Below are 288,358 nucleotides of genomic sequence, written 5' to 3'. Positions count from 1 at the left end.
TGATTTTTGAAATATTGAGTTCGCTTAGAGATATACGAAGCCCAAGAGATTAAACATGAAGTAATCAGCCGGACCTACTTTCGAGTTGGATATTCAGGCAATAACATTGATTTCAACTTTTTATTTACGTCTTCTCAAGCATGAATATTTTCTCCGTATTGTCTTTTAATATTCAACTGCATAAATGGATACAGTTTAGGTTGTTTTAAAATCAATTTTGGGTCCGTAAAGTACATCGAAGAAGTTCCACAGCTTTAATTAAGCATTTTTGGAAGCAGAAACAGGCAGAAATAGATAACTTGAAGTTCGGGACGGGGATCGAAATACCTAGCGCCCCTTAAAAAAGGAAAAAACATGTTCGTTTCTATGTTTCTTTAAATATAGATTTGTTTATTTTATGAAGTCGCCATATTGGTTTACTTAGAAACGGTTTGCATGTCCCTCAAAGAAAGAGGGAGATATCACGTGATCCAAAAAGCCTCATGAAAGAAAACCCGGGCAGCGCCGGGTATTATAGCTAGTCTATTTATATTATTATTTTTTCTTCCTTATATAATAGTAAGTACGTTTTTATATAGAGTAAAATATGGCCGTACGCTTCAATAGTTAATGATTTCGAACCGGATCGAATACTTTTTTAAACTCGAGAAAAATAACGCGTAGGTTTTTGCCTTTGAAAAAAAAAGATTGTAAAGTAAGAAAACTTAACGAGAACACCTTGTTTTTATAGCTGCGAATTGTGGTGAAACAAAAACAAGTGCATTGATTAATGTTAGAAGTGAGCGCGTAGGTTGATGTGTGCAAAAGCTATTAAAATACATCGATAATCAATTTTCATAATGTTTTATTTGCAACATCGAAACTGTTTCCGAGGTAATATTTTGCTAATAAAAAATTGAGTAAACACATACGATGCATAAAATAAGCAATCGATTAATATCAGGTGAAAATTATAAAGTGTTGAAAATAATTGATTTTTTCTTCCTTGCGCGAATGTCACGTGCGAACATGAATATAGTTTATTCACATAAGACAAGATAAAAGAACAAAAAACCAAACAAAACAAAAACATAAATACAAAAATAAACATTATCACCACGATAATGCATTTAATGAAAAAGTTCCAAAATCGATTCATTCGATATCTACTTGCAATACATATTTCTTATTAAACCGAAGACGAGGAGCACATTACGAATTTTTAGTCCATGACACACGGAAGGTACACGATTCACTTCTGCGTCTGTACCTCTCGAGCTAAGAGAGATGAGATCATCTGTAGAATTGTCTCTTAGGCTGTCGTACTTGTCATTGACTCTCATCGACTTTGGAATCGGCAGAGAAGATAGGATTAGCTTTGTACGTTGGATAATCGCACTGACTTTGAGTTTCATTTGCTACAATACCGGATATGTGCTAATTTTACTGAACAAAGCGAGCATGATGTCAATCATAACTTCAATCGTTGCCGGTGAGACGATAATTCACTTTTTTTTTTGGTTCAGCTTCATCTGTAAGACCAGAAAGATGAGAGTCCTATTAGAAAGTGCAGGCCATGCTCGTTTTTCCATTAACTCTTCGAAGGCACCTACTAGGGCGAATCGCATGACCGCCACTGTTCAGTTATGTCTGCTTATCTTACCATGTTCTTATCCACTGTCAAAATTCCTGAAAGCATATATCAATGATGACCTGGCAGGTTTGTTGAGCTTTTACAAAATTTTTCACGAATTCGAGAAGTCTGATGGAACATTATTATTGATGATTTTTGCAGTTGTTGAATCTTTCATCAATTACTTTGCACATATCGGATTGATCACTGCGTTCAGCATATATTTTATCCAATTGTGTGATCAATCCACGAAATTGCTCCGTAGTTTCCGTTACGAGCTATGTTCTGGGCGAAATACCGACGCGCGAAGTTTGAACATACTTTTTCATAAATACAAGATCATGTGCAACGTATTCGATGAAACTGAGAAAATACTGAATAAACCGGCGATGTTTTTCATGGTAAAACTATTCGACGGTATGTTTGTTAGTATGTGGATTATTTATAGCTCGGCTGATTTGTGTTCTGGTTATTCACCGTGTTCAGCATTATACGGCTATTTTTTCGTGACGATGGCGTTCTACTTGACGACGACGATCGCCGCTGCAGAATTTCACGAAGAAGGATTGCGTTTCAAATCCGACTTTCGATCATATTTCTGTCGAAACGACCTGACGGACGTCAACTGGATTGAAAACTTCTTCATAGAAATGGTTGAGAAGAGGGATTTCTCGTACAGTGGCTGTAATATTTTCCGCTTCACCAGAAGTTTAATCGTCGCTTTTATCGGGAGCATATTGACGTACTCATTGTTGATTCTGCAGCTCAGGCCACAGCCCAGTCAATCGTTCAACGAAACTCAAACTTCGTAGCTCGATACAGGTACAGCCAAATTCGATTGCATTAACGTCTCGGATATAATGTTAAAAATCGTAGCTGATTCCCATAGAGCAGGGATGCAGAACTTTTTCAGTTCGCGAGCCAGAAATGTGTTTATTTTAGCTATCATGCTATTTTACGTGACATTCCTGTAATTTTGGTAGTCCAAACTTTTTCATTTTTCATGAACTTTTCCATTTTTCCCTTATTTCCAACGAAGCTTACTTGAATGTTCGGAATCAAGAATTGAAATTATTTTCATGACTTATAAATTAATGCCTTTGCCAATATTTTTGGCTGTAATATGCCCCTTTACTTGTGTATGACGATTTTTCTGGCTGAATGAAGGCTAGAACTTTGCAGCCGAAATCTCTTCCGGCCTAATTTCCTGTCAGAGTCTTAATTTTTTTAACTGTAATTAACAACTTTACTTGCCTTTGACGATTTCCTTGGCTACAATATTGGCAACTTTAGATTATTTTTTGCGATGTTTGGTGATATTTTCTATGGATCTCAATTTGCCGGATTTTTGTGATGGATATATGGTCAGCCTAGGTATTTATCTTGTGTATATTGATATTTAACAACAACTGGAACACTTCTCACGGGTCGGATGGCAGGATTTGGTGGGTCACATTTGGCCTGCGTGTCAGAGGCTGTGCATGTACACCCCTGCCATAGAGAATAATGTTTATGATCCTTGCTTATAACGTCAAGGAATAGCAAAGTCCTCGGATATAACAACACTTCCCCGACGCTTCATTTTTATGGCGTTTTCCCAAGAAATTCCAGTAATTAGAGCTCATTACATGGAGGCAATGTTAGTCTGTTTCTCTATTGACACGTTTAACGTTGCAAAAAAACAAACATTTACTATACATGTTTAACACTCTTCCTCATTGATATGACCCCCTATACGGGACATACCGTATTTTCCAGTAATTATTCCCTCCCAATTTGTTTTCTTGAAAATGTCTTGTTTTTTGTAATGAATTTTTATTCATAATCATTACTAGAATCAGGAATGAAGGTAATTTGCAATATTTATAAGTTATGTTGCAAGGAACGAGACTGCAAATATAAAAACCCATCTCGCATGTCATGTTCAATTTATTTTATGTGAAATATATTTCATATCTTTGAAGATTTGTTGTAGCACCATAGTTCCAGAGCAAGGGTTATTAGTATGCAACAATTGGCGATTTTCCAAAAACTATAACGTTTTTTTTCGGAAAAATGGAAATGTCCCGTATTTATGAACCGAATTTCCTGTGTTTTTCTCGCTAAAATATGGTTACTCGATTCAGAATGAATTAATAACTCCATTCAAATTTAGAATTTGACTGTGGGTTTTTTTCCCTCCCGTTGAAGAGGTCTTGGAAACATCAACCTCCGCTGTAATGACTATTTGGTTAGAACGGCAAAATTCAGTAGACTCCTCTATTTCGTTCCAACCGAGTGTTTCACTGTGTATATATATATATATATATCCGATTATTTCCTACAAGTTTTCCCTCGGGTACACTTACACCCAAAGCGAACAATAGTTAACACAAAATGCAATAGAACTGCGTAATGACCAAGTTGCATGGAAATGAGTTTTTGTGTCTTTTGCATGCTGGAAATGCTTAGAAAAATTTCGTACGAGTATAAAATTTTGTTAATTCCAGAAATATCTCATGACTGTCACTTTACTGATTACAGAAATTAAATCTTCGGGTGTTTTGAAAAAAAAAGAGAAGATATTATATTTATTTAATTTGAAGAATTATTTTCTTGGGTTTTTTGACAGCCTTGCGCATTTGCAACTTTTCTTGAAAAGTCACCCTGAAAACTCGACGGGAATCACCGTAAGCTTGACAAAGTCTTAGCTCTCCCCCCCTCTCCCTCTCTCTCTCCCTCCCCCTCTCTCTCCCCCCTATCTCTATCCCCCCCCCCTAGATGCTGTAAAAAGCATTTGAAAAATTAGGAGAAAGTAGGGATGATTTCAACTAAGTACTTTCACACTTTCCAGTAATACGGCCTTTTCAATTTCTAATTTCTTTTCAATGCGAAATTTTTGATTTGACCTTTTTTATTTATTCGCGGTTTTTTTTGCGAATAATTGCGAGATTTCTGATTAAAAACAAAAAATTTGCGAAATTTACGTATCTCTACTCATTTCTGAATGTTCCCGTCACTGGCACTTGCTTTCATAAGGTTTTCAATGTGGTGTTGGACATTTGTGGGCGAAGCCCTATTGGTGAAGACGTTACCTCAGTCACGAATAGCCAGATGAAGTTTTAGGAATCTTTCGAACACAGAAGAGATTGAAGGAATGTTCAGGTCCAATCACTACTGCAGAAATTTTTATGCAGTGCCCTTTATCGACAAAAATTTGAATTCAATTTTTTTCTGAAAACAACAACAACAACAACACCCCCCCCCCCTTCCTTTGCAAGACGAAGATAACGTCTCAAGGGTGATGTCCCTTCCCGAGCGGTGGCGGAAGATTCCTAGATACTTGAAATTGGAGATAACATGGCCAGAGTTGGTGTGTGGTGAAGTATAGGTATTTTTCAAACTATGGGTGTAGTGTGTTTTTGATTGAATATTTGTAATCGTTGTAACTATGTCGTTCTCGGTGGCGAGACTCCCTAACGGCGATTTTGGATCGCATTCGTGATCCGAAGGTGGGAACCACAGAAAACCAACTTCAGCCGACCACCACTGCCGTGCCGGTGGGGGTTCGAACCCGTGTCCTTGCAATGCGAGTAAGCCACTATGGCAGCTTGACCACCACAGCGACGGTCTCTGAGCTTGGAGAGAAAAACTAATTAATTCATTATTTTTATATTATATAGTTATTGTACCGAGATAAGGTCAGTGGCCTTAAGTTTATTGACACGAGGGATTTGCAGGACACAAGAATTATCCAATGTTGGGAAGACAATCAGATGAACGAGGAGATAAACCAGGGAGTATGATCTTTGCATTTGGCAAGAACATTAACCTTGTCTGCATGGCACTATCCTTGGCGTAGTAGGAATCACTAAATCCCCCCCCCCCCCGTGAAATGTCTCATACCCACTTTTCTCACCTTTTCAATGAAGTAGGCTTTCTTCCGATTTTAAACAAGTGCAGAGTAAGGGATATAGGAAATAGTGTGTTTCATCGAGAAATCAGAGTCACAAAATATCTAGGCTTGTCACTACTAGAATAAAAGGCTTGTACACTGCTCAAAACAATTAGGGGAGCAAGCAAAAAAAGTGAAGAAAACCGTGCGAGACAGACACTTATTGGCATACAATGGATAGTACACGCGGATCAATGCGCAATACAGAAAAAAGACGTAAAAAAATTTGGAATTAAGCTTTAATTCTTTGAAAATATGGAAAAAACATGAAAAGATGATTTAGGGCAACAATTTGGTTACATGTAAACGATACTGTTTAGACATGATGCATGAGTTTTAATAGGGCGTGTGGTCTCCTCGAACAGCTAAGACTGCTGCACACCTGTTTGCCATGGATGCGATGAGGTTATCGATCAGACTTTGGGGAATACTGTTCCACTCCTCAAGAAAAGCAATCTGCAAGTCTCGGACAGTAACAGGCGGCCTTGGTCGCGCAGCAATGCGCCGTCCAAGATTGGATTCAGGTCAGGAGAGCACGCTGGCCATTCCATACGCTGTATTTTTTGACGTATTATGTATTGATGACGTAAGTATCCTCCGAACCCCCCCCCCCGTCATCAAAATTCAACAAATCGGAACCCCCCCCCCCTTTCCCATCGATGCTGACGCTGACGTAATACTTGAATGATCCCTTACCGGTGTAAATTATGTGCTTCCTATAATACTGGTTACCATATTTTTATACATGCCACAGAATTATTTCAGTAATTGGTATTTAATGGGCCGAATCACATTTTTTTTAATAGTTTAGACACTCACTGCTTCTTTTTAAAATTAATTTAAACACAGTACTTGGCTGTCAGCGATATAAAACGCTGCAATACAAATATAACGCCACAACAGGCAAACTGCCCAACGAGGTGGCTGACTTAAGAACATCATGGATCCCCGAGCCATTTTTTGGAGGCCCTACCTACTACTGCTACACCACACATGCACCCCGCGGAACCCCCAACGAATCGGTACATGCGGGAATGTGCGTGTACGTGCAGTGAAACCTGACTGAAGTTTTTTGTTTCTCTGTAATGCTTGTTATGTGTAGTGCTGCCATCTGCCACCAGTTTTTCAAACTATGAGTGAAGTGTTATGATTGAATGATTTATCGTTGTAGGACTGTTGCTCTCTGTGGCGAGACTTTTTAACAGACTTTTTAACGGGGAGATCGGCTCGCATTTGCGCCTTGAAGTTGGGAACCACAGAAAACCAGCTTCAGCCGACCACCACTGTGGGGTTCGAACCCGGATCCTCGCATCGCGAGTCCGTCACTATAACCACTCGACCAACACAGTGGCCATAACTTCCATTTAATAGTTCTTTTTGATTTTAATTACTGAAGAATAATTTTTTTGCACGTAAATAGAAATTTCAAAAGCATATTCCTCATCCCACACAACTAATTCGATTAAACGCTTCAGTGGTTGAAGAACATTGCCTTAACGCATAGAACGATACAGAAAAAAAACCGGAGGACGCACTTCGTTTTCTCGAAAAATTTCATATTCTTAAATTGAACATGAATATCGGGTGGTTGTGTTCAATAAAAAAAATGTGTGTGTAACCAGTGATAAATACATATTATAAAAATCAATATAACATGTTAAAACATATTAAACGTTTTTAACGTATAGAATCACTCCGAGTTGTTTCCAAGGTACCCGTTTGTTAGATTGCATAACAGTTTTTCATATCATAAATGGAAGCCTAGATAGTTCATGAAGCTGATTTTTCATGAAAGAACCTTCTCTTTCTAAATAGAAGAACGTAGAAAAGAAACAAAATTGATTTTGTTTTTTGGGACCTATCTCCCAAGTTAACAAGAACTGGTGCTTTTCTTTGAAAAGATATCGTGAATTCTCGTGAATTTCCTTCACACCAAACCGAATCAGGAGTGTGTTGAACATTTCAACTCTCTTTATTTTCGATTAAATATTTTACTTACTAAAGTAACCATGAGACGATCAAAAGAGAAAACAGATTTCGGTGTCAAAATGGTATTCTTGGCACTAAATCTCGTTGACTTCGGAAGCGGCAAGTTGCGTAGAAATCGGCGTTCCTGCCGGGTGTTGCTGACGTTTTTGAGTTTCGTCATCTACAACGCATCGTTCATTATTTTCCTCGCAGACACAGCAAGAGCTAAGCGACCGATTGACGTTTCGTACGTTTCCTTCGACACGATTCTTCAGATTTCATTTTGGTCGAAAATCTTCTACAACGTTCAGAAGATGTTAGCCATGTTGGAAAAAATCCACGATGCCCGACACCTCATGGGCAGCTCAACGATACCGACCAAGAGGGACCGATTGATTCTGTCAGTGCAGCTATATCTACTCATCCTATCTGTCACTTATCCTATATCAATAATTATTATGGCACATACGAATAACGATCCGACGCGTTTCCTGATAATCTTCGCACCCATCTACAAATTCGAAAGATCCCATAGAGCGTTGTTTCTGGTAACTGTTTCTGTAGTGAAAATGTTTACCAATAACCTACCGTATATTGTTTTGTTTGCTACATTCAGCATTTATTTCATCCAAGTATGTCACGAGTCCACAAACCTTCTGTATTGTTTTCGTTCGAAGTTATGTCTCCAAACACCAGCCGGCAACATGAACTTGGATGTGCTCTACGATGAATATCAGGCGATGTGCAATGTACTCCATGAAGCTGAGAAAATGTTGAGCACACCAGCAATGCTATTTACGGCGAAATTATTCGATGGTATGTATTTCAGTATATGGCTTATGACCAGCGGAGCTGATGCTGATGTTTGTCCCGGTTTCACGACCTGTATTTCGTCTTACGGCTTGTTTCTATTTACGTTCTCGGCCTTTCTGTCGACGGCAATAACTGCAGCGGAATTCCACGAAGTAGGAACGCGGTTCAAATCTTCTGTAAGAGCTCATTTCTCTCAGAAAGGATTGATGAATGTCAACTGGACTGAAAACTTCTTCGCAGAAACGATAGAGAAACAAGAATTTTCTTTCGGTGGCTGCAAAATTTTTCGTTTCACCAGGAGTTTCATACTGGCTTTCATCGGGACCATATTAACGTATTCATTGTTGATTCTACAGCTCAGGCCGGCGAGTTCTGCGCATTCGTCCAACGCGACGCATCATTCGTAGTGGACCTGTTCTCTGTATAATTATGTGCATATAAGATTGCCGAACTTCCCAGAAAGCTTTTGTCCGCATGAAATTAATGTCCCAGAACTGCATAGAACTGTGCATTAGGATAAACTTTAGGGTTCTCTTACGCAGACCCGTCATTTGGGGTGTGGTTAGGGTGTCTCCGCTTTAAAAAATACACTAGAAATGGCATATATATACACATACATACATTTAGTATATGTTCTCCCCCGCCTCCCCCCCCGGAAAAAGTTGAAATGATGAGCCTGCGCTTACGCTCCAGCGCGGTCAAATATTTTGCTCCTCCCATGACCAACTGAACTTCGAGCCAAAAGAGCTTCGAGGAGAGCACACAGATTTGAATTCTTTTCTAAACCAAGAATTTGCACCTTGCGCAGTTGCACGCGTGCAAATAGGGCCATTGTGTGCATGACAAGTATTTAATAAAAGGAAATTTGAACTAGTTTTAACCCTGTCAGTGTAATTACAAGATACCTCGCCTAACTTGATGCTTTGTATTGCGTTATATCTTTCTGGCCTGTCATCGAAACCCTCTTGATGAGGAAATGGCGAATCCAAATAGTTTCTATCTATTTTTGGCTTCAACTTGCGTTTTTAATCTCCGCATCCCCAATCCGTCAATCAACAGCCAATGGGTAGCGTCAGCTGTTGTCATAACAGAAGGAGAGAAACGGTGTTTTTTCCTTCCCTTTATGGTACTACAGGAAATCTTATAGCATAAAAGATTAGAATAAGGCCGGTATTATACTATAAAAGTTTGATAAAAGCCCTTTTATAAAACTTGAAAAATGCAGCCAATAAGGTCACAGGTTGCATTTTCTAGAATGTAGCCAATAACCTTATTGGTTAGATTTTTCAAGTTTTATAAAAGGGATTTTATCAAACTTTTATAGTGTAATACCGGCCTTAGACAGAGTATTTCTCTTCCTCGGTTAGTTGTTCTCGGAGTTTAGGGAAGCACACCATCAATTTCAATTTTATTTTCATTATTATTGTTACAAAACATAAATCAAACAAAAAAAATCCATCAAGGGATCGATCCTATAGGATCCATACTGGTGGACGCACCAATTTCATAAGGGTAAAATCATTTTCAATAGTTGAATCAAGTACATAACTTATGTGTATAGTACATCCATTAAAATGAAAAGCTAACGATAAGAACAGAAACAAAAACAAGTAAAGAAACAAAAAAAAGGGGGGGGGAGGAAGGAAAAAAACAGTAATAGATAGAAACAAATAGGTTGATATATATGTGTCGTGATTTGTGCACAGACATTGATATTTATTGGTGAATCTGTGGTGAAATCACCTGCACGAAATCGTAAAAAAGTTCTGATCTTGAAAAATGATGTGACATTTTACAGAAGGTTGGTTATATTTCCGCTGTGCCAGTTATAATGCGGATCAGTAAAATTTTCAAAACCCTTCAAAGGGTTAAAGATGAAAGTTTTTGCAGTTTTAAGTGAGAACAAACACGTATAGCAACGCAACATGTCCGTCCGAGCAAAATAAAACTTCATATGCATGTTTTTATTCACGTGATTCACTTTTTCACAATTACATACGCATTTGAAAAAAAAAAAATTAGGTTAAAAAATTGGTTTTTGAATCATTTTTCAATAATATTTCCTATAATGTAAAAGCTTTTTTCCTTTTTGACCAACAGAATGGGTTATTCGATTATTTCAATCATGTAGAAAGGATTTCAAAGAATACAATTAAAAAGACAGGAAAATATTAAATGAAAATTCATTTTGTGAAAGCGTTTCGAGTTCTTACGTTTGTTGAACCAAATATATGACCCAAAACCGTTCCGCTAATAAAATAAACATTACGTATATAAGAACGATGATCTGTTAAATGTTATGGGGAGAAAATAATGTTCAAGGCAAAGAACTTTAAGCTTCTCGAAAGATATCCAATACCTTACTCATTACTTTAAATGTCATAATTCAATGTTTCTGATGAATGGTCTTGTTGGAAAGTCAATATTTAAAGAGTTGATTTGGACAGAGACGAAGGGAATCGCTAACATCTATGATTTTAATACATGATCGAGATGGTAACTTGCATCTTATTGGTCGAATAACAATCAGCCAATGATAATCGAGTACGGCTTTCACCATTGACTTTTTCTTTGAGCCGATTTGACTATCGCTAACGGAAAACGGTGAAATTGAACGCTGTATCATTAATATCTTGAAATATATCATGGGTCATTATCATTCAATTCTTACAAAAATTGTATTAACTTGAAGAAACTCTTGATGCCGTTATATGATGAATATTCTATGAGCGTAGATGTAACAGAAAACTGCATTCCACAGGAAATAGTCTCTTAATTGATACTGACGCAGAATGACAATCAGTGAAACGATGCTGAATCGACAACTTCGTTATTGTACAAAAAGCAAAAGTCATTTTCTGAGTGTAATCAGAAAAAAATGTGTTAGGGTATCCGACGTTCTTCTTGGATCCAAACCAAAGTGCGAACTGTCATTCAAGTTGGCGCTCTTTGCCATTTACCTGTTGGATTTTGGAAGCGGTTACAGAAAAGGGTTCCTTCGAGCATTTCTGTTGTCTTTGAGCGCCTTTGTTTATGGGGCCAACTTGCTTCTGGAGTCGGTCACGAAATACAAATTCCAGAATCAATTCAGTATCGTATTTTATATGCAGATACCACTTATCATCATATTTTGGTTCAGTGTCGTCAGCAGAGGCAAACAGATGCGCAAACACTTGCGAAACATTCTCATCGCAAAACAGCGAATGAATTTTGCATCGGGCGAATCATGGCGATTGATTCACGTCGTACAATTCCTTTTGATCATTATTCCGGTATTTTATCCTATGGTGGAATTCATCATCATTTATGTTAATGACACCAAACTGTTTTACATGAGACATTACCTAACAGTTGGTCAGTTTATGAACAATACACCAATGGTTTTCATTCTTTTCGTTATTCTGACGGTATCTCTCAGTTTCACTCATCTCGTGATTTCTAGTACTTTCTGCATTTATTACATTACCGTATGCCACGAGAGTATAGATATGATGCGAAACTTTCGAAGCCATCTGCGTGGTAATCATCGAGTTGCAACTATCACCACCCTCTTCGACAGATACCAGATAATGTGCAACATTATTGATGAGGCTGAGAACCTACTCTCCTACCCAGCAATGTTGTTCACTATCAAAATATTTTCTTTCATTTTCTTCACTATAAATGCAGTTTTCGGGCTAGGAGATGTCTGTAACGATAAAGTACCGTGTTCTTTGTATTGCATATTTTTTTCTGCTCTCGTGTTCACGTACTTCTCGATGACGTGCTCAGCAGCTGAAGTCCACGAGGAAGGCACCAAATTGAAATCCGATGTTAGAAAATATTTCGTCAACAGGGGCTTGGATAAGTTGACCATGGTCGAAAACTTCTTCATCGAAATCATTCAAAAACAAGATTTTTCTTACACTGGTGGCAAAGTTTTTCGTTTCACCCGAAATTTTGTAGTTGCTTCGATCGGTACGATGATGACGTACTCTTTATTGTTCCTGCAACTTGGTGCGCATCCTCAGCCTCCCTCAAACCAAGAAATAATATCAGAGAATTATAATTAAAATAATGCATGCAAAAAATCAGTGCAGTCAAGTGCCCACAGTTGGGACGATTTGGGACTATAGTAGAACCTCTCGATAACGGACACCTATGGGACCGTAAATTTTGTCTGCTAATGGGGAGGTACGATGTACATTGTAACCTCATTTATACGACTTTAACATTTATACGATGTCGCAATTGGTTCCTATGTATTTGTTTCTGTAAATGTGATAACCGGTGGTTATGCATAATCACCAATCGTCTCGATGAAGAAAGGTTGATGAAATTTCACTACATTTTTACACCACATTTCACACATTACTTTTACCAACGATTATGCATAATTCCCAAATAAAGCTGGTAATTATGATAAATATGTAAAACTTTATAACCTTTCTTCTCTTCATTAAACCAATTAATTATTTTTACCCGTACATGATACGTGCGTGATACATACTTGCAATAAATGTTAAAATAAGTGTGAAGAAGAGAAATAAACATCGATAAAACATTATCAATCTGGTATCTAATGTTGGCTTTCTTCACACGCATCAACAAACAAAACTGACATTACCATACGAATTCACCCTCCTGGACCATAGTTTTGTTCAGTTAATTATTTAATTAGTTTACGATTTATATTTTACGACCGCCTGGCAGTCGAGTGGTTAGGGTACTAGCTTCTCACTGTGCAGGTCTGGGTTCGAATCCCGGTCCGGGCATGGATGTTTACTAACACTAACAAATTCCCTGGACGGATCGTGCTGATCCCTTGGGAATACGTGTGGATCACGTTATTATTATTGTATTTGCCAACTCGAGCTTGGGATTAAATATAATCGAAGTTGAATGTGATAAATTCTAGGTTTATGACCAAAAATTAATGAATTAGAGTTTGCCTGATTTTACTGTGCGCTATCGAGAGAATCGGCTAACGGGGAGCCCTATTACACTGGACCGGAGATCAGAAAAGTGTCCATTGGGGGAGGTTCCACTGTATTTGTTTTAGTAAGTTGATAGCCCTGACGGTTGTTGCAGATTACGTTTAAAGCTGGTCATCACGTTTGTTTGTTGTTGTGTTAATATTTTATGGCAGTTTCAGTAGCACGGTTAACGTGTTTCGGTTTTGAAAAGTTTTTTATGTGTTTTCTCGGAAATCGGTAAGTTTTTTTAATGAATGGTTTGCACCACGGTTACGTTTAGACATGGTTTCCTCTGACTTGTTGACTTTCTTGACAGAGTTGTTAAAATTTTTCTACTTCTAGTTGATCTATTTCCACTTTTTCCAGTTTTTTCACAAGTTTTTTTTACTTCCTAAGTCCACTTGTTCCTATTTTTCACGTGTGTGTGTGATATTTTCTTACCAGATAATTTACTCTGGGAGTTTTTCATAAATGTTGTGACGTTATTTTTGATGAATAAAATGATTTCTAAACTGCTTTCACCCAGTCTGGTGTCGTCTAAGGACTTCTTTCAAAAAAGATTTAACCGGTTCTAAGTTAAAACTAAGGCCCCTTTCACACGAAGCGGACGCGGGTCCTGATGCCCTTTCACACAAGCACTAAAGATGCGTGCATTTTGCGCGCATCTTTAGTGCTCGTGTTAGTTATTTCATTATAGTGAAGTGATTTCGCCGCTCTCTTGGAGTTCGTTATACGGGATTCGTCTGTATATACATACATACAGTATACTGAGTATATGTTTTTTGCCTCCCCCCCCCTAAAATAAAGAAATGACAGGCTTGCCCATGTGTGTGACATAATTGCATCACTTGAGTGACCCGCGACACGTTCCCAGATCACTTAATTGGAACGCGACACGTTTTCAAACCAATGAAGTGGCCCGCAGTCTCCTAAAGGTTGAGCACCTTCGTTTTATTGCCACTGATCGTCCAGTTTGATGGCTGTTCAGTATGTGTACATAACTCTCAGGGACTGCAATAGCGACACAACTTGAGTTAAAGAACGCTTTAGCCAGCTTTGGTTTGAACCCGTGCACCCAGTGAACTCTTCCGACGTCTGATTCATGTCTTACCAACCCACCACAACAGAACTATTATAATATTAGTTCACAAGTAATAGTTTTTTACTTGTATTTCAAATCGGGTCAGATTTATTCATTTTCATGTATACACAAAAATTACAAAAGAAAAAATGTGAGACATTTATCATTAATGAAAAAACATTATATTATAATTAAGGAAATTACATAATTCAAAAAACACAACGTAACGAAAGACAAATTAATGTATTAAAATTGATGCATTGTGTAATATATTAATTACAGTCGAATCCCATTTTAACGAATACCATTATAGAGAAAAATCTCGTTTTAACGAACACTTTTCTAATCCCTCAAATAAGTATGCTTAGGAACAATGCAAACAATCTGGAATTCCTTTATAACGAAATTTCGTTATAACGAAGTGTTTTCTCCGGTCTCTTGGAGTTCGTTATAACGGGATTCGACTGTATTTATTTAAAATTATTAATTTATATAATACAACAAAAAAAATACAAATTAAAAAAATACGCAACAAAAATAAGTTAAAATTCTGAAAGAATGATAAAAAACGAAAAAAACAAGAAATAATAATAAATAATTTAAAGAAAAACACACTCATATACAACAAAAGCAAATTTTCCTAAATTAGAAACTATGTGCAATTATAAAGTGGCAATTAAAGTTACGGTGGATAAGTTCTTGCTCCTTCGGAAATACCAACATCTACGAGGTATAACATACACAATAAGGATTCGATTATAATTGATGAAATGATTTTGATATATCAACATAATTAATTGTATTAAATCAAAATTTCATATGAACAATTATTCATTCAAACGTTTTTAATTTCCATTCAAACAAAAAATTTTACACTCGACTTTAGATTTTCTCCAAATTTTTATTTGAAGGCAGACAATATGTAAATATATCGGCATGTTTTGTGTATCTGATATTTATCTTTTTCACGTTCACGATATAGATCTCTCATGTTCAGGATATAGATCTATGTCTTCTACGGTAGATCTATATCAGGTCTATATCGCGAACCTGATATATACACTGAAGAGCCAAAAAAACTGGTACACCTGCCAAATATCGTGTAGGGCCCCCCCGCGAGCCCACAGAAGTGCCGCAACAAGACGTGGCATGGACTCGACTAATGTCTGAAGTAGTGCTGGAGGTAATTGACACCATGAATCCTGCAGGGATGTCCATAAATCCGTAGGAGTAAGAGGGGGTGGAGATCTCTTCTGAACAGCACGTTGCAAGGCATCCCAGATATGTTCAATAATGTTCATGTCTGGGGATTTAGGTGGTCAGCGGAAGTGTCTAAAGTCAGAAGAGTGTTCCTGGAGACACTTTGTAGCAATTCTGGACGTGTGGGGTGTCGCATTGTCCTGCTGAAATTGTCCAAGTCCGTAGGAATGCACAATGGACATGAATGGGTGCAGGTGATCAGACAAGATGCTTACGTACCTGTCACCTGTCAGAGTCGTATCTAGACGTATCAGGGGTCCCATATCACGCCAACTGCACACGCCCCATACCGTCACAGAGCCTCCACCAGCTTGAACAGTCCCCTGTTGACATGTAGGGCCCATGGACTCATGAGGTTGTCTCCATACCCGTACACGTCCATCAGCTCGAAGCAATTGGAACCGAGACTCGTCAGACCAGGCAACGTGTTTCTAGTCCTCAACAGTCCAATTTCGGTTTTGTCGGGCCCAGTCGAGGCGTAAAGCTTTGTGTCGTGCAGTCATCAAGGGTACACGAGTGGGCCTTCGGCTCCGAAAGTCCATATGGATGATGTTTCGTTGAATGGTTCGCACGCTGACACTTTTTGATGGCCCAGCATTGAAATCTGCAGCAATTGGCGGAAGGGTTGCACGTCTGTCACGTTTAATGATTCTCGTCAGTCGTCCCGTTCTTGCATGATCTTTTTCCGGCCACAGCGATGTCGTAGATTTAATTTTTTACCGGATTCCCGATATTCACGGTACACTCGTGAAATGGTCGTACGTGAAAATTCAAATTTCACCGCTACCTCGGAGATGCTATGTCCCATCTCTCGTGCGCCGACTATAACACCGCGTTCAAACTCACTTAAATCTTGATAACCCTGCCATTGTAGCAGAGCAGTAACCGATCTAACAACTATGTCAGACACTTGTTGTGTTATATAGGCGTTGCTGACCGCAGCGCCGTACTCTGATTGGTTCCATATCTCTTTATTTGCATACGCATGCCTCTGCCAGTTTTTTTGGCTCTTCAGTTTATATATATATCAGGTTCACGATAGAGATCTATCTATTTCAAACTATTTTAAAATAATTTATTGTCCCAAGTTGTTGTCCTTCAAAGTAAAGATTATTCACATGGAATCAAATATCACAAAAATTAAATCAAAATCACACAAATCAAATATCGCAAAATCAAATATATTGTTACGATCTATAGACGATAGATGGCGCGATTTGTTCGATGGCTCTCAGAAATATCAAAATCTGTTGATACCGGTTTCGGTATTGCGCAAAGGAATGCGATTGGCGAAGAACATCTGAAGGGTTGGACAGAAGCTTCCAGAAGGTTACGCCCATCCAGACAGTGGCGCCGCAAACCTGGTACTATGAAATAGAAATATGTGGAATGTTCTTTTTCTCGAAGTTTCGAACGGAACTATAAGCATGAGGCGATCGCAAGAGGGAGGCTAGATTCCAGGATAGAGAGAGACTGGATGAAAAGTCAGTTGTGATTGAACTTTGCGAGAAAGTTGTGAGCTCTCTCTGAGATTAGCTTGTAAATACGTGTAAATTGCTGTTCTATAAATAAATCTGTGTTTGTCCGTCGAACCACTTTTTGTTTTGCAATATCTCGAAGTCTTGTGAAAATTATCCGGAACAATATATTCCACTGTAAAATTAAAGACTTGATCGATTAATATCATAAATAATGTTCCGGATAATTTTCCACAAGACTTCGAGGTTGCAAATCAAGAAGCGGTACGACAGACAAACACAGATTTACTCACAGAACAGCAATTTACACGCATTTAAAAGCTAATCAGAGAGAGCTTACAACTTTCTCGCAAAGTTCAACTGACTTTGACTAGTCAGTTCACAACTGACTTTTCATCCAGTCTCTCTAATCTTGAATTCCCCCCCCCCCACTCTTGTGATCGCCTCACTATTTATAGCTCTGGTCGATTTTTCGAGAAAAAGAATATTCCACAAATTTCTATTTCATAGTACCAGGTTTATGGCGCCACTATCTGGAGGGACGTAACCCTCTGGAATGTTCTGTCCAACCCTCGGCCGGATCTCCTCCAATCGCATATCCTTGCGCTAAACCGAAACCGGTATCATTTGCTGTTGCCAATAGATTTCGATACTTTTGAGAGCCGTAACAAAAATCGCGCCATCTATCTTCTATAGATCGTAACAAGAATTTGCACCATATATAGGAGAACGTTCTATATCATAGTTATGACATCTGTTATTCCTCTGACATTTCGATATATAATGGGCCATTCAAGTATTACGTCAGCAAATTTTTAACCCCCCCCCCGTCAACAAAAGTAAGCAAAACTGTGACCCCCCTCCCCCCATCAGCAAAATTTCGTGAGCACTGCTACCCACCTCCTAACGCATATATATTGGTTGGGTCAGAAACGTACCCGGGAAGGGGCATAGGGGGCTCGCGTGCGTCTCCCGAAAAAAATATTTTTTTAATGTAAAAACTATTAAAAAAATTAAAATTTCGAAAGAAAATACCTTTATATGTGTGTGTGTGTGTGTGTGTGTGTGTGTTATAATCAATTTAAATGCTATTTGAAGGGTAAGAACTCAGAATTTCTCTTTAAGAAATTGATTGCGACCCACTCTTAAAGCCATATATGGTAAACCCTTGACACGCGGACCAAATGTGGCCTTGAAGGTTATCTGATGAGGTTTGCCCCCTAACGCAATTTTGTAAAAATGAAATAAGTGGCACATTTACAGATCACTTAAATGAACCGTGGCACAATTCCAGAGCATTTAAGCGACCCGTGATACATTTTCGGAACACAAACGATCCGTAACACATTTAGAGATTCCTTGAGTGACATTTAGAGCACTTAAGCGCCCTCCAGTGCGGTTCTACATCACTCAAGTTACCCGTGGAACACTCCCAGATATAGTCCACCGATTACGAGAAGAACACTGGCTACGTCACGTTGGACGATTCTATTATTTACTTTTAGGTAAAGAAACTGCCCATCGAGAATAACGCATTAGCAACGGCGCTTTCGCGTTTGGCGTCTTTAGCGCTATTTTGGCCTCCTAGAAATTTCACTAAAAGCGCCACGGCAGTGCTCTCGATAGATTCACAAAAATAAGATCTATTTGAAATTTTCCAGAATTTACGTGGTAGGGCCTCAGAAAAATCACTTGGCTCAGGAAAGCCCGTGATGCTCTTAAGACGGCCCGGCTGCTCGAGCACTTACGGCACATTATTTTAATACAAAAAATATATTTTTTATTCCGCAGAAGGGATCGCAAACTCCAGCCTTTTTTTAATAATCAGTTCCATGCATCAACTTGAAGCCGAACACTGCTCGTATAAAACATTTTCGACCATGGCCCCCCCAGAAGGATGGGCTACTACACCGTACACCAACTCCGGTCATATATCGCCATACGGCAATTTCCAACCAGTGGAGTTGAGTGGGAAATGAAGGCTCCATCCATCGGTGGTCGCCCTAGGCAGCATGGCCCCCACATCTTGCAGCCGGGCTCTCAGATTGGAATCTTCGACGGGTCACTCTAAAATGAATTTATAATTGTAAAAAATGATTAGAATCATCCAGGGCCCCAGGGCTAGATCCCTGTCAGCCCTGCCCTTGAAGGGACATGCCCTTAAGGTGGCTATAGACGTAACTGCAAACTTGACAAGCAGACATTCTCAATCTTTTTATTTGTCACTACTGCATTTGTCACCTATTTAAAAAGCCCATATGAGTAGCTTCTGTGGAGAAAGTAAAAAAAGGAAAAAAGAGACGATGATATGGCTATAAGAGAAGGTGAACAGAAGAAGAATGGCTAATTGCTAGCAGGTGGCATTCTCTTGTTGCGGTATAGAAATTAAACCAAAGAAAATGCCCTATAATTTACAGTAGTAATAAATTATCATTACATTAATAATACTCCTTTTGTATTAAATTATTAACTTAAAGTAATTTAACAATTAATTTATTTTATTATTTTTGGAATTTAATTATTAATTTAAAGTAATCCCATCGATGCTGACGTAATACTTGAATGACCCCTAACGATATAGTCCAGATATTGTACTATGTCGTTGTGCTACTGGGCAGAATGCATTACTCTAGATCAGAGGTTCCCATTGGCGTACGAAAAGGAGGGTTTTGGGGTGTTCTAACCCCCTCCCCCCCCTTGAAAAAAGATTATAGAGTTATTTGCAAGAAAATACGCAAACCCCCCCCCCTCAGAAGGGAAAAAAATCTGAACCCCCCCCCCTCGAGAAAATTCTGCGTACGCCTATATATGGAGGCTCCTCATACTTTTTTTTCATCCTCCCCTGCTCTTTTAATCATGACCCCCCAACTCAAGCCAACCTATAAGATACTATGATGTTATACCCGTAGCTTCTACCAACCCCTGGACCTTTCTATCGCCCTAGAGAGCGGTATTGCCCCCTTTTGTGAGCATTTGAAGTGACATTCCCCCCCCCTATTGATAAGCGCCCCACAAAGAGCCACTTTAGTGATGTATAAATTTTTCGCGGATCCAAGTGATCTGAAAATGTGTCCGGACTACAATTTGTATTATACGTGTTTCGTGCATAATTTGTAATTTTTTGGTTTATTTGTTTGTTTTTTTTTTTTTTTTTTGAATATTGACATGTCACATTGAATAACTCTTTGTAAGCGCCAACATGGTCCATGTGATCCTTGGTGTTTCGAACACTTGATGATGTGCAATTATGTCATAATATTTATTAATTAAAAAAAAATAATCTGAGAATGTGCCGTGGGTAACTTGAGTGATGTAGAACCGCACTGGGAGCCACTTGAGTGCTCTGAAACTAGTCACATGTCACTCAAGGGGGGATCTCTAAATGTGTCACGAATCACTTAAGTGTTCTGGAACTGTGTCCCAAGCCATTTAAGTGATCTGAAAATGTGCCACGGGCCACTTAAATGTTGTGGAACTGTACCACGGGACACTTAAGCGATCTGTAGATGTTAATTTTTTTTACAAAATTAGGTTTGAGGGCAGGCCGCATCATATTTGGTCCGCCGGCCTAGGGCCTTTATGAGATTAGATTTATCATTGTATGGCTTAGAGCAGCGGTTCTCAATCGGTGCTCCGTGGAGCCCTTGGGGTTATTTTTAAATAGTAGAAATAAATCAGTAACTTCGATGAATAATTAAAAAATTATCCTACGGGCTCCGCCATAGAATATTTTTACTAAAAAGTGCTCCGCGAGTCAAAAAAGGTTGGGAGCCACTGCGCTGTGCAAATGGCGAAAACAGATGAAGGGGGTATGGGCCATTACTACAGTGGCGATTGGGACCCCAGCACACTAATTATGGTTCTGGTTCTTAAAAAATCCCCGGCAACGGCGCGCCAGCCTGAACAGGGCCGTAAAATTAAGGAGTGAAAAAGGTGCTTTTCAAGACGTTCGTCACCTCCAACAAAGTACCAAACCAGCCTGCCAGCCATGAGGTTCCAAACTTCGAGGCGAGCCGATCTCCCCATTAAAAAGTCTCGCCGCAGAGAGCAACAGGCCTACAACGTTAAATTATTTAATCATTACACATCACTCATAGTTAGAAAAACTGGTGGAAGATGGCAGCACTACACATAACAAGCATTACACAGAAACAAACTTCACGTCAGGTTTCACTGCACGTACACGCACATTTCCGCATGTACCAATTCGTTACAGGTTCCACAAAGGAATATGGACGAGGTGCATGTGTGGTGTAGTAGTTGTAGCCAGCCATGAGAACATTGGCTCGGTCTCGACGGATATATAAGCTTCCGTTAAGGTGTGTTTTATCTTTACCAAAGCTTTATTTTTTTTCTTTTGTGCGTGTGTTTTAGATCATTCTCATTCCTTGAAGCGAGAGCTACTGGCAATTGTACCAACGGGACCTGAACAGCATTTCCGAAAGCACCTTCAAGATAAATGGTTGCCGCCCCCTCTAAAGTTATCCCGGGAACCACATCAGACCTCACGACAGCCATTTCGCTTCCGGAATCAACTAACGCCTGCACCAGTTTCCCGTTAATGCTCAAAGCACACCTTTCGACTTCATTAAACTGGCTATTGCAGCTCCTTAGATACCTTTCCCCGGACACTCTGGCCAGAACTGCCCCCTCTGGAACCTTGCCTTTCCCCGATAAGGCTTGATGCACTCCTGTTTTTCCTGATCTCGGATGTCTTCCACTTCCCCCTTGTCCCTTCAACTGTGGGCAAGCCTTTTTGAAGTGTCCCTTCAATCTGCAGGAAAAACAGCTCCTGTCATTGTGCCTAGGTTTCTCTTTATTGAATCCAGAAACCAAAAATGATTTATTCTTAGCCAAGAAGTACTTGTGAAGTGCATGTCGCACTCCTGGGCTATACCAATGGGTTCCAGCCATTTCTCTTTGCTCGTATTCAGCTGGATATGTGCGCCAGTCTCCCGATCTAGGGTGTTGATTAGAGCATCGACAACGATTAATTTATTGACCTTTTCCATCGTGTCGGCCCCCCGATGAGTTTACAGTAATGCTCCCACCCTGTGATTAACCTGGCTGCGAACTGTACGTGGTTTTCCTCTTGATACCGTTTTGCTTTCCTGAAATTTTCTAAGCCTGCCTGCGCAAACGGCTCATATTCTCTGAGAATCAACATCTTCACCTCTTCGTAAGAGACTATCGATTCCTCTGACAAATGAGTCAAAATATTTGCCGCTTTACTGCCAAGCAATGTTATCAAAATTTTGGCCTTCAACGGCTCTGGCCCATTTTTCGTTCTAAAAGCTCTCTCCAAGCTAAAGAAGAACAAATTCAACCTTCGGACTTCCGCGGTACCTCCACCATCAACGTCCGAATACTTTTCAGATATGTTTCTACGGAACCGCTTTCTTCCGTCCTATGGGATCCATAGCGTGATCTGATTTTTTCTAGCTCCAACTCATTAGCGAGTCTTAGTTTTTCTAATTCAAGTTGTTGTGATCGCTCTTCTTCTTGTTTTCTTTCCGAAGTTGAGAACCGCCGCTTTACGGTTCGAGCATGTTTTAATCAATTCTTCCTTTCACGCACCGAAAGCATTTGGGTCAGTCCCGTGAGTAGTGAATCTGATCTTGATGTTGATTTTGGGTCACCCCCCCCCCCATCCCCTACCTAAGAGAAAGAAAGCTTTTTCACCAAGCTTCCCTCCTAGGGATTAGCTATGCTCATGAAAACCACGAATACCAAAGGTCAAGTATATGTACATTGTTGTCTCCACTTATTCCGTTTAAAAAAAACTGATTCCATTGTTACTCATGTCAACAATCACTGCAGAATCTTATATATAATTGTGAAAGTATGTATGTATGCTCTTTATACAAATCTACAGTTTTAGACCGATCGTCGCCAGATTTTGCATATATACCAAACAGGTCCGGGATTGAACCGTAGGCTACTTTAAAAGTTCGTCAGAGTTGGGCAAATTCCCGAAATGGGCAAAAAAACTGTCGGGCAACAATGGTTTTGGGGCCTCAACAATCACTTTCGGAATGTTTACTTTGGTTACCGTGGTTTCCAACAATGCGTTTCAGACGTGTATATATGCTTTTACAATGGTTTGTCGCACCTTTAATTCTGTTATTATAACAGTTTATTCCTTTATAACGTTTTGTCACATTTCCAATCCTCCCAGTAATTGAAGAAAACCCGGGAAGCGCCGGGTATTTCTGCTAGCCTATATACAGGGTGTCCTGTAAGTGATAATGCGGACTTTATCTCATCAACCTGTATCCTGCAGAATTTCTGAACTCTTTGGATATTTCGGGTGTGCCACCACACAACTTGATTCTCAAAGTTGGAGCACCTATAATGCTTTTAAGAAATTTACAGACACCGAGACTCTGCAATGGCACCAAACTCTGCGTGAAGAAATTGCACAATTACATCATTGAAGCAACGATTCTAATTGGATGTGCCAAAGGAGAAGACATCTTTATTCCACGTATCCCAATTATCACTGAAGAAATTCCATTCACTTTCAAGCGATTACAGTTCCCGATTCGTTTAGCTTTTGCCATGACAATAAAGTCCAGTTGTTAGCAGTGGCAGGTATCAACCTACTTGAGCCCTGATTTTCACACGAACAGCTTTACGTCGCCTGTTCGCGTAATGGTAATCCCAAAAATTTCTACATCTACACACCAGATGGAAAAATAAAAAATATTGTGTATCCACAAGCGATTGCCTGAAGTTTTTAATTAAAATAAAAAAATAAAAGTAATTTTTCCTTACTTGATGCAGAAATTTTTTTGATTAAGAAATAATTAATAAGCTATGCATACATAAATTTTTTACGGGGCGGGCAACGTCGCCGGGTATCAGCTAGTAGTATATAAAAGACTATTTTGGGCATTACCACTATGCAGTCGCACGGTCTTCATCATGAAGTTGTTGCTTCTGTGCCCTTGCGTCGCGTCTCTAGAATGTCTGTGTATATCGAGCGAGTTAGCGAATATGATTTCTCTTTTACTAAATGATCTCTGAGTTCGTTCGTTCGGGATGTAGTAAATAGAGCAAACTCCTGTGTCCAATATAAAAATATTGTGAGCACTAGTCCGAGAGTCGTTCTAACTATTATTACATCCGGGACGAAACATGTTTCGTTTGTGCGGTTGTAGTAATAGCGCAAACTCCAGTGTCCAATAGAAAAAAAATATTGTGAGCACTAGTCCGAGAGTCGTGCTATTATTACATCCGTAACGAAACATGAGAACATTGGCTCGGTCTCGACGGATATATAAGGTTCCGTTAGAGTGTTTAATCTTTACCAAAAAGCTCTGTTTTTTTGAATTCTCATTCATTATTTAAAAAATGTTCACAAAGTTTAATAGCTTTCTGATGAGAAGGTGAAGCTTTAGACCAAGGGTTCTCAACATATGGAAGCCCGCGGCCCGGTAAATTGCTTTTGCGTAAGTGAAAGGCCCGTTCATACACACAACTAACGAGAAATGAATGGGAAAAATGAAACTGCGAATCACTCACGGCCCGGTGTGACTAGTGTTATGGCTCGGTATTCAGCAGGGGCCAGGCGCGCGGTTGAGAAACACTGCTTCAGACGACTCAGAACACGCCAATTTTTAAATATTTAATAGGGGACTATGGAGAGTTAAATATGTGGACTACTACTATAGAGATGAAGAAAGAAAGTGAGTAGTTTTCATTGAGTAATCGAATTTTTATTACTTCTTTTACGAGTATGAACGAATTCGTGAATATTATCAACTTATCAACTGCCATCGAACCCAGGGGCGATGCGAGAGAAAATCTCTACCCGTTTGGGACCCCCCTTTTTTTCGCACCCGCGTTCATATTTTTGGTCGATAAAGCTTCTTTTTTTTTGCTCTTTCAACTCAGATTTGGCTCCACTCCTAGAGCAGCATCCCGTGCGGCCTAGGTGGTCGTACGGGTACGTCCATAGTGCACCGCTTCCCGCTTCTCGCTTTATTGCTTAAACCGCGGCAGTTGTAGAAGGCGAGATGAACTCGCGCGATTCTAGCCGGTGGTGGTTATAGTGCACCGCTCGCGGGAGCGTCTGCTTGCATGAGCAGTTGGCATCATGGAGCTATCACGTGGGGATATATTGTGTTTTTGTTGACAACAAAAAATATGTACATGAAATGAATAGGACTCACCTTGAAGTTGCAATAGGTTTAGTGTAATCGCTAATTATAGTTAATTAATTAATTGATGATAAATCAGCGATTTCGCTTTTAGTGCCACAACAAATTTTCGATTAGAAAAACGAGAATTAATCGTTACAAAATTTCGTTTAATTTAGTTTTATCGTTAATTAGTTTATATTAATGATAAAACTAAATCATGATCGATAATTAACTAATCAACTAATAACGATAAAACTAAACTGGCCGATAACTAGTTAATTAACGGCAAAATCCGTTGGATTTCGTTTTATCGTTAATTAGTTAATCAACTTAATTAGTTAATTAACGAATTAACGCTAAAATGAAATCCAACGGTATTTTGATTAATTAACGATATCGTTTTTATTACGTCAACTAATTAACGATTAGTATTAACAATAATTAGGCGTCATAAAAACTCCGTTGGATTTAGTATGATCATTAATGATTCTTAATTAATTAACGATTTCGCTTATTATGTCATAACTAATTAATGATTAGTATTAGCAACAATTATCCGTCACAAAAACTCCGTTGGATTCAGTATAATCGTTAATTAACCTTAATTAATGATTAATCACCGATATCACTTTTAGTGTCATATCTAGTTAACGATTAGTATTAACAATAATTATTCGTCATAAAAACTCCGTTAGATTCAGTATTACCATTGATGATCCTTAATTAATAACCGATTTCGCTTATATTATGCCATAACTAGTTAACGATTAGTATTGACAATAATTAATTCTCACAATAGGATTCACTATAATTGTTAATTTTCCTTAATTACTTGATGATTAACGATTTTGCTTTTATTATGTCATAATTAATCAACGATTAGTCGATCAACTCCGTCGATTTACTATTCCACTATAAAACGAACACTTACAGGAAAGTATCCGTTTTAAAGTGCAAGCGGTGAGCCGGTCAAGCGAGAAAAAGAAATAACAATTCATTCCGGTTAAAGCGGGTAAAAGCAGTTTCAGCCGGTAAAAGCAGGTAGGCGGGCGCACTATGGCCGCCCCAATGAGTGTTCACGATCTTTTTTCAGCCGCGATGAAGCGAGTAGCGAGAAGCGGTTCACTATGGACGTACCCTACGACCCAAAAGCCGCCCCTGCTCTAGCCTGTCAACTGCGCAGGTAACCGGGATTCTGGTGTATTATAGCTTAATAGTACCACTATAACCTTTTGTTTTTTCATACTAAACATTGATTTTTGATAGCGATGGTAAAAGTCTCAGCCATGTCATGGTTCAAATAGAGTAAATTATCTTCAATCCCTGTTATTCAATTGGGATTTGTGCAACTTCAGTGAACTTTGTCGGAAAATGATAGAAATGCAATTGAAGCTTCCAAGCTGACAGATACAAAGTACGGCTCACCCTGTACAAAAAATATTGATAGTGCCACTCTAAAATAAGGAGTTCCTACGAAGAAGTAGGGGCAGGGCCGTTCTTAAGAGCATCATGGGGCCCAGTCCAAATGATTTTTCTGAAGCCCTACCTAGCTAAAAATGCTTGCCTACAAATTTACGTGTCAGTCTCGAAAATTTCAACCAGACCTAATTTTCGTGAGGCCCTTTTTTCTCTTTAGGCCTGAGGACGCGCACGGGCGGACTATGCGTTAAAACGATACTGGGAAAGTGAAAATGGCAGTAAAAATTTGCTGATAAAAAGTGATTTTTGAAACCACTTGGTTGAGTGAAGAATCCGGGGCAGACATTAAAAAAACATCATTTTCTCCATGCTCTAGGACAGCGGTTCTCAACCGGTGCTCCGTGAACGCCCAGGGGCGGGGTGCATATGTGGTGTAGCAGTAGTAGGTAGGGCCTCCAAAAAATGGCTCGGGGATCCATGATGTCTTAAGTCAGCCACCTCGTTGGGCAATTTGCCAGTTGTGGCGTTGTATTTGTTTGTATTTGTAAATAAAAAATAGGCGTCCGGGGCTCCGCCATAGAAATTACATACCGGAAAAGGCTCGAAAAAGATTGAGTGGGTCAGGAAAGGTTGAGAACCACTGGCTTGGAGGGTAGGTCGCAATGAATTTGTTAAAAATAAATTTTGAGTTCATAGCCTTCAAATAACACTGAAATTAACAAAAATTGATTATAATAACATATAAAGGTTATTTCTTCCCAAATTTCAATTAAAAAAAAAATTTTTTTTTGCATTGAAAAAATACATTTTTGATCGTGGGAGGGAAGCACGAGCCCCCCCCCCCCTATGCCCCCCCGCCGTGTACGTCTCTGATCCCACCAATATGCGTTAGGATTCAGAGGCGGCAGAGCTGATGAAATTTTGCTGACAAAGGGGGGAGGGGGTCAAAAATGGCAAAAAATTTGCTTACGTAATACTTTAACGGTCCCTATAACTAAGACGCCTTCATATACTTCATATACGCCTTCATTAAGGAGTTCTACCTATAACATAGGATCCTATAGGTTCGCTTGAGTTGGGGAGCGATGAGAAAAAAAAAAAAATTCTGAAGAAGGGGCTGATGGAACAAAAAAGTTTTGGAAATTATGTTATAAGAGGAAATTTGATTCTCATAATCTGTGATTTTCTTGTTTTAAAACAGAGTTTGGTTTTTGTTTTGCCAATTTGATTCTTATAAGCGGTGACCACTGTATTTGGCGAATTCGCTTGTTTTTGGCGGTAATGCAATATCCCCCCCCCCCCCGTATTGTTTCAAATAAATTATTATCAAGTTCAGTGATGGTAACCTCTCTTCCAGCGAAATTTCCTTATTGACTGAATTTTTCCCGCGTTCATGTAAAATGTGCTACCATCTAGCGGGGAGAATATGTAATCAAGTATTTTACAACAAAAAAGTATTGGACCCTTTTAGATGATTGGACCGCATTAATTTTTTTATTTTTTTCAAAAAATTCTTTTGTTAGATGAACTCTCAAAATTTCCCACAAATACTAAGGAATTTCCCCTTTACCAGTTTTTTCCACGAATATGGGAAATTTTCTACAAATTACCATCATTGAGGTTATTTTTTTTTTTCAGCACAAAATATGGTCAGTACAACAAAATGTTTCGATGTTTTGTTTGAAAGTCCAGAAAAAAATTAAAAAAATCAAAAAATCATATATTTTATAGATTTTTGAGTTTTTTAAAAGTAAAAAAAATAATTTTAACGTTAAAAAAATTTAATTAAAAATTTTTCGGAATGTTTTTCTTTTTGCAGGGCGGAAAGACCTCGAAATTCCAAGTCCACGATGTTGAGAAAAGAAGAGGTTGCTGTATTGCCTGTACACGCCGGCAGAGATAAAAAAACAGAAGTGAATATGATCAAAAACCATCGATAAAACTTGATATTTTGGATTAAATAAACTATAAGTGACATTTTCAAGTCGGAAAATGAATCAAAACTTGAAACTGTACGTGACGTCAGTGAAACCTGATGGAGAATACATCAAGTTTCACGCGTTGCTGGACTCCGCCATGCAGGACATGAAGAATCTCGAGCATTATGTCAGCGAAAGTTTGCGGAACGGCTCCCTGGCCAAAGTGAGCACCAGGTTCGAGCTGCTGGCGTATTTCTCGAGGGGGATACCGCCCATCTGCGTCGTCGATTCGAAGAACAGGAAGAAATGGTGCCGAGGTAAAGTCGAGCCAATCGAGGTCGGGCCCCAGTCGGTGGCGGTGACGCTCGTCGACTACGGGGATTTCGAAGTGGTGCCGATGTCGGACGTGTGCCTCGCTGACGTGCGGATCGCCCAGTGCCGGCCGTTCGCCACCGAGTGCATACTGGCCGACGTGGTGCCGCCCCGCGGTGCCAGCGAGTGGCCCCACGACGCCGTCGAATTCTGCGAGAGGAACCTCATAGGCAAGACGTTCTCGGGCAACCGGGTCACGGATTGCAACAAGATCCCCGTCCTGAGGATAGCCAAGGCCGGAGAGGTCCAGCCGTTCGTTCAAGAGCTCATCAATAAGGGTTATGCGGATGTCTACAAGTACCAACAGGACGCACAGCCGAAGCCGGTTCAGTATGCCGTCCCCACGACTGGGGCGGCTAATTACAGCATGCTCAAGTTCAAACGCCTGTCGCTGGAAGTCAACACGATGCATCTCATTTCAGTGTCCCACGTGATGTCCCCCCACATTTTCTTCGTGCAGCTGTCTGTGGCGGAATTGGAACTGAACAACCTGATGGAGGCGATTGAGGCACACGCGCTGCAGCAGCCACTTCCATCGCTGGGCGTTCCGGCTGTCGGGATGGCTTGCGTGGCTGTGTTGGAGAGGCCCAGCTGGCGTTACTACAGGGGCGTGATTACTGACGTGAAGCAGTCGCTTTGCGAGGTTATGTTGATTGATTTCGGAGAGGTGATTGCGGTGAGGAACTGGCGGGAGCTGTGTGCCCTGCCGCTGCAGTTTTTCAACCTACCGGCACAGGCTATAAAATGCAGCCTAAGAGATAGATCGCAGCTGGACATCGAGATGTTCAAGAAGCTCATTTGTAAGTACAAGTATTTCAACTGTCAAGTCGTGACTCTGTTGAACGATACCTACGTGGTGATGCTGTCGCATGAAGGCAGGGATTTGCTGTCATTGGTAGAGGTAGACTTGACGAAAGCTTGCTATAGTGAGCAGCCGTTGCCAGATGGTGCATCATTGAAGGTTAACGTGAGTTTCCTCCTGGATCCCTTCAATTTCTACTGTCAACGCAACGACCACAAGAAGGCGATCGAAGCTCTAGGTTCCATGTTATCACACGCCGATGCGTTGGAAAAACCAAATATCAATGAGCTCTCCGTTGGGTCTCCGGTCTGTGCTAAATACGCTGAAGACAGTTTGTGGTATCGGTCGAAGATTGTGGCCATTACCCAGCAGGACCTCGAGGTGTTCTTCGTTGACTATGGCAATAGCGAGAGAGTCAGCTTCAGCGAAGTCAGGACGATAACTGCCAAACTTCTTGAATACCCCGTGCTGGCATATAGATTTTCCCTCCACGAAGTCCCGCAGGCAGACGATGCATTGAGTGATTCTGTCATCAGGTGGTTTGAAAATATGACCGAGGACAAGTGCTTGACCGCCAAAATAAAATCTGTCAGTCGGGGAATTTACAGTGTCATCTTGCATACTGATGACGGAGAGCAATCAATCAATAAGCTGTTGCTTCGCACGTTGTCAAAAGCCACTGGCACGTATCCAACGGTATCTGGGACAGAAAAGGTGTTTGTGATGCACACGTCACCTGAATTGTTCTTTGGTCAGCTGTCAAAATTCGACCAAGATCTATTGACGAACATGCAAGAGGATTTGAACCAATTCTATGTTAATAAGAGTGTCGAGAACAATGTAATGTCAGCCGGTGATTTGGTGTGCGCTAAATTCTCCGAAGATCAACAGTTCTATCGCGCACTAGTCGAATCCGTCACAGATTCCGGATGCAACGTGTTTTTCGTCGACTATGGAAATCGGGAGCTAGTGCCTTTCAAAGATGTTCACCAGATGCATCAGAAGTTCTGTAGCCATCCGTATTTTGGCGTCGAGTGTGTGCTGAAGACTGATCTCGGCGGTAAATCGATTGGTCAAATCAACGAGATCATAGTGGAGAACGAACTTGAGCTGGTGATGGAGCGAGAGTTGGCACCGGGGAAGTATGAAGTGACACCTACCATGAATTTTGATGGAAACGCTCAGTTTTGGAATGCAGTCAAGCAAAATTCTAAAGGTATTACATGTTATGTATTTTCTTTTTCTGAGAGATGCTTTTTAATTGGTAATGAATTTGTTGTCGTAACGTGTAGAGATGCAAGGTGAGAATATTCTCCTGGGTGTAAAAATTGGAGAATAGGTACAGCTATAGTATAATCTGCCATTGGCGACTTTTTCTTTATGTATTATTTTCTTATAAGGGTCATTCAAGTATTGCATCAGCACCAATACGGTGGGGGGGGGGGTTCAGGTTCGCTGACTGCTGGTGACAAGGGGGAACGGGAGTTTGAATGATGCTTATGTCATCAATTACCCTTTATAAAAATATGAAATATTTGTAATGACATCTTAGTGCACCAAAAACGAGAAAAAACTTTCGCTAATTTGTGTGTACCTGAACTACTATTGTTCTCCCTCCCCATTGATAAGTTCTCTGTACAGCCATTTTAGTGACCTTTAAATGCCCCGCTGATCCCATGAGTGATCTGGAAATATGTCTGAGCCACTCAAGTGAACGAAATGTGTTGCAGGCTGCTTAAATTCACCAGAACTGTGCAGTGCGTCACTTAAATTGATACATAATTATGTCGCATTAAGTAATCTGGGAAAGTGGCGCGTCTTTCAAACGGGTTTACTGCCATTTTCAAACTGGTTTTCTCTTTTTTTTTTCTTCCAAATGACGTCACCTTATAGCCGCAGTGTTTTGAAAAACCGTTGGGGTATTTGTTCATTTCTCTTCCTTCCGTAAATATGATGTAGTGTGTGTGTGTCGGATTAATTATTTTGGAGGAACAGATGCAGTATGGTCCGCCACGACTTTGGCGACTTTTTTCTCGCGATAAGTCACCAAGACCGTCATAATGCTTCTTTGGGTTGCCATATTTTTTAAACACTTTCCGGTTTCGTTGGGTGATACTAGATGGCGCTGGCTTCAAACAGGATTTTTCTTTTGTTCACCGCATTTTTTCAAACATTCTAAGCAGCCGTTGTTCCATTTCCAGCGCGTCTTTCTTTCTTTGATTATTATTCCTCCCTTCTGTAGCTTACGTCATTTGGATTATTATCTACTGCTCAGGTTGTATCGTACCATTTCATTATTTCGTTGTATTTATTAGTTATTCATCCATTGCCATGCCTTCTGTTTTATCGGTTTATTATTTAAAATGAACCTACAGAATTTTTCATGCCCGGATCCGTTTATTTAAAAAAAGGGTCCAGGTTTTAGTTTTAAAACATAATTATTTACACATAATTATTACGCATTTTAATACATAGAATATTTATGCCCGGAATTCCTTATGCTCCGATCTTTTTATTATTAAAAAAATGGGCCAGGTGTAATTTTTTTTAACTATTTTTTTCTATTTTTACGCTTGGTGGTTTCTATTATGTTTTGCACGCTGTTTTTTTTTTTTTTGGCGTCCGTAGTGTCTGACGGCCTTGGCGACTCTTCGTCGGGCCATCAGACGTGTGGCGCCAAATAATCGCCAAGTGGCGGACCATGCGACAGCTGTTCCATTTTGAATATCTCTTCCCTCAGGTTGTATCTTTTAATATTTACCAATATTTATTCTTTTCTACATGCAGGATGCCCCTGCATCCTTTTTATTTCATTTAAAAGATTCTGGATACCCGGAAAGTGATGTGATTTATTTATACAACATGCAGGACCGTTGTTTATTTATAAGAACCCTGATTCCCAGAAAGAGTCCGGATTTTAATTTATAATTATTTTTTTAATTATAATTATGCTTGGTGGTTTTAGTATTTTTATGCTCGCTCAATCCAGCTCTTATTTATGTTTCCATTTCTCTTGTGTTTCCATGATATTTTCCATATTGTTTTCTATGCTGGCGATTTTTTTTTTTCGGCGCTCGTAATATGTCTAACGGCCCTGGCAACTTTTGATGGGGTCGTCGGACATGTTTGGCGCCGAAAATCTCCAACCTGTCCCTTATACCAAAGCTGTTCCCGAAATTTTGTTATAAAGGAATTTCAGGTTGTTTGCATTGTTCCTATGTAAACTTATTGGAGGGATTAGAAAAGTGTTCGTTAAAACAAGATTTTCGCAATAACAGTATTCCTTAAAACGGGATTCGACTGTAGTAACACATAAAGGTATTTTCTTCTGAAATTTTTATTTTTTTAAGAAATATGTTTTGTATAAAAAGTACAGGGAAACCTGTATAAAACAGGTCAAGAGCCTGAAATCATTTTCCGTTCTAGACAGGTTTCCGTTTCATAAAGATGTTAATAAAAATATATGCGGTGATTTATTTCTATCGTTTACACAGCTGAAATTTTGAGAACATCAACCTAATTTCTATAAACCATGTCTTAAGCAAAGACATGCATATTATTATTTCTAATTTTTTCATGTTTGATGTTTTAAGTAACTATACATTCAGAATTTCATATTTAAAATGTGTTAATAGTTAAACTTCATTATAAAACTTTCTCCTGAATAGCAATAGAATATACACTTACTTTTGTCAAAAATTAAATTTTTTTTAATACAGTGGAACACCCATCCCTCGATGTAACGATATTCTGTGGACTAAAAAAAAAGTATTGTTATAGAGGGATTATCGTTATATCAAAAGTCAAAACTATCTTTATGTGTGATCAAATTTATGCTTTTGTCATCTTTTGTATATCTATATTGTTAATACCATCAGAAAATGCGCTTTCAGTTTTCGTGTATTGTATTTATTCTCCACAAGAAATTGTAATAGGTTAATTTACTATAAAAATTCACCAAGATGCGTTGCCCCTGTAAAGAAGCTTATCCCACTATGCACTTTCGTGTCTTACACAGAAAGTATCAATACCAATAACTTTAGCTTTCTGTGATTTTTTGTGCAAAATATTCATGTTATCAGATGCCTTCAGAAGAAGGAAAACAAGTGACGAAGCTAAAATTAAATTCAAAATAATTTTGAACACAATATAAAAGAATAATCATTACAGTGGAAATGAATTTCCTTTTGGGTTAGATAATACAATTGAACGACCAACGTAGTTGAGCCCAAAGTTGCAAAAGAACCATGGCTATACACGTTTTGTAATTATATGAAGTTCGGTAGCATCGGTAGCGAGAGCTATCTCCATCAGCATCACTATCGCTTTCTCATCAAATGAGAACGTTATAGTGATGCTGATGGAGAAGAATAATTGTAGAAACTGTTGCCAGATTTTTGAGAAGGGTGGTGCGCTAGTTAGGTCGTTGACCATTTGTGTTTTTGTTATGAAGGAACTTCATATAGCTCCACACGTGGGTTGTTGAAGCTATTTAGTTGCTTCCCTTAACACTAGAACTGTGGAGTGGGTCAATTTGACCCAAATCAAACTTGGTTTTCATATATCTCGAAAACTTAGACGCAGATGTTAAAAAAATTTTGTGACTTTTCATGATATTATATGAATATTAATTCACGAAAATTTTATTATCTTCACATTTCGTGTTTCAGCGCTATAAGCACTTATACCTAGAACTGCGGTTTGGGTCATTTTGACCCAATGTACTATTCTATAGGAAAAAAGGGGTGTAGAATTTTCTTGGAAGTGGTTACCCTTTCTAAAAAGTATTTATAAATGAAGATAGTGAAGAATAAAGATCTTTCAAGGCCAATTCATTGTCAGAGCAGATTATCTTTTTTTTTCAGAACTCAATAAAAATTTTGGGAGAGTAAAAGCTTAACTCTAAAAAAACCTGTAGTTGAAATTTCTGTAAGCAAACAGATGTCACAGAAAAAGAATAAAATTCTGGCTTGCACCAAATACGTTTTGCATGGATTTCCAAACCTTGGGAAGTATCAGCGTCCAATGAATCTCTCTTACAGAGCACATAGTAGTGATACTGATCAAGCCATTTGAGAACAAGGGCAGAAATATTTCAGCCGATACCTTTTTTCACTACACTGAAGCTGGCTCAAATAATAAAAGCCAAAAAATACGATCTTAGTAGAGACGGTGAGACGAAATCGAAGAGCAATATTATCTGGTGCAAAAAAGATAGTGAAACTACAGTTGTATGGAACAATGATGCCACAATGACAATTTATCAAGGAAAGAACGATACAAGTTTTTCATTACTCAGCACGTTTCATCTGGCTGTCGATAAAATAGCCCAAAAAGCTTCCACACACACACACAGAAACTATTTCACACTACAATTCAACAAAGTGTAACGATCAAATGTCCAGTGAAGGTGGCATCACAGACGTTTTCTACAACGTCCTGGATCTCACTATAAAAATAGTCCTGTATTTTGTATAGAACAGTACAGAAGGCCAGAACTATTTTTTGAAAGCAGTTCCTTTAAAATCTTATTGAAGAGCTGCGTTCATCATACGTGTTGCTCTTGCGCAAAAGGAAACTTTATTGCATTCTTGAACAGTTATATGATCAAGAACGCAAGAAAGTATCATAATAAGTAGATCAAAATAACAATAATAGTAATAAATAAAAACAAATTAGTCTGATGTCAGGTAACACAAAAATGTGGAAACAAAACTGTTAATTTTTACATGGACGGTGCAACTTCAACATGCGATGAATACGCAAGAATAATTACAAAAATTTGCTCAACTGCTCATCATAAATTCCAGTAATAACTCAATACTTATTTGACAGAATCATTATAGACTTTTTCATACTCAATTTGACATGCTTATTTTACATCTTTGTCATATTATGGGATTACTGAAAAATGTTTTTGTCCTGAACACAGTAAATAATGTATACTAAATCTTATTTTCACTGAATTACGTAATTTTTTAGCTAATTTTTTGAAGTCCATTTTATATTTATAAACAGATAGTTTTCCATTATTAATATGCAATTAAGCAAAATTGAAATAAAGTAGGGAAAAACCCAGAAACGGAAAATAAATTCCATGTTTTCGCTATGAAACACAGTTTTTTCACCCAGTCCGCGGTTCTAGGTATACCGAAAGTGCAGCGGTTCTAGTGTTAATGAGAGGCCATGTACAGAATTTACAAATTTCTGAGTTTCTATTCCCGTGCGGATTTTCTTCCTTCTGGCTCCATACTGAAAATTACAGTATTTTTGCGGCCATCTGCTGTCATTCAAAGACAGCATCTATACGGTGGAAATTTGCCTTGTTCTTACAAGATTGCAAATGGTTTTTTTTTTTTTGAAAAATCGTAAATCTAAGATCCTTCAGAAAAAAGAACAAAAAAAACAAAAAAAAATCTCTAAAAACTCTACTTTGCATATCCAAAATTTTCCCATCTAGCTGCTATGTGGTAGTTACCATTTTGTATCGCGAAAATCACTAATGTGTATGCAGAATCAGCTTTTGGAGGGGCAGAAGGATTTCTTCCACAGAAATTGTGGATCATTAACGCTCAAAAAGAATTTTAAATTAGCATAGTATAAAAGATAGTATTTTTTGCAATGTTTTAAATTTCTAAAAAATTTTTTTTAAATATTTTCTTGGGGTGGGAGGCCGCCTCGGACCTCCATACCCCCTTCCTGATTTTGCCTTTGGTGAAAATCTGGGTTTGGAACCCACGATTATGCAGTGGTAATCAGCTAAAAATACAATTTTCCAAGGTTTTCGAATTTTGATTTGGCTTTTCCAAAAAAAAGCTAATCAGAAGATACTATAAATCATACTAATTCGATTAACACACTACTAATAACTCAACATTACGTATTAATATTTCAAGATACAGGCACTCACTAAAACAGAATATATTTTTGATCAATCACCCATTTTGCTCCATCGATGGTTGGCCCTTTCCCATTCCGAGAGAGAATTTGAAATGCGACCACCTTCAGCAAAAACTTTACTCTCTTTGCCGAAAAGCCTTGTGTGTTTTCACGCCAAGTTCATGAAGACTCCTGCTATTGGTTGAAGGCAATCGCCTGATGTCTATCAAGGTTTTCATTGGCTCAGAGACAGGTGACGAGGGAAAATTGTGATTGTGTTGAGCAAAAAGTACTTATTCAGTACACAAATGCATCGTGGAATTCCAGGCGAGGGAAAAGTGTACACACGTGTTGCTTCCATGTATGTATGTATGTGTGATTTCTGGTTTTGTGGGGGGGAGAGCGTTGGGTGCACTCGCGACAAAAATAAGTTGTACTAAGTAGGAAAACATTGTAAATGGGAACATTATAAGCAGGATTGACTGTATATTTGTTTTAGATTTATTACATGTGTTAAATTCCACATGTTCAATTCTCGGAGGCTTTTCTTACTAGTAGACAATGAAAGTAAATGAACCTTTGGATAGAACATGTTTTTAGAAATGAATTATTTGATTCACAGAGATACCTTTTTCTCCTACCTAGAACATGGCCCACACTCTGTCTCAACAAAGAGGTTGGTGATCAAAGACCTGGGGGCATGCTGGAAAAAAATTTGTAGAGATACCGGTGAATTATGGGGAAGGACCATACTGTTTTTCCCAAGATAATTTTTTTTCGAGAGAGACCCACTTTCACTCAAAAGGGACCCAGATTTTTTTATACCCTTGGTCCCGGGACCCAGGTAAATTGCCTGAGTGAATTTACCATAGTAAAGGATATCGTTATATTGAGTGTTATTTTAGTGCGGTTTCAGTGTATTTAAAATAAAAATTAAGAAATTGCATATTTTTTTTAACATTGTAACACTTAAATTTTGTTTTTCATTCCTCTATGAACTCCATTTTTGTGTTAAAATTCAATACATGTTTCTTGTTGCTGGTGGCCATTTATACACTGAATAATACTATTAAACCAGATATACACCTCGTCCATATTCCTCTACAGAACTTCTAACAAATTGGTACATTTTGGAGTGTGTGTGTATGTATAATGAGCCTTCTGTGACGTTTGTTTCTGTGTAAAGCTTGCTATATGTGTTGTGCTGCAATCAATTTTTTAAACTACGAGTTTTTCTCAACTCATAGTGAGTGTGTAGGCCTGTTGCTCTCTGCAGCGAGACTTTAATGGGGAGATCGGCTCACATTCGCGCCTCAAAGTTGGGAACCGCAGAAAACCACTTCAGCTAACCACCACTGGGGTTACGGTGAGGTTTTAACCCGGATCCGCGAGTCATTTCTCTCCCCTAAATGAAAATCTCTGCAGTAGCCAAAACACGATATAGTTAAATTGTGAACAATTATTCCATCTCTCTCGTATTACTCTCCTGGAATTATCAAACTTTTTCCAAGAAATAGGAGTCTTTTTTTAACAAAAGTCACCACACATTTCCATCATAAATGAAATGCTAAACAAGCTATTATTAAATTTTGAATAGTGAATTCGCTTTCTCTGAAGCCCGACCCTCCCAGAACCAGTTCAGATAGATAATAAGCAAAGTCATTGTTTTTCCAAGAAGTGAAAGAGTTTGCGTAGCAAAAAGGGGATCAGAACAATTTAACTTTTCTCCCATTCAAAGGACAAAAACTTTGGCCAAAAAATCTTACAGTTTTAGCAGGTTTTGTATCTACAAATAGACTAAATATGCCTTCTGTTTCTGCGTTAGGCAGTTTCTGTCTTAAAGAGGTTTCCCATGATTGAAAAAGCACTAATTCGCAAGACTATATATTTGTTCTGCTTAAAACAGGTTTCCGTCTCATACAGTGCCCGTCTTAGACAGGTTTCGCTATATATATATTTTTTATTGTCTCGGAGGGGAGGTGCGTAGGTAGCTTGTACATGTCCCCTCCCCCTTGCCCGCTTGTGGCACACGCACAGTATTCATTAGGAGGTGGGAGAACAGAGCTGATGAAATTTTGCTGATGGGAGGGAGCTCAAAAATGGCTAAAAATCTGCTGACTTAATACTTGAATGACCTCATAGTACTTCTATAGAATATTCTCTTCCCCCATCAAGGTGGGGGGAAAATTACAGTGGTTAAATTACACAACTTGCAAAGAAATATGCTTGGTAAAAACATTAAGAGTATGCACATTGGAGAAAACAGTTCTGGTATCTCCTTAGAATTGAGGTGATTTTTTTTAATAGCTTCCTTTGTCAATTTGGTTTAAATTTTTGATTTGAAAATTTTCATAATTTTTAAAATAAATTTTTTAGTGTAAAAAGGTTTTAAAGATCTCAATGACAAAAAAACTTCTGAAACCTCTCACTCTAATCGGGAAAATTCCCAAACTAAAATTTAATATGTCAAAAGTTGTTTTACTGTTATTTGTTTCTTTGAATGTTTTTGGCAATGAAAACAGAGTTATGTTTTATAATATGAACAAAATTAGTAAAAACTTTTTTTAATTATTTAAAAGAAAAATGGATATTCTCGATTATTCTCTAACTTTAAATCCAGGAGAACATTCTCACCTTGCATCTTCAGAATTTAGTAATATATTATAGGTGATTTTTGAGCGAAGAGTAAAAAATATCTTTGCAGTGGTTTCAAAATTTCCTTGATAGTTTTTGTCGCACCACTGTCATTTCTGCATACAAGGGCTAATTAGACCGGTACCTACAATTTATTGTTGGCTCCGAAAGGCAGTCCTTTTTTCTCCTCCCTTGATATAACAATATCCTTTACTACAATAAATCCCTTTGTTGCAATATTTTTTTTAGATTCTGAGGGCGCAGTTGCCCAGGTTGATAAGATATGGGACTTTCTGCGGTAGCAATCTTTTTCTGTGGTCGTCATAATTTCTGTTGTACTCCTGTGTCAGGAAAGCTTCTGACAAGGACGAACTGGATATTGAACTCTCGACACCTTTAAACATCTTTTGGTACTTCAAGTGAGCATCTTAACGACCTGTGCTACTTCGTCCTCAGAATCTCTTAAAAAAAATATTGCTATAGAACGATTTATCGTGGTAAAGGATATTGTTATATCGAGGGAGTTTAGTATTATACTACAGTAGGGCCCCAAAGCAGAATGTGCCAAAATGTGTGACGTACGTCGCAGAACAATCTGGAAGAATTTTAAGAATAGTGTAGAAAAACGCTATTATGCAAATTTTTACCGCAGAACATTTTCAGTCAACTGAGGGCTCTTTGCAGAACATCGCAAAACATTCTGCTTTGGTGCAGTAGGGTCTCAATAATCCAAAGCGAATGGGACCAAGACCACCTCAGATTTCTGAAGACTCGGATTATGCATGAATCCATAGAAAACTACTTTGAAAGTGGGGGGGGGGGGAAGGGGATCTCGTTCTGTCACTAATTTGACAGCCTAATTCATAACATAACTGCCAAGAACTATAAACTCTGCATATTGGAGGCTGATAGGGGCTCTAGTCCTGGGGATCCATTAGAGATTATTTCTTTACAATGTTAATTTACTATCAAGGGACCAGTGAAAAATTTCTGGCTTGGAGACAGCAGTCTACAGATCAATAACACTTTTAAACGGAAATAACTTGCATTCCTGAGAAAAATGAGGCAAAACTCATTCTTGGCGAAAGACAGGATTCGACGAGTAATTTCAGAAAATTTCACTATGATAAAATTTTTTATCAGGTTATCAGGAACTTCTAAGTTCCAGTACTCAAATTATCGAGACTGTTTTTTATAGCCAACTGGAAACTAGATTTGAAAAAAAATATCATTGTGGCGAGGTTTCACTTTATTGCAGGAAAAAAAAATTAGGCGGCAAAAAAATTTTACCCGAAGAAAAGGGTCCAACGACAAAAAGTACCAAAGGATGCTTAGAGGTGTCGAGTTTGATACCCGGTTTGTCCTTTCCTTACACAGGGATACAACAGAAACGACGATATGGCCGCATAAAAAGATTGCTACTGCAGTGAGTCCCACATGGACGGGTTAGCGCGCCAACCTCTTGGTGAGTATAAATGAGAGGCTACCATTCAGAATCGGTAATAAATTGTAGGTCGTGCAAATGACTGTGGTGTGACAAAAATGATCAATGGAACAAGTTCCGAAATAGAGTAGGCGGCTACTTTTGATTTTTTCAGGGCATAGTCACCCTTCGTGTTGGCAGATGTGCTGCTATAAATTCCAAACATTTTGTGCAGCTCTCAGACTGCAGTTTAATAACTATATAAAGAAAATTTTTTTTAGGCACCATGGCGACCTGGCTCTTGTTCGGCCCTAGTGTATCCCTGTTTTGTATTACTCTTGACTTTTTAGAAGATATCTACTATTTATTCTTCAGTTGTGCCATTATAAAGATATTTTTTAAATGAATTTTTCTCCGCTTGTTTTTTTAGTGAACGATAGGGGAAATTTGAAAACTGCAGACTCTCCATGGATAAATGACAACCAACCGACAGAAAATAGCATTAATGAATTCAACAGGCAGAACACGTTTCAGAAAGACTCTACCAAGAATTTCAATCAGAACGATACATATGCTAGGAAAAGTCCAGCGTTCGAGAGAATTCAAGAGTCTGAAGAACCTGAAGATTATGGCGATATTGCTATGCCGAATCAATGCCTGACAGAAGTGTTCATCTCGTACGTGAAGAGTCCCAGCGAGTTTTACTGTCAGCTTGCTTCAGGGAACAGCGAGTTGCTTGACATTATGGATGAGATCTCAAAAGTGTATGGTAATCTTAAACCAGACGAGATGAGGTTATTCAAAGCCCGAGGCGGCAAACCCTGTTGCGCTATGTACGAAGAAGATTGCAAATGGTATCGTGGCAGAATATTGAGTATAAAACCAGATTATTACAAAGTTTTGTTCATTGATTATGGTAATGTAGAGATTGTACCTGCTTCGAAAGTTAAGACACTGCAAAGCAACTTTCTCAAGCTCTCACCCCAGGCTTTGAAGTGCGGATTTTTCAACAATGTTCCGAATAGTGAGCAGTGGAACGAAAATGATATCAAAGCCTTCTTTGAGATGACGTATGAGAGATCATTCATAGCGCAGTTTGTGAAAACTGCAACTGATGGAACTTGGCTTGTGAGTTTGTTCCCCGTTGACAAACTCGGGAAAGATTCTTTAAACGAGCACTTTGTTCAACTTGGTCATGGACATCTACAAGATTCAAATAAAGTTTTGGTGGTGAACTCTCTTGTCGCATCGACCGGCATGAACTTTGATAACCTGGAAGTGAAGTTGGGAGAGATGGAAGATGTGGAAGTGACCTTTTGGCACATGTCTCGAAACATATCCTGCCAGTTGAAATCTCAAAAAAATCTTTTCACAAAAATGATGGAAGAGGTACAGAAATATTACAATTCGCCTGCCGCAAAAGACTGTTTAGTCGACCGGCCAACCATCGGTATGAATTGTGTCGCCCTGTTCAATTTGGATCAGCTGTGGTATAGAGCTAAGGTCAATGACATCAAGCAGAACAACGTCACAGTATATTATGTAGATTACGGCAATGAAGAAAATGTATCAAAAAAGGATATCAGATACATTGTTCAAGAATTTACATCTCTGCCTGTGCAAGCAATAGAGTGCTGCATGCCCAGTGTGAGGGACTCGAGCATCGTTCCTTCGTCCCAATGTAGCAATTTATTCGAGGGAGATATACAGTGTACTTTTCTTTTGAAAGAAGATACGGTGTACATTGTGAAACTTTCAAAAGAGGGGAAAGATCTCGCCACAGAGTTGTTGAAGTTTTACGGGCTCGTGGACGAAGAACCGACAGACGTTCCGAAAATTCAGCCGTTTGATGTATCCTCTTTCCAAAAGTCACAATTGATCAATGTGGCTATCTCATACATTGAAAATCCATCAAGATTTTGGTGCCAGATTGCTGATAAAATGGACCTATCTGACATCATGGATTTGATAAAAGACTATGCTACAGCTTCCCCACAGCCAGCGAAAAACCTTTGTTTTGGATCCAGCTGCATAGCCAAATATTCGGAAGATGACTGTTGGTACAGAGCTACAGTTATTGGAAACAGCGGGGTCGATCAAAAAGAAGTGTTGTTTGTAGATTATGGAAACATCGAAACTGTAAATCAAGCTGAGGTAAAATTTTGTTTTAAATCGCATAATTGTTATTTTTAAATTGTCGACTTTCCCACACCTCAAACTGCACATTTTGTTATGTGAACAGGGGTCTGCCTCCAGCTGAAATTTAGGTCATTTTTCAGACATCTCAGAATTCTGGATTCGAAAAACACTCTTCACAAAATGCAAATAAATGAAACTAGATATGGTATGAAATCAAATAGGCTTTTTGGGTATCATGCTGAGGTGAACTTGAAAAAAAGTGTCATTCTTTCTAGCGGGAATCAAATCCAGGACTTCTTGCATACCGGGTATGCTCGTTGACCATTTTACCATAGAGCAGTGGTTCCCAAACTTTCTAAGTCTCGGAGAACTTTTCAGGGGAAAAGTTCATCGCGGAGCACCATGACAGAAGTGGTGTCAGTCCACAGAAATGCCAGAAGTCGAGCTCAACCTGTGTGCAACTAATATTTAATTCCATTCCATGACCATACTTCCCGATTTCCACAAACAAACGTGATTTGATTCAATTTTTTTTTAGTCAAATTGTCCGTTTTTCTTAGGCTAATTTCTATTTGATCGTTGTTTTTCTACCAACAGGTAGAGTGAGGCCTATACTTCTACCTGCTCTTTTTCCAAGAGTTAGTTCATATCTAAGGGTTTCCACACCTTTTTGACCTTTTTGTGTGAAGGATGTGGGCAAGTGGTAGCAGAGGTTCTGGAATGATCCTGAGACTAAGGATAGTGTCATTCACTTAGTCGTTAATTTGAAACCACTGGAATGGGCCAGAGAAAAAAAATTGTTTTTCTCACACCATTGTCTGTTCCTGACTTACCTGGAGCTGTTTTAAAGGACAAGATACAAATGCCTATGTAGGGCAGTGGGCAGCCCACTTCATTACACAGCTGTCTCCCCACACACAAGCCAATTCCATGTAGTAGAGCTGAGGGTAGAATTAATCTAGGAGTGGTACCACAGGATAGTGCAAGGAACCTACGATCATCCAATACATTGGGGGAATTGCATAAGATTTCTAGAGGACAACCTGGAGCAAGTACATGATAAACAATCTGCAGTTGTCAGGAGAATGACCCTTCCCCCCCCCCCCATCAGATCAAATGAGGTGACAAGCAGTACCACCACTCACCAAGAAACATTGCCAGAGGTATGGAGATGCAGAAGATTTTACTGATAACGATGACAACTTGAACTTTCCCCCTAGTCACTGGTAGCTCCAAGGTGCTACACAAGGGCATGGGATAGCAAGTGACTGAGTTGCTTATTATGTGTTCTTCATCTTATGTAAGCATTCTTACACTTTTGCGTCCATAGCCATTTCATAGTCATATTTTTCTATGGCTCCATGTATTTATCAGGGTTGAGCATTTTGCCCTGTAAAGGTATTTTTGCCAGAACAGTGGCAAAAACTGGTAAAAACCAGGATTAAAACCGGCAAAAATGGTTTTATGAAAAAAAATTTGGACTGTGTGTGTATTATATGTAACTGAGACTTGAGATCATTACAACAATCAACTTTATAATGTACTTTGTAATGTAGCTATAATACCCGGCGCTGCCCAGGTTTTCTTCAATGAGACTTTTTGGATAACATGATACCCCCTCTTTGAGGGACATACAAACCGTGTCTAAGGTACCCAATATGAGGACTTCCTGCGCGACTCATGAAATAAAGAAATCTAGATTTAAAGGAACATAAAAATGAATTTTTTTCTTTTTTAAGGGACGGTAGGTGTTTTGATCCTCCCTCCCCCCCCCCCCAACTTCAAGTTATCCATCTTCCTGTATCTGCTTCAAAAAATGGTTAATTAAAGCTTGGAATTTTTCTATATGAATTTATGCAGTTGAATATTAAAAGACATTACAAAGACAATTTTCATGATTGAGAGGATATAAATAAGAAATTGAAATATCAATGTTATTGTATGGATATCAAACTCGAAAGTAGGTCTGGCTAATTAATTCATATTTAATTTTCTGGGTTTCGTATCTCTAAGCGAACTCAATATTTCAAAAATCGAGAATTCAATACAATTTTTAAAATTATTGATGTGGCGGAAAACCCCACTAAATTTCTGTATTTCTACAGTAAAATCGGCAATTTTAACACTGGTTTCTATGGTGATCATCCTTCGCCTTACCCTCAAAGTGATGCTGATGATGGTGTCCATTCAAAAAAGCTCTCATTACTGGGAGGATTGAAAAATGTGGCAAACCATTATAAAGGCATAAACTATTATACATACACTGGCAGCGTTAAATAAGTCACAAACCATTGTAAAGGTTTGGAAAACCTTTGTCTGAAATGCATTGCTATGTAACCATGGTAACCAAAGTAAACGTTCCGAAAGTGATTGTTGAGGTCCAAAAACCATTGTTGCCCAACAGTTTTTTGCCCATTTTTGGCATTTGCCCTGCTCTGACAATTTTAAAGTAGCTTATTGTTCAAGTCGGGTCCCATTTGGTGTATATGCAAAATTTGGTGACGATCGATCTAAAATTGTAGATTTGTATAGAGAACACACACAGACAGACAACCAATTATATATATATATATATATATATATATATATATATTGTGAAGTAATCTAGTGGAGAATGCATCTGCAAATAAATAGAGATACAGTCAATGTTCATTATAATGACCCCACATTATAGCGTTCATTCCATTACAATGACCTGTAGGAAAAGTTCCAAATGTTTTCATATTTATTTTTCTTTTCGATAGTGCTGTCTGGGACAACCATGCTCATTATAACGATATACAATTCTTTTGCATTGATTTTTTTTTAATGTGTGTGATCCTAGACGTAAATAAATGTGGGAAGTATTGATTTGTGTGTGTGTGTTTTTATGCTTGACAAAAACCTATTTTTGTCAGCACATTTTTTACTCTAGTTTTTTCCAGTTGCAACAAAAACTTACCAACCCGAAAAGTGATTGTTAAAGTAATATTACTAATATTTTATTACTTAATAATATGTGGGGAAAGAATATTTTCTTGAGACAGTTTTTACCGTGGTTTTTCCACCTATGCAGGGCTCTGTCCAGCCAAAACTTGGGTCCTTTATTTCACAAAATAGGCTACAAATGAATGAAACCATGAATTTGTCATTTCATCTCTTTTGTGAAAAATTAACTAGATTATTTCGCTTCCCGCAAAATTACTTATTTTTAATTTTCACAAAAATAATAAAATAATGGCCCTTTCCACAAAAAGAAGGAAAATTTTCACAAAAACAGGACTCTATAAAGAAAAATCTGGACAGACCCCCTGCTATGGCAAAATTTTACCAACACTGATGCAGTGAAATCTTGATATGATATTCTGCGAATCAAGAAAAAAATGTCAAGAAAAAAGAGGGATTTATTGCTATATCAAGCATCGTCGCGGTGAGGTTTCACTGTATAGTAATACCCTGATTTGTACAATTTCGGATTACGAGATTTTCTGTGAAAAATGCACATTTTCGAAATTCAAGCATAATTACTGGATTATTGCTGAGATAGTGGAAATCATTAAGTGATAATCAAGTAGAAAATTATTTTATTTGATCAAGAACATTATCATAATGTTCTTGATCAAATAAATAATTTCACATAATGATTATATGTGAAATTACACCAATTTTTGAAATGTTATGGTGCGTAGGCTAAGGATGAAAACTTCGCCAGGATTTCTGAATGGAATCCCAAGGCTTGTTTGGTATCTGCTATTTTTAGACCGGAAGGGTCACAATTTTATACCTGAAGTCCAATGCCAAGTTTAAAAAATAATTCTTACATAGCATTCGTACTGTTCACATAGAAGAGCACCATAGCATTATGGTGAGAAAGAAAAGATATAGGTTTTCTTTCTGAAATTTGGTGTCAGTCAACTAATATCTACATGTATTTCTATGGAGAGAAAACTGTACCCCGACTTACACGGTTGTTGCTGGTCGACCTATTGCATAACTTTGGGGGTATTACTGTACTTTGTCCATTTCAGAAAAGAATTGGTTCGCTTTGGACAGGATTTGCTACTTTCATAGCAAGCACAACTGCGTGAATAGTAGGGTATTAGATGTTTTAAACACTTTCATGAAATATAATTTATGCTCAGTCTTTGATAAAATTAATAAATATATATTATATGTTGATATAACGCTTGAACTAGAGTTAGTGTGTTTCAAGCAATTTTTTTGTTTTTAAATTTTTTTCTGAAATGCTAGGGGGAGGGGATGTGGGAAGTATCAATTTTTGATGCTTGGAAAAAAAACCCCATTATTGTCAGGACATTTTTTTTAGTGTAGTTTCTTCCAGCAATGGTGAAAATTCAACTCGAAAATTTATGAATTCTTATGGTATAGTTTGTATTGAAAACTATCTTATTTCTATTTGGAGAAGTAGTCAAATGCACAATAATGCCTTACATACATAAATGGGTGGAAAATCAATTTTTGCCACATGACATTAAAAAAAAATGGCAAAAACCTATTTTTGCCGGGATGGTTTTTACCACTTGTGGCAAAAACTCAGCAACCCTGTTTATTATAATACCATCCCCTGTGCTACTTGTTTATCCATATGTCTGCACTGTGTTTTGATGTATAATTTTCTGTGCCTCCTGCCTCTGTTGTATACCACCTCATTACTGAATGTCATCTTTCATTTGCACCGTTTGTTCTTTAATTTTCTATGGATCATCACTATGATAGTCCAGCATGATGCCACACATTTCAATTACTATCTAGAATTCGGATTGAATCATGATAGTGATGAGCATGGTGAGAGTAGATGAAAAGCATGTATAGGGAAACCACATAACAGCACAATTATCTTTGGGTGATTGCTATCAGAGCTGGATCTTACGTTATCAGATATTTAAATTGTATTACCACCCAGTTGAATCAGAAATACAGTGGTCTATATATGGATCGTGCTATTCACACTCCAGGAGTCGCAAACTCATAAGTAGAACTTGGATTTTTATGACCTAAAGATGATACATCATTGCTGGTAGGTTAGAAAATCTGAAATTCGGTTTTTTTAACTGATCAGCAACAGCATTTCATTTTTAGGTCATAAAAATTTTAGTCCTACTCAGGTCCTTTTGCTGAAAGCAAGTCATCCCACTGAACCGCCAACACAATATAATTATTTACATATTACTTTTATATCGGAAAATATTCAACATACCATTGATTATTAATAATCCCATGACTCAACCAGATTTCTCTCCATGGAATGACCTAGTGTTAGTTTTACTAAGGGGGTTAATGGTGGTTACATGACAATGGTATTACTGAAACATGACCCAGACAGGTTGATATGTTACAAGTGACATAAGTCAAATCTATATTGATGACAATGAATTTTCTCGAATGAAACCTCTATTCATTGTAATTTTTTTCACGTTTAAAGATATCATACATTCAACACTCGTTATAGAGACCATTCCCTCATAATGACTGGTAGCATAAGTCCCAAATGTTTTCATATAACCACTATTACGCTTGTTTCCCCTTTTGTTACTGTGACCACCCAATATAGCATTAGTTTTCAATGAGATGAGGGGAGGGGGGTCGTTATATATGTATAATAAATACCAACTGTAGTTAGAAATTGAATTTGAAGCTTTCATTTTGTTACATTCTGAGAGTTTTTGCTTTGTGTCAAAATGGTTAAATTATAGCTTATTTTCTTTCTTTCATCAGATTATTGAGATAAAGAAGGAATTTTTGAATCTTCCCGCTCAAGCATTTCAGTGTTGCCTGTTTAGAGTTCCAAAAACCTTCAGTGAGGAATCAAATATGAAGTTCCAAGAACTAGTGGAAAATTCCGAAGAAGTCACAGCTAAAATAGAGAAAATCAGTAATGGAATCGTCTATGTCACATTGCTGGTGGAGTCGGAGCCGGAAGTTGAAGTAAATGTTGTAGAAACTCTGTTTGGGGCTGACCTGGAAAGCAGCAAAGGTGAACTATTATTATCATTGTAAAAATTTCTTCTAAATATGGTGCCTTTGAATGTGACGCATGTTTGATGCTTTGTGTTGCAAAATGAAAAATTTAGAATTCTTTTCAATGATATAATTTCCACCAGGGGTTTATGTTTAACCAGGGCTTGACACATTGAAAAATAATAAAATAAATAAATTAGGTGCCAGCCAAAATAACCCAGGGGCGGGGGGGGGGGGGACTGCAATAAGCAGATAATTTTTTTTACCAGGTTTTTATAGTGCCATCACACATTTAAGTACTAATGCCGATTTTTTTAGTTACCATGGCAATCTGACACCCGCATTTGCCAAGCCCTGTATTTTAATGATTTGCATCCACAAGTGGAATATTCTGCATGGTGATTGTTTTTGATAAAAATAAAAGCGAAATGGTTTGGTCATGTCAATGACCAATGAAATGTGGAACATTTTCCTGTTGTTCCTGTAAAAAAAAATACTTGGGGGTTATTAAGGCATGTCCACAGGCTTACTCACTTGACTTTTGATTGTTATACTTTTGCTTTCCTTCTCTTCCCCCCCCCCCCATACACATTCACAAACCAATTCCGACCGCAGCACTACACCACCTTCACTATGGAAAATCAGAGAGACAATGCCAGTTTCTTTGATGAATTCATCGTCTGTAGGATCTTCCAAGTGTGTTGCCAGACTTGCGATGAAGTATTTAGTGACAGCTATACACATGGATGAAAAATCTCAGCAAACCGCTTTAGGATAATATGTAGTACACGCATGTAGACCTAATTTTTTATGACTCGCTTCAACTAATTTAGCTCATGTACTGTGTTTTTTTTTCTTTTTTGCTGAAGTCAGTATTGTACTTGTACGTTGAAAACCAGTTTTGCAATCCATGAATGTTGAAATGATCTGGAGGGAATTCAGTGTATTAGATTTATGAAGTCAGTTGCAAATTTAGAGTTGTAATGTAAATGGGTTAACCTTAGATAACTAAACATTTGTCTAATAGACCACCTAATAGATTAGTTACTGAGTAACACTGATTTAAGTTTAGTTATCTAGGGTTAAATTAAAACAAACATTGGAGGCATGAAAGAACGGGTCTTGATTTTTCATTTTCCTTTACTGTATACACATTGCAATTTTTTATTTTTATCTTCTAGATGATGTGTCTTTGGAATTCTTACCCATCGAGGTACCATCTGCTTCAGAGATGCACAATGCAACCGTAGCCTACTCTGTGAATCCCGGAAACTTCCATGTACATTTAGCTGTTCACAAATCCGAATTGGAAGAATTTACAGACTCGCTCATGGAAAAATATGAATCGTCTGGAGAGGCCTTAGAGAAAATCGTCCTAGGCTCTGCGTGTTGTGCCAAATTTTCAGAAGATGATGCTTGGTATCGAGCTCAGATAATTGAGGTGAAAGGTATGCAATTTGACTACATAATTTTTTTGTCATAGGAATATTTTTTTTTTCACTATTCTTTACTTGACTAACGTTTGGTTGTTCTTTGTTGAAATTATTGAAATTTATTGAAACACACACAAAAACAATTCACACAAACACAATGTCAGCCGCATAATTGCCCAGGAAGTACTACAATCCATCCTGGGCATAATGTTCAAAGTTATCGATGTAAAAGAAAAAAATTTTTTTTAAAGTTTTTTTTGTAAAAACCTTTAGATTACAAAATCTTGACATTTTTTTTAAGTTTGATGCTCATTTTGAACAATCTACAGCAGTGGTTCTCAACCTTTTTTTGTCCATGGCCCCCTTTCAACCATTTCTCATTCCTGTGGCTCCCTTGCGAACATGAATAATTTTCTACTCCCCCTTCGTTTCTCCCCCCTCCCCCCGTTTCCCATTAGAAGATAGTTATTCAAAAATTGTCTGAAGTATAAATATTTTTGAATTTAATTTAATTAATTTTTAATTTATGAAAATAACGAAAAAGCAAAATAAACATAATAGAATACAGTAAAAATAGGATAAATCCCTTGGGGTCACAAATGGGTGAATGGGTGTCACAATGGGGTGTCTGTATCATCGTAATGTTACTTTTTGTGAAGTTTATTGTTTTGTGTTTTTCTCAGTTTGATTTGCATGATTTATGTGTTGTGTCAGTCCAATTTTAAAAAAAACCAATTTTTATCAATGTAAACTCTGCGCTTGAAGACGGCACAATGTCATCAAGTTACTCTTTACTGGATGATGAAATTTGTATTATTTCCAAATTAGTTTTTTTTTGTGTGTGTAAAAGATTATGGTTTCATTGAGAAATGTCAGTTGTAGCTTCCAAAATACGCATTCCTGTAGTGATAAAAATCGCCAAATGTGGTAGCAAGCAGTTTTGTTAATTTTATTCTCTTCATGCGGATAAAAGTAGTAATGAGGGAGTAGCCACACAAATGAATCACAATTGAAAAGTTCAACCTTCCACACCGTTTTCAACAATAATACATGTATCAAGGATATAGGTTCATGTTGCAGCCCTACTATAAACTTGAAAAAAGGAACTAAAATACGTGTGAAAAATATTTAAATATTTGTTTGAAACATTCATTCCAGAGAAATCATATACGCAGTGACAAAACTGTTCGTGTGAACATAATAATGATTCATTATCAGGATTTCAAGCCCATCGGAAAATATGAATAATCAGATTTTCAAATACGAAAATTATCAGTTTGTTGACTTCAATTTCGATACGATGAAAATCTGATATTTCATTGGATGACAAGCTACCTTCAAGTGGCTTTTTGGTTCATAATGTGACCGCTCTCTCGCAGGCGAACGAAACAACGTGCGTGTTGGCTTAAACACAACACAATATTTCACATAACAGTCCGTACTATATTTCATATACAGGGCGCATAGGTAACGGGGCATATGGCATTTTACTGGCGAACCATTGGTCCTAGAGGCATACTTCCAGTTGGAAAAAGTACCCAAATAATGTGTAGTACTCAGATATTTGATTCATGTTGCCAGGGGTTACAGAGTTATTAAAATAAAAATGTCAACTTTTTATGCGGACACCCTGTGCCCCAAAACCCAATTGGAAAGTTGTTTCCTGGTCTCCGACAAAAAAATTCAACGTGTCTAAGTTAAAATTTTCACTGAGATATTCCAAGAAAGTTGGGAAAAAAACAGCATTAAATGAGGGGAATCCATTTTACGCGCATTGAATGAATGCATTTTATTCCCAAATTTCTTCAAGTTTTTGAATTCGCATATCGTGGTGAATATTGCACTTAGAAACGTGAAATTATTTTAGTTGGCATCGGGAAAGACAGAGCAACAACTTCTTAATTGGGTTCTTTGGCACACGGGGACGGTATAAAATGATGTTTTTATTTTTATTTTATAGCTATACAACCCCTTACAACATGAATGACATATCTGAGTTGGACACGTGATTTGGATACTTTTTCTAGTTGGGTATGTCTCTAAGATTAATGGCTCACCAGTAAAGTGCCATACGCCGTGTTACCCATGCAGCCTCCAAATACACGTTAAAAAATAGCTTGAGACGAAATACAGTCAACTCTCATTGTAACAAATACCATTACAACGGGAAAAATATCGTTTTAACGAAAACTTTTCTAATCCCTCGGATAGGTTTACATAGGAACAATATAAAAATCTGGAATTCCTTCGTAACGAAATTTCGTTATTACGAAGTGATTTCGCATGTCTCTTGGAGTTCCGGTCTAATGGGGTTTGACCAAAGCGTATTAATAAAGGGTCTTTAATACGCTTTGGGTTTGACTGTATTTCCCCCCAAAAAAATCTGACAGTAAAAATCTTTGCAGTAAAGTAATTGAACTTCGGCAATTTGATCTGAAAACAGCCCTTTTTATAATGATTATGTCCTTTTTACTTTTACAAATTTAGGAAGGAAACAAAAGGAAGAAAGGGTGGGGGAGAAAAAGAAAAATGCCCAAGATGGGCTCGGTTGTGTGTAAGTGCCTTGAAATTCTTCCACTTGTGCGCAAGAGGATTCGTGCCTCACTCTCAGTTTTATGACAAAATTTCACATTTATGAGACGTATGACTACGGGCACGAGATTAATCTCTATATATATAGCTCTTTCAATATTAAAATATTTCATTTATACGAAGCACAATTTCAATTACTTGATATTTTCATTTTGATTTGAACTCCAAATCTTCGGCATTTAGACATCATTTCCAACTATCAAATCCAAGCAGTTTTTGCAGATTTTGAAAACGCGTCGCTGAATTGGTTTTGCATGCGTATTATCAACACTAAAAACCATAAATTTTAGGTTGACAGATGCAAAGAGACGCATTGAGAGAGTTATGGACATTTCAAAGTGAAGACTTACGTGAGAATTTATTGCACTTTTTTTAGAAATCAGCAGATGCAGTGAGTCTCTAATACACTGATTTAAATTGCTTTAAATGTAGTCATACGCCTTTTTAGAATTTTCTTTCTAATGTCCAAAATATTGTTCTTGCGGGATAAGAAAATTGCATTGAAATTATTTAGGATGCTGCAGGCCAGTAGTAGGGCATTAAAAGGAAGCATTACAGTATCGATTAAAAAAACTTTAAAGATGTGGTGTCAATCTTGGAGGAAGTCCTAATACAGGGGCGGCTCGAGCTTACCTGCCGTCCGGGTGCGAAGCCTCATGTGCCGCCCCTACTGGCGACCCTGCCAGGAGGCTGATAGGGATTCGGTGAAGGGCACCTGGAGATAAACCTGATTTTTTTTCAGAAGAAAGCCGCACATAATTGTTTACCGTGCAAAATGTGCGTGACCACCGGCTTTTGAAGTAGAAAATTTTTTGTTCTAGAATTATTTTACTATTCTTAATAAATGCCAGATAACTTAATCCTTCAAAGAGCACTTATTTTTGTGAGCCATCATCACTTATCCTGTGAAGATATAACTGAATTCTTTATAACTGAATTCGACTTTATTTCTTTTCAGCAGAGGCAATGGATTGGCACCCCCTTTCAAAATTCCTAAAAAAATACCCCAGAGCATAATCATTCCCTATTCGATTTTTATAAATATATTCCCCATCAGACCACTCAGTGCTGGCTGAAGATAGCTTTGTGCTAAACTAGATGACTATCCGTCTGTAATTGCATGAAAACGATGGGTTATTTTTACAAGCTTTCATTTTTTACCCATCTACTTCTTGGATTACATTTACTACCAGCACTCTCAAAACAATTTCAATGAATGGTCAAAAAATCTTTGTCTGTTTTCTTTATGGCAGCCCTTTTTGAATGAAAAGTCTGAACACACAAAATTTTCTGTCTTCACAGTTATTCCATTTTGCTTAAACCTATTCTATAGTTTGTGTCAGGGCCTACTATCACCCCCAAGTCGTGAAACCACCGAGATTACATGAACCACTTTTTTTTTATTTCCTTCTTGCTCATGTTAATGTTACTTGAATGGGGAAAAATTACGAAAAATATATTCTATGCATTTTGTTTGAAATTAAATTTTTTAGTCACTCTGAATAAAAAAAAGTAATGTCACAAATTTCTTCGTGGCCCCGTATCAGTAGCCGTGGCTCCCCTTGTGCAAGATTTTCATTCGTGGCCCCCCTGGAATATCCTGGGGCCCCCCTGGGGCCATATGGCCCCCGGTTGAGAACCACTGATCTACAGCATAGTTTCCAAACTTTTTGTTACATTGCCTCCTTCTAATCATTGTTAATACCACTGGTGTACTCCGCAATAGGGGGGGGGGGGTTCAATTCTTCCTTTGTCTATGATTGTCAAAATTTTTGGCAATCACTATTTTTTACCTACATAATTGATCGATATTGGAAAAAATAGCTCGTAAGTGCATTTCTGATTATACTGACTACAGACCTGCCAATTCTCCCCTATTTAGGCATGAGACTCCAGATTTTTCATCCTTCCTCCTGCTCTCCAGATTTTGGCAGAAAATTAGATTTCACGTGAGCTTTCACGTTGTCGTGACATCAATGACTTTCGTCGTCATTAGAGAAAACACCCATAGAGGACAGCTATGGTTATTTCCATCGAGCAGCCGTAAAAAGTCTTGGTGACCGCATTTAAGCAACTGGCAAAGACGTGACTTTGTTTACATAGCGTTTATCGACAATCATTTATCAGGGGCATAATCTTGGTTGCAGAAATTCCTGTATAATCGTTATTGAATTCGTTAACAGCCGTGCGGTAAACACAAGTTTTTTCTTCAGCAACTATGTGTTTTGAAGTTTTTAAAATTGTTTCCTCCGATTAAATGTTTTCAGAAAGAAAATATGGAACTCGAGTTAGGGTGAAAAAGAGCATAGTGTGTCAAAATATCTGTCATTTGTGATTGAGCATGAACGCCAGACTTATCCCATTACCAAAATCTCTTTCAGCCCAGCTTTGTTGCAGAGTCTTTAGTGAATGTGAAAGATTTGGAAAATTTTCTATTTTCCTCACTTAAAAATTTTGATCTAGCTCACTCTCAAACACCTCTTGCTCAAAAATTTCAGATATTCACACATATTTGTGATTTCAGGGTTCGTATGGTGCTTAAAAACTCCTTAAAGAGTTATTAGTTTCAAGGCTCCAGGTTCCCCTGATTTAGTTATGAGGGCTCTTTTAATGTATCAAATGCACAGCGTTGCTATTGAATCTGGAATGTGAATCATCGCAAATGCTAGCTGATATCCTTTTATAAAGTCTTGTCTCAGAGAGCAACAGTACTACTACGGTAAAATCTTCAATCATTACACTTCACTCATAGAAAAATTGATGACAGTACACTACACATAACAAGCGTTACACAGAAACAAACTTCACATTAGGTTCATAGCATGGACTCGCACATTCCAACATGTACCAATTCATTAGAAATTCTGCAGAGGAATGTGGACAAGTGCATGTATAGTTTAGTAGTATTAAATCTTGATAGTAAGAAAAAATCGTAAAGGATTTTTTTATTTCGTAATATTAATTTGCAATACTCTGTTCCTATGTAAACTTATTTAATGATTTGAGAGGTTTTCGTTACAACGAGATTTTTTCTATAACAGTATTCGTTATAGCAAATTCTTTAATTTTAGTCTCAAATTTTTGTTGTCATTATATTTGTTCTGTTCAAAGTAATTTTAATTATTGTTACCTCCACTAGTGTACTACGCAACAGGGGGGGGGGGTTCTTGAACTGGCAATTAAAAAATGACCTCCCCTTCCCTAGAAAATCCTCCTTTCACCTATGATTATCAACACATTTGAACCATGGGTTGAAGACTTCTGCTCTAGAGCAATGTTTGAAAAATTTATAGAGTTGGCCAACGCATGGGCAATTTCGAAAAATTAGTTGTGATAACACAGAACAAATTGTGAACTTGAGCAGAGTTGAGTTTTAGAGAGGTTTCTCCCCATTGAATTTGATATTGTGCCAACCATGAGAATAATGGGTATTCGAGTTGTACATGTTTTGAGTTATCAGGTTCTACTGTATAACGGTAAATAACGCAAATGAGAGAAAACAAACAGTTGGCTGTTTAGTTGTGATCACTTGACGTTCTGAAAAATATGCAAATATGTAAAACCTCCTATTGACCAGTCCTAATCTGTGTTTGGAGTTATTGTTAGTTCATCAAATCAAAATTTGTTTGAAGTTTTTTCACGTCTTGCAAAATAGTTATCTGAAGTTTTACCATAAATTTATTGTGTATGTATATGTTTCTCATGTATATATTTTTGGTTCATAGGTGAGGAAATAACAGTATACTTTGTTGATTATGGGAATTATGACTGTGTGACAAAGAGCTCTCTCAAGCAGCTTGATATAGAAGATCTGCGAAAACCTCCTTATGCTATTCCAGCTTTCCTCCAGAATGCTTCTCCAGTGGGCGACGAATGGAATGATGGAGCTATAGATATCATGAACAGTCTTATTGAAGAGCCTCTTATGATGTGTTTTGGTCAGTCATCTATTCCAGTTCCCGTTTCTATCAAGAAGGGTGATCAAGATATTCTTCAGGTTTTGGAAAACAAAGGGTTCATCAAATGTGCAACAAGTTCTACTTCTCAGCAAAATCTACCTGATCGTTCATTGGCTGATGCTGGAGGTGAAAGTGAAAAAAGAAAAATGATATATCTGACTAGAAACATTGAAACTGATAGCTTTCAGGCCAAAATGTTTCATATAAATTCCTTCGAAGAATTTTTCATAGTTCCCAAAGAATGGGAGGATGACCTAAACGCTCTCTCGGAAGCTCTTTGTATAGCATATGATGCTGAACTTATTGAAAATGAGACGTGTTTAGAACCTGGTCATGCTTGTGTAGCTAAGTACAGCAAGGATGACATTTGGTGCAGAGCCATAATAGTAGGTCTTGCTGGTGAAGATGTAAATGTCAGGTTTGTTGATTTTGGGAATGAGGATACCGTTAATTTTTCTGATATCAAAAAAATTACACCTGACTTTCTTATGCAGCCGCTTTTTACAATCAAGTGCAAATTGGGCCATTTGAAGCTAAAAGATGGCAAAGACATTGAATTGAAAAGCAAAATGCAGGAACTGATAGACACAGGAACTGTTCTGAGTATTGAAGTTTGTGGAAGAACTGAGATTCCAGTTCCGGTAAGAATAATTGATTTAGAAAATAATTTAGTGGAAGAGAATTTAGCAGAATATTCTGAAACACCTGAAACCGTTACTAAATCAAGAGATGTTATGTTGAAAACTTTGCCAAATGACAATTTCTTGTATTCAAGGACTTTCGAAACTACAAAAGTGCTGGCCAAAATCCCACACGTTGAGACGCATGAAGAATTCTTTATCATGGCTGTGGAATGGGAAGAACAGCTGTTAGAGTTCGTAGAATATCTGAATGAGGAGTATGAGAAAGATAAAGAAAACGAGACTTCCTTGCGGATCGGTAAACTTTGTGTTGCTAAGTACAGCGAAGATGAAGCATGGTACCGGGCAGTTATTACTAAAATTGAAGACCAAATCACTGTCATGTTTATTGATTATGGAAACACTGATACGATCGATATGTCAGATATAAAAGTTCTAGAATCAGAATTTTGTGTGTATCCGCCATTCGCTGTCAAATGTATGATGAATCTGAAATCGATCAATGGTAAAGAAGAAGAGTTGAAAGCCAAGATTCAAGAATTGGTGGAATTGCAAACTACTTTAGAAGTTGAAATCATTGATGACAAGATTCCATTATGTGTAAAAATTCAAGATTTTTCGGATAAACTGGTACAAGAAGGATTGGCCACATATTGCAGCGAATTCAAGCCTTCGGGTGATGCCATAAGCACAATGCCAGAGAGTATGGCAACCAAGGAATGTGTGTCATATCCAGTCAGATATTTTGAAACGAAAAAAATTAAAGCAAAAGTTAGTCACGTTCATTCTTCATCTGAATTTTTCCTCACCGCTCTTGATTGGGAGGATGATCTGTATGCTGTGTCTGAATCTCTAAGAGAAGTGTATTCCTCTGAAGCAGCTGATATTGAACCAGAATGTTTGCTTCCTGGCCTACCTTGCGCTGCTATATATAGTGCTGATGATACATGGTACCGCGCGATAATAACCAAGGTCGAGGGCACGCAAGTATCAATTTTGTTTGTAGATTATGGAAACGAAGATACGGTTGAAGTATCTGACGTGAAGGCCTTGGAAACTGATCTCCTTGCACATCCTCCTTTTGCGGTGAAGTGCACTATGCATAACTTGCAGTTGGTAGAAGGAAGAGAACCTGCTATGCTGGTAAAACTGAAAGAGTTGGTTGAAGTCGAATCTTGTCTGGATGTTGAGATTGTTGATTCTAGCACAACGATAGTTTCAGTGACTATAGCTGATATTGCTGAGAATTTAGCTCAAGAAGGCATCATCACAGATGTTTTCGTTCCTCCAGAAACTGCAGAAGAAGCATCTATATCAGATGCTACAGCCTCTTTGACAAAAGCATCTGATGACCACCAATTTGTCAACGAGTCTGAGGAAATTGGTGATGAAGAAAACAAAGTGGAATCTGTACCAATAGATGAAACAGACTTTGAAAATGAAGGACTTGATTCAGCTGGGCATGAAAAAGTTGAAGAAATCGTGGATACCAAGGAGTCAGATGAAATTGGTGATGAGTTTCAACCTGTGGAATCAGTTATCGAAAAAGAAATTGGTGATGAAAACCAAGTGGAATCTGTACGGATAGATGCAGAGGAATTTGAAAACGAAAGACTTGATTCAGCTGAATATAACAAAGTTGAAGAGATTGCTAATGCGAAGGAATCAGATGACACTGGTGATGGATTGCAACCTGCAGAATCTGTTATTCAAGAAGAAATTGGTGGTATAAAAGTGGGATCTGTACCGATAGATGCCGAGAAATTTGAAAACGAAGGACTCGATTCAGCTGGATATGGGAAAGCTGAAGAAATCGCTGGTGCGAAGGAGTCAGACGAAACTGGTGATGGATTTCAACCTGCAGAATCTGTTATTCAAGAAGAAATTGGTGATAAAAACAAAGTGGAATCTGTACTACCAATAGATGCAAATGACTCTGAAAATGAACTTAAATGCATGACTTCTCATTCAGAAACAAGGACAGAAGGTGGTGACGATATGCTCCAGGAGGATGCCCAAGATTTCCAAGATGAATTTTTCAGTTTAGACAATCAAGAACCGGAATCTCTTCCATCTACTGGTTCAACAGTGAAATATGCAATTAGAGAAGTGAAACCAGTCTTCTGCGGAAAAATTATTTCCATTCATTCTTGTAATAAATTTTTTGTCACTCCGAATGAATGCTTGAAAGATGAATCTTGCATAGAAGAAATTTTACAATCAGCCGATCAATCTGAACCTTTGCCATTTAACGAGGTATTTGAGAGAATGCCATGCATGGCCAAAGTGGGGAATTCTTATCGTAGAGTACTTGTCGAAAGTGTACAAGATGGCATGATATCTCTGCTCACAGTTGATGATGGAAATTTGTTCAAATTAAAGACTGATTATTCTCTGTTCAAAGCAAAGTCAGAGCATCTCGAAATCCCACCTCTGGCAATAGAATGTCATCTTCCAGAATCACTTTATTCCGTCGATCAAGAACAGTTGATTCTTGAAGAGCTCGAATCACTACTTGACTCTAAGATGGAGATTCAGATCAATCTCGTGAGTAACGAGGATCCACCATACTCCGTCAGATTGATGAACAATGGTGTCGATGTCTTCGAAAAGATCATAGAGAATGCGAGTAAAGAAACTGACCATCTGCACGATCCTGAGGTTTTCAGAGACAATCTACAAATTGCTTTTGTAGATGATCAGTTGTCTCTGGAATATTCTTTTCCACTGCAAACGTTGCCAGCATCTGGTGAAATAATCGGCGAGCTCAAACACGTCATAACTGATCAGCAACGCCTCGTGGTATACATCGTTCCATCTGAGCTTGAAGACATCCTGGCCGAGCAACAAGTGGACTTGCAGAGTCAGTATTGTGATCTGAAACGTCTCTTACCAGTAATCAGGGAAGGAATGTGTTGTGTTGCAAGGTTTCCCGAGGATAATTTCTGGTACAGGGCCATAATTGTACAGTATTCTGGAAGTTCAGTTCTGGTGAAATCTGTGGACTATGGCAGCGAAGAAGAAGTATCGCAATCAGACATCAGGGAGTTGCTTCCAGCTTTCATGGAATTTCCCCCATTTTCTGTTGAATGTTGCTTGTCTGGTTTCAGCATCGTCAGAGGGTCTGAAGAAGCCGTTCATGATGAACTCATGAAGTATGAAAGCACATTCAAAGCAGTCCTGTGTGAAATTCCCAGTCATAGTTACAAAAACAGTAGATGTGTCAAAAGCCTCACAACATCTGATGTTGAAATCACGCACTCTCTCTCCAGAAATAATCTTGTACGACAGATCTATCCCAGACATCTGGATTTATCGCATTTTGAAGCAGAGGCTGACAGAATCACGTTCGATGATTCATCCTGTTTTTATTTGACACCTTCCCACCTCCTGGGGGAACGCCAGGTCTTCCAGAATTTGTTGCAGGAATATTATGACGGTAAAGACTCAAATGAATGTGGCGATGTATCAGTCAACAGTTTATATGTGGCCAAAATCAATTCTGATTGGTATCGCATATCAGTCAAGGAATTACTTAACAAAATTGCACTAGTTGTATGTGTTGATCAGGGTTCCATTCATGAAGTTCACTTTTCTGACTTGCACGTCTTAGATGACCGCTTTCGACACAGATCTCCTTACTCCATAAAGTGTCATATTCCTGGCATCATGCTTCAGAACACACACGCACAAGAAGAGTTGGCTAAATTATTACAGCACAAGCATCTCGAATGTGTGGTCACTGACTTCGACGTTGATAAAGATGCGCATAAGTTGCTTGTGACTGTTGACGGGAAGAGAGTTGATTCCATTTTTGTTGATCAAACAGATGTTCCTGAAATAGATGATTCATCGCACATTTCTGAAGATCTCGAGGAGAAAATATCAAACACTTCACTTGTGACAAATGATCAAATGACCAAACCCTCGACTCAACAAAATTCAAATGCTATTAAAATGGCAGAGACTGTAGCAGCACATTCAGAACGCAATGGGGATCTTCCATTGCATAGTGAAGGAGGTGATGTGGGTATGGATAATTTTGACTGTAACGAATCATCGGATGCTGATGATCAGTGTTATCCATTATCTTGTGAACAAAGGCAGGATTCAATTGCCAAACATTTTGATGGGACAACTGAAAACAAGCATCTGAGGCCACTGAAGGATGACGATATTGTCACTATTTTGCACGTTGAAGTAGATCGATACTCTAACATAATTCTCTGCCTGGTGCCAACAGAGAATGTGTGCCATTTAGAAAAAATGAATGATGAAATACAAGACCATTGTAACCAAGAAATGGATGAGCAACCTCAGGTTTTGCAAGCATGTCTGGCGCTGTTCGACGGTCAGTGGAAGAGAGGAATTGTTTTGAATTTCGAAGATGATAAGGCTAGAGTACTTTCTGTAGATTATGGACATGAAGAACTAATTGATGAAAAAAGTTTGAAAATTTTACCCAATAAATTTTTGAGACCTTCATTTTGCTTTTTCTGTACCCTACCAAGGGTCAAATGCTTTGAACCAGAGGCAAGAGAGAAAATTTCTAGTTATCTGCTTAATAAGAGTTTTCCTATCAACATCCTTAACAGGAAGTGCTGTCCAATTGAGGTGAAGCTCATTGACGAGGACAACATCGTGCAGCAGTTGATATCTGAGAATTCCCTTGTTCTGCAATTACGTGCCCATTCCGTATCTTTAGAAAAACATCTGGTCAGAATTTCGTCTGTGAGTTGTGATTCGAAATCTGGTCTTCATATCTACGTGCAGAGGATGGATCAGCTTAAAGATCTGAAAACTTTCTCGGACAGGATGCAGTGTGTGTACCAAAATAACATCGGGGCTCTAACGGCGGAACAGGCGAGCGATACCGGCCTGTATGCCATAGATCACAAAGACATGTGGAAGAGGTGCACCGTTCTAAAGACTGAAGGCAAACCCCTGCTGTTCCTCGTAGATGAAGGTGAGTGTCTGGAAGCTGAAGGTCTATCGTTGGAACCTCTGCTGTTCGACTTCAGTTTGCCTCCTCCGTTTGCAGCCCCTTGCATCATAAGTAATCTGCCTGCCGATTTTGACGAGTCCCTGGCATTGGAGGTCCTGAGGGACGCGTCCAAGACCGAGATGGAGCTGTGGGCAGCTTTCTGTGGAAGGCAAGACGACGGTTTTTACACGATCGTACTCACCGGGAAAGATGTCGAAGGAGACTTTTGGCAGAATTCTAAATGACGAAATTGAGACTGATATTCTTTCTTCTATTATTCAATAATAAGCAATGTATAGTTGAAATATTTTCAAACAGTTTATTTTAATTGCTATTGAGGTTAATGACTTTGAAGATTTTTGTTTTCTCGTTTTTTGTCGGTTTTTTTACATAAATTCAGTTGGAAAAATGTGTTGTTTTTTTTCGTAATAATGATTGTTATGTATATCCTAGAGTTATGTTTCTTTTTTGAAATTGTGTTCTTTTAAATGGGAAAATAATTGTATTAGTTTTATGCCGTTTCCTTCCGATATTGTTTTAGATTTCGTGTGGTGTGAGAAAAATGCTTCATTGAAATTCTAATTCTTCTATTGTTACTGCTATTTTTCTTACTTGATATCATTCAATAAATTTATTACATGATATTATATCCTACAAGAAAGCTTTTTCACAAAAAAAGAGAACGGTTTGTATAAAATGGATTATATGTATTTCCGTTTAATACTCGAGATAAAAACTTTAATTTTTTGCTTGTTACGTCTTTAGATGTCTACCGACGAATACTCTCATCCATCATCGTTGTTGCTGAATATTACACCTTATTTAATAATAATAATAGTTATGATTATTATATTTTTTTTATGATATTCTGCATAGAAATCCTTGCCCTGTTTCTGACATTTGTAATGGTGATATAAATTTATTGAAAAATTATTTCACCCAATCTTTAATTTCTGTGTCGTCTGTTCATTGGTTATGTTTTTGAAGAGAAAAAAAATCGCTGTTTTCTTCTTCATGGAATTGGTCCGTTAATAATAAAAACTATTTTTACAATCAATTGTGTCGTTTTGCCTTTTTAATGGATTTCATTCCTTTTGAGCAGTGTTCAGAATTCTTTTCGAAAGTGGAACACATGATCCTTTCCCCCGCCCCTTTGCGGTTCTGGGAATATTCGGGGGGGGGGGGAGCTGTGGAAAAAATGTATATGAATATTCTTATCTCTCAGAGAATTCAGGTGAAATATCCTAACTAGACCACAAGTCTTGGGCCATGATGCTGGGAAATTTGCTTCTGTGCAATGCTTGCTGTAGTGCTGCTATTGTGTTCAAATGGCGAATGGAGTGTAATGCAGGGCCGTCATTTCAACTTTTTTTCAGGGGGGGGGGGGGCAAAGCACATGTACTCCATATGTGTGTATAAATATATCATTTTTAGTGTATTTTCAAAAGCCGGTTGCGCCACTAAATGACGGGCCTGGTGTAATGATGGAAATATCGTGTAGCTGTTGATATGCTGACACTTTTTTAATGGGGAGGACAGAATAAACCGAGCACGTCCAGGCTCTATCACTATTGCAATTTAAGCACAGTGGTTATAAGACCGCGGACGTGCCGGGAAAACCTACTGGTGTATCAGCTAAGCGAAGCCAACCAAACCCCCAGGGCGCCCCTCGCCAACTCTCTCGTCACCCTGCCTCCTTCACATTCTCAACCCAACAATAGCCCAGCATCTCCGCCCGGCACCACCAGGACGTTCGTGCCCCAATTAAACATCCTCAGCCAAGTCCCACAACAGCAGCCACCCAAAAACCCACATCACTCCCCACTACCGAATTCTCCCGCCCCTTCCGGAGCTTCATTGTAAATCGAAACAATAAATAGTTATACACAAAACATTTGCAGACATCTGGATGCTTCACGACACACGCCTATACGGCGCATCCGTTTCGTAGTAATGCCAATTTTTTCTCAACAGTTCCTCAGATATTCACTGCATTGCGTGTAGGGCCTGGCTACACAGTTATCCGTCTTCTTCACCTACAGGGCCCCTGTGACCAGTCCACACGGGTATCTTTCTCCTTCACAGGGGTGCAGGGCCCCATTGGCCTGACTACACAAGTATCCAACTTCTCCACTTGCAGGGCCCTCATCCTAACAAATCCTCGAATGGAAACCGGTGGGCTTATGGGCCTTTTTGGCTTATGGGCCTTTTTCCCTTATTGGGCCGGCCGAGCTAAATATCTTCTATTCCATTTATGTTCATCGTCAAGGTAAGATCTTAGAATATTCCGGTGAGCATATTAGCCTCTTCTCCCAAAAAGGGCCAGCTGAGCTACGCAGCTTCTTTTCCCTCCTGTATCAAAGGTCAGAATACTTATTCTTACACTACTATCCTGGAGGATGTCCGGTGGGTTAAGTTATCCCTTTTCCCGTTAGGGCCATTCGGCCACCTTCTACCCAATTACATCATACTCTGAATCCTGGCCCTCTTCCTAAGTCGGTGTAGGAGATTAGCCTGGGGAGGACAGCTCACATTCGCACCTCGAAGTTGGGAACCACCGCTGTGGCAACGGTGGGGTTTGAACTGGAATCCTCGAGAGATGAAACATCCAGCGAGCCCATCTGGACAGCCCAGGGCCTCTGGTCATCCCATAAAGAGTATACATACAAATACAACGCCACAACAGGCAAATTGCCCAACGAGGTGGCTGACTTAAGAACATCATGGATCCCCGAGCCATTTTTGGAGGCCCTACCTACTACACCACACATGCAACCCCCCGCGGAACCCCCAACGAATCGGTACATGCGGGAATGTATGTGCGTGTACATGTAGTGCAACCTGACGTAAAGTTTGTTTCTGTGTAATGCTTGTTATGTGTAGTGCTGCCATCTGCCACCAGTTTTTCTAACTATGAGTGAAGTGTTATGATTCAATGATTTATCGTTGTAGGACTGTTGCTCTCTGTGGCGAGACTTTTTAACGGGGAGATCGGCTCGCATTTGCGCCTTGAAGTTGGGAACCACAGAAAACCAACTTCAGCCAAGTACAGTTCAGCCAGTACATGGTGAGAGATCGGGCGCTATGATTTTTTTCAAATGCAATTAACTATAAGCTGTTACTTCTAGCTACGCACGGGTATTGCTCCCAGCGACCTGGAAAGTTAAGCAAAATGTAAAATACTTACCAAAATTCAACACGCGCACACATCGGGAAATATGCAAATATTTGCTAAAAGTCGGGGGGGGGGGGGGGAGACCAAAAAAATAAATTCGAGATTTAGAAGGTTAAGATTTATAATTATATTTATTTTTTCTGGAGTTTTTCGGCCATGGAAATGGGTAAGCAGTAAATTTTGACCGGCGACCCATGATATTGAGACGGCTCTGCCAACGCCATCTGTTGCACAAAGCCTCAGCTCGAAGCTCGTGACGTCACTTAAGAAGTCCATTTCATCTATAGTCATTGGATATACTCAGGCAGAGGTAGACGTGAAAGTCTGAGGGGGGATGATGAACTAACGCTTAGAAATTCTAAGTTTTTATATTTTTGACATTATCAGCCAATCAGAATCAGGCTAATGTGACGTTATAGAAACATCACCGTATGTGTAAAGTGTACCTCCTGCTGTTACGTTTGGCAACTTATCGCCAAACACCAGCGTTTATTAACGATTTCGCTTTTATTTTGTCATTACGTCTCGTTTGCTCACACTATAATATTACAATGATATAATTTAACAATACTATAATACTATAACGATCATAATAATAATGATATATATTATATAATAATAATTATATTGACATGCAATAAATACAGTGGCTTGCCGAAACACAATTTCTATGTTTGGTTTTCTAATGAATCTATTAGCATTATGAATCAATAAATGATAGCAGGGCCCAGCTTCGCTGGGCGCTCGCTTCGCGAGCCGTTACTATTGTCAACTTGATGCAACTGAACCACATTTGGATTAAATCAGAAAAAAAATGAAAACATTTTTTAGTGATTCAATAAACGATAACTTATTATACGGGAGTGCCCCCCCCCCCATTGAAACGATAACTTATTATACGGGGGTGGCCCCCCCCATTGTATCGCCAAGTTCGCTGTTTGGGAACACCCCCCCCCCTCCCTCCCTCCCACTCATTCCCGTGCATCTGACAATTGGTGGTGAATTATAATATAATAAATCATATTTATCCCGTGCAACGGTTAAAAGAAAAAATTAAATGTAATAAGAAATTAAACTTTTCATACGAAGATGTTAGAAAAAAAATTTGGATGACTACGAAGGGACTCGAACTCATAACCTTCGTTGTGAGCGTCCCGTGAACTTCCCACTGCATCAATCCTGATTGCCGAACTGAAGTTAAATTTAGAATATCCATTATTAAATGTCTCTAGGGAATATGGTGGCGCCAAATGGATCAAAAGCTACGGTAGCCTCGCGGGCTACTGTGACGTTTCTATGACGTCACAGTTGCTTGACTCTGATTGGCTGGTAATGTCAAGATCATCAGAATTTCTAAGCGCTACAGGGATGATGATGCTAATTCATATATATGAACATCAGTGACGTCAAAGCTTCGCACGGAGGCCTGCTCTAGATGGTGTTGGCTCTGCACAGGTTCCCCCACCCTTCAAGACAGAAGGTCGCTGAACGCTAGCGTAAGGGTCGGGTGATGGGTTATAGTGAACAAAAATTTTATACAAAAAAAAGTTCAAAGGTGTCGGAAGTTGTCTAGACCAGTGGTTCTCAACCGGGGGCCATACGTCCCCCCAGTGGTACTGGGATATTTCAAGGGGGCCATAACAGGTTGTTTGGAGGGCTGCAGAGAGCTCTCTGAGAAGAAAAAATAAGGTGAAATAAAACTTTTTTATATTAGTGACTACACTTATACAGAATCCAACATAACTACCCATAAAATCGGCCATTTTAGAGCATGGATCCATCCGGGCCTCACCGCCTACATTTTGCAGCAGGTTCCCTAGGATGGGGGTTTTTCACAGGCCCCCCGCTAGATTTTTCACAGACCTCTCTATATATTAAATATAGTGTGAAAAAACAGAAAATGTTGAAAACCCCATATTTTAGGTCCCCGGGCTGCAACTCTGTTAGTCCCACTCTTGTCAGGGGTCATGCCCCGGGGTCTCATGTCCAAGTGACCCCACCTCATGATAGTACAATAAATAGTCTGGTACAATAAATTTTTAAAATAAGTAGGAAATATGTAGGCTGTTTATTTCCATCTAAGTGCGGGACAACCATAGCATCACTTTGCCTAGGGGGGACCCATGATGTTGAGACGGCCCTGAATAAAACTCTGACTAGCGGGGAGCTCAATAAATTCTAGGCCAGTAGTCTGGAGGCCAATCTTATTTGCAAAATTTTCGTTCAGTATAAATTCACTGAAAAAATCAATTCAATACGTATGAAGGATCTTGCTTCTAGATGAGGGTCGAAGACTCTGGGTAAGACAGGGGAGAAACGAGAAAAAAATATGGTTCAAAGGGGGCCACGGGCAAAAAATGGTGAAGAAACACTGCTCTAGTACAGTGTGTTCAACCTTTCTACAACCATGAACTGGTGGGAATGAGAAAAATAGTTTGCGTACTTCCAGCGATTCACTTTCTTTCCAAGCCCTCTATGGACAACAATTTGAACCAAATTCTTTTCTGTATAAAAAGAATCCCCCTTTTTGAGAATAACTTTTCCGCAAAGTGCATTCACAAATACATCCTTCAGTTTTAACGAATTTTCAAACTATTTACGACTTTATGAAACGCCCTGTAAATACATGGGAGAAATAACGGACCTCCTCCTCATAACCAGATCATGGCCCACTGATCTCTCGCTCTGTCGCAATGAAGAGATTTTAGCAGGTAGTCGAAGGTGAGATGGGGCATGCTGAAAGCCGCGCATGTAGGCCTATGTGTTGTGAACCTAACCAGAAGTCTGTTTCTGTGTAATGCTTGTTATGCAGTGCCGCCATCTTTCATCAATTTATCTAACTATGCGTGGAATGTAATGATTGAATAATTCATAGCTGCCAAGAGTCTCCCGAATTTCTAATACATCTCCCGGACTCCCGAAAAATTTTTTTATATCTCCGGAAATTCACCTGTGATTGCAAAAATATCCCTACATTTAGGGGGGGGGGGAAATTAAGGACATTACATTTAGGAAACAAATTATTCCCAAAGAATTTACCCGAAAAATTTTTGTTTCCCGCGATTTTTGCTTTCGTTTTTTGACCCGTGAAATGACGTCACAAGCGTTGTGCAAATTGTCGCCATTCAGTCAAATCGCAAAAAAAAAAAAAAAAAAAAAAAAAAAAAAAAATTTTTGGATGGAAACACGAAATTCGCCAATCAGCCACCATCAATCCGGCCTTTCGGCATCCAAAATTGTTACGATCGCGTGTATCTGGTTTATCCGTATATCCGTATGTCCAGATAGAAGGCCTGCACAGTCTGCTTGTGACGTCAGTAAGTAGTCCATTTTCCCTCAGAATATTCAGGGGGGAAAAATTCCCTGTCGTGCAAGTATCACCGTTGTGCGGAAAAGAAATGATCGGACTCAGAATTGGCGATTTTTATCTCACTGTCCCGACTCATCTGCAAAAATGTCCCGTTTTTTTCACGTAATTTCAACGAAGCCAACTTGACTTTTATTATTTCAAGTCAACGATTAAAATTATCTTTCCTCAACTCAGAAATTACATTGCGATAATTACATCTACGAATAAGAATATTTATTTTATCTGACGGCTTCGGCGACCAAACCCACCCAAACTCCTCCAATGGACCTAACTACTCATCACATCTTCTTTAATTATCAAGCAAAGCAGGCACTTCGAAAGCCTGCAAAATATTCATTCAATTGCCAGTTTCCCACTCTGATTTCGATAAGAAAAGCACTACCATCATAAATACAGCGTAATACTCGATGCACCGCAATACATACGTTATACCCAACGATAGGCGATACACAATAAGTAATGCACTACTATATGCGGTGAATTTCAACATGCAAAGCACCGTGATTGGCAATAAAGCACAATACTACCGCTATATGCAGTGCACCACAATGAGAAATACAGCACAAACTGCAATACACTAACATTGGCAATACAGAAAAATAAGTGCACAAAACTGCAGTGCACCATGATAAGGAATGCACCACAATACGCAATACAGCTCAATACGCGATGTATCGCAATAGGCTAAGTACCATAATATGCAATGCACTACAATATATACTAATAAGCACTGCATTACGATAAGCAATACAGCACAATATGTAATGCACCACAGTACGCAACATATCGCACTAAGCAAAGCACAATAATACCCAATCCACCATAATACGATGTGCGTTGCAATAAGAAATTACAGCTTGCGATGCATTACAATATGTGGAATGTGCCACTACTTGCAATAAGCTCTCATTGTAATAAGCAATACAGAACGTGACGCCCTACAATACGCAATACATTACAATCAATAATGCACCACAATAAGCAATACAATATGATATGCAATCCACCACAATACGCGAAGTCTCACATTCAGCAAAGCACAATAATAAGCATTGCACATAAGCCCTGCATTACAATAAGCAATACAGCACGTATGTACTACAATACATAATGCATAACAGTACGCAACCAGCAAAATCAGCAACGCACTGCAATCGGCGAAGCATCACAATACGCAATTCACCCCAATACGCAATACAGCAAAATACACAATACGACTGCATTATAATAAGCAATACAGCATGCGATGCACTAAAACCAGCATTATACCACTACTTGCAGTGCACTACAATAAGCAATAGAGCAGAATAGCAATAACCACTGCATTATTAAGCACGCGATGCACTACAATACGTGATGCATAACAAATGCAATGCACCACATACAACAATGCACCATATTGAGCAATAAAGCACGCGATGCACTACAATACGTGATGCAAAACAAATGCAATGTACCGCAAACAACAATACACCATATTGAGCAATAAAGCACGCGATCCACTACAATACGTGATGCATAACAAATGCAATGTACCACAAACAACAATGCACCATATTGAGCAATAAAGCACGCGATGCACTACAATACGTGATGTATAACAAATGCAATGTACCGCAAACAACAATGCATCATATTGAGCAATAAAGCACGCGATGCACAACAATACGTGATGCATAACAAATGCAATGCACCACAAACAACAATGCACCATATTGAGCAATACAGCACGCGATGCACTACAATACGTGATGCATAACAAATGCAATGCATCACAAACAGCAATGCATCATATTGCAGTGCACCACAATGCATTGATGTATAAAATACGCGATGCACCACAATCAGCAATTCTTCATATTGCAGTGCACCACAATAAGCAATGCCAGCGTAATAAGCAATAGGCACGATACTAAATACGTAATGCACCACAATACGCAATGCACCACAATACGCAATGCAGCACAAACCGCAATGCACCACAACACGCCATAATACGCAATACACTACAATACGCAATACGTACTGCATTATAATAAACAATAAAGCACGCGATACACTACAACCCAATTATACGCAGCACACACCACAATAAGCAGTACAGCTCAATACGCAATACATCACTATACATCGCAATAAGCACCACACTACACCATAACCACTTAAATACGATAAAAAAAAAAAGCGATGCACTATAATCAGCGATGCACAATTATTTGCAGTGCACCACAATAAGCAATACAGCCCAATACGCAATGCACCACAATACGTAATAAGCATTGCATTGCAATGAGAAATACAGCACGCGATTCACTATAATGCATAATGCATAACAATACGCAACACACTACAATCAGCAATGTACCACAGTAAGCGAAACAGCACGATACGCTATACGTACTGCATTATAATAAGCAATACAGCACGCGATGCATCAGACATTATAAGCAATGCATCAGACATTATAAGCAATGCATCAGACATTATAAGCAATGCATCAGACATTATATGGGAGAGTGCTATAGACTCTGGACAAGAGATTGATGTAATTTACGTCGATTTCCAAAAGGCATTTGATAAAGTAGACAGATTGCTACTACTGAGGAAGCTAGCTTGCATGGGGGTTCCGGATAAAGTTGTGAGGATAATTCAAGAACTGCTGTCAGACAGAGTTCATCAAGTTCGCGTAGCCAGCGTGATGTCTAGAGAATGTCAGGTGCCAAGCGGAGTTGTCCAGGGATCGGTGTTAGGCCCGATCTTATTTACTTTGTACACTTACGATATTACTCAGGCTGTGTCACCCATCTCTCTATTGCAATTCGCTGATGACGTGAAGTTATTCTCTCCAGTGGAAAACACTAGGGGCTTAAGAATTGCATGCCAACAACTTTTCCAGTGGAGTTGTCAGTATAAGCTACCTATTTCATCATCAAAAAGTGGATCAATGCATTTAGGTAGACGCACCGATCCTGAATATTACCAACTAGGTAATGAAACGTTACAGCAATTGGATACATGCGTGGATTTAGGTATTGCAATGAGCCGCATTCTGGATTTCACTAATCATTATCATGGCATAGTCTGCAAAACTAATAGAATTTCATATATGTTACGTACGGCATACCGTAAGTGTGATGCGCATACGTTGTCATATGCTTTCTGTGTGTACGTTCGCCCGACTCTGTAGTTCTGTTCGCAAGTATGGAGCCCTTACAAAATCAAGGACATACAGCTCCTCGAAAAGCCACAGAGGTCGTTTACTAAACGAATACCTGGCATGAGCGGTCTATCTTATTGCCAGAGACTTCAAGTTCTGGGTTTACACTCACTGGAATGGCGTAGAATCGCTGCAGATCTGAAGATGTGCTACAAACTAGTCCACCAAATTGTTTATCTACCATCGAGAGAGCCTTTCTTTGAGATCATAGACAGGCGAGGTAACCTACGTAGGCATCGCTTCCAAATAAGAATACCAATGGCTAGAAGGGGATTGTTTTTTCCAAGGATATAGATGCCGTGTGGCAAGAATATGGAACAGTCTTCCATCAGAACTTGTATGTGCCTCCTACGCAAGATTTGCTTCCACTATTGGGGATTTCGACCTGACTCCGTATGCGAAGTGCTTCCCGTACTGATTATTATTTTTTTTTTTTTTTTTCTTCCAGTATAAGTGCATTTCATGCCTTCTGAGGTTATTGTAAATAAATAAAATAAGCAATGCATCAGACATTATAAGCAATGCATCAGACATTATAAGCAATGCATCAGACATTATAAGCAATGCATCAGACATTATAAGCAATGCATCAATATTTACAGTGCACCGCAATACAGCATAAAACGTAATGCACCGCAATACGCTATGTATCGCAATAAGCGAAGCACCATAATATACGCAAAAAAGCACTGCAATAAGCAATATGGCACGTCATGCACTGAAATACGTAATGCATAAAAATGAGCAATTGACTAATATTTACAGTGCACCAAAATAGTCATTCAATTGCTAGTTTCCCATTCTGATTTCGATAAGTAATGCACTGCCATCATGAATACAGTACAATACTCGTGCACAGCAATACATACGTTATACACAACGATAGGCGATACACAATAAGTAATGCACAACTATATGCGGTGAATTTTAACAGGCAAAGCACCACCATCGGCAATAAAGCACAATACTACCACTATATGCAGTGCACCACAATGAGAAATACAGCTCAAAACGCAATACAACACCCTCAGCAATACAGCAAAATAAGTAGTGCACTATGATAAGGAATGCATCGCCATACGCAATACAGTAGAATACGCGATGCATCGCAATGGGCAAAGCACAATAATACGCAATGCACCATAATACGCAATGCACCACAATACGCAATGCACCACAATATAACAAACAATAAGCACTGCATTACGTTAGGCAAAAGCACTAATACACTATACACATCACACAATAATCAATGCAGTACCGAAATACAGCACAATACACGATGTATCGTAATAAGCAAAGCACCATAATACGCAATTAATGACATGCTTATACTAATAAGCATAAGCACTGCATTACAATAAGCAATACAGCACTCAGTGCACTAGAGCACGTAAAGCATCACAATCAGTGATGTGTGCATCAGTAATATAGTGCACCACAATAAGCAATTTAGCATCATACTACCCGATGCAGCACAATAATCAATGCAGCATCATACTACCCGATGCACCACATTTCGCAATACGGCACTTTGCTTATTGCGATACATCGCAATAAGCAAAGCACAAAGTACGCAATATACCACAATACTCAGTAACGCTGCATTACAGCAAGCAATGCAGCTCGCGATGCACCGCATTATCAACAATGCACCATTATTTGCAGTTCACCACAATAAGCAAATGCAGCACAATGCGCAATGAAAAGCAAAACAATGAGATTCATCCTCGACTCGAAATGAAACCTTTGAATTGATTATATCCGTCCAATGCCGCACCCTGGGCACCCCGACCCTGTGAACACACTGGAAACACTGGTGATGTTACTTCTGCACATACCTCTGGGTACACGCACAAAACTTTACCCTACAGGTCAAGCAGTTCCCGATGTGTTCAGGAGTTAAATGAAAACTTGACCCAAAATCGTAACCGACTTCCGTAACATAAAATCGTCACTAATTTCCGTTGCATAGAAACGGGCCCTTTTCGAGTTTGTGATTTTATTTTACAGAGTAGATATTTGTCATGTTTTTTTTTTTTAATTCACTGCAATTTGAAATGACTCTTCATTTTCCTCGATCAGTGACTTTTCTGTGATTTTAGTACAAATTGGTGACTTTGCTCACTGTTGGCATCATTTTTTGGCGATTATTGGCAATGTCCCGTATTTCGAAGGAAAATTTTACGTATTTTACTCGAGCTAATAATATGATCAGCCCACTTTTTAAGCATTGATAGCAGGTGACAAATAGGTTTGTCCACTGGTATTTGTAATAGACAATATGCATTTCGCAGCGACGTCTAGTGAGTTTGCGAAATACGATGACATAATTATATATGATGCTGATCATGATAGAATAATATTGGTCTTTTACTACTGTTTTAGGCATTGGTAGCAGTTTTAGTTCGTTTATTTATATTTGTAACAGACAACAAACTCTTTGCAGTGGCATCTAGTGAGTCTTTATATGCCATGATATCATCATCATTAGCTGTGAAAAGTGTATCGGGCTTTTAATACGTCTTAGGCTCTGGTAAAAGGTCGGATTTGTTTACTTATATTTGTTACAGACAACTAACTGTTTGTAGTGACATCTAACGAGTCTTTATATGTTGAGAAATTATCATAAGCTGAGAGAAGTGTATTGGGCTTTTTCTACGTTTTAGGCCCCTTTCACACGGAGCGGATGCGGATGCGGGTCCGGAAGAAGTTTTAACAATTGGAATATACTGCGCCTTTCAGACGAGCCGAAAAATCTCCGCACCTAGGAAATGTTCATGCGGGTCCGGACGTCGTCCGCATGTGTCAAAACCTAAGTGCGGGCTCCGCATCCGCACATAGAAGTTTTGACAATAGGTTTATTCGGAGCTATTCAGACGATGCGGATGCGGAGCGAATTCGTCCGCATCTTTGGGTACTTTTTGAAGGTGATTTTTCACGGATTTTTTTTTAATTATTTGCCATAATGATAAAATGACCATCATAAAACACCATATGATGGTCCCTGCTCATTAATATAATGTACCTACATACGTCTATCCCTTTGTTTCGTTCTGAGATTGAGATATAGCAACTTTAACTGCCTTTTGTCCATACTTTACAATTTTATACAATAAAACCTGCCAACAAGGGCCACTGACGGAACAAAAATGATAAGCCGTTCTGTTCATTACGAATATTTAATTGACTACATACTTTAATAACTTTCAAATTTAATTTAAAAATTTTAATTTTTTTCTTTTTAAATTTTTAAAATTATTTAAAAATATCTGAAATATTATTTTAAATATTTGTTATTTTTTTAAATTTTTAATCTGTTAATTTTTTTAAACTTTAAAAAAAATACTTTTATTAAACAACGTTATCCACGTACGGTGTTCACTCAGGGCCGGATTAAGTCGTTTGAAGAGTTGAATATTTTTGGTGGTTCCCCCCATACCTACAAGTTTATTTTACACGATATTCAGTCTATAAACTTAAAAAATGAAATTTTATATTTCAGAAGTGACTAATCTAAGGATGGGATTTCACTATAAAAGGTTTATGAAAGTTATTTTATAAAACTTGAAAAAAGCAACTAATAAATTTATCGGTTGCATTTGCTCTAATGCAACCGATAAATTTATTAGTTGCTTTTTTTTAAATAATTGTTATAAAATTTTTATAGTGTAATCCGGCCGGGATTATACTATAAAGTTTTATAAAAGAACTTTTATGAAAGTTGAAAAATTCAACCAATAGGCGCATCGGTTGCATTCCAGAAAATGCAACCGGTGCACACACACGCACACACATTTTGCATTCAAAAAATTCAACCAATAAGATAATATTGGTTGAATTTTTCACGTTTTATCAAAGAGCTTTTACAAAACTTTTATAGTGTAATCCCGGCCTAATGCTGATATTACACTATAAAACTTGAAAAATGTAATCAATAAACACATCTGTTACATTCGAGCGAACTTAACTGATCGGCCTATCAGTTGCATTTTTCGTTTTATAAACTAACTTTTATAAAACTTTTATACTGTAATCCCGGCCTAAGACAGAATTGTGATGTGAATATTTCTAAGCACAGACATTTTGAACGTCCCCACCCCTCCCCTTTTTTTCTACTTGCAAATTCTTTGATATCTCCTGAATTTTTTTTTTAGGAACATATTAGTTTTTGATGTTTTTGGATTGGATTTTTCGAACATTGGATGTTTTTGGAATTTTTCTTTCATATTTTTCCGGAAAGACAGATTTGTTTTCAAAATCTTTTGAAAATATTTGAAGACATTTTCTCCCATCGACTACTTGTGAGGATCGGAATGAAGACATCTTTATTCCCATATTCTATGTGGCTCTAGACTAAACCACCAAAGAATACCTCTAGGCTGCATATGGGCACTGAATCAGGGGTGAAGGAGAAAAACAGTTACAAAAATTGCGAAAAAATAGTTTTTATGCACGAATTTCAACCTAAAGATGCGGGCGAAACACCCGCATCTTCAGTGCTCGTGTGAAAGGGTATGCGGACCCGCTTCCGCATCCGCATCCGCTCCGTGTGAAAGGGGCCTTAGGCTGTGATTCAAAGTCGATTTGTTTACTTATATTTGTTACAGACATCAAACTATCTGCAGTGACATCTATTGAGTCTTTATATGCTGAGGTGTCATCATTAGTAAACTGAGTAATGAATAAAATTGATTGGGGGCCCTGGAATTTATTTGTTGGTAGATTGAATACAAGTTAAAATTTTTCGTGGCCCTCACAGAGGGGGAATGTCCAGCAAGCTACCAGGTCGGGGGGCCCCCGTGTGGTAGTTGACAAGTTTCATTTTGGGGGTCTTGGATGAATCGCATTGTTTTTTTTGTTGTTTTACACTGTAAAATTTGCAACAGTGGAAGGCCGAGATAAATCCAGTCTGGGCTCCACTAAAATTTGCGAATCGGGTCCCGGGTCCCCGATTGGAAGCCCTGGAATTTATATGATGGTGAAATGAATACAATTGAAAATTTTTCTTGGTGCAACAGGGGCTCCAGTCTGGAGAAACTTTCTGGGGGTACTTGATGAATCACATTTGCTTTCTTTTCCGTTTATTATTTTACAATAAGAGAAAATGGGGGTGTGGGGGTGGCTGCCACAGGCGGAAGAGCCCCTCAGTAATTAAATAAAATCAAAATGCCGCTGCTGCTACTATCTGTTGACGAAAATTAAAACCCGGGTTCAATGGCTGTGAAGTCTGATTTAATATCAGACATTTGTGACACCCTGGGCCGCAACTAGTCTGGGCCAACCGGAGTACTGCCCTTAGCCGAATGGTTTACGGAAAATTCACCGACAACAATTCACTGCTAGGAAAATTCACGGACCATCAATTCACTGACAACAGTTCGTCACGAAGCTACCGAGTCCGTGAGCCATTGAGCGAGCTACTGAGTCCATGAGTGAGTGGGCGAACGAGTGAGCCAGTGACTTAGTGAGTGAGTTGGCGAGTGACTGAATGAGTGACGAGTGAACGGAGTTTGTGGGCGAATGAGTGTGAGAGCGAGCTACTGAGTCCGTGAGTGGGTGAGCGAGGGTGCGCGTGAGTGGGAGAGTGGGTAAATGAGCGAGTGAGTAGTGGGCGAATGAGTTAGTTAACGGGTGAGTGGGTGGGGGAATGAGTGGGCGAGCGATCTACTGAGTCCGTGAGCAGGTGAGTGAGTGGACGAGTGGACTATCGAGTGAGCGAGTGAGGGGCGAGTGGGTAAATGAGCGAGTAAGTAGTGGGCGGGGGAGTTAGTTAACGGGTGAGTGGGCGGGCGGGCGAATGAGTGGGCGAGCGATATACTGAGTCCGTGAGCAGGTGAGTGCGTGGACGAGCGGAAGAATGAGCGAACGAGGGATTGGACGAGTGGAAGAGTGAGCGAACGAGAGAGTGGACTATCGAGTGAGTGAGTGAGTGAGTGAGTGAGTGAGTGTGAGAGTAAGCGAGCAGCGAGTTGGCAAGTAAGCGTGTGAACGGATGAGTGGGCGAGTGGGTGTGCGAGTGGGTGTGCGATTGAGTGGGCGAATGGGTGTGCGATTGAGTGGGCGAATGGGTGTGCGAATGAGTTGACGAGTGAGCTACTGAGTCTGTGAGCGGGTGAGTGATCAAATGAGTGAGTTAGTGAGCGAGTCCGTCACTGTGACTACCCAGCACCTTCTGGTAACAGAAGGCCTCCACACGGATCGCTAAGTTCATCTGTAACGTCTTTTACACTACCTAGCAAGTTTCCCACATTTCGAGCCACAGCATCCCATTTCGTTTCTTCTTTATTTTGGCGTAGCATCTTCCTGGTTGGCTCACAAATACCGCATGGTGATTGGATGAAGGGCATAGAAATCGCCAATTCCGATCATTGCTTTCCGCACAATGATGATACTGGCACGAGCGCAGCGGAGATTTTTTTTTCCCTGAATATTCTCGGGGAAAATGGACTACTTGCTGACGTCACGAACAGCGTGCTGAGGCGTTCTATCTTTAGGAGATGCTGCACTACCACAGCGACGAAATAGCGTATCAGCAACAGAATAAATAAATGGGAGAAACTGTTTGAAAAGGATCGGCAAAAACAAATAAATGGGACAAATTATTTGCAGATCCATGACCTCCACATCCAGCAGCAGGGCCAGTGGGCTGGGATCTTTGACGGGCCCCAAGCCAGACTTCTCGCGGGCCCTTCTATAGTATATATTCTTCATTTATTGCATGAAAAGCAAAAAAGTGATGGCAATTGTCCCGTCCCCTGTGGCTGGAGCCCTATCAGCCCCACCCTTGCAGGGCCATGCGCAGATCTGCTGACGGTAAAGAGAAATAAATAACGAATGTGGAGGTGGTATAACATTTATCAAATCTCACAATTATGCAGCAGCTCTATGATTTTGGCGAAATTTTTCGCAGACCTGTGGGAAATTCCCGTGGACCAGTAGTTGAAGAGCCCTGGTCTAGACCTGTGGGTGGTCTGACCTGAACACTGGTCTAGACTTGGAGACTATTGATTCCGGGGGGGGGTGGGTACTACAATATTCCGGGGGGTACAAAATATCGTGAATGCTTGAACACCCCCTCCCCCGGCTCTGACGCTTGCCCCTCCCTCAAGCGGGGGGCTGGCAGGTCCCGGGACAATTACCATCAATTTTTGTTTCCTCATGCTATAAATTTACTGAAAAGTCTGGCTCGGGGCCCCGCCAAAGATCCCAGCATAGGGTCTGACGACATCACTGGCAATTAATACATAAATGTATTCAAGAAAATGAAGTTCAGTAAAGTAGAAATATTCTCTCGCGTGGATGGGGATCACGAGAAGAAAATACAGTCTGAAGGGGGAGCCATGGGCACTGGCAATGCCAGGACCGCAACTAGATGCTTGGTCACTCGGTACAAGCGCTCATTTTGACGCCCCCTTGTAAAGTTGAAGGAGAGGTTTCAAAATGAAATTCGCTCTCCCCTCGGATTCAGCACCCAGGGCAGGAGATCCGCCTGCACCCTCCCCCTCCCTCAGTTGCGGCCCTGGGTAATTCATCAAATAATAATTCAACAGGCCATCCCTCCTGAGACATTCGCGCAGGTTTCGGTGAATTTTGTTCTGAGACTACGCCATGTTGTTGCTGCAAGTGGTGAATATTTTGAAAATATATTCACTATTCATTATCTCAAGTCTATTCATTATCACAAGTTTTCATTAATTTACTTATTATTCAGAAGTTTTTGAGACTGTAGCGCTACCTGTTGCGAAAATTTGTTACTTATTTTTAAATTCTGTCTGACTGAAAATTTACTGGTTTTCCCAAGCACCAGTTCAGTAGGCCTAAACCAAGGGTGATCAACCTTTAAGACAGTGTGGGCCACTTAATTGGTTTGGAAACTCGTCGTGGGTCAATTTAGTGATCTGGAAATGTCCCGCGTGCGTGATCTGTAGATATGCCGCGAACCACTTAAATAATCTGCAAATGAGCTACGGATAGCGTAAGTGCTCTGTAGCTGTGCCGCAGTGATCTGTAAATATTCTGTGGGTCACTCGAATGATCTGAGAATGCACCGTGGGTCACTTAAGTGATTTGAAAATGTGCAGCGGGGTCACTTAAATGATCTATACATCGCGCCATGGTTCCTTCTAGTGCTGTGTAACTGCGCCATGGGGATTTGTAAATAAGCTGCGGGTCATTAAAGTAATCTGGAACTATGGCGTGAGCCACTTCAGTGCTCTGGAACTGTGCCTTGATGATCTGTAAATATGTTGCGGGCAACTTGAGTGATTTGTGAAATGTAACCATATTGATTTTTAACTCGTAACATTGGTAATCTACGTGGAAATATGACAGTTCACTTGTACAAAATTGGGTTTGAGGTCGCGCGGGCTACATCAGATGACTCCAGGGGCCACATTTGGCGCGCGGGTCATTGGGTGAGCATGTGTGAAACGGTGCATATCTATTGCTTTGCGTTCCATTTTTTTACTCATGTGTCAAATGAGCTCTTCAATTTTAGGACACCGTGTATAAGTACCCGTGACCGTTAAGCAGGGGTTCCAAATATAAGCTTTAGTTTTTCCAGTAAATCATTATTTGAGCGTAACACAAAGGCAGGGGCGTAGCCCGAAATTTCGTTCGGGTGGGGGGGACCAAAGTGATAGAACAATAGATTTGGCCACCTTTTCCCCTTTTTTCGGGAATATTTTCATATTTCGCGGGACCGGACCCCCAAGTATCCCCTCCCCCTCGCTACGCCCTTGCACAAAGGTGACCGTCAAGAGGGATATCACTGTACACATTCTTAAGCCGTCTTTCAACTAACGACTCACTAAAACATAGGTTCCCAACCTTTTTTGTCCCATCGCCCCCTAGTTCAGAAATTTGTTTCTCCCATCGCAATCTATGTTCCACCCGTAGATTCTAACGCTTCTCCCCCAGGAAACACTCCATCGCCAACCGGGGGCGTTCACGCCCACGTTGGGAATCACTGCACTAGAAGATACTTCATATATTAAATGGAGCTGACTGAGACGTAGATATATTTGCTCAGGGCGTCTTTGACTCCCACAAACTTCCATATTCGATGCTGCTGCACGAGCTGCACCAAGTTTAGAAACTGTTTCCAGCGAAAGAGATTACTCTATCAATGAAATATTTAAATATTCGTACAAAATTATTTATAGAATATATTAAAAGTTCATCAAAACTCAAAAAATAGATTAAAATGGATAAATAATGATAATAATGAATAATTTTTATGATTTTAATAAGAACACATCAATTTTTTTTTCAAAATTAAAAAAAAAAAAGTTTTAGCAGCTTACAGTAGATGGCGCTGACACAAAAGTTATGCAAATCAAGCTGTATCGCGCAGTTATTAGATGATCAGTGTCTTTGTGATCAAGTCGGGACATTACAGCATTATCTGTGTTCCTGCCCCGCACACTAAACAGTTCCATTTCGGCCACATTCCGGATAATGGAAAGCTTTGCTGGAAGCGACGCGTACTTCAGAGCCCAATGAACTTCGGTCGACTTCGCCAGCTGATCCAATTCCTGGACAAAAATCTTCATCATATCCATACCAAATGGGTTGGCACGAAGCGTAAACGAGGTGCTGATGACGACTATGTGCCAACTAGGTGCTTTCGCCCGGATCCTACAAGAATATACGATCTGCGGCCTCGTCGCTGAAACCCATCTACTGAGAGCTAAGCGACGTTGCGCCTATCGACATTTCGTACTGACGAATATCTAATCAACTTGTAAATTAAGATTTTAATCCAGAGACAATTATCGGTGAGATTTTACGAACCGACGGACTCTTCAAGAATGCATCTCAACAAAGCTATGACCACAGTGTCAAGGGACGCTGTTTAGAGCGCATGGACGGCAGAATGTTCATCTTCGGATGGAATCAAGAACTTTCAGAAGATTATGATGTAGATTTTACTGTTGATTTTTAATTTCTCCCTCCGTATATTATGATGCATCCATTGACGAACATTGATTATATGTGAATTTATATGTGCAAACTATATGTAATATTTTTATTTATTATTCTGAAGATATTTAATAAAATTTCCAGACACACCCATCCTCCGGGAACGCTTCGATATCTCAATGAGATGGGAAGCGGGGTGTGTTTGGTTTTCAAAGGTAAAAGTTATTAGTCGCACAGATATACAGGAGCAGTGTTGCTGAGGTTATCGTCCCAAGGGGTTGGAAACTTGCTAATGTTGTTCCGATATTTAAGAAGGGTAGTAGAGAAGCTGTGTCCACAAGTATCATCCAGTGAGTTTGACGATCACTGATGCATCAACTTCAAGAACACCGAGTAAACTCACTGCATTTTATTGGAATGGACAATGATTCCCATATTTAATCACATTTAATTACAGAATCTAAACTGTCCATTGTTTGAGCTAATAATTGGTAGATATGTGCGGGGGGGGGGCCCTCCGCGTGATGCTTACAACAGAGTATATATATATATATATTCATTTCAATGAAATGCGAGTATTTGAGTACGTGAGATTAAATGCGATTACACGTGGATACAAGATTGAATGTGATAAATACGGGTAGTAGTGTTCAGTATGTACACAACGCGATACCTTCAATGACCAATGAAGAGAGAATTAGAAACTATTTACACTTTTTACACGACTAATCAAATTGTCTGACCCACATCAGGCTGCCGGTACGTTCTTTAGGTAGAGGAAAGCTCTACATCTCTCCCGCAGGATAAAGCGAGATGTCTCTGATGCGATGATATTCTGATGATTCACAGCATCTATCGAAATAGCCTCGAATAAAGCTTGACTAAATAGTCATGTGAGAGAATGGTTTCAATTTTCAGTTCTTTCATTGTGTCAAGACTTTTGATATACAGGGTGGGCAAAAAGCCCGTAGAAACTTTAATAATGAATAAAAACAGGAAAAACAACCGAAATAAAAAACGGTTTGCAGGGTTAGCATCGCTAGGTCACGGGAATTTTTTTAAGACGGGGGAAAAAAATTGACTCGAAAAACAGCCGATAGGTGGTGCTAGTACGAGCGACTTCGGTGGAAATATGCAAATGAGACGGTTATAAGAACTTGCGCTCCTACTCCACAAGCAGTACACCGTTGAAAACCGTGTATGTGGACTTGCTGCATAATGCCGTTGCTGGATTTGTGACTCGCCTGCAATGTGGCATCCCCTGTGGTGGTGGTCATGTGGAACACATACTCCTGTAATAGAAGAATTTGGAGGCATTCTGTTCGTTATTTGCGTATATTTTCTTTGACTTGTGTACGTCAGCGCCACCTATCGGCTGTCTTTTAGTTTTTTTTCCTGTCTAAAAAAAATTCCCGTGACCTAGCGATGCTAACCCTGCAAACCGTTTTTTATTTTGGTTATTTTTCCGGTTTTTATTCATTTTTAAAGTTTCTACGCACTTTATGGCCACCCTGTGCAATAATACCAAAGAGTACCAAGATTTGCGAGTTTTACTTATGTCATTATATAACACACAAACAACAACTGTTAAAATTTCAGGGCAAACTTAACAATTTGATTAATATTATCGCTTATAAAGTATTCACTTATATCAAACTGTACAATATATATATATCCACAATATATATGACCCCCTCTTAACGGACACGCACTCAGATGCGGCCACTTTACGGCCAAATGATATTTTCCCATTGTACAATAAAGTATGCATTTCAAACCCCCGATCAATGGTCACCCTCCTCTTTTACGGACGAATTATTTTTCCCCGTTAGTGTCCGTAAAAGAGAGGTTTTACTGTACTTTCATGATTTTAAATTCATCTTATATTGTCAGAATTTTGTTTTCATTTCCAGACAAAGAACCATTTCAGTTACCGTTAGTACTGTATTTTACAGTTTCAACAGGAACCCCCTCTCCCCTGATGCGATCACCAACCCCTCTTTGACGGACGAATACTTTTTTGCCCCGCGGTGACTGAACAGTCCCGAACATTCTTGTTACCAGTTGGTGCAGGTGAAGAGGAAAAGACACTGTTTCCCCCCAATCAGAAGAAAACAAAATTAGAGGGCACATTTCATATAGGAATGAAATTTTTCCTATCCCTGCGAGCATACTGAAGTGCTCATCATACCCCCCTTCCTTCCACACATCCCGGAGCCAGGCCCCTAGACTGAGATCTTTGGTGGGGCCCTCCTTTGTATATAAATTATAACGTAAATCAGTGCTTCTTAACCTTTTTTTGCCCGTGGCCCCCTTGGAACCATATTTTTTTCTCGTGGCTCCCCTGTCTTACCCAGAGTTTTCAACTCTCATCTAGAAGCAAGACACTTTATACGTAGTGAAATGATTTTTTTCAGTGAATTTATACTGAACAAAAATTTAGCAAAGAAAATTGGCCTCCAGACCACTAGCCTAGAATTTATTGATCCCCCCAATGGTCCGAGTTCTATCAGGGCCGTCTCAATATCATGCCCCCCTCCTCCCCACTCCTTAAGCAAAGTGATGCTATGGTAGTCCCATACTTCAGCTGGAAATAAACAGCCAACATATTTCCTACTTATTTTCAAAATTGATTGTACTATACAAAATATCATAAGGTGGGGTCACTTATGGGCATGAGGCCCCTCACAAGAGTGGGACTGACAGAGCTACAGCCCGGGGCCTAATATGGTTTTCATCATTTTTTTTTCATACAATAAATTTCATATAGGGAAGGGGGTCTGAAAAATTTAGCCGGGGACTTGAAGAAAAACCCCATCCTAGGGAACTTGTTGCAAAATGTAGGCAGTGAGGCCTGGGTGGGTCCATGCCCTAAAGAAGGCCCTGGTTTTGTGGGTGGTTTTGTTGGATTCTCTCTCTCACTGTATATAAGTGTTAGTTACTAATATAAAATCTTTATTTCTTCACACCTTAATTTTTCTTCTCAGCTCTCCAAACCACCTGTCATGGCCCCCCTTCTCCATTTTCTTCCGTGGCCCCCTTGAAGTATCCCAGTACCACAAGTGGTTGAGAACCACTGGTGTAAGAGAGGGGCTACTAATGTCTCTATTTCAGTGCCTCACGCCACAGTGCGTGAAATAAGGAATTCAGGGTCGTGTCTCTAGTGGTGGCGTAGATGGTAGCATGCTTGCCCGGAGTGCAAGAGGGTTCTGGGTTCGAGTCCCGGCGGAGACAACAAGGTGGATTTTTCACCCCGAGTTCACTTCAGCATAATCATCCAGAAAATATCTGTTTCCTTGATCAGCTATGTAGAAGAATGGCTGGGAAAATGGAAATCAAAAATAGGAGAAATAAAATTTTCCGAAGACAGAAGGGACTTGCCGTAGACGCAGTTGCGTGCGATTGGTTCGTTTGTTTCGGCGAGAAGCAAGTTTCCGACCAGATTCTACAAGAGAAATCTTGAGAATCTGGAATTCATTAGCTTCAAATGGTTGAGATTGGATCGTTTGCGTGTGCGTCACGAAATCGTATTTAAGAAATTGTGCAGTGAATCCGCTGATGTCAATGATGAAGCGTGCGAATAATGGAGTAAAATATTGCTCAAAAATCACCAAGGGGTGTTCAGCGAATGATTCATACCAGGGGCGACCAGCAGAGGCGATCCCCTCGAATTCGCCACACTGTGCTATAGCCCGCTTGTCACTTCCCCCACTCCTGCAAGTACACATGAGTCTCTAGGTCACTCTTTTGGTCATTCATACTCTCAAAGTCATTCTTTTAGTCATTCACATGCTTGCACACTGTTTTGCTCACTTACGTGCTTGCTGCTTGCACACGCTCTAAGTCACTATTTGGTTGCTCACTGACATGATTCCTTGCTTCGTGGATCAGTCTTTAAATCATTTAAGTGTTCACACACATTATAGGTTATTCTTTCGGTTATTCATGCTTGCACGCACTCTAGGTCACTGTTTTTGGTCATTTACACGCTCTTCGTCACTCACTGACCTGGTCCCATGCTCTGTAGATTACTCTTTTGGTCACTCACAGGCTTTCACACTGTTTTGGTCATCCACATACTTGCACACTGTTTTGTTCACTCACGTGCTTGCACACTGTTTTGTTCACTCACGTGCTTGCACACTGTTTTGTTCACTCACGTGCTTGCACACTGTTTTGTTCACTCACGTGCTTGCACACTCTCTAGGCCACTATTTGGTTGCTCACTTCTTCGCTTTGTGGATTACTATTTTATTTTGATAAGTTTACAAATACTCTAGGTTATTCTTTTGGTCATTTATATGCTGCACGCACTCTAGGTAGCTGTTTTTGGTCATTCACAAGCTTACATACGCTCAGATCACTCTTTTTGTCATTCACATGCTTACACACATCTATTAGTCACTCACTGACCTGGTACCTCACTCTTTTGGTCATTCACATGCTTGCTTACGATCTAAATCTCTCTTTTGTTACTCATGTGCTTGCAAACTCACTAAGTCACTCTTTTGGTCACTTACTGACCTAGTCCCTAGCTCCCCAGTGTGCAGAAGCGGATTTATTGAGGGTTATACAAATTTCGCCGCGCCTCCTCCCATTCGTTAATTTTCTTAGAAACTCACTCCTCAAATTTGCCACCCTGGACTATAGCCTGCTAAGCCTCCTCCCCTCGTAAATACGCCGCTGGTGACCAACAGCTGGCTCGCGAGCCGCATTCGGCCGATGTTTAAAGAAGCATTATGTGGAATGCTCAGAGCAAAACCCACCAAACATCCATTAATCAGTTTTTTCCAAAATATGTAAATTCAGTGTGCACAGTTTTTAATAATAATTCTTTTATAGTTTTAATTGTGTATCTGTCCAATGATTATGCGCAGTAAAACCCCCTTTTTACGGCCAAATAATAACTTCCCACTGTATAACAAAAGCATGCATTTCAAACTTGGGCGGCGATACGGGGGATCATGAGGGGGCATTGTTTCCCCTCCCCCCAGCAGGAGGAGTCGACTGATCTAATGTATATGTGTATACTATGAATTGGCATCATCATCATCACCATCATCGTGTCCCCCCCAGCAATAATGACCATGCCTCCCCCAGACTTCCAAGTGCATCTCCGCCTGTGATTTCAAACCCCCTGACTATATGTTGTGGTCGGCTGAAGTTGGTTTTTGTGGTTCCCAACTTCAAGGCGCAAATGCGAGCCGACCTCCCCGTTAAAAAGTCTCGCCACAGAGAGCAACAGTCCTACAACGATAAATCATTCAATCATAACACTTCACTCATAGTTAGAAAAACTGGTGGCAGATGGCAGCACTACACATAACAAGCATTACAGAGAAACAAAAAACTTCACGTCAGGTTTCACTACACGTACACGCACATTCTCGCATGTACCGATTCGTTGGGAGTTCCGCGGGTGGGGGGGGTGTAGCAGTAGTAGGTAGGGCCTCCAAAAAATGGCTCGGGGATCCATGATGTTCTTAAGTCAGCCACCTCGTTGGGCAATTTGCCTGTTGTGGCGTATTTGTATTTGATTAACAGTCACCCCTTCTTTTACGGATGAATTTCTGTCCCGTTGGTGTCCGTAAAAGAGAGGTTTTACTGTACTTTCATAACTTTAAATTCATCTTATATTATCAGAATTTCATTCATTTGCAAGCAAAGAACACCATCTCAGTTATTGTTAGTACCGTATTTTACAGTTCCGACAGGAACCTCCCCCACCTCCAATACGGTCGCCCCCCCCCCCCCCCACTTTCACGGACGAATTTTTTTTCTGTCCCACGGGTGTCCGCAAAAGAAGGGTTTCACCGTAATACGAATCGATTCCCACAAAAATGCAAGGGTGGGGAAAAAAAAAGCTTAATAAAAATGCATGACAAAAGGAGATTCCGAATCTAGGTTAAATGGAGTCCGGGAGAGCGGGAAATGTAGAGCATAAAGGGTGTGGGGGGCGGCCATGGGAATCGATTAGCCATCAGAGTTTGAGCCTCCCAAAATCGTCGCCGTAATTCCTCACGCGTCTATACTTACTACAAATGACATCGGCGATCGCTGAAATAGAATTTGGCTATAGATTCCTCACTTGAATACGTCCGTAATCGTCTTATTTTAATATATACACGATTGGGACTGAATAATTCGGCATCTTGCAGCATATGAACATGGATGAGAAAAAAAAAAATGGATGAAGAAAATAACTCATCTTTTTTGTGTGTGTGTGTAAGTATCGTAGATGCTGCTCATCATCCACGGCAGCAGCAGCAGCAGCAGCAGCAGCAGCATCTTTTCAAAAAATCCAACACTTGACAGTTTCAACTGGAAAAGACGCTTTGGTTTTTAAAACGAAAGAGGTCGAAAAATGGGGCTTTTTCGTGTCGCGGAGAGAGAGAGAGATTCTTTCCTGCCATTCTTGGCGAAAAAATTATTCTAATAGCTCGTTGATTTGGCTCACTCCCGCCAATTTTTTTGGTGCGTTTTCTGTGATGTCGCTGGATTTTTGCAGATAGTGTATATTTATATACGTATGTACATACAAAACTACTTCTAAGGCTGGGGTGTTCAACGCATGTCCAGCGGACTATAGTGATTCCCCCCACCTGGGCAAAATTTATTTCATCAATTCTGAAATTATTCATCTCAATTCTGAAATTATTTATATCTCATCAATTCTGAAATAATAAGTTCCGAATTCATTTCTTTAATTTTTTCTCGAAACTATTTCTCTCAGTTACTTTGAAATAATTTCTTTCATGAATTCTGAATTATCAGTAAGTTTGAATTCCCTGAAACTATTTCTTTCATTAACTTTGATATTCTTTCTTTCCTCTAAATAATTCTTTTGAAATTGTCACTTTCCTTTGATTCTTTTGCAATTGTTTTTTTCATTAATACTGAAACTATTCCTTTCATTAATTCTGAAACTATTTCTTTCATTAATTCTGAAACTATTCCTTTCATTAATTCTGAAACTATTTCTTTCATTAATTCTGAAACTATTTCTTTCATTAATTCTGAAACTACTTTCATTAATTCTGAAAACACTTCTTTCATTAATTCTGAAAACACTTCTTTCATTAATTCTGAAACTACTTTCATTAATTCTGAAACTATTTCTTTCATTAATTCTGAAACTATTTCTTTCATTAATTCTGAAACTATTTCTTTCATTAATTCTGAAACTATTTCTTTCATTAATTCTGAAACTACTTTCATTAATTCTGAAAACACTTCTTTCATTAATTCTGAAAACACTTCTTTCATTAATTCTGAAAACACTTCTTTCATTAATTCTGAAAACACTTCTTTCATTAATTCTGAAACTACTTTCATTAATTCTTAAAAACCATTTCCTTCATTAACTCTGAAAAACCATTTCTTTCCTTAATTCGTCCAAATTTTTATTAGTTATGAATTCATTTATTTCAGTAAATCCTTAATTTCAATAATTCTGGAATTATTGCTTCTATTAATTCTGAAATTATTTCTCTCATTAATTCTGAAATTATTTCTCTCATTAATTCTGAAATTATTTCTCTCATTAATTCTGAAATTATTTCTTTCATTAATTCTGAAATTATTTCTTTCATTAATTTTAAATTTATCTCGCCCATTAAATCTAAATTTTCAGTATAGTTTTGAAAAAAAAAAAGTAATTTCCTTAATTCGCCTAATTTTCATTGATCCTGAATTCACTTCTTTCGAGGCTATTCCGAACTCATTTCTACCATTAATTCGGAAACTGTTTCTTTCATTAGTTTTGAATTAATTTTCCCCATTAATCGGAAACTATTTCTACTTTGAAATTGTTTCTTTCATCAATTCGTTATTGATTTTAAATTTTCATCAATGCCGGGAAATATATTTTGAAATTGAGTTAGAATGATAAATGAATTTTCAGTATTTCTGGAAAGAGTTTCTCAAGGAAGTGTCCTTGGTCCCATACTTTGGAATCTTGTCGTTACATTGGCAAATGTATGGCATTTGAAAATGAGTCCGAGAAAAAAAAAAAGTACTGTCAAACTCGGTTGTAACGACACCTTCGGATATAACGTCAGTAATTGGAGATCCGTACTGATTCCTATGGACCTGAGGTGTCTTCAACCCATGGGTCCGAGGGCAAAATGTGGCCCTCCGAACTACAAAACAACTTTTTTGAAAGTCTTGGAATCCTTCCCCCACGTCTCAGCTCTACTTCTACAAATCTACTATAATTATTTTTAAACGGCAATTTGCTTTGCCTTTAAAATTTTGCAACCGCGGGTGATGTGCAACTTTTGCGTCGAATGCGGGGAGAAACGGTTTTCCCGCATTTAAAAGCTGTTTCTTTCCCAAATTTCCCCCCGCTTTTCGAATTCCAATATCTCAGTGAACATTGCACTCAGAAGAATGGATTTTTTTTTTGTTGCCATCAGGAGAGACAGGGTAACATCTCTCTAATTGGAGGTTAGAGGATGGGAGGAAAGGACCGTATAGAAAATTAAATTTTGCACTCGATACATATACGGCCATAGTGAAATTAATGACATATCTGAGATGGACATGTTATTTAGATACTTTTTCTTATTTGAAAGTATCATTCCACAATCGACGTTCGTTATAAAGACTCGCCCCCCTTCCACACTTTCGTTCCACGTAAAACGGTTGTTATATTGGAGGGTCGTTATATCGAACGTTTTCAAATAAATGATAAATTTACCTTCTCCGTTTTTTTCCCAAGGCGGCCGTTCTAATATTAAGTCATCAAATTTTTAGCCATTTTTGACCCTCCCCCTTCTCAGCGAAATTTTGTCAGCTCTGCCCCTTACCTCCTATCGCATATCAGTGGGATCAGTGACGTACGCGGGGGGCGGGGGTGGCTTAAGGGGTTCCTGCGTCACCCCCCCCCCCTCCCAGACGATCAAAAATTTATTGTTTTTTTGTAATCAATTTCTATTAATATTTTCAATGCCATTTGAAAGCCAAAAACTCAATTTTTTTTAAGATATTCATTGCGATCCGCTTTTTAAACCATATATGGTAAGGCCTTAGCCCGTGGGCCAAATGTGGCCCACCCCCCCCCCCACATGATTTTATAAAAATGAACTAAGCGGCACATTTATAGATCACTTAAATGACCCGTGGCACAATTCGAGAGAATTTAAGCTGACCGTGGCACATTTTCAGATCTCTTAGGTGAGATGCGACACAGTTCCAGAACACTTAAGCGATCCGTGCCACATTTAGAGATCCCTTGAGCCTTGAGTGACATATGGCACAGTTTTAAAGCATTTAAGCAGCCCTCAGTGCGGTTGTACATCACTGACGTTACCCGTCGCACATTCCCAGATTACTTAAGAGATCCGCGGCATTATTACTTATCACTTGAGTGATGCGTGGTACTGTTCCAGAGCACTTGAGTGGCCCGGACACATTTCCAGAGCACTTGAAGGATCCGCGGAACATTTAGAGATCACTAAAGTGGCACTGTAGGGAACTTACCAATAGGGAGAATGTTAGTTCAGGTGCCCATAGATTAAAGAAAGGTTTTTCTCATTTTTGACACACCGAGTAAGATGCCATTAAGAATATTTCATATTTCCATAAAGGGTGGTTGATGACGTAAGCATTATCCAACCCCCCCCCCCAACCCTCGTCATCAAAAGTCAGCAAAGCGGACCCCCTCCCTCCCCACCGCGATGCTGACGTAATACTTGAATGACGCCCCAACTCTGCTGGAATTTCCCTTCCCTTGATCGAATACGGCGTAGTTTCCCGACAATTTTTTTGTCCCATCGCCCCCAACGCAACCTAACCCATAGAATCCTATGTTTTTCTCGTTGCTTCTACCGCCCCCCCTTCCCCCGTAACATTCTACTCCCGGGGGGGGGGGCGGCGTTAACGCCCACGTCGAGAATCACTGGACTACGCGAAGAAGGAAACCCCAACTCGTTTATAATTAAATCGCTGTTTTGAATAATTATGAACACACAAAGCATACACTCTTTGGAATATTCAATGTTCCGGCTATTTTGGTTTTCGGCATTAATTTCTGGCCATCTTCCACCAAAAATTTCAGTTTTGAGATCTGTAGTTTTCCCCTCGAATCAGCCGGCACATGACATCTAACACGAAGGGTTCCAGATTTTTGAATGTTGGAGGGGTCTGGTCCGTTCCCTACATGTGCTCGGGAAAAAGCGAGATTTTTGATGAGAATCAGATCATGCATTTCCAGCGGTTTCAATGGATTTTTTTATGGTAAAGATATTAAGAATTTCACAAATCTGTGATTCGAATTTACCGGTATATATGCTGGTGTCCCTCGATGTTTTCCGGCATGCCGGCTAATGCGGAGGAACACAGTAAAGCTATAACGCGCTGATTGTTTACGACAACCATGTCGAGTGAATGACTTTCAGAATGGAAAATAATATTCCAGTTAACTGGATATTCTTCAATTGCGAAAATTAGGTAAAATCGCTAAAAATCAACTACGCGGGAAGTAGGAGTGAGCAAATGAAACAGAATTAGGGTAAGCAAGGAGAGGGGGGGGGCATCTCCAGTCGAATCCGTATCCGGAAAATTCAACAATTCACCGACCAGCGATTCATCGACGGAAAATTCACCGACCAGCAATTCATGGACGGAAAATTCACCGATTGACAATTCACCGACAACAGTTCAACACGAGTTGAGTGACCGAGTGAGCTACTGAGTTGGTGAGTGAGTGAGAGAGGTCGCTCACTATGTCACTCACTCGCTAGGCCACTCATTATATCACTCACTCAATAGGTTGATCATTATATTACTCACTTCCTCCTCAGGTAACTCGCACCAGGTCACTCACTTCATTAGTCACTCTCACTCACTCTCTCAATCGCTCGCTCCCTCACTCTCTCTCACTCACTCTTGTCGAACTGTTGTCGGTGAATTGTTAGTCGAAGAATTTTCCCAGCTGTGAATTTTTCGCCGATGAATCGTTGTCGGTGAATTTTCCGTAAACCAGTCGAATCGCGCCCTGTTATGACTTACCCTGTTACCCAAATTAATTATCAAAATTATTACTACACGAAATTGGTTTAAAATGGGACCCAGAAATTTTCAAGCGACCGCTGTTTTTTCCATATCGTATCGCTCGTCTGATAAATGCGGCCCTGATGAAATCAAGCAAAAGGTGCTCGGCAATTGTCGAGACATATCCGGTCCCGCAATTATTTTCATATCAGTTCCTATGTCTGGTTAAGTGCGGTCCTGGTGAAATCGGGCTAAAGCAGTGTTTCCCAAAGTGAGCAATATCGTCCCCTAGTGGGCGGTGGAATGGTCCGGGGGCGATAGAGGTTACGGATTTAATATAGGATCTTATGGGTTCACTTGGGTTAGGGGGCGATGAGAGGAAAAAAAATTCTGAAGAAGGGGGCAATGGAATGAAAAGTTTGGGAAACTATGGGCTATAAAGGAGCCAGGCAGTTGCCAAAATCCCTGGCCCCGCAATTATTTCCGTATCACTTCCCATTTCTGGTAAGTGCGGCCCTGATTAAATCGGGCTAAAGGAGCCCGGCAGTTTCCAAAACATCTCTGGTCCCGCGACTATTCTGGTACCGGTTTCCGCGTTTGGTAAGTGCTGCCCCGATGAAATCCGGCAAAGGACATCTCCGATCCCCCAATTATTTTCACATCAGTTCCCACGTCAGGTTAAGTGCGGTCCGGACGAAATCGGGTCAAAGGAGCCCGGCAGTTGTCCCGCAATTATTTTTTTGGTACCGGTTCCCACGTCTGGTAAGTGCGACCCTGATGAAATCACGCGAAAGGAGCCCCGAAATTTTCGCCAACCCCCCCACTAAGAGACCGCACGCACTATTTCCACACCGTTCCCCCTCGTCAAGCAACCACAGTCCAAGTCTCATAAATTAATTAATCACCAAAATTACCATCATCATCATCCCACATTTACAGGTAAAATGGATGAGAGAGAGATACACACTCATCTCTCTCTCTCTCTCAGTTCCAGGTATTGGCGCGATATTCTTGGCGCCGGATCGTATCCTTCCCTGCAGCAACCCCGAGCTATGCAGCAACATCACCACCAGCACCATCATCACCTCACAGCGACAGTTGGCTGCATCCCTGGGATTTCGTGTTCATACGAAATAAGAAAATAATAATAATAATACATAGGAAAAAAAAAAAAAAAACGGCATCATCCCGAAAAGAGAGAGAGAGAGAGAGTTGTGAGTTGTGTGTGAGAGTGTGTGTAGGTGTGTTTTTGGACCTAAAAGAGAGCTCCAGAGAGAGCGAGAGAGAGTCAGAGAGTGAGCGAGAAGCTATCAGAGAATGGAAAATCACTTGTTAAGTCCATAACCCACGTCGTTGGTGATTAACTGCCCATTTTTCTCCCCCCTCGATTTCACAATATCACAATATATTTTCCGTATTTTTCCTCTCGATTCCATGGTGAACAACATCACATCTCGAGTTTTCTCACAGTAGCAGCAGTTTGGAGACACTAGAGAGAGAGAGAGAGAGAGATATTAGAGAGATAGAGATAAGCGCTCTTTCCTTTACCATGAACCAACATCTGTATGTATATTAAAGCCCGAATGTGAGATATCTAAGACGTTTTTTCTCGTCCAAGAACAAGAAGAGACGTCTTGTGGAATGAATCATTCATTCCTTAGAAGACGGCGGTCCTCTTTACAAGGAAGGTGCTCATGATGGAGATCCGCTAAGCCTAACTTCATTCACTTCAAACTCGTTTTTTCTCTCTTCTTCATCTTTCTTTTTTTCTTTTTTTTTTAAGTCTTTTATTTTATTTATCTTCTGAATCCGATGAATAACTGAAAAAAAAAATCACTACGAGTTTCCATTTTTTTGGTTTTTTGGAAGTGAGGGAAAAGTGTGATTGTATTCGGTAAAGAGCGAATTCTATTTCGTAAGTGTTTCATAAATTGGGGATATGCATGGCAAGAAACGGAGATCGAAGTCCCATCCACAAGGTAAGTGGTCAATGTTATGTAACTGTCTATGAATATTAGAGAAATGTTGGATTTTTCCAAGATGATATTTACCGTGATTTTTGAAGAAAACAATTTTGTTAAATATTTTGATTCCGAATCATTTTCCATACGTTTTGTTTAAATCAAGCAATTCAAACGCAAACGAAACGTATAAAATTGGAAATACGATAATCATGTCGGGGTAAATCGAGAAGCTATACATGCTTAGAATAAGACAACCATAAATATTTTTCATGGGCATTTTATAATATTTTATCATGTTTATAATAGTTTTTAGTTCTCGTAATTGCATTTTTAATTGGGTTGCTGTATTTAGAAATATATGACATTCATATTTCTCTTATGGGTATCTTTTTCTCAACCACCTCGTCGGATATTTTGTCTGTTGTGGCTTTGTATTTGTATTTGTAAAAAATGATAATATTAATTAATAAAAATATATAATAATATATATAATTATATAAACATAATACCTTTCTTTTACCATCAGAGCTTCGAAATAATTTTAGATACTCTATTGAAGGAAATTCTAAAGTTGCGTGAAATGTTAATGGAGCTCGAATTTCAATTAGTAATTTGTAAACTTAATAATCAAATTTAAAGATATTGTGTGTGTGTGTGTGTGTGTTATAGATTTCTGAAAAACTGTTGTAGCTATTTGCTTCCGAATGATTTTCCGTACGTTTGATCATTCAAACAACAGAAACAAAACATACGAAAAATAAATATATAATCATATAAAAATAATATTAATTATGCAAAACATAATATATTTTTACTGCCATCAAATAGATGCTATTTGAAAAATTTTAATTGTTATATTAAAGAAAATTCTGTAGCGGGGCCTGGGATATTGATCGAGCTCAAATTTCAGTTGAATATTTTGTAAATTTAGTAATCCAATTTAAAAGCTACTAATTATTGTTTTCTGAAAAAATGTTGTTATTTTAATCTGAATGATTATCTATAAGTTTTGATCATTCAAGCAATTAAAACAGAAACAATACATATGAAAAATGATTATAAATATATATATATATGTAAAACGTATGGAAAATCATTCGGAATAAAATAACAACATAATAGCTTTTAAATTTGTACATATATATATATATATATATATATATATATAAATTATATAAAAATAATGTTAATTACACAAAAAATATACATTTTTCTTACCATCAGTAGATGCATTTTCAAAATTTTCAACTGTTCTATTAAAGAAAATTCTATAGCGTCTCGCAATAGTAATCAAGCACGAATTTCAAATAAAATATTATGTGAAATTAGTTATCAAATTTAAAAGCTATTATGTTGTTATTTTATTCCGAATGATTTTCCATACGTTTTACTCATTCAAACAATTAAAACAGAAACGAATCACGTAAAAAATATTAGTGTAATTACAGCAGAATAATAATATACTTATGGGAAAATAATGATATACTTGTGGGAACGTTAATAATATAATGCATAAAAAATTTAACAATTAACATAAGAATAATTATATTTTCTTACCATCAGTATTAAAAACAATTTTAATTGCACTATTAAAGTAATTTATATTGAAATCGGAGATATTAATCGTACTCTCGAATTTCAATTGGATGTTTAGTAAATTAATTTAATCAAACATTTACTTGATTCAGTACTGAAATCCGAAAGCTATAAATTATTAATTTCCCAAAAAGTGTTGTTGATTTTATTTCAAGTATTTTTTCATATTTTTTACCTCATTCAAACAGAAACAATACGATTCCCACAATTTCGAATGACTGTTAGACATTGTAATTTAAAAGGATTTCAAGTTTTTATAAACACCCATATCTTCCAACATTTTGAACATTTTCCTATTTACTCTATTTAAGGAAATTCTGTAGTGGCTTGAGATATTAATAGAACTCGAATTTCAGTTGAATAATTTATAAATTCATTGCTGAAATTTAAAAGCGGTTGATTATTGATTTCCAAAAAAATATTGTTTCTAACTTTCTGAATCATTCATTTTCTGAATCATCCATTTTCCGAATAATTTTCTGAATCATTCATTTTCTGAATAATTTTCTGAATCATCCATTTTCTGAATAATTTTCTGAATCATTCATTTTCTGAATAATTTTCTGAATCATCCTTTTTCTGAATAATTTTCTGAATCATTCATTTTCTGAATCATCCATTTTCCGAATAATTTTCTGAATCATCCATTTTCTGAATAATTTTCTGAATCATTCATTTTCTGAATAATTTTCTGAATCATCCATTTTCTGAATAATTTTCTGAAACGTCCTTTTTCTGAATAATTTTCTGAATCATTCATTTTCTGAATCATCCATTTCCCGAATAATTTTCTGAATAATTGTCTGAATCATTCATTTTCTGAATAATTTTCTGAATCATCCATTTTCTGAATAATTTTCTGAATAATTTTCTGAATCATCCATTTTCTGAATAATTTTCTGAATAATTTTCTGAATCATCCATTTTCTGAATAATTTTCTGAATCATCCATTTTCTGAATAATTTTCTGAATCATCCTTTTTCTGAATAATTTTCTGAATCATTCATTTTCTGAATCAGCCATTTTCCGAATAATTTTCTGAATCATCCATTTTCTGAATAATTTTCTGAATCATCCATTTTCTGAATAATTTTCTGAATCATTCATTTTCTGAATAATTTTCTGAATCATCCATTTTCTGAATAATTTTCTGAATCATCCATTTTCTGAATAATTTTCTGAATCATCCTTTTTCTGAATAATTTTCTGAATCATTCATTTTCTGAATCATCCATTTTCCGAATAATTTTCTGAATCATCCATTTTCTGAATAATTTTCTGAATCATCCATTTTCTGAATAATTTTCTGAATCATTCATTTTCTGAATAATTTTCTGAATCATCCATTCTCTGAATAATTTTCTGAATCATATTCAAATAATTAAAACCGAAACAAATCTGTGGTGTTTGGTCAGAACATGATAAATCACAAATCACATTTTTGATATATAAGTATTTTCATTGTCATTTAAAAATCAAAATAAAGCACACACACACACACAAATACAAATGAAATTATCATACATCAGCATATTGTTTAGCCGTACGCACGCATTTGTGCATTTATCTCACTTCTAACTAGTTATAATTAGCAAGACTTACCACTAGATCAAAAGCAATGTTTTTGGAAATATCATGGTCTGACCAAACACCACAGAAATAATACTATATAATTATAAGAATAATAATATTTTTCTTACCACACATCATGTATTAACAATAATTTCAACTGTTCTATTAAATAAAATTCTATTGAAGCCTAAAATATTATTGCAACTCGAATTTCAATTGAATATTTGGTAATTACCTTAATTAAATATTTACTAAATTTAGGGCTAAAATTTAAAAGCTATTAATTATTGATTAATGAAAAAATTTGTTAATTCCATTCAAAATAATTTTTCATGTGTTTTGTTTCATTCAAACAGAAACAAAACGATTCGCACAATTTCAAATGATGATTGTTATATATATTTTAATTTTTAAGCCATTTTTTAAGGCTTTGAAATTTTTATAATTGAAATAAAAATAAATAACACGTATGTAACTATTTTTTGCAAAAATTTATAATCACCTATATTTATAAAATTTTCTAATCACTATATTTAAAAAAATTCTGTTGTGGCTTGAAATGTTAATCGCGCTCGAATTTCATAGATATTTAGTGAATTATTTCAATTTAATTAATATTGCTGAAATTTAAAAGCTATTGATTATTTGTTCCTGAAAAAGATATTGTAGCTTTTCTATTCCGAATGAGTTTCGATACGTTTTGATTATTCAAGCTATTCAAAGTAAAGGCAAAAAATAATATTGTTAATGAAATAAAAAAATATGCTAAAGGTATAGAAAATAATAATATAGTTAATAAAAAAATTATAATATGTTCCAATTACCATTAGTATTTTGAATAGTTTTAACTGGAATAGTAGATAAACTATGCCAAAATTTTACGAGTTTTAATTGTTCTATTAGAGAAATTTCTATTGCAGCTTGAAATATGAATGCAACTCGAATTTTTCAGTTGGATGTTTTGTAAATATTTTAATTAAATATTTACAAACTTTAGCACTAAAATTTAAAAGCTATAAATTATGATTTGATTTTCAGAAAAATATTGTTGCTATTTTATTCCGAATAATTTTCATACAAATTTTATGATCATACAAACAATTTAAACATATAAAAAACAATAATACGCATAATTATGTAAAAATAATAATATGATTATGCAAAAAATAATATAAGTATGTAAAATTAATAGTATAGAAACATAATAACATAGTTATATAAAAATTGTATTTTTCTTACCATCAGCGTTTTGGCAAATTGTAATTGCTCTTTTTTAGAAAATTCTTTAGCAGCTTGAAATACTAATCGAACTCGAATTTCAATCAGATGTGTTTAGTAAATTATTTTATTGAAGTATTCATTAGATTCAGTGCTGAAATTTAAAGTCAATAAATTATTTATTTCCAAAAAAATGTTGTTGATATTTATTCCAAATAATTTACATACGTTTTGTTTCATTCAAACAAAAACAAAATGATTCCTACAATTTCGACTGGTTTTTATATATTGTAATGTGTAAATTATTTTTCGCGGGCTTTGAAGTTATTTTTTATATAATTGACATAAAAAAAATTTCCTATACATAAAATCACCTATATTTTGATAAATTTCAAATCTTTCTATTTGAGAAAATTCTATTGCGGCTTGATAAATTATAGTTAAATATTAAGCAAATTTTTTATGATAAATTTAAAATCTATTGATTATTGATTTTTTGTGAAAAAGAAATGTTGTTGCTATTTTATTCCGATTAATTTTCCATACTGTATGATCATCCCAAAAATTCAGACAAAAAAAGCATATTGAAAATATTGTTATTTACAAAATAAAATAATAATATAATTATGTAAAAAAATATAATTTATTAAAATAAGCATTTTGAAAAATTTTAATTGCTCTATTAAAAAAATTCGGCAGCAGCTGAAAATATTAATCGAACTCGAATTCCAATTGAATAGTTTGTAAATTTTGCGATCAAATTTAAAAGTTATTATATATATAAATAATTCATTTCTGAAACAATGTTATTTTTCTATTTCATTCTGAATGATTTTCCATACGTTCTGATCATTCAAACAATTTAAACATAAATACAACATATAAAAAATAATAATACGCATAGTTATGTAAAAATAATATTGTGTGTAATAATTATATATATAAAAATAGTATTATGATGATATGTAAAAATGATGTTTTTCCAACCATTATTAGACGAAATATTTTGAAAATTTTCCAATTTTGTGCTCTATTGAATAAAATTCTACAGCGTCTTCAATTATTATTGGAACTCGAATTTTAATTGAATATTTAGTAAATTATTTTAATTAAATATTTTAAATTTATTTAGTGCTGAAAATGCGAAAGCTATAAATTATTGAATTCCGTAAAAATATCGTTGATATTTATCCTAAATAATTTCCATACGTTTTGTTCAAACAAAAACAAAAGGATTCGCACGATTTCGATAATTATTACATGTTGTAAAACATATATTACACTTATTGAACGAACGAACGCTTGAATTTTTAAATTAATTTCATTTTTTTTTAATTTTAAGGCTTTAAAATCGTGACAGTTGAATATAAAAATGAATAAATATTTTCCATATATTTACCATCACCTATATTTTGAAAATTTTCCAATTGCTCTATTCGAGAAAATTCTATTGTGGCTAGTATATTAATCAAACTCAAATTTCAATCCGATATTTAGCAAATTATTTTATTAATATTTACTAAATTTAGTGTTGAAAATTAAAAACCATTGATTTAAACCATCAATTTCCAAAAAAATGTTATCTCGAATCCGAATAATTTTCCACGCGTTCTCATCATTCAAACAGTTAAAACTGAAACAAAGTAATATTATATAAATTGAATAATATAAAAATGATATTATTAAAATAATATAATTAAAAAAAAATGTTATTAACAAATAAAAAATAATAACATAATTATATATGAATATGATATTTTTCTCTTACGATCAGCATTTTGATAATTTACAAATGCTCTATTGAAGAAAATTCTGTAGAAGCTTGGAATATTACTTTATCTTAAACTTCAGTTGAATATTTAGTAAATTTTGTGCGAAATTTTAAAAGATATTGATTATTGATTTCCGAAAAAAATATTGTTGCTCTTATATTGCGAATGATTTTAATTACTTTTTGATTATTCGAATAATTCAAACAGAAACAAAATACATAAAAAAATGTTGTTATTATTATTATTAAAATAAAATTATGGAAAATAATGATACAGTTTATATACAGGGTGCATTGGTAATAGGGCGTATGGTATTTTACTGGCGAACCGTTGATCCTAGAGTCATACTTCCAGTTAGAAATAGTATTCACAAATAATGTATAGTACTCAGATTTATCATTCATGTTGCAAGGGGTTGTATAGTTATTAAATTTAAAAAATTAACTTTTTATACCGTCTCTGTGTGCACAGAAAACCTAATTGCAAAGTTGTTGCCCTGTCTCTCCTGATGCCAACAAAAAAAAGTTCCACGTTTCTGAATGCAATATTCACTGTTATTTGAATTCCAAAAATTGGACAAAATACCGTAAAATGCGAGTAAAACTTTGTAATTGGGTTCATGAGTACAGGGTGTCCGTTTAAAATTAAACATTTTATTTTGATAACAATATACAACCCCTTATACAATACTTTTCAAAATACGTGTAGGATAATAATAAATATTTATCATATAATAACATCATTAAAAAACGAACTTGTTTTTAAATATAGGAAAACAAACATTCAATTACATTTATACATATTTTAAAGTTGAAAAATTTCAAATTTGAACATTTAGTTCTTCAAATATGAAATATAATTGAGAATATTGATGTTTTTATAATTTATTTTCGATTTTAATGTAATTCGATTAAATATTTGTTATTGATACTGATTGAAGGTCACTATCATAAAATTACATTAGTAAAAGTCCTTTAAAAAAATTATAAAATACATTGGCAAATATTAGAAGTATTACAAAATTATTAAAATTGTAATATGATTAATAATCACGCAATTAAACGCATGTTTCATTCTTAGAAGATATTTAAGTATTCTTTATTAATATTATAGCGATTATTATGAAGATAAATTATATTTTAAAGGGAGGGTAAAATAATTAATTACGAATAAGTGATTGAAATGACGGGAAACTCATTGTAATGAAACATTATCTAGTGAAATTTTGAAATTATAATGAAATACTTTTTTTAAATTAGATATTAAATTTTTTTTGAAAATTTTAAAAACAATTATAGTATGATAATTTCGTTTAAAAAAATGAAAATCCGTTCATTTAACGAAATGAAAAGACAACAACAATTTTTTTTTCGCTCATTAAAATGTTTAGTTTTTCCGTAAGAACTCATTGAAATAATGAGAGATTTTTTTTTGATATAAATATTATTAATTATTTTAAAAAATATCAATTATTTTAAAATATTTCGTAAGGTATTTTTATAATCAATAATCACAAAGCATTATTAGAAACGTGTTTTTCTTTCGAACGATTGATGGAATAATTATCAAAACCATTTGCAATTATTATCCGAAAATAAGTTAAATTGTGTAATACAGTGCGAGTCATAATTATAAGACGCCACGAATATTCACGAAAAGAAAAACGGTCAGAATATTTCCATAATAATGAAACTTAAGTACATGCATCGGCCATGTTGTTTACAATTGTGAGTGAGTGAGTGACCTTTGAGAAGTAGTTTTGGATATCTTAATATTTTATGAATTTTAGTAAGAAATTATAGAAGAACAGAAATATAAGACATTTTCTTTTTCATTTCCACTATTTTACAGTAGCGTAACAGCACTGTGTTACTTTTTGCAAATCATTTTCTTACGGCACCGAATAACAAACGAATAAAAATATTCCCTATTTGCAACTACTTCATCAGTAGAAAAAATTACACAGAGCTGCAAGAAAATGAAATTCATGAAATTTGGCTATTGCATGGCACCGGCGTTTCTAAGGCCGATATTACACTATATAAGTTTGATAAAGGATCTTTTATAAAACCAATAAGCGCATCGGTTACATTCGAGCAAATGCAACCGGTGATCCTATTGGTTGAATTTTTCAAATTTTATCAAAGAGCTTTTACAAGACTTTTATAGTGTAATCCGGACCTAAAAAAACTTATATAGCAAATAAAATTGGACGTTCTCGATATGCCACGTCACAAATGTTTTAAACCGTGGAAATATGTAACTGTAAAAAAATGATATAGAGACGCAACCCACATGTTTGTCTTCCCGATCAAAGCGTAATGTTTGCGCTCTAGCAGTATGGGAGCAAAATTGTCATCCAGAAATATAAAATCCGCCTTACAACTGCAGTGCTCACAGTGAACAGTTTAAAGAGTTTTAAGTTCTGCAAGTAAAATCAAATTCGGGGAAATGAAGTAAAAAACCCCCATTAACTTGGGAACACAAATATAGGAGATCATGTGATTCTCGCAAAACGTACCATGTCTTGGACTCATCAGTATTCTGTAATGTTCTCCGATGAAAAGAAATTCAATATCGTGGTATATTCATATTGGCATGATTTGAGGTCTGCAACGCAGCAATTAATGAGCTTTCATATATATGGGTGATGGTTCAGTGTTGGTTTGGGAGCATTTTCTGCCCAAGGAAAGACTATAATGTAATTTTCAAACTCTCATGGATGAACTCAAAAAGCTATGAAGAACTTTTGTAATAGCAACATGGTATATATATGTATATATACACACACACACATATACATATATATATATATATGTTATACTGCCAAAGCCCGAAGTTGGCCACTTCGTGAACTGGCCAGCCAAGTTTTGCCCCGCCCAATATCCGAAGTTCGGGCTTTCGTCGGGCTTTATACGGCCCTATACACCCATCCTTATATATCCCTATATCGATTCCTATGATTACGGTCATCACCTCATTGGCGTATTTTTTGTAATAATTATGATAATTTTTAATATTTAGCCATAGCTAACCATAATTATTATATTTAGCTACGGCAACCCTAACGATCAAAGGAACTGAATATCGATATCTTAGCGATCCATATATATATATATATATATATAGGGATGTATAGGGATCGACATATAAGGGCCGGCCAAAGCCGGCAAGGAATTTTGGACATTGGCCGGATCAATTCGCGAAGTGGTGAACTTCGGGCTTTGGCAGTAACATATATATATATAAAGAAGTTCTTTGTGGCGAAGATTGCATATTGTCCAGCAAGACAATGCGCCAATTCATGTGTCAGGTCAGGACCGGAACTACAGGGGGGCAACTATCCCGGGCTGAAAATTTTAGGTGGTGGCAGTTTTTTATAGGTAGGAACAGAGAACGCCTTTATAAAAATTATCGCATTTTTAAGTGGTGGGGGCGGCAAAATACCTTGTTACTGCTCTGGGTCAGCGTACACAAAGCACAGGGTCAAGCAAAAAAACATCAATGTTCTTTAATGGCCGGCTCTTTCCCCTGACCTCAACCCCTTTCCATGGGGTTGAGGTCAGGGGAAAGAGCCCCCCCCCCAGGGGAAATAGCGGGGGGGGGTCTTTTTTTACAGATCAGTATATTAGGAGGCAATGTTATTCCATCGAGCATGTAAAAGCCGCCATATCACATGCTTGAAATGATGCCTCTTGTGACACTCTCACTGATTTGATTGGAACCATTCGAAATTGCATTTTTGCTTTGATTAGCAACGGAGGTGATTGTAGAAAATACAGTCGAATCCCGTTATAACGAACAACGAGAGACGGTGTTCGTTATAATCACTTCATTATAACGAAATTTCGTTATAAAGGAATTCCAGGTTTTTTTCAGTGTTCCTATGCAAACTTATCTGGTTGATTGAAAATTTCGTTAAATCGAGATTTGCACTATAACGATATTCGTTAAAACTGGTTTTTTTTTATTTTTTAAAATTGATATGCAATATGTGTTTGAATTTTATTTTACTTTTCCCCGAAAAATCAGTAGGTCGGTTAAAAATCGGTTATTTTTCCGGTTTTTATTCATTTTTAAAGTTTTTACGAATTTTTTACCCACCCTGTACATTTCTTAAATGGCTTTAGTACCATTATTAAACAAATTAGAACGTCCTTGTACACTGAGTAGCAAAAAAGAACAGACTTAGTATACCATATATAAACTGAAGAGCCAAAAAAACTGGTACAGGCATGCGTATGCAAATAAAGAGATATGGAACCAATCAGAGTACGGCGCTGCGGTCGGCAACGCCTATATAACGCAACAAGTGTCTGGCATAGTTGTTAGATCGGTTACTGCTGCTACAATGGCAGGTTATCGAGATTTAAGTGAGTTTGAACGTGGTATTATAGTCGGCGCACGAGAGATGGGACATAGCATCTCCGAGGTAGCGATGAAATTTGGATTTTCACGTACGACCATTTCACGAGTGTACCGTGAATATCGGGAATCCGGTAAAAAATTAAATCTACGACATCGCTGCGGCCGGAAAAAGATCATGCAAGAACGGGACTAACGACGACTGACGAGAACCATTAAACGTGACAGACGTGCAACCCTTCCGCAAATTGCTGCATATTTTAATGCTGGGCCATCAACAAGTGTCTGCGTGCGAAACATCATCGATATGGGCTTTCGGAGACGAAGGCCCACTCGTGTACCCTTGATGACTGCATGGCACAAAGCTTTACGCCTCGCCTGGGCCCGACAACACCGACATTGGACTGTTGAGGACTAGAAACACGTTGCCTGGTCTGACGAGTCTCGGTTCCAGTTGCTTCGAGCTGATGGACGTGTACGGGTATGGAGACAACCTCGTGAATCCATGGACCCTACATGTCAACAGGGGACTGTTCAAGCTGGTGGAGGCTCTGTGATGGTATGGGGCGTGTGCAGTTGGCGTGATATGGGACCCCTGATACGTCTAGATACGACTCTGACAGGTGATAGGTACGTAAGCATCCTGTCTGATCACCTGCACCCATTCATGTCCATTGTGCATTCCGACGGACTTGGACAATTTCAGCCGGACAATGCGACACCCCACACGTCCAGAATTGCTACAAAGTGGCTCCAGGAACACTCTTCTGACTTTAGACACTTCTGCTGCCCACCTAAATCCCCAGACATGAACATTATTGAACATATCTGGGATGCCTTGCAACGTGCTGTTCAGAAGAGATCTCCACACCCTCTTACTCCTACGGATTTATGGACAGCCCTGCAGGATTCATGGTGTCAATTACCTCCAGCACTGCTTCAGACATTAGTCGAGTCCATGCCACGTCATGTTGCGGCACTTCTGCTGGTTCGCGGGGGCCCTACACGATATTAGGCAGGTGAACCATTTTTTTTGGCTCTTCAGTGTATATATAGTACCAATTTTCCGGACCAGTGTAAATCGGAAAAAATAATTTCACTACCGGTAAAAAGGTAAAAAAAAATATTAGAGGTAAACTTACTAAACTTCTAACTTACGTATTATACAATGTGTGGTGTATTTCATAATTATCCCCTAGTACGTGGGGTCTTCAACGCATGACCCTTGAGCCACATTTGGCCCTCGGAGCTTTTTGTCGTGGAACCCCGATCATTTTCAGAAAATGGTTGAAAATGATTAATTCTTGAATAAATGTAAGAAATAATTTCGGAATTTATGAAAGAAATAATTTCGGAATTTATGAAAGAAATAATTTCGGAATTGATGAAAAATATTTAAAATTATCTAGAATAAAATCAAATCAACTTCATTCATTTTCAACATACAGAGATCTAGATTAGTTTTTTTAAAACATATTTATCATCCAGAGGCTGTGATGCCTGTACGGATGATTGAAAATTTAAATGACAATTAATGAATAAAATATATGAAACATACGACATGAACAGAAACATTAAAAAAAAGACACATATACAACATAAACGAGACAAAATTATCAATGTCAAATAAGAAAAAAAAACCGTAAAGATAAAAAATCAAGAACGAAAAACATACACACACAACACAAAAAAGACAAAGTTCTTTATGCATGACGAGAAATGGAAAATAAACAAAACATTCGATAAAAAATATATGAAATAAATGAAACTCTCACATACACAGACAACACAAACAACAACAATAATTTTTTAATTCAAAAATATACATAATTAAAGTCGTACAATTCAAGTGAATAAATTTTATTGCTCCTTCTAAAGTTCAAAATAAGAGTCTATATCGTCTATTGAAATTAATAATTTGAATAATGATTTTTTAAATGCCGCGCATGTGTGTATATTTTGTATTTCTAGTGGTAGTGAATTATACAACTTCGGAGCTAAATAATAAAACAGTTTGCGAAAATTTTCTTTCCTAAATGTAGGAATACGGTAAATCATATCAGGTCTTCTCTCGGAAACATTATCTTTTAAACTGCACAAGCCTAATTGTTATAAGCCTTCATAAAAGAAAGAAATAATTCTAGAATAAAAGAATGAAATAATTCTAGAATAAAAGTAAGAAGTAATTCTAGAATAAAAGAATGAAATAATTCTAGACTAAAAGTAAGAAGTAATTCAAGAATAAAAGAAAGAAATAATTCTAGAATAAAAGAATGAAATAATTCTAGAATAAAAGAATGAAATAATTCTAGAATAAAAGTAAGAAGTAATTCTAGAATAAAAGAAAGAAATAATTCTAGAATAAATGAAAGAAATAATTCTAGAATAAAAGAATGATATAATTATAGAATAAAAGAAATAATTCTAGAATAAAAGAGAGAAATAATTCTAGAATAAAAGAATGAAATAATTCTAGAATAAAAGAATGAAATAATTCTAGAATAAAAGTAAGAAGTAATTCTAGAGTAAAAGTAAGAAGTAATTCTAGAATAAAAGAAAGAAATAATTGTAGAATAAAAGAAAGAAATAATTCTAGAATAAATGAAAGAAATAATTCTAGAATAAAAGAATGAAATAATTCTAGAGTAAAAGAAATAATTCTAGAATAAATGAAAGAAATAATTCTAGAATAAAAGAATGAAATAATTCTAGAGTAAAAGAAATAATTCTAGAGTAAAAGAAATAATTCTAGAATAAAAGAATGAAATAATTCTAGAATGAAAGTAAGAAGTAATTCCAAAATAAAAGAAAGAAATAATTCTAGAATAAAAGAAAGAAATAATTCTAGAATGAAAGAGAGAAATAATTCTAGAATAAAAGAATGAAATAATTCCAGAGTAAAAGTAAGAATTAATTCTAGAATAAAAGAAAGAAATAATTCTAGAATAAAAGAAAGAAATAATTCTAGAATAAATGAAAGAAATAATTCTAGAATAAAAGAATGAAATAATTCTAGAATAAAAGAAATAATTCTAGAATAAAAGAAATAATTCTAGAATAAAAGAGAGAAATAATTCTAGAATAATAGAATAAAATAATTCTAGAATAAAAGAATGAAAAATTCTAGAATAAAAGAACGAAATAATTCTAGAATAAAAGAATGAAATAATTCTAGAATAAAAGAATGAAAAATTCTAGAATAAAAGAATGAAATAATTCTAGAATAAAAGAAATAATTCTAGAATAAAAGTAAGAAGTAATTATAGAATAAAAGAAAGAAATTATTCTAGAATAAAAGAATGAAATAATTCTAGAATAAATGAAAGAAATAATTCTAGAATAAAAGAATGAAATAATTCTAGAGTAAAAGAAATAATTCTAGAGTAAAAGAAATAATTCTAGAATAAAAGAGAGAAATAATTCTAGAATAAAAGAATGAAATAAGTCTAGAGTAAAAGAAATAATTCTAGAATAAAAGAATGAAATAAGTCTAGAGTAAAAGAAATAATTCTAGAATAAAAGAATGAAATAATTCTAGAATGAAAGTAAGAAGTAATTCCAAAATAAAAGAAAGAAATAATTCTAGAATGAAAGAGAGAAATAATTCTAGAATAAAAGAATGAAATAATTCCAGAGTAAAAGTAAGAATTAATTCTAGAATAAAAGAAAAAAATAATTGTAGAATAAAAGAAAGAAATAATTCTAGAATAAATGAAAGAAATAATTCTAGAATAAAAGAATGAAATAATTCTAGAGTAAAAGAAATAATTCTAGAATAAATGAAAGAAATAATTCTAGAATAAAAGAATGAAATAATTCTAGAGTAAAAGAAATAATTCTAGAGTAAAAGAATGAAATAAGTCTAGAGTAAAAGAAATAATTCTAGAATAAAAGAATGAAATAAGTCTAGAGTAAAAGAAATAATTCTAGAATAAAAGAAAGAAATAATTCTAGAATGAAAGAGAGAAATAATTCTAGAATAAAAGAATGAAATAATTCCAGAGTAAAAGTAAGAATTAATTCTAGAATAAAAGAAAGAAATAATTCCAGAATAAAAGAAAGAAATAATTCTAGAATAAATGAAAGAAATAATTCTAGAATAAAAGAATGAAATAATTCTAGAATAAAAGAAATAATTCTAGAATAAAAGAGAGAAATAATTCTAGAATAATAGAATAAAATAATTCTAGAATAAAAGAATGAAAAATTCTAGAATAAAAGTAAGAAGTAATTCTAGAATAAAAGAATGAAATAATTCTAGACTAAAAGTAAGAAGTAATTCAAGAATAAAAGAAAGAAATAATTCTAGAATAAAAGAATGAAATAATTCTAGAATAAAAGAATGAAATAATTCTAGAATAAAAGTAAGAAGTAATTCTAGAATAAAAGAAAGAAATAATTCTAGAATAAATGAAAGAAATAATTCTAGAATAAAAGAATGATATAATTATAGAATAAAAGAAATAATTCTAGAATAAAAGAGAGAAATAATTCTAGAATAAAAGAATGAAATAATTCTAGAATAAAAGTAAGAAGTAATTCTAGAGTAAAAGTAAGAAGTAATTCTAGAATAAAAGAAAGAAATAATTGTAGAATAAAAGAAAGAAATAATTCTAGAATAAATGAAAGAAATAATTCTAGAATAAAAGAATGAAATAATTCTAGAGTAAAAGAAATAATTCTAGAATAAATGAAAGAAATAATTCTAGAATAAAAGAATGAAATAATTCTAGAGTAAAAGAAATAATTCTAGAGTAAAAGAAATAATTCTAGAATAAAAGAATGAAATAATTCTAGAATGAAAGTAAGAAGTAATTCCAAAATAAAAGAAAGAAATAATTCTAGAATAAAAGAAAGAAATAATTCTAGAATGAAAGAGAGAAATAATTCTAGAATAAAAGAATGAAATAATTCCAGAGTAAAAGTAAGAATTAATTCTAGAATAAAAGAAAGAAATAATTCTAGAATAAAAGAAAGAAATAATTCTAGAATAAATGAAAGAAATAATTCTAGAATAAAAGAATGAAATAATTCTAGAATAAAAGAAATAATTCTAGAATAAAAGAAATAATTCTAGAATAAAAGAGAGAAATAATTCTAGAATAATAGAATAAAATAATTCTAGAATAAAAGAATGAAAAATTCTAGAATAAAAGAACGAAATAATTCTAGAATAAAAGAATGAAATAATTCTAGAATAAAAGAATGAAAAATTCTAGAATAAAAGAATGAAATAATTCTAGAATAAAAGAAATAATTCTAGAATAAAAGTAAGAAGTAATTATAGAATAAAAGAAAGAAATTATTCTAGAATAAAAGAATGAAATAATTCTAGAATAAATGAAAGAAATAATTCTAGAATAAAAGAATGAAATAATTCTAGAGTAAAAGAAATAATTCTAGAGTAAAAGAAATAATTCTAGAATAAAAGAGAGAAATAATTCTAGAATAAAAGAATGAAATAAGTCTAGAGTAAAAGAAATAATTCTAGAATAAAAGAATGAAATAAGTCTAGAGTAAAAGAAATAATTCTAGAATAAAAGAATGAAATAATTCTAGAATGAAAGTAAGAAGTAATTCCAAAATAAAAGAAAGAAATAATTCTAGAATGAAAGAGAGAAATAATTCTAGAATAAAAGAATGAAATAATTCCAGAGTAAAAGTAAGAATTAATTCTAGAATAAAAGAAAAAAATAATTGTAGAATAAAAGAAAGAAATAATTCTAGAATAAATGAAAGAAATAATTCTAGAATAAAAGAATGAAATAATTCTAGAGTAAAAGAAATAATTCTAGAATAAATGAAAGAAATAATTCTAGAATAAAAGAATGAAATAATTCTAGAGTAAAAGAAATAATTCTAGAGTAAAAGAATGAAATAAGTCTAGAGTAAAAGAAATAATTCTAGAATAAAAGAATGAAATAAGTCTAGAGTAAAAGAAATAATTCTAGAATAAAAGAAAGAAATAATTCTAGAATGAAAGAGAGAAATAATTCTAGAATAAAAGAATGAAATAATTCCAGAGTAAAAGTAAGAATTAATTCTAGAATAAAAGAAAGAAATAATTCCAGAATAAAAGAAAGAAATAATTCTAGAATAAATGAAAGAAATAATTCTAGAATAAAAGAATGAAATAATTCTAGAATAAAAGAAATAATTCTAGAATAAAAGAGAGAAATAATTCTAGAATAATAGAATAAAATAATTCTAGAATAAAAGAATGAAAAATTCTAGAATAAAAGAACGAAATAATTCTAGAATAAAAGAATGAAATAATTCTAGAATAAAAGAATGAAAAATTCTAGAATAAAAGAATGAAATAATTCTAGAATAAAAGAAATAATTCTAGAAAAAGTTCTAAAAGTTCTTTATGCATGACGAGAAATGGAAAATAAACAAAACATTAGATAAAAAATATATGAAAAAAATGAAACTCTCACATACACAGACAACACAAACAACAACAATAATTTTTTAATTCAAAAATATACATAATTAAAGTCGTACAATTCAAGTGAATAAATTTTATTGCTCCTTCTAAAGTTCAAAATAAGAGTCTATATCGTCTATTGAAATTAATAATTTGAATAATGATTTTTTAAATGCCGCGCATGTGTGTATATTTTGTATTTCTTGTGGTAGTGAATTATACAACTTCGGAGCTAAATAATAAAACAGTTTGCGAAAATTTTCTTTCCTAAATGTAGGAATACGGTAAATCATATCAGGTCTTCTCTCGGAAACATTATCTTTTAAACTGCACAAGCCTAATTGTTATAAGCCTTCATAAAAGAAAGAAATAATTCTAGAATAAAAGAACGAAATAATTCTAGAATAAAAGAACGAAATAATTCTAGAATAAAAGAGACAAATAATTCCAGAGTTAATGAAAGTAATATTTCTAGAATAAAGTAATTCTAGAATAAAAGAAAGAAATAATTCTAGAATAAAAGAAAGAAATAATTCTAGAATAAATGAAAGAAATAATTCTAGAATAAAAGAATGAAATAATTCTAGAATAAAAGAATGAAATAATTCTAGAATAAAAGAAATAATTCTAGAATAAAAGAGAGAAATAATTCTAGAATAAAAGAGAGAAATAATTCTAGAATAAAAGAGAGAAATAATTCTAGAATAATAGAATAAAATAATTCTAGAATAAAAGAATGAAAAATTCTAGAATAAAAGAACGAAATAATTCTAGAATAAAAGAATGAAATAATTCTAGAATAAAAGAATGAAAAATTCTAGAATAAAAGAATGAAATAATTCTAGAATAAAAGAAATAATTCTAGAATAAAAGTAAGAAGTAATTATAGAATAAAAGAAAGAAATTATTCTAGAATTAAAGAGAGAAATAATTCTAGAATAAAAGTAAGAAGTAATTATAGAATAAAAGAAAGAAATTATTCTAGAATTAAAGAGAGAAATAATTCTAGAATAAAAGAATGAAATAATTTTAGAGTAAAAGAAATAATTCTAGAATAAAAGAGAGAAATAATTCTAGAGTAAAAGTAAGAAGTAATTCTAGGATAAAAGAAAGAAATAATTCTAGAATAAAAGAATGAAATAATTCTAGAATAAATGAAAGAAATAATTCTAGAATAAAAGAATGAAATAATTCTAGAATAAAAGAGTGAAATAATTCTAGAATTAAAGAGAGAAATAATTCTAGAATAAAAGAATGAAATAATTCTAGAATAAAAGTAAGAAGTAATTCTAGAATAAAAGAAAGAAATTATTCTAGAATTAAAGAGAGAAATAATTATAGAATAAAAGAATGAAATAATTCTAGATTAAAAGTAAGAAGTAATTCTAGAATAAAAGTAAGAAATAATTGTAGAATAAAAGAAATAAATAATTCTAGAATAAATGAAAGAAATAATTCAAGAATAAATGAAAGAAATAATTCAAGAATAAATGAAAGAAATAATTCTAGAATAAAAGAGAGAAATAATTCTAGAATAAAAGAATGAAATAATTCTAGAGTAAAAGAAATAATTCTAGAATTAAAGAGAGAAATAATTCTAGAGTAAAAGAAATAATTCTAGAATAAAAGAGAGAAATAATTCTAGAATAAAAGAGAGAAATAATTCTAGAATAAAAGAATGAAATAATTTTAGAGTAAAAGAAATAATTCTAGAATAAAAGAGAGAAATAATTCTAGAGTAAAAGTAAGAAGTAATTCTAGGATAAAAGAAAGAAATAATTCTAGAATAAAAGAAAGAAATAATTCTAGAATAAATAAAAGAAATAATTCTAGAATAAAAGAATGAAATAATTATAGAATAAGAGAAATAATTCTAGAATAAAAGAGAGAAATAATTCTAGAATAAAAGAGTGAAATAATTCTAGAATAAAAATAAGAAGTAATTCTAGAATAAAAGAAAGAAATAATTCTAGAATTAAAGAGAGAAATAATTATAGAATAAAAGAATGAAATAATTCTAGAATAAAAGAAATAAATAATTCTAGAATAAATGAAAGAAATAATTCTAGAATAAAAGAATGAAATAATTCTAGAGTAAAAGAAATAATTCTAGAATAAATGAAAGAAATAATTCTAGAATAAAAGAATGAAATAATTCTAGAGTAAAAGAAATAATTCTAGAATAAAAGAGAGAAATAATTCTAGAATAAAAGTAAGAAGTAATTCCAGAATAAAAGAAAGAAATAATTCTAGAATAAAAGAAAGAGATAATTCTAGAATGAAAGAGAGAAATAATTCTAGAATAAAAGAATGAAATAATTCTAGAGTAAAAGTAAGAAGTAATTCTAGAATAAAAGAAAGAAATAATTCTAGAATAAATGAAAGAAATAATTCTAGAATAAATGAAAGAAATAATTCCAGAATAAAAGAATGAAATAATTCTCGAATAAAAGAAATAATTCTAGAATAAAAGAATGAAATAATTCTAGAATAAAAGAATGAAATAATTCTAGAACAAAAGAATGAAATAATTCTAGAATAAAAGAATGAAATAATTCTAGAATAAAAGTAAGAAGTAATTCTAGAATAAAAGTAAGAAATAATTGTAGAATAAAAGAAATAAATAATTCTATAATAAATGAAAGAAATAATTCTAGAATAAATGAAAGAAATAATTCTAGAATAAAAGAATGAAATAATTTTAGAGTAAAAGAAATAATTCTAGAATAAAAGAGAGAAATAATTCTAGAATAAAAGAATGAAATAATTCTAGAGTAAAAGAAATAATTCTAGAATAAATGAATGAAATAATTCTAGAGTAAAAGAAATAATTCTAGAATTAAAGAGAGAAATAATTCTAGAGTAAAAGAAATAATTCTAGAATAAAAGAGAGAAATAATTCTAGAATAAAAGAATGAAATAATTCTAGAGTAAAAGAAATAATTCTAGAATTAAAGAGAGAAATAATTCTAGAGTAAAAGAAATAATTCTAGAATAAAAGAGAGAAATAATTCTAGAATAAAAGAATGAAATAATTCTAGAATAAAAGAATGAAATAATTCTAGAGTAAAAGAAATAATTCTAGAATAAAAGAGAGAAATAATTCTAGAATAAAAGAATGAAATAATTCTAGAATAAAAGAATGAAATAATTCTAGAGTAAAAGAAATAATTCTAGAATAAAAGAGAGAAATAATTCTAGAATAAAAGAATGAAATAATTCTAGAGTAAAAGAAATAATTCTAGAATAAAAGAGAGAAATAATTCTAGAATAAAAGAATGAAATAATTCTAGAATAAAAGAATGAAATAATTCTAGAATAAAAGAATGAAATAATTCTAGAGTAAAAGAAATAATTCTAGAATAAAAGAGAGAAATAATTCTAGAATAAAAGAATGAAATAATTCTAGAATAAAAGAATGAAATAATTCTAGAGTAAAAGAAATAATTCTAGCATAAAAGAATGAAATAATTCTAGAATAAAAGAACGAAATAATTCTAGAATAAAAGAGACAAATAATTCCAGAGTTAATGAAAGTAATAATTCTAGAATAAATGAAAGAAATAATTCTAGAATAAAAGAATGAAATAATTTTAGAGTAAAAGAAATAATTCTAGAATAAAAGAGAGAAATAATTCTAGAATAAAAGAATGAAATAATTCTAGAGTAAAAGAAATAATTCTAGAATAAATGAATGAAATAATTCTAGAGTAAAAGAAATAATTCTAGAATTAAAGAGAGAAATAATTCTAGAGTAAAAGAAATAATTCTAGAATAAAAGAGAGAAATAATTCTAGAATAAAAGAATGAAATAATTCTAGAGTAAAAGAAATAATTCTAGAATTAAAGAGAGAAATAATTCTAGAGTAAAAGAAATAATTCTAGAATAAAAGAGAGAAATAATTCTAGAATAAAAGAATGAAATAATTCTAGAATAAAAGAATGAAATAATTCTAGAGTAAAAGAAATAATTCTAGAATAAAAGAGAGAAATAATTCTAGAATAAAAGAATGAAATAATTCTAGAATAAAAGAATGAAATAATTCTAGAGTAAAAGAAATAATTCTAGAATAAAAGAGAGAAATAATTCTAGAATAAAAGAATGAAATAATTCTAGAGTAAAAGAAATAATTCTAGAATAAAAGAGAGAAATAATTCTAGAATAAAAGAATGAAATAATTCTAGAATAAAAGAATGAAATAATTCTAGAATAAAAGAATGAAATAATTCTAGAGTAAAAGAAATAATTCTAGAATAAAAGAGAGAAATAATTCTAGAATAAAAGAATGAAATAATTCTAGAATAAAAGAATGAAATAATTCTAGAGTAAAAGAAATAATTCTAGCATAAAAGAATGAAATAATTCTAGAATAAAAGAACGAAATAATTCTAGAATAAAAGAGACAAATAATTCCAGAGTTAATGAAAGTAATATTTCTAGAATAAAAGAAAGAAATAATTCTAGAATAAAATAATGAAATTATTCTAGAATAAAAGAATGAAATTATTCTAGAATAAAAGAATGAAATAATTCTAGAATAAAAGTAAGAAGTAATTCTAGAATAAAAGAATGATATAATTCTAGAATAAAAGAATGATGTAATTCTAGAATAAAAGAATGAAATAATTCTAGAGTAAAAGAAATAATTCTAGAATAAAAGAGAGAAATAATTCTAGAATAAAAGAATGAAATAATTCTAGAATAAAAGAGAGAAATAATTCTAGAATAAAAGAATGAAATAATTCTAGAATAAAAGAATGAAATAATTCTAGAATAAAAGAATGAAATAATTCTAGAATAAAAGAATGAAATAATTCTAGAATAAAAGAATGAAATAATTCTAGAATAAAAGAATGAAATAATTCTAGAGTAAAAGAAATAATTCTAGAGTAAAAGAAATAATTCTAGAATAAAAGAGAGAAATAATTCTAGAATAAAAGAATGAAATAATTCTAGAGTAAAAGAAATAATTCTAGCATAAAAGAGACAAATAATTCCAGAGTTAATGAAAGTAATATTTCTAGAATAAAAGAAAGAAATAATTCTAGAATAAAAGAATGAAATAATTCTAGAATAAAAGAATGAAATAATTCTAGAATAAAAGTAAGAAGTAATTCTAGAATAAAAGAATGATATAATTCTAGAATAAATGAAAGAAATAATTCTAGAATAAAAGAATGAAATAATTCTAGAGTAAAAGAAATAATTCTAGAATTAAAGAGAGAAATAATTATAGAATAAGAGAATGAAATAATTCTAGAGTAAAAGAATGAAATAATTCTAGAATAAAAGAGAGAAATAATTCTAGAATAAAAGAATGAAATAATTCTAGAGTAAAAGAAATAATTCTAGAATAAAAGAGAGAAATAATTCTAGAATAAAAGAATGAAATAATTCTAGAATAAAAGAATGAAATAATTCTAGAATAAAAGAATGAAATAATTCTAGAATAAAAGAATGAAATAATTCTAGAATAGAAGAATGAAATAATTCTAGAATAAAAGTAAGAAGTAATTCTAGAATAAAAGTAAGAAGTAATTCTAGAATAAAAGAAAGAAATAATTCTAGAATTAAAGAGAGAAATAATTATAGAATAAAAGAATGAAATAATTCTAGAGTAAAAGTAAGAAGTAATTCTAGAAAAAAAGAAAGAAATAATTGTAAAATAAAAGAAATAAATAATTCTAGAATAAATGAATGAAATAATTCTAGAGTAAAAGAAATAATTCTAGAATAAAAGAAATAATTCTAGAATAAAAGAGAGAAATAATTCTAGAATAAAAGAATGAAATAATTCTAGAATAAAAGAGAGAAATAATTCCAGAGTTAATGAAAGTAATATTTCTAGAATAAAAGAAATAATTCTAGAATAAAAGAATGAAATAATTCTAGAATAAAAGAATGAAATAATTCTAGAATAAAAGAAAGAAATAATTCTAGAATGAAAGAGAGAAATAATTCTAGAATAAAAGAATGAAATAATTCTAGAATAAAAGCAAGAAGTAATTCTAGAATAAAAGCAAGAAGTAATTCTAGAATAAAAGAAAGAAATAATTCTAGAATAAAACAAAGAAATAATTCTAGATAAAATGAAAGAAATAATGCGCGAGAATTTATGAAAACTCAGAATTACTGAAAGAAATTATTTTTAAATTTTCGAAAACAAATAATTTCACAACTGATGCAAAAAATACCTTGTAAATCAGTAGGAGAAATAATTTCTTAATCTTTGATGGAAATTATTTTACAATCAATAAAATAATAATTGCATAATTATTGAAAGAATTGATGCCATGAGATATTATTGAGATAGAATTTTTTTTTTCCGAATTACCGAAATAAATAATCAAAGATTAGAATTAATCTCAGTGTTAATTAATTTAATGAGTAATCAATCAAAAAAATTTCAGAGTTAGTGAAAAATTATTTCAGAACTGATCAAAATTGATAATTAATAAGAAAAATAATTTCAGAATAGGTAAAAGTCTCATTATTTTTGTCCTTGTTTAACGGGGGACCCATTGACCCCTTTAATTAAGGTAACACATGAGTTGGTGGCCCCCCACAGGATTCAGAATTCTTCTGATTGGGAAATTTCGATTTGTGGTCCACTGTGTCTGATCCCTGCTCTACTATAATATAGAATGTCCCATAAATTCGTTAATAATTTAAAAATTCATAAAAATTAGAAAAACTGGTATATTTGAATGCAGGTTTTATGAAAAAGTTATTTTTACGAAAGGTTTTTTTTTCTTCTGGTACAAAGATAAGTTTGAATTTTTGGAGATAGAGGGCGCATGCCGAGGAAAGATAGGTTTAAAGAAATATCACTGTATGCATTTAGCCAATAGAAGTCAATGATTTTTTGGAAGAAAGATATTGAAGAATTCTTCAGAATCTCTCTCTCTGTGACTCGAATTTTTAGGCATGCCGGAAAATACGGGTATTGCCGATATGCTGGTCCCCCTCGCTGTTTTGGCATGCCGGTTAATGCGGGTATTCTCAGGAGCATCTGAGGCCCCAATGGGTCATGACCCAAAGGCTAAGATCCCGCGGTCTAGGTTTGCCGATATATACTTCTGATAACCAATCATTTTGATGATTATCAATCCATCCTTTGGAGGTCGTGTAACTACACAGAAACGTATTCACACGAGGAGGGCTAAGTGTGATATGGCCCAGGGCGGCCAATTCGGAGGAGCGACAAATATGAGGAATTAATGGTCAAGAAAATTAGAGTAGGAAGGGGACAGGGCTATATATGTATATGTGTATGTATATATATATATATATATATATATATAATAGTAAGGGCTTTTCCACATCTCTTTGTAAAAGCCCTCGCAGCTTTGGCTCAGATGAGCGTGGTCTCGGAGCCACTGCGTGACGTCACTGCTCAAGCGCTTTGTAGTAGACCACCTCAGTGCGAAGAGACGTATGTACTGTATTGAGGAGGATTATTTTAAATTTTAGTTCACTGTTTCAAGTGAGTGATCTCTCTCTCTCTTAACGTTCTGTTTTATACTTTTTTTCGTGATTCTCGTGAAAATGAGTGATAAGCAAATACGAGCGATCTCAACGTGCAGGAACTCGAAAGACAAAAATACTTGGGATTCAAGTTACCATACTTTTCCTAAATACCCAGAAACTCGCAAAATATGGGTGTCCAGATTTAAGAGGCTCGATCAAGTGAACTGTGAGTACGCTCGTATTTGACTCATTGGATAAATACATTACTTTATTCTTTGGTGGATCGACTTTGGTCGAGACATGGAGAAGAACGGTTGATAGCTTCGAAAGAGTTTTTAAATCTCTCCATGGTGAGCATGAGGCATCCGACCACCAAAAAGTTGTTAATAGAGAGCTGAAAGAGACACTTACGAAGGAGTTCCCTCATGTATGCCCACAAGCTATTCACATTCATTCAAGGATAAGGACTTTTACCAGAATTATAAGTTTGAATAGGGATAAAAACTGCATTCGGAAAGAGATGAAAAAAACTAAACTTGGATTAAATCCAAGAAATAGCTGGTATAAGTAATAACAATGTTTTTTGATGTTAGCATTCAAAATAATGAGATAGCGATAACAATAGGATTTCTTTTCTCACATTTGCTTTCGAATTCTCATGTTGCATTGGCAATATCGAAGTTAACACTTCTAAACCCTACACCTAATTCAAATGAAAATAGACTGAGATGATTAAAAATTATTAAGTTCAAAAATGATTAAAAATGATTAAAGTTTGAAAGATAATTGAAATTATCTGTCTCCAGTTGGTTTCCAATTGACCCGATAAAAATTAACTAACGTACGTGATTGAACTGAAATGAATCCGAGAAAAATATTCTTAGTGGAAGTTCCCTCATGAGCAAATGCAAAATTTCTTATTTTAAAATGGTTTTAATGGTTGGATGAAGGAAGCCAAAATAAATATAAAAATGCTAATGACAATAATTGAAAAGATAATTTTGGAAAGAATTCAATAAAATGGGCAGTACGCAGCGATTGCAAACTATTGTAATTAATAGGGTAGCAAAGCGGGCTCACTCCCGGTTCTGCTTGAACAATGACCTCAGCGCCTCACGGGACAGCCCTTATTACATAGCCCCGGAGAAAAAAGGCGGTAAAACATAAATCCGCCTCTGCCTATAGAGCGAAAGACATATCAGTGATTGCAACAGTGATTCAGAGAGTGAGGGGCTAGATCAGTGAACTACTAAAAGAGTCACCTAGGGAGTGAATAAGCATGGGAGGCCTAGAGAGTGTGCAAGTATGTGAGTGACCAAAAGAGTGCGTGAGCATGGGAGGAGCGCAGAGAGTGTGCAAGCACGTGAGTGACCAAAGGAGTGATATAAAAATTGTTCAAGAGGTAGCAGAAAAGTGGCCTAGAGCATGAAGTGCCAGGTCAGAGAGTGATTGAAAGAATTCCCCAGAGAGTGAGAGGGAGCCAGGTCGGTAAGTGATTGAGAGTGGCCTATAGAGTGTGTGTAAGTGTTGGAGTAACGTAGAGAGTGTGTAAGTATTGGAGTGACCTCACACACACACACACATGTTTCCCCCCCCCCAAGGGTGGGGCTCCAGCCTAAGGGCCAGTTCTCATTATTTTTTGTTTTTTCACGCCATAAATTCAATGTGGAGGAGACCCGTGAAAAGTCTAGTCTTTGGGCCCGTCAAAGATCCCAGCCTAGGAGATGTTCCAGAATGTGGCACCATGAGTTAAAACTTTTCTTAGAAATTCAGATTTTCATTAGTTTTTAAATTAATGAAAAAAATAATACCATCAACTATGTAAATTCAGAAGTAATGAAAGGAAAAACTGAGGAATCGATGAAAGGAAAAAGTTCCGGAATTACATGAAAAAAACATTCCAGAGGATTTATGGAAGGAAAAATTCCATAATCGATGAAAGGGGGAAAAATCCAGAATCGATGAAAGGGGGTGGGAAATACAGAATCGATGAAGGGGGGGGGGAAACAGAATTGATGAATGGTAAAAATTCCGGAATCGATGAAGGAAAAAATTCCGGAATCGATGAAGGAAAAAATTCCGGAATCGATGAAGGAAAAAATTCCAGAATTTATGAAAGGGAAAATTCCAGAACCGATGAAAGAGGAAAAATTTTAGAAATGTTGAAAATTCAGAATTAATGAAAGAAAAAATTTAAAAATTGGTTAAAGCCTTTAATTATATAAGAGGCCCCCCTTATTTGATTTAGGATCCTATGTTATTTTATCCCACAACCAGGATAAAAAAGAGCATTTAGTCACCCGAAGTAAACATATATTTTTTCATCCCTGTATGGTTTTGGATCAAGGGGGGGGGGGTTTAATTTAGGCATTTTTTAATACTTACATATTTTTTCACTTCTATTATCGTGAAAACTGGATCCGGCGCAACCGCACTTGTTGCACCCCCCCCCCCCCCCCTCCAAGAGTGGCTCTGCTCGTCACCCCAATTTCCCTTCAACCCAATCGAGCACACTTGGAACAAACTCGATAGTCACTTATTACCAAGTCTTATTATTCCTCGAAATTCTGAATTAGGAAGGGAAACCAAATCCTTAATAAACGGATCGATGCCGCTTCTTTTCGTATCCGTGTTTTCAAACAGGTTTGAATTTAGTCCGGGAAAGGAAAACAAAAATAAAAAAAGGACAAGAACAAATCAAATTTTTCTGGAGAGAAGAATGGTCAGCAATTCAACCTAATGTGGGGTAAAAGAAAAATGTAATTTAGATCAGTAGGTCAGACTCTCATCAGACGCTGTCTAAAAGGAAACGATAAGCTTTCCCCCCTCCCCCCTGTCTACTCCTGTATTCCCAATTCATTTACGTTATCTAGTTCAAACATTAATTCTGGAGAAAAACAAAGGTCTTCGTAACCGCGAATCTCTTTCCTTTTTCTTGCTCTTCAAATGTACAAAAGTTCAAATAATTTTTGAAACATGTCGTTGATATTTGGCTCCATTCTATTGAAAAGGCGCATTAGATGTTTCAATCTATCTCTATGTATATAAAATTGATTGTGTGTGTGTGTGTGTGTTCTCTATACAAATCTACAATTTTAGATCGATCGTCGCCAAATTTTCATATATACCAAATGGGACCCGACTTGAACGATAAGCTACTTTAAAAGTTTGTCAGAGCTGGGCAAATGCCCGAAAAGGGTGGAAAAACCATCGGGCAACAATTGTTTTTCTTTGCCTCAACAATCACTTTCGGAACGTTTACTTTGGTTACCGCAGTTCCCTAAAAATGACTAAATCCCTAATTTCCTAAATTCAGACATGTCTTTAAAATAGTTTGTCATTTCATTAATCCTGCCAGTTCATTCCTTCACAATGGTTTGCCATTTTTTCAATCTTTTCAGTAATTGAAGAAAACCCTGGCAGCGACGCGTATTGTGACCAGTATCTATATATATAAAATTGTGTGTGTCTATAATGCACATGTTCTCTATACAAATCTACAATTTTAGATTGATTGTCACCAAATTTGGCATATATACCAAATGAGACCCGATTTGAACGATAAGCTCCTTTAAAAGTCCATCAGAGAAAGGGAAATGCCGGAAATGGGCAAAAAAGCTGTCGGGCAACAATGTTTTTTTGGGGATCTCAACAATCCACTAGCCGCTGTGGTGGTCGAGGTGGTTATAGTGACGGACTCGCGATGCGAGGATCCGGGTTCGAACCCCACAGTGGTGGTCGGCTGAAGTTGGTTTTCTGTGGTTCCCAACTTCAAGGCGCAAATGCGAGCCGATCTCCCCGTTAAAAAGTCTCGCCACAGAGAGCAACAGTCCTACAACGATAAATCATTCAATCATAACACTTCACTCATGGTTAGAAAAACTGGTGGCAGATGGCAGCACTACACATAACAAGCATTACAGAGAAACAAAAACTTCACGTCAGGTTTCACTACACGCACACGCACATTCCCGCATGTAACGATTCGTTAGGGGTTCTGGGGAGGGGGTTGTGGGCAGGGTGTAGCAGTAGTGGATAGGGCCTCCAAAGGGTAGCTCTGGGATCCATGATGTTCTTGGGTCAGCCACCTCGTTGGGCAATTTGCCTGTTGTGGCGTTGTATTTGTATTTGTTTGTATAATCACTTTTGGAACGTTTACTTTGGTTACCGTGCTTCCCTAGCAATACGTTTCAGACGTGCATATGCCTTTACAATGGTTTGCCACTTCTTTAATGCTACCAGTATATGTATAATAGTTTACGCCTTTATAATGGTTTGCCACTTTTTCAATCCTCCCAGTAATAAGGCTTTTCGAATAGACGTCATAATTATCATCAGCATCACTTTGAAAATTGCCGATTTTACTGTAGAAATGCGGAAATTTAGTGGCATTTTCCGCCACATCTATAATTTTAAAAATTGTGAAATTTTAATTTTGAAATTCGCTTAGAGAGATATACGAAGCCCAGGAGATTAAATATGAAGTAATTAGCCAAACCTACTTTTGAGTTGAATATCCATGCAATAACATTGATTTCAACTTTTTATTTATATCTTCTCAAGCATGAAAATAAATGTCTCCGTATTGTGTCTTTTAATATTCAACTGCATAAATTCATATAGTTTAGGATGTTTTTAAAATTAATTTTTGGCCCGTAAAGTACATCGAAGAAATTCCACAGCTTTAATTAAGCATTTTTGGAAGCAGAAACAGGCAGATGGATAACTCGAAGTTCGGGGGGGGGGGAATCGAAATGATTAGCGCCCCTTAAAAAGGGGGGGGGGGAAATATATATATATATATATATATAATTAATTTTCTGTGTTTGTGTTCTCAATATAAATCTACAATTTTAGACCGATCTCCGCAGAATTTTGCATATGTACCTTTTACCTTTGAAGACCGGATACACCCCGCTTCCCATCTCAGAGAGATATCGAAGCGTTCCCGAAGGATGGGTGTATCCGTAAAGTTTTATTAAAAACGACGTAACATAACCACCTCAGACGAAGGCAGCAAAATAAAATAGTTTTTGCATATGTACCAAATAGGACCCGACTTGAACGATAGGCTCCTTTTAAAAAAAGTTCGTCAGAGCTAGGCAAATGCTCGAAATGGGCAAAAACTTGGCGGGCAATAATGGTTCCTGGGTCTCAACAATCACTTTCGGAATGTTTACTTTGGTTACTGTGATGAGAAGTAATCAGTAATCAGTACCCTTGATTGATGAGAAGCTGGGCACTCTTGGTTTAGATAGATAATATGCTAATGCAATTCTAACCACCAGTTGTGTATCTCTAGAAATGCGTAAAGGATCTGCTTATCCTTGATATGAGTACCTCGCGCACCTCTACCCCCTTCCCCACCCTCCGTATTCAGGCATACGAGACGCATCTTCCCTCGCATATTGAACCATAATTTTTGAATACCGTATTTCCGTATAGTACTCAGATATTGCATTTCTATTCGAAGGGTTTGTGTAGTTATTAAAATAAAAATTTTAATTAGCATTCCATTAAATCCCATATTTATAGTGTGTGTGTGTGTGTGTGTGTGTGTGTGTGTGTGTGTGTGTTGTCATGCTTAAATGTGACATGAGACCTACTTTTTCGGAATCCGTGAATCTATCCATAATAGGAGGAGTAAATCCCTCCAAGGAACCATAAGCCACTGCAGTTTTGCATATTATGGATAGACAGATGGATAGAACGGCTCACAGCCCCGGACTGATGGAAGTAAGGTTCTTTGCATCAGTCCGGGGTTGTGAGCGGTTCTATCTATCTATCTATCTAACCATAATATGCAAAACTGCAGTGGCTTATGGTTCCTATTTACTCCTCCAGAGGGGCATATTTTAAGCACGCGTGACAGGCATTGCCACCTTCCCCTATTAATTCTTTAAGAGAGAAATTTTTTCTTGATAAATTCGTGATTTTTGATGTTGGTGTGTTTCTTCATTTGAAAAGGGGCTGTCCGATGTAGGGACCGAGATGAACAGTTCGCCGAAGTCTGCGAGTGATGACAACAGCGAGGAGAAGCGTTCAAGTTGCTCGTCGAACTCGTCGTCCTCGTCGTCGTCCGGTTCAACAACGGCCACGCGCCGCCGGCCCTGGAAGGTGTCGCCGGCGAGATCCCTGTCAGCGGCTGGATCGCTGAAGAGCGGCGGTGGAGGCGGCGGCGACGCGACGCAAGTCACCACCGAACCGAACAGCAAAAGCAACAGCAATCGGCACCTGTTGCTTCTTAGGAGACATTCCGCAATCTTCCCGCATCGGCTTCGTAGAGACTTCCGATCTTTCTGCTTCTGTTGCTTCTGTTGTTGCTCTTGCTCCTGGTGAGTAGAACGTACGGTTACCAAACACGTATGATACTTATGTAATATATAAAATGCATTTATACCTATATATAACGGTTACCAAACACATAATTCATTCGATTAGGCCTTGTGCGAATTGAGAAAATGCATGAGATATCCTTCCCACTCGTTCCTTCAGGAATCTGCATTGTTAACCCTGTACAAAAGAAAATTGTTTTTCTTATCTTTCCCTTTACCTCAGCACTATCTTTTTATCTTTTCCCCCTCGTTACGGTTTGATGATATGAAAGAATATAGTATAACATAAATTAGGAAAGAGAAGCTGTGGGAGAGATAGAACGAATGGAAACCTGCTCCCTCTTACCGCCACATTGGTTTCCTATCTTTGTTCATTTTCCATGTATGAACAATACCAGTTTTTGAAATTTATCTCTGCTAGTTCAACAGCACGTCATCAAAATTTGTTGCCAAAAGTCTGTATGTAAAGGGGGGGGGGGGAGATTAATATCATTTTAATCGTCTTCATACGGTTTTTTAAATTTCTCCATTTTGTCCTAATTTTTTCAGATTTTCTGAAATTTTCTTCTTTTTTTTTAAAGGGTGGAATTGCATTGCGTAACTAAAATCTGTCCATCGGAATGTGTTCATTCAGTTTTTTTTCCACGCATATTTTTGACCAATCGCCAACTAAACTCTCAGAAAGCAAGAACCCAAGTTACTTACCTCCAGCAGGGCACATACTTTTCTGTCCATGTTCCCGTGGGCTTAGATATAGTAGAGTCTTGATAATTCCAGTCTTGAAACATCGAGGTTCCATATAATCCGAGGTGATAGAATGTTTTTCAAAATTCCTTTTCAAAGTGCTTTGCGTATTTCTTTTGTTTGATTCTTCCAATGAATATGAGTAATTTTAGTTCTAAGGGGGGGTCTTTGATCCTTAAGTTGGCGTCTTCGATGTACGCCCCCCTCCCCCCATGCCACCAGAATTTTCCACAGTCTCTTATATAGTAAATTTCAAGAGCTAAAAAACTACAATGCAATTAATATTGCTCCCTCAGGGACATGAGAGCCCTCGTCAGCCTCCCTTATAAAGAGGCCATCGATCTTGGCACATCTAATCTTAATGAATTCAGCCAGTGGTTCTCAAAGTACGCGTCGCGACTCCAAGGGGCGTCTCCAACCTCTGAGCGACATCGCGAGGAGTTGGTAGTACAGGGGTTTTCAACTGTTGACACACCGCAGGCTACATTTGACGTTTTAGCCAGGCTCGCGGGGTCACTAAGATATTATTCAGCAAGGCGGCCCAGGTCTTTTTCGACCACCTGCTTATATCTCTCCCTTGAGACAGAGCGGCGAGCCATGATCTGGTAAGGAGGTTACTAAGCTATACTACACACGCGAGCAAAGAACCTGACGCGCCACAAGTATCTCGCGGGCCGTGTGTTGAAGCCACTGGTGTTGTAATTTGTTCCTGTTCAGTGTGGTTTGAAGTGATACTTTTCTAGACTTTTCTGGGGAGCCACGGATAGACGGTGATAATGATAAGGTAGCCCGGGGAACAGGGAGTGGGGAGCGAGTTGGAGAACCACTGAGCTAAGACATTTGAATTAAGAACAAAACAGGCGAGAGTAGAGAGTAAGTACGAATGTAAACCCTAATGCCCTGCACTTCCCACTAAGAGAAGATTTCTGTTTGTTTTTTTTTTGGGGTTTTTTTGTGTATTATCCGAGTTTCAGTAGACCGAGGTAACCTCGTTCCCGTTCACCTCGGATTATCGAGATTCTACTCTAGTATCAAAAACAAAAAAAAAAAACCGAAACAACTCTATATATAAGAAAGCCCACAACATTTATCTTGAGAATACCATTGTTCGCTTACAACAGCTACTTCTATACATTGAAAATCTAGAAAATGCATTTTTAAGTTTGTTTTTAATGGTGATTCGAGGTACTTTAAAGTTATCAGCAGTTTGCCTTTGGTTTATTTCAACACACATCTCTATAATTGCATCTAAACAGTTTTGAAGGTGGCCATTGTTACAGTCTGCATAACTTCGATTTCTAGGCTAACGATTGTATTTACACGCCATCTTTCCAGTCCGGAAACAAAAATGTGGAATAGGACAGACATTTGAAAAACGAACATAATTATTCAATGCATAATTATGTTTTTAAGTGCGCTCACAAATAAACTACCAAAGGTATCGTATTTTTCCAGCAATGAAATTGTTGAAAAATACGATCTACTTTGCCCAATCAAAATGCTGGGCCGAAGTAGGGAATTTTACCAGAACTTAACTTCTCAATTAATGTTTTCGATAAAAATGAAAGATTGAATGAAATTCTAATCATACTGCAGTTGGAAGCATTGAATTGTGTTTCTAATAGGCACCTATGTAACTTGACAAAGCTGGATTACGACCCTCCACAGATGACAGTATAAGAGATGAGAAAAACCACGTACAATCATATCATACAAAACCGTCACTATTGCTGACCAGTCGGCCATTCGTGAACTGCCCGATGCACTCAGTTGCCCCGCTACCACTTCTTAGCAAAAACTAGTTCCCAAAATTTTTTCTGTAAGTAATTAGTAGAGTCGGATTAAAAACGTGACAAAATATGCACTAAAACGCTGAAATATGCACTAAAAATAAAGATAAATTTTACTTTTAAAAATGATGCCAAGATATACCATGGAAATCAAAAATATGTGCTCAAAATGAAAACAAATCCATCTAATAATGACGAAGTATGGCACAAAAAATGAAAAATATACTCAAAAATGAGAAAAAATAAGCATTTAAAAGTGCCAAAAAAAAAAAAAAAAAATGTGAAAATATGTATTCAAAAATAGTGAAATGCGCATGAAATGAAAAATATTCCTTAAAAATTCTTATATACATCATATGTATACATATAGAAAGATATACGTAAATGAAAAAAGTTTCCCTATGCTAAAACATCACCAAAAACAAATGCATAAAAAGAAAAATATGACACAAAATTGAAAAAAAAAATATGTACTGTATAATAAAAGCACCGAAGTATAGTCTAACCTAAGATAAAAGAAAGATATGCAATGAAACTAAAGGGGATATGCAGTAAAACTAAAAAATATGCTCAAAAATTAAGACCATATGCATTTAGAAACGCATATTTTTGCGCTAAAAATATGCCCTAAAATACTCAATGACAAAATATTTTCTTGAAAAAATTAGACACATGATTAAATTTGGAATAGAAACAGAACAGAATAGAAAAAAACAGAACAGAATAGAAAGAAACAGAACAGAATAGAAAGAAACAGAAAACATTTATATAAACATTCTTGCGAGCATTAGTACAATGCCATCAATAGAAAAAACGCTAAAAATAGGCACTCATTCTAAAATTACGGTGATTTTATGCATTCATATGCCTTAACTATTATTAGAAAAAAAAAACTAAAATATGCGATTGCATATGCACTTATGCATTTGCGTATAATCCGGGTTCTAGCAAAATTAGAGTACGTTTTATTTTATCACTTTAGGCCGAAGAAGGGTCCCATCGCCTAAATAGTCCACGTTTACGATATAGGTATATAAAAAAAAAATTACGCCCGGTTAAAAATTTTTACATGCATTTCCCGTGCATCTGAGACAATAGTAGATTCGCCCAGCCCTAGTTTCTCCATTCAAACATAATAAGCAGTACGAAATACGTTGCAACCGGACATCGTTTTTAAACGTCTCATTTCAATAATTCAGTCACATCAAGACAGAAGAGACATCGTATGAGCCGATATTTCACTGCATCCGATTGTTTAGGCGTAACTTATCAAAATAATCAAGTACTCTGTAAAGTTTCGAGAAATTAGTTTTTCGAATAAAAAAAACGATGGAAGGTATGCAAATATCACCATAATTCCTATTCGTGTGAAATTAGAAACTGTCATTTAAAATCAAAGATAGATGACGCTGCAAAACAAAACTGATTTATTTTGGTATGTTTTATGGCCTAAAGTTCACGAAGTTGGACGGGAAAATCGTATGGGGGGGGGGGGGCATTAAAGTATTACGTCAGCAGATTTTTAGCCATTTTTGACCCCCCCCCCCTTGTCAGCAAAACACTGACTCCCCCCTCCCCCCTGTCAGCAAAATTTCGTCAGCAGCTTCGAATATTTCATTTCTTCAAAAAGTGTGGTTGATGACGTAAGCAACTTTCAACCCCCCCCCCCCCCCGTCATCAAAAGTCAGCAAATCCGAAACTCCTTTTCTCCCACCCCCTCGATGCTGACGTAATGACCTCGATGTGACGGTCATGGTCACATGGTCACTTGAATCACCCCAGCCATTTCTTAAATATTGTTGAAATGATAAATTGCACACATAATTATAAAAAAATTAGAAAGAAAAGAAAACGTTCTCCGTTCTCTTAAAACATAAAAATCAGGAAATACCATATATAATGTGATAATAGATACCACTAGTGAAACCGAAACTAATTTTGATTGGAGTGCCTAAATACGGAACCGAAACTTAAAACGGACGTTAATTTCAATGATTCAGGTCCAAGAGAAAAAAATAAATTAAAATTATTTCAACCGATACTTGACTGTATCAAATTTCACTTTGATTAAACTCAATTGTAATAAATTTTATCAAAATAATGACTAACAACGTAATTTTTTCCTAAAAAGGCAGACAATGTATCGCTGAAATATGCATCAATTCAGGAATTAGTGTCTTAAATCAACAGCAGATGACGCTGAAAACAGTTTACCTGTCATGTGCATATCAACACATTTTTAATTGCTCTTTCAATTTTCAACACAAAATTGCACATGATTTTTACACAGGGTGTCCTGCGAGAATGCAGCCTTTATTTCATCAACAGTCCTTCAAAAATTTCCCTGTACCAGTTTTGAGAGTGAAAATACCGTGTATAGCAAAATAAAAAAATCTACATTTTTATACTGTCCCCTTGTCCTCTAACTTCTAATTAGAAAATTGTTGTCCTGTCTTTTCTGAGGCCAACAGAAAAAATTCCAAGTTTTTAACTGCAATAATTTGCACAGTATTCGCAATAAAATGTCCGCCTATTATTACAACGTCATTTTAATGGAAAATACCGATTTTTATATTAATTTTTTTTAGATTTTTTTTTTATGGAAGCCCTATTGTTTTGTGATTCCAAAACTGACATTGTTTTGTGTATATGACGCTCAAAACCGGAGTTATGGTCCAATTTTGTGTTACGTTTTTACGGTTTGGCTACAGATCCGCACATGTAAAATTCAGGGACATTTACGCACAACCAAACCCTTTCTTCAATTTCTTCTCTCTATTTTTTTTTTTTTTTTTGCCCCCCCGCCCCCATTATATTCACCGTTCGGATCTGTCCCCAAATTCCCCGTGTGGGGGAAATGCACCGTGCGGACCTGTCTATGCCAGGAGTTTCCAACGTAAAGTTTCGTGCGGAACCCTTGATAGTTATAAGACTTCCGCGGAACCCTTGATGAGTGGCTGTTCTACGTACGTAACTTAAACAAATATTTGGATATATTTATCAAAAAATGATTATAATGTCCCTGCTGCCGTCTCCAAAGGGCAAAATACAAAGGATTTAGGCACCAACTCCAATAAAACATATTTATTGTCATAAATCATTGTGCCAGGTCTTATCGTGGAAGCCCCTATACAATAAGGTCCCCTCATGGCCCTACAAAGAAGAGGGACTTGACAGGGCTACAGCCCGAAGACCCGAGACGATTCTCTCCCACCATTTTTTGTTTTTACCACTGCATAAAAGATGCAATAAGATGCAGCAAATGCATAAAAGATGGGCCCGTTAACAGTCTGACCTGGGGGCCGGCTAAAGATTCCAGCCTACGGTTTCAGGATGTGGAGACCATGGGCACCCGTACCATGACCTCCCGAAGGGTATAAATAACACTATAAATTCAAGACCCACAAAATATCTTGGTACAGGAAGGCTCTAGGTCATTGGAGGTGGGGGGGGGGGGGGGGGGGTGAGAAGCACCGAAATTTTCGCCGGAAGAGAAAAAACTTTATTCCTGCATTAAAAATGGTCTCTATCTTTTATTTCACCTGCACAGACCTGTTTCTGAATTTCGATATCTCGATATCTCCGTGGTATAAAGAAATAAAATGCTGCTACCTTATACAATACATGGAATTTTTCTCTGCTCAGTAAAAATCTGTGTACATTGAAGCATTTTCAGCCACTTTCAGACTCTAAACGTCCATACTATGCAAACTTATTCACCATAAAAAAATGGTGTCTTTCTTTGTTACTTTTGTCCATAACCTATAAACGGGTGAAAATAAAATTTTATCAGTAAAAATGTGCCTTCTGGAAAATATTGAAACTAAATGTGTGGCCTGCAGTGTATATACTGTATTTACAAGTGATTCAGAAAACATGAGAAAATCTTTAAGAGGTGATTGTGCACACCGATACAAACAATTATCTTCAAAGAATGAATGCATGGGTCTAATTTCTAACACGAAACACAAACGCGCGAACGAGTTTCGAAACGGTCGCTCCGCAAACGTTAAAACGACATTCCTGTTGAAATTTATCGGGAGAAAAAGAACACCATGCATGAAAATCTAACCTAAGGAAGTACGCTAAGTATTTTCATTTTGAAATACATGTCTGCTTTTTCAAAAGTGCACTAAAGTGCGCCATTTTCCTTACGTTACAACTGTTAGAACGGTTGCACGCTGGAATAAGACTGATGTCCGCGCCATTTATTTACTGCGACACAGATCTGCATACGGTTTCTTCTTCTACTTCCCCAGGTTACACTTGCATGCATGGTGTTCTTTTTCTCGCGATAAATTTCAACAGGAATGCCGTTTCGAAACGCGCTTGCGTTTCATGTTAGGACATGCATTCTTTGATTGCAATTGTTTGTATTTGTGTGTGATATTACCTCTTAAAGTTTTTTCCATCTTTTCTGAATCATCCTGTATATTGTATTGCATGCAAAACATCATTGAACTGGAGCTACTGCTGTCATCTATCAAATAAAAAATACAATTGTTTTGATTCTTCGATTGAAATCGAGATGACAGTTTTTTGATTAATGCGCCGCATAAAAAAAAAGGCAATATAGCATAAAATTGACAAATATTTTTTTAACCATAATATTAGTTGAATTGTCAAGTTTGCTTCGAAATTTTAGCAGTTGCTGTTTGTATGTGGTAAATTAATATTAATAAGATGCGGAAGATAAACTTCTAGTTTATACAATTGCAAAAAAAAATTATATTTCAATTACAATTACAAGAAAACGTTCTGCTCAAATTACTAATCTTGGTTTACTGCACACACAAACAGCAATGGTTAAAATTTTTAAGCAAACTTGTCAATTCAACTAATATTGTTGCTTAAAAAATATTTATCAATATCCTGCTATATTGTCTTTTTTATGCGGCGCGTTAATTAAAAACCGATGATCTCAATTTCATTCGAAGAATCACAACAGTTGCATTTTTTTCGTGATAAGGTGACAGCAGTAGTTGCAGTTCAGTGATGTTTCTTATGCTATACTAGCAAAAATACACGGCGCTTCCCGGAACTACGTTAACCAAAGTCACCATTCCGGAAGTGATTGTTGGGGGCCCAGGAACCATTGTTGTCCGATGGTTTTTCCGCCCACATCTCGGGTATTTTCCTAGGTCTGATGAATTTTTAAAGTAGCCTATGGTTCAGTCCTGGTTCTGTTTGATATATATGCAAAGTTTGGCGACGATCGGTCTAAAATTGTAGATTTGCATAAAGAACAAACATACATACTTTCACATTTATATACAAGATATTTAGGATGAAGACTCAATTCCCTCCCCCCCCCCCCCCGCCGCATTTTACTTACAAAACCGTTTATTCTATACTTCCAATTAGAAAAGTATCCAATAGCGTGTAAAATTCAGATACGTCATTGATGTTGCAAGGAGTTGTATAGTTTATCAAAATTTAAAAAAACCAACCTTTTATACGAGCACCCTGTCCTCAGAAACCCAATTAGAATGTTGAACCCAGTTAGAATTTGTTGCCTTGTTTCTTCTAAGGAGATATTTGAATTCAAAAATTGAGGTTAAGTTGGGGAAAAAACAGCATTAACTAACGAACAACGCTTCTTTCCCTGATTTATGCTTTCCTCTCTCTGTTCTTCCAATCTGCCGATTTTTCTAAGAGACACTACCTCGTTAAAGCTCACAATAAAGAACAGCTTTGCTGTTATAAGTAACACGAAACTTCTCTTCTTTGAAAGCTCTCCGGGTTCCGGGATTTTTAAGTGTTCCGTGGCATTTGATCATGCGGAACCCCAAAACAAGCTATCATGAAAACCCAAGGTTCCGCGGAACACCAGTTGGAAACCCATGGTCTATACACCCGTAGCTTTTTTTGCATACATGCAATCTAATAAATACTCGAAATGCGTTTAACAAAGAATGCTATTTTTGACATTTTAGTAGAGAGTTTGAAATATGATTTTTCAAAATGCATTTGTTAATGTAAATGCGATAAATACAGTTATTATATGCATAATCATCGAGAATTTTGGTGAGTTTAAATTTTCCTAAATTTATCACTTTTACCGGTGATTATGCAAAGTTATCCGAGCATTTTGGTAAGTTTGATCAATTTCCTTAAATTAATCACTTTCACTGGCGATTATGCATAATACACAGGCGTCGCGTAGTCGGAAGACATGATAAACCGTACTACATAATATACTGTACATGATATTATTCACACATGTATTTCATCATTATATCGTGGTACGATCGTGAAGTTTGTTATCATTATATCGGGGTCCGACTATATTCATCACACATACTAGACTCATTTGGATTTTTTTTGTTCATATTTATCAAATTCACCAATCACACTGGAGTATTATGCATAATCAGGCGATAAATTATTTATCAAATTTACCAACGACACTTGATTATGCATAATTTTCCGGTAAAAGAGTGATAAATTTATCAAACTTACCAAGACGATTGTTAAGTGTGGATAATAACTGACCATTATGTACAATAACTGATTTATCACATTTATCGTAACATATTGATTGTATTATTACAAATTTTTAAAATGGTACTTTGTGATATATTGTTAAGGTTATAAACCAAAATCTATACGTCTATCACATGTATTTTACTAATTACAGTGTTTTGTATGCTGGGAAATGAAATTTGAAAAAAAAAATCACATCTACATCAACAGATTTGAGTCCAACTTATGAGTACATCATAGTGGACCATGAAACAACCCACCAACCCTGTCCTACCTAGAACCGTTTCCGAGTTATGGTGGATAATCGATTATGAGAAAAAAATGCGTCATGTCTGAAAAATACCCGGATTTGTAAAGTTCCTGAGAGACCTACACGCAAACTAAGCACATATTTGAAAAGCGCAGGAAAAAAAAATCCTATAAGGTCATACCAATTTCATTGAAATATCTAGATTTGATTGCAAGCTACGTGCGCTGAAAGATTGGCGAAGTTCAAAATCGAATTAACGCCAAAATTTTTAATTGCGAATTCCGCAAACACCCTTCTAGCTACAATCGGTAAAATTTGGCAAAACTTGTCCATTCTATCAGCTTTCGAAAGAGTCTAGAATAAGCCAAATTAGTCATCTAGTTCAGGAGGAATTTAGTCGTTTGCTTGCAATACATCACTGAAATCTGCGTTCGTCGAAGTAATTTTACAAGGTTTTTTGGCGACAATTTGATTTTTCATTTCACCGATCTCTCAGCGCTTGTAGTTGGCTATTAAATGTAGATAGACGTAGAATATTATACATTATAGGATTTTTTTGTGCAAAATCAAATTGTCGCCAAAATTTGTAACCGCAAATTCCGAATTTTCGTCGAATATCTACTTAGACAAACGCGGCTTTCAGTGATGTATTACAAACGAAAGACTAAATTTCTAAATTTCTGAACGAGAAAATAGAAAGCTGGTAGAATGGATAAGTTTTTTTAGTGAATTTGACCGGTTGTAGCTAGTTGCGGAATTAGCGATTAAATATTCTGGCGACAATTTGATTTTGAACTACGCCAATCTTTCAGCGCTTGTAAGGACAACGGATATTAAATTAAATCCACATATTCTGATGAAAATGGTGCCATCTTATAGGATTTTCTGTTTTTTGCGAATATGAGCTTAGTTTGCGTGTATGTCTTTCAAGGGCCGCTGTGGTGGTCGAGGGATGACGGACTCTCATCGCGAGGATCCGGGTTCGAACCCTACCACCGCTATAGTGGTGGTGGTGGTGGTCGGCTGAAGTTGGCTTTCTGTGATTCCCTGCTTCGAGACACGCATGCGACCAAGCTGGTGGAATGGACTATTTTTTGGCCAATATGACCGATTGTAGCTAGAAGAGTGTTTGTGGAATTGGCAATTAAAAATTTTGGCGACAATTCGATATTGAACTTCGCCAATCTTTCGGTGCCTGTAGCTCGCCATGAAAACCAGATATTTCAATGAAATTGGTGCGGCCTTATAGGATTTTTTCAGATATGTGCTTAGTTTGCGTGTAGGTCTCTCGAAAACTTCACGAATCCGGGGTTTTTTCAGACTTGACGGATTTTTTCAAATAATCGATTATCCACCGTAACTCGAAAACGGTTCGAGATAGGACAGGGTTGGTAGGTCGTTTCGTGATCCACTTGAGCTCGTCTATCATCCCCGTTTCGTTTGGCAGAATAGGTCGGATTCAGCCTGTATATCTTTTGAAATAAATGTTTATTTTCCATTGCAGTATGTCTGGGAAGAAATCTCAAAGGAAAGAGAAGGGAGATGTCAGTTCGCCTGCTGGGCAGGACAATTCCGATAACGAACCACTGTGAGAATTTCCTTTTTTTCAATTACATATTAAAATGCTTCAATGTAAAATACTAACATGAGAGATTCCTCACCAATGTTACTTTAGGCTACATCACTGTTCTCTAACCATTTGAGAAAACTGTGGACCGGTGACAACAGTTGGAAAAATTTCACTTGAATGTGAGTAATACGAAGCACAGATGATCGAATACGAAGCGAAATCGGAAAGGAAAGCCATATTTTCCTCTGGGGAGGGCGAATCGAACCACCAACCTTTCCGGGCACGTGCTCTACCATTAAGCGAATGTGGCTTTTCAATTATCTTCGGCTTATTATCCATTCATCTGAGTTATAATTAGCGGAGAGGTTCATCGTTTCGTTACAAGTCGCCATCTGGGAGCTGATTTCGGCACGACTGTTGCTGAGTTAAGAGGCTGTCTATTATGCTGACCCGTTCAGCCCAAATTAGCACAGTGTTCTTAGGAAAGAAAATGTCTGTCTCCTGTAGCTTAATGGTAGAGCACGCGCCCGGAAGCTTATATATATATATATAAACAATTCCTACATTTTTTTGCTACATTTTAGATATTTAGCGCATCGTGATTGGCCGAAATGTGTGATGAATCACTCATGAGTGATGTTCAACAATAGATACATTTTTGATTGTGCTTAAGCAGCACCTCCTAGAGATAGAAGGTCTCTGCACTGTTTGTCATAAACGTCATTCAGACTACCTAGCAAGTTTGCCACATTTTGAAAAACGCAGCATCCTATTTCGTTTTTTCTTATTTTGGCGTAGACTCTTCCTGATTGGCTCACAAATACCACATAGTGATTGGATGTGGGGCATAGAAATCGCCAATTCTGAGCCCGATCATTTCTTTTCCTCACAACGATGATACTGCCACGAGCGGGGAATTTTTTCACCCTGAATAATCTGAGGGAAAATAGACTACTTACTGACGTCACAAGCGGACTGCGGAGGCCTTCTATCTCTAGGAGGTGCTGGCTTAAGTCCGACACCCGCCATTGGAGTAATAGTTATAGTACGAGCCTCACGTACCGAAGGTTGTGTGTTCGATTCGGTCTGAAAACCAACCAATGTTTTCCCCATCTTTGCTATGATTTACCGATTTACTAAAAAAATGTTTCCATTTTTGTTTCTGATTGATCAACTGCTGTCCACGTGCATCGAGAAGACAATAATAACGACTCGCGGAGCAAGCGCCCAGCTATCATTTGCTGATTCAATAAAAAAAAATGATTTCATTTTTCGTTAATGAACTTTTAAATTCAGTTTCTCCTAAAACTCCTCTTCTCTCGTGACGTCTTGCTAGCTTTTCTGCTCGCAGTAACCAATCACCGGCGTGCTAATGCTTCCTGTGTTACTAAGAGAGTAGGGATTGTAATTACGCAGCCCGAAAAGTGCGACGTTGGTGGTTCGATTCTCTCCCCCCCCCCCCCCCCAGAGGAAAAAATGTGACTTTTCCATTCTTTCCAGTTATCTTCACTTGGTGGCCAGTCATCGTACTTCATATAATTAACAAAGAGATTCATCGTTTCGGTTCTGCTGGGAGACATAGTTCGCGGACCGATAAAGAGTAGATATACCGTATTTCAACGTGCATGAGGAACCCCTTTTGTCGAAAATTGGGTCCCAAAAATAGGAGGGGGTTTCCTCATATATGGATAGTATTATAAATATATCTTTTCAACTTTTTTCTAAATTTTGAGACCAAAAAATCAGGGGTTTTTCAAAGTTCCTTACACACGAGGGTTTCTTACGAGCGTTAAAATGTGGTAATTGGAGGAACGGAAAAATACATAAATAGGAGAAATTCGTCGGACCGTCTTACATCAGCACATCGAAATTTCGCCAGAGATCTTCGGTAATTTCGCGAATTGGCCGCACTTCGGGCTTTGGCAGTAACAAATTATACAGAGCGTATCTTATCTATTAAATCTAAGATTACGTTGCGGCAACATGAACTGGGTGAAATCAGGCCAGAGGTTGAAGAACATTGTTCCATGTCATTTCATTATTGACAAATTAATTTAACGACACTCGTCTACCCTGGTATATAAGGCCGGGATTACACTTTGATAAAAGATCTTTTACCTATTCGCTCGCATGAATGTAACCGATACGCTTATTAATTGCATTTCTTCCAAGTTTTATAAAATAAGTTTTACAAAACGCTGATTTATAATTTTTTTTTCTTTTGCATAGCCCTTCTGTGGAGGAGATACGAGCCTGGGGCGAATCCTTCGACCGGCTGATGAAATGTTCTGGTGAGTATTGGAAATTTTGTACGACACGGAACGCTCAGCTTTTCGTATCGATTATTAATATCGTGTTACACGATGCACGACCTGAATTTTAGGTTTCATTTATTGGTTACAAAGAGATCAATAATTTTGTTTGCACTAGCTGAGTGAATATGCCTTGTACTCCCTCTCCTCTCTTTTTTGTGTGTGGAGAGTCTATTCAGCTACAGTCAAAGCTGGTTAATGAGTGAACTCTTTAACCAGCTTTGGATACAGGTAGAGACACTAAAGACCCTTACTTCAGGAAGAAATAATAATACAAATGTTGCCCTGTTTTGGGCTAATGCTAATGCAGTAACACAAGGATACGCAATCTTTTCAGTCCGCGGGCCAGATAGGGCGGTATTTTTGCCGCTCGTGGGTCAGTAACTTGTATATATAGGATCACCATATCACCATTATTTTACGGGACATTCTCGTAATTTCGGCCGCCCCAACTTTTTTTATAAAATGCCCCCGTCCCGTATTTTCCCTTATTTTCAGTGAGGCTTTACTCGAAGCAAAAACGAAGCAAAATCAAAATTCACCATCTTTTTATGACTTTTTTCGATTGTATAAATTGTGATAATTATAATTGGTGATTATAATTGGTGATTATAATTGATAATTGCATAATATTATGATAATTATGCCTCTGTCATAATTTATTATTGTCGTACAAATATGTCCATCTCACGTATTTTTCAAACGTATAGGTATTTTTTATGGGGGGGAGGGAATTTCTGACCTTTGCCAATTTTTTCACTATAATTGGCAATTTTACTTATTTTTGGCAATTATTAAGGGTGTAATTGACAACTTTACTTTCATTTTGCTGTTATAGTAAAACTTTGATTTACCGTCTGTTTTTGCTATCCGTCATCGTCTAAAACAAATGAAAAACAGCCCCAGGTTTTAAGGTCCAAAAAAATCGAATCACTACTTATAGTCTGTGCAAATGCCAACGGCATTCATAGATTGCCCTCGCTTGTAATTAGTAAATCCAAAAACCACGTGCTTTCAAAAATTTAAACATGAACACATTACCTGTGAACTATTATGCCCCAAAAAAGGGCTTGGATGAACCAAACAATTTTTTCAGAATGATTATCACAACGTTCTCGTGCCTCAAGTTGGAGCTCATTTGGCCGGAAAACGGTTGCCGCAGAAAGCACTGCTGTTAATGGACAATGCCCTGACACAACCCTCTTGTGAACTCGAAAGTGATGATGGCAAAATAGGCATTCCTCTTTCTCCTAGAGAATACAATTCCACTTATCTAGCCTACGGACCAAGGCATAATTGAAAATATGAAGTGGCGTTACAGGAAAGCTTTTATCGATGGCTTGCTTCCATCTGATGGTGCCATGACTGTCAAAGAATTTTGTAAAAGATACAATATAAAGGATGATATTTTCAATATCGTTACTGTCTATGCTGACCTTATATTGAAGTTTATATTGCTCGTTTTTTGTGTGTAAAATTAAATACAATATGTACGTCTTTTATTCACTTTTACGAAGGTGTTTATTTTCATTTTCCTCCCAAGTCCGCAGTGAAATCACGTTACTGTTCACATGTGTTAAGAGATTTCTGTTATCCGTCTATTCGGTTATCCGTCAGAATACAGAATGAGCAGAGCACGTCCAGGCTCTATCGCTATTGCAATTTAAGCACAGTGCTCATAAGACCGCGGCCTCACCGGGAAAACCTACCGGTGTTTCAGCCAAGCGAAGCCACCCCAAGGAAATCCCCCCCCCCCAGGGCGCCCCTCACCAACTCTCTCGTCACCCTGCTTCCCTCACATTCCCAACCCAACAATAGCCCTGCATCTCCGCCCGGCACCACCAGGACGTTTGCGCCCCCAGCCCCAACTAAACATCCTCAGCCCCAACAGCCGCCACCCGACCACCCAAAAACCCACATCACTCCCCACGACCGAATTCTCCCGTTCCAATGTGACGGTTATCCGTCAGACCCCCTGACGGTTAATTGAAGTTTTACTGCATTATTATTATTATTGTTTTGGCGATAATTGGTGATGTCCCATATGAATCGAGATTACCCGTATTTTTATGCAAGAAATGTGGTCAGCCTATGGGTTTATCGTGTTGTGTGATAAGGAACTTTTTTTTTTCTCTGCCGGACACTTTTTTTTCTGAAACTTCTTTTCCGGAACATCTTTCGCGGGCCGTTAGCCTTGGCGGGCCGCATTTGACCCAAGTGCCGAAAGTTCTGCACCCCCTTGCGGTAGAAAGTGGCCGGTAAATTATCGCATAAAAGCTACAAGACAAGAATTCTTACTCGGAAAAGTGCTCAAAGACCCTTACCTTATAGCCGGGTTTCACTAAAAGATCAGGTTTATATCTAAAACGCCTGCATAAAACCTGTTTTTAGGGGTAAACCCGCTACCACCGCAAATCGCAAAGGGTAAAAATGTAATTTACCAAAAAAAAAACGGAGATGTACAAATACGTGAGATTAATATACGTATTTATATGATTATAATTATTGATGATAATATTAATTATCATAATATTACCTCGTTGGGCATTCTCCCTTGTTGCGGCTTTGCATTTGTAATCTTAATTCTCAATTTCAAAAATTCCTACAAGCCATGAAAGAGAAGAAAAAAGGGAGAAGGATTTTCTCTTCCTTTGTTTGGGAATAAAGGCTGTGTGTGTGTGTCTAGAGTATTGGCAAGCGCACTCGACCGGTACGCAAGAGGACCCGAGTTCGGTTCCCGGAAGAGACCAGAGATTCGTTCCAGCATATATATAACATCCTATTGGGCCGGGAAAACGAAACAACTCTCTATAATAAGTTGATTGTTCTCCTCTTTTCATTCAAGCTCACGGACCCCCCTTTCCCACACACACACGAAAATCACTCCAAAGACTCCCTGGTTAGAATCCCCTGATGTAAGTGAATACAGGCATGAAAAATTTGGTTAAAAAGTAGCCGTAAAATTTTATGTAAACGTATTTAGAAGTGCGGAAATGAACAGAATTTTCTTCACTCACCGTCAGAACCAATTGTTATTGAGAGAGCGATTTCGTCGATTTCATTGGCAAGCTTAATTTTCAGCATTTTTTTTTTTTTTATTAAATATATATTCAGAATGGAATTTTATGGAATTCTTCCAAGTTTCGCGCGTTTTTTGCTTTCGAGATCTCATAATAACACTCTCTGAACTCCATTAAGCGAAAATGAAACAAAATGTAACTTGCTCTAGAGTTTATTAAAATTTTACTAAAGGCTGAAAATTGGCAAAAAAAAAAAAAATTGCAATCAGTTAGTTTTCTATATTAAATGTTTTTGCTAATGGAATCGAAGGATTGGAAATCACTCTTTTATTGTCAATAACTTCCATGTGAGAAGATAGTTTATAAAAAGTAGTGAGTGAGAGAGAGGTTTCTAATAGTATTTAGTGATTCTTTGTGTGTGTGTGTGTGTGTGTAATTTACAGTAATAAGAACAAAAATGTGTTTTCTAGAGATATGCTCATTTGATCATGTTTGTAGCACGCACCACGGCCATTTTCTGCACTTGAAGGCTAATTAGACCGGGACCTACCATTTTCTGCACTTGAAGGCTAATTAGACCGGGACCTACCATTTATTACCGATTCCGAACGCAGCCTTTTTTATACTCACCGAGAGTTTGGTGCGCAAGACGCTCGGTGTGGGACTCCCTGCGGTAGCAATCTTTTTCTGTGCCCACGCCACCGTTTTTGTTGTACCTCCGCGTCAGGAAAGTTTCTGGCAAGGACGAACCGGGTATCGAACTCGCTAACACCTCTGGCACTGTAGGCGAGTATCTTATCGTCCTGGGCTGCCTCGCCCCTGTCTAGAGAAATATGCGCATTGGTAGATGTTGCCATCTTCTATATTGGTAAGAAGGTAATATATATATAAATGTCCAAAATACAAAAGTACAGGGTGGGCGAAACGTCCTTGACGCATTTTAAAACATCAACCAATTGACATAAAAAGGTGCGGTTTGAGTAAAATACTTATCATGGTGTAAAGTTTTTATTCTTACTTATTTATTTATTTATTTTTATTATTATTTTTTTTTGATAAATTAAAAACAAAGTTCAAAATTTCACTTCTAGATGGCGTTGTACAAGGAAACACTAGACATAACGCATAAAATACAACACAAATAGGACATAATTAATGTTTATGACAATCTGTGTTACATAAATCTTCTATATTTCAACATGAACACCCTTTTTACAGTTTATTCCGGTCGTCCATTGAAAGCGACAAATAAGTCGCGCGAAGTTGTCTGTATTCGCAAGACTGATCCCATTGTACAGAAAGGAGGATATCGTCGTCGTCCTCTAGAAACGATATTTTCCGGTGACAGCAGCAGATGGCCGACCAAATCCGATTAAATTGGGATCATAGGGATCGTATACGCATCTTGTTTTATCTGCGCAGGCGCAGTGTGGTTGTTTACTTCTTTTTCGCGCCACTTGCCCCGTTTCTTTTTCTCCTTTGGTCAGTCTTTCTCTCCGCCCTCTTCTTTCCCGCATTAAGATGGAAGCTGAAATTTGATAATTGCCGTTTATGTATTATAATTTATATTGTAAATAATACTATTTTATTTATTCGCAACATGAACGCTTTCTACAACTCCTGACATGTGTTATGTGTCTCATTAAGTATGGGCATGATAGATACAGGTCATCAGGATCAATTTCTATAAAAAAGAAAAAGAATTCCATCATTCAAATATTTTTTTAAACATTATTAACGAACATACTCGTCTGCACGGAGTGCAGTCGCGAATTCATTAGCGTGTAAAGCAGCCATCTTCACCCTGTTGCTAGAGAGCATCATGGTACGAAGCATCATCCTCGAAGCACCAAGTGCTCGTGTCCGATTTCGTGCGCGAGCCAATGCCGTAACTAGGCAGGTGCAACAGGTGCACCCGCAGAAGGTCCACTTGGAAGGAGGCCCACAATGGAACTAAATGGGCCATTCTGGGCCCAAGAATGGCACAGAAGGGGCCTAAATGCAAATTCTTGCGCAGGGCATAGGAATGGCTAGTTACGGCCAAAAATTATTACCCTGCGAAAATTTCGTGTGAGTGCGAAGATTACAATTTTACAGATTTTAGACATACCTATGTCAAAGTTAGTCATCTGACTCAATGTCGACTGCTGTCGCTCATGTTGCTCACCGCGTGCTGTCGCTTCCAGTGAACGACCGGCCTTTTAGACGCAGCGCGAGTTACAAAGGGTTGCTCATATTGAAATGTGGTGGTTTTACGCAATGCAAATCGACCTTAAATAAACATTAATTATGCGATTTTTGGGTTGTATTTTACGTATTGTGTCGAGTGTCACAGCGGCACCTGTGTGTATAATTTTGAACCCTTTTCTAAATTTATCAAAAACTATGAATCGTAGACTATTGTATATGAAGAAATGTAAATTTTTGCACGCAAAAAATTAGGGCATCATCTGAAAATAAGCCAAATGCTTCTCGTTGAGGAAAAAATTAATATGACCAGATTTTACTTTCGGGGAAACATAGTATATTGTAATTTGACGTGAAAAGAGGTATGTTGATTTAATGCATTTATTTCATATGTTGTTGTTTTGTTTTCGCAGCCGGACGCCAGTTGTTCCGTAAATATCTGCAGTTCGAATTCAGCGAAGAAAACATCTTGTTCTGGTTGGCCTGCGAGGAACTCAAGATGGAATGTAACCCGGAGGCTATCGAAGAGAAATGTCGACTGATCTACGAAGACTTCGTGTCGATACTTTCACCCAGAGAAGTCAGTATACGATCACCTATTAATTACTAGCCAATCGATTTTGATTCAATTTGCTTAAAATATTGTGCATTAAGCGTAAAAATAATTATCATTCAAAAAAAAGAACAGAAGTCTTTCAATATTTTCAAATTGATCCCATGATATAAAGTTTTAGTTTAGTTTTCAACAGAGCTTTACGCATATTAAGAAAGTTTACATTCATACAAGTAACGAAGAAATTTAGACTGTCTTGATCGGTTGCAATGAGTCACTTGATTGGTCGTAGATAGGAAATAGATAGGAAACCAAATGGTAAACCAATTTTATATATACAGTATATATAAGATAGGAAACCAAATGGTAAACCAATTTTATATATACAGTATATATAGATGGGAGAAATATTCAGGTTTGTTTGGTTTCGATAGGAAAGTCTCGTTCTCATCGACTGTTCTGTGTAACAGTTTCGTAATAATTAAGGGTGTCGTGTAAGAAAAAGTCTCGTAATCATCTGCGGTTTCGTGTAAAAGTCGCGTAATCATCCAGGTTCCTATGCAACAGTCTTGAAATACCTAAGGTTTTCGTGTAAAAGTCGCGTAATTTTTTCAAGTAGTCTAAATTTTTTATGGTTTCGTTGTAAAATTCGCGTAGTCATCAGAGATTCTGTGCAATACCTGACATCCATCAGGAGGGAAAAGAAATCTGTTTCCACGCTTCGAAGATCTAGATTAGTTTCTTCAAGGATCGTCCGTCCGAAGAGGTCGCCATGTTGGTTACCTTGGATACAGCTCTCAAACCTTGAATCACCCAAGAGCATGAAAACGATCAAAAGAGTGTGACCCAGCAAAGAACCATATCAGTGAGCAGGACCGCAACTGGGGGAAGCAGGCGGGTCTCGTGCACTAGACCCGAGGGGGGCGAAAATTTCATTCCGAAACCTCTCCTTCAACATTACAAAGAGGCGTCAAAATGCGCGCTTGCCCCGGGTGACCAAGCATCTAGTTGCGGCCCTGTCAGTGAGCAAAAGAGTGACCTAGAGCGTGCGCAATCATTTGAATGACTAAAAGAGTGACTTATAGATTATGTGAGCATGGGAGTGACCAAAAGAGTGACGTAGAAACACAGGTTTACATGCAGGAGTGGAGGGAGGCCAAGTGGGTTTTAGGACATGGTGGCGAATTCGAGGAAAGAAAGAAAATTAGACTAGAATGGAAGAAAGACGGCAAAATTCGTGTATCCCGCAGGCGGCAAAACCATAAATGCGTCTCTGGCGGCATTGCACCTATCTCTACTGTGGTCTTGAGTTTGTTAATAATACTAATACTAATTAATACTCTGTTGATTGTCCGTTTCAGGTGAGTCTGGACTCAAAAGTCCGTGACCAAATCAATCAGAACATGTTGACGCCGTCAAAGAACACGTTCGACGATGCTCAGATGCAGATATACACCCTGATGGGTCGAGATTCGTATCCAAGGTTCGTCAGCTCAACGATATATCGCAGTGTTGCTCAGTTGTCGCCATCATCCACCAAAGACAACGTCAGAGTCGGATGACGATGGTGATGAGACGATTATATATATATTTAACAACTTATATACAATACATTACAACCATATATACAATATTATTGTTTATATATACGATACAATACAACCGCTCTAGTCATTCATTTTATGACAATGCAAAAAAAAAAATGGAAGCAAACAATTATAATAACAATGTATTCCGTGTTACTTTTTTTTTTACATTACTTTCAATGTTATTTTTATGCGTGCGTGCGTGCGTTCGTTCGTATGTGTGTTCGTGTGCGCGTTATTACATTACATACATAATAAAAGAGCGGGTTTTGTTCCAACACCTTCATGTGCCAGGTGGGGACCAAAATAAAGATGGAGAAGACACCGATTATTGATTATTATTATTATTATTATTACCATTCTATTTATCATCATCATGGCGGACTGCGATGAAAAAAAAAAAAAAAAAGGGTTTTCAAGAAGTCTCTAGTCGTTTACTATTAACAATATAAAAATGTTGAAATTGTAATTATTGAATTAAAAAAATAATAATATGTAATTATCGAATTCTCATTGGTAATTATATATATATATATATATATACATAAAATATGATGCATATTTCTCGGAGGTGAAAAAACCACACACGAAAGAAAATGCCAAAGTGATTCCTCGTTCTATGTCTATTCAATTGATATTGTTATTTGCTGAATATATATTATTATTATTATTAATTATTATGATTATTATCAATCAGAAATTGATGACTTGAAGCAAAAAAAAAAAAAAAAAAAGAATTCTAATGTTGCTGTGACATTCACAAAAATAGTTTTTAAACAAAAGAAGAAACATTATTGTGACTGTTATGAAATTCTCTAATTAAATGCTGCATTGTGTTTTTACTCGTGTATGTTTTTTGTGTGTGTGTGACACAGGGGAAAGACTGCCCGGGGCGGCAGTTTTAGGTGAGGACAAAGAACACCGTTATCGAATTTTAAAGTTATGGGGGGGGGGGGTGGCAAAATAATGTTTGCCCCCGGGCGGCAAAAAGTTCTAGTTACGGCCCTGTCGATAGCTCAATGATCTATTTCATTAGGGTGGATAATGATTTATTCGAGGGATCCCAGTGACCTTGAAAGTAGGGGAAAATATTTGGCAAAAATCAGAAAAATATGCAAATATTTGATAAAAGTCAGGGAAAAAACTCTGTGGAGAGGTAGAGCTATCAAATTCCAAAACATAGAAATGAGGACGCATTCGCGCACCTTTGGCGACGTAACTTGCATATGTTAACAACAGATGGCGTGCCAAAACCAAAAAGAAAAAACATTTCTCTTTCTATACCAAAACACAGCCAGCTTTAATATGCATGCATTATTTTATTTAGGTTGGTGGAGGGGGGGGGGGTCTGCTTTCTAACGCAGGGTATAACTTAAGCAATCGGACATTGTGCATGCAGTTGGCCTTGTGCTCCCATTGCATGGTATTGGCTGTTGCTAGGCGAACAATGATAATCTCAAAATGTGTGTTGTGGTTTTCTTCTTCTAAAGTAGAGGTTCTTAAGAAAGGGTCCTTGGATTTTAGAGAGTCCTTGAGCTTGAAAGAGAAAAAAATTATTTATTATTGTCTTTTTATTTATCTTTATTTATTCTTTTTCTCAATATCATATACTGAATAATATTCTGTCGAGGAGTGCGTTGTCATTCATTTTATTGGCATAGTCGGTGTTTGACTTTAACCGTATAGTCACAAGGAGTCCGTGAGATCCAAGGATTCAAACCCAGTTATAGAACTGTTTTTTGGATTGACTCTTTTATACCAGTATAATGAAGTGCTCGATGCCTCTGTCCTTCTTGGAGGGAACTCGGGTTCTAGTTCTCTGTGAATTTAGACGGTGTTTAGTCAAAGCGTGTATAGGGCGCGGTAGCCCAGGTCGATAAGATACTCGCCTAAAGTACTGAAGGATGTTTAGAGGTGTCGCGAGTTCGATACCCGGTTCGTCCTTGTCAGAAACCTTTCCTGACACAGGGGTACAACAAAAATACGGTGACTTGACCGCAGCAAAAAATTGCTACCGCAGGGAGTCCCCCATCGAGGGGTTAGCGCACCAATCGCTCGACGAGTATAAAAAACAATCCCGCCGTTTGGAATCGGCAATAAATTGTAGGTCCCGGTCTAATTAGCCCTCGTGTGCAGAAAATGACCGTGGTGCGACAAAAATGATCAAATCGTGTATAAGAACATAAGAACCCCCAAGTTGCCCCCAAGGACAGAGATAATTCTACCCACAGGGAAAAGACAATCTAAACACACACACTGTTCAACAGGTTTCTATTTCGAAGTGAAATCATTTTTCCCCCAGAAAGAAAAAGAAAATTTTTTAAATTCTGAAAAAAATGGGGATGAAATGAAGAAATTTCAAAAACGTATGAGGAAACCCTGTGTCAGATGAAAAATGAGGTCGTGTCCCTCATAATTGAGAGCGTCTGGTAACCCTGGGAGGCGGGAGGGAAACTCCACTACACAATCAAACCTCTCTATCTCGAAACTGACGGAACGAGAAAAGTTTTCGAGAAATATGTTTTTTTCCTGGTAAAACACGTCAAAAGATGGCGAAAATTCGATTAATAAAACTAAAAAATACCGTACTATACTTTACCATATACTAATGAAAATTATAGTTACACAATCAATGTTTAATCACACTCTAAGCAAATACACTGAAACACATTCGAATTTTCTTTTTGTTTACACACAATTCAATTTAATTTACATACCTTATTGAAAATAATCCGTAAGCTTAGATTGATGCCTATGTTTTGCTCTTTGAGCCTTCGAAATTCCATCCACACCAGCAAGAGCTGCAAATATTTCGGGCAATATTTTCTCACAGTTTGCTCCAGAAAATGACGCAGCGCTTTTGCAGGTGCAGTTCTTTTTTTCACTGTTACTTTTTCTAGTTCATCTGAATCATCTTCTACTGTATTTTTGTCACCCGAGTGGACACCATACATTTACCAGTAATTCCAGTCTCAGTCAAGGTGCTGCTGGTTTGTAGTGAACATGGTTCATTTCCACGAAATGGAAAAATGAATGAAATTTCAACTTCAAACGTGTTTTAGTAATGTCCCGATGTTTTGAAAATCGAGTGAACCACCAGATCTGATAATTCATCACCGAGATGATTGGTTCCAAACAAGCAGCTTTCTTGAAACAATTTTGAGCTGTCTGTTGCTGGACAAGCCCTGCACATTGCATTCACCGCCCCCCCCCCCTTTGTCAATCACAGTAACCGCCTGTAATTGACAAAATCCACCAACACAATGGGCTGTAATACTGTAATACGAGTAATCCTTATTTATCAGTTTCCCTACAACTTCGGAAAAAATCCACACTTTTGAGTATGATAAATTCTCGATTTAAGAACAAAAATTCACAAATTAGAGTTTGAAAAAAAATCAGTTTGCTTGATTTTACTGTCCGCTATCGAGAGTGTCCGCTAACGGGGGAGTGAAATACATTAAAGCCCTGTCCCTCCGGGATCGGGGATCAGAAAAGTGTCCGTTAACGGGAGGTGTGCGCTAATGGGGAGTGTCCATTAAGGGAGGGGGATTTGCTGACTTTTGATGATGGGGGGGGGGGGGTCATCAACCACCCCTTTTTAAGATATGAAATATTCTAAGCTGCTGACGAAATTTTTCTGATGGGGGGGGGGGGTCCGTGTTTTGCTGACTTTTACTGACAGGGGGGGGGGGGGGAAGAGGGGGTCAAAAATGGCTGAAAATATGCTTACGTAATACTTGAATGGCCCCTTATGTGCAGGATTAGAAAAATATTCGTTTAAACGATATTTCCGGTATAACGGTATCCGTTACAACGGAATTCAACTGTATATGTCCCTACAACGTACACATTTTTGAGCTTGACACTCATTTTTTACCCAATTAGGATTTCGAACGTCCGGTACAAGTAAATGTAACGTTACAAAAAAAAATCTCCCATGGTCTGGAAAATTTTTAATTAAATTTTAAACAATATAATTTTTTAGGAATTTCAATTTTATTGTATAGACTTGATAATAGTCATGGGCCCTCACATCCTAGACTAGGGCCGCCTAGGCTGGGATCTTTGGCGGAACTCCGGACAGAGACTTTTCACAAGCGGGCCCTACTATATTAAATTTATGGCGTGAAAAAGACAAAAAAAAATGATGAGAATTGTTCCGGGCCCCAAAGCTGGAGTCTTGTCAGCCCACTCTTGTAGGGGCTATGATAATAGTATCCAATTGCACTCATCATTACCTGACATGAAAAATAACTAATCAATTACCTATGCGGTTTCAATGTGGTATGAATGATGACATATGAATCATACAGTATAAAATTTGTACGAATAGTTGCTTACACAAATGTTTTTCTCGCGAACATGCTAATCTCTAAACTCAGGTGTGGGAGGACTAACCGCAGATAAACTTTGATTCGCCCAATACGAGCCCATTCAGTGAGAACCCCATCATCAGAAAAACGGTCCAAGCTGCACAACCCTAATCGCCAGTGGTTTGCCCCATGAACATAGAAAAACGCCTCAAGTAACTTTTCACACAGCTTATCGCCATCGCATTTAGGTGTGATCGAACCTAGTCGAGGACCATAGAAGCATGTTACTCTCGGAACGCTATGAAGCTAAAGACCGTTATATCCTCAGGGTGTTAAAGCATGTCGCTCCAATCCATGATCACCAGAAAAATCCATCCTCGGAATAAAGCCCGAGCGCTCGTCCCTGACCGTACGAAGCAACGATCGATCACCGAATCGTGCTCCAAAACACGTGCCGGAATTCTAAACCTTACGAAAGAATAAGAAAAGCCAACTCGAACTTCCGACCTGGCGTGTGGATCGAGTGGACATTTCCCATTCGAGACTCTTCCGAAAGGCACCGCTGCTGTAGAACTGACCAGTGGCCGCAAACTACGGATCAGCCCCGCAGATGCCAACCTTAGATTTGTCGCGGCTCTCTTTCACCAACTCGAACAAAGTGTTGCGGCACTCGATGTTCGAACGGATCAGAAAACCGGGGCTAGGTTTGCAATAGAAACGAAGCGATTGCAATAGGTAGGCATCTTTGTGGGCCAACATGTGCTACGATCATTTCAGAATCGCTGGGATAGACTCTTTGGAGTGAACTTTTCCAATGACCTCCCCGTGTGGACTGGCAACTATCCGTTAAAATCATGGTCTTTTATAATCGTCAAACTCAACAAAGGATTCGGCAACAATCAAAAATATGATAATAGATGTATCAACAAGGATATCAGGTAACAGACATTCCCGACAAGTTCCCCAAAGTTTCAACAATGGACTTGATATAATGCTGCCGTATCCATTGAATGATTTTGTGCTGCATTTACCGGTAAAATATCCAACGTTCTGAGCTCCTCCTCGGTAGCCAATAATAGTTCATTATATGTAAAAAATGAATAAATATTCAGCAACTTTCCGACTTATGAACACGTCTCTTTCCAAATTATTCGTTTGTCGGAAGCGTGATGGTCGAGTAGTCTTGGTGACAGGCTCACATCGCGAGGTCTCGGGTTTGAACTCCTTTTGCGCCACAGTGGTGGTCGGCTGAAATTAGTTTCCTGTTATTCCCAACTTCTAGGTCACTCACACTTCTGGCACAACTCACTCGGTAATAAATTGCCCATGGCGATAGACCTGAGTTGTGCTGGGTTTGAAAGAAAGAAAATGATCGGAAGCGTGACTTTTGAGTATTATTTTACTTTTTGAGTATTACATTTTTGTTTCCATTGAGACTAAAATATTGGTTCAATCATGTTGCAATTGCCTTTGAATACGGAAAAATGCAAGACATTGCCGAATGTCGCTAGGAAAGTTAGGAAGAAGAAATACAAATACAAACACAAAGGCCACAACAGGCAAATTGCCCAGTGACGTGGCTGGAAAAAGATGCCCATGAAAAAAAAAAAAAAAAAATATGGATGTCAAATATAGACGAAATATAGCAACCCAATATATGCCGCTGTGGTGGTCGAGTGGTCATAGTGACGGACTCGCATCGCGGGGACCCGGGTTCGAGCCCCACCGTCGCCACAGTGGTTGTCGGCTGAAGTTGGTTTTCTGTGGTTCCCAAGTTCGAGGCGCAAATGCGAGCCGATCTCCCCGTTAAAAAAAGTCTCGCCACAGAGAGCAACAGGCCTACAAACAGTACAAATATTCAGTCACTACACATCACTCACTTCACTTCTGAGATATAGATGGCAGCACTGAAAAATTATACACAACACTAGATACACACTCAGACTGTTAGGTACACACACTTACACTTCCGGCACAACTCACTAGGTAGTAAATTGCTTATGGCGATAGACCTGAGTTGTGCTCGGTTTAAAAAAAAAACCAAATATATTTTGTATGAATTTTCTGTGGTTCCCAGCCTCTCTCTCACTCTCAAGGCGAGAATGCGAGCTGATCTCGAGCTGAAGCAAGCTTAAGACTTGTGTGCCAATAAGATTACGCGTAGCTTTTCTCTGCATCTTCTCTACCAAGTCCATGCTCCCTCTGAAAGAAAATAGGTCTTCAAAACCTTACAGCATACCCCAGTCCAGGACGAACTAAGCCTCGGAAAAGCGGAAGAATGACTTTCGGAGAACGCGAAGAAACCTTGAAAATGAAATCGAGCATTCTATTCGTTTTTTTGACCACCGCTGAACGATGTTCAGAAAACCTAAGCCACTCATCAATGAGAATACCCAGATCGGGATCCTAGTAGCATCAGGGATAGTACAGTCGAATCCCATTATAACGAACTCCAAGAGATCGGAGAAATCCCTTCGTTATAACGAAATTTCGTTATAAAGAAATTTCATGTTATTTAAAAATGTAATTGCTGTGTGTGTGTGCTAATGTACGCTATGCAAATTTATCTGGGGGATTAGAAAAGTGTTCGTTAAAACGAGATTTTCGCTATAACGGTATTCATTAAAGAGAGCAAATAACTTGTGAAATTAATTTATAACGAAATTTTGTCATAACGAAGTGATTTCTACGGTCTCTTGGAGTTCGTTATAATGGGATTCGACCTTATTCTACAGTCTCAGGTAGCGTGCCTCTCTCGAGAAATGAACACAAGTGCGAGGATGACTGCTCACGATACGAAACTAGATACAGCATTGTAACCACGCGTATGTGCGCGAAAAACTGTGGCTTGATTGCATTATTGAACGTGACTTTGAGGAGGCTAACTCGTGAACAGGAGGCAACATTTGTAGAAGAGATTGTGTCCTTGAGGAAGACATGGGACTGGACTTGCATGACGATGACATTCGAAAACCAGGGTCGGACTTAGGCAGGTGCGAAGACTGCGGCCGCACCGGGCAGCTAATTGTTTTTTCCCGCAAAAGGGGAATAAAAATGCTTTAATAGCATTTTGACTTCAACTTTTTAACAAAGCAATAGCTTAAAATTCAGTCCAAGATAAAAAAAGAGAACCTCTAAGGTTGAGGGCCTGGGGGGATAATCAGTTTCCAACCCTGGGAGCCCTAAACCTTCAAGTGTCTGGGGGCTCACTCGCAATTTTTTTCAATGGGAAGCAGACACTTTCGTCCAAATTTATTGCCGAATGACATTTTTTTTTATGAATACAAAGTAGTTTTACAGTCGTTCTCGGGCACTAGTGTGAACCTGACGGGCACCAGAGTACCCATGGACACCCTAGTGTACTAAAAAAGCCCTGTTCAGAGGGGCCACAATGTTTTTTTTTTGCCGCAAAATATTTGAACCCGTCTCTGTCAAGAACTAGTGGTCCAACATGGCCAGGAGTTGGCCCTAGATGAAATGTTAGATCTCCATTGCACGCAACAGCACATATTGACGGTATCCCGTCTAATTAACAGAGGTCTCTCAGTTCAAATAAGATTAGAGAGATGTGTGTGTGTGTGTGATATATATTTTACTATATCGTTCGATATCGGACACGTAAAAATTTCCGACCTCGCCAGCTGAAAAGGGCGATTTTTTGGGGCATTATATAGTATTCGCTTACATTTGAAAAATGGCCAGAACCGGCCGTGGGTTTGCGAACAATTCGTTTAACGAAAGGATTTTGGAGATGGAATGAAGTTCGTAAATCGAGGGCTAACTGTATACATATTTTTTCTCAAAGAAATGGGGTCAGCTCACGTTTTTGGTGATTTTTTGCAAGCATTTGTACTGTGATATTTTTCATAAAATATGGTCAGTAGTTCAGTTATCAAGGTCATTCACCAGACTCATAGAATGGCCATGCTTTTTCTGTTCCCGGTATTTTGTTTTTCTGGCTGTCCCGACTTCGTTGATTTTCAACGAAATCAACTTGCCTCCTTTTATTTTTCAAATCAACGATGAAAATTATCAACTCAGAAATAAGAATATTTATTTCATATTTTTGTCTTTTCTTTTTTTAATTCACTGCAATTTGCAGTGGCGCGTTTTATATCCCTCGATTTGCGACTTTCCTTCGATTTGATCATTATTTGGCAACTTTGCTCACTTTTAGAATCATTTTTGGCGATAATTGGCAATGTCCCGTATTTCGAAGAACAATTTCGCGTATTTTTCTCGAGTGAATATGGTCAGGTTATGGACTCGTAACTTTACGATCGTTTGGCCGTTAACTTTCAGAATAAAATCGTAATCGTTGCATAGATCGTAAAAGAAAGCGTGTAAACAAACTCGTCTGCTTTGTCAAAAAGGAATTGTCATTAAAATTTTTGAATTGTGGGGAAAAAAAAGGAAGGACTTGATTGTGTTCTCACGAAAGGTAAAAAGCTCTTCCTTTTGTGATTTGATTATGATAATAATAATAACAATGGTTGTTATTAATGATTATGATTAATGATTATTAATGATTTAAAAACTTTTTCCCATCCTGTCAAATTATAATTTGATGGGGAGTCTGTGCCACAGAGTCCCAAATGCAATGAACTCTACAACAACAACAATTGTTGCAATGAACAACAAATGCAATGAACTCTACAACAACAACAATTGTTGCAATGAACAACGAATGCAATGAACTCTACAACAACAACAATTGTTGCAATGAACAACGAATGCAATGAACTCTACAACAACAACAATTGTTGCAATGAACAACAAATGCAATGAACTCTACAACAACTGTAGAAATTTTATTAATTAGTTGAAATAATTGTAATGACTAATCAACAAATCCTGTGTGTTTTCAAATTTTAGATTCATATTAAAATGCTGATTCTGTGTTGAAATTCATGGAATAGTCCATATTCGGGATAGGAACAAAATAGCTGTAGGCCTACTAATTGAGATTTGGCGACCATTTGGCGATTTTATGTAGTAAAAAGCTGAGAATTTTCTGTTGATAAACCCTTTCTTGACCAGTTATTCCTAAAATTCGCCACCCTGGCAGCCTGCTTAGACTATCGTCGCTACAGATATGCCTCTGCCCCTGAATCGCACTTTTGGTTACTCGTATACTTGCACACTCTTTTGGTTGCTCTCTGGCCCTTTCTCTGAAAGACACTCTTTGATCACTCCTGTGTATCGTCCCTTACATCTTGCACTAGGCTCCCCTCTCCCCAGACTGGGATGTTTGGCGGGACTGTAGGACAGGCTTTTTCACGAACCCCCGCTATAATGAATTTATATTGTGAACAAAAAAAAGCTAACAATCATCCCGGGCCCCTAGGATGGATGTAGCCTTGTGATGGCCATGTGCATATACTCTGTAGGTTACTCTTTGGATCACTGCCATGCTCACACAATTTCTAGGTTACTTTTTTGGTGATTCGCTTATGTTTGTGAACTCCTCCAGCCACTCATATGCACATGTTCTAGGTCACGGGTTCATGGCCCCGACAACCTGGAGCAGGACCCCTAGGCTGGTATTCTCAGCCACTTTTTAATGGGCCCTTTTATAGTTAATTTATAGCTTGAAAAATTAAAAAATGATGAGAATAGTCCTCGGTCCCAGGGCTAGAACCCTGTCAGCCCCGCCGTTGCGGGGGGAAGGCCATGCAGGGGTTCTCAAACTTTTCCACTCCCAGCACCCCTTTTCTTAATCAACACTTATTTGTGGCTCCCCAGAGCAATTTCCCAAAGAGTCTGTTTGAAAAAATTTTGAAAAACCGACATTCCATTCCACCCTTGACAACGTTTGGTATTGGGCCAGGCTGCTGTAGTTCACAGTATGAGAATCCCCGTTCTAGATCATTCTTTTGATTACTTGCTGACCTGGTTTCCTTGCTCTCTAATTCACTCATTTGGTCACCCCATACTCGCAAACTCTCTAGGTCACTATTTAAATTACTTCCGTGTTCACACCATCTCTAGGTCATTCTTTTGGGCAGCAGTATTCAGCATTTTCCATTTTTAAAATATAATCACAGAGCTTGGTGCATTCGCCACTCTGTGTGGCGGCTCTCTGCAGTGGAAATATTTTTTTGTGCTTATATATATATGTTTTCACCATTTTCTGTTGTACCCCTTTGTCAGGAAAATTTCTGACACTGATGAACTTGGATTTTATTTGAGAATAGTAATAACAAGGCAATTTAACCTACGGGTTGCGATGATCTGCAACTTGGCACTGATCTGCGATGGCTTGCACGAAGTCGCATTATTGTAAAGGGTAAAAATCCCCACAATTTTACTTTCACAATTGATAAATCCATAATTTTTTTTTCAAAAATCCCTTTCATATTTATTTTTTTGCAGAATTTGAATCCGTTCTCTAAAGTTGGCAGCTATGCAATATATATGTTACTACTGTGGTGGCAGCGTCCACCACTCGATGGCACTGCCCACGTAATAGGGAAAAGAGCACGCCTGCGTGATGGTGGAACTGTTCTTGTAGGTTCTGTAAATTGAAAGATATAATTAATATTTATTATACAATTAAATTTACAGAACCTATAAGAACGAGCGGGCAGCGTGACTATCTTGTTTGAGTGGCAAAATGCAAGTCCAGTTCCACCATCGCTCAGACGCGCTCTTTCCCCTATTGCGTGGACAGTGCCATCCATTGGTGAACGCTGTTGCCACACTACCACAGCATGTCTGTTGCCAAAGTTGGCCACTTTGCAAAGTGTCCAGCCCAGTTGACTTTCCCAATGTCTGAAATTTGGGCTTTTCCCGGTCCCTATATATCAATCTCTATATATTTCTATATGTGAATCACATTGAGATATCAATATACAGATCTCTTCGATCATTGGGGTTTCCATAGCTAACCATAGTAATTATGATTAGCTATCACTGATTATAAATGACCATAATTACTACGAAAAAATATGCCAATATGATGATGACCTTGAATCATAGGGATAGATATAGGGATGCATAGAAATCGATATATAGGGATCAGCTAAAGCCAGAATTTCTGACATTGGCCGAGTCAACTGGGCTGGTCACTTCAGGCTTTGGCAGTAACATATACGTAAACAGAAAACCAGAGCTAACATAGCAAAAAAAACCATCTTGAGATTTATTTAGTAAGGCGAGTAGCAATACCTGCATTGCTCTCATGCATTATATTAAATTTATATTGAAATCATCTATTTTCTCTTGAATTTACATAGAAATCTTCGGATAATTTATGAAGGAACGCAAGAGCACAATGGACGAGAACCGAAATAAGGTTAGTGACTGAAAATCCAATTTCTTTTTTATGAGAACAATTTCGTTTTAAAATTCATTTAAAAGAAATGTCAGAATATCTGTTCTTCAAATTTAATTGGAACAAACATATTAAACTCAAAACCTGACATACCTTTCGTCATGTCACATTCTTTGATTATTCAATTGTAATTATAAAACTTCAGATTTTATCATTGTTATAGGTATCGCCAGAATGTTTATCCAACATGGATAAAGAAACTCAAAAGACAAGCACTCGCCCGAAACCTGTCTACTTCTGGACCAATGCTGATGTTCTGAAATGGTTGCGTCGTCATTGCCAAGATTACCATACTCTGTATGCCAGTTTGTTCCTCGAGCATGATGTATCAGGTGCGTTTGCATCTTTTGCTCAAAATCATAAGCAAAATTTTGTGTTATAAAAAAACTCGCTACATTAATTTTTTTTTTTTAAATACAATTGTCCCTCAGTATTTCACAGATTTCACATTCATGGTTTTTGCATTCACAGTCTCCTAGTTTTTTGCGAAAACACTGTTACAGCGCTAATTCTGGTATTGGAACAAAATATAAATTGCACATGTTTTATAAACCCATCCTGAGAGAAAAGCTTAAGCCCTCTACATGCCTTCTAACTCTACATCTAGCATTCAGTTGCTTGTTCGGATGCTATGCAAACGTTTATGACTCGCTATTCAATGCAGCTGAGAAACAAAAGATGCATTAGATTCAAGTGAATGTTACGATTGTTCTTGATGATTTTTAAACCAGTTGCTGAGATTTGCTATAATATTTGGAAGGGGTGAGAATGTATTATAGAAACTGCAACAAGGTGGCATTGCTATCTCAGGAAGTCCTCTCACCGAGGAGCCCAGAACCTCCTAGAGAGAGACGTAAAATTTATTATTTTTATATTTCTGTTTCAATCTGTGATAAACTGGGTGTTTGTTTGATTGGTTCCCGTTTGCAGAAAATAACTATGGTAGAGGCAAAAAAAAGATTGATTGTTAGACTGTAATTTCCCATAATAAAGCTGCAGCATATATATAATCAATGTTAAAAGTTTGTTTTTAGCTCTTGCGACTAATTCAAAGCCAGTAAGTTAAATGCACATCACTTAATTTAATTTCATTAAGTGTTTTTGAAATTATTAGGTAGGGGAACAAAGTTCTCATCAGAAAATAATAGGTAGCACCAGACAAGCTGCATTAGTCATGTTTACAGTCTAATTTGCGTAATCGAGATCATTTTGGAAACGTTAAAGCTTGTTTTAATAGTATGTAAAATTTTACTCGTTGTTTGCAACTTTTAGATGTAATATGGGACATGTAAAATGTCTGTTGAAAAATCTAAAATTTGTCACATCATTTGGTTACACTGAAAAACCAAACTTAGTGCTTTTAGGGTTGCAACCGTGATAAATTCTGCCTTTAGAGAGTCCACTGTATGTGCCAGAACAGTAGGATTCTGTTTGCACTATGGACATTCCCCTCGACAATCCAGCTAGAAATTGCCCAGTGCGAGGGCGAAAAAGGTCACCAGACATCGTGATGCACGCTGACACACAAAAAAATCATATTTTCTATCTGGTGGGATCACCGTGGAATCATCTTCGATGACTTTCTTCCGAAAAGATTTTTCCGTATCCTTTTTTGCAAATAATAAATTTCTGGCAAGAACTTTGTTCCCCCCCCCCCCCATGTGATATTAAAGAAAAATTGCATGCAGCTTATATACAACTGCTGCATCAAAAAAAGATTGTGTCATTTCCATGAAAACTTTTTCTTCTAGAAATTTTTCTTAGTGTGACTTACTTACTGGAAAATTCAGTAATGTTTATAAGATGATGTTCAACTCCCCCTCCTCTTATTTATTAATTTAGGGCGAAATCTTGTGCGGATGAATGATACTACTCTTGAAAAGATTGGCATTGATGACAAAATGCACAGGTATTTTGAGATTTATTGGAAAAATCTGTTTGTTGTGTTCAGATACGGTTTGTCATGTGATGTTTATATAACAAATAAATCCAAACTTTCAGTATAGTCTGCCAATAAGTTGATGCTCTAAGTGTAGTGGTCCTCAACCTTTTTGAATCTGCAGTTTGGCAAATCAAATTTTCATGCCTTTTAGACTGTTTTTCTTTGAAGCAGGCATTTTGTCCACTATTGCTGTGGATATCTTCAGCCAATTTTCACCAAGCAAGGAGATGAAGACCTCCTTGAATGACCATCATCCACTGAATGCTTTTGCTAGAAATGTAGAAGAATCAACCCCGTCATTGTGAGATCGAGCAAGTGACATGTCAATGTTGGTGGTACCTAGCAGCTTCTGATTGAGTAGGTGGGGATCAGAGTCTTCAAATTTGTATGGGGAAAGGGGGGGGAAAAGAATTCGGAAGTATTAATTTGAGTCTGCTTCAAAGAAACCAGGAACACGATGTAACAGCCTGAAAGCCATGAACTCTATTATAAACTCTGGCCATGAAAGCCTGCCTTCTCTTTACATATTTTTAGATTCTATAAATATTATACCATCCCTATATTGTATTGGTTTTTATTTCTTTTTTGCTCGTCACCAGGCCCGTCTGTGAATTTTTCCTCCCATTCATTAATTTTTTTTGCTTGTCAGCAGAATATTGTTGTTAAATTGCAATGTTATTCATTCAGAAATTAAGTTCATGAAACTCAATTTAGTATGAAATCAAACCTTGAATTTTTGGTGTTAATTGTTATGTGTTTTATTTCAATTCAGAGATGAATTATGTCGAGAAATACTGAAGTTGAAGCTTAAAAGTGACATCTTGGAAATGAAGGACCTTGAACGCAAAGGCAAAATTCCACCAGGTACATAATATGCAATATTATTGAATGTTAATTTAGTAGAACTTAACCTCCTCAGTCCTGAAGGAATTTTGAATTTTTCCATTTATTTTTAACTATATTGCCTGAAATTAGTTTCCATTGAACATTGAAGGACCGGACGCACCCCGCTTCCTATCTCAAGGAGATATCAAAGCGTTCCCGAAAGATGGGTGCATCCGGAATTTTATTAAATATGTATATATATATATACACTGCTGGCCACCGTAAATGCAACACCCTGAAGGAAGCATGCAAATAATATGAAATTTACAACATGCATTAACGGAGGTGAGATATGCAAATGATTAGAATTTCAGCGCAGACGCACATCACGCGCGCCTGTGGCGCCACTTCAAAGCGCTATTTAAGGCTTGGAGATTTCGACGATTTGAAGTAGGGCAATTGTGTTTTTCTTGTGGTTTTTTCAAAAGAACGATCAATTATGCCTCGTAGAAAACAGCGATCATCTTTTGATCAAGTATCCGAGTTCGACAGAGGAAGGATAGTGGCCTACCGAGATTGTGGATTATCTTTCAGGGAAATCGGTAGTCGTGTTGGACGAAACCAAACAACTGTAATGCGGATATGTGATCGTTGGATGCAGGAGGGTACGACGGACCGACGTGTTCGATCGCATCCACCTCAGTGCACCACTTCACGTGATGACAGGCGTATTGTGCGTATGGCAGTGACGAATCGCTCAGCCACATCACGAACCATAGCACAGCACATTCAGTCTGTACGCATCATCCAGTGTCTGCGCGTACCATTCGACGCCGTTTACAGCAGAGTGGTCTGTCCGCAAGACGTCCATTGCTTCGTCTACCCTTGACGCAGAACCACAGACGTCTCCGCCGCCAATGGTGCGATGAAAGAAGGATGTGGACGGCACAATGGAATGAAATTGTCTTTACTGACGAGTCACGCTTCTGTCTGCAACACCACGATGGTCGGATTCGAGTCTGGAGATACCGTGGAGAGAGGATGTTGAACAGCTGCGTTATGCACCGCCACACTGGTCCTGCCCCGGGTATTATGGTATGGGACGGTATTGGATATCACTCTCGCACTCCTCTAGTACGCATTGCCGGTACTTTAAAAAGCCAGCGCTACATCTCCGAGGTGTTGGAGCCAGTTGTCCTTCCTTACCTTCAGGGCTTGCCCACAGACATATTTCAACAGGATAATGCGCGACCACACGTGGCACGCATTGTCCAAAGGTTCTTCGTCAATCGCCAGATTGAATTGCTTCCCTGGCCAGCTCGCTCTCCGGATCTTTCGCCGATAGAAAACATGTGGTTCATGGTTGCTCAACGATTGACCCAGATTACATCCCCAGCTGCCACACCAGATCAACTTTGGCAACGCGTAGAAGCTGCTTGGTCTGCTGTACCCCAAGAACACATCCAAAGTCTCTTTGAATCAATGCCGAGGCGTGTGGCAGCGGTGATCTCCAACAATGGCGGCTACTCTGGCTACTGATTTTGGCAGGAACCATACTTCACAGAAGTCTATAAATTTAATCATTTGATGCTTGGTCAACATGTTATCTACAAAATAAATATTGTTGCGATATCTCTTGTCTTTCTTGGTGTTGCAATTTGGGTGGCCAGCAGTGTATATATATATAAATTTGTATAACAGAATAACAAGTCCAATTACAGAAGTATAAATCAACGGAATAATTATGATAAATCGTGATCTAAGAATTGAAATCTCAATTGATATTATAACGTCCTTGGCACGTCCGGACTCGATAATCAAATTCCGTTGGTGGCGGTCCGTCCGCGTTCGTTGGATGTCACTAGTCGTGTAGGCCGTACAATGACGAATCGATTCCATTGACAGACAAGTCCGAATAATTTACTACAACATCTAGAACTAATTTTGAGGTCTCTGAGCATTTCATTTAGCTAGGCCGGAATTTTCTAAGTGCTGTCTACACTCTCCTGTGGGTGATGCCAGGACTGAGGAGGTTAACTCTATGCCAATGTGTTTTTTTTCACTCCTTCTTCCAATGAGATACTCCCTCGAATGCAAAGATCCACCAAAAGTGGAAACCTTAGTTTTTGATAAAACTGGGGGGGGGGGAATTATTCTATTTAGATTATTATATTTTATGCCTGCAAGTACAGGATTACTTGTAGGAACAAGTTTTAGTGATTCAATAACAATAAAGAATGTGGTATATGTAGATTGGGGGATGTCTATAAGTGAATGTTTGTCATTACAGTAGGTAGTGATTTTCCGGCCAAGGAACAAGTATTTCTTATCATTTGTTTCTCGTTTTAAAACACAAGCCTAGTTTTTTAATAAGAGATATTTCAAAACTTCTCTCCTACATTAGAAACTTTATATAACTTCATAGGTAAAACTGTTGCATTGGAGCCATGAGTGCTCGTCGAAACCTCCCCTCCTACCCCCCCCCCCCCCCCCCAGCACTCGTTCCCAGTGTTTTTTGGCACGCATTTGAGCACACCACCAGAATTTATTCAAAAATCAAATGCTTACATGAAGCTCAAGCCAAGCGCCGTGGGTCTAAAATACTTCTGACTCTCCTGAATGTAGTTCCCTCCACTAAAACTGATGTTTTAGATTCTAGCACCATGCACAAATCAGCGATACGGAATGAAACATGTATGAAATCAAAACTGTGTGAAATGAGAAATTAATTTGCAAGCAAAATATCTTGTCAGAAAAGAACTATTGGGTGTAATAAAATGGACAAATGACCATGGTCATCTTCAGAGCATATGTTTTCCCTGGGCAAAGTGATTTTTCTGATTCCCAATTAATGTGCTTATTCTTGAAAAATTGAACTAAATCTCATTTTCATGAAGCCACTCTGCACTTGAGGCTGTGTCCGCGTAGGCCCATGCATTAAGATGGCACTGGACATAACCATATAATGCCAAATAAACTGCTAGTGAACTATATAATTTTGAATTATCATAGGCATGATCCAGTCCATGAGCTGAGCACACGTAATATTTGCCACCATCTTAACAAAAAAATACATAAAAATCCAAATTCTTTCTCTCTCTACTGAATTATTCTAATATACAACCCCTCAAGCAAATACCAGCAGGGAGAAAGAAAGAGTGGGAAAAACATGTTTTTATTTAATCACACATAAAATTCTAAAGGTTATTTATATGAAATTGGTGTATACATTTGGCAAGCAAAAGAATGGTGTTTTTATTTCTTCCACAGAACTTAAGGCATAATATTACGTCAGAAACATTGAATGGGTCAAGATAAATGTACTTATATAGGTGTTGTTTTCTTTCTAAAAGTTTTCCTTAATGTTGTAGGAGATTGTTTATGAACAATGAAGGACATCTTTACTGGAGAGACCAATATTCCTAAAAATCCATGTAAGCTTGACAATTTTGCTTCATGTTTGTATACGTTAAATTGTATTCTTGAGTATGACTTTACGTAAATATGTATGATATATATTTTTACTGTGTATAAAGCTGCTTGTAATTTATAATGGTTTGTCCAATTGAAATATCGACTGGTGTCAAAAACTTACATATGTTGGGTGTACTCAATTCATGACTGAAAATTGAAAGAGGTAGCAGTTCATACCAAACTCACCATTATTTATTTTAAAATATGCTGTCACAAATGCAGAGAACAGTCTGAAATTGAAAGAGACATAGGTTTCACAATGTTAGTGCGATATTTATTGGAGATCATTACGACAAATGCTCAAACATGTACCCACCAGCATAAGTGGTAACAGCAATGGCTGTACCTGCTCATAAACATCAACACATTGTATGATAGAACACTTTCCTTTCATAGAAAAGTTTTTCTTTTTTTGAAAAATCTTGGCGCCAATCAAATGTTTTTAGAGCCAGGGGTATTTCTTTTACGTGCATTGGTAATCACACATGCAAAAAGTTTTAGGTGCCAAGTTTTTAGTCATCACCTGGTGCATCGGATTTGTCAATCCTGCGTGGTATCATGTTCGTGGTGCAGTCTTTGCTCTTCTCTATCATTGTTTTGGGCTATGTAATCATCAAGCGCATGTCAGCCTCTTTTGTGTTTGTAAATTGCTACATCTTGTTTGCTGTTGATGCTTAGAATGCTGGGATTTGGCCAATTCAACTCTTAAGTATGTTGCAGCCCCTATTGTTTTTGAACAGAGTTTGCAGCTGCATATTCTATGATGAATTTTCATGGTTTCTTTCTGCTAAAGTTTTGACCATGAATTCATGGATACCATGTATAGGGACACATACTACATTACTATGATAGTATATAGTTAGTTATTAAGTAGTTATGTACAATTATTATGTACAGTAACTTGTCCAAGGTGGACACTTTATGAGATGGAAACCTGTTTAAAATGGAATCAAGATATAGTCTGTTCAATGATTAATGCTTTGATTCACACTTTTTAAAACAGAAATCTGTCTAAAACAGAATATTATTTCAGTCTCTAATTTTTAAATGTCAGTGTCTTGGTGTTTCATACAAGTTTCACTGTAGTTACCATTAGTAGTTACTATATAGTATATAAACTGAAGAGCCAAAAAAACTGGTACAGGCATGCGTATGCAAATAAAGAGATATGGAACCAATCAGAGTATGGCGCTGCGGTCGGCAACGCCTATATAACACAACAAGTGTCTGGCATAGCTGTTAGATCGGTTACTGCTGCTACAATGGCAGGTTATCGAGATTTAAGTGAGTTTGAACGTGGTGTTATAGTCGGTGCACGAGAGATGGGACATAGCACCTCCGAGGTAGCGATGAAATTTGGATTTTCACGTACGACCATTTCACGAGTGTACCGTGAATATCGGGAATCCGGTAAAAAATTAAATCTACGACATCGCTGCAGCCGGAAAAAGATCATGCAAGAACGGGACGACTGACGAGAATCATTAAACCTGCACCCATTCATGTCCATTCCGACGAACTTGGACAATTTCAACAGGACAATGCGATGCCCCACACATCCAGAATTGCTACAAAGTGGCTCCAAGAACACTTTTCTGACTTTAGACACTTCCGCTGGCCACCTAAATCCCCAGACATGAACATATCTGGGATGCCTTCCAACGTGCTGTTCAGAAGAGATCTCCACCCCCCCTCTTACTCCTACGGATTTATGGACAGCCCTGCAGGATTCATGGTGTGAATTACCTCCAGCACTACTTCAGACATTAGTCGAGTCCATGCCATGTCGTGTTGCGGCACTTCTGCGGGCTCGCGGAGGCCCTACACGATATTAGGTAGGTTACCAGTTATTTTGGCTCTTCAGTGTATATGTGTACTACGAACATAGAGAGTCGAGACTTCGGAATGTCCGTATGTGTTCATACTCGACTGCGATGTAAATAGTAAAGTTTAACCCATAGTAATTTTAATAGTAATAAATTTATATAATAAAGTATATTAAATCAACATGTACAATATAGTGAATCCTTACACTATAAAGGCATCATCTATCAATGATTGCCCAGGTTCGGTGGGTAAAGAACTTGTTTCTGATGTTCTTGCCCGGATTTGAACCAGTGGACCTTGACTGTAATCTCCATAATGGAAGACGAGCACCATATCACCGCGCCATTAGGTTCTCCCCAAAATGTTAGAAAATGGCTGATTTTTATGGGATGACATGGTTAAGTCTATTGTGTGGTCATTTTATAGTCCCCCCGAAGGAAATTTCTAGTCAAAAGCTACCGAAATTAGAAAGCTATTTCTGAAAAAAAGCTACTGTCCTGCAAGTGTCCCAATGCTAAACAAGTTTCCCCACCCCTCTGCTGAATCAATATTTAGTTTACTCTGATTTAACGATTTCATTTAATAAATTCAAGTCCCTGTTGTGTATATTTGTGATCATCTTAACTGCCCCCTCTCAATTAAATAACAGTAAAAATTTGATGTAACAGCTTATAATGAGAAGAATCTTGTTTTAACCAATGATTTGAGAGTGATTGTTAAACAGCTAATTAAAGAAACAAAAATATTTGGTTATAGCAAGTTTAAAATTATGAAGCTTTCAGGGCTCCCACTCGTCCTACTTTTCCTCTTTTTTTTTACCAAATTCTATCAATAAAATTTGTGTAATTGAGCAGGGAATCATTGATATATTGCTAAATATTACAAATGGTAGAGATTGCAATTAATGATTCTGCCAAAGCAGAAATTGTATCATTTTTAAGGTTATTTGGGGAGGCTGTATGTGGACTACTTGGTTTATTAATTTTTCATTTGCTTAGTTTGAGGGTTCAACAAGTATAGTAGTCATTAAAAACTTCTGTCTGGATGGAAAAATAATTTTGTATTTATTACTTCATGATCTTAGATAGCAACTAACATTCATTATTCAAAATTATGGTGCACATTTTGTGTATAGATGAAACAACAGTTTGCATTACAAAGCAGTTGGATACATCCTATTCTAGGTTTGGTGATTCTGATGCTACCCAATAGCATTTAGTTCGCTCACAAAATTGATTTGCATTGTATGAAATTGACATTGATGGATAAGGTAAAATTCGTCTTCTGTATTTTTAAGACATGAAGAGGCGTAAACAATATTTATAATGCTCAGCAAAGAGCTAGAAATGAAAGTGCTTCATTTGTCAAAAATGATTACACTGGCATTGAACAGTAAAATGGGAACAAATCCCTTTAAAAAAGGATGGAGAACACAGTAAAACTATCTGGTTCACCTTGCTTTATTTACATCAGATCTTGTAATTTACACATTTTGCATCATGCTTTTGTAAGTAGTCTCAAAGGAGTGTCATTCTTAAAAAACCTAAGTCTTTAAAATTTGCTATGCATTATCGAAGAGAGTTGACAAACTCTGCACTTTGGAAAACTCCAAAAAAATAAAAACCCATGTAATATATATGAAAAGAGACAGAAAAGAATTATCTGTGGTTGCTAGTACACTGTTTTGGCCTATCGGCCTAAAATTGGTTTGGTAACCAAGCCATTTTGCTTTGGCTTGAGTCAATATTATAGGATACTGAAATAGTGCTATGAAAAAAAAAAGTTAATTCAAATCAATTATTATGCTATGATTATGTAGTCTAAGGTGGTTACCTTCCCCCATCCTCCTTTTTAGTCCTGCGTTTTTCTAATTTTTTGAGTGAGAGCCCTGAGCTTTGTCATAACATCAACTAAATTCTCCAAAAAAAAGGTCAGTTTTTCTTTCTTTCCCTTGAAGAGTTGAATTAAAATGATTTCTATCATTCATCATTGAATATGCTCCTTATAAAAATTGTTCTATGAGCGATTCTTAACAAAGGATGGATTTAGAAAAAGATACACTTTTCACACCCCCCCCCATACTTTTAGGCTTCCCTGCTACCCCCACTATACAAAAACAATATGTGATGATTTTATTTGGCTTTTGTTTCTCCCAGTGACTGTCAGGGCATGTTTGACCAGAACTTGTTGCTTAAAGTCGTTTTTGAATGGCTGAACAAACTCTGCTAAAAAAAATATTCAATTAGCAGAACAATGTTAATGAGTCCATTAAGCCATTGAATTGAAAAACAACATAATAATTGAGAATTTTAGTTGTTCAGTCAATCTGATGAATTGCTCTGAGAATACAAAATTCTATGCAGAATCAAATGTCATGACTGGAGTCTTATTCATTTGTAAGAAAAATGATATAAAAGATATCGTTTATCTTTGTAATATTGGCAAAAGAATAGACAATTCAATTTAAAAGACTGGATGAAGACAAAGATTACACGATTTTAAAAGATAATTATAATTCAGATATAACAGGAATTTTCTACAATTTATAACCTGACAGAGCAAGAAATTGAAATTTTGCTTATAATGGAAGGTCATTATAATAACAATTTTCCCTGTGATTCATTAAATTGGAGCTCAACTGTGTTAAATATTCACACAGAAAACGGACATTATATTGGAAGGAAAACATAAAGCACAGTCGTTATATGAAAACATTTGGGACTTCTTACCAGTTGTTGTAAGGGAATGGCCACTATAACATGGGGTCGTTATAATGAGCGCCAACTGTATGAATTTAATACAAAGTCAACTGTGCACACCTCATTTTTCTCATCTGTAAAAATTATTTTTTTTAAATATTCTCACAAATTTTTATTTGCATCTAGGAAAAAAATATTTTATTTCAGAAAGGAAAAGTGGGCGTTTTTTTGTGTTAATGCACTATTTTTTCTGTATCAAAGATGGAAGACAAGACACAAATGAAGCGAGAGTCATAAAATGGAAGTAAAAATACAAAATATATTTAATTTTTTTTTGGAGTTATCTGATGCTCTATGAACTTGTGAAGTGCACGAGTCACAAAAATACTATAAAAAATATCCATAATCCCCATCAATATAATGAAAGTATTTTGATAGAATTAAGTGAGCTCTATATGCATGTTACTGCACTACACAAATTATTAAATAGAATGTTTTTTAATCGCTAAGGAGGTTTCAAATGATTTTAGATTTACCAATTTACTTGAAAATTAATTACTATTTGAAGAACAAATGGAATTTCGAAACATGATAATGATTTCTGATACTTCTTTTATTATCTGATGGGGACTAAGAATATATCATTTCTGGATATAGATCAAAGTTTTTTTTCCCCTCTCGTTGAATGACATTATGGCAGTGTCTTGTCTATCGCTTATGATCAACCAATAAGCTCATATTTGAACATTCACAGCATCCCTAAGTCGTTTTCTTAGCTTGTATGACCTTTGCCCAGACACCAACGATGAACATTTCAATTTCGCATTCATCTTCGCCTCTGACTATACGGAAGTAACCGTTTTCACCCCAGTCTTGTCCCCATGAATTGGCACAGAGCTGAAAGAGGAAAACAATCATGTTATCAGTTTTGTGAATGTGATTGAAAGATTTGATAGAGACGTCAGACTTCCTGATAAATAAAATAATTTGTTTTGAGAAAAACTTGATAAAATTTCATTTCTTGTGTTATCTCACATTTATTTTACATATACCTACCAATAACGGACACTAATGAGACTGAGAAAATGTAGCTGTTATTGGGGAGGTTGCTGTTGTTAAGAGGTTCAGTATTTCTGAGGAAAAGGGAAAAACTTTAAATTCTCGATTTCATGTGAAATTATAACATTCCATTCTATCTAAAATCAATAAGCTTTCTCGATATTATGTCGAGGTGAAGAGGAATAAATTGTTGTTTATCTCCAACAATGCTTTTTTCTTATTCATCTTGGCATAATATCCAGAAATCCTATTGATTTCATGTATCTTAGCGGGACAAAAATCATCATTCGATCCATGCTATCGCTCGAAAGAAGCTGTTTTACAGTACCTGATATTTATTCTGTATTGAAAATGCATGAATTTAGCAGGAAGATATTTTGCATCCATTAGCAACTACTTGTGAAACCCCGTGGTTGTGGACCACATTTTAGAAATCATGGATGTAGCAGGGAAGATCATTGCACAACCCTAGAGGCTGTGGCTCCAGTTGTGGCTCTAGGGCTGTGCAATCTATGTGGTCGCACAAGGTGCTGCTAATAGGGGGAGAAGGGTGCCTAATTAATGGTAAAGGAGGAAAATAATTGCAGAAAAAAATTTGAAAGAAATGATTTATCTGTGAAAATTCAATCTATAAATTTGATGTATTTCATCTCGCTGGTAATTTTTATTGTAATTTTTACTGATGCAGCTTATACACCAGAGGGAGTGCCAGAACAATGTCTAGAGCAACCCCTGTGACATACAAACATGAAAATAAGGATGGATTCTTCTGTATGGTTCAAGGAAGCTAACTCTTTTAGAGCAAACCTTGAGGACTGTTTTTCTTACGATATGCATCATTTTTCTTTTATTTTTATGTCCAAAAGTGACTGTTATTCAGAAATCCTTGTTCAGAGTTAACCTTAATGTTAAATGGAATGTGTTCTGTTCCAAGAAAATATGGTCATTTTCAAGAGGTTACTGTTGCTGAAAAGTGACCATTATGGGAGGCTTTACTGTAGTTAAACATGTGGCTTTCATTATTGGCGAACATATAATACATACCCAATATTTCACTGGTCTTCCACTAGAAGAGTCAATGCCCCATCTACAAAAAGAAAAGAAAAGCATGTACAAACTGATTAAGTGATTTAAAATCAAACAATCACTTGCCAATTTTTTTTTTCTATCTAACTGAATCAAGATTTTTCAATTAGTTTTAGAACCTTACCCTATTATCCGAACAGAGTGGTATCCGGATAACCTGAAAGGTTCGGGTAAACCCTCTGTGAGTGATATTTCATGCTTGTACACTCCTCTATGATATAGGAAAAAATCTTCATTCACTTTGAAGGTTGCTAAATGGTGGGGGGAAAAAAAAAGTTATCAAAATTCATTTTGTATTGAATTTTCTTCACCCCCACCCCCAGTATGGTTCACATACATGTTAGTTAAATATTCCTTTTCAGTTTGGTCCATTCAATTAGCAAATTTTCCTTAGGCTGGGCTCACTTTGGACTGGTACAACAAGTGATACGATCTGCAATGCGGCGTAAGAATTGGGATTGGTCAAAAACATAAAATCAATACCAGTTTCTTGTTTTAACCAATCTGTGTCGATTTCATTATGTATCACTGTCATAATGTTCATCATATCGCTTGTTGTATCAGTCCAGTGTGAACCCAACCTTAGTTGGATGACAGATAATGTTGACATCTTTCCAAAGTTTAGATGCATAAAATGAATGAATAAAATAAAAGCAGGTACAATTATCATTAGAGTAAAGGCATTAAAATATACACATACTGACCTTGCACTGGTCCATTGAAATAGATCTCTCGCATTATTTCATCTTCCTGTTGTAGGAGGGGAAAAATTTAATAACAATAAGCATGTATAAAATATTGACTTATATTAATTTGTATATTTGACATAACCATTAATTTATTTTAACAAAAACTTGGGGGGGGGGGGTTGTCAATGGAGAAATAAAAAGTATTTGGTGATTTAAGTAATTTATTCCACCTAGTTTTAGTTATTCAACGTTTTTATCTTCACTTGACATTCATATTTTTTTATGGGCATCTTTTTTTCAGCCACCTCATTGGGCAATTTGCCTGTTGTGGCCTTTGTGTTTATATTTGTACATTAGTGTATTTACATAGCAATTCAGAGTAGACTTCAATATGTGTGATAAAGACTGTCAATCTGGCTAATTTTTTCCTGTAATGAATGCATGAATTTAGACTGCCTGTGTTTAGGGCAGTTCAAAACCCTTTCCCATAAAGAGTTTCAGGTGAGATGGAAAAAATTCCAAATAGACCATGTTCATGTAGAAAGCATGATGTAAAACATCACTAAAAATGTCATGAGGGGCCTTTTTGGCAATTCAATATGATGAATATCAACAGAGGCAGTGGCAATTCTCACAAGGGGGTCCCTTCCAGAAGAATTTTTACAGTCATAATTACTAATGTGAATATGGTTGATGTTCTACATCTCTCGCCACAATTCTAAACCACCCTACATGGGTCATTTTTATATCAAGTCTGTGTGACTTTCGAAATTGACTGCATATTACTTCAGTGAAATCATTACTTACTCTTTCGCTGTGTGTAAAACTGTTTTGTTTGTTAAAGTAAATATTGTAGTATACATGAATTAACCCTTTAAGTGGCAATGATGAGATATCTTGCCTCCATGAAAGCCTCTTATTTCAGCATTCACAAAGACGTTTATTCAGCATTACAAACCCAGATATTTTGTAAAGTTGATTTCTCAATGGAAACCTTTCTTTTATACCCCTTAGTTTGCATCTGCTGAAAATCGAAATAAAGCCTACTTCATTAAAGAAGATATGGCATTTTTAGGGGGGAGGTTTTTTTAGTGATTTCTAATTGCCTCTTATAGGGTTGAAAAAAATGTAATTAATTTATGTTTTCTTTAATTAGGTGCTATCTTAAATTATTCTGTTGCGGTGCTACCTGAAATGATGGCGCTGATTCAACTAGCTGTTTCCTTAGTCTTCAATTTTGGTTCAACCAATACCTAGACTTGACTCAAGTGCCCTTAAACATGATCAAATGACCGTTTGGTTATAAATGTTACATTTATTGTGGTTGCGTTTACTCTAGAACAGCATTACAAAAATTTCATGTGAACTTTGTTGTGTGTTACAAAAAAATCCCTGTTGTTATACTTTTAGTACAGTAAGAGCTTGATATAATCAGTCTGGCTTATAATGAGAATTTCACCATAACAGGGATTGTCAAAAAGCTGATTAAAGATATAGCGAGTTGAAAATTAAAAAGCTTTTGCTATAACATTTAAAAAAATCTCATTGTTTTTTCTCCCTTCAAGAATCAAACTAAGAATGGCAGTTCTCATCGCACATGCTCTTCATATTACTTAGAAATGCTTCTTAAAGAATGGATACAGAAAAGTCATACCCCTCCCTTTCTTATTTTTGGGCTTTTTCATTATACACACAAAGTATGTGACAACTTTATTTCACTTTTGTCCATGGGTGGAGATATGGGGAGGGGGGAGCAGTACATATGAACTGACATCATCATCATGCCTTAAGACTTTCACATCTATCTCCCCCATGCTTTCGTCTCTCCTAAAGAATAACAGACCTCAGTGACTGCCACGGCTTATTTGATTTGAACTTATGGCTACTTTTGGGCTTATTTAAAGTCATTTTGTAATATCTGAATAAATCATAGCTAAAAGCTTTCCGACTAGCCGAAAAACGTTAACGAGTCCATACAGCCATAAGAAATAAGCAGTAATATAATAGAGAATCTCAATTGTTGTATGATATTGAAAAATAATTAGATTTCATTGATCCTCGACTAAGCAAATTTAAACAAACAAACAGGCGTCTGGAAATCACTTTTTGGGACAGTGGATTCATTCACAAAAAACCAAGACATCTGGTCAACTTAACCTGATAGAGCAAAAAATTTAAATTAGCGCATAACAAGAAGTCTGTTATAATGACAATTTTTCTTGTGATAATGAGCTCTCTTTATAACAGACTTTTACTGTACTAAAGACTGTATTTTTCTAAACTTTTTGTTTGCTTTAAGACTTCTCATGTTCAACGTTTCTTCATTATACCCTGTGAGAAAGTTCAGATTTCATCATGTTAATCATGTAGTATAACTTTGAAATGTTTCCTTTGCTTGATAAAGATAGCGGTTCTACCAACTTTTAATTTCAGCTGTTCAAAGCAGTAAATTTTGATACAATTACAATCAATACAGCAGAGAGAAAATCGGGCAAATAAAACAATGTTAACCTCACTTTTGGTCCAACTCTGTAAGGTGGTGTCATCTTGTAAATAACTGGATCTGAGCCATCAGAACAAATTCTACTTGCACCATGTCTCCAGTGAGGTGATCTACCTTTGAAAGGACAGTCTGGTATGTAACCTGTCTGGCCACTGACGTATGGGAAACATGATTCCGTGCTTGCTCTGAAATAATCGGGAAATTGTTATACACAGAAACTAATATGTCATATAAGAAACATATAAAAACTAACATTTATATTTAATCGTGCTAGCAGGGCTTGACAAATCAATGAAAAAAATTAGGCACTGGCTAAATTGCTTTGTAGCCAAGCCTCCTTCCCCCCCCCCCCCAAAAAAAAACACGGTCTAAAATAATTATTTTTATTTTTCATGACTCAGCTATTTTTTAATATTGGCTGATATAAATTCAGAGAATTTTGTGTTGGCATCAACCTCAAATTTAGTAATTGCTATTGAAAAATAGGCGTCGATGCCAACTTTTCAGTTGCCATGGTAACCTTGCACCGGTGAATTACCATGTCCTGGTTACTACTTTACCGCAAACCAACTCCAATCATATCGCCATACAGCAGTTTACTTTTAATCGAGTTAAGTCGGAAATGAAGACGCTATCTATCTGTGGTCGCCTCTGACTTGGTAAGGAAAAAACTTGTCACTTATGTTTTTACCCAGAATCGAATCCCTAAACCTGGTAGCAACCTTCATGGTGGCAGACGATCATGTTACCACTGCGCCACGTGAGTGCTACGCCCTGGTTACTGGTAAAGTTAATGGAAGAATAATTGTAATATTTGACAATAAGTTTGGATAATTAAGCTCACTGCTCATCAAAAATCACTTATGAGCCTGCAGGCACATAGAGGATGCAAACCACTGTTATCGTGTAAGAATTTTAAACTTTTTTTTGCCATCACAAATGATTTAATATTCTTAATTTTTCCCTCGTTACTCATGTGGACCCATTCATGATGTACGACCAACTGAAAATTGAAAAATTTCACACAATAGTACTAACGGGGAGGGAGCCAAAAAGCCTGACTATTTTTCAAAAAAGATTCTAATCACAGCATAAAACATGTGTAGGATAATCCCATTGCTTGATTAATATGTTGTGTTTGTGTTTACATTTTGGTCTGTTTCTGTGTGTTTATGTTTACTCTTTTATTTAATAATTCATATTTGATGTTTCATGTTTTCTGTATACTACATACAAAGGTGTTTTTGTTTTTAAATTCAGAATAAATCATATTATTGATTTTTAAATTTTTTCTTCGAAACTTGTTTATATATTAGCTTGGGAAATATCCTGGATTTTGAATTGTGTGCGTGTGTGTGTGTTACGTAAATGTGATAAATCGGTAATTATGCATAATTCCAGACTGAAGTCGGTATTTATGATAAATACGAGAGAAATCATACGGAAATATCACTTGAATTCAGCCACTTATTTTAGTTTCTCCTGTACGTGATAGGCACACTACACTTATTTTCACCATGAAAATTAAATAAAAATAAGTGTTATAAAGATAAAATAAGTTATTATAAGCATTGCAATATTAGCTTTCTTCAAATCTATCAACATTTTTAAATGTAATCAACATCACAGATTGAATCCATCAAACCTAGACTGAAGTTTGAGCAAAATGCTCAATGAATTTAAGTAACTACTACTACTTAACCATGCATGCACCTCGTACACATTCCTCTACGGAATTTCTAACGAATCGGCACGTGCCAGAATGTGTGTTCTGGGTGTTTGTGTGGCCCTAACGTATTTATGTTGTTGAGTTGCACTTGTTTCGTGTTCATGGTGCCATCTGCCTTACATTTTCCATTTTCTGAAGTAAAAATGAAAAAGATGTGATGACTTTTCTTTCCGAGTTCACCTCAGCATCATATCCGGAAAATAACTGTTTCCTTGATAAAAATGGAAATGCTTGAATTTTCATGTTATGCCAGTATCGTTTTGTTGGGGGGGGGGGTGCTTACTCTCTGCAGAGAGACTTTTTCAAATGGGAAGCCAGCTTGCATTTGCAGCTCAAAGCTGGAAAAACGCAGAAAATCAACTTCAGCCGGAATTTAAGTAACTAATTGACAATTTATCATGAGCTGGGGATTATAGACAATCACAATCACTGGTAAATATGTGATCAGTGATAATGATTTACACAAATTTTGAAGCATGTAATTAATACATTTTTTTCCTGAAGCTCACCCATTTTTACGCAAATAGTACCAGGCTTTGTCGAGGTGACCACCTTGGCATCCTCGTTGTCCTCTTCTCTGACAAGAAAGAAGGTGCTGTGTGCTCAATTGAACATTATTGTTGCCCATGGATTCGATTGCCAGCCTGTCCGAGGCAATAGCTGAAATCAAAGAAGGGAATTATTTGGTGTAGTTTTGATAAATAATTTTAACAGAAAGTATAAAGGGTGGATCAAAACTCCATTCAAAAACATTTGAGACAGGTACAGAACATCGAAATAAATTATATCCATGACTGAAACATCACCTGAAAGTGGCGGCCTTAGTATCGAGAACTCTTGTGTAAGAGGTGTTCCCTGGAGCTCGTGAGCAACAACAGCTTGAAGATGTTCACACAATAGACGCACAGAAAATTATTTAAAGTTTGGCCACCAGATGGCAACATACATGTAGAGAAAGATGTCCTCTGCACTTGTTAATACAAGATATATGGAAAACTGGATGTATGTCAAGATGCTAATTGTTTTGGAAAGAACATTTACATTCTAAGGAGAAAATATTCTATCTTCTTCTATAGCCAAGGCCGTAACTAGGATTTTGTGGAGATGAGGACAAACATGATTTTTATAATGGTATTTTCGTTCCCTTCTAAAGTTTGCTGCCCCGCTCTAGTTGGGGCCCTGCTATAGCTTAGTGGTAGAGCTCTCCTCCGGCATACGAGAGAGACCAGGGTTTGAGTCCCCGTGTACGCAGAGGTGAACTTATCTTTCCAAAACATCATCATCTCTATGTACAGCCGGTTTCCCTTTATCTTGTATTAACAAGCAGAGAGGACATCTTTCTGGACGCAGAAAATTATTATTTTTGTATTTTTTATTTATTTATTTAGTATTATTTTGGGGAGCCATGACTCCATGGGCGGAGATACGGAGGGGGTGTGGGGGCAATGTCCCCCAGCGTCAAAGGTGAAGTTGACTGATCTAATGTATATATGCATATATGAATTGACATCATCATAGTGCTGTCCATAAATAATGACCGTGCCCCCCCCCCCAGACTTCCAAGTATATCTCCGCCTATGCCTGACTCAAGCCTTGTTGACCCAAATCAGATAGATTCAGGGCGATTTGTCAGCAGGATGGGGCTCTAAAACTTTGAGAGCAAAGTCATGTGGGCACGATAAATCCACATGTATTTTATGGTAAAGATGCATTATTTTTCTCCAAGGCCTCTTGGAGTGGGACGGTCATTCTCCTGACCTAAATACAAAGTACTACTTTACCGCACACCAACTCCGGTCAAAATCGCTATACGGCAAGTTACTACCGATCGAGTTGGGTGGGAATTAAAGGCGCCATCTATCGGTAGAAAAAGACATTTTCTATGTCCTATCCAGAAGGGACGAATTTCGTAAGTTCATTTGATCGTCCCGGTGGTCGTTCCTATCTCCCCTTTGTATCCGCGCCTGAACGAAGGTAGTGAATAAAGCCGGGGCATAAATCTACAGCTGAGAATAGAACGGGGTGCATAGGCGGAGATAAACTTGGAAGTCTGGGGGAGCACGATGATGACGATGTCAATTCATATATACGTATACACATTAGATCAGTCGACTCCACCTTTGAGGCTGGGGGGGGCGATACCCCCCACGGCCCCCCGTATCTCCACCCATGCTTTGATGCCCGTGGGTCAAACTCCCCTCTTGACCCTAGATCATGAAAATATTTCGTCGTCCCCTTCCAAGAAGGACTTTGATTCCGCTATTTCTCACGTATCGGACCCAGCTTCTGGTATGGGCAGCCTTGCTATAATATTAAAGCAGCAGTAGCAACAATGCCATGCAACGACTCCTTTATTTGTTGACCAAATATTCGCCAAACAGATCTCCAACAATACGCTTTGGAAGTATTGAAACACTTGTTGAAGTTCTCATTCATGGTGCAGATATCGTTCGGGTCAGACGCGTTTGCGTCTTGCCCTAAAGGAAAGGCCTCTCTTTGAGGCTTAACTCAGACTCGAGTAAGTACAACAGTTCTTAGGGTTCGGTTTTGGGCATTGACATGGTTAGGCAGCTTTGGGGGATAACCCAGTGTTTTAGTTTGATGTTTTCTTTGTTGTTTGTTGTCATCCCGGTTAGATGGGGTCTCAGCTCTGCGGATCAGCGAGGTGCCGAGTATCTTGATCTCCTGGCTGGTTGAGTCGAGAACCCTTTGTGTTCTCGAATATCTCTCGCATCATTGGAGGTCAGTTGCTCAGCCACTTACACTTTAACATCGTCGTGGCAATGGTATCACGGGCTATTATTTTTCTAGTCACTGTGCCAGTTGGTGCCGGGTTTTGAGGTGGTGGGCTTACTGACCCAGAGCTGAACCCATTATTTCAATTCGAAACTGAAAATAAAGACGCAAGCCAAGCTAAATGAGACACCAATCGGCATCGAGCGTCAGATCCACACGCAACCATGACTCGTTCTGGAGTGGGTACCTTAGGGTGTGATAATTGGCTTACTCCAGGCCAGGATTTTTTCACGGGCCCTCTCTGAAGTTGATTTATTGTATAAAAAACAGGATTCATCTCCTTGGGTCCGGGGCTAGAGTCCAGAGATAAGGGCAACCCTCAATGAGAGCATTAATTTGTCCCGGTAATGCTGTTAAGACGGCCCTGGAAGGCACTCCAGGAAAAAGTCTGATTGATCAGGGGTACATCGAAATCTATAGTAGCTACGGTTTACGAAAAGGTGGCCCTCAGCATTTCGCTCTCAGCACATTTCGCCCTCGGACGTTTCCCTTTCCCCCGATATTTCGCCCCAAATGTGTGGGCGACTGTGTAATTAAACTTATGAGTGAGTGATCATATTGTCAACCCGTTCCTCTATCGGGTGACTTTTACTTAATTAACTATGTATTTAACCAATTTCGGGCAGAGTATTTTCGATGCGCGTGCCACACTACGAATTTGAACATGCAGTTCATAGATCCTGTTTTTACGGGACACCAGCGTTCTCTCCACATTTCTGCAAAATATTGTTCAGCTCTCTTCTTATTTTCGTGAAAATGTTCAGTTTGTCTCTTTTTTGAGGTCTAAGATTGTTTTTTTTTTTTTTTTTTTGAATCATAAGTTCGATTATCGCAATGCAGATTGTGTAAGCAAGTACATCGGTAGAAGTTCGTCTCACCTACGCCATGTTGGGCATAGACACCGGAACTGAAAACTCAGCTTGAACCCCCCTCCCCCCCACCATTAAACTTTGTAAAAGGGCTTAGCTTCCCCCCCCCCCCCAAGAATTCATGGATAAACAATTTTACAGGGTGGGCAAAAAGTCCGTAGAAACTTTAAAAATTCATAAAAACCGAAAAAATAACTGAAATAAAAAACGGTTTACAGGGTTAGCATCGCAAGGTCACGATAATTTTCTTGACAGAGGGAAAATAGCCGGTGACCCGGATGAAAACGGAAAGGCCAAAAAAGTCACCAGGACCATCATCAGTATAACGGGAGTCCGAGAAATTTTTTTTTGGGAGCCCTTAACCTAACCATAAATACCTGCTCACCAGTTTGCATGCCTAATCTCAAAAGTTAAGATTTTTGATCTGGTTAAGATCAGATTTCATTATCGTTTGGGCCCGTGCGTTAAGACGGCACTGGAGACACACATATCAATAGCGCATTTACAAAATAACACAAAAGCCTAAACGAAAAAAAAGGGGGATATAAAGTAATTTATTCAGCCATAAAACGCCACTATACGTCCACGAACGCTTTTGTCACTCGTAACCCTTTCAAAATTTACGACACACCCTTGAAGTCGTCATAACTTTCATTTACAGAGGTGTCTCTGTGTCGCCAATTTCAAGTGTCCAATTGAGAATATGAGTGAATCGATTTATTATGGTTTATTATAGGCCTTGCAATTTTTTCGGGCCCAAAACCAAAAGAAAAAAATAACCGTAATGATCCATATAAATAATACAAAACGAAGCCGTTGTTAAGGTCGTTGATCTTACGTCATACACACAGGACGGATTCTTTTTTTATTACTACTATTCCTTACAAACGCCTACGCCACTGAATGCTCCCCCCCCCCCGATAAATCTTGATTAGTGCACGGTGATCGAATTTTTTCTCCTCCCTATAGGCCTTGGCCTACGTGTTTTACACATTATGTAAGGCGGGAGAAAGCGTGTCCCTTGACGCCAAGAATGGAATTCTCTCTTTACGCATATCTACAAAAACTACTACATGAGTAGGAAATTCAATGACTACGCAGTGAATGACCGGAACTGAACACTTTACAACTTGCCCCCCCCCCCCCCCCCCATCCACTTACTTCCGCTTCTTTTCCGCTCTGCATATAATACGAGCATATATTTACGGAGAGAGAGCGCGAGAGATTTGTCAACACCTCTTGCGCCAAAGCAGTGGCGTAATTAAATGTATTGTAGGGATAAAAAATTGACGGGGATTTTACTATTGGGTAATTCATATGATTGAGGGGGGCGGGTGTCTTCAACCCCTTTTTTCGAGTCAAAATCGCCGTTAATGAATGCGTTTCTCCACGTTTTCACCGTGGAAAAATCGTTGAAATGATTTCCATGGTTTGGAATCTCTTGAAACAATGTCCATGTTCGGGAAGCCCTTAAAATAATGTTCATGTTACATTTTTTAATTTTAAATGATTTCGATGTTCCAGAAGCCCCCCCCCCCCTTTTTTTTTTCAAACCGAACACAAGTCTGGTGTATCTCGCCATAGGAAATTTATTACCAAGTGCCGAAAGTACAAATGTGTACCTACAAGGCCGTCTTAAGAGTGTCATGAGCCTCCGGGCCAAGGGATTTTTCTGAGGTTTTACCTGGCAAATTTACTTACCTTACTCCGGAAAATTACAGCAAGATCTCTTCTTCGTTCCAGGCCCCCGGGTGGGCTCATGCGTTAAGACGGCACTGCGTACTTAACAGTCTCGATATGTATCTAGTACCCTGCGGGAATTTTTAGTGGTGCCATCTATTTTTCAAATTGTGAGTGAAAAAACTGATGATTGAATATTTGTACCATTGTAGGTCTGCTGCTCTCTGTGGCGAGACTTTTTAACAGGGAAATCGGCTCGCGCCTTAAGGCGCGTATTCATTAGCGCGCGGATCACGCAATGAAAGCATTCGCAATTGGTTGTCAGTAACTTGTACGGTGTTGTGAACGATTCTTGAGCTGTTTTCACACTGGACCCACCTGGAATCGGTTTTTTCAACGAACACAAAGGAAAAGAAAGGAACACAAAGGAAGTTTGTGTACCCACGAGCGGATCAGAACCACTGCAGAGGGGTCGTGCGTTGCAAGATCGGCACGCTAGTGTATACGCTCCTTTAACATCAATATTCTGGATGCGTTTGGAATAATGCCAGGAGTAAATAATTGGTTCTTACCAGTAGTAGAAAATGCCCAAGAAGAAGCACACTTGCCCTGGTCCCTGACCGGATGAATAAGGTTCGGCCAACGTGTCCTCGAATCGAATTGTTGCGGTAAAGGTCCGTTCGAAATCGGATGAATCTCGTACATTTCGACGGTCTGCAATAAATACATAATAAAAATCGATATTTATTTCTTTTAAAACTACCCGTATTTCAAGAAGAAGTCCCCTTTTATTCGTTACCTCCACTGAAAATTTCCATAATTTTATAACTAAATATGTATAAACTTGAGCGCTACTGTATTGTCTATTTGTCTAGCCCACACATAACGCCACTCATTAACCCTTCATCTTGTGCAGGTTGGAGAGCATGTCTTGGTAGAATTGGCAACAATTATAACTGTTCCTAAATCGTCACCAAAATAGTAATTATCGACATAGGCATCTTACACAAGATTTTCCCAAGGGGAGGGTTTTAAATTTTTTTTCTTCTGAAGCGGAAGTGGGGGGGGGGGGGGTCTGGTTAAGTTTTTTTCCCTGCAAAATAACTATATCTAGGCTCGGGGAAGGGGGGGGTTATGACCCCAAAACCCTTCCTTTGCGAACGCCAATAATTATCGATCATTTTGGTGACACACACACACGTCCCGTATTCCCTTTCTAATTGAATATCCTAATTTCTTGTGTATGTTTAGATCAACGTTTCTCAACCGAGGATCAGATTTGACGATTGCAGATTGATCCGCGCATAGAGTTGATAAAAAAAATTTCCCCATAATGATAAATTATTAAACTTGTCATCTGTTAAATTATCAGGGATATGCTTATGTGGGTTCAAATGAAAATTACGCGTTCATAATTGGCGTTACCCTATCTCATCGAGGGAAATTACGAGCATAATAATATAGGATATCACTGATTGTATCTAAAGAAATGAAATTTGCGACAAATTTTCGCTAATTATTGCTGAAATTACTGAAATAAAGGGCTGTGACAAATCACAAAGACTCATTCAACAGGAGGGGGGGGGGGTAAGAGAATTCGTCATGACTTGACCATATTTCATTGAATAAAATACGGGAAATATTGGTACCTCAAAAAACGGCAAAATACGGGGGCATCGTCAATTGTTATCAAAAACGTTGCTATGTGTCGATAAAATCAACAATTGTTGCTGAATTCGCTGTAAAATTACCGAGGGATAGAACACGAGCGACTACTAGAAATAACAATGAATATTTATACCTACAGCCTGATATCATGATAAATTCTAATTAAAAATTCTAAATTCAAATAAGCTTCTTTTGAAAAACGGGATAACGGTATATCCGGTCGTCGGAGCATCCGGTAATTTGACCGTTCTGTCTCGCAAAATACGGGACACTTATGCTGTAAGTTAGTTGTCCATCGAATTATCATACATTTTACTGGTCTTTGGGTTCAGAATGGTTGAGAAACGCTGGTCTAGATGAAATATGACCAACCTCACCCGCATTGCTAGTCATATCTTATGAATATCATGCATTTCCTCAAAATTTATAAATTTCACGAGATTTGGCCAGGAAAAAAAATCGTTTACAAATCAATAGAATATATCGGGATGATGATGATGAAAAAAGAAATGTCACCTATACGCACTGGCCTCGTTGGTTTGAACGTTCCTAGATAATGCTGTACAGCATCTTGCAAAGTCTCGCTCCAAAATTCGCTGTAATTCGTTGCTCTCCATCTGCAGGGGACAAAAAAAAAATCGTAACATTAACATTTATGTGGATAGTGTTAATTCAGAATATTCCATAAATTCGTAAATAGTTTAAAAATCGCATAAAAATTGAAGAAATCTGCATAACCTATTTCAATACGGTTTACAAAAAAATTCATTCTCACGTGGGGGAAAAGACTTTTTTTGGAACAGAATTTTTCAATTTTTTGTCGATAGAAGGTGCTTCTATACATTCATTCATAGACAGTAAATCACAGAATTCTAGGCCCGAAACTTTCTTCAATCTCTTCCGCGTCCGATACGGTCGTAAAGCTTCAGCCGGCGGTTCGTGGCTGAGATAAAACAACTTCACAAATATAGTGCTTTATCCACCAATGTCAACATCACAATGTAAGTTCCAGTAACAGGAAAATTCAGAAATGTGCTGTTAATCGTACACACTGCATTTTATATGACTGATTTTGCATATTTCCAGTGATTTGCTTTCATGCAGTGCTCTCTATCGATGAAAACTTGAACTCAATTTTTTTCTCTCAGGAAAACTTCCTTTCGTAAGAATAACTCACGAAAAAGGATTTTTTTTGGGGGGGGAGGGGGGGGGGAACAGAGAGAGAACGATTTTTCGCGAATCATATTCGAATAACCAATCCCTTCTATTTTCATGAATTTTCATGAATTTTCGAACACCCCCCCCCCCCCCCGTGTAAGAGCAACAACCCTATAGATAAGAGGGCTCTCCTTATTTGCTCTTATCTATAGGGGGTGTTGGTCAGAGCCACCCTCACCAGACGCGAGGCTCCCTTAGCCTCAATTTTTTTTCCCTTCTGTGAGGGTGGTGGGGGGGGGGGGAAGAGAAATAAAAAATATTTAGAAACTAAAAATCATGAAAATTCAGAATAAATGCAAAAAATAATTTCGGAATTGATGAAAATTTTCAAAATTGCAGAATTTGAAGAAAATTCAGAATTGATGAATTAATGAAAATTCAGAATTGATGAATTAATGAAAATTCAGAATTGATGAATTAATGAAAATTCAGAATTGATGAATTAATGAAAATTCAGAATTGATGAATTAATGAAAATTCAGAATTTATTTTTTTTTAAATTCTAGAAATGGTGGAAATTCAGAATTTGTGAAATAAATAAATCCAGAATTACTTCTTTCTAGATGAAAATGCAGATTTACAAAATTGATGAAAAATGTAGATTCACGGAATTGATGAAAATTCAGATTTACAGAGTCGACAAAAATGTAGATTTACAGAATTGATGAAAATGAGGAATTTATGGAAGAAATTATTTTTACCGTAAATGAGGGACCCGGTGCGACTGCACCTGTCACACACCCCTAAGGAATCCCTCTGTGTGCAATTGGTTAATCATTAGAAGAAAATTTCGGAGTCTACGTGTTTGCCATATTGAAAATAGTGACATTAATACGATAGAGGCCAATCAGGCTTCGAGTTTCGGTTGGATTTTACTTTTAATTTCAATAAACTAACTAATATTTTTAACAATATTTTTTCAACGAAGACACGTATCGAACTGAGGAATTTCTTTATTGGAGAAAAAAGAAAAAACTGCAAAAAATATTTCTGATTAATTAGAGGAACAAAAAGTGAAAACGCAGGGGGTCATTCAAGTATTACGTCAGCATTGACTGTGGGGGGGAGAGGGTTCCGATTTGCTGACTTTTGATGACAAGGGAGGGAGGTTTGGATGATGCTTACGTCATCAACCACCCTTTATGAAGATATGAAGTATTCTTAATAGCATCTTATTCGGTGCTTCAAAAACGGAGAAAAGCCTTTCGATAGTTATTGGGCACCTGAACTAACATTCTCCCTATTGATAAGTAACTTCATTACACGAACTTCCTGTGTGGAAAAACCGTTGATGTTCGCGATTGTGCGGGAATATAGCCTTTAAAATATGGAAGCCAGATGGCAACACCAGCAAGAACACGAAATAAGCACAACTCTGACAACATAAATGCGTTATGGCAGCACCGCATTCCGTCTGGTACCGACTCGTTAGAAATTCCGCAGAGGAATGAGTTTACGAGGTGCATCAACGGTTGAGTAGTAAGTGTGACGAATATAGCCAACACCAACCTAACAAAGATCATCAACCAAAATGGCCAACTTTTATATTCAGCCAAATTACAATGAGTGCAGTCGAAAAAGCATAAAAAACTGCACAAACAAGGAATTAAAATGGTGGAATAGACCCCGAAAAGGATTGTGGAACTGAAACTGAAGGTACGCCTTCATAGAGCTACTTGAAATACTAGGCTGATTCATCCGACATGTTTTAGTGAAAGTATAGTGTCAGTATTATCGCTTTAGCCAACCACTGTTCTCTTCCCTGCTTTTTTTCCCCATCGATTTCTGAGACATTAGTCGGAGCGGCAAAGCTGTTTGCTCAAAGATGGAGGACGGAGTACGCTCTCTTTAAAAGGCGCCTTAAGTCCACATATGTTTTCTCGCTCTGATCATAGGGGCAATAAATAAATAAGCCGGACTTCTCTTTATTTTTTTCACGCACAACCCGGTTGATATCGCAGTACCCGTCACCCTCCCGCCATGCTGCAATGATGGAGGTTCAACGCAAGTCCCCTTTGATGTACCGACTGTTGGCAGGTCCTTCCAAGTTAGGTATTCCTCTAGTGTGCGTTGTTAGTCTCACAATGAAATACAGTCGAATCCCGTTTTAACGAATACCGTTATAGCCAAAATCTCGTTTTAACGAACTCTTTTCTAATCCCCCAAATCAGTTAACATAGGAACAATGCTAACGAAATTTCGTTTTAACGAAGTGATTCCTCCGGTCTATTCACATTGGTTATAACGAGATTCGACTGTATTTCGTTACACACTGATGAGTAATTTCAGCAAAATCAGGCACTTGAATATCAAAGCAATCTATTGCATGTATCATATGAAAATGGTAACAAAATATTATCGTGCACTCACCCATAAGGACTGCGATTGATGGCGTCGATCATCTCTTGCCTCACAAGACAGACTTTCTGTTCGCATGAAAACTCGAACACGGTCGGCGATTTCTGGACGCAAGTACTATATTACATATATAATAAATTAATGATTTCTATATATTATTACCTGTGTTCTATTATACACATGAACTACACTATATTCACAAAAGCCTGTGTCCTTTTTCGGAGTTTGGACATTTTCTTGAATTTCCAGAAAAATGCTGGGTAAATCGTTCTGAAATTCCGGTCACGTGAACCCTATGCTTTGTAATCACAATTTCTAGTGAAAATTTAGTCACCAGTGCATTTAGGTGATCGACAAAAAAGTTAAATAAAAAAAAATATATATTTTGATCAACCCTGTATGACAAAAAAAAACAACTTAGAAATGATTTGTAACTTTCACAAAGTACAGTCAAACCTCGTTAATGAGTCACTCTTGGGAGAGCAAAAATATGACTTAGTAAGCGGAGTGACTCGTTAAACGGAGTAAGCCATAGCTGTGCCAATTCCTGCCTGAGGACAATTGGGACTTCCAAAACGTGACCCGTTAAGCGGAATGACGTGTTAACCGGGTGACGTACTAACGAGGTGTGACTGTATTGCATTATCTTTGTGCAATACTTGCATTTCCGTGAGAATAGCACGTATGATAACGAAGATATAGAAGTTTTCTATAAAAATTTCAGTTTTCTTCGCTTTTTTTTTTTTGCACACGGAAGTGTTGGGAGAGCAAAAATATGACTTAGTAAGCGGAGTGACTCGTTAAACGGAGTAAGCCATAGCTGTGCCAATTCCTGCCTGAGGACAATTGGGACTTCCAAAACGTGACCCGTTAAGCGGAATGACGAAATTCACAGAAAATCTGACTTTTCATATAAGTTGGTCGGACTGGGTTGATTTTTTCATATAAATCAGTCTTTTCCTATAAGTTGCACTATATATCTGGCAACCAAATTATGAAAAAAATGAAATAGATTTTTCCAGCGCATGCTCAATTAAAAATCATTTACTAGAAATACTCGTATCTTATCGAATTTAGAATTACATAATTCTTTATTCAATAAGATATATGAGTATTTCTAGTAAATGATTTTTAATTGCGCATGCGCTGGAAATATCTTTTATTTTTTTCATAATTTGGTTGCCAGATATATAGTGCAATTTATATGAAAATTCCAGCGAAATGTCGTGAAAATTATATACGCGATATTGTGAGCTGTAAACTAAGTTACTGGCTGATAGTACTTGGATGATAAGGGATTTTCCCCAAATTTGTATTTCGATTATTTTCTGCCATTTGATTACTTCGTTCAGTTTCTTCATTTTGACGATAATATACGTTTGTTTAAGCATTTCTCTTACATAGCATCAGACACGTCTTCTTTCATTCGCATAAAGCTGTGATCTTATTTTTGAAATAATCAAATAACATAAAATAATCAAAATACATTAAGTTGTGGGAAATCCCTTATCATCTAGGTACTCTCAGCCAGCAACATAAATTACAGCACACGATACCGCATGTATATCTTTCTAAATTTTCACCACATTCAACTGGAATTTTTATATTTCTTTTTAGAGGTGTTTTTGCCGTAAACCTCCACGCTGGCCAGTGTGGATTGAAGGAAGCCCATACGCGTCACGTGTTAAACATTGCTACTTAAGGGCTGCACCACGAGAATATGCGGATTGGACCTTAACCTTTTACTTTTAGTCGATTTCTTCAAGTCCTCATAATGAAGTAATTGAAGGGTCTTCTCCTAGTTAACAAGTAAGACTATTCAACAGCCCGGAACAGGAATTTTTATATAAGTTGCACTATATGTAGCTCCGTCAAACCAGACACGACCCGGGCTCTGTCCCTTCTGGGATGTAAGCCCTTTACCCGTGTGGGTTGGATCGTGTTGGGGAGGGCCGGGGTGCTCGCCTGTGAACCACCAGCAAGCGCCCCCTTCCCGACACCCCCGACTCCCTGTCTAAATCCTATTCTTGACCATCGGAGGTTTCCGGGAGCTTCCCGGAGTGTGGCTGCTTGGGATGGAGTGGGGTCCCGGCGGCGGCTTGCGAGTCGGGGGATTTCGCCGGGCCCGGATGCCAGGAGAGTTCTTCCAGCATGGCCTAGCCGCAAGGTAATCCGCTTATATCCCGCAAGGGACAGAGCGGGGCCATGTTTGGTGTTATGTCTAAGTTCTAGATGCAAGCGCGAAGCCTGGTCTTTTAGGTTGTAGCCCACTCAGTAGCAGCAGCTTCCCGCATCCCAAAGTCCAGGATGTGCCCACGAACCCGAACGACGGGCGAAGGGGCCCCCCCAGCCACACCCTCGCAAGCCGGTCCCAGAAGTTCCCAGGTTGTTTTATTAAACAAAAATTAAAATTTAACATGAACACTATATGTAGCTGGCAACAAAATTATACGGAATTAAAATAGACATTTCCCGCGCATGAGCAATAAAAAACTATTCACCGAAAATACTTGTAACTCATTAAATAAGGAATTGTTACATTCGAAATTCCTACACGTGGGTCTTATGTGTTGTGCCAATTTTTCTGTAAATTTCATAAAAATTGGTTGAAAACTCCGCGTGGGTATTAAGCGAAAAACATGCGATGAAAATTGGAATTTTTATAGAAAAGTTCTATATCTTCGTTAATATGCGTGCGTAATGGTCATGAAAATGCACAAACTTGGTACAATATTTTTTGAAAGTTACACATCATACAGGGTTTATCAAAAACCCTTTTCCCCATTCAATTTTCTGTCGGTCTTCTCAATGCACTCGTGACTAAATTTTCACTGGAAATTGTGAGTACTAATACAGTATAAGGTATATGTGACAAAAATTTCAGAACGATTCGCCCTGTATTTTTCTAGAAATTCGAGAAAATGTCTAAACTCCAAAAAGTATGTTACGATAAATGTGATAAAACGGTTGTTATGTATAATGACCAGAGTAGTAGCACAATTCACTACTACTGACCAGTTACTATGCATGCTTACCAATCGTCTAGGTAAGTTTGATAAATTTATCATTTTTACCGGTGAATGTGCATAATACCTGAGAGTCGTCGGTAAATTTGATACATACTTGAAATTTAGCCCTTATCCGTGAATATGCATAACATCTTAGTGCAATTGGTGAATTTTATAAATGTGAAAAAAATTCCTGACGAGTCTATTAAGTGGGATGAATATAGTCGGAACTCGATGTAATGATAACAAATTTTGTGATCGTACCCCGATATAATGATACAATACATGTATGAATGATCTTTGGTATGAATGATCCGCTTGGGTATTACTACGCCCAATCGCTGGTAAAAGTGGTAAATATAGGGAAATTCATCAAACTAACCGAAACGCTTGGCCATTATGCATACTAACCGGTTATTATGAATAATCGGATAGATGCATAGACCAACGAATATTCCTCCTCCCGTAATTCCTCCCATGAACATAATTTCCCGTGGTAATAGCCGTGGCTCAAACAGGCCTTCCCAAATTATTTGCGCATCTACAACTGTTGACTTAGGAAACACTTTCAATTAAGAGCTTATCAAATGACGTACGGTAGTCCAAAAGGGGTCGTATAAAGGAAAAAAATAAAAAAAACTTTTTATGTAGGCCCTGTGTGCTAAAATTTCTAATTAGAAGTCGTTTTCAAAAAATTGCACAGTTTTAAATGCAATATCAACGGGGATATTCCACTTGGAAGTTTTCAGCATTTGCCGCCAATGATTGAGTGTGTGGTTTACAAATTGTGAAACGTAAATTAAATTCAAAATTGTCAAAATTCTGTAATAGTCTAAAATATAATTGCTATTTATTGCAAATAAAAGACCAAAATTTTTGAGTTGGTTCCATTTGTTACAGCCCCTAAAAATAGCAACTTTTGAGCCAATGGAAATTAGCCAAAACAAAGATTTGATATCTCGGCAAATATTGCATTTAAGAATATTTATTTTTTTGCAAATGACTTGTCAGAGCAGGATCTACATTTCAATAATTGGAAGTTTTAGCACAGCACACGGGGACTGTATAAAAAGTTAATTTCTTCATTGTTTTTATGTATACGACCCTTGAAACAAATTTTGAGATTTTAAGTAACTGTACGTCATTTGATAACTTTTTGTGGTTGAAAGTATGTTTCTAAAGTCAACGGTTGCAGAGCTGTGCAAACAATTTGGGACATCTAGTAGGCCTATAGCTTCAAACGTTAATTTGATCATGAGCTCTAATATTCTGTAACTAGGCTGTTCTGGACAGTTGCAGTAACGCAAAACCTCACTTCCACAGAAATAGTATATCCTAATGGTGTTCCCGAAAAAAGACTTCGTTTGCATAAAAATGAAAAAATATATTTTAAAAAATTACATAATATATGGCGTACGCAGGGGGGGGCAAGCTTATAGTGTTATTTTGCAGGGAAAAAAACGTAACCTCCTTCCCCCCTTAGAAAATTCTGCGTACGCCTATGTATGACACTATTATACGGAAAATAAAGTATCTGAAAGAGATAAAAATTCTGCGATTGATTCTAAAATTGCAGAAAATATTCCTGCCACATTTCTCTTCTGCACAAAATTTTCCGAAAAATATCCATCACAAAAATATGAGCCCTCTGTTGTCACCTATCGAATAAAAACTGAACTATCTCATAATTTAAGTAAAGTTAGTTGTTGCCATTTTACGAACTAATTTTTCCGTTCCACTGGTGTCCGCAAAAGAGCTGATTCACTGCAATGAATTCATTAAATTTCATTAGTTCGAGCTTCCTATAATAAACATAAAAGATAATGTCCTATAAATAATTATCTTGATATTACATTTCATCTTCCATTAGAAACACAGAATTGTTTCCTTACCACTTGTTGCAGTTTATTTTTATGGACTGTCCTAACGGATAGTACCGGCCTTTGTACAAGCATTCTGTAAGAGAGAGAGAGAATGCTATTCAGTTTGGATTGTTAAAATAAGATATATATTACAGTGAACGCTCGTTATAACGACCCCACGTTATAGCGACCATTCCATTACAACGACTGGTAGGATAAATCCCAAATGTTTTGATATAATGATAATTATATATGTTTTACTTTCGATAGCCTGCCAAGATAACGTTCATTTTCGACGAAAGGGATCGTTATATCGAGCGTCGAATGTAGTACGAATGAGGTGTAGTCGTACTTTTCAGAAATAAATGTTTAGAAAACTAAAATTGACGGTCATTGAATAGTTATCATTTGATATTGACCTACTCCTGGAACGAAATTTTTTTATTTTCAATACTCAGTAAGATTTTAGTCGAAGAATGAAGTGGAATTTTGATTAGATTTGATCAAATTTTTGATTTTGATCAAAATTATTCTTCGAAAAAAGTGAAAAAAAGTTACTTTTCTGAGGATTCGGGACTGGGATGAGAAATTATCATACACTGTAGTTCCATAATTAATGAGATAATTTCAGAATTATTGAAAGAAATAATTTAAGAATTATTGAAAGAAATAATTTCAGAATTATTGAAAGAAATAATTTCAGAATTATTGAAAGAAATAATTTCAGAATTATTGAAAGAAATAATTTCAGAATTATTGAAAGAAATAATTTCAGAATTATTGAAAGAAATAATTTCAGAATTATTGAAAGAAATAATTTCAGAATTATTGAAAGAAATAATTTCAGAATTGAAAAATTATTTTGCAATTCATGAAAATTCATAATTAGTAAAAAATATTTTAGGAATTATTGCAAGAAATATTTACAGAATAAGAGAAAAATATTTCCAGAATAAATAAAAGATATTTCCAGAATCAACAGACATTTCAAAAATTGCTGAAAGAAATATTTTCGAGATTAATGAAAAGTATTTCCAGAATTATTGAAAACCAATTCCTGAATTAAGGAGAGAAATATTTTCAGAATATTAATACAGATTCATATTCAATGAAAGAATAATTTCAGAATTTGTGTTTGAAAATTTTTATCATTTACCTTAGTAATTCATTCTGAATGAGGGGCCGTTCAAGTATTACTTCACCATGACTTTTGATGACAAGGGGGGAGGGGGGGGGGCGTTTGGGTAATGCTTACGTCATCAACCACCCTTTATGAAAATATGAGTTAGGATTCAGAGGGGCAGAGCTGATGACGAAATTTTGCTGACAAGGGGGGGAGGGTGGTCAAAAATGGCTAAAAATTTGCTTACGTAATACTTGAACGGCCCCTGATTCAAAAGATAAAGAGTGTATAAGGATATGACTTGACACCGGGGGGGGGGGGGGGAGGAGTTGCACAAGCTTTTCAGTCCATGGGCCAGATATGAGGTATTTCTGCCTTTCGCGGACCTGAAATTTAAGGCGTATACAAATCTCCCCTTAACGGACACACCTCAGATGTGGTCACCACTCTTTTACGGCCAAATATTAATTTCCAGTTGTATAATAGAAGTATGTATTTAAAACCCCTGATTAACGGTTACCCCACTTTTACGGACGAATTTCTTTTGTCCCGTCGGTGTCCGCAAAAGAGGTTTACTGTATGTATGTGTGTATATATATATAAAAGGGATGACCATATATAGTCTGTGAATATATTCATCACACATATTTGTCAAAGCTATACGCATCTTTTTTTGGGGAATTACATTTCTACCCATTGCAACTTGCATTAGCTCTCTGTTTCCTGCCACTAGCGATTTTTCAGTGAGTTTAGTGATAGATGGGTGCTGTACTTGTGCTTGGAAATTTTTTTTCACTCTAATCGTAATGGGCGTATTTACTCGGCTTTGACAATTTTCTTAGCAGTAATTTGGCAATTTTACTTGCCTTAGATTTTTTTTTTTTTTGCGATAATTGCCAAATTCATTTTCATTTGAAGAACTCTTTGTGATAATTGACGATATCCTATATGAATCCCGATTTCTCCCCGTATTTTTGTGAGGGAAATATGCCCAGCGTAGACATTTATCGTGCTGTGTGTGTATCGATACCTTTCAACCGGAACACCTATTGCGGGCCGGATGGAAGTCCATGGTTGGACGCATTTGGCCCGCGGGCCGGAGGTTGTACACCCCTGCTTTATACCTCATTGATAATGATAAATACAGAACTTTTTGGTTTTCTTGTAACGTATAATCCCCGAGTTATAAGCAGGAAAATACGGTCTATAAATTCGATTCGAGATACGTTAAAAGATAGGCGTGGATCTCAGTCCTACTCCCATCTTTTGGTTCCATGTATATAAATATTACATAAGACCACAAAATCGATTCTCACACAGGCCACAAAATGCCTACGCCCGGTGCAGTACACTACAACTAATATCCATATCATTTTAATTCGAATCATGAAGACCGATTTTATGACTCAGATAACAGTATTACGATTCCATACCGCATAATAATATTTAATGACAACTTCTATGGAAAACAAAATGAAAAACATCATTCTTCTAATTATTTTTACACGGCCATTAGGAAAAAGAAGAATAATAACTCATTTGACGTAACCAACAATATTAGAAACCACACAAAGAGTGTTTTAAATGCTGCTCTCGGACTCGCTTTTAAGATAATGAGACGCGTAACACGTTTCTATAAGGTGCTAAGGTGCTCCTTGTATAATAATAATAATAATACACAACCGCTCGAATCGAGAGCTTCTTCAACATGCATCATAATTGACACATGGTTAGTTTCCTCACGTGTCACGACTAAGAAAAGATGAGGCCATATTTTTGAAGAGATTCGCGGACTTTTAATTGAGGCAATGAGTGTATTCTCGTACCCTGAAGCTAAAACGAAAAACAAGTCATAGAAGGACCTTCGATCATTAGGTAATTAACTAAAAAAAGAATGTTTCCCAAGATGCCGGTGATTAACATCCACGAAATGATCTCAACGTCCGAAACAAGAAAAACAGAAATAGTTTCCAGTCCCTTCTCTAAAACTAAACTAATACATATAAAGATAGAAAAGAAGAAACTAAAATATAATATAAAGTCATTGCTAATTGAAGGAAACGAGTTCTTAAAATGTTCAAGCCAAATAAATAGAGAAAAAAATAGGCATTTTTCTTCTTTTTCAACTGATATAACAATCGTAAGAACAACAATTATGTTTCGTGTTTCCAGTTACGTTGTTTCTCATTATTTTGTGTTGATGTTTATTGAAGTAGAGAAGCTCATCAAACAAGGGTGGAGATGGAAGTTAATTTTTCTCTTTCTAAAAAAAAAAAGAGAAATGACTCTTCTTTGAATAGGTCATTACCATTGATGAAAGTTCTAAAATTGCTAGGAAATGCGAATTCCGGAATGTTTTTACCGTTCATCATCATCAGCAGCAGCAGTGGAATCGTATTATTATTATTACGCATCACGACCGTTAATTGCGGTGGCAACTGTTGAAAATCGGGGTGTTTTTGAAGTTTGTTATTAAGTTTCATTCGTTTGACGCTAAAAACATATGTTGTCTGATTTATTTATTTTCTTCCTACGAAAAAGTAATAACTGTTCTAATATCAGTCAGTTTTGATACATTTCATTCGTGACTACTCGGTTCATTTTACTATCTTTTAGAGAAAGATGTAGCGGAAGAAATGAATAGACGTTGAAAGATATGTTATTGATCGGATTTTGAATGATATTAATTTGTTTCTAATTTTTCATATATTTATAGTTTCCAATTCATTTATAGTTTCTAATTCATCATAGAAAAGTGATGAAATTGCTGTATTTGCTGAAAATACAGCATTGTATTTTTCATATATTTCAAAATACGGTATTTGCTGTATTTTTGAAATATATGACATCCATATTTTTATGGGCATCTTTTTCTCAGCCACCTCGTTGGGCATTTTGCCTGTTGTGGCGTTGTATTTGTATTTGAAATATAATGCTTCTAAAAACAGAATAATTGAACAACCAAATCAAATTTATTCATTTTCGCACATACAAAAAGATTTAAAATCAATTTTTGTAATGCATACTTATCATGCTTCTGAAAACAAAATAATTGAACACGCTGTTTCAGCACAAATGTTTCCATATTGTGCTTCGAACAGCAGTGTTTGAAAAAAAAAACTTCAAGAAGCAAATATTTTTCGAATAAAGATTTCAGCAACAATTTTTTTTTCGAAATTCTTCAACACTTATTTGAAAATTTAAGAAAATATCATCAGTAAAATAGAGAAAAAGGTTTAAAACATTAAATTTTAATAATTTTTTTTCAAACAATAAGTATTAGTAAACTTTTTTTACAATAACTTTTAGCAACTTTTTTTACAATAACTTTTAGCAACTTTTTTTACAATAACTTTTAGCAACTTTTTTTACAATAACTTTTAGCAACTTTTTTTACAATAACTTTTAGCAACTTTTTTTACAATAACTTTTAGCAACTTTTTTTACAATACAATTTTTTGAAACTTTTAGTAATTTTTTGAAAATTTTAGTAAATTTTTACAATTTTTATAAAAAAAAATAGTGTCTTTTAATAATTTTTTTTGAAAAAATAACTTTTAGAGTAAGTTTTTTAAAACAATTACTTTTAGTGTCCAACTTTTTTAAAACAATAACTTCATTCTAAGGGTTTTAAACCAATTACTTTCAGTAAATAGTTTTCATTTCTAGTGTAAGTTCTTCAAAAAATAACTTCAATTAGTGTCTATTAAAAATCATTAGAGAGAGAGAGAGAGAACAAAGCAATTACCGTACAGTTTAGAAACACAATGTTTCAAGAAAAAAAAATTCTAGAGTAGAATTACTAAAAATCATGAAATCATCAACAGTAATTTTTTTTTATAAACTTCTTTGGAAAACAAAATGTTTTAAAAAGCTTGTTTTGAAACAAAATATTTTTAGAAATAGAATTGATTTGAAAACTTCTTTTTGGAAACGAAATGTTTTTAACAGCGATTAATAATCTTCTGAATAGTGTGCTTTTAGTAACAGCAAAACACTTTTTTGAAACAGTTCTTCAAGAAACAATGAAATACCTTTTTGAAAGAAAGATTGTAGCAACAATGAAACACTTTTTAGTGTGAAACAGTTCTTTAAAAAACAATTTTGCGTTAATATTTTTTCAGGAACTAATAAATCACTTTTTCGTTTTCATGTCAAAAACACTTTTTCCTTCCAAAAACAATGTCAGCAGTAAAGTTTTAATGCAGTAATTACGGTGAAAACGTTTTCACAACTTTCACAATTTTTCTAATAGGGAAAGGTTTTTTAGACAATGTTCAACCAGAATGTTTTGTTTAGACAATGTTCAACCAGAATGTTTTGTTTAGACAATGTTCAACCAGAATGTTTTGTTTAGACAAAGTTCAACCAGAATGTTTTGTTTAGACAAAGTTCAACCAGAATGTTTTGTTTAGACAAAGTTCAACCAGAATGTTTTGTTTAGACAAAGTTCAACCAGAATGTTTTGTTTAGACAAAGTCAATCGCCAACACGATTATTTCGGGAGAGTTTTAAATCAAAAGAAATTAATTTTTCGTGCATGGATTTTCGATAAAACGAGCAATTACAAACTTTAAAGATCTGAATTTTTGACGTAAAAATGAGGAGCCCGATTCGTACCGTGTCCGGAAAAATTCACCGACAACAATTCACGGCCATGCAATTCACCGAATGGAAAATTTCCCGATCACCGACATCAGTTCGACTGAGTGAATGATTGATCGAGTGAGCAAGTAAACGAGTGAGTGAATGAATAAGCGATACCGACTTGTCACCTGAGCTAGCACGCTCCAGCTTACTCATTCACCAGACCACTCCTACTACTCCTATCACTCACTCACTGGGTCGCCCCCTCTGTCAATCACTCACTAGGTTGCGCACTTACTCCTTAGGTCTCTTGCTCACCAAATAACTCGCTTCATATGTCACTCACTCACTATAATACTCAATCACACACTGTGACACTCTCTCAGTAGGCCGGTCACTCACTTAATCTCTAAATCACTCATTTACTCCTTAGGTCACTCATTCCATCATCAACTCATTAGGTTGCTCACTCTGTCATACATTCAATCACATGGTCGCTCACTCTGTCATACATTCAATCACATGGTCGCTCACTCTTTCACTCACTAGATCACCAACTCTCACTCGTTTACTCTCTAACTAGGTAGCTTACTATGTTGCTCTATGACTAGGTCGCCCACTCAGTAGTTCCTTGACTAGATCTGTCACTCGCTCACTCATTAGATCACTCAGTCCACCACTCTGGGTCGCCACCATGACATTCACTCTCTAACTACAGCATCATTTACTGATTCACTCGTTCGGTCATTCCTCGCTCACTTACTGGCTCACTGACTCGTGTCAAACTGTTCTCGGTGAATTATTAGGTGAAGTGTTTTCGGTGAGTTTTCCCAGCGGTGAATTTTCCGTGGATGAATTGTTTGTCGGTGAATTTTCTTATCGGTGAATTTTCCTGGCGGTGAATTGTTGTCGGTGAAGTTTCCGTAAACTGATTCATACAGTGTTGGAAAATCATCTGGCGTGTTACATGTTTCTTTACTTAACCGAATCTTTATTTAAATTTTTTTGTATTTTTTCAGCAGAACACATTTCCTCTGTCAAAAGAGCTTTTGTCGCTTACGTATACACACACTACACTCATTCAAGTGTTACACAAAATAGAAAAACGGAACCACTGTCAGAGATATGGCGCTAAAAATAATTCATTAGAGGTAGGTAAGGCTTTAGAAGAGTCTTTAACCCCTCACACTGGGGTCTTTTTCTTTTCGTATAATTTTTTTAGTGTGCATTGGACCTCGTTTACATTGAACCTCCTCCTCACCTATGCTCTGAATAAATTCCGGTTGAATCAAAAAATAAACTGTCTTTAAAGACGTTGAAGGGGGGTAGGGGTGGGATAGGCATTTGCCTCTCATTGAAAAAATATCTTGAGTAAGTATGGGGGGGAGGGAGAAAATGGTATACATGAGTGTAGAAAATACACTGGGAATCCATTGTGTCCGCTCCTTATTCAATGGCAGTAGTTCACCTAAACACCCATACAGCTAAACGCTCATTGAATGCGTCTTGACCTTCAGTGTTGGAGGGGAAAAAAAATCAGATTTTTTTTTTATTCATTCTTTAATGTGTTGGTTTTTTATATTTTTGAAGTTCTCTCCCTCTCTTCTTGGAATGTTTATTTGAGGAAAGGATCGAGGACATTGAAAACAGCTTCCATTTTGACATGTGAGCAAACGTTCTTGATTTTCGGCGAAATTTCACACGGTTCAATGAATCGAATCCGTGATCAAATCTCATTTCGCGGATGTATTCGGTAACGAGTTCTTTTCGACAATACTTTCAGTAGCGAATTATTTTCCAATAATGCTTTCGGGAACAAGTTTCCTAAACAATGCATTAAAAAAAAAAGTTTCCTAAACAATGCATTAAAAAAAAAAGTTTCCTAAACTATGCATTAAAAAAAAAGTTTCCTAAACATTGTTTATAAACACGTTCTCTAAACAATGTTTTAAGAAACAAGCTTTATAAACAACGCTTTCAGAAACAAGATTTTTAAACAATACTTTCAGTAACACAAATCTGATAAATAACACTTTCAGTAACACAAATCTGATAAATAACACTTTCAGTAACACAAATCTGATAAATAACACTTTCAGTAGCGAATTTTTTTTTTTAATAGTACTTTCAGAAACAACTTTTCTAAATAATACTAAAAAAAAACAAATTTTCTAAATATTATTTACAAAAAACCAAGTTTTCTAAATATTATTTACAAAAAACCAAGTTTTCTAAAGAACACTTTCAAGCAAAAATATTTTCTGAACAATACTTTGGGGAACAAGTTTTCAAAAAATACTTTCAGTAGCGAATTTTTTTAATTAACTTCGGTATATATTTCCAACAATGCATTTAGTAAGTATTTTCAACAATACTTCAAGAAACAAGTGATTGAAGTATACGCAGATTTACGCAGATTACTCAGTATACGCAAATTTATTAAAAAAAAAAAAACTTTCCGAGTCAACTTTTTCCCTCTTAGTATACTGCTAATTACAAGTAGTATTGTAATAACGAATTTGTATAACGAGTTTTTTGAAAAACAGTCTCAATAAAAAGTTTACAACGATACTTTCAGTAGTAAGTTTTTCCAACAATACTTTTAGTAGTAAGTTTTTCCAACAATACTTTTAGTAGTAAGTTTTTCCAACAATACTTTTAGTAGTAAGTTTTTCCAACAATACTTTTAGTAGTAAGTTTTTCCAACAATACTTTTAGTAGTAAGTTTTTCCAACAATACTTTTAGTAGTAAGTTTTTCCAACAATACTTTTAGTAGTAAGTTTTTCCAACAATACAAAAGTATTGCATAAGATCCAAATAATATATTGATGCAGAGCCGCAACTAGGGGGAGCAACTAGTCTTGTGCCCCCGGCGCTGGACCCGAAGAGACGCAAATTTCATTCTGAAACCTCTCCTTAAACATTACAAGGTGGCGTCAAAATGCGTGCTTGTCCCGCGTGACCAAGCATCTAGTTGCGGCCCTGTATGGATGTTATATATATGGTCTAATATTCCCTAAACAAATCATATGGATATCTGGGAAATACATGAAGATCACGTTATTATTAAAAAGCAAAGAAGTATCGTAAAGTAAAAAGTATTGCAAAGAAACGTGTTTGTTCAAGAGTCTCAGTAACAATTTTATTTTCTCTGGTAGTCTCAGTAACAATTTTATTTTCTCTGGTAGTCTCAGTTACAAAGATATTTAATAACACTTGCAGGAGCAAGTTTTTTGAACATCGATTCCAGGAACACATGCACACAAGTTTTTCAATAATACTTTCAGTAGAGCATGCTTTCTGTAACAATGAGAAGATTCTCTAACAATAAATTTAGTAGGAGATTTAAATTTTTGTAACAATGAGTTTCGCTAAACGTTCTCTAACAATGACTTTAAGATTTTCTAATAACGATTCAATAAATAAAAGATTTTCTTACACTGAGTTTTCAGTAAAATATTTTTTAGCAAGGTGAGGAAAAGTTCTTGATGCTTAGTAAAAAGATGGTTTCAACAATGAACTTAGTGAAAAGAAAACCTCCTTATTGGAAGATTGTTTTTTTCAAAAGTGTATATAGAAGGAGGTTTTTTGTACAGTGAGTATAGTAAAATATTTTCAAATAATGAGTGAAAGCGAAGACTGTAGTAAGATATTTTCCAACAATAGGTGAAGAAAATTTTTTGATACTCAGGTTTTGTACAACAGGATTTCAACAATGCATTTTATATAAGGTTTTCCAACAATGTTTAGTAGAAAATTTTTTCTTTACAAAGAATTTCTCTCTGGCCCAACCGTCGATCTTCGGGTGTGGAAACAGCTGTTTGTTCTATCGTAACGGAACATCTGCTGTAATTTCTGTCTATGCAAACAACCATGAATTACCAACCATTTTATGATTATACATGGTGTCAGTTATTTACCTTCCATAGCTCAACCGCAATGTTTTCCCCATGCGCGGAATCAAGCCCAGAGCTGCGACTGAGCTCTTGGGGTTCTGGGCTCTTGAGGTCATTCACCGTCAGAAATCACAACCATCACTTTTGTTTTCCGACAATGTCACCTTCAACTACGAAAGAGTTGACCGTCGTTTATGAATGAGTATATAAAGACGAGATAGCCCTGATTTTTTATTTTAGTGTCTCAAATTAGAAAAATTAGGTTTCAAATAAGCTGCACTATATTTTTTTTAACCCTTTCAGACCCAAGCATTCATTTTTTGGATTTTTAAAAATATTTTTCCATTTTTGATACTCAAAAAATGTATTAAAACCATAAATGTTAGTAAATCTTTATTTTTCAAAACTTTCATTTTTTTTTTTGTGTGTGAAGAAATAATTCACTTCTTCTTTCAAACTTCTTCAAACAAGATGACATGCAGGGGGGGGGGTCTAGGTCAATTCGTCGCGCTCAACTTGTCGCGTGACAATTCATCGCAGCGTCAATTCGTCGTGCTACAAACTCGTCGCGGTACAAATTTATCGCAGAGTCAGTTCGTCGCCGTACAAATTTGTCGCAGAATCAGTTCGTCGCGGTACAAATTTGTCGCAGAGTCAGTTCGTCGATCAAATAAATTTTCAAAATTCAGTTTTCACGGTATACGCCACTTCCCGCCCCTCTCCCCCCCCCCCAAAAAAAAAACCCACCAATTTTCTATTTCAAAACCTACACAGGGTCTTAACAGAAAAAATTCTACCGTGCGAAAACGCAATACACACACATTGTGGTCTGTATAAAGACTGTATATATGATATTTATTGTTGTTTATATTTAAAAACATCTAAGTTACATTTACACATTAGCTTCATTAATCTTTACTCTTTCAATACGTTCATCTGAAAGTGACGTCATTTCACATTTATACTATGACGTTATCATTAGAGACAATGCAGCACTGAAAGCAAGAAGAAAGCCTATTTGATGGACTGGTTTATAATCCACACGCACATCTGATACTCCTCCTTGAAAAATTAATACTTGAGAGTAATTTATACTTTTCTTTAATTTGTAAAATTGATATGTTGGTAGTATATATGATAATTGCTCATTTCTTTTGATTCACAAATTAATGTGTAATTTTTATATCTGTTTTTTTTCTAATAACATCTAATACCAAATAATATGTAATATTTCCCCCATGGAAATATATGCCAGTTAGAACAGAATACAATGATAATAGAGCTTGACTGCATTCTTTACATCATTTACATTTTCAGCATGTTCATTGTCAAAGTACATTACTTTAAGAGTGTGTGTGTCCAGCATATTTACTTCCTCACCTTGTTGAATTTTGGGTTGCAAAAACTAGTGTTTGCCCAGGGCCCGAATTTACAAGGAACGGGGCCCTGCTAGAAGAAAGGAAGCCTCCTATGCATTTCCAGAGATACACAAGCCTCGTACGTATACTCATTTAGAAACAAGAAAGTTTCTTACGTAGCCTCGTGCGTATGCTCATTCAAAATAAGTCTTCAACGCATTTCGAAAGATACGCTATCCTCACGCATATAGTCATTCAAAAGCAAGGAAGCTTCCTGCGTATTTCAATGGGTACGCAAGCCTCATAAATTCATGAGGAAATCTCCAACGCAGTTCCAAGGGGTACCATTAAATTGGAGTCAATATCTCTTCGAATGACTTTTCTTAAATCTAAGTGAACCACCAGTTTAAATTTCTTTAAAAAAATTGCCTGATATATTCTGAAAAAGTGAAAAAAAAAAATGGTTTGGAATGCCTTTCTTTCTTCCAAACCGAGCACAACTTCAGCCTATCGCTATGGGCAATTTACTACCCAGTGAGTTTTGCCAGAAGTGTGCGTCTAGTGCTGTTTGTGCACGTATGTGTGAATTTTTAGCGCAGCCATCTAAATTTCAAATTGTGAGTGAAGTGTAATTTAGTATTTGTATCGTTGTAAGTTTCATGCTCTCAGTGGCATGACTTTTTAGTATGGAATATCGAATGCAAAAGCTTACAACGTAATTATAAGCCACCCATATACAAACGTGAGCCTCTTTCCAGGACAGGCCAATGGTCAATAATGGACAACCGTAGCCGCATTCATGCCTTTCGTTTTTACTCATGTTTTTCAACTAAACAATGTTAACTTCTCGTAACTATCACAGCGAAAACACGCCTGGAATGAGACGATGGCTGCCTGATTATCACAACGACAACCATTTCCGACTTCTTAGACACTTGCGTCATGCAAAATAGAAAGAGTTCTTTTTTTTTTCTCCTCAACCCTTACTATAAATTCACTTCCGCGTATACTGAGCGACTTGTGCCAGGAACTCATCAGCTGCTTTGTGTGTTTGTGTTGTTGCCACTCTTCTATTGAAGAATCAAAAAGCTACAAAGGGAAATTAGGGGGGGAAGACTGAGCCAGAGATGGGATGACCTTCGCCTTTAACTATTACCGACTTTCTTTGCGCAACCCAACCTTCCATCAACGGGAACTGAACCAACCTTCAGGAAAGAGAGTTTTATAAAGACGCTTACGCATTGTTTTTCTGTTTGCTCTTGACGCCCTACAACCAAGGAAAAACAGCCCTATCCCAAGTCAGAGTGAGAGAGACGTACACAAACAAGATCATGATCTCAATATCATCATTGTCTGCCCTGTGTATATACTCTACTCATTCTCTTAAGAGGATCGAGGTTCGAAAAGATCTTATCGCTCTTCCTACTCATAGCCCAGCACTCAACATCACTGTACACTTACTGGAGCGCCCTTGCCAGAAGGTCTATTCGAGCTTTTAGATACTGTACTCTAGGTTTAAGTTACGTATTTGTCCGTTCATGCATTGTTATGACATGAAATGTTTTTGGATAAACTTTGCTACTCGTGCGTAACTAGGGCTACCCTTACCAGCCGTGGACCTGGTGCGAAAATAGTTACGAGGCGTCTTAATTTCGGGGGGACACCCCCCCCCAGCCCTGATTTTACATATTCTGTGGGAGAGGGAAATCGACATCCAAAAAAATCCATACATTAATACTGAAAAATATCCATACAAAAAAAAAGGAGAAACCACAATTAAATGTAACAAAAAATAATAATTATGAAAATTTCGAACTGAAAATTTTTTTAAATTGTGGTGAAAGAAATTTTTCCAAAACCAATTAAAATTAGGACCTAACGAAAGAAATTGTCTGAGAAATAATGGAAATTCAGACTCGATGAATCGAAAATGAAGAAAATAACTGGCAGAGATAATTCTAGCACCCATGAAAGTTCAGAATAAATAAAAGAAATAATTCCATCATGAAAATTACGAATAAATGAATTCCAGAATTAATGAAAATTTAGAATCACTTTTGATTATTTTTGTTGCACCACAGGTCATTTTCTGCACACGAGGGCAAATTAGACCGGGACCTACAATTCATTGCCGATTCCGAATGGAAGCCTTTTTTTTATACTCACCGAGGGGCTGGTGCGTTAACCCCCCCCCCCCTTTCCCTCCGGTGTGGAACTCCCTGCGGTAGTAATCTGTTTCTGCGATAATGTCGCCGGTTCTGTTGTACCCCCTGTGTTAGGAAAGTTTCTGACAAGAACGAAACGGGTATCGAACTCGCGACAACCTCTAAACTCCTTACTCAAGGTGAGCTTCCTGTGCTACCGCGCCCGAAAATTTACGATTCCAGAAAATTCAGAATTTATAAAACAAGTACAGGCGGTCCTGCTTATTATCGGAAAACTGATAAAATCCTCCTTCACCAAAATGTCTCCCATATATACAATGTTCCTCGCTTAATATACGATAATTCCAATTTCTTATACTTGCAGCGAATGCTACGCCTCACACGCCAAATGTTAATACACATCAACCGCTAAACACATGTTTTTATTAAATAAAACACTCCAAATTAGTGAAAAATATGCTACTAATTTAAGATAAATGCATCTTTGAGTACGTACTGAATCCAAGTATCGAAGTTTTTTTCAATACGTGCATTCATAATTATTTTATTTTTTTCTACATTGAGCCAATAGAGGACGCTAACTTTCCTAATGAAATGTGAAAATCTTATAGGTATTGTCTTTGAAATTAAATATCATTTTTTAATTTCATTTTTGATGTCTGATTCATTTGAAAAGCTTTATTAATATTGATCCTTCGTCAGTTTTCAAAACACATACTATATTGACGTTGTAAAATTACAATTGAATTGCTGTCCGCATAATCGGATATTGTGTGTGTGCTAGATTCGTTGATATCCGATTAAGCGTGGGGGGGGCCGACATTAACTCTAGAATTATTTCTTTATAGGTGAAAATGCAAATTTTTCCAGATATATAAAAATTCAGAATTTATGAAAGAAATTATTACGAGCATAAGTGCGGTGGCCCAGTGTGACCGCACCTGTCGCGCACCCCTAAGGGTGGTCCTGTAAGCATCACATGCATAGCCGCCACAAAAGGAAAAGGGGAGAGCTTTTTAAGGCCCTGATGATCGAACTTCAACATTTTTCGCATTATAAATTCACTACAAAATGTTCTGAATTCATATCAAATAGAAGTAAGCCCCAATAAAAATCATTACCATGGGACCTGGATAAGGGATCACTCCTGATGCGATCACCCATGTTAATTTACAGTTCATAGGAATAGAAAAGCTTGTTTACTTCGGTTTCCCACAGTTAAATCGATGTCGGCGTTAAAAAATGATTGATGTGTTTTGAAATCGTATTTTGCACCAAATCTTTTTGTTGAAGTCAGTGAAGTAGTGTCTCACTTGGTGACTTTCACTGAAGTAGTCTCGACCATGGATCACACAATAGAGGCTTACGATGCTCTATAGTCTGTGTGGGTGTCTGTGGCCCCTATAGTCATTTCTATTTTTGAATTTTTCAAATTGAAATTATTTTAAAACAAAACGTTCCTTCTGGTGTTGGTAAAAATACCAAACAAAAAAAAAACCGGTTTTTAATTTAAATAAGTCTTTTCCGTTCAACCGTTTATCCATCACATCATGAAAAACCGAAATAATTAATCATGTAAGTTCTAATTAAAGCCTTAAACCAAAAAAATGGAATTTTCTTTTTTTTTGCAAAATGTAGTACACAATGGATGTAATTAACCTGTTACTTGAAAGTACCGTCAGCACTACATGCTTCAATTAAAAAAAAGTACCAATTCAAATACGTTGAATGATACATAATATTGATCATATTCATTTATTTTACTACAAAAGAAAGCAATTTACAACAAAGAAAGCCGTGATTTGTTTTATACATTTGCTAAGGAACATTTTGTAAAAGCAATGCTTTACTACATCACACAAAAGTGTAGTATGGGAAACACTTTTACAGGGGTGAAACATTTGAGTTTTATTATTAAAAATATTTAAAAAAACTAATAGTCCCACATTTGTGCTGTCTTCTGGTAATCGAAAAACTAGTTACACATAATTACAAAGCTTGCATTCTTAGTTATATCAGAGAAATTAGCATTCAGTGACTTGTTGCTAAGAGTATATAGTATAAAGAAGGTAGCAAAACGTCACGAGGGGAGGTGCTTTTAACTCGCTAACTTCGATACTGTGAAACGGAAAAATCTTGCATATGAATGAAACAATTTTTTTTTTAAATAATACGGTAGTAAATTCTTCACTTTAACAAATTTTTATGCGTTAGAAAAATCTCTGAATTTCTTGACGCAGATTAAATACCATTGCCTGTTTTCTGCGGGTTTTTTTCCCCGCCGAGAGGTTGAAAGAGAAATATTGTATTAAAAAAAAGTTTATAGAAATATATTATCAACGATTTCTAAACAAAAAGAAAAAATTCAATTTTAGTAGAAAAAAAAAATCGAAATTTTTTTCTATAAAAACATAACCAAAAACTTTCACATTTCCCCAAAATTTCATTGCTGGTGAATCATATTTACACATGCAGGATTACATGATGAACAAGTTTGTGTTTTTCTTCCCAAGTGGTGGAAATCGTGTCTCCGGACTTTATGCAGCTGCGCATTATTCGCAGTAAATTATGTTTTCTATTAAAATTCAGTCATACAACTGCCGGTGTTGATCACGTGCATAGCAGCTGGAAAAAAAGAGTTTGAGGGGGGAGGAATTGGAAAAAATCGTTTCTCTCAAAATAAAATAATTCTTTTTACATCAAAATACTCTCAAAGATTGCCTGATAATCTCTTAAAATGTATCGCGCGTTCACCTTCTGTCATTTTTGAAAGTACTTTAAAACAAAATTACGATGAAGAATAAATAAATCAAAGATCGTCAAAAAAATGAAGATTGAAGGGAGGAATAAAAAAAATGGAACTTATGCGAACTGAACTGGATTCCAATCTCCGTCCTCCCTCGTGAGAGTCCCTATACTCTACCTACAACACCACTTCAGATATCGAATTTCGGCTGTAATTAAATAGATTAAGGGGAAAAAAACACGCCATTAAATTCGCCAAATGAAATTTCACCGAGTACTTTTCTATAAGTGACGTATTCATTCATTGCGACCAATCTCATGGGACGCTAAATTCCTCTGTCATACCTGGAATATGCTACCAGGTCACTGTTCCGAAAAAATTCTGTTGTCCGCTATGAGTGTCCGCCTCTAGTGTTATATCAAACTCCTGATAATGCTTCTTGAAATTCCGCTTATAAGGGGGTCTGTTAATACCCCTTCAAAAATTTGCATAAAAATGAAAAATTATAAAATTATTCTTACACTAAGTGCAACGGTTACTTATTAGTGGTTTTGCCAACTTTCGGACACAGCATGGCACCAATATGGGAATGACTAGTTTGCATGTAGAGCCCAGTTGGGAATGAAGAAGCTCGGCCGAAAGACCCGGCTCCAGGAAGAGAGGACAAGTGACAAAGATTTCTAATTGTTATCCAATCTTGATGAAAAGTTTATATGAATAATAATAATGAAAAATAATGAATTCAAAATATTTCGAGAACACACTAATCTCTCACTCATAATGGCGTCGCAAAGTACAAAAAATCTCTGCCGTATACACAAACAAAACACTCAGAGAGAGAGATCCATAATGTTTTGTTATCCTCGGTTATCGTCGACTCGCGTCGTGAGTCATAACCAGCGTGTTGTGGTTCGAGTTAATAAGCAATTTACAATTAGGAAATAAGAGGCTTATTTCGGGTTAGGTTCCCGTTAATTTTTAATACCCCCTTTTGCCCTAGTTATTTACATTCGCTTTCTACGAAAAGAATATAATAATGTAATGAGAACAGAGGAATATTTCGAAGGGAGGACGGGGAAAAGAAATGGGGCGCCCATAAACAATTCCGAATCTCTTTCTCTCTGGTTACACATGGAAGAAATGCATCTATGTCTTTTCTTTCCTGTGGACGGCGACGTCGACGACGACCGACACTAAAGAAGATAATAAGCGTTTACTGGGACCTCACAAACACCGGAAAATTACAAGTTACGTCTATTGAATAATCGTCGCTTCCCCGAGAGATAGTGTATTATTTATAAGAGGGGCGGAGAATTTTCTAGGACATAAACCGTCATTCTCTTACGATGGCTGGAACCATCTTATATAACTCTTCTTTTTCTATCTCCATCTCTTGTCCTGTTTGTTTTTTTCATTTCAAACTTATCTCCTTCAATTCCTCATCAATTTTCTTTCATTCTTAATCTGATTACGTCAATGATTATTAAAATTTTTGTGTTAATGGATTCATTTTATTATTTATTATCGTTCACCATTAATAACTTCGAGTTCATGTTTATGCATTATTGAAATTATAAGACTTGTTTTCGTCTGGAACTGAGAGAAATGCCGGGTCGCTTCACTGTGCGATGGTGCAATCAATGTACGGGACTTGTGTTTTGTCGAAATCACGCAGTTCCCTATAGCTTTCATTAAAATCAGTTTATTATTCGTGGAATGTCCTCCTAGTACCAATCAAGAAAAATCGACGAAGGAAGTCAGAATTAAGAAAGTTATGAGCGTACGACACAATGCAAATTTAAAAATAACTAAATTTCAGAATTCATGAAAATTTAGAAATAGTTGGAGAAATATTTTCAGAGTTAACGAAAGAAAAGTTTCAGAATTAACAAAAAAAATAGTTTCTTTGAATGAAGGAAATTGTTTCAGAATTGAAAAGAAGAAAGTATTTTCACTAAAAATTAAAAAATAAAATATTTACCCCCTTAGAATTTGATGAAGGAAATAGTTTATCAGAGAATGAACTATATTAGTCTGAGAAATTAACGAAAGAAAAATTCTGACAATTAACGAAAGAAAAATTCTGACAATTAACGAAGGAAAAAGGCTCGGAATCAATGAAGGAAATAGTTTTCCCACAGAATAAACGAAGGAAAAAGATTTTCTTTCGGAAAAACGATTTTTCTCAGAATTTATGAAGGAAAGTTCCCAATTAACGAAAGAAATAATTTCAGAACTTTATTGAAAATTATGAATTATTCGCAATACAGAAGAAAACCCAAAACTGACCACTCGGAGAACTCGGCATAAAATTCAAAAAACCATTCTTAAATATAGAAAGTGGTTAAAAGCATTCCGTGAAACTTTTCGGAGATGAAGTGTAACGATATATGTGCCATACTTCTAATACGGTCTTCCACTTCTATTTGGTCACAAACAAATTGCATGAGATACAGGCAGGGATATTTTACTGTAACTACCATACAGATCAGATATATCACAACATCTTTCACCTACTTAACATCATTCAAAATTATTTACTAGGAAAATCATTCGCTGATGTATTGCTGCCAAACGCCGATTATAGGTGATTTTTCTGCCCCAAAACGAGCTAAATTCTGCCAGAACTGAATTTCAGAAATTTCCGATTAGTAATTCACATTATGATTCAAATACGTAGCAAACTTGAAAAAATTGACTCAAGCTTTTCTTCCTATATCAAAAACATCCAGAACTTTCTGGACGACCCAATAACTACGAAAAGTATTTTTTTTTTTCAGGCATTAGGTCGGTCTTTGGTCATAAGAATTTCGGTCTTCCGCTAATTAACCTAATCCGAATCGATCAATGAAAAAGAGTACTTTGTGCAGATTAAACGATATGATCTCTCATGCCCCAATTTTTTCTAAAACCATTAATGCGATTGATAAGAAACCTATGAAAAGTTCATTCATAACGGAAAATATGTTGCAAATCAAAAACGAGTGCCTATAAATAAGGACACACGTGATTTTCGTTGTTGAGAAACAGATACGATAAATGCGAAATTTGCGATTTTTTTAATGAAATACGAAATCTTTATTTTTGCCACTTTTTCGTGAAATCTTGATAATTTACACTTCTTGAAACGGAAATAGGTAGTAATTTCGTTGAGCATTGAATTCTAGAACTTTTTCAATCAAGTACAGTATTTCCAAATTTGCCATCGTGACTAAAGTATAAAAGGAACAGTGTCGTTAGTTTAGTTTGTTTTTGCGAATCGATACATCTATCGTATGGGACATGCGGATGAACGCAGAATTTTTGATTTGAGATATTTTTGCGATGAATGCAAAGTTTTTGATTTGAGAATTATTTTTGTGGATGAATGCAAAATTTATGATTTGAGAATTATTTTTGCGGATGAATGCAAAATTTGATTTGAGGATTATTTTTGCGGATGAATGCAAATTTTTTATTTGAGAAATATTTTTTTGCGGATGAATGCAAATTTTTTATTTGAGAAATATTTTCGCGGCTCAACGCAAAATTTATGATTTGAGAATTATTTTTGTGGATGAATGCAAAATTTATTATTTGGAGGTTTTCGCGGATGAATACAAAATATTTGATTTGAGAATTATTTTAGAAAATTGCTAATCAGAAATCTATGAAAAGTTTATTCATAACGGAAAATAACGTAAGAATGGGTGTGTGTGTTTTTTCAGTGTTAATAAGTAAAAGACGAACTTGAAAAGCTGGGGCATCGGCACTTCGGATAAAAAGTAAAAAAAAAAGACGACACTTATACGACACACACGCGAGGCTCGAACAAAAAAAACCAAAAAACAAAACAATTATTCCCGTGATCTTGAAGCACGCGGAAACACTTGACGAAGCACGTGGTACGGAATTTTTTTTAGCGTCGTTACATTCTGCCCCAACCCTCAAAATATTGCAAATAGTAATCTGAAGATGTTGAGAGAGTCTCGAAAACTTTATGAAGTGGAAAACCTTTTTCTTTTGTTTCAAGGGGATGGAAGCTGTTGCGTGGAATTTTGTACGATAACCGTACATGACTCATGGGAAAAGTTTATATATCGGGGTAATAATACACTATTACTCATTTTTCCATTGATGGCATTACCATCAATGTCGACATCGGAATTTCTTACGACCGATTCCATCCACACTGATGATTACAAACATCCCGTCATTGAGCGACTTCAAGATGTGTGGGTACTTCAAAGGTTTCCGAGGAACATGAGTAATATGGATCGTAATGTATAGGGTTTGTCTTATACTATGGAAGGACGAACGCAATGTCCATGAATGTTGAGGCTATTCACTCAAGTTTAACAGGCGACACGCGAAGCATAAAGAATGTTGGTATCCAATACTCTAAAGCAGGCGCCTTCAATCGTTGGCACAACGCTGGCCACATTTGACATTTTTATTGAAACCCGTGCAGCCAATAAGCTATATTACACATGTTACCAAAAAGCTCCTGTGTTGAAGACCCCCCTGCTACAAAGCAATTTTTCTCAATCTTTTTTTACAGCTGCGGACCAGTGAGCGGACCGGCGGAAATGACAGAAACAGTCTGTGGGCGGCAGAGAGCAAATAAAAAAAAAATAAAAAAAATTTGCGGAATACCAAAAAATACATAATTAGAAGATATGATCCTCGGACCGGCGAAAATATACGTATATATAGTCGACATCGTATATTAAAATCACGGGTTGACGTTATCATTTGGGTATTGTTATCGCTTTTCCAAAAAACGGACCAATATCATAAGATCGGAAATTCGTTTATAGTTATCGGGACTTTGAATAATGTATGTAATTTTAATAATAATAATACGTAATTTTTGCGCATTCTGAAGCTAAGGGTTATTCAAACCTATTTTTCCCCCCTGTAAGTTATTGTTATCAAGCTGCAAGACTATGTACGAGGTTAGAAGGCGTTATCCTCTACCTCCCTTGTTGACAAACATTTTTCTACTCGTAATTAATTGTTATGTGATCCATGTGCATGTGGAGCTGCTTTTGCAATGGCCTTCCTATAGTGAAGGCACATGTATGACGAAAAATAAAGTCATTTACTTCAGTTCTTGATCAGTTTCTTTCAGTTGAAAAGATTCAAAAAAAAATTTTTCCGAGAGGCTTTCTCACGGAATCTATGGAACGTATTGTACATTAAAAAAATTAATTAATAAGTAATGATATACATTAGACAGTTTCATTTTAATGCCTCACAATGGCTGAATAATAATAAAAAATGCAGGATTTTTGCTTAAAGGGGAGAGTCCCGGTTTAAAAAAAAATAGAACAATTAAAAATATTTTGCTACCAAATATGTAGGAAAGAAAAAGTTGCTACGTTTTACCAACACCTATTCACCACACGTCCCTTAACCAAACGGAATGTATGGTCACCGTACTTGCAAACGGGATTTTTTTCGGATATAGTTATCATTTGGTTATTGTTATCAGGAACCCCCGAGTCCCGATGTGATCACAGTAAGCGGCATATGTTGCATAAATAGGAAAAATAATTTTTGGAGCTGCAAGAAATGCATAAGAGAAATAATTTGAGGTCCAGCAAAAATACGTTGACCAACAAAAAGAAATGTATAAATAGGAGAAATTATTTTCGGAACTACAGGAAAGTCATAAGAGGAATAATTTCCGGAACGCCAAAAAAGTGCATAGCAGAAATAATTTGAGACTTGGGTGGAGATACGGTGGGCGTGGGGGCACTGACCCCCCCCCCCATCGTCAAAGGTGAAGTTGACTGATCATATGCATATATGAATTGACATCATCATCATCACCCCCCCCCCCCATCCCAGACTTCCAAGTCTATATCCGCCTATGATTTGAGAACCGGTAAAAATACATAAATAGGCTTATTTATCTCTTATTCGTGATAAGAACCACCGCGACATCTACAGTCTTTCCGAGAGAATAAAAAAAATTTATAAATATTTCCTCAAACACACCGATTTCTGAAAGATTTTGAAGAAAATATTTCTGTACCGTGTTAAAAAAAAAAAAAATGTCAAATTTTACGCAGTTTTCTCTTTTTCCAGAAATTTCCAGGTGTCTCTTCACAATAAGTCTTTACGGAAATACTTCCAAAAATTTTCACCTCGAAAAATAGCTAAAGGGGGGGGGGGGAGAGAGAATATCTTCTCGAGCACAATGGTGCTCGCGAGCAACCGATTGAAAGTGCCTAACTAATCTTATAGGGAATCAACAAAACAAGAATCACGTCAGCAATGGTTAACCATCAACAACGATGAAGTTCATATATGATTGGATTTTTTTTCCTTTCCTACTAACAGGAAGTGAATAATGGACATTTATGGGTCTCTGTTATACATCGTCTATCGTAAATCAATCTGATAGAGTAAATAAAACATGAAATAAAATAAAAAATATAACGCTATAAAACACATTCTCGATTCATTCAAACAATAGTCCCAACGAGAAGACACAACGGTGGCTACCTCATTAACAACTAAGGAGACATCGTTGTTAACGTAGCTTAAATGCTTCAAGGATAAACGATGATTTCGAGACAATGTGTGTGTATAGAAAAGGTTTAACCGAATCGGGAAAAGATGGTAGTAATTGTGTGTGTGTGTGTGTGTGGCCAAGAATATTTTGGGCTCTGATCATACAAAATAACGGGCTATTTAGTCGATCGTCGGTAATTGGGTAGATTAGAATAGCTGCTGTGCGGTGGCGTAGGCATCATGCTGAACTCTCATCATGGAGGATCTCACCATTGACAGCTCAGTTCTGGTCGGCTGAAGATATTTTCCTGCTGTTTTCCCAACTTCGAGGCGCAAATGCGACCCGACAGACCAGTCACGACCCAGACTCTGTCCCTCCAAGGCTTATATCCCTGGAGGGACAGAGTCTGGGTCGTGACTGGTCTGTCGGGTTGCATTTGCGCCTCGAAGTTGGGAAAACAGCAGGAAAATATCTTCAGCCGACCAGAACTGAGCTGTCAATGGGGTTCGAACCTAGATCCTCCAAATGCGACCCGGTCTCACATTCGAATAAGTCTCTCCATAAAAGATTCAAGCGTTTACCGCCTTCACTCCAAAGTATGGAGGACAGATAGTAGCAGCAGTAGAACACGAAACAAGCACAACTCTGACAATATAAATACGTTGGAGGCTACACATACACTCGGAACACAATTCCAGCATGTACCGATTAGTTAGAAATTCCAGAGTACATACATGTATAGTTAAGTAGTAGTAGTTGGTGAAATAATCTGTCATTCTACCCTCAAACTAAAATCCCACAGCAAGGAAAAATCGCCGCAGGAACGAGAAACGGGACATACGGCCACCACAGACATACGTAATCTTGACGATGCGACCATCATAAAAGGCAGAATGAACGCCGGCTGCGACAAATTTGTATCGCGACGAATTGGCACTGCGACGAATTTGTACCGCGACAAATTGAGGCGCGACGAGTTGAGCGCGATAAGTTGAGTGCGACAAATTGACCGGCTACGAAAATTCTTCAAGAATTATACCCTCCTGAAAGTAAGTAGTATTTAAAACCTTTGGCTACTGACGGTGCATTAGAATACTAGTTTCTTTTTAACCTCCGTGACATCCGTTACACACAGGGCCACAATTAGATATTTGGTCACCCGGGGCAAGGGCCCTCTTGTAATTTTGAAGGTAAGGTTTGAGAATGAAATTTGCGCCCCCTCTAGTCCAGCGCCAGGAGCACGAGACTCCCTAGTTGCGGCCCTGCTCACATACGTTGTTGGGTTTTGGTATTTTGAAGGCATAAGGGGCCATTCAAGTATTACGTAAGCAGATTTTTAGCCGTTTTTGACCTCCTCCTCTCCTCCTACCCCCCCCCCCAACAAAATTTCGTCAACAGCTTAGAATATTTCATATCTTCAAAAAGGGTGGTTGATGACGTAAGTAACCTTCAAACCCCTCCCCCCCCTTGTCATCAAAAGTCAGCAAATCCGAACCCCCCCCCCCCCCGATGCTGACGTAATACTTGAATGACCCCTAAAGGCTGTACAATTACCTTACCATTACTATATGACCACACAACTAGTTTTATAAATACAGTAAAACCTCGATAAGTCGTCACCTCAAGTTATCGAAAAATTATGACGTCTTAAGCGGAGTTCCGTCAGTTTTAATGTGCGATGTAATGAAAATCGTATAAATTTAAAGTAATATGACATTTATTAAAGTATGAATCAAAATAACAATATTAATGAAATTTATAGATTGCAAAAGAAAAAATAATAGCACTTTTTACCTTTTTTTTTGTATCTCTTATTACTTATTGTGGTAAAATGTACTGGTACACTTTGATTTTTACTAGTAATTTTTAATTTAGACCATAGTCTCCGAACTTTTTGTTCCATCGCCCCCCTTCTTTACATCTTTTTCCTTCTCATCGCCCCCCCCTCCCGACTCCAGTGAACCCGTAGGATCCTATCTTATACTCGCAGCTTCTATCGCCCCCTTGGACTATTTCATCGCTCACCAGGGGGCGATATTGCCCACTTTGGGAAACACTGATTTAGACTAACAGGGCAACTGTTAGAATAAGTAGCTTTTCTTCATAACAGAACTCCCTAAATTACTAGAGCCCATGCTTTCTATGATTATTTATTATCCGTGCCTGCGTTGCACTCTGACTTTAACTTGATTAATTTGATTCTTCGATTTGCATAATTTTTGATTTCCTTGCACTATATGTAATCTTTGACATATCAATAAACTTTGGTTTTGCCGGAGATCCCTGCCTCGCCCCCCCCCCCCCCCGAAGTGCTTATGCTGCTTCTTGCGACAGAGCTTGGGTGTCTCGCGGTTTGTCCAGTTTCTCCAATGGAGCCCAGGCAGAAATGAGATCTAGCTCGAACAGTCCCCCAACGTTTCAAAAACCTTAGTCGGCAAATGAACTTCCCCAGCGTAACTTTCGTTACTTAAACTGTTCCGTTTTTTAGCATATGGCAATGCTGTTAACAAGCTCTTTTTTTTAATAGGAGCCATAAAAATAGTCTGTTCCTCTTTTTCAAACTTTTTCATAGTGACGACTTAACCGAAATTAGCGACGAGTAAACGAGGGTTTAATAACATTGTGGTCTATGAGAGCTGAAAGGGTCTGAAGAAAAATGACGACTTAACCGGAGTGATGGCTTATCAGGGTGACGACTTAACGAGGTTTTACTGTATATTAATTATGGCTAGAACAATTAAATCAATTAATCCGGTTGGTTAATTGATCTATTCCTAATCGCAGTTAAAACTTTTAGTTGAGTTAATCGACGCGATCAATCCGATTGAAATTCAATTAAAATTTTCAATAAAAGTTTGTGAACTTACTTGATTTGTTTGAAAAAACCGATTAGATGCCTTACAAATCATATTTTATACAATAACATTTTGGATAAATGACCATATTTAAAAAATACTTGAATCAATATTTTGATCAAATTTGATTCAACGATTTCAATTTAAAACTGAGTTTGATGGGAGTTTTGAAAGAAACACGACAAGATCCAAGTGAAGAAATTGGAGGTTTTGGCGAAATTATGATCCACATATTTAATTACTTCAAGCGGGAAGTCTTAATTTCTTAATTATTCCTATATTTGTTTACATTTGCTGATCAGGAGTGTGAGAGAAATGAATAAAATATATTTTTATAGCATCTACTAATATTGTATGTTTACAAGAAAAATTTCATTAATCAGTCGATTTATCGATTAAAAAATTTTGTCTGACCAGTTAAAATTTTTAATTGATTCCCAGCCCTAACGTAAATTAATAAAATTCAGTTAGATGTCCGTATAAGAGTGTTTAGTGCATTACAAAAAGTGTAATGCAGCAAAACACCCCACAGTGTTCCATAACAAATGTGTAGAATAAATTACCTTTTATATATATAGAGAGAGAGAGAGTAAAAATAAATGAATATGATCAATATTATGTATCATTCAACATATTTTGAATTGGTATTTTTTATTTTTATTGCTAAGCGTATAGTGCTGACGAGACTTTCAAGTATCAGCCGGCTAATTAATTTGTTGTGTACTAAATAATTTTTCGATTTTTTTATGCTTTAATTACTAGAACTGAAATACCCTACCAAAAAAACTTACTGCATAATTATTTCATTTTTCCATACTGTGGTGGATAAAGGGTTAAGGTAAAAAAAAAGTCGGGAGATTTATATGAAGTTTTAGGGAGTCCGGGAAAAGAAGTCGAAAGCCAAAAAAATTAGCAGCTATGATATTCTATTATAAGGAAACGAGAGATGGGCCACGCAAATTTCAATAGGAACCAAAAACAAATGCAGCAAAGGCCACATCATCATAATTTAAAACAAGAAGTGTTAATATTACTGAGTAGTGTTCACTACTACTCCCATAAGTGAATATCATTTTAAAATTATCCGTAAAGTAAGATGAATCAATCTGAATAACATGGGATGAAGAGCAAACCGCACCTAATTAGATAGACCAGATAAATTTTGCAAAGAAAAAATATTCAATGACGTCATTATAGGTCCATAGATGTTCCGAATAAATAGGACTGTACAAAACTACAAACAAACATGTATAAACAATGCATTTTGCTTACTTTATAAACAGAAACGCGTTTATAGGAATATTCAACAAGGCGTGGAAAAAACATGAACAAATGCTTCAATATAATAACACAATACATTTTCTCATCTCTGTAGGAAGATAAGATTTCTTAGATAAGTACGAAAAATAAACAAATATAAACAAACCACTTTAAAAGGAGAAAGACAAGTATAAACATAATTTAACGTTCTATTTTCTCACTTTTCTTCTTCTTTTCACTATTAAAAGATGATTAGGAGTTTTTTGACACTTGTCTTGCAAGCAAATGTTTGTTTCTGATAACATTTTGATTCCAAAATAAATAGTGTAATATCAAAATGTAACGCATTCGTCAAATGTTAGACGACATTTTTTTTCAACTTTATATACTGGATATTTATTATGAATTATTTCATATTTTTCACAATTTAGAATAAATAAATTTAATTTACTGTGATGATTTCTTTTAATTTAATTCCGAAACAGGTGACTTTAAATCTAAATATAGGTGAATTTCTATAATTTTTTTATTATTTCTATCAATTTTTTATATTTTATTTATTCAGTTATTTTATGAACAAAAGAAACTATATTAAACCGAATGATATAAATTTTATATCATTCGGTATAATATAGTTTCTTTCATATTTGCTACATTTGATTAAATAAATATTTGAATTTTAATTAAATAAATAAAATTTACTTCATTTTAATTCTAAAATAATTATTAATAATTTTTTTATAATAATAATAAATTTGAAACTAGAAAATTTCTATATTAATTATTAGTTGTAATACATATGTTATGTATATAAAAAATAACAAATTTATTACTTTCTTAATAAATTTGTTAAAATTGTTAAATTTATGGGGTAAATAAAAAAATAATACATTTATTTATTATCTATATTTATTTATTTTAATTTAAGACTGGCCATCAAAACAAACACGTTGCCTTTCTAGACTTATTAAAAACTAAAAACCATCATAGTAAAATCATACTGACAAACCAATGTTGCCAGAATCATCGTCAAAATATTGTTGCTAAAATAATTGTCAAAACCATTTCTGCCAAAATGACTGTCAAAACCATTGTTGCTTGTCAAAGCCACCGAAAATTTGAATGCGTATAAAAAAATACATTTATTATCTTTTTATACGCATTTACATTTTCAGAGATATTTACTTCTTCCCACAAAGTCATTTCTTTTATATTAGAACATACAATTAGAACATACTTTCATGAATTAATTTTGAAATTCGTTGTTTTACCAAACGAATATAGCCTATTTGCATTGATTTTTTGAACTAATCAAAATTTTTTGGAATGAAATAACATTTTCTCGATTGTATTTTTTAGTTTAATGCAATAAATGATGCCCATGATATTTTATGAATTGAAATTAAATAATTGTTTTTCAAAAAGGGAGAATTATCTCCAGTATCGAGAGTTAAGAGGAAAACTTCATTTATTCATGTGACCAAATTTTTCATCAATTAAAATCAATAGTTTCAGTTTAAGAATTTAAAATCAAACAGTTTCAGGCGATGAGCAGCAATGGGTTTCAATGACGATACCGACAGCAATAACTTTAAATAATGTCCAGAAAATATGGGTTTCAGATAATGAGTCTCGCCACGATGGTTTTAGATGACGAGTTTCGCTACCATGGTTTTAGATGACAAGTCTCTCAACAGTGATTTTAGATAATTAGTCTTGCAACAATAGTGATTATGAGTCTTGCAACAATAGTGATTATGAGTCTTGCAACAATAGTGATTATGAGTCTTGCAACAATAGTGATTATGAGTCTTGCAACAATAGTGATTATGAGTCTTGCAACAATGTTTTTAGATTACGAGTCTCGCACCAATGGTTTTAGTCTCGCAACAATAGTGATTATGAGTCTTGCAACAATAGTGATTATGAGTCTTGCAACAATAGTGATTATGAATCTTGCAATAATGGCTTTAGATTACGAGTCTCGCAATAATGGCTTTAGATTACGAGTCTCACAACAATAGTGATTATGAGTCTTGCAATAATAGCTTTAGATTACGAGTCTCACTACAATAGTGATTATGAGTCTTGCAATAATAGCTTTAGATTACGAGTCTCGCTACAATGGTTTCAGATGATCAGTCTCGCAACAATAGTGGCGTGAATCTCGGAACAATGGTTTCAGATTATACGAGTCTCACAACAACGCTTTTAAATGACAAATTTCGTAACACTGGTTTTAGACGACGAGTCCAGCAACAATGATTTGATACAAATGAGTATTTCCCAAATCATTTATGATGACAACTCTCATAACAATGACTTTTGATTACGAGTTTTTCAAAATATCCAGGTACGAATAAACAAATGAAAGGCATAGAAAGAGCAATTCGAAGAAAAGTTTTAAAAAAGACAATTTTTTTTGAGGGCACTCATCGATACATACCTGGCCTAACAATAGGCTCCGGCGGGCTTATACCGAGGCACACCTGGAGAAAATCCGGACAACAATCGCCACTGCTGGTCCTGTTGCAGAAAGTATCACAGTAACAAAGGGTACCGAGTATGGGCACGGTACAAGTGTCGTCCCGGCCAGGACAGCAATTCTGAGGATACCTATTCCTACAGTAATTTCCCCTGAGGTCGTCGTCCAGAGAAACCACCTCGTCCATCAAATTGGCAAAACACAAGAAGAAAAACAACAAGTAAACAATATCGAAGAAAGAATGGGAGCCACCGCGGGATTTGTGATTGTTGCGCATCTTGACAAGTTTTTTTCCTTTTTGACAGCGATTTGAATTATTAAACAATCGCGACAATATAAATCCTCGATAACAACGGGAGAGAGAGAGAAGAACTTTCTTGACGTCCGTCGGATGTTGCTCAGAGAGAGAGATCTTTTGGAGAAATGCCTCGAGAGAGCGCACGATGGGAGAGGGAGAAAGCGTCGTCTGCTACTGAAACTTTTTTTTGACAAGGAGAGAGCCTGAAGAGAAGTGGGTTGGGATCGAGGGTAAAGGACGATTGTTGCAGCGCCATCTATTGACGGTTGATGGAGCATTTTATCTTGGAGTCAAATTTCCAAAAAAAAGCACGATTTTTATGATATTTAAATTACAACATGGCTGACAGGCGTATTTCCAGGGTGGGGGGTTAGAGGACTATAGCCCAGGGTGGCAACTTCGCAGCAAATTTGACAAATGAGTGATCAAGGAAATTTGTAGGATAGGAGAAGGAAAAGGGGGGGGAGGAAGGCAAAATTTTTATGTACCTCACTATGAATAAGCCTCTGCCTAGAGCATATATGCTCAACCCGTGGCCCTAGGAGTCATCTGATGTGGCACGTGACTCTAACCCAATTTTGTAAAAATGAAATTAGCGGCACATTTTTTTACAGATTATTTGTGACCCGCGGTACGGTTCCACATCACTTAAGTGATCTGCGACGTGTTTGCAGATCATTGAGTTACTAGTGACACAGTTCCATAGCATTTAGGTGGCCCGTGGTACAGTTACACATCAATCAAGTGGCTCACTGCAAATTTCCAGACCAATTAAGTGATCAGCGGCACAGTTCCAGATCAACTAAATGTTTGATGGCACACTAACAGATCATTGAGTGACCCACGACACAATTCCAGGGCACTTAAGTGACTTGCGGGACAGCTCCGAATCACTCAAGTGTCTCGCGGCACATCTCCACATCATTTAAGTGACCCGCGGCAGATTTATAGATCACTTAAGTAGCCCGCGACTCGTTTTCAAACCAATGAAGTGGCCCAATCCACACTCACCTAAAGATTGAGCACCCTTGGTCTAGCATAGAACCCCCCCCCCCCCGAACGAAATCCTTCATTGCATTCCCTTACTCATGAAATTTTTCACTAATCCATTAGAAATCACTAAACCTCCCTTCAAAAAATGCTATATCTTTTTTCAATGAAATAGGCTTACTTCCGATTTTCAGCAGGTACAAACTAAGGGGTATAGGTAAAAGCTTTCCACTGGGAAATCAACTTTACACAATATCTAGGTGTGTTCATCAATGCTGAAATAAGATGCTTTTTTGGAGGCGAGATTTGCTAAGGCAACGAGCAGCGTCGTTGCTGCTTAGGGGCCATTCAAGTATTACGCCAGCAGATACTTAGCCATCTTTGACCCCCCCCTTGCCAGCAAAAGTCAGCAAAACACTGACCCCCTCCCCCCGTCAGCATCTTAGAATATTTCATATCTTCAAAAAGGGGTGGTTGATGACGTAAGCAATTTTCAACCCCCCCTGCCCTGTCATCAATAATACTTGAATGTAATACTTGACGTAATACTTGAATGACCCCTTAGAAAAAAGGGTCAAGTTCTCTCTTAAGATGAACGTTTTCCTTCGAGTTAGAACAGGGGCAGCCATGGGATGGCCCCCCCCCCCGCATGCATGGGATCTTCCTCGTATTCGCATGGACACAACGAACTACTATCGAGATAGCTTTCAAAGTTCCCATTCCCAGTAATAAATTGAATCAAGTGAAAGTTGGTGGAGAATCGATGACATTGTTGGAATTGAAGGGCAGGGGATTCATGTCCATTGGAAGGGGGCGGACATTCGAAGTTGATAAGAAACATTATCGACATTCTTCATTAATGATTCGACATGGATCTCTTCAGTTATTGTTTTATTCACTGATGAATATAACCGTTTTTGTTTTTTTTTATGTATTTATTTTTGATTGAAAAACACACAGAAACTGAGAATTTGAGCGGAAAAAGAATGGAACACTCTCTTGACCGGAAGTAAATGCAAAAAAATAAATAAATACATGAAAGCGGAAATAGAGGTGATTGTGCCATTTCCTCTCGACATCCTCTCCGACGAAGGTTTCATTACAAATTCATTTTTTTCTAATGTTTACGGTCCATTAAAAGATTACGTAGTACTTAAAGGGTGATTGGAGATTTGAAGGAAGAGAATATATACAGGGTGTTCGTAAAACTGTTTAGAAATAACTGGAAGGTGAAAGCAGGAGAAAACACATCCATCGTATTACACAGAATCATACCACTGTTGCAAATTACGAAAATCTACTCATTTCAATCGGAAATATAAAATAATTAAAATTTCAACAGGGAAGAAAGTCCCGTATTGCCGGAGTGTACCAAAAAAATTTTTTTTCTTTTTTTTTTTTGCAATATTTACGTTCTCAAGACATCGATGGCTATCGATTCGGAAATTAAACTAGAAAATCATTTGGGAAAATGAAATTAGGAGATATTTTTACGGACAAGTTGTCCTGTATTCCTGTTTGGCCGCATTAGAAGTGTTATTGGGCGCATATGGTCACGGGAGGATGAAAGCAGTTCGTCCGCAGATGCCTTCGTCCCGTTTTAGTTCATCTTCGAAATTTTCGTGTCGTCTAATATGTGACCTTTATATGTTGAGGACGGGAAATTGCGGGGACCAACAAGGCTAGAGGCCATCAGAATCGATCTTATGGGAAACAATACACGGAGTGAGGACCTGGAATTCGTAGAACTGAATGTATGGGACCTCCTCTCTAATCACGTTCCTCTGTAAATGTGCTTAAGTACTTTGAAAAGTTCTTCTTTTGTTCTTGTATTCATTCTACATGATCTCGAGTCTCGATGTCGGTGGACATCGTATAAATTGATCGAAACATCGCGCATGTTCAGCCATTGTTTGAATGAAAACGCGGTTTTGTGTGTCCACGCAACATTCCATATCTTGAATTTTTCTTGATACCTAAAGACATTGAAGTAAACGTTGTTGTTGTTTACAAACGGCTCTCAAGTTGAGACCGTACCTCTTGAAGGAAGAAGAGGAGAAAGCGTGTATTATATGTGATATAAGGACTAGTATATATTAGTGTGACTATGAGTGACCTACTCGAATATATTTTTCCCGGAGACGACGGGAAGACCAGAGATTTCCCGTCGAGGATCGCGTCAGCGGTGTGCACCGGTGGAGCCTCGTTAGATTGCGACGCCGTCATCTCGACTGAACGCGGTTACGAATGCCCGGTCTACAAAGCTGTCCTCGGCTCCTGCAGCGATTACTTCAGGGCGATGTTCTGCGGACCGATGTCGAAGACGTCATCACAACAACAGCAGCCATCTACGGAGGAGGATGGACTCAGAAGGATCTCCTTGCCGAACAGCAACCGAGTGGTGTCGGCTTTCGTCCGGTTCGCGTACACGGGCAGCATAGAGCCGGAAAAGTTGAGGTCGGGGCACCTGATAGAGCTGCTGGTGCTTTCGGACAGGCTCGTCGCGCCGGACGCCGCCATGCTGTGCGAGAGGTACATGTCCAGGAAGATCGGTAGGAGGAACTGCATCAAGATCTACACCTTCAGCGGGACTTACTTCTGCCCGTATCTACGCGATCGGGCCAGACGCTATCTACTCAGCCGTCCCGTCCACGTGCGTAACTTCTCTTCATTGAAAAAAAAAAAACGTTCTCGTAATATACTCACTAACGTCATTTTCAATTTTGGCTGAACTTAAAATAACCAATATCTCGTTAACGTCTGGAAAACGTTTCTTTCCCCCCTCCCCCTTTAATTCTGATTCAGTTTCTAACGTCGATGGACCGAGGCATATAAAATGCAAAATACTGATTCCATCTTGTGTGGGGGTGAGTGACCGTATCTCGATGTGAATTCTCGCCACAGACTTGGACTCGGAGCCCCGGTTTCGCGGACATGTCCCACGAGGACCTCCTGGAATTGTTGGGCGAAGACGAGCTGAACACGCGAGAGGAGGAGGACGTCCTGCGTGTCGCTTTCAGATGGATGGGCGTTCATCCGGAGGATCGGGCGCAACACTTGCCCGCGCTCATCGAGGCGGCGAGGCTTGGCCTATGTGAAAGGAGGTAAGATTTCTTATATACTCGCTATCATTTTTGCCTCTCAGAAATTAGGCTCAGCATGTCTGTGGGCTAGAATCTTGATCGTCTCTTATGTAGATGAGCTGCACGATAGATAGATAGATAGATAGAACCGCTCATAACCCCAGACCTGATGCTAAAAGCAACTTACTTCCGTTATCTCAAAAGAGGCAGGATTGTGTCGGGAAAAGTTAGCAAAGATTTATAGCAGTGTCTTCCCTTGCTCGCAAGTATCGAATCACTCGCGTCGTTCTCCCCATGAAGACAGCCATCAACTCGATGCAACGTACACGCCATTTGACTGAAATGGACAGCTGGACCCAATGATTAGGGAGAAAAATTGCACGCACGCCCAGTGGCACATAAGAGCCGGAGGCCGCTGCACGGTATGTGTAGACGGTCTTAGACGTAAACTTGTATCTGTCCCAAGTGGGCCAGAGCCCGTCCCCTTCTAAACATAGTAAAAATCCGTTATAACGAGTACGGCTTTCGATAATCTCGCTATTACGAGTAAGGGGCCATTCAAATATTACGTAAGCAGATTTTCAGCCATTTTTGATTCCCCCCCCCTTGTCAGCAAAAGTCAACAAAACACTGACCCGCCCCCCCCCCCCGTCAGCAAAATTTCGTTAGCAGTTTAGAATATTTCATATCTTCAAAAAGGGGTGGTTGAAGACGTAAGCTACCTTCAAACACCCCCCCCCCCACCTTGTCATCAAAAGTCAGCAAATCCGAAATCCCCCCCGATGCTGACGTAATACTTGAATGACCCCTAATTAGAAAGTTATTGTCAAAGAGCTAAGGCTAAAGACACAAAAATATTCTCTGATAGCAAGTTATTCATGAATGAAAATTAGAAAGATATTCGCTATAACGACAATCGAAATTCTCGAAAAAAAAACAGTTTCCCTTTCTCTTTCTTCAAGAAACACAAACAGTTAACTCAACTCTGTAGATGCATATTTCAGCCCATAACGCCCCTCCCCCTTGTCCTCTTTAACTTCCAATTAGAAAGTATGTATCGCCTGGAGCAAACAGAAAAAAAAAATCCATGTTCGCTGGGATATTCGAATTTAAAAATCGGAGAAAAGTTATGAAAGAGCAGCATAAACTAACGGACAACGCCCTCATTTATATTGTCTTTACCAACTTTCCCCCGATTTTTGAAGTTGAATATCTCGGAGAATATCGCATTTAGAAACTTGGAAAGTTTTTGCCCTGTTCCTCCTGGAGCCCACACACACACACACACACAAAAAAATTCCAATTGGAAGTTAGAGTACAGGGGGGCGATAGAAATTTAGATTTTTGCGCGACACACTGCATTTTCACTCTCAAAACTGATACAAGGTAATTTTTGAACGTCTTTTGAGCAATTTTTTAAACTGAAACCATACGTCTACAACGTATGATAAGATAGAGGCGTCATACAAGATTCATTGAAAGACTGGTCATTTGTGGAGATAAAGATTACACGGAAGAAAATTCATCTCTGCCCCCACGGGGACCCGAACCCCGGTCTCTCGCTTGCCGGACGAGTGCTCTACAATCTAAGCTATGGAAGCAGATAGAATATTTCAACCTTGGAGCGTACATATATGTTGAAGGGCTCCGTACATGGACGGCGGCAGCAATCAACTAATAGCTCGTGAATGACATAGGCCACCAGATGGCTACATGCATATAGAACTATGGCCATTTAGTGGCCTATGTCAATCAGAAGCTATTAGTTGATTGCCGCCGCCGTCCATGTACGGAGCCTTTCAACATATATATACGCTCCGAGGTTGAAATATTCTATCTGCTTCCATAGCTTAGATCAGCGTTTCCCAACCTTTTTTAAGTTGGCGGCACCCTTGGGAACAACAATAAAAATTTGGGGCACCCTTCCTTGAAAACAGAATACAGTTTACTACAGCAAAAATCAACTACTAAGTAAAATTACTACCAAGTAAAAATACATCAGTAGAGTTTTGTTCGATTAATCATTGAAGTGAAACTTGTAATTAATGCTTAGAGAACAGATACTTGAAATCAGGCTTTACAGTTAGCAACAAAACACGTAAATTGTTCTCTAGGGGTCTTGCAGTCTATTACTTGACAACTGACAGCACTACACATGACAAGCATTACACAGAAACAAACGTTAGGTTCACAACTCATACACTCACATTCCGGCATGTACCAGTTCGTTAGAAATTCCATAGAGGAATGTGAACGACGTGCATGTACGGTTGAGTAGTAGTAGTCTATTTCTTGCTTTTTGTATTTTATTGTCGCAATAGCAGAGAAGGCTTGCTCGCATAGATATGATGCTGGAAAAGAGCAAAAATGCATTAATCCCTCGCGGCACCCCTTAGACAATATCACGCCACCCTGTGTTGGAAAACACTGGCTTAGATGGTAGAGCACTCGTCCGGCAAGCGAGAGACCGGGGTTCGAGTCCCCGTGGGGGCAGTGATGAATTTTCTTCCTTGTAAGCTTCATCTCCACTAATGACCAGTCTTTCAATGAATCTTGTATCAACAAGTGGAGGACACATTTCTATGTGCATAGAGGCCTCATTACAGGGAACACACCTCCTCCTACATAATAACTTGCATATTTGCACCGCGTACTCTTTCAACAATATCAAAACTGGTGGCTGTCCAGATATTTCCTTAGAAGCAAAAAAAGTGTTTTAATCGATTAAGAAACCGAAACTCTCCCGTTCGTCTTTTCGTTTCAGTTTTCTCGCTTATACGATGGATAAGAACATTTACATTCGGTTCAACGAGTCGCTCGCGGATCGGTTCAAGGACGCTATCGATTTTCTCGGACGCCTTCCCGACGACGCGTCCGCGTCGATACGCGGCCCAGACAATCTCGTAACGATCTTCAGGCCCCGGATCCCGAACAGGGTCATCGTCTGCATCGGAGGTTGGATGGAAACCGGCGGCATCTCGTCGCGGCTGGAGATTTACGATCCGAACACCAACAGGTGGATCGTCAGCAAATACGAAGACTTCGGACATCCCAAGTATGCACTACTTCGTATTTATGGTGCACACGTTATCCTGCCGAAGCCCGAAATTGGCCAATTCGCGACGGGACCGGCCATTCCGCGAACTTGCCGATTTCGTTAAATATTGACCCGGACAATATCCAAATTTCGGACATTGGCTGGTCAGTTCGCGAATTGGCCATCCGATAACAAAAGACGTGATCCGGGATCCTCGTCAATTGGCGTATTTTTTTCGTGACAATTATGTACACGTTAATTATGGTAACCCATCAAACCGCAGTTACGATGCGGTAATTGTTTTTTTCTCTCCAAAATTTGGCAATTAATATAATTATTTTTATAGTTTTTCTCCCAAACTTCATTTTTTCTCTCTCGTCGGATGGAGCTAATCCAATCCAGTTGCTATATATAGACATGTATCACACGTTGGCGATTAAAAAGAAATGGATTTGGCTCCTACCGGACCGTCTTACATCAGCACATAGAGCTTTGATCAGGGATCTCCGGCCGCTTCACGAAATGGCCGGCCAAAGTCTGAATCATTCCTGCAATTCGAACTTTGACCAAAACTCTAGGCCGTTTCGCGCAGTGGCCGCACTTCGGGCTTTGGCTGTAATATATATATATAACCTAGGCAAAAATGTGAATATACGAGAGATGTATCCGTAAATATAGTATACTACTCTCGTATGAAGTTTAGTGGAGGTCCCAGAAAAAGGGTCGCCCTTCACGAAGCTAATAACCCCGAATTATCACGAATATCCCGAATATTATCACGAAGTGATAATAGAGTCACTCTAAAACGAGTGACACCTTTGAACAGCCACACAGAGAGGCCATGAAAAAAATTCAGCCGTGAAAAAACAGCTTTTAACTGAAATATGGTGGGAAAAATCGTGAATACTTTTTCAGAATTCATCAGAACTGCTGATAGAATCGGGCCAATCTTAACGCCGAGCATTCCTCCATGTCCCCTTCCCCATACAAGGGTGGGGCTGACAAGCCCTAGGGCTCAGGACGAGATTCTCATCTTTTTTGTTTTTACACGATATAAATTCACTGTAGAGGGGAGAGGGGCTGTTGAAAAGTCTGAGCTGGGGGTCCACCAAAGATCTTAACCTAGAGGCCCTGCTGAAGGATGTGATTCGATTAAAGGCATCGAACTTTTCTGAATTCAGAATTCTTGGATTTTCTTCTCAGGGCATACCACGGACTCATACGCATCGACCGCACCATCTATTGCTTGGGGGGCCACGACGGCAAGCGAGTCCTGTCGGCGGTCCGCGCCTTCAACCTGGACGACCGCAGATGGACGTCCGTCGCGCATATGCAGAATGCTCGCTGTTACGGTGCGTTCGCCGCCCTGGGAAAGTCGATCTTCGCGTGCGGCGGTTTCGACGGATACGGGAGGACCGATACCTGCGAGGTTTACCAACCGGGTTCGAACACCTGGACGTCCATCTCGCCGATGCTGGAGAAGAGGAGCGACGCATCTGCTGCCTCTTGCGGAAGTAAGATTGAATCATCTTCTTCGTCAACATCATCATTTACATCTAAATAATACATACATACTCAACACATAGACCCCGCAGAGTCATCTGATGTGGCCCGCAACCACAAACTAAATTTCATAAAAATGAACTAAGCAACAAATCTTAAATTACCCGCGGCACATTCTCAATTCACTTCAGTGACTCGCGGCACATTTACAGATCATTTAAATGACCCACGGGGCACATGAAAAAAATCAATTAAGTAATCTGGGGCACATTCTCACCTCACTCAAGTGACCCGGGGCACATTTCCAGATCACTTAATTGACACACGGCAAAACCCCCGACCACTTCAACGACACGCAACACATTCCCAGACCACTTGAGTGGCCCGTAACATATTCCTAGAACACCCAAGTGACCCGCGGAACATTTACAGATGATTCAAATATAGACCAGGGGTACTGTTTCAAATCACTTGAGTGGTCTGTGGCACATTTCCAGATCACATATGTGGCCCGTGGCACGTTTTAAAACGAAGTAGCCCGCACTCTTCAAAAGTTTCAGCAACCTTGATCTAAATCTTGGAGGTTTCACGTGTAAAGCATGTACGCTCGTGTTCAACGTGGTCCAATACGCTCCGAAGTTGGTTATGGCCGCTTCGCCATTGGCAATGATCGTCAAATGTTGGGGGAGGGGGTGGTGTGAGAGAGAGAGAGTCGCCTTCCTTCCCGATCTTTCAATCCGTCTGGACACACTGTTTAAAGAACACTAACAGTCACAACATCGAGAGTGTTTTGGAAGCAAATATTCGCCAAGGAACATTGGGCGAAGCTGGGCCAGCGTGTAACCACCTTATGCCGCTGGTGCTCCGTTGCAGCAGGGGGAAAGGCAAACATTGGAAGCAAATATTTGCGAATGCCTATTGGGCCAGGTTGGACAAGATTGTGGCCCTAGCTCAAATAAGTGCGTAGTCGAGTGGTATGAAGTTTCCTAGGGCTGGTTCGATTCAAATGCCGAAACGGTGTAGGAGGCATCCCGAAAATATCTAATTTTGAACATTTTCCGTTGAAGATGCTGTTTTCGTCGCCGGCGGATTCAATGGGGTGCACCGCCTGAATACGGTCGAGATGTACAGACCCGAACGGGATGTTTGGCTCAGCGTCGAACCCATGAAATTCGAGAGGAGCGGGTTCAGCCTGTTGCATTACAAGTCCGTGATCATCGCTGTTGGAGGATTCGACGGACGTCACAGACGCAACAACGGTAAGACACGGTCCAGCGATCGATCATGTCCAATTTTCATTAGAGTTGCTTTATATAATGATAATGTTAACATCACAATGCAGAACAAGTGACTAGTGTTTCCAGTCCAGCGACTGTTTTGAGTGTGTCCGCCGCCGTCTAGGTCAGGACTGCAACTAGATGTTTGTCAACGGGGAAAGCGTGCATTTTCGTGGCCCCCGTGCAATGTTGAATAATTGGTTAGAAGGATGGATTCGGTGACCCCTTTTGATCCAAGAATCGGGAAAAACCAAAGCCTCCTAGAGAGACCTAGTATCTAGGAGGCTTTGGAAGAACCCAACCCACCCCCTTAATCCTCGCTTTGCTCTGGATTGCATCAATTGCCCAGCGCGACGTCGCACAAGGCAAAAGTGTGAAACACTTAACACGTTTTCTAAGCGCATTCCCCCTTTGTGCGCACAATTACCATTTACGCATTTCTGTAATGCCTAAGCGGGAACGCATTTGACGGGGGTTGCGCTCGCTCTCTATGCCCTTCGGGTGGTACGCAAGCCTCATGCGTATGTCTAGAGCTAAGTAAGCTTACTATACACATTTCTGGTGTTAGTCGAGCATAATAATAAACAAGTCCAAACTAAACGAGTATCCTACACATTTCTAAGGGGATACTTGGTTTTCTACGCATTTCTGGGAAACTGGGAGATGAGCAATCTTCTCTTAAGCATTCCTACGGAGAAAGTACGCAGCACACGCAAAGTCTGTTCCTCGTGAGTTCGGGCAAATATGGATTTTTGGGCCTCTTATATGTAGTCTCTCTCTCCCCCCCCCCCCCGTCATATGTAGTGTTGTATGCTCAACCCATGACCCGCGGGCCAAATGTGGCCCACGGAGTCATCTGATGCGGCCCGTGATACATTTCCAAACTACTTCAGTGGCTCGCGACACATTTGCAGATTATTTTAGGCTTCTAATAGCACATATCCAAATCACTTGAGCGACCCGCGGCACACCTCTAATCCACTTAAGCGGTACGTGGTTCATTTTCAGATTACTTAAGTGGCTGGCCGGCACATTCCCAGATCACTCGAGTTGCCAGAAGCATGCTTCGGGATTACTTGGCCCGTAATATATACACATACAGATCACTTTAGCTGCCCGTTGCATTTTCATAGATCATTCAAGTGGCTCTTGGCACATTTCCAGATTACTTAAATTGCCCACGACACATTTCCTGATCACTCAAGCAGCCCGTCACACACTTTCAGAGATCTTCTGATCACATTCCCAGATGACTTCAGTAGCCCGAGGCACAGTTTCAGATTATTCGAGTGACTCGCGGTAAATTTCCAGATGACTTCAGTAGCCCGAGACACAGTTTCAGATTATTCGAGTGACTCGCGGTAAATTTCCAGATGACTTCAGTAGCCCGAGACACAGTTTCAGATAACTCAAGTGACCCATGGCAGGATCCCAAACAAATGAAGTGGCACGCACTTTCCAAAAGGTTGAGCACTCTTGCTCTTCTAACACATTTCCAACAGAAGGGTGGTGGGGTTCATAAGCTTCCCATGTGTTTTCAAGGTGTACTTTAAAAGATTGGAAGGTTAGAAACCACTGCACAATTATCGCGTACATATCAATGGGACGAATTCCATGAAAATTTTCACACCCAACTCCCAGAAGGAGGTCACACATACGAGTTTCGGTGGAGTTGGAAATGATAAAAATCCTCGCCAATATAATCCTAAAATTACTTGGTATTGATTCCTGATCAGATGTTTCAGGAAGGTCATCCTCTCTCTCAGGTTCTACTTTTATCTTCTTTTTTTTTTCCGTAGTCGACTGCTACGACCCGAAGACGAATCGCTGGGTGAGCATAGCCACCCTCAAGATGGGCAGGAACAGCTTCGTGGCTGCCATCATCGACGGAGTTCTGTACGTTTCTGGTGGCAGCAGCAGTAAGTATTCACACCCGCCACACACACACGTTTACCTCTTTCTATAACGTCTTTACGAAAAATTTACCGATAAACAATTTCCTCGATAGGAAAATTCACCGACAACAGTTCGTCACTGTGACCGTACGAATGACCGAGTGAGTGAGTAATTCAAAGAGAGAGACACTATGGGTGAATGACCAAGTTGACAGTGTTATCCGAAAATTTAATTTTGAAAAGTAATCCCACTCGTCTCCAAAATTTTAAGGGTATTTTTTTTTTATCAGAGCGAAAAATAACTCTATCGAAAAAAAAAAATACCCAAAATTTCGAGGAGTATTTTCACTCCTCAACGGAATTCGGAGGAGTAAAATTGAATTATGATGCGTGAATCACATATAGATGCGCGTTTTGGTGTATACTGCGCATGAGCGAATAAGTGACCGAGTGAGTGAGTAACCGTGTGAGTGAGAGTAGCGATAGCGATGAGTGGGCGAGTTGCTGAGTGACATTCAGCGAGTTGCTCACTTACTCGCTTATTAGTTCACCTGCTCACCTCATTCATTCGCTCCACTTGATCAAGTACTAACTCCTCTACTTGTTCATTTACATAGGCGGAAACAGATTTGGAAGACTGAGGGAGAGGGCAGGGGCACAACGATGATGATGATGGAAAGGATGGGGGTTGGGGCACGATGACGTCAATTCACCATATATATATACATCTGCATTTTTTTTATTCGGCTTTGCCACTGACGCATCCATGGCCCCACCCCCGTATCTCCGCCTATGCTCATCCAACAACTCCCTGACTCAGTAGATCAATCACTCACTTGCTCATCCACTCATTCATTCACTATCTCACCTTTTCGATGAATTGTTCGCCATTTTACTTTTTTTGCGTGGCTGGGTTGTTGTTGGCGAACTTTCCGAATACACATTCATTCATCTCTACACTTAACTGACGGATATTCACGTATTTGAATACACGTGAAAGATATAGTTAAGTCTTTTCGTGCAGTATTTTGGCGGGGAATGAAATGGTATCTTCATGACAGGGCTGAACCTTTCTTCCCCCCCCCCCTTCCGCCTATAAGCACATTCCGTTCCGAACGCCGATCCATTAGTCGGAAGTTTGAACTTGATTGGCCCTAGGCGCCTACAGAGGCGAGTTTATGAAATATGATCGAAAAATAGATGGCAGCACTATATAATAAGCATTACACAGAAACAAACTTCACGTTAGATTCACAACACGTACATTCTAATATATACCAATTCGTTAGAAGTTCCGCAGGGGAATATGGACGAAGTGCATATATGGTTTGGTAGTAGTATGGATGACCTAGAAAGTGGGTAAGCGACAGTATGGGTGAGTTGGCGAGTGAGTGAGAAAGTTTGCCGCTTGTGGGCTAGAAGAATTTTGCCGCCCTCTTATCACATTCTAGTCCGATTTTCTTCACCACTCATTCCTTGAATTCACCGCCCGGTGCTGCAACCCGCTTGGCTCCCCAACACCTGTAAATACGCTTGTCTCTATAAGTCACTCTTCTGATCACTCACATTCTTGCACTCTGTCTAGGTTACTCTTTTGGGCATTTACACGCTTGCACACGCTGTAAATAACTCTTTCGTCGAGTCCCATGGTCACACGCTCTCTTTAGGTCACCCTTTCAGTAATTCGAATGCTTGCACACGAGCTAGATTACTGTTTTGGTCAGCCTCGTGTGCTCACATACTCTCAAAAAGACAACACTTTTTATTTAACCATGTTTTTTTTTTCTTCCCATTCAAGATGACGAACACTCGGAGAGTTGCTCGGAGTCATTGTTGTTATACGATGACCAATCGCCACCGAGAATAAGGAAGATACCAGAGAACATAGCCGGTCTACACGGTAGACGGAGTGCTGCTGCAGCGTGCGTCCTGGAAGGACCAGGACTTGGGAAACTGATAAGTGAAAGTGAGTCGAGCTGCTATATTGATAACGTCAATACTGCGAAATCGTTACTGCTAAAATTTGAGGGGTATTGATAGTACGTGCAGTATATGTATCGAAATATGTATCCAAAATGGAAACGTAGGCCATAGGACTTTTTTTGGCTACCGTTCCCCCGAACTCGTTAGGACGGCCCTTGTAACTCTTACAGCGGCAATCCCGAGATATCTCGTCAAACTTGATCTGCTCTATTTCAGTCACCCCCGAAATACAGTCAAACCTCGTTAGTGCGTCACCCGGTTAACACGTCACTCCGCTTTCAGGGTCACTTTTTGGAAGTCCCAAGTGTTCTCAGGCAGGAATTAACACAGCTATGGCTTACTCCGTTTAACGAGTCACTCCGCTTGCTAAGTCATATTTTTGCTCTCCGAGAGTGACTCATTAACGAGGTTTGACTGTATTTCGGGTTCTTAAAACGCTTTAATTTCGACATCGACGAGCCCAAGTAAGCGTTGAAGTAGTTTTCAACAGTCGAAACTGTTTTCCTCCCCCTCCAATCGATCACCCGCCCGTGGGCAGCAGTTAGCTTTTATTCAGAGTTAGATAACAGAAAGAGAAACTGTGTTCCCGCTCCTTTCAGCACACTAGAGGAAGATATGCCAAGTATATATAATAATACGAAAAAATATTTTTCTTCTAGAAAGCCACACACTTTATGGCAGGTATCTTTGTATCATAGTGAGGGAATAAAAGCGATGGGCGGAGTCAATTTTCTTGTTGAGGGGTGGGGGAGAAGCATTTATCAACTCACAATCGGGAGAAAACAATTCTTCTTGAAAATAAGTGGAAATTTGTAGAAGGTTGAGTGTTATTTCCAATATGGCAGTTATAATGCGGATCAGGAAGAGTTTAAAAAATGCTTAAAGGGTTATTGTATCAAATCCAAACAGGTTTACTATTGAATATTTGAAGTTTCTAACATTTCTAAGTACAGCAGTACAGATTTCAGTGGCCAGCGCTCTAACCCTACAGTTACCTTACTACTACTACCTTTGCAGATTTGGCAACATCTACTTTAAATATGTTTCTTTTACCGTTGCCAATTGGCAACTTCGTGTTTGGGACATTCATTATTCCCATTTTTAATTTACTTTCGAAAGCCATTCATAGGTGTCAGTAAAACTAAAAAAAGAAATTTAAATCTTCTGTCACCTGTCAAAAAAGGAAATCGCGCACTGTATGGTCGAAATGACTTATTTGCACTTTTTATTTTCTCTATCTATAGTTTGAACTATAAAAGGTAGTTATATATTTGGAAAGTAGTAATAATACCTTAACACATTAATTTTATATGTGATTTTACGTCCTCTTGAAGACCCTGTATAAGGAGTACAATTCGGAATATATATTTTTAAATATTTTTCCCAGCTTTCTAAAGGCTTCAATAATTATGGAAAAAAAAATCATGCATCGTTGGGTTAACGAATTTTCTTTTGGAATTTAATGCGTTTTTCAATGTAAAGTAGCTATTTTCAAAAAATGGTCGGTTGGCCATGAGTTGAAGACCCCTGACGTAAGGGAAGGCGAAAGCGAGAGAAAAAAAAATCTACTGTAGGCCTATTCACTTATCTGTGTACTGTCCCTTCCCCGGCTTTTCTTTCTTTCCCTTCTTAATTTTTTGCACGTGCACTAAGAGCTACCAGATCTATAGCCGATACTTCTAATAGAGATCGTCCGCATTTGTTGCCAAAAGCCTGTACGCGAAAGAGGTTAAATTCCAAATTCACTGAGAAAAAAAGGTCACTTACGACCGTAGAATTACAATGGGGAAAAAAAATGTTTTAGCGGTAGAGTTATTGGACTACCTGCATGACCGTTATTTCATCCAATGTTTTGTTTTTGTCTCGCCCAGGTATCGAGGAAGAACGTTCCGGGAAGCCAAACAAGAAAATGGACCATGAAGAAATGGATGTACAGAAAACATGAAGACAAAAGAAAGGAATCTCATTCTGTTGTATGAATAGTTGTGACGAGTGTTCTCTTGAATTAAGAAAGGAAAAAAGAAAGCACTTTTTTTTATTCTGATTCGTTATTTCTCGATTTACTCTCAATGACGTCAAACTCCATTCCAATATACATGGATGTAGATCAAAGACAATTTGAAATACAGTCACCGATATGTCATGTGTATGTTATGAGACGTGAAAAATCACAAACATACATTGTATAGTTTTTTGATGTCGCGCGAAATTTTACTTCGAAAATTTACTATGAAAGAAATTGGAGTAAATTTTATCGTGAATGCTATAATCATGATCCTGTAAAATATTTATATACTTTTAAATATTGTCTCGTTTCTCTCTTTGTTTAGAAAACAAATGCATACTCATCGGTGTTCTTCTCCTCGACAAGTTTTTATTTTCTGTCTGCTTTGCACGTAATTTTTCAAGCACGAAGATATTATCGTCATTAATCAAATAACCGGCTGTGTCCGGCTGAAGTTGGTTTACTGTGGTTAACGACTTCTCTCTCTCGAGGCGCGAACGCTAAGTCGGTCCACCCCTCACCTTAGAAAAAAACCTCTCCGCAGAGAGAAGTTAGATTTATATGCAACGCACAGGTACATACAGGTCCAGTACGGGTGCGGTGTATATAAATATACAGGTACATACAATTGCATCGAATTGTATATTTATATACACCGCACCCGTACTGGACTCTCAATCGCGAGGACCCAGGTTTGTATCCCACTGGCGGCACAGTAGATGATCGGCTGAAATTGGTGTTCCGCTGTTCCTGACTTCCAGCCGATCTCCCCGCTATAAAAAGCCTCGCAAACAGACATATAATGGCAAAAATATTCAATCATCACACTTTCACTCATACTTTGAGAAATAGATGGCAGCACATTAAAATTCACGCACAACCATAGGTACGCTCATTCAGTGTTACGTGCGCCCATGGACACTTACGGCACAGCTCATTCGGTAGTAAATAAATATGAAATGGAAGTTTTACTGTATAATTCTATCGATGTATGAGGATTAATTAAGTGAAAATAACTGACGACAGTTCCTGCCGATATGCGGTCGAGTAGGCATCCCCCATGGCTTTTCATTGAAGATCTAGGTGCGAACTCCGTCGGAGGAACGGTGGTGTTCTTCTAAAGTTGGTTTTCTGTGAAAAAGTCTCCCTACAGGAAGCAGCCCATGGGCGGATACCCCAATCACGTTAAATAAAAAAATTGTAGTATATTGGCATAGGGTGAAAGGGGACAATCTTCCCCCTCCAGTCCCTTTCAATATACAGAAGGGAGTATACGGAAGAGGCGAACCATCGAAAGTGTCTTTGATGATTCGTCCCTTCCGCTCAAGGAGCCGTATCCGCTTGTTTAGCAGGCAGACCTCCAAGACGATAGATAACACGAAAATCCAGGCATTTATCGTTTTCCCCTTCAAAATATGAAAAAAGATGGCAGCGCAGCACTATAATATGAAACGCACATAATGAGGACAACATAAATACGTTAGGGTCACGCATACGCACGCTAATTAGAGTGGGAGAGTTGCAATATGTACACATCCCAAAGTAGAATGTTTTGCATTGTTCTGCAACGAGGCCTTCGCTGACTGGGAATGTTCTGCGGTAAAAATTCCCATCACAGTGTTTTCTACACTTTTCTTAAAATTCCTCCGGGTTGTTCTGCAGTAGAACTGATTGTTCTGAGACGTACGTTGCAGATATCGGCATATTCTGCTTTGGGGCGTACACGTAATACATCAGCAACTTGTAAAACATAACAAAAGTAATGGATAAGCAATCATGAAAAACCATTTTAATTTGTATTATCATCCACACCAATAACAATACGCACCATAAACACTCTCACAACCAAATCGCAACGGAAGACAATTTTTGACTAGTTACATGTATAACGACGGGTTTATATTTTAATGAGATTCAGAAGGCGTTGCTCAACGTTGAAAAATCCATGAGATTCTGGATAGATTTCGAATGTATAACACCCAAGTCTTACAACAATCGAGAAAATCCCGATTATAGGCACAGTCGAACTCGGTTATAAAGTCCCTCAATTATAACGCCAATATCGGGGACTAGAATAATGTAAATTGAACCTCACTTTCAACATTAAAAAAAAAAGGAAATGCAACAACTTCGGAAAAAAAATCTTTTTTGTTTCGATATAACGACTATAGGCCCTAAAAACAGGGTCCGTTACATTCGCCCCACCCCCATATGCTCAGGGTAGCATTATGCTGTCACGATAAAATCTCAGTGTCTAAAAAATTCAGCCTCTTTCACAATGACATTTTTACGAGGCCTTTCGAATGCCATTATGACTGAGTTTAACTGTATACAGATACGAAAAAAATAATAAATAAATAAAGAATTGCGCAGCTCTGGGATATTCCGGGTGGGTGAACACGGCAAAAATCAAGTAAAAGGTGGGTGCATGTCAAGCGCCTAAGGCAAGGAAAATTAGCAGAATAGAATACGCAAATTTTGCGCTGCCCCCTAGTCGGTAAAACCATAAATCCGCCACTGCTAAGACAGCTGAAGAACTAAATATTTTTAGAGGTCAGAAGTGATTTAAACGAGTGACCTAAAGAGTTTGCATGCATGTGAGTGAATAAAAGAGTGGTCCAGAGAGAGTTTGCAAGCATGCGAGTGACCAAGAGACCAGGTCGATGAGTGATCAAAAGAAGACCAGAATGAGAGAAACGAGGCAAAATCTGCGATATAGCCATAGGCCAGACGTCTTCAATCATTTTCCAGTCACGAGTACTGCCCGTAGCCATCACCAAAACAAAAGCACCGTTAAGACAAGTTTAAAATACGAATGCGTGAAATGGCGACGATTTCAATCTTTGAATGAAATTCCTCCAAAGCGTTTAATTGAAACGTTGATCAAGTGCTTGCGAGCGCGAAATCGGACACGAACATCGAGCACTCTTGGTACTTAAGGGAGCACCGTGGTGCATGAGAGTGACCCAGAGAGCGAGGTACCATGTCGATGAGCGATCAAAAGACCAGAATAAGAGACAGGCGGAAAAACCATAAACCCCCTCCACTGATCGCAAATGACTTCTATTTTCAGCGGGTGTCAACAAGCAATTTAGGCCACAGGAGCCAAAAAGGAGATGGGGAGAAGTAACTGTAGGAATGAGAGGAGAAAAAATATCCCCCCCCCCCCGCACACAATACCGTTAGATAGGGTAAAAAAGGGGAGGGTGGTATATATTATTTTTCCCCTTAGTGTAATTTGCCAATGATTGGAAATCCTTATCTCATGACGTGACCGAGGTTGCCGAGGTTGCCATATTATGAGGACTTCTGGTAATGCACGTATCTATCGAGTAAGTCAGTTGCGACCCTAGGTTTCATTCGAAAAATCGCTTGCTCTTTGACGTGTTCTATCCCCCCCCCCCCATTTTGGTAATAGATTCCCAGGGACACCCTGTGTATTGAAATGCATTCACAGCAGTGTGACTAGTTTTTTTTTACTTCCGAAACCGCGTTGCGATGAAACAAGAAGGTGGTATATAACCTTCAGAATTACCCGGCGATAAAATGACGTTATTTTCAGATCTGTAGAACGAGATTCCTTGCTCCATGGCCTTCAGGGCATCGACCGTTATCAAAACGTCGCAGTCACTCCTCATGCCGCTGATGACATCGCTGTCTGTACCCGGGAGGGCGCTCGTCAAGTGGATGTGGTTCCTGTTCCTGCGATGTAGGCCCTCGTGCCGTATGCTCTGCAAGCTCCTTCTGTATGTCCCGTGATATAAAATCGGTGGCACGGTGTCGTGAGTGAGGGCCGTCATCAAATCGTCTTCCTTCACGGGAATGGAATGCCCCTGTGGGAAATAAAGGAATGAATAGGTTACAAAAAACCATTCACAGGGTACCTGCACCAAAAGCTGTTAAAAACAACGAGCTTCTAAACGCCATCTCAACGGATCTCAAGTGATATGCCAATATGCTGCCGGCTGCTTGAGTGACCCGAAAAAGTGCCGCTGGCTACCTAATTGTACTGCACCGCAGGTCACTTACGTGATCTGTAAATGTGCCGCGGGCCACTCGGATATATCAAGTGATATGCTAATATGCTACGAGCTGCTTGAGTGATCTGGAAATGTGCCCGGGGCCACAGAAGTGATGGAAACTGCACCTCACAAGAGGGAATCTCGCTGAACTCTCTGAGAGTTTCGGAGATCGATTTTTTTCTGTCACTATAAATATACTCAAAAAATAAATTCAATAATAGAAAAGATGAGAGTGGGGGCCCCTCAAGGGGTGGCCCACGGGAAGAACATATGATTCAGGGAAGGTCATGCCCGATAACTGAGAAACACTGCTGTTTGTTCACTGACTCGAGAGAGCGAAAACACACACACACACACGGACGGACGGGGCAGTCTAAACCCAGAGGCACACCATAGTGAGTGACCACTGGGAAAGATTTTGAAATGGGAAGGGTGGATTTCAAGGACCGCTGCGATGGAGATATATGCTGTTTAAATTTTGGCGCCCTCACTTGCCCACTGGGCAAGTGAGGCGTCTAAACAGCGTCCGGGCAAAGTTATTAGGGGTCATTCAAGTATTACGTCAGCATAGGGGGGCGAGAAGGGGGGGTTTCTGATTTGCGAACTTTTGATGACAAAGGGGGAGGGGGGTTTGAAGGTTGCTTACGTCCTCAACCACCCTTTTTTAAGATATGAACTATTCTGATCTGCTGACAAAATGTTCAGTCATAATGTTCTAATAAATGTTCAGTCATCTTTGGATACATAGGCCTATATACTATTTAAATTTCAGGTCACCAAGTTATGGGGCCCTCTACCAATTTATTTTCGCTCAGTTCTTGAATATTAATTCAAGAATCAACGTTTAAACATTCGGACCTTTTTCTGCCATCTATCGACAGACTAAGAAGACATCATTCAAAAAATTAAACCGATTATGAAACAGCTGCTGCCATCTGATATTTATAAAAAAAAAACTCGTATCTATGGACCCACCCGGGCCTCGCCCCCTACATTTTGCAGCAGGTTCCCCAGGATGGGGGTTTTTCGCAGGACCCCTCCTTTATATTAAATTTATAGGGTGAAAAACAAAAAATGATGGAAACCATGTGAGGCCCCGGGCTGCAGCTCTGTCAGTCCCACTTTTGTGAGGGGTCATGCCCCGGGGGGGTCTCATGTCCATAAGTGACCCCACCTTATGATATTTTGTATAGTACAGTCGAATCCCGTTATAACGAACTCCAAGAGACCGGAGAAATCACTTCGTTATAAAGGAATTTCAGGTTGTTTGCATTGTTTCTATGTTGTTATTTGAGGGATTAGAAAAGTGTTCGTTAAAACGAGATTTTCGCTATAACGGTATTCGTTAAAACGGGATTCGACTGGTACAATAAATTTTGAAAATAAGTAGGAAATACGTAGTCTTTTTGTTTCCGGCTAAGTATGGGATTACCATAGCATCACTTTGCCTAGGGGGGCCCATGATGTTGAGACGGTCCTGAATAGAACTCGGACTAGCGGGGAGCTCAATAAATTCTAGGCCATTGGACTGGAGGCCAATCTTATTTGCTAAATTTCCATTCAGTATAAATTCACTGAAAAAATCAATTCAATACGTATAAAGGATCTTGCTTCTAGATGAGGGTCGAAGACTGGTAGGGCTCGCCGAGAGGGGTCTGGGGATGCCACGAGAAAAAAAAAATATACTTCAAAGGGGGCCACGGGCAAAAAAAGAAACGCTGATCTAGACAGCCATTGGCGCATTTTTTTTTTTTCAAGTGACGCTTTTCAGGGAGCAGTTACATCGATGGCATTACGAAATCGTCACGAATATTCCATCGGAGCATGAATTGCAAATTCAACACGCCGGGCCGCCATGTTTGTTGACATAAAAATTCGTACGGCTTTGACCAGCGGTGGAAAAAAAAAAATATCCTGATAACATGAATTTGCTGCCATCTATAATTTAGAAATGATACTAGTCGATAGTTTTTGTTTGCTTTCTTAATAATAGGTGACAGCACGTGTCGTATTTTGTTCGTGATTCATTAATGAAGTTCGCGAATTTCTGGATAGATGGCAGCAGGAGCAGAAGTATTTGGATATTGGGTTCAAATTGCATCACTGTAGTACTAGGCTGACCATATTTTAACATAGGAGAATTTGCGATCTTAAATAAATAAAATGGACTTGAATACAAATAATACAAAATCTCACTATAAATAAATGGACTTGAAAAAGTCTGGGTGGGCAACAAAAAACGATGCCCCTTCAGAACCTCCATATACACACATAGACAGGCCGTCCATAATTAAAATATCCTGCTTTAAAGTAGCCTACAGGCAAAACTAGTCAGCAGAAAAGTGTGAAATTTTGTGGAAGATTTCATGAAGTGATGGGAATTTGTTTCATGGGGAAAAAATTAGTTGCATGCGTAGCACCCAGAGGGCGTTTCACTTTGAATACTTGCAGTAAATATGTAAATTTAAGTGATGTCACGCAGTAGCTGTTATGAAACCTAGAAACATTCGTGGAGATCTTGTTTCTCAATTTGTTTGCTGCTCACAATGACGATAAGTTTACGAGATCACGCTTTCTTGGTCAAATTGTTTTACCAAAACAGCAATTCCGCAGTAACTGCTCTACAGAAATATTGGACTTGGAAGAGGATTCGAAAAGGTCCAATGAGTGTAAAAAACCTTCGAAGTAAAGTATGATAACAGAATTTGAAAACACAGGATCCTTGGCTGTTTGTCCTGGAAGAGGAAGAAGACCAGTTTCTATAGATGCAATACAGGTTTTGCTTCAGGTGGAAGAGGACAGATCTTCAAATTCTCGTGGTAGTGTCAGGCGTGTAGTACAGGCGTTGGATAGGCCACGTTCAACTGTCCATAAGATCATGCGGAATATCCTCTGTTATTATCCACACGAACTTTCACTTGTGCAGCGGTTGTTACCACATGATTATGATGCTTGACTCCAGTTCTCACTGCAGTTTCTAGCTTGCATTGAGTTGATTCAGAATGGCTTTGGAATATCCCCTGGACAGACGAATCACATTTTTACTTGGATGTTGCAGTCAATACTCACCACTGCCGAATTTGGGAACCAGAAAATTTGTATGCTATCTTACAGGTTCCGTTGCATTCACCAAAGGTGACGTTTGTTTTGAAGTGAAAGTTTGTGGTGTGGATTTACTGCATCATTTACTCTTGGTCCCTACTTCTACGAAGAGTTACGTTCTACAGGTCCAGTGACATGTTTGATCACCGGGAAGTGATATGCATTGCTGTTACAGAACGAAATTGTTCTGGTTCTGCAAGCACGTCACTGCGTTGCAGACACAATCTTTTTGCAAGATGGAGCTCCTCCACACATTGCAGTGTGCGTTAAGAAATGTTCTTAAAACACATTTTTAAGAAGAACGTGCCATTAGCCGGCACTTCACTAATCTATGGCCTCCCAGATCCGGACCTTAATCCATGTGGTTTTAGACTTTGGGAGGATTTGAAACATCTGGTAAGTCATGACAATCCCAGAACTTTACTTACCTCAGACGAAGAATTTCACACCAAATGCTGAACATTTCCCCGCACACACTTCGATCAGTTGTGGAATATGCCATCTTGCAATTTCACATAGTATCTGAAAATGATGGCTATCATGTGGAACAGGTTTTGTTGCAGTAACAATTGTAAGTGCTTAACAATTGTTGAAAATGTAAACGTTTGTCTAAATGTTTCATTCCTTAATAAAATGCTCCCTGGTTGCGACATGTACAACTGATATTCTCCCCCCCCCCCCCCCTCGCAAAACAAATTCCCATTACATCATAAAGTTCTTCACAAAGTTTCACACTTTTCTGATAACTGGTTTCACCTGTAGTCTACTCTAAAAAAATAGGGTCTTTTAATGGATGCCCTGTATGTATAGGCCACCCGAACAAGTCTTTCTGTTGGGGGGAGGCTTGTATCTCTGCCCATGCTTCTGGATGAGGGGGCTCACAAGGGGAGGAACATGATTTAGAGGGGGGGGGGACCATGGCAGAAAATAGAAAAACACTGCTGTACTGTAAACTGAATTGTGAGAGCGAGAACACAGATGAACGGGTCAGTCTAAACGCAGGGGGAAAAGTGCCCACAAGGCACAATTTGATATGGGGTGGTGAAAGGCGGTGGGAAAACTGGAATTAGTGGATGGTGCAATAGAGGGTAAAATATATGCTGTTTAAATATTGTTGCCCAAGGCAAATGCCACAACTTGCCATAGGGGCTGTCTAAACACCATCATAGGAACATGGGCAAAGTTATTTTTCTGGAACCTTCTACAATGCTATAAGTAGGTACTTGCTTGCGACTGCACACTCTTAGTCTCCAAAATGGGTGGGATGCAGTTTAGACCCCTTCAGAAAGTCGCCAACTGTGGCACCTCGAAAACGTTTGTTTACCTTCAGTCTCAACTGGATTATACTGTCTTCTCGGTCTGCTAGGGCTTTATTCCAGCTTAGGGAAATATTCTTGCCATGTATCCTGCTTAGTGAAGTGATATTGCCATGTTTCTGGTTGTGGTGCAAACATAGTTGATAATTACAGGCCAGGGGCAGAGGCTCCCTTTAATGGCCAGAGGAGCGAAGCGACCAAGCCCGAACGAAGTTTGGCCTACAGGTGCAGCCACTGATTTGCATATTCGCATGCACCTGTTAGTCATTGGACGAAACGTTTTCTGCGCTAATGCATTGCGAACTACGTGTCATTTCACTTCCATCACGCGTTGTTGCAGGATGTTCTGCACGCAGTCATGTTTCAGCACCAGTTTTTTAAATTCTTGACGGTGTTAAATGGCTTCTGTTGGGCTGAGGCCTAGTAATTTCAACCACTTAAGATTTTAATTCCGTATTGTCATGATTTTTAAAATTTGGTAGTATGAATTTACCGCTCATTCAATTCCATTAGATTATTTCGATTTATTATGCGCATTTTGAGTTATTTACGTGTTAGTGTCCTAAGGATAATTTCATGTGCATGTGGCCCAAGGATTATTTCTCTTTCTAATGGATTATTGCTGTGCCATTCAAGATGGGGAAAAAAAACTGATGAGTGGTAAAAAAAAACTTTATTTCCCTTTCTCGGGGTTACATTAGACTCGGCGCCAAAGCAGTGCCAAGAAGGGTGCTTATACTGCTTTTATCACCCTCAAGTGATCTCCAAATGTGCCACGGGTCACTTAAATGTACTGAGAATGCGCCACGGGTCATTTAAGCAATATTTAAATATGCTGTGGGTCACTTGAGTGACCTGTAGCTGCACCGTGGGTCACTGAAGTGATCTGGCACTGTGCAGCGGGTCAGTTAATTAATAATACAGGAATGCATGGCGGGTAACTTAAGCAATCTATAATAAATGTGACGCTTAGTTCATTTCTACAAAATTAGGTTCGATCATCAGAATACTCTGAGGCCCACATTTGGTTCGCGGGCATTGGGTTGCGCGCATAAGGTTCCTAATTATCTAATTATTAATTAATTAATTTTTGTAGATACCTGATTAGCTCGGATCTTGAGTGAACCGGAAGACGCATCGATATGGAGTGAGAATCGTTTCTTGTCGTTCAGGTCGACAACGCGTCTGATGTCATCCTCTGTGTATTTTTTGAATTGTCTCAGCCCGAGTACTCGAGACACTTCAACGAAACCGGCATCGTTCAGCGCTAAACCTTCTTTACTGGCGCCATGTCTAAGCAACCACGAAAGACATTTCGACAATTTGACATCGTCTTTCTCCATCAATCACGTTTGAAAGGACGAAACTCGCAGACGCGTTTGTGAACGATAAACATAGACGGCTGTGACTCAACTGTCTTCTGATTCCGATTGAATTATGCAAAGCTGTCGGCTGTAACGACCAAACTGTCTTATTAATGTCAGCATATGTAGCCGAAACAAAAACAAAGTCCACTATCTAGTTCAACCAACTATGTGACCATACATACAACCCGTGCTCATTTTCACTAAAACGATGACTCAGCCGAATATTAATTATTAAAAAATTGTTCTGTTCAAGGAAAAATGGGACGATGCATTTAAATTGAAACTGAAGTAGCTCCCTTTTTCTTGTTTGCCCAAAATCGACTTGTTGGAAATCATTGGCACCAAAAGATTACCGATTTACTTTTCTTTGCACTACATGAAATTTAGTCAATTCAGTAATGATTGGGATGGTGTCATCTAAGGGCGTAGCGAAGTGTGTGTGGGGGGGACTTGGAGGTCTTCCCCCCCCCCCGAAATGTGAGAATATGACCGAAAAAAGGGAAAAAGATGGCCAAATTTGTTTTTCTATCACTTTAGTTCCTCCCATCGAGGAGAAATAAAGTATGTATTCTCCTCTAAGGTTCCTCCCCCCATCCCGAAATGAAAGTGGTTCCTCCGAATGAAAATTCTGTCTATCCCCCGGGTGCAGGCTGACCATAATTTTTCGGGAGAAATACGGGACATTGGCATTAAAAATACGGGATAATATGGGACATCACCAATTATCGCCAAAAACGACGCCAAAACCAAACAACGTTGTCAAATATTATTGAAATTACAGAAAAATCACAATGGCGGGAAAGGATGCATAATGAAAATTGCAGTGGATTAAAATGTACTCCTCGAAAAAAAAACGTTCACCAAGGCAAATGTGAGAGATTAATATTCTCATATATAGTTGTAATTATCATAAAATAATTTATGAGTTGAAAAATAATGTCAATCTTTGACTTCAATAAAGAATAAAAAGTAGGCTTCGTGTGAAATACGGGGAAAACCGGGACACTTTTGTCAAAAAGTCGCGACGACCAAAAAAACAGAAAATACCGGGTCTGTCCCGGGAAATACGGGACGTATGGTCACCCAACCCTGGTGTCATCTGACAACCGATGGAACTCTTCACATTCTCAGAAATATATAGCCATACATTTAAAATCTGCAATTTCAAACGTGCCAAACAGTCAACTACTTAAACTACATTTTGATTTTTTTTGCCATGAGAGTCTTTCCAGCCATGTAATAAACCTAATTTAACTACACCAAGACCACAAGAAGGCTCTAGGAACATATATATATGGTGAAAATATAATAAAAGTTAATTAATTAACTATATGTTTAACCTATGAGCCAATAATCATTATTAAGCAAAAAGTTTAAATAAAACCCCACAAAAAATAGAAATATTGGTACAAACAACTTTATGAGATCTGTTGTATTAAACATAAAAAATTAACATACTCTGACTAGGTTTTTAGAGCTAATAAGAATCTCTGATGAACAATTTATACAATTTTATGCACAGCTGAACTTCACACAGTAAGTCTCCTGGCTGCTGCCGCTGTCATCACATAAGTACAGAAATATAGTTTCTGTAAGGACAGAGCTCTGAGGAAGAAAATAAAGTCCCAATGAATACGTTGCTTTAGATCCTACAGTAAAGTCTGAATCTTTGAGATGAAGGATGTGGGGATGACTGCATAATGCGGAGAACGTCTTTGGTGTTGATGCTGGGTTGGATATGGTGATCCGCTAAAAATTCAAAGACAACACCGAAATTACAATCACTGCAGAAAAAGTTAGCTTTCACATTGAAAATTCATTACAAAACAAAATTTTATAAAAAAATCGAAGAATCGAATCCCTTTTAAAAGCGAAATTTTAAAAACTTTCAAACAGCTCAACTAATTTGGTAATCGAGGCAACCACTAATTGGCAATGATAAAAAAAAACAGTACAGACTTATGTGAGGGTGGTTTGACCATGAAAAAAGGTCGTTTTATAAATCCCAAGCCCATATGATAATGCCAAGAAGGCAGTGTAAATAATGACAATTTAAAAAAGCATACAATGGTCATACAGATAATGACTACTGTTATCGTTACACATTGTAATATCGTAATGACTTAATGCTCAAAAAATAAATATTCAATTCAAAATAAATTCAGATAATGACTACTTTACTGCACACCAACTCCGGTCATATATTGCAATAAAGCAATTTCCAACCAGTGGAGTTGGGTGGGAGATGAAGGTGCCATCTATATATCAATGGTTGCCCCAGCCTCAGAATGTAAAGAACTTGTGATTCTGATGTTCTTTGGCTGAATTCAAACTTATGAACCTCGATGGTAACTTTCATAGTGGAAGACCAGCATATTACCACTGTGTGTGTTTCATTCAGGCACCACAATAATGACTAGAACCCCCACTATATAATTTATTAATATTTAATTATTCATATCTTTTGTTCTAGGCAACATATTCTTTAAAAAATTTAAATAAATGTTAAAATTAAGGGTCAGAAAATTTTTAAACAATAAGACAAATATTGTATATGGTCTACAGCAATGCTTCGCAACCTTTGTGAGCCTGCAGCCTAGTTGATTGCCTTTTTGTGAGTGGTACAGCCAGTCATGCACAGGACTAATGTGAAACAAATGGGTAAAAATGAAACAATGAACCTTTCACAACCTGTTTGACTAATGTCAGGGCGAGGTTCCAGGCCGTGGCCCTGCGGTAGAGAAACACTGGTCTACAGAGACCAAAATTTTTAAAGAATTATGAATTGGTCACATGTCATTTCACAGAAGTCACGAAATCTTCTAACATTTTGCCATGTGAAAACTCCAGCATTCACTGCTATTTGCCATTTCCCTCAATACAGTAGAATCTTGATATAACTCAACATTTATTATTCTATTTGTTGGAATAATACTGAATTTTTTCAAGGGGAGAAACCTCTCTTACTTGACACAAGATGAGCTAAACCCTGCTTAAGTCGACCATGATTCATAGTGTTATCACAACTAATTTTTCGAAATTGCCAGTGGATTGGCCACTTAATATATTTTTTCACGACATTTATTTATATTTCAATAATTATTCATCTCATTTTTTCTTGTTGCTTTTTGGTCAGAAATATACTGCATCATACCTTGGGGATAGAGTCACTTTCCCCTTTTCTGGAAAGTGAAAATTCGATCTGTGAACAATGAACATCACAGAGAAGCCTGGATGATATTTGAAGTTTTTGAGTGAGAGATGGTTGGAAAAGCTGTATTGAAATTTGTAAGTTAAAAAAGATGAAAATTTTCTCAATTTTTGGCGACTGCACTGCTCATTCACATGTAACAAATATTTTGATACACTTATGTCTTTTCACATTAATTCAAGATTATTCAGGAACTTTTCATAGAAAATTACAGTTAATATATTTTTTTAATTTGTAGATGATAGAATGGAATTTTTCAACTGTGTATAAGTACAAGTTTAACACAAACGATGTTTGAAAGTTGTGAGGGTTATATCAAATGAAACCTCGCTAACTTGACATCTGCTTAATTCAGTATGTTTATCGATACTTTTGAAGAGGTTTCACTGTGCATTACACATATATATGGCTTCAAAACATCCCAATAACTAACACAAAATAAATAAGTCATACAAAAATAACAACTTAATGAATGATAACATATATAAGTTTGAATAGTAGAAAAAACACCTTCACAGCTTCTTTGTAGCAAACCGTTTTCATCTGAAAAGCCTTGGTGATTAGCGGCTTCTGGCAACTGATGACCAACAGCCACGAGTGAAGGATTTCCCTCAAATTCTGATCAACCAGATTGACTCGAAAAAATCTATCGGGTAAATAATAATTTGATAATAATAATAAAATGATAAATAAAGTAAGGAGATTTGGCACCTGAATAAATTGCAATGACTTCTTAATTTTTCCTGATACTGACTATTGTTATTTTACACGGTTTTCAGTCAATTTAAAGCTCCTGTAAAGGTAATTTCCATAAGATGTATCTTAAATAACTAGATCTACTTAATATATGCTTGTGACACGCAGTGCTGTTTTAACTCATGGACCCACCTGAGTGAATCCTGAAATCTGGTTCTCAATTTTTTGAGAGTAAGCATGTTAATCTATAGGCAGTCTTTTCTAGACAGGTAAGGGTGGGGAACTCAGAAAAATCACTTTGCCCAGGGGGCCCATGATGCTCTTAAGTTGAACATGGTGACACATATAGCATGCATTACCAAATTAAATTTTGAGGAAAAAGTTTAAAAAAACCATTGTCTGATAAGTATGAAGAAAAACTTGAAAAAAAAAAACTTATATAAAGTTGGATTGTGTCGGGGTAGTACTTGACTGCGGTACTATCTAAAGGCATGACCTGGGGCCTCAAGAGAAGAGAGTGTCTCACAAAAATGAGATCTGGTTGAAGTTTTCAAGAATTTGCCAGGTAGAGCCTCAGAAAAATCACTTTGCCTGGGAGCTCATGATGCTTTAAAGATGGCTCTGCTTGACTGAGACTGTGTGTGAAACGCTTACGAACTTTTTTATTTACAGTCAATGCACAATTTCATGAACTGACTCGTTGTTATGACCAAATCATCTGGTATTTCTTTGAGCGTCTTTCTCATTTACAAACTTTTTGATTTCACAAACGAATTCAATTTGTTGACTGTATCTACTTCAGAAAATGTGATGTGATATCAATTTTCCTCACAAAGGATCAGGAGAAGGGGGTGGACTTGAAAATATCAAGTCCTAAAGCAAATGAATAGAAGCAAGACTATTATTTACAATGCCTCATCAAGTAATAGTTATTTTATTGCATTACAAAGGGATGAATATTTTATGCTCCGTTATCCCTGCACTAAGTTTCTTGGCAAATAAATTGAAATATACACAACTAAATTTTCCCCCAACTTCTTCTTGTTGACATGTAGGTCCTCAGCTGTACTTTTACTGCGATTTCAGGACGAAATAACTGGGGTTTCTAGATTCCCAAAAAAAAAACAACACTTTATTTCATTTATTATCCGAATTCCCCACAAAACCGCCATGTCTCTTTGATACAAAACATTCCCACTCTCTCTCCCCACTTTTTCGAATATGTCCCTCCTTTTCTTCTCTTGAACCTTCTTTTACCTCTTTTCTTTTCAGCCTCATTCCATGCCTTTTCTCCTCAGCCTTACAATATAATACAGTAAAACTCTCATATAACGATGCACAAGGGACTGAAAAAAAAAAGTATCATTACACAGGAATTTATCATAACAGATGAAATATTCTGTGTCTCCCGATTTTTACAGCATGCCGACTAGTGCAGGGGGAATACTATAAGTTTTATTTGAGTGGCTTATTTTTGCAAAGCAACTTCACAAATATTGTGGCCATATACCTGAATGGCAATAAAAATATTTAATTATTATTATTCCGATATACAAACGACAATAAAAATATCTACTGTAAGTTAATAGGAAAGATGACTGAAGGGAATTTTTTTTTTTTTGTAAAAACGCCAGCAGAATTTATAAATAATATTATTTATTCTAAATTTAAAAAAAAAAGTTTTTCTTGAGTTTTATATTACGTTACATTATAAACATTGCCCTTGAGCAAAAAATAGATTTTTAACTGATTTAAAAAAAATGTTCATAAGAACTAGAGTGGAGTCAAAAAAAGAATTAGAATGATGAGAAAATAAAGGTTATTAGATAGGCCACAGCTTTGAATTAGGTGCAAAAGCTAAACTTTTGAAGCTGTGCCTTTATATTGTGAAATTAGAGTAATTATGTTGCATAGCACTCATAAGAGAAGAATGTAAGAAAATCCAATACGTACCCTACTCCAGGAAGAAGGCACCTGGTAGATAACGATAATTCTTGAATACTGCAGGAGCTGAGGACAAATGATTGTGAAGGATCCAGAGTAAGCTCTGGAGAATCTGAGAAGCAACATACCATTCGGCTTGAATGATCACCTCTGTCAAAGGAAATGAGAATAATAATGAGTAGCATGCTTCAGTAGATTTCCAATCTGGTCTATGGAAAGTTCACTGACCAAAAATTCATTGACGGAAAATTCATCACTAGGAAAATTCACTGACAAACAATGCACTGACAACAGTTTGACACATTATCAGTAAATGATACAGTAGTTAATGAGTGAGCAACAGAGTGATAAGTGTTGGTGAGTAAGCAAACTAATGAGTGAGAGACCTAGTGAGTGAGTGGCAGATCCTAGGCAAGATCGTCAAGATCTAGATCAGATCGTCAGCAATGCAAACCAAATTGATCAACTTTTCCAAGTTGCAAGTCGTTAGTTTTGCCAACATTCACTACAATGCAAGGGAAATTCATAGGCGGAAAATTCACCAACGACAGTTAGACACATGTCAGTGAGCCAGTAAGTGAGCAAGGAATGACTGAGTGAGTCAGTAAATGATGCATTAATTAGTGAATGAATGACAGAGTGGTTAGTGTTGGAGATTAAGCAAAATAATGAGTGGGTGACCTAGAGATATACAGTAAGTGACATAGTGAGTGACCAAGTGACTGAGTGTACAACAGAGTGAGCGACCTAATGAGTTGATGATAGAATGAGTGACCTAGTGAGTGAATGAGTGAGTGATCTATGGAGTAAATGAGCAACCAAAGATCAAGTGAGTGACTCACATACTGAGAGAGCGATCAAGTGACATAGTGAGCAACGTTGAGTGAGCGGCCTATGAAGTAAGTGAGTGACCCGCATACTGAGAGAGCGATCAAGTGACATAGTGAGCGAAGTTGAGTGAGCGGCCTATGAAGTAAGTGAGTGACCTAGTGGGTGAGTGATATAATGAGCAATCTAGTGACTGACTGAGTGACCTTGTGAGTGAGAACGCGCTAGCTAGCTCTAGTGACTTGGCCAGTTTAACTCATTCATTACTCGCTCAATTAATTTTCTTAAGTGATCATTTATTTACTCGTTCATTCACTCACTCAATTGCTCATTCCTTAGCGTATGCACTTGCTCATTTGATCATTCATTCACTCATGTCAAACTGATGTCAATGAATTTTGACAGCGATGAATTTTTCAATTGGTGAATTTTCCTGGCGATAATCTCCATAACCAAAATGTCTTCAAAATCTTCAGCATCTGATTGGGAAAAGAAAATGATACAAGCGCTCACCTCATTATCAAAGAGGAACAAGTTGTCTGACCAGCAGTACAGGACAAATCAACCCTCTGAACAACAGATATGTGAACGGACCATGCTTGGATCGGTTTCAACATGTGAGGATCATCATAGATAAAAAGGAAGAAGCTTTTAGTTTTTCCAACTGGACCACCTGAAGCCTACATGTTTAAAAAAAGTTTAAAATAAACTATTTGAATAAATTGTGGTAAAATATACATGGATCTTGTCGGCTTAGTTACATTTTCCTTCATAATTTTTAACCACCTCAAAATTTCGAAAGTTCTTTTGATGATCACTGACTCAGTTTTCATAGAAACTGAAATCTGGAATTTGGATTATATTTATGAAAATTTGTCTCATTAGACAGAATAAAAATCTCATTAATTCAAGCTATTAAAAGTGTGATGAACATTTCACGACAGCCAATATTAGATATGTGTAAATTTGCCTGTATACCAACCGCCCATTCATATATTTTTCCTGTAATACCTCTGAGAAGAAGGAAAAGAAGCACGCATTAAAATGCAGTAACTGAATGAAACATACTGCATGTACTGATAACCAAAACTGGTTTAATAACTGGTAAATGAATAATAACCAGTAATAACCAGTTTCTATATACCAACGGCCATACCATGCTAAAAACACCGGTTCTCGTCCGATCACCGAAGTTAAGCAGCATCGGGCGTGGTTAGTACTTAGGAGGGTGACCACCTAGGAACACCACGTGCTGTTGGCATCACTTTTGTAGCCCGAGTGGCATGGTGGTAAGATGCTCGTCTAACACCCTGAAGGTTGTTGTCAGGGCCCTGGGTTTGAACCCAAGGGAGGATATAGATAAGATATTTCCCCTAACGCACTCGAGGTGACCACCGATAGACAGCGCCTTCACTTCCAACCCCTCTCACTGATGGCAGTAAATTGCAATATAGCCAGAGTTGGTGTTTGGTGAAGTAGTTTATATATACCGGAATAACGATATAAAACAATAACCCGTTAATATAACCAGTTTGGTCGACAACCAAACTAGTTTTGTGATAGACATCATTTATGAATGAAATCCAGAAACATGTAAATAGATTTTTTTGTTATACAGTGAATCCTCTATAATGGACACTACTAATATACAGGGTCTTTTTCAAAAAGAATCATCCAATTAAAAAAAATCATAACTATTCCAACTTTTAATCCGTTTTGATAGAATAATGTATACATAGAAAGAGGAAAATCTTGAGTTTCATGCATTGCTGACAGGTAGTGCTAATGCTCTTCCTTCAGCTGCCACTTCAGTGTTTGTTAAGATGGCGACTGCACAACAGAAATTGTTTTGTGTTCTAAGCTTCACGAAGTGTGAGTCCGTAACAACTTATACAATATTAAAAAAAATATTTTAGTCTTTCTGTGCTAGTTATTGAGAGTTGAATTATGAGGTATTAAATATACTAATTAAAACTGTATCAATGCTGATTGCTGAGAGCAGATTACATACATTATGGAACAAATTTGAATATATTTTAGTATTGAAAAACTGACAAGTTTTATTTTTGAATATCAATCAAAATTAAACTTCAATACAGTGATACTCCGACTTACGCCAGTAATTCATTCTAGGATTGATGATAAAAGTCCAGGTGAACATTTCTAATTTTAAGGCCACCACCCCCCCCCCCTCTTCCTGAGGAAGAGGGGGAAAGAAAATTTACAGATTGTCTTGTTCTTTTTATGTGACTCTCTCAGAGAAACATTTCTCCCTAAGAAAGTGACATCAAAAGCCTTCAAGCTTTGTCCAAAATGTGTCCAAGTGAAAAAAAAAATTAGGACGAGATTAAGGTATTACTGTACAATTATATTTTTTTTTTAGAAAGAATCATTTATACCTTTAGAGTCATAGTGAGTGGCTTGGCCGCATTGTTACTGACACCTTCGAGTAGATCCCAACTCACATTCGAATCGGTGCAGAATATGGAGGGCTTATGCATCACATTACCTATTATAAATATTAGGAAGGAAAAAAAACTTGATTAATCACTAGAGTAATAATGTAAAAAACAATAACTATTATTAAATGAATATACAAAGAAACTACACATGGGAAGGAGGTTTAAAAACCATATATGTAATGAAGAATAAATCTTTAAACAGTCAGCACAAAATATTCTATTTCAAGGGTGGCCCACAACAGGACTGCGAAGTGATTTTGTATGGCCCTGGCTAGGTAAAAGTATTGTATATTCAATTGCTTTTCATCGTTATTTGAGCTATTGGTTCCAAGAGCAGACTTCCTGATTAACAGACTATTAACATTTATTATTTCTATTGATGTAGGAATTTGCTATATTCACACCATACAGCCTTTTTGAATGCGAAAATTTCTTACAAAGTTTATTATGAACATTTTCTTTCTCGCTACCTTGTTGGGCTAGTTTTCTGTTGGCATAGCTGCCAACTTTTGAAAATGAAAATTCGGGAGATTTTCGCGCAAACCCGTATTTTATGCTAAAACCACTCCCTAATAAATACAATAGGGATTTTTCCAAATAAAATAGGGATTTTCCAAACATAAAAGTTAAAGCGTAGGGAATAAAATCCCTACTCAAAAACTGAAGTCAAATTAAAATAGGGATTTTACACACATGGAAGTTAAACCCTTGGGAATAAAATTCCTACGCAAAAAACAAGTGAAATTGGAGGCCAAAACTTCAATAATATAAAAATAAATATTGTGTTCAATCAGAAACGCTGTGAACAAACATTCTGCGCGAATGACCCCAAAATCATCCGAAGATGAAGGAAAAAAGCGTCAATTTTTGAAGAACACTGACTTTTTGTAACGCTTGCTTGATGGTTTTTTTTTTCATTTCACGAGTGATGATGGCAGTCTTTCCATGACCGATGTTTATGTCCGTAACACAACTTGTACAAAAAGGAAAAGTCGGCCCTCTTCTGGAACGTTTGATGAAAGAAAATTCATCGGAATAAGTATCTTTAAAATTGATTAAATATGTTTTTGCTTATCAGTATTCATGCTTTGTTATATCGTACGTACGTAACTTCAACAAAAGAAATTTTGACCATATACGCGTCACTATAATCTTCAATTATTATCCAGGACTATTGGCTGCTAAGCCATTTTCCTGCAGGATAAGACAAGCAACTTCCTTGTTACCATCAGAGGGTTTGTAAAACTTCCTTAAAAAGGGAATTTCCCCATTTACGACGTGTGACGTCATTTCGAAAGGGAAAAAAAAGAGGCTTGATGCCCTACAAGAAATTTCTTAGGGATTGTTTTCATAAGCGAGGATTTTTTTTAATGAAGTAGGGAATGTTTAGGGACAATTAGGGATTTTTGTGATTTTCGTAAAAATTCGGGAGATTTAAGAACTTTTCGGGAGGACGAGCGATGAAGTTAAAATTCGGGAGATTCCCGAAAAATTCGGGAGACTTGGCAGCTATGTGTTGGTGGCCCTCTTTATTTTTAGTTTAATGCATATTTGGTATTCTGCTCACTGTGATGAAACTTTTTTGAAGTGGATACCAACTCATGACACCACGAAATTGCACCACTATATATATATTAATTGCACCACTATATATTAATATACTATATATATATTAATTGCACCACTATATATTAATATACTATATATATATTAATTGCACCACTATATATTAATGTACTATATATATATATTAATGTACTATATATATATATTAATTGAACCACTATATATTAATATACTATATATATATTAATTAATTAATTTTTGTATGTTAAACAATATATATAAGTTATATATTATATTACATATTATTACATAACATATATAAGTTATGCTGAGAGACCCCCAATAATTCCAAAGAGCATGGTTGGGTTCATATTGTAGCCTACCTTTCACCAAGAGAGTTTCATGTCAGGCATGATGATTATTTGTATTGAAAACAGAGAAGCATTCATCTCTAAATTTTGATATTCCAAAGTGGTTAATGGCGGCATTCAGTTGGAGCAAACAAACCTTTTCTAACAATAATGCTGATATTCTGTATCGATTTATGAAGAGGAAGAGCCAGAAAAAATTTTAAGGTAAAAATTGCCTGTATTTCACCATATTACTTATGGCAGAGACGAATTTGCCAGTTTTCTGGGAAATTTTACTGGTGCAGCTTATACATTGGAGTGTTGTCCCTGGTGCGGTCTACTTGCAGCTAACCATTATGTTAACCCCTGAACAGTGAGAAGTTGGTTGACCCTGTTCTATTTTATTGAAGATATTAAAATACGGTGAAAAAACCATTTCTGATAAGCAAGTGAATACCTAAATTTCTGCTATCATTTGCAGTGAATGCAAACTATTGAAGATGGTCTCAGACAGCCAAAAAATTGGAAGAGATGATTTTTCTCAGCATCTAATACATCAAGGAAAACAAATTTCTAAATATTATTACCAAGGTGAATTTAGAAAAGTTTGGTGGATACTTACTAATAATGATAGTTTTTTGGAACATACAATGCTCAGGACAAAGGAACCTGAATACATGAGTGATGCCTGATGGGGGCACAGGTTGCACATTGCAACACAGTACAGAAAGCAGCTTATCCTTTTCGGTCTTGAAATGCACCTGGAAAAGCAAATAAAATACATATTTATACACAACTAGACAAGCATTATACGGAAGTTGGTCTATAATGTATATACAAGTGGTCCTTATGAAATCAATTAAATTCATGGAAGCTATTCACATTGTTAAGAAGCTCAAAGCCAATAGTTTTCTTATTTTAATTTCCAAAAGTATTTAACATGATGCTAATTCATTTCACCCCCCTTCCTGTGACAGCCAAATTTCTTCGGCATCAAATAATGTCTATTTCAACTTTTGTGGCACTTAGTACTCTTTCAATGTAGGTGGGAATGTCGAAATAAATTGTAAAAATTTTGTCTCGCCCACAGTGTGGGTGTCTCTACTATACAAGGTGTATATGATTAAAATTAGTCTGTTTTGGGCAATCTACCTAGAGCCTTAACTACCCATAAGAAAGCTAAGAAACAACTGAGAATGTCTTAATGAAAGGATGGGAAGAAAATTAATAGCAAAACACGTGCACACACACCACACACGAGCGTGCTCACACATTTCTAAGGAAATTTTGATGGACAGGCTAATTTTTCACAAACGTGAACAAACTAAACAAGGTTAAAAGAAAATCTAAACATCTCCAGGGGAATAAATTTCTGTTATATTTTTTTTACTAAGGGGTATGACACTTAGATTACTAGGAACCACACTTTTGCTGTTGAAACTCTTTCATAACCACAGCAATTCCATTTTGGATTTTTCTTCGTGGAACGGCAAGTTCAGGCTGTAAATGGCTCAAAACTTGCCAAACTTAAGAACAGACAACCTCCCTTAGTAATCACTTGCTGAAAATTTTTTGTTGTCATTGTGATCAGGGATTCGTCAAGCCGAGATTAATACACACCATAAAATGCTGTATATTTTATGCAATTGAATTCAGAATGAAAATAATTCTTTATGCTAGATAAATACACCACACTGTAAATCACTATCAGCTTCAACTTTTTCAAAGAACCAAAACTTTTGAATCAACTTTTTCTTGCAAGTTTCATGTTTGTTAGTTGAATATTTCTCAACAAGTTAATTAATACTTCTTTAAGCACATATTTCCCTTTCCAGGCTTTTATTATTCACAAGAGGAGAGGACTTGTAAGTTGAAGTACCACTGCCCCTTTTGTAAGGGAATGAAATTTGGAGTTGATTAATTTTATAACCAATACATACTTTTATGTCTTTTTTGACCGAGGTGTTTAAAGAACTCAAGACATCACTAGTGAAATGATGACCAGATGAAGCCTATTAAAAACAATAAAACAAAACATGTTTTAAAAAGCATCTAAAGATACATTCATCCTCATCTCCAATTTTATTCTTATTTTTGAAGGAGCATAAAAATAGACTAGATGCAGTAGAAGCAATATTAAGATCATTTACATATTAAGTAAAGACCTCCTCCTCCTCCTAACCAGATCATGGTCCATCGCTCTGTCTCAGTGAAGGAGGTACAAGCAGGTGGTCGAAGAAGACCTGGGCCATGCTGGAAGCTGTGCGTGTATGTGTTGTGAACCAAAGATGAAGATTGTTTGTTATAGTGAAGCCATCTATACAGGATGATTCAGAAAATATGGGAAAAACTCGAATCTGCCCTCCCCCTTATATGCTGGACAAGTGCTCCAACCACTAAGCTACAGAGGAGATGAAATTGCATTAAGTAAAGACAAGGGTTTTTCAAAAAGCCTGTGTAGAAAATGATCTAATTGAAGATAGGGCATTTCAAGAGAGATTACACTCTAATCATAATCTCATATTGCAACTGACAGATTCTTAGTTAAGATTTGGAAAATGAAATGGGAATATGCAAAGCGTAAAAATTAAAATAATATTGGTCACAAGTAGTTTTTTTGAAAATAATAATAATGAAATGAATTAATCCAATATAAATCCAACTCAGTAAGAGTCTAATTTTTTATTTGTCTTCATCTGAGGCCGATGCCTCCAATGTCATTTTCATAAAGCAGTGATAAATAAAATATCATGCGCCATATTACTGATCTATCATGAATATGGCACATGATATTTTAAAATATAGTCATGACACTTATATTTTTGAAAATATAGTTTAAAATCAGGGGAGCACAACCTCTGGCCACAGGCCAAATGAGGCCTTCCAAGAGGTTCCATCTGGATCGTAAAAGTTGTTCCGATAGAAAAGAATCAATATGTGCAACACAATAAAAAAAAAAATACCTAGGCTGATCATATTTCTTTCATAAAAATATAAGATATCGCCAAAAACATTGTCAAGCGAAGTTGCTAATTACAGCTAAACAAATTGTCAAAAGGAAATGAAATTGTTAATTGCAGGCCAAAAATTGTTAAAGGCAAAGGAAGTTATCAATTGCTGCCAAAAAAAATTGTCATAGGCGAGTAAAGTTGCCAGCTATCTGTAAAACTGCTGAAAAATTGCCAATCACGGAAAATTATGGGTACTGCAAGTCAAAATATAATTTGCCAGTAAAAAACTTATGTATGTTTGACAAATACGTGAGATGAATATAATTAATTATGATAATTTTAGATTCACCATTATCATATAATATATATTCATAAGTCCTGAAAATAATTTTAATTTTTGATTTCAAAAATTCAACTGAGCTTTGTTGAAAATAGGGGAGAAAAGGGAAATTTACATAAATAAGTTCCAGCCAAAATTACTGGAATATCCCATAAAATTCAGGTCATATTATCACTCTTTTCTTGGCCCGTGAGCAGCAGTATATCTGGAACACTGACTGAAAAGGTTGTGCACCCGTTTTAGAGGCTTGCAACTAGTGACTATAATCATGCAGAAGCTAAGTTGGTTTTAAAAAAAGCAATACCAGAAAGACACTAACCGTGAACATCAACATATACTTTTCAAATATCAATTAATTCAGTTGACTTCAAATAAAAAAATTTAAAAAGATTCCAAGTACTTTCTAACAAATTTTTTGATGTAGAATTTAAGGACGCGCAGCAGCTGACGGAAAACTATATCATTGGTTTGACTCATCAGGGGACCTCTGATTTTGTACAAATGGGAGAAGCGCCCTACTTCTGGAGAACTTCTGTTGTTCCCTCCTGAAAGAAATTTACAATTCTGGCTTTGGCCCCTCGTTTCATTCCCATTTGAAGATAGTCTCACAACAAATTGTGTCCTTGCTCTTTTTAAAAAATCATTCAAGCTAATAGGGTATATTATGAGATTATGATGTCTTTCCATTTCATTGGTAATTTATATATATTCCTTTTTCTTTCAAATCTAGAACGCTTATTCCTTGAATTATGTGTGAAGCACCTTTAATTCTTCATTGAAAAGGAAAACGCTATTTTTAAAATTGGTCAAAATAAATCAAGAAACCTTGACTTGAAGGAAGAAAACTCAGAGTAAAGAAAACACTTTAACACTAAAATAATACTGAAGGACCTGGGAGGGTGAGGGGCAGAGTGAAAGTTTTGACTTAAACAGATATTCCCGTCATTGAAGCAAGATTTATTGTGAATCAACTGCACAGTAAAACCCCTCTTAATAGACACCTCTCTTTTACGGCAAAATAATAAAAATTTCCCCTTGTATAATAAAATAATCATTTCAAACCCCTCATTAACAGTCTCCTCTTTACAGAGACCCCTCTTTTACACACAAAATTTTTTGTTCCGCAGGTGTTCGTAAAAAAGATGTTCTACCGTATGTGGGAAATAAGTACCTGGAAAGGTGCAGAGGATGTGGAGGTTATTTGAATAAACATTGTCTGTTAATAAAAAGTGAGGAAGAGGAAAACAAAGTCACCATAACAATTTTCTCCAAGCTCACATCACCAGTGCAGTACTTGAATGGCACTCGAACAGTTTCTTTAGCCCGTAAAAATATACTATTTGACTTATCTTTGGATGGTATCACAAATGGTTCATTTGGTTGACTTTCTATCCCGTACAATTTGCATAACTTCTTGTTCTCAGATGTTTCAGTGACTAGACTGGAAAATATGGATTGTAATATTGAATACATGAATTGTCATAAAATTACACATAACTACGAGAATCGGTCAGACATTGTAACTACATCAGTTTCATAATTACCTCAACTCATCATTATCTGATGAAATGTGAATGTGCTGGTTGGAATCGTACGGATTACTCAGCACGAAGGCAAAAAACAATTTCTCTCCTAGAACTGGATGCAACATCTTCTTTTGGGTCAGTGAAGAATGCAGTAGGTTTTGAATCAAATTCGCCTTATTTTTTTCAACATATGACTCAATCACTGCCAAGTCTCGGTTCCTTTCTTTGAAGTAATTTTGAATGTCCTAAGAAAATGTTTAGAAGAAAAATTCACTCAAAATAAAATTCAAACGAAAATTTTGAAAGAAAAAATTCAGAATGAGAGAAATTTTTATGTATAAAACACAGCTTTTTTCAAATATAAAAGCTATTACAAAATTAAAAATATCTTGAAAGTAACAAAACTGGAACACGAACAATGGAATGAGATAGCTATTTTGTTAAAAAATCTTATTCACTTCTAATATCAGATATTGTTTTTGTAAAACACACAGTAATATTCTGACACAGCCATGTCTTTGAATGTACAATGGCAGACAAATGCCATTGTGATGATAGACAGCGGTGGTATGAAAAAAAGAAAGGTACATCATGCCACCCGGGCTGTGGTCGGCTGAAGTTAGTTTTCTGTGGTTCCCAACTTTGAGGAGCAAATGCGAGCCGATCTCCCCGTTAAAAAGTCTCGCCACAGAGAGCAGCAGGCCTACAAACAGTACAAATATTCAGTCACTACACATCACTCACTTCTGAGATATAGATGGCAGCACTGAAAAATCATACATAACACTGGATATGCACTCAAACTGTTAGGTACACACACTTACAATTCCGGCACAACTCACCAGGTAGTAAATTGCATATGACGATAGACCTGAGTTGTGCTCGGTTTGAAAAAAAAAATGCCCCCTAGGCTGGAACGGGGGCCCCCATGCTAGCCTTTCTCACAGGCACTTCTATAGTTAATTTATAGTGCAAAAAAAAAATTGTTGACAACCATTCTGGGCCCCAGTGCTGGAGCCCTGCCAGCCCCACCCTTGTGAATGCCATGAGGTACATTGCATGAAATGCAATAAGAAGAGGTACATTGTGTGAAATGTAATAAGAGGATTCAAAATTACTCTAGCGTCTTTGTGTGTGCCCATGCATAAAGTTTATCGCAAACACATCAAAACAGATAAGCATTAGAAGAAAGATTGAATAGAAAGTGGGTCATAAGAAAGCCCATTTTCTAAACAAAATTCACACTAAAACATGCATGATTGTTTAGTAGCATAAATCAATACTTCTTGTGAAACATACCTTCTCTTTTGGGCTTGTGTAAGGCGCACTTCCCATTGATCTTCTGACTGCTTCCATCCTGGCCAACTTACGCTTCCTTTCTTCTGAAAATATCTGTGCATCTGCTTGTAGAGAGTTTAAGGAGCGTGTGGCCATCAAATTTGATAGTTCCCTATTAGTCTCCAATATAGGACTGGGCCTCATGATAACAGGAGCTATAAAATCGTATTGTGCAATAAATACATGTGATCTTTATTTTTTAAAAATAAAGGAAATTATTATTCACTGGATGAAATTGAATTACAAGCCAAATTTGATTTAAGTCGTGCTAATAATTAAAAAACTAAACTGTCCACAATTACAGTCGAGTTAGTTTACTAGACCCTGAAAGAAATCTCTAAAGGAACATGAGCGAGAACAAGCTTTGTTGTACAACTAAATCACTAGGGCTGGGATTTCTATGACTTTGCATATTTTGTTATTTTTTTGCATATTTCACAATTTTTACCTGATAGCTTATATTTTAATGATTTTAAGGTATTATTTTGAATATGTCTGCATTTTCAATGGAAAACAATGTTTTTCCCCCTTGCCATCTTATTTTCCACTGAAAGATTTAAGCATATAAGGTTAAGATAAAAAAAGAGGATTTTAGTGTTTAGAACAGGGATGGCTAACGTGTGGCACGCGAACGCTTTTCAGAAATTAAAGAAATTATATTGACTTTTCAATTAAAGAAATTCCCTTCAATTGTTGAATATGATGGTCTTGTAGGCTGCCAAACCTAGTAAGTATATTTAGTATGGTAGGCACTCTTAACATTATAACTATGTGATGATTTTCTATTCAATGCATTTCTGTTTGGTTTACCCATCTTTAGACATAGTTGCTGGACGTCTCATGAGTATGAGATTCAGGATCATCCACATGGGCGACAAGCATTATATAATACTATTTCATTGTATATCCATGAATACAAAACCTCTTTTATAAAGTTTATTGGGGAATGGAGACGCAAGCAACCTGAGTCCACAGGTTTCATCGTTCATGTCAAACATGCAGATTGTGTGTGTACGTATGTATATACATACTCAATCTGCATTGCAATAATCAAATTTATGACTAAAAAATTAGAACAATTTAGAGTTCAAAAAGTGGCAAACTGAACATTTTCACAAAAATAAGGCGAACACAGCGGAACAATATTTTGCAGGAACAGCGAGAATACTCCTGTCCCGTACTGTTTTTACAGGAGAGGATGCATGGTCTGCACATTAAAATTTGTGGAGGGGGCATGCGCTTCGGAAATAATCTTGATTGTACCATTGACTTGGGAGAAGGTTGACTATCCCTCTATCTCTTTCTCTGGTTTAGAAAATCTTTACATTCATGCTAGTGACAATACCACAATTTCTTCTCCCTCTTTCTTCAAGCTAGAGACAGAATTTTACGAAGCAGACCTATTGCATACTAATCTTATCCTCAAGGTTTCCTGGTGATTCGTCAAGTTCGGGTTTCACTGTCCTTTCTCCCCCCCAAGAATACCAGGGCAGTAAATTATTTTTGTTAATTAAATTGATTTACCATTTATGTTATGCATTCAAGAAGTGCTGCCATCTGTCTTACAATTCACAAGAAACAATTCAGTAAATTGTTTTGCCTGTATGTGCTACCACATCCAACAGTAAAACGAGACAAAATGCAGTCAAACTTTTTTATGAAGTAAAAAAATACCAAAAATATTGTTACTAAACAAATTTTATACTAACCAACAAAACAGTGAATTGGTTGTGTCTAACATGAAAAATATTTAATTCTTATTAAGAGAAAATTATATTGGGCATAGTTTGTCTTGAGGAGGTTTGATTATACTCTCATTTTAGCAACTTCATTGATAAATTTGTGCTTCTAAGTTGTTTTTTCCCCTACGGGATATGCTTTTAAGCAGTAAACTTTCAGTTTGATACAGAAACCAAAATATTTTTTGAAAAAAAAAAAAGCTGTGCTACTGATTCTATGTGAAGCCTATACATTTGGCAGTTGGTTAGATCAAAGAATTTCAGTTCACACAACAACTGATGGTTTAAAATGATGTTAATTGCATTAATATTCCTCATTCATACATATTTTAACTGAAATTAATTTTATTGGAAGTGGAAGAGCAAAATTTTTAAGTATTTTTCTTGTTTAAAGCATATTTTTAGTTTTTTTAGGGCATACAAGTACATGCATTTTTTGTAGAGCATTTTCAAGCAGTATTTAGGCCATAAAAATCAACCATCACGAAAGCATGCAAGATCACTTATTCTTGACAGCATTATGCAGGTTGTCTACTATGTCATAGTAGCTTCACCAACTTTTATCCACATTCTCCTATAAAAGCCAGATGTGTATCTGAATGCTTACAATGATTTCTTTTAATGACCATTATGGCTTCCTCATACATTATTTTTCAACACTACCGAACACATGTCTCTATTAAGATCTATTAAGACCATTGTGATTCTCAATGTGGGACCCAAGCCCCACAAGGGAGAAATTTGATTTTCAGAAAGAAGGGGGAGCAATTTGAGAATGAGTTTTTGTTTTGTTAAGGATTAGAATTTTTCAGAACGCCTCCATTTTTTTTATATCAGTTCAAATTTATACTTCTTAAAAAATTTCTTGATGAATTCTTTCTTTCATTTTCCCCTCAGTGTTTTCTTTGGAAGGGATTTAACCAGAGGTTCTTAACGTTTTGTTTTCTATGGACAATTTTTGTGACAGTAAGATGAAGACCACAGACCCTCTGTGCCAATAAGAAATATGTAAGCCTCTCTCTCGGACCCCTTTACAAAATAATTTTTCTGTATGTAGCAATCTAAGAACAATGAGTCAATTCTTATCTCATCCAAGCTCACACCCCCCTCCCCCTTCCTCACCAAGTCTCATCAAGGACACCTAGTTAAGAACTGCTGCAACTCATACTGCAGGGAAACATCAGGATTTCAGAGAAGCTTTGGTGGCGCATGGCCTAAGAAAGGTTGAGAACTACTGCATTGGACAGTACAGTCTTAACGCATGGGCCAACCGTAAATGGCCTCTGAGGGCCTCACAAAAAAAAAAAGAAAAAAAAATATATATACTGCCCTACCAGGCAAACTTTCAGCTATATATATATATAGCTGAAAGTTTTGAAGAGTATGTGCGCAAATTTGCCTGGTAGGGCCTCAGAAAAATCACTTGACTCAGGAACTCATGGTGCTCTTTAGACGGCCCTGCCATTAGAATGAATTTTCTTCGATCCACACTGATCATTTGTAAATACTCACACTTATGATGCGAATCCTGAACCCTGGATGCGGGAACTACGACAGATGATTCTTCTGAATCTGAAAAATACAGAAATTGAGATATTCAATTTAGAATTTCAATGCTATAATATGACAATTGACCTGGACTAGAACTTGCATTGATAGCATGCATACAAACAAACATGTACATAGAATAAATACTTTATATATCTGAGTGTGTGTATGATTTTATTTTGTACTGGATAATTAACCCTATAACCGGCGGGAAGATATCTCGCCTTTTTAATCCCTAACTGACATTGTGAAAATTTTGTGCATAACTGCTGTCATGGTGCCATTTTGACTCCAGCAAATATTCATGTATTTAAAAAAATCAACAAAAAGAGTTTCAATAAAAGCAACAAGTTTTTAACATGACTTCATTCATCTATGAATTAAGTCTTTAAATAATTTTTCTCAATTTTCTTCAATTATTTTCTCAAGATGACTTTTTACTAAGATACACATTTGAAAGAAATAGTGGGAAAAATGCATGGCTTTTTTTTAAACACAATTTTCATGATTAAAAAATGAACAGGTATGATTGAAATATACTTAGAAAATGAAATTTACAAATTCAAATAATATTTACAGTATTTTCACAAGCACCAAAGTTAGTCTTATTCAATGTCGGAAACAGTTCTTGCAAACAACACCATGACATGCTGATCACACTGATCTTACATACAATTCACTAATAGCACTGCCCTTATGGTCAACCTTGGTTATCCAATGTTTCAAGATTAACATTATCTAAATAACTGACACTCTTTTGAGTGCCATTCCGATCTGAATACTTGGGTGGTCTGACAAAAAAAGCTTCACGCAAGTGGTGAGGTAGGGTAATTTCGTACCCCACGAAAACTTTGACCAGTGATATAAAGGAAAGCAAAAGCATAAGAGCATCATAAATTTGTCAAACACATGTAAACAACCAGTTTGAAAGGTACTGGTAACAAAATGGATCAGATGTATTTATTTCTGAAGGGAGTGGCAAGATAAACACTGTGTGGGGTACAAAATGACCACATCACACCAGTTAACTACGTGTTAAACCTTTCTATTTCAGAAATATGACAGGCCCATATATTTTACAAAGCTAATTTCTGAATACAACACATCTTCCTATACGCCTTACTTTGTACCTGCTGAAAATCAGAAGAAAGCCCACTTCATTGAAAATTGCTGTTTAACGATTTTCGCTATGGCAGGGAAAAAGTAAAAGAAAATGAATTTAACAGAGTATTACCATTATTTACCTTTGAGTTTTGACAATGCATTAGCAGTCAGAGGTACTCGAATACTTGACATTCGAACAAACAGCTGAGCTTTTGATACTGGTATCAGAGGCAATACTGGGCCAGGTGTATCATCCAAAAATTCCAAGTGCTTCACATCCAAAGCCAAAGTAGTAGTCACAGCATCTCTACCTTGGCGGCACAAATACTGAAGAGCATACATTGAATAAATAAATAGAAAAGTAATAGAAAATAACCATCATACAAATAATAATGTCATTTTGAAACACAAGTTATGTCTGAACTGGAATGATTATAAAAAATGCATCTTTTCATTTAATGAGAATATTATACCTTTAGAGGAATAATTACGGTGCCAAAATACAGCAACGATTCAGCATCAAAAACATCTATGATCATATTTCCATTTGATAAGTATCTGATGAATGGTTTATGTTCTCCTGGTGCCAGCTCTGAAGGATCTATGTGGTAAGTAACCTGGAAGTTTTAGGATTCATTTCAATATTGAGATTCAAATATTAAGCATGAAGCATTAGAAATAAATACTGTTAAAAAGTAATGTAAAGTCTTTGATATAAAAAGAAGCTACAAAAAAAAAAAAAAAAAAAAAAAAAACGCAATCACTTGAAATCTAGACAAATCTAGTGTCCATGATCTTTCTTCAATGCCTTTCAAGTGCACAGTGATAGACTTGTTGGTCTCTGAGGCGCTCAACTCATTCTGCTTATAATTGTGGAGCTTCTGGATCTCTCTGGCATTATGCAACACAGTGTCCAAAGATGGCTCAGTTCCACTTTTGTAAGATGCCAGAGTCTTATACCTCAGCCTAGAGGATAAGGACCCTTTGTAGTCCAATGAACTTCCGCTGCCTCATAAGTCTTATCAGGTTTCTGGAGCAGAACTTGCACCATATGCACAACAAAACCAGGGGAGCATGCGAACTGACAGGAGGCTCCGACTCGACGTATGTGCCATCAAGGGAGTGCAGCAGTCAGGTGAGAGAGTACGATTTATGGCCAAGACTAAGAGGAGTTACTGATGTCACGTACCCGCCCCCATGAGAGAGCAGCAGTCAGGCGAGGTCATACAACTTGCGGCCTAGACAACAGCGCATCTACAACTACTGAATACTGATGCTAACAATCGAACTGACATGTGGAAGCTGGACAATGGATGACTGTGATTAGATGATTTACTGCGATTCGAAATTTTATATTCATTATTGGCACACATTAGATTCAGATTATTGACAATCAATCGATTAACTGATGATGGTATTTTTCTTATGGGAAGGACTATATGCTATCACATCGTATAATCTTGTTTATAATTTTAATTCCTATTGGAGTTTGTTGTTGCGATTTTAATCATCTGTTATATGATTTCAGATTGACGATAGTTTTTATGTATATTTTATTTTTTGTTGCCTTCACACACATCTGAGGCGACAATGTTGTGTTGTTTATAATAAAACCTTCCGGATCCATCCATCCCCTGAGAATGCTTCGATATCTCTCTGAGCTGGGAAGCGGGTATGTACGGTCTTCAAAGGTCTCTGTGGCGAGACTTTTTAATGGGGAGATAAGCTCACATTTACACCTTGAAGTTGGGAACCACCCTAGCATATACAATAATGTAGTGTTTCTTCAAAGAGGCACCTGTGGATTCTGTACCTTTGTCAGGGGTGCTGCGGTGAGCTGGAGATTATACCTTAAGCTGGATGTTCATTTGTATGCTTATTTATGATTTGAAGTGGTTCTTTTATAAGTGGAAATATATTTACACTAAACTATTCTGGGAAGCCGCAGATGAATGATGAATTGGACAAGGGAGCCGAGAGTGACAAAGCTTTAAGAGAACCCTTGGTGTAACCAATCAAAAATCAGAGTAGTTTCATTTCATATGGCATTCAAACTAAACACACAATTTTTACATGATTATAACTTAATAATCACAACCAATATAGCATTTATCCAAAGATTATGAATTGAGTAGTGAATTTCAAGAATATACACATTTTCAACAGAAAATCGTGTAACTCCAAGTTCATCTATTACTGCACTCTATTCTTATTTTCAAATGGGAAGTAAGTAGCTATTATTAATAAGCATTTGGAAACAGCAAGTGATTTTTTTTTGTACTCATTACTTAAGGTGCTCACAGTAAACTGCTCACCATTTCTTACTATTTAAATTCTCAAATTGAAAAGTAACTTTACCAGCAAGAAACAGTGATTTATTTATTGCATTGGTTAAAAAGACTATGGCTACTACTAGGCATAAGAAATAATAATGGATACTTCTTGGCAAAAAGAAAGGAAAGAAATAAAGAGACCCCACTCCACGTAATTAAAATGCAAAGATACGAAAAAGTAGAAATTATTTGTTTGTTTTCGTGTGTGGGCATATGTTAGACGGATCATTGCCAAATTTTGCCGGTTTGTTGGGATTTTTGGAGCGGGATTGAACCATAAGCTACTTTAAAAGTTCATCAGAGCTTTGCAAATGCCTGAAATGGGCGAGAAACCATCAGGCAACAATGATTCCTGGGCCCCAACAATCGCTTTTTGAATGTTTACTTTGGCTACTACGGTTCCCTAACAATGCGTTTCAGACATGCACATGCCTGTTTGTCACTTCTTTGATGCTGCCAGTATTATGTATACCAGTTTATTCCTTTATAATGGTTTATCACTTTTTCAATCTTCCCAGTAATTGAAGAAAATTTGTGCAGCACTGGGTATTTTTGCTAGTCACCTATAAAAGCTATTTTGCCTATTGTGAAAATATAAGAAACTAAAAACATTTTAACTATCTCAGAAAACATGTCAGTTAGAAGTTCAATATGGAATAAACATATTATTACATACAAGTTTCTTGAAAAATGAATCAAAAATATTCACCTGACAGCCAAAACAATCTTCACGGATCGGATTATTAGTGTGTAGTATGTGAAGGTGGGAGGCATTTATATCCTCTTCATTATCAATGGTTTGAACAAAGAGGCTGAAGAAAAAAAACTTCAATTTGTTTCACAGAATAATTATTATTGAAATAGCATAGTTAAAAAAAGCAATAATAATGAAATCTTGCGGTAAAGAGCTAAATTTTATTACAAGGATAGAAAAGCCAGAGTATTTACCTCTCAGTCTTAACAGTGGGAAAACGGTAGAATTTGAACTTGAAGGACAGAGCATTGGGTATACCTGATGACATCCTGAAACAAAATATAGTTGGCATTGTTTATTAGAATCAAGGATAATGTTATCATTTGGATATTGCTATCACTTTTTCACAGAACGGAATGAACCAATATTATAATGTGGGGAATTTTTTTTTTATTGGGACTTTGATAATGTTAACTATTTCTCTTCCATCAAAAATTTTTTTTGCGCATTCTGAAGCTAAGGTCAAACATTTTTTTTCCCCTGTAAGTTATCGTTATCAGGCTCCAAGACTATGTTGGAGACTAGAAGATGCTCTCTTACCCCCAATCCTTGTTGACAAATGTTTCCATACTAATTAATGTGTATGATTAGTCATAATCAGTCCATAGTTTTCACTGTGATCCATGTATGTGTGGAGTTGCTTTTACAATGGCCTCTCTATAGGGATGACAAAAAAAAAAGCATCCCTTTCCTTTAATTCTTGTGATCAGTTTTCTTCAGTTGACCAGATTCAAAATCCTTTTTCGAAGAGACTTTCTCAAGGGATCTGTGGAACGCATTGTATATTAAAAGAAGAAAAGAGCGTAATTTGTGATATCGGACAGTTCCATTCTAATGCCTCACAATGGCTGAATAGCAAAAATGCAAGATTTTAGCTCAAAGGAAAAAAAAGAAGTCCAGTTTTGGAATAGAGTAATAAAAAAAAAAAAGAAATGATTGAACATTTTGTAACTAGTTATTTGAGAAAGTAAAACAGAGTTGTCCTGCTTTACCAATTGCCCATTTACCATACATCCCATACACAGGATGTATGGTAACCATGCTGTTGAACAGGGCTTTTTGCGGATATAGTTCTCATTTGGTTATTATTATCAGAAACCCAGAGTTCTGATACAATCACATTTAGTAGCATGGACTGTACTAATTTCTATGATTCTCATGCAAATTTCATAATTGGAAAAAAATAATTCTCAGATACACTTTGAAAAGACAGACTGAATATGTAATATTGGATTTACTTAACTACTGCTGTCTAAATAAACTTTATGACTCTATGAGAAAAAAATTTAATGATATAAGAGACACTGTTCTTACCCGCAAAGTCCAAAAATCTGAAAAACTATCCTGTTTCCTTCCATTGAAGATTCTCTCTCTGGAACTATGGTGTACATTTCTGATGGATCAATGGAAACAGCAGCATTGCCTTGAGTGTCATACACATTCTGTAGTTTTGCAGACAATATACGCACATACTCTGAGAGTTTGGATGTCAGAGGCCTTTATATAAGAGAGTATGCTCTTTTAAATACACAGTGGGGAAACATATATGTAAATATGTATGTTAAACAAAGAAACCTCTTGAAAGAAGATTTGTTTCATAATGTATAAAAATCAAATCAAATATTAAGAGTATATCCCCACAATGCATGATTTTGTATTTTACCCATAATTAATTAAAACTATAGAAAGCCAGGGAAAAATATTTAAAAAAAACTATTCCGAATTGTACTTCTTATACACGGTCTTAAAGAGGATGTACAGAGCATGTAAACTTGCATATAAAATAAATGTATTATGTAAAATAAATGATGTATTATTACTTTCCAAACATATAACTACCTTTTTTGTGATTAAAACTATAGAAAGAAAAAAAATTGGGTTGCAACGTAAAAAAAAAGAAGTGCAAATAAATCATTTCGAACCTTCAGTGCATGATTTTCTTTTTCGACAGATTACACAAGATTTACATTTTTTTTTTTAACTGAGGAGTTTTATTGCCACCTATTAATGGCTTTTGAATGAAAATGAAAAATGGGAATAATGGAAGTCTCAAACATGAAGTTGCCAGTTGGCAACAAGAAAAGAAACATGTTTAAAGTAGATGCTGCCAATTGGCAACAGTATGCACTGTAGGGATATATCAATTATCACTGTCGCCAACCAAAGTTTGTTTATAGAATATGCCATTTTTGATGTAAGTTTTAATCAATATTATATCAGATATCATTCCCATGCCAGAAGCATGAAGGCATATATTTCTAATATGCGGGAAATGATGTTTTAATGTTTATTCTACCCATGTTACCCTATGAGTACCATTTCCCTAAAATACTTTGTAACAAGTGTTTCAATAGGGTTAAACATCTGTGTGTTTACAGCTAATAAATCCAAAAAAGTGAAAATTTGTACATTTGTACTTCTGGCATGGGGAGGGGGGTACAACATGTAATATAGGATAAGTACCACATCAGATGGTGATGTTATCAAATGACACCCCCCCCCCCCGTTCATTTTTTCTTGACTAGTTGTAGTGATGCCTTCATTTTAGTCAGAAGCAGCAAATAAATGTTCGATTTAACTTTGTTCGTTGAAAATTTTTTGTGTCCCAACAATGACTGAGTTTGTTTAACAGGAAAAGATTCACAGTCAAATATTCAAAATGACTTTCATTTAACAATTACAGCTAGACCTCAATATTGTATAGAGTTACCACCTGCGGACAGATAAAAATACAGAGTTCCCGGCAAAATCTGCCCGATCATTTTCCTGACAGAAACTCAAGAAGAAAGAAATACAATTCAAAATCTTAACATTTCGAATTTCTGTCTTCAAGTTTGTTTTTTCCCCTTCGCAGAACTTTTCCCTGACTTTTGTCAAATATTTTACACTTTCCCTGGATATTTTTCACTTAAATTTTCACCTGATTTTCCAGGTAGTTAGAAACCCTGTAAGAAATAACACAAGAGGTCACTTGATAATGAGTATAAGCCCAAAGCACCAATTATGCTATTAGGGACCCCTAAAAAAACTGTGACAATAAATGATAGTTGTTATAATGTGTGACTGCAAAGCACAATGTAATTACAATTACATAAAAAAAGTTTGAATTGTGGGTAGGAAAAAACAACTTTCTTGTAAAACAAATATGTTCAGAGTATATAAAGAATGAACTGTTTCAACTTACATAACATGCTGTTGAATAGATGATAATGAAGGAGGAGGCACAAATGGTATTGATGAGGGCATTACGTTAACTTCCTCCATCTGCTCATTCTGGAAAAGAGAAATGAAAAACTTACAGATATTTAATAAAAAAATTATATTATTTCATGTAATGGTGTTAATATCATACATTATATGGGAAATAGAATTTCAGTGTAAAACTTTGAATTATGAGTGATTCGCAAGATGAGCAAAAATTTTAAGCAAAATTTCACTTCATTAACAAACAATGTCTAGCAAGATAAAAAAATATTTTAAAAATTTTCAATATATTTGGATTTGATAAATGAGATTTTTTTTCACATTACTAGCAGTATGTACACCAAGGATTCCTAAATGAACAGTACTCTTTATGAGGCTTTGTATATTTGCATTGTCTATATTATGTAATCGCAACTAAAAAGCATACAGTTTGCTCTCTCTCAGTGCGGGCAAAGCCATCTTAACTAGATGAGGAGTCTGCTTAAGGATTTTTCAGAGCCAAAATGAAAATTATATAGTACACATATGTGTATTATGAAATCGTTCAATAGTTTAGTGACCTGTTAGATTTGAGCCTATTTGTTTGGACGTCACTGACTACTGGTGTGGCACAAGTATACAAAAGGCGGTCTCATCCTCTTGTTGGGTGTTGATGCAAGTAGAGTATTTCAAAGGGAACCTACAGTCTTGCATCATTCCAGAAATACTTGAGTCTTCAATATAAAATAACTAAAAATACAATAATTTAAAATTAACTAATCTGCACTTTCCTTTCGAAAAAAGATCTTGGCTAGTGTTAGGGAGGCAGTTGTGGAACGAATCATTTAGGGTAACATTATTTCCTATGGAGAAGTTTGATTCAATATATGAGTGTTTCAGACTATGAGCAGCACACTCAAGGAATGAATTATGCTAGTAAGCTGAAGTTCCACTGTAACTAATAAATAAAACATACATTTTTGTATTAATGTTTTGTCACCATATTCAAGAATTTTAATATTTTTTATTCAATGCAACATTGACATAATTCCTTGAAAACAATTACAATTAATCAATTCATAAGAACGAGTCTTCATCATCAGTATTTAACAGGAAGAAACAAACACTTAGGTAAAACTAGACTATTTTCGTAAGAAAATAGTTGTTCATGTCAATTGGTTAAAATAAGGGATCTTTTCTTCAAATGGAATAAAATTTATTTGAGAATGAACTATTTGGCAGAAATAAGATTAAGCCTTTTTTCTTGAGTTTCTGTAAAAATAAGATGAAAAGATTGTTTCATAAACCATTGCGACATGCTTTGAATTCAAACAAGTAATTGATTTATACAACGGTTAACACTCAGTATTCATAAACTTGAGTTAAACAGATAAAAGTATTGCTTTCAGTTAATTTCGCAACTTGGAGACAATCATAATTGATTTCGAACAAGATTTAGTTTCTTAAACTAATCGGTACAAATTACAGCCAAGATATCACAGTACATACTTCTCTGTAAGCTCGATCAACTCTATCTGCTTGATGCCGAGATTTGACAAGGTGTGTGGAGGATGAAGCATTGAGATTTCTGTAGAAAGGAAGATGGTGAATTCTTAAGTTAGAATAGAATAAAAAGTCTGACACAACAATTAAAAACTAGTATGAGGGAAATTGAAACAAAAACAGTGAAAAATTACATGCACAAAATCTACACAAAACTTGGTTGTGAAATATTACCTAAATACTTACGAATATGATTTGGATTTTCGTCTGTGTACCAGACGTTTTTCTGATTTTGAAAGCTGGTGGAGATGAGATGGGACCGATATAGCCTCCAGGCTGTCTGAGTAACCCAACATATCATCTGGTTGAGGTATTACTCTTGATGAGAGTAAGCTGCCATCCTGTATGAAGGGTAAAAAAAAAGAGATCATGGTTTATAATCGTCCAAAAAATTAAATAAACAAATGATACACAGCAAGAAATAAAAGCAAAAAAATAATCTGCTTACTTTTTCAGGAGTTAAAACTGAGCACACAAGAGTGGCATCAAATGACGGAACTTTTAAGAGCAGTGTTTTGTTTGGAAAATACATTGGATCACTACACAGAGGGACAGGTATAACACCACCAGACTTCACAGAAGACAATAGACAAGCTCCCCAAAGAACAGACATTGAAGAACTAGGGCACATGGTGAGACCAGTAATATTGTTATTCGAAAGCTGAAAAAATCCATAAATCAAGTATGTTGGGAAAAATACCAAAACTCTTTCATACGACCAAAACCAAACCAATTGAAAAAAACAACAACATAATTTTACAACTTTCACAATTTCAAACTATCTACACAAGATTCTACGACACGTGATAGAAAAACAGTAGGCGAGGCTTCTGAACCTTAACAACATGCATGTCATTGCAAATGTTCAAACACTTAGAGATTGACTCATTTTCAAAATGACTAGTCATGTCAAAAAAGTACCCAGACTCTGGACATTCTTTCAAACTGTACCTAGCCCTGGCCAAATCACCACAGACAACTTATTACCATTTTATTTCTGGAAAGATGGCTGTGTCTGAATTAATTGTTGTGGACCCCCCAACCATGAATTTATGTAAGTTTCGCACATGTATATTCAGTTCAGACACTGTCCTTCACCTTCTGAAGAAAAAAACCAATGAACGAATATTCTAATGTGTAAAATTAATGTTGTAAAGTTAATTACTTGATGTGGCAAGACTTTTTTCTTTTCAAAGGGGAGTTTGGCTAGCATTTTCAGTTATGGCCATAATTATACAGTTGTTGCTCCATTTTATGAACCCCTGATTTATAAACTCACATGTTTTTATGAATGAGAGAGAGAATCTTCTAGTCTCAAACGATATGCTGATGCTATGAATGTCTTTCCTGTTTAGAAACTTTCAATTTCATAAGCCAATTGTCCATGTCTGTTTGAGTTTGTTTGAAAGAGCATCGATTGCGACATTTTTTTCAGCACAAACTCACCTATTCAAAAATTCTAATATTCCATTAAATCATTTTAAACCTCATCATAAAGTTACCCACATAAATTCAGATTTAAATCATAAAATTTGGTGACCCACCTCTGATTTTTCTTTGCTGGAGAAAGTGTATTCAACATTAAATACAAGCAATGTTCGGACGTCATCAGGCACATTGGGTATTTTGATGTCGCTACGGACTACGAGCTGCTCATCTCTGGGATAACTGATGGATATAATGAATAATATTGAATCAAAATTTACTTTGACACAGGGAAAAATATAAATTTTGTTAGAAATCATGAGTAAAAAATTATTTTCAAAACAGTGACACAACAAAGCGCTTCATAATTAATTTATTTATACAATACTCAAAAAAGGCACACTTTTGTGAAAAATTTTCATAAAACCTTGGTTTTAGAGTCAAGAAAACCACTTTCACCTATGGGTTGCAATTATTTAAGAGTTGCAGACCCGTTGAATTATTACTGATGAACATCACATTAAAAAATTTTTTTTAAGGCTACCAATAACGGTCGACTTCCGGTATGAAATCATGAACAGTCTGCAAAAATGGCAGATGCCACACCAACTCTTGGAATGTCTAGAAATCATAGTCAAGTTCTCCTCTTTAACAATTTCCGCAGCTTATACTGTAGCCTATCCAAAATCAATGTTGTTCAGCACATATACTGTTATAATCAACCAAACCAAACAATTTTTACTTTATTATAATCCTTGGAATTGCTATAAATTTAGCAATTACCCTGTGATTATGCTTGAATTTGAGTAATGCGCAATTTTCATAGAAAGGCACATACATTGGGGTATTACTGTATACAGCTCCAGAAATACAACACACAATTTTATCTCACGGAATTAATTTTTCTGTGATTGAAAATTGCTTAACAAGGGCAAATTGAGGAAGCCGTTTCTGACAATATGGTCATCCATAATGAAGATTTGTTACATCAAAATCCCTGTACCTACCTATATATACTTGTATGTAAGCCTGGATGGATAATTAAAATTATAAAATAACAATAATTGAAACCTGTTTGTACTTGAACTGGATGAACAATGAGTTACAGACCCTTGGGAGACAATTGGTTCAACGATAAGCCTATATGAATCAGATTCTTGGGTATAACAAAGACCATTGTGAACTCCAACCTGGATTAAATATATTTCCCATTAAAAACCTGTGATGCATTAATCTATATTGACAACAATCTTCATGTTAATACATATAACAATAACAAAATACGATTGATAGAATGTAGAAAATACTATTCTGAACTTGCATTGTTCTTGAAATACATGAAGTATCTAGAAGAAAAATAGAAAAGAACAACACATAAAAGAGGAAAAAGTACTACCTGCAGATGCCTTTGGACTATCGTCAATTCTCCTTCATGTTGTTCAGACTCAGATGCTTCTCTTTCTTCCAATAGCTTTTTGACAACTTCCAATTCAAATGCACACAAGGAAGGCACATATTTAATGAAAACAGATCCCAACTTCACAGTGCAACACTTTTGAAGCTGGCCTTTTTTCAAGGGATCAAGACCTTAAAAAGAAAATAATTTTGAAATAATGAATGTGTGAAAACATGATATGAACAAACCAATCGTAAATATTTTATTTGGTTACTTTTTTTTTTAAACTGGCTATACATTAATTTGTATTCAAATAAGAAAAATTAGTTATATTTGTTCGATAACTTTTGATGTGGCATGGTTATTACAGTCAACGCTCGTTACAATGACATGAAAACATGATATGAACAAACCAATCGTAAATATTTTATTTGGTTACTTTTTTTTAAAACTGGCTATACATTAATTTGTATTCAAATAAGAAAAATTAGCTATATTTGTTCGATAACTTTTGATGTGGCATGGTTATTACAGTCAACGCTCGTTACAATGACCATCCATTATAATGACCAGTGCGACAGGTCCCAAATATTTTCCTATTTCCACCATGTTATTTTTTATCCAATATAATGACAGGTAAATGGCATTCAATTCATTACAATGGCCAAACTCAGTTCAGCCCCCCATTTGTTTTGTTGCCAAAAACTTGACAAAATTCACTGGTGAGTGGGTGGCCACGACCTTTGATGATTGGAGAAAATTAAAGATTTTTTTTGTTGTTACGTCAATACAATACATAATTTTTCTGGAGAAGTTGAACTTTATGATTTTTTAAACGTTCAATATAATAACCTCCTAATATAATGTTTGTTTTCCGTGGAACAAGAGGGTCATTATAAGAGCGTCAACTGTATATGCACACAAAGGCTAATTAGACTGGAACTTACAGTATGACAGAGATTCATAATGGCTATTTTTACATGACACCTCTGGGTGAGAGCCCAAATCAGTCAGAAGTTCATGTGCTAACCGCACTCAACTGTCAAGCCCATTATAAGACATATATAGTAGGTCTTCAAAAATCCCAAGTGCCAGGTTGGGATATACTAAAAAATCGATGTTGGTGTCTAAACTTTCCAACATGTAACTGCTGATTTGGAGTTCAATAATGACATAAAACTTTCTGATTTCATGACAATACATTTTCCTACTGGGAAGGTGTCACCTAGTTCCAAAAATTTGGGGTGAGGGGGGAATGCATTATTTAGGGTCAATTTTTCAGAAAAAAAATGATTGGTTCTTAAAAAATTTAGCTAGAGACTAAATTATTTTTTGATTTGTCACAACCTGTTATATAGGCCTATACATGAAAATCAGAAGTCTTGATGTCAGAAGTAATTTTTCATTTTATTTTGAAGCATGACTAATCTTTTGCATTCAAAGACTAAGGGAGTAATTTTCAAATTACACTCATTTATCAAACCTAGATAAATATGAAGCTGCATTTCCCACACATACATGTGTGTGACCACCTTTACCAATTTAATTTATGCCGAACACACATAAAATGAGAACGTAAATAACCAAAACTGTACAAATATATTCAATACCTAAAGCAAGTTCTCTCTTGGAACTGTGCAGTCCAACAACTGGATCTGAAGAACCAACTAAATAATTCTCAGGAATAAGATGGAGAAATCGCATAAGCAGTGGATGAGCAGATGTTGAAAAAGAAAGTTCGAATACAGCTGGATATTTAGCTTGCATCACTCCTAAAGAAGGGATAAAAATTCAAATAAAGAAACTTCAGAATAAAGTTACCTCAGCCAAAAAATATAAAAATGGGCAAGTATCAACAAAATAAAGGTGTAGCTTCATATAAAAGAAGTTACACCTTTAGAAAGATGGTATATAAAATAACTCACTTTCAGGATTATCAGTCATCAATAATAATGCTACCGGAGAGCCACAGAACAAAGAAATTCTGCAAAAAATTTTGGATTTCAGGTCTAAAATTTTCAAATTCAAGCAGCAGAAATGAAAAAAGTACAGTCGAGCAGTCATATATAAGAAGTTGAAGGAGAACTTGAAAAACACTCACAAAATCTGATATTCATTATAACTGATACACTATAAATGCTCAAGTTCAATGAGAAAAATCAACAAAATTGAGGTGGTCAATGGCGGTGAAGATGGGATAGGTGCTCTCAGGCTGACTTGAAATTTAATTAGAATTAAAATGAAAATTATTCACATAGGTGTGAATAAAATATTAGACCCATATACTGTAAGGTAGTGATCATCAAAGTATTCATTGTGGAGGGAGGTCGAGTGATGATAGGCACAGACTCGCATTACAAAGATCAGGGTTCAAACCCCCCCCCCCCCCATTGCCACAGTGGTGGTCAGCTGAAGTAGGTTTTCTGTGGTTCCCAACTTTGAGGTGCAAATACGAGATGATTTCCCAAAGCCTTGCCAGAGAGAGCAACAGGCCTTGCGATGTTGGAATTCATATATTCAAACATCGCACTTCACTCAGAATTTGTAATATAGATGGCATGGTAAATTCGCACACAACACTATATAGACACTTGGAGTGTTAGGTACATGTCTGGCACAATTCAATCGGTAGTAAATTGTCCATGGCGATAGACCAGAGTTGTACTCAGTTTGAAAGAAAGGGGGGTTAACAAAGCCTGAGAGACACTGACATAAACAAAACTGTGATTATGGGAGATCCCTTTTATTCAAGCAGCTGTGAATGATCAAAACCAGAATTATCTGTAGCTAGGGTAGTCACCTCTCTATAGATAATGCTGACCAACAAATGTATATCCTTTCTCAGAATAGTATAGAAGAGCTTCACGCTCAGACTTTATTTCTAAAAGAGAATTTTCGATTTTATAAAACTTAATCGTAGGAAAAAAAATTACATTCCTGCCAAAAACTTTGTTATATCCGGTATTCATAAATACGGCGATTCATCATTATCAATATTTTTAACAGTATTCCGGTATTGCAAGTTCACTAGGATGAAGGAAAAAAATCATTGTATTCGATACTTTGTTATATCCGGTATTCATAAATACGGTGATTCATCATTATCAATATTTTTAACAGTATTCTGGTATTTCAGGTTCACTAGGATGAAGAAAAAAATCATTATATTCGATACTTTGTAGTATCCGATTTCGTTATAAGCAGGCTCGACTGTATATCAAAATAGTATCGAGTTCTTGTACTTAATATATGTCTATTTTAAATCTTTCACAGCATAAAAAAATTCCATCTTCACATTTTAATCTCATTATTTTTTTAATTGATATAAAAATTATTGTAGTTAGTATAGTTACGAGAATTATGTAAATAGTGATTATTTAATACTAGGGAAAGACCAACATGAGTAGTCGAGCGGTTAGGGAGCTAGTTTCTCACTGTGCAGGTCTGGGTTTGAATCCCGGTTCGGGCATGGATGTTTACTAAAACTAACAAATTCCAGAAATGGATCATGCTGATCCCTTGGGAATATGTGACGATCATGTTATTTTTCAAGTTTTATGAAAAACATGGTGTACTAGCAGATAGATAAATACTTGCCTATACTGAATGGAACTTTCTGGACCAGAGATTTTGGTGTCTCCATCATGAAGACTGAAAGCACTCCAGGCAATAGTTTGATCACTCTCACCTGATTTAGACGCTTCTACAACTTCTAGAGTAAGCAGGAGAACGTCCAAGTTCAGCGATGTGTAGAAGTAGATGGCCTATGAAAAATATTGATATTATAAGATTTCATTACCAATATAAAACTATGTAAAAGAAATTTACTTGTCACTAAAATAAAAGTTCCAAATTTCAAAGCAAGAAAACAATGGGGGAAGGAAAAAAAAGAAATGGGGTAGGAAAAAAAATGCAGCAGTGTTATTAATTTGAACAGTGTTATTAATATGTTGTCAATAGAGTGCTTTGACAAAGGGACACCAGTATCAATTGGGAATGGACAATTCTAAGTTGTGTTGTCGCAGGGAATTTTTCTCTAATAGGGTTGTTAATAAATAGCATATCTTACTCTTGGGGGGTCGTGAATTCCAACACAATTGTCACATTTAAAAAGAAATACGAGCAACGTGTTGGGGTAAATCGAGAAGCTATCCATACTTAGAATAAGACAACCATAACATTCTTTATGGGTATGGTATTATATTTTATCATGTATGTATACATATAGTTTTTAGTTTTTGTAATGGCATTTTCAATTGGGGGGTTGCTGTGTTTTAGAAATATATGACATCCATATTTGTTATGGCATCTTTTTCTCAGTTACCACTTTGCCTGTTGTGGCCTCGTATTTGTATTTTTATTAAAATAAATTTACGGTCAAGGCACAAAACAACATGAATGTTTAGACACAATTGATTCAAAATGTATGAACCATTAAAAAAAATCATTCTTACTTGATTCAAAAATCCTTTCCTATTCTTTAAGGTGAATCTTTTGCTCGTCCAAATATTACCGATGAATTTCTGATGGTTCGAATCGTACAGCATCATCTGGCAATAATATAACTTATCATCAGTTACTGAATCCTAAGGAATAGATAAAAGACAATAGATTTAAGGTAATGACTATAAAGCACAAATAAATTTTTGATAATAAGATGAGAGAAAAATTTACGAGTCAAACCTTTTTTTCTCCAAGAAATAAATTAATTTTATAACCTTTTTTTACACAATTTATTGACCTTTTTAAAATGTTGGTACACATTCGCTGACACGGATTCCAAAAATTTCGGGTTGTTCTCAGACACCAAAACCTAATATTCATGCATAAAAAATTTTAGGCATCAATAGCAACTTTTTAGTCATCACAGCACCTGGTGTCTCCGGGATTTGTCAATCAGCACGAATATCTTTCCTGAAAAATTTATTTATTGTGACGTGCTTAAAGTTTTCTCTTGCTCAAATTTTTACCACAGGAATATTGAATGCCTCAATTCAAATTATAAAACTGAACAACAAACAGAGTTTTCTGTATTAATCCCCCCCCCCCCACACACACACACAAACATCAGGGACGAGATATGAGATATCTCGTCCAAATGAAAATGGAAGAAATTTATTCCAGTTCTCAGTTTTCTTTTCTTTACCTCTATTATCATTATCGTGAAGCTTCATTATAACTCTCTGAATGGGAGTTATTCTTTTCCTCTCACCACATAACCCTATATACTTTTCTACTATACTACTAAGTTAAAAAAATTCAGGCACTTATTATGGAAGAATGAATAAAGATAGAACCTGTTCATTTGATGTTTCCTTCAAAGTAACTACCCTGTGCAATTATGTACTTTCGCCATTGCTCATACAAAGATGTAAATGCAGATTGCAAGCCTTTTTTTGTCACACCCTCCAGTGCTTTTATTGCTGCTTGCAGCACTTCTTCGGAACCTAAGAATCATTACCCCTTAGGCAAATTCTTTATCCCAAGAAAAAGGAAAAAGTCACATGAGGCAAGATGGGGGGATGGGGGGGGGGAAATAAGCTGGTTGTGGAAGTATTGGAATGTGATATTTCTACACGTCATCTGACACTGGGGTGGGGGGAAGAATGAACATGTGAATCTCTTTAAACACCTGCATGATTCGGTGTGATGGACGCGGCTAGATCTTTGGGGTGCCACCTCAAGGGTGCTCCCCTCATGATAATGCGCTGGCTCACAGGTTTCCCCTGGTGTCAGATTATCCGTTAAAACATCACATTCCGATACTTCTAAAACCAGCTTATTCCCCTGATCTTGCCCCATGTGATTTTTATCCTTTTTCATTGGATAAATAATTTAATCAGTCAAGTGGTTACGATGGCATTTGCCGTCGCTGCCATACATAATGGTGGTGCCTACGACAGACAGACTTTTTAGATAGACACATAGATATGACAAAATAATTTTTCATACATGTGCTGCCACCTGTAGAGCTAACCTTTTACTTTATTTTCTCATCACTAGATGGAGAAGGAAAAGCGTGCGTATCTTCAAAAAAAAGTGGGCACTGCGGGTAACGCTCGGAGAAATTAATTGGACAGTTGACTGGTTAAGGGGCAATGATTCGCAAGTTCTGAAGAAGTGCAGCGACAAAAGAACTGGAGGTTGTGGAAAAAAAAGCTTGCAATTCGCATTCACATCTTTGTATGAACAATGGAAAAAATACATAATTGCATAACGTAATTACTTCGAAGGAAACACCAAATAAACAGGTTCTATCTGTATTCGTTCTCCCGTATATAATGAAACAGATTTCGAAAATTTTTGAATGTTGTAGTATTTTTCTTCCCTGAAAAAGTGTATTCACCGTGAAATACGTGAAGTACCTCCTGCTTAAATTTTTACCCACAAAAAAGCGGATATATTTACCTTTCTTCAAAAATTTATGAGGTGAGAGAGAAAAAAAGAACGAAGTGCGGGAGGGTGAGAAAAAGAAAATGAGGGCAAAATTAAAATCTACTGCAGCAATCTTCCTCCCTCCTCTATTTATAACATGCCAACAAACAGAGCTGGGCAAATCCCGGGTGCTAGGTCGCCATTGTTACTAAAAAATTTGTATTGACGCCTAAAAGTTTCTCTGTGTAGCTTCTAAATTGCAGGCTGAGAGCAGCATTAAAGAGATGGTATTTCTTAGGCCCGAAATAAACGGAGAAACTGAATTTTCTGGATGCTATGCCGAAACTAATATTGGGAAAGAAAGTGATTTATCAACTCCGGGAATCGAACTCGGGTCCTCCCCGCATACCAGGCAAGTGTGCTGAACAATATACCAGAGAGAAACTTTCGAATTCTTTATAACACGCATTACTAACGTGAAGGCCTAAGTGGAGACATAGGAGCCTTTCTAAACTACAGCAATTTTTGCCCCAGTTGGCGTTTTTGTATTAAGAGATGGTATGTTTTCGGTCCAAAATATACTGAGAAACTGAATTTTTTATATATTTTTTTTATTCAGTTTCGGCATAACATCCAGAAAATTCAGTTTTGCATTTTCAGAATTAATAGCAGAATATCTGTGAACGTGAAAGAGGGTCACTGGGACCTAAAAAAGTCAAAAGTAACATTATTTTTTAACCTTTTTCTTAGGGTAAAATTTTTTTCTTCCGCAAGATTAAAAAAAAAATTTGTCCAGCGATGACAACAAAGAAACCAGGTTTTTTGAGTTTCATCCTTGGCACTTCAAAAGCAGATCATTAAAATTGTTACCACAGGCCTGTATGTGAAGGTGGGGAACTTAAGTAATAAATAACAAAACTTACTTTTGCGTCTGATGCTTCCAGAGCCCCGAGCTTAACAACAAAGCAGTGAATACAGTCGGCTTGGTTCAAATCTCCAAAACTGTTTGTGCTCAGGCATTTTGTACAATGGAGGGCCTCTGCGACTTCAGAGCTTAATCCCGTCATTATTACCATATTTCTCACAGATGTGACACGTCAATATTGATCAGTTACCTAAGAAAAATTATAAACATTTAATGAAGCATAAGCCATTAGTCTACATGGAAAATATACTAGAACAGGTAGTAGGAACTGGTTGGAGAACTCGCAGCACAGTATTATGAGTGAAGATAGCAAATGGTTGAATTTTTGTCCTTAAAATTTGTCCTTTTTCAGGTTTCCAGAATTATTTTTTTGGGGGGGGGGAATTTTTCCGCTCTGAAACACTGTATATTTTTTCAATGGCATAAGATATTTCGAGCGTTGGAAGAGAGCGAGAGATTTGAGCATTGAAGGGGCTGTTCAACAGTTCTGATTGGACTGGATTGACACGGCTCGGGAAAAGGTAATAAAATGTCTTCGTTTGACGCAAACTGCAAAGTACTGCTGGCAACCAACCAAAGCCAACTGGAAGAACTGAAAGCTTTGGCATCAGCATCAAAGAAGCAGGCGAAAGCTTTTATAGTCCTAACAAGGCTATAAAAGTAATGAGAAACGCCAAAAAATGTAACATGTTTTCTTGGCCAAAGAAAACTGCGCAGGTGCACCACACCACTTGCACTCTCATTAGAGCCACCCCTGACACCACTGACTTCTCAAGCCATTATGAGAAAAAAATTTACCCATTTTTACACATCTACTGGACATGCATGCCTAATGAATTCATGAACGATTGTGCAAATGTTTGAAACACAACGTAAGAATTATCAAACAGGGTTCCATAACTTTATTACCCTAGGCAGGCTATGTAACTCGCTCAGCTCTTGCCCCTGTAAATACACCTCAGTCTCCAAGTCACTCTTTTATATTTGGTCACTCCTATGTTTGAATACTTCCTTGGTTGTTCACCGATCTGATTCATCACTCACTAGGTCATTCCCATGCTTATACACTCTTTAGGCCACACCACTTCTTTTACTCTCACTTACGCTCATACACTCTCCAAGTCACTTTTCGGCCACTCGCTGATCTGGTCCTACTCTAAGTCACTCTTTTGATTGTTCTCATACTGTTTCCATAGATCACATGCTTGCACACACTCTAATTCACTCTTTCTGTCATTCACATGCTCGCACACTTTCTTGTTCACACTTTTAGTCGTTCACTGATTTGGTCCCTCGCTCTCTAGATCAGTGGTTCTTAAAACATGGAAGCCCACGGCCCAACTGATTTCAATTTTGCGAGTGGAAGACTTAGTTTCACAACTAGACTAATGGAAACAAAAACCGGTAAAAATGAAACCTTGAAACACTCATGGCCCGGTTTGACTGATGCCAGGGCCCGGCGGTTGAGGAAACACTACTCTATTGGCCACTCACTCCAATACTTACACACACTCTCTAAGTCACACTTTTGGTCACTCACTAATCTGGTCCCTTACTCTACATGCCACTCTTTTGGTCACTCACATGCTTGCACACTGGTTTGATCTCACTAACATTCTAGTGCATGTTTTTTTTTTAAATGAAAATTTTAAACAGTAAATCGGTGGAAAAGCATTCCTTGCCAAATAGGGGATGGGGAAGGGGCTCAGAAAATCCCCTTGCCCAAGGAGGGGGGGGGGCAAGATCGCTAATCAGGCGACCCTGATATGGAGAGGTTCAAACCTGAGCAACGCAAAACTACTTCACAAAAAAAAAATTATTACCATTTAAATTCAATATTGTCAAACATGCTATTGAATAACTTGTATTAAATAAATGTAAACAATGGTACCATATCCTCGCTATTGGCCTTTGCGTTATAGGATCACACTGCTAGTAACCATAGTAACAGACGCCCACGGTTAGAAGATATGAGATTCATGACGTCACGAAACTCTAGCGGTAAAATTAAAAAACATAAATGAAGGGCTTTTTTTGTACTATCGTAATTTCCTGTGTGAATGAAGTGAAAGGAATAAAGTTAGCATCATTGCTTGTAAGCTCATGTTATATAATAAAGTGCAAATTACAACAATGAAAACAATTATCTGCATCATTTTTGATAGTGATAGGAACCAAGACACACCCAGGATCGGCACACTCGGTGACACATTGTCCCTGGGGATTCGGGTGCCTTCGGGGAACCTAACCATTTATTAAGCTTGAGAAAGATATATTACATACATGGACAGGTGCCATTACACACATCGTCAGTAAACAACCCCAGTAGCTCAACGATATCGTCAGGGCGTCGGATCGACGTCGAATGAATACCGAGCGTTGGAAAGAGGTCGGAAATTTCTACGTGTCCGATACCGAACGGTATAGTAAAACTGTATTCACTCAATGAACGCCAAAATAACTTCATTTTTTCTCTAAATATAAGAATTATTATTAATATATAAAGACGTGTGAGACCAATTAGTTGACGCCGGAGACAGCGTTTAGAGAAAAGGTAAGCATTATTTTACTATTGCTATCGAACTAGAGGATAAAATTACCAAAATATTGTCAAAGTTTGGGTTTTTCGGGGCCCTTCAGAAGTTGGGGCCCCAGGCGCGCCCGCCGTTAAATCCGTCTTTGTCTGCTAC

General features: G+C 37.0%; 6 protein-coding genes and 1 non-coding gene across 9 annotated transcripts; 4 read left to right on the top strand and 3 right to left on the bottom strand.

Moving 5' to 3' along the window:
• The first annotated feature begins 28,517 nt into the window (after window positions 1-28,517).
• LOC149089447 (uncharacterized) lies at window positions 28,518-63,459 on the top strand. The gene is made up of 5 exons (XM_089238571.1): window positions 28,518-30,976; window positions 41,127-42,850; window positions 48,551-48,809; window positions 49,975-50,241; window positions 56,544-63,459. The coding sequence occupies exons 1-5, from the start codon at window positions 28,660-28,662 to the stop codon at window positions 62,645-62,647; spliced, it is 10,671 nt and encodes a 3,556-aa protein (XP_089094697.1). The 5' UTR covers window positions 28,518-28,659; the 3' UTR covers window positions 62,648-63,459.
• A 30,844-nt stretch (window positions 63,460-94,303) lies between these two features.
• On the top strand, window positions 94,304-146,700 carry LOC149089446 (uncharacterized). The gene is made up of 6 exons (XM_089238565.1): window positions 94,304-95,065; window positions 125,443-125,810; window positions 136,585-136,668; window positions 138,880-138,941; window positions 144,583-144,749; window positions 146,084-146,700. The coding sequence occupies exons 1-6, from the start codon at window positions 95,030-95,032 to the stop codon at window positions 146,282-146,284; spliced, it is 918 nt and encodes a 305-aa protein (XP_089094691.1). The 5' UTR covers window positions 94,304-95,029; the 3' UTR covers window positions 146,285-146,700.
• An 8,238-nt stretch (window positions 146,701-154,938) lies between these two features.
• ave (sterile alpha motif domain-containing protein aveugle) lies at window positions 154,939-174,412 on the top strand. Its single transcript, XM_089238557.1, has 7 exons — window positions 154,939-155,065; window positions 157,863-157,921; window positions 158,124-158,292; window positions 159,803-159,869; window positions 160,675-160,766; window positions 164,099-164,161; window positions 172,718-174,412. Exons 2-6 carry the CDS (start codon window positions 157,880-157,882, stop codon window positions 164,110-164,112), a joined length of 384 nt encoding a protein of 127 aa, XP_089094683.1. The 5' UTR covers window positions 154,939-155,065; window positions 157,863-157,879; the 3' UTR covers window positions 164,113-164,161; window positions 172,718-174,412.
• Window positions 169,027-220,731, bottom strand: LOC149089444 (putative peptidase C1-like protein F26E4.3). Its single transcript, XM_089238553.1, has 11 exons — window positions 220,195-220,731; window positions 191,283-191,346; window positions 186,395-186,499; window positions 183,333-183,423; window positions 181,711-181,852; window positions 176,303-176,453; window positions 174,078-174,249; window positions 171,577-171,622; window positions 170,997-171,123; window positions 170,831-170,873; window positions 169,027-169,624 (listed from the first exon to the last, which is right to left on the bottom strand). Exons 1-11 carry the CDS (start codon window positions 220,508-220,510, stop codon window positions 169,487-169,489), a joined length of 1,395 nt encoding a protein of 464 aa, XP_089094679.1. The 5' UTR covers window positions 220,511-220,731; the 3' UTR covers window positions 169,027-169,486.
• A 17,347-nt stretch (window positions 220,732-238,078) lies between these two features.
• Tpt (tRNA 2'-phosphotransferase) lies at window positions 238,079-246,159 on the bottom strand. Its single transcript, XM_089238547.1, has 2 exons — window positions 245,845-246,159; window positions 238,079-240,137 (listed from the first exon to the last, which is right to left on the bottom strand). The coding sequence occupies exons 1-2, from the start codon at window positions 246,085-246,087 to the stop codon at window positions 239,781-239,783; spliced, it is 600 nt and encodes a 199-aa protein (XP_089094673.1). The 5' UTR covers window positions 246,088-246,159; the 3' UTR covers window positions 238,079-239,780.
• Window positions 246,160-247,510: 1,351 nt separating this feature from the next.
• LOC149089441 (nephrocystin-4-like) lies at window positions 247,511-287,665 on the bottom strand. 3 transcript variants are annotated; one of them, XM_089238546.1, is made up of 29 exons: window positions 287,560-287,665; window positions 285,667-285,858; window positions 282,823-282,954; window positions 281,966-282,132; window positions 280,294-280,352; window positions 279,979-280,140; window positions 278,369-278,559; window positions 278,044-278,162; window positions 277,092-277,215; window positions 275,996-276,208; window positions 275,734-275,888; window positions 275,494-275,572; window positions 273,986-274,074; window positions 272,116-272,298; window positions 270,996-271,070; window positions 270,757-270,859; window positions 268,188-268,331; window positions 267,855-268,041; window positions 266,575-266,634; window positions 263,285-263,478; window positions 262,004-262,230; window positions 261,714-261,900; window positions 259,109-259,180; window positions 257,791-257,929; window positions 255,190-255,299; window positions 253,304-253,470; window positions 251,972-252,112; window positions 249,833-249,968; window positions 247,511-247,860 (listed from the first exon to the last, which is right to left on the bottom strand). In XM_089238546.1, the coding sequence occupies exons 2-29, from the start codon at window positions 285,817-285,819 to the stop codon at window positions 247,624-247,626; spliced, it is 4,005 nt and encodes a 1,334-aa protein (XP_089094672.1). In that variant the 5' UTR covers window positions 285,820-285,858; window positions 287,560-287,665; the 3' UTR covers window positions 247,511-247,623. The 3 variants fall into 3 exon arrangements, with proteins under 3 accessions (XP_089094672.1, XP_089094670.1, XP_089094671.1); XM_089238544.1 differs by having other exon boundaries at window positions 287,492-287,583; XM_089238545.1 differs by lacking the exon at window positions 287,560-287,665 and adding an exon at window positions 287,175-287,262.
• LOC149089442 (5S ribosomal RNA) lies at window positions 253,933-254,051 on the top strand. Its single transcript, XR_016193800.1, has one exon. It is a non-coding gene; the product is annotated as a 5S ribosomal RNA (ribosomal RNA).
• Window positions 287,666-288,358: the final 693 nt, after the last annotated feature.

This window comes from Pholcus phalangioides, unplaced genomic scaffold (assembly GCF_987345545.1).
Source record: "Pholcus phalangioides strain wild (caught in Gottingen) unplaced genomic scaffold, Ppha-v1.0 ptg000002l_1, whole genome shotgun sequence".
NCBI classification, from domain to species: domain Eukaryota; kingdom Metazoa; phylum Arthropoda; class Arachnida; order Araneae; family Pholcidae; genus Pholcus; species Pholcus phalangioides.
This window is presented reverse-complemented; position numbering and strand designations above follow the sequence as displayed.

Excerpts from the sequence above, each read along its gene's own strand:
- ave (XM_089238557.1), top strand. The coding sequence starts at position 157,880 with ATGAAGGAACGCAAGAGCACAATGGACGAGAACCGAAATAAG. Across the intron at positions 158,293-159,802 it reads CCTCGAGCATGATGTATCAG|GGCGAAATCTTGTGCGGATG; the intron begins GTGCGTTTGCAT and ends TTATTAATTTAG. Across the intron at positions 159,870-160,674 it reads ATTGATGACAAAATGCACAG|AGATGAATTATGTCGAGAAA; the intron begins GTATTTTGAGAT and ends ATTTCAATTCAG.
- LOC149089446 (XM_089238565.1), top strand. The coding sequence starts at position 95,030 with ATGGCAAGAAACGGAGATCGAAGTCCCATCCACAAG. Across the intron at positions 95,066-125,442 it reads ATCGAAGTCCCATCCACAAG|GGGCTGTCCGATGTAGGGAC; the intron begins GTAAGTGGTCAA and ends TCATTTGAAAAG. Across the intron at positions 136,669-138,879 it reads AATTCCGATAACGAACCACT|CCCTTCTGTGGAGGAGATAC; the intron begins GTGAGAATTTCC and ends TCTTTTGCATAG.
- LOC149089441 (XM_089238546.1), bottom strand. The coding sequence starts at position 285,819 with ATGGTAATAATGACGGGATTAAGCTCTGAAGTCGCAGAGGCCCTCCAT. Across the intron at positions 255,300-257,790 it reads CCAAAAAACTATCATTATTA|GTAATGTGATGCATAAGCCC; the intron begins GTAAGTATCCAC and ends TATTTATAATAG. Across the intron at positions 249,969-251,971 it reads TGCCTTCTTCCTGGAGTAGG|ATTTTTTCGAGTCAATCTGG; the intron begins GTACGTATTGGA and ends TTTACCCGATAG.
- LOC149089444 (XM_089238553.1), bottom strand. The coding sequence starts at position 220,510 with ATGCGCAACAATCACAAATCCCGCGGTGGCTCCCATTCTTTCTTCGAT. Across the intron at positions 183,424-186,394 it reads ATCAATCGCAGTCCTTATGG|ATGGAGAGCAACGAATTACA; the intron begins GTGAGTGCACGA and ends TGTCCCCTGCAG. Across the intron at positions 169,625-170,830 it reads GAAGACCAGTGAAATATTGG|CTCTGTGCCAATTCATGGGG; the intron begins GTATGTATTATA and ends TTCCTCTTTCAG.
- Tpt (XM_089238547.1), bottom strand. The coding sequence starts at position 246,087 with ATGGAGAAAGACGATGTCAAATTGTCGAAATGTCTTTCGTGGTTGCTT. Across the intron at positions 240,138-245,844 it reads TCAAGATCCGAGCTAATCAG|GGGCATTCCATTCCCGTGAA; the intron begins GTATCTACAAAA and ends TATTTCCCACAG.
- LOC149089447 (XM_089238571.1), top strand. The coding sequence starts at position 28,660 with ATGAATCAAAACTTGAAACTGTACGTGACGTCAGTGAAACCTGATGGA. Across the intron at positions 30,977-41,126 it reads AGTCAAGCAAAATTCTAAAG|TGAACGATAGGGGAAATTTG; the intron begins GTATTACATGTT and ends TTGTTTTTTTAG. Across the intron at positions 50,242-56,543 it reads TCAGATAATTGAGGTGAAAG|GTGAGGAAATAACAGTATAC; the intron begins GTATGCAATTTG and ends TTTGGTTCATAG.